This window comes from Pieris napi, chromosome 9, assembly GCF_905475465.1.
Source record: "Pieris napi chromosome 9, ilPieNapi1.2, whole genome shotgun sequence".
Lineage (NCBI taxonomy): Eukaryota > Metazoa > Arthropoda > Insecta > Lepidoptera > Pieridae > Pieris > Pieris napi.
The window spans coordinates 855,249-1,100,221 of record NC_062242.1 but is presented as its reverse complement, the minus strand read 5'-3'; the positions used below and the strand labels follow the sequence as shown (position 1 = coordinate 1,100,221).

General features: G+C 33.4%; 17 protein-coding genes and 1 long non-coding RNA gene across 26 annotated transcripts; 7 read left to right on the top strand and 11 right to left on the bottom strand.

The window, feature by feature from the left end:
- Positions 1-12,762: 12,762 nt before the first annotated feature.
- Positions 12,763-16,751, top strand: LOC125052410 (putative surface protein bspA-like). The gene is made up of 4 exons (XM_047653232.1): positions 12,763-12,896; positions 13,951-14,203; positions 14,960-15,099; positions 16,644-16,751. Exons 1-4 carry the CDS (start codon positions 12,866-12,868, stop codon positions 16,697-16,699), a joined length of 480 nt encoding a protein of 159 aa, XP_047509188.1. The 5' UTR covers positions 12,763-12,865; the 3' UTR covers positions 16,700-16,751.
- A 282-nt stretch (positions 16,752-17,033) lies between these two features.
- LOC125052407 lies at positions 17,034-19,107 on the top strand. Its single transcript, XM_047653230.1, has one exon. The coding sequence runs from the start codon at positions 17,867-17,869 to the stop codon at positions 19,025-19,027; it is 1,161 nt and encodes a 386-aa protein (XP_047509186.1). The 5' UTR covers positions 17,034-17,866; the 3' UTR covers positions 19,028-19,107.
- A 185-nt stretch (positions 19,108-19,292) lies between these two features.
- On the top strand, positions 19,293-20,986 carry LOC125052406. The gene has a single exon (XM_047653229.1). The coding sequence runs from the start codon at positions 19,568-19,570 to the stop codon at positions 20,714-20,716; it is 1,149 nt and encodes a 382-aa protein (XP_047509185.1). The 5' UTR covers positions 19,293-19,567; the 3' UTR covers positions 20,717-20,986.
- Positions 20,987-23,438: 2,452 nt separating this feature from the next.
- On the top strand, positions 23,439-29,419 carry LOC125052409 (ovomucoid-like). The gene is made up of 4 exons (XM_047653231.1): positions 23,439-23,557; positions 24,830-24,977; positions 27,721-27,878; positions 29,220-29,419. The coding sequence occupies exons 1-4, from the start codon at positions 23,542-23,544 to the stop codon at positions 29,399-29,401; spliced, it is 504 nt and encodes a 167-aa protein (XP_047509187.1). The 5' UTR covers positions 23,439-23,541; the 3' UTR covers positions 29,402-29,419.
- A 4,861-nt stretch (positions 29,420-34,280) lies between these two features.
- Positions 34,281-34,922, bottom strand: LOC125052789. Its single transcript, XM_047653817.1, has one exon. The coding sequence runs from the start codon at positions 34,920-34,922 to the stop codon at positions 34,281-34,283; it is 642 nt and encodes a 213-aa protein (XP_047509773.1).
- Positions 34,923-35,802: 880 nt separating this feature from the next.
- LOC125052159 lies at positions 35,803-36,784 on the bottom strand. Its single transcript, XM_047652782.1, has one exon. It carries the CDS (start codon positions 36,782-36,784, stop codon positions 35,813-35,815), a length of 972 nt encoding a protein of 323 aa, XP_047508738.1. The 3' UTR covers positions 35,803-35,812.
- Positions 36,785-38,329: 1,545 nt separating this feature from the next.
- Positions 38,330-39,289, bottom strand: LOC125052607 (gustatory receptor 68a-like). Its single transcript, XM_047653550.1, has one exon. It carries the CDS (start codon positions 39,287-39,289, stop codon positions 38,330-38,332), a length of 960 nt encoding a protein of 319 aa, XP_047509506.1.
- A 1,321-nt stretch (positions 39,290-40,610) lies between these two features.
- Positions 40,611-41,185, bottom strand: LOC125052573 (the record flags this gene model as incomplete). Its single annotated transcript, XM_047653498.1, has 2 exons — positions 40,611-40,622; positions 40,691-41,185. Coding segments are annotated over 2 exons (507 nt in total), but the record flags the coding sequence as incomplete, so codon positions are not given.
- Positions 41,186-43,383: 2,198 nt separating this feature from the next.
- On the bottom strand, positions 43,384-44,825 carry LOC125052786. Its single transcript, XM_047653814.1, has one exon. The coding sequence runs from the start codon at positions 44,530-44,532 to the stop codon at positions 43,384-43,386; it is 1,149 nt and encodes a 382-aa protein (XP_047509770.1). The 5' UTR covers positions 44,533-44,825.
- Positions 44,826-44,833: 8 nt separating this feature from the next.
- Positions 44,834-46,429, bottom strand: LOC125052785. Its single transcript, XM_047653811.1, has one exon. It carries the CDS (start codon positions 46,246-46,248, stop codon positions 45,061-45,063), a length of 1,188 nt encoding a protein of 395 aa, XP_047509767.1. The 5' UTR covers positions 46,249-46,429; the 3' UTR covers positions 44,834-45,060.
- A 1,769-nt stretch (positions 46,430-48,198) lies between these two features.
- LOC125052238 (monocarboxylate transporter 3) lies at positions 48,199-98,361 on the top strand. 4 transcript variants are annotated; one of them, XM_047652929.1, is made up of 14 exons: positions 48,199-48,340; positions 63,453-63,729; positions 73,374-73,517; positions 88,914-89,161; positions 89,692-89,820; positions 90,674-90,829; positions 91,090-91,232; positions 92,650-92,719; positions 93,533-93,746; positions 94,323-94,501; positions 95,026-95,169; positions 95,457-95,535; positions 95,868-96,099; positions 96,617-98,361. In XM_047652929.1, exons 1-14 carry the CDS (start codon positions 48,257-48,259, stop codon positions 96,819-96,821), a joined length of 2,304 nt encoding a protein of 767 aa, XP_047508885.1. In that variant the 5' UTR covers positions 48,199-48,256; the 3' UTR covers positions 96,822-98,361. The 4 variants fall into 4 exon arrangements, with proteins under 4 accessions (XP_047508885.1, XP_047508883.1, XP_047508884.1 ...); XM_047652927.1 differs by having other exon boundaries at positions 91,090-91,247; XM_047652928.1 differs by lacking the exon at positions 48,199-48,340 and adding an exon at positions 49,051-49,494 and having other exon boundaries at positions 91,090-91,247.
- Positions 98,362-119,485: 21,124 nt separating this feature from the next.
- On the top strand, positions 119,486-146,238 carry LOC125052257. Its single transcript, XM_047652977.1, has 9 exons — positions 119,486-119,711; positions 132,140-132,258; positions 135,482-135,607; positions 141,177-141,265; positions 141,536-141,651; positions 142,152-142,337; positions 142,735-143,751; positions 144,014-144,139; positions 144,247-146,238. Exons 2-9 carry the CDS (start codon positions 132,148-132,150, stop codon positions 144,393-144,395), a joined length of 1,920 nt encoding a protein of 639 aa, XP_047508933.1. The 5' UTR covers positions 119,486-119,711; positions 132,140-132,147; the 3' UTR covers positions 144,396-146,238.
- Positions 146,239-148,065: 1,827 nt separating this feature from the next.
- Positions 148,066-149,990, bottom strand: LOC125052750 (FAU ubiquitin-like and ribosomal protein S30). The gene is made up of 5 exons (XM_047653766.1): positions 149,885-149,990; positions 149,604-149,688; positions 149,317-149,482; positions 149,042-149,135; positions 148,066-148,175 (listed from the first exon to the last, which is right to left on the bottom strand). Exons 2-5 carry the CDS (start codon positions 149,676-149,678, stop codon positions 148,118-148,120), a joined length of 393 nt encoding a protein of 130 aa, XP_047509722.1. The 5' UTR covers positions 149,679-149,688; positions 149,885-149,990; the 3' UTR covers positions 148,066-148,117.
- Positions 149,991-150,327: 337 nt separating this feature from the next.
- On the top strand, positions 150,328-151,665 carry LOC125052748 (dehydrodolichyl diphosphate synthase complex subunit NUS1). The gene is made up of 2 exons (XM_047653765.1): positions 150,328-150,806; positions 151,038-151,665. The coding sequence occupies exons 1-2, from the start codon at positions 150,506-150,508 to the stop codon at positions 151,499-151,501; spliced, it is 765 nt and encodes a 254-aa protein (XP_047509721.1). The 5' UTR covers positions 150,328-150,505; the 3' UTR covers positions 151,502-151,665.
- Positions 151,666-151,742: 77 nt separating this feature from the next.
- On the bottom strand, positions 151,743-162,150 carry LOC125052747 (arginine/serine-rich protein PNISR-like). 4 transcript variants are annotated; one of them, XM_047653762.1, is made up of 11 exons: positions 161,647-162,150; positions 161,114-161,231; positions 160,796-160,951; positions 160,258-160,367; positions 159,139-159,299; positions 158,327-158,455; positions 155,889-156,282; positions 155,372-155,451; positions 154,449-154,581; positions 152,281-153,277; positions 151,743-151,835 (listed from the first exon to the last, which is right to left on the bottom strand). In XM_047653762.1, the coding sequence occupies exons 1-10, from the start codon at positions 161,936-161,938 to the stop codon at positions 152,304-152,306; spliced, it is 2,547 nt and encodes an 848-aa protein (XP_047509718.1). In that variant the 5' UTR covers positions 161,939-162,150; the 3' UTR covers positions 151,743-151,835; positions 152,281-152,303. The 4 variants fall into 4 exon arrangements, with proteins under 4 accessions (XP_047509718.1, XP_047509719.1, XP_047509717.1 ...); XM_047653763.1 differs by having other exon boundaries at positions 151,743-153,277; positions 155,889-155,954; positions 156,177-156,282; XM_047653761.1 differs by having other exon boundaries at positions 151,743-153,277.
- Positions 162,151-163,333: 1,183 nt separating this feature from the next.
- Positions 163,334-163,866, bottom strand: LOC125052751. Of its 2 annotated transcripts, XR_007117487.1 has the most exons (3): positions 163,646-163,866; positions 163,482-163,565; positions 163,334-163,406 (listed from the first exon to the last, which is right to left on the bottom strand). It is a non-coding gene; the product is annotated as an uncharacterized LOC125052751 (long non-coding RNA). The 2 variants fall into 2 exon arrangements; XR_007117486.1 differs by having other exon boundaries at positions 163,482-163,866.
- A 1,050-nt stretch (positions 163,867-164,916) lies between these two features.
- Positions 164,917-220,092, bottom strand: LOC125052378. The gene is made up of 2 exons (XM_047653188.1): positions 219,929-220,092; positions 164,917-165,932 (listed from the first exon to the last, which is right to left on the bottom strand). The coding sequence occupies exons 1-2, from the start codon at positions 220,008-220,010 to the stop codon at positions 165,100-165,102; spliced, it is 915 nt and encodes a 304-aa protein (XP_047509144.1). The 5' UTR covers positions 220,011-220,092; the 3' UTR covers positions 164,917-165,099.
- A 3,497-nt stretch (positions 220,093-223,589) lies between these two features.
- On the bottom strand, positions 223,590-235,760 carry LOC125052708. Of its 2 annotated transcripts, none has more exons than XM_047653697.1 (3): positions 235,551-235,760; positions 230,178-230,554; positions 223,590-224,790 (listed from the first exon to the last, which is right to left on the bottom strand). In XM_047653697.1, exons 1-3 carry the CDS (start codon positions 235,624-235,626, stop codon positions 224,353-224,355), a joined length of 891 nt encoding a protein of 296 aa, XP_047509653.1. In that variant the 5' UTR covers positions 235,627-235,760; the 3' UTR covers positions 223,590-224,352. The 2 variants fall into 2 exon arrangements, with proteins under 2 accessions (XP_047509653.1, XP_047509654.1); XM_047653698.1 differs by lacking the exon at positions 235,551-235,760 and adding an exon at positions 232,266-232,448.
- Positions 235,761-244,973: the final 9,213 nt, after the last annotated feature.

The window sequence follows — 244,973 nt, the reverse complement described above, 5'->3', positions numbered from 1 at the left end:
TCGACCACTTCGTTGTGGATTAAATTATAAGCCTGAAATCAATTATCAAGCAGGGATTGTGTAAACTTTTCATTTAATTTGAACCAGTAGTTAAAAAATCATGCTAGTCAAATAACTTAATTTTGTCATCACAAGTCTAAGGCACTTATAGCAGACATAGAACCTTCAAATTTAGAATACAATTAGTGTTTATTTATTTACACTTCGTTACAGTTATAGAAAAACAAATAACATAAAAATTATAAGGGATGCAACGGGTGGCCTTATAGCTAACAAGCGATCTCTTCCAGGCAACCCTAGCAAGGGAAAAACTAAAAAAAGAAATATGATGAAAATATATATATAGAAAATAAAATATTTGGCTATTTTGGTCCGGTTTTCTAGGTTGGTGTATCTAGACTCCCTAAACATGGAATGGCATGGAAACACAACGTATCTCACAAGTAATACATGTTATAATAAATTGTTTGGTGTGAATGCCAAGTCAATGAATATATTATATAACACAAGTGATTGGTAATATTGATATGGCCAGTATAATATTATAGTTTAGCTAATTAGCGTGATAACCTAAGACAGAAGGTACTTACCTTTAATAGGAACTGAATAAATAAACCGACCGATTACAAGGTTCTCACTACTTTTTACGGTTTGCGGTTTTTTACAAGTTATGTTTTGATCAGTCAGGATATGGCTGCTATATCTATTTGAACGGATAACTTTATTATACTTTAATTAGATTCAACTCAAATTATCTCATATTAGCGCCATCTATCGCCGCGAAGTTGAAATATTGCAAATATGAGTAATGTTAATTATTGTTAGATGTGTTGTAATGAAAATTGTTTTAAACAGTTTTCCGTTAACGAGCTTTATTTAGTGTCATTAACATCGTTTTAATGATTTACCGTTAAATAAAAAACTTGAATTAAAATGGTTACATGAAAATTTTATTGTAATATAGGTCGGACACAAATTAGTACATAATTGTTAGAATAAATAGAATTATTAATCTAAATGGAATGTTTCATATTCCAAATACCAGGATAAATAACATGTTTTATTGACGACCAATACATACTTAGGATACATTAATAATTTCAATTTAGGGGCTCACCACAAATTCAGTGTATCTAGACCTCTTCCTCTTTTTGTTGAGTTTTGATAAAAAATCACATGATCGGTAAATTATTGTTTTTATTTGTATGCACATCTAGTAGGTAGTTCTTGAGATTAAACAGTCCAATATCAGTGAAAGCGAATCGGGGCTGAGTTAGGCAAGCTGGGAAGGCGGACTCTTTTTATTCTTATATTATGTGATGTGAGCTTTCGCGGTAAGTCTCATATTTATAAAAATTATGCTATGTACGCGTTTAGTAGACCTGTTGCATACTCATTATGATTTTTACAAGTTAAGGCCAACTTTGGCTGGCAAAATACATTCTGTTGTATAGGGACTGGTGATGAGTATACATCACACTTTTATTATGTGTTCAAAACCCCTATATATAGCTACTAGTATAGGAACTTTCAATTTCCAAATAGAACATTTTTTGTCTAAACTACTTTATTTTTCAATATTTACCAGCAGGCAGGCTCCCATATCAAATCGACTCTATCAAAATTAAAACGAGATTTATGTAATCGGTAACGTTTTACAAAGTAGCACTGCCTAACAACTAAATTGCAATATGTGAAACATGTCGAGTATCAATTATCTGTTATTAAGTTATTGGATTCATTAATAAAATCTAAATACTTAATTTAATAAAACAATACTTTAAATTTTGATACATCTTCTTTTATCAACACTCCCCCAATCCTGTGATAGCGTAATCTGCAATAAAATAATTTAATATTACATTCGCGTTAAAAATTAAAATTCTTTTGAAGGTGGACACGGCTGCGAAAACTGTCTCCAGTACAGCATCCCAATACGTTTTTGACATATCAGAGTTATACTCACTATTATAGTGAGTCTATATATATATAGATCAATTCTTTAACGAAAATATAGAAATGTTCACAGTGGTTTAATATTTTGACTTAGGTAAGTTTTCCTTGGTTTGTATAATGTAATTTAAAAGTTCCTACAACTCTATTCGCCTTAGAGTTACTGATACAGATATCTGTATGTGTTTGATCAATTGTTTCTTGACACATGCGTAAAGCAGTATGCCTATATGTATGGTTTCAGTACTCCCTTCAACAATCGTTAAATATATATGAAGACTAAACTGCTTGTGTCGCCTATTAAAATGTAAAATACATCACGTTATCGAAGCAAAGTCGACGCAAGCTATAACAATATTTTGCTTGATTAATATTCTCATAGAAGTCGTTATATATAAATAAAATCTAAATATGGGTTACGATATCGTATTCTATTTTAAACCCTTTGATTTATTGAACTCTCGTTTGCAGTCTATTTTGAGGCGTTATCAAACTTTATCAGGAGAAAATTACTGTATGTGCTCCTTTGAATGAAAAGATCCTCTACTCTAAGTGAGGTTCAAATTAACATTTAATAAACTATGCTTGCACATTAAATAACACGGTTAAAAATAATTCAATTTTGCATAAAAACTTAATCTTACACTGTTTTAAGTATCTTCCTTTTTTTAAGAGAACCAAAGAAAAAAAAGACAATCTACTGAAATCATTGTACAAATACTTATTCATACAAAATTATAACTCTAAATGCAACGTTACATCTAAAATACTTACCTTCGTCTTTTTAAAATAGCATTTAAAACATAATTTTACATAAAGAGTCAAATTATGTTTATGTCTACTATGAAAGAGTGCAGTTGATTCCCGCTATCCATACATAAAGTGTAGATTTTTTTATATTAATGAATATATTTATAGGGAGGGGGGAAACGAGCCTACGCCCAGCAGGGCAGTCACCGCAGCTCATGGACACACATTAATGGGTGCGTTGCCGGCCTTTGAGGGAGGAGTATACTCTAACTTTGAATAGTTGGACGTCGTATCTCTCAGGGAAGACCCCCCACCGCGAGTCGATTCCACATTTCGCTAGTTCGCAAAACAAAGTGCCTTAAATATGCTATATTATGCGATTCGATCTCGAAAATTTATAAAGAACCCGGTGGGTAAGAACGCTATAAAACGTAACGTAACATAATGTTCACACTATAATCCAGTGTTGTCGCGATTGTTTATATGGGCATTCTAACTCGCTGTCCAACGTGAGGCCCATGCCCCACAGGGGGGCAATTTTATTGTTAAGGGACTATTCGAAAAATTTATTAAAATTATTTGGAATTAGAATTTAAGATTTTCATTATATGATACATACCATTTGTTTCTTTAATTTTACGATATATTTTTTTTAATTAAAAGTATTTATTATGTATGTTAAATAAGTTGGCATAAGAATTTTAGTAAAGAAACAACACTGTTCTAACCCTTTTGGAGGGCTTAAATTTTATTGAACTGGAGATACCGTTGACCAATCACATTGAAACGAATGGCGTATTGTCTTTTACAAACACACATAGAAACACACCCACACCCTATACGCATTCTCTCCGTCTCCCTCATATTATAGTTAAGTCTTTAATTGGCATTTCGTACATACAAACATCTCTCTATACATACATGTACTTTCTCGACACGAAACAGCTTCCAATTCGCAAAGAGTGGCGAATGTTCGAGCTGTTCCTGTAGCATCGAAGGCGCAGACGGGGCCGGCTGGTGGTGAGGCACATCTGCCTGCGCAGAGCGGAGGAGGGACCCCTTCCTGCACCCGGGCCCTCACCACCCCAGGTGGCAATGGGGCCTTAGGGTCCACTGCCATCTCATTATCTTGAGTGAAGTAGACGGGCCCCACTATTCGAAGATTTGCTGACTGTACTTCTTTTACGGCTGGAAAGCAAATTAAACATTTAAGCAAAATTTAAATTGGTACTTCTTGTTACCAGTTTCAGTCTTAAACATTTTTATAAGAGGACTAGCTGACCGGGCAAACGTCGTTTTGCCATGTATATCATTTATAATAAAAAAATAGGGGTTGATCGTAGAGGGGTGAAAGTTAGGGGTTGTATGTATTTTTTAGTGCTGTATCATAAAAAATAAAAACAGAAAAAAAAAGTATATTTAGGGGTGGACTACCCTTAACATTCAGGGGGATGAAAAATAGATGTGGTCCGATTCTCAGACATACCCAATATGCACACAAAATTTCATGAGAATCGGTCGAGCCGTTTCGGAGGAGTTTAACCACAAACACCGCGACAAGAGAATTTTATATATTAGATTACTCACTTTTTTCTTGGTTTAGAAGCGTACCGAGAGTTGATCATTTATCCAAGAGTATAATAATAATTAAGTCTCATTTATTCCTTAAAACATTCATCCACTTTTACATCAGATACACACCCTTGAAATGTTATACAGAAATATTATTTTTTCAAGGACCTCTTAAAGAGTATAGGCCTGCTCCAACTGGCTCTATCTCTCTCTATCTTAAGCATTCTTCTCCCATACTTCTCCACCAACTCCAAGAGTTTACAAAATCATTAAAAGAACGTAAAATTATCTAGCATTATTTCTAACAACAATCTTTTGTTGTATGCGGATGGAAACAAAAATGGACGTAAAATTTTTTTTCGTGGCAGAAGAGAAGAAACTCAAACTCAAAATAACTTTATTCATATAAGTAAACAAGTACACTTATTACCGTCAACAGAAAATATGTAAAATTGTTTCTAAATTTAAATTTACTACCAGTTCGCAAGTCGTAGGGCGTTGAGCAGGCAAGAAGAACTGGCAAGAAACTCTCTGCCACTCTTTTTAATCGCCAAGTTTTGAGTCATACTAATTTTTTGAACTGGAGCAAATCAATCATAAGGATTAGGATCATTTAAATATTCGTCAAATTTATAAAAAAGTTTATTGATTAATTTACGTTTAACGAGAGCTTTGAATTTATTCAGCGATAATTCTCTCTTGTTTGGGAGTTTGTTGTTAAAACGAATAATCTACCTCTCTCACACCATTGACAATAAAGCGATATGATATGAACAGGAAAGTTACCTACTCCGTGGAAATCTGCCGCTTTATGCGATAAATAAATTGGAGCATCGATTGTTTATTTTCCATTATTGTTTTGTGTGACCCGTATCTAATCAAAATTATTTGTACGTTAGTTTTCCTATGATCTCATCTATACTGCGTATTAATTCGATTACGTGTGAATCACTCAATACAATTATGGTTTAAATACATCATTCTTAAGTATAATTTTAGGTAGCTTTTCATCAGTTCAAGAGTACTGGTTTCTTGAAGAAACAATAATTGTTTGGTATTAAGATATAATCAGTTGCGCTACAACCTTTTAAGGTCTGGCCTCAGATTTCTGTATCTGCTTCATGATCATTTGTTAATCTAATAGGAAAGTAGGTGGTAAGCCTCCTGTGCCTGACGCACACCGTCGAATTTTTGGGTCTAAGGCAAGCCGGTTTCCTCAAGATGTTTTCCTTCACCTTCGACTGAATGTTAAAATGCGTACATGGAAAGAAAGTCCATTGGTGCACAGCCGCGGATCGAATCTACGACCTCAGGGATGAGAGTCGCACGCTGAAGCCACTAGGCCAACACTGCTCTATTGTTTGGTATCAGTAAGAACAAAAACCTTGAGTGTGAAGAGACGCTACCTCAAAGCTATAACAAAATTACGTAGTAAATTAGGATAACTAATTGGTGGAGTATATTAATATAAACCGTGAGAATTGTAATAAACTGATATCATATATCCTGCTGATTCACGAGGAAGCATCTTTTAATGAGGTCGCTTTTAACATATACAGATAAATATAGAAAAGTACATATATTTGTATGTACATTTGTATATTTAAATGACGCCTTCAGAAATTTGTGTTTCAAACTGTAGGTAGTATGATAACCGATCTCTGGTCTGTTTTAAAAATTTTGTATTAAGTTTTGACATACATTTATGTAAGTGATATGAAGTTCACAGGATCATCTAGCACCTAATAAAGTATTAAAAATGTAATTAAAATACTTATTATATTAAAAAAATTCAGGTATAAAATTGTGCAATCATTGACCTGATTATAGTTTTAAATTCAATAAGGAAGAATCTTTTACGAAATCAAGATGTATCAAAAACACGTCATAATTTATCTATGACTTTCTGTATAATATAAATACATATGTAGATAGCAATTAAAGTGCTTCAGCCACAGTTTATCTCTGCCGAAGTGAGCCTAGTCAGCGTGAACTTTACGTGATAACCCTTAGAACAAGTCGCCATACGGTCTAAGTCTAAACTATTTATTGAGAATAAACTACCAAAAGAAGCATTTTGTATTTTTTAAATTGTCTAAATATCGTTTTTCAAGCAGTCGCAGTCTGTTGAAAAATGATAAATGCAAACTACATATAAACTGCGTCTAAACTAAATAAATATATTTAGTTTTTATATTTGTTTAAATGGCAACTTAAGAAAGTTCTAAGAAAGTACTTTCAGAAAATTGCAATCACTAGAGATGTTTACCTACTAAATATTTTATCGAGGTTTACAAACTATGCGTTTCTGTCTGCTAAAGCTGAAAATTTATGGCGGAAATAGAAGTACTGAGAATAAGACTAATCACTAGGAGCTAGGTCCATTGAATATGGAGGATGTTCCATTCATTGCCAGCTTCTTGATTGACAACCATCGCAAATCTGGACTTGTGTGAGGTATCTTGATGAAATACCCAAATGGATATGTTTTCGTTAATAGAAGTTCTTCCTCGCTTGAACTCCGCACAACCGTAGAACATGGAAAAGCATGAACCCCTAATATTGCTCTCAACTCTTGATTTACCAGCTCCATAGTAAATTTTTTCAATCCGAGATATTTTATTACAGCGCGAATATCATTTTAAACCATTTATGAGAACACGTTCCGACTTCCGACAGAACGCAAACAAGAGACTATTAAAAAAACAAAAGACAATTGATTTTTAATATTTAAATGTAATGTAATGCCAGATTTTTCTTTACAAGGACAAATCATTATCACTACTTATTCTACATCCCTCGTTTAAACAAGCTGAATAGGTTTCATCAAAAATGCCGAGAAAACATACGATCTTTCACAATACAACGTTTAGGACCAAGGAGGATAGGATATCTAAGGAAATATCTACAGAAAATATAGTATATCTATATAATAAAGATAGTGTTTTTTTACGTATTTTTACTTTTTTATACAATATGATCATGAAAAGCGTTTCGGAATATTATATTAAGGATTAAATTGAACTGAATGTTTTCTATTTGAAAATACACGGGGCTTGCTTGATGGCTATTTTTATGACTAATTATGGGTGTAATTTGTATAAATATTTAAAAATCTAGAACTGATAGAATGTGGATGGACGCCCTTTTTCCTTAGTGGTATATCAAAACTTAGGAAACTCTTTATCAAGACAATCAATATAGGTCATAGGGCAAAAACCATAGTGCAATCGTTTGATAACCATAAAAGTTTTAGCGTGCAGCGTTCGATGTGCAAAATTAAACAAAGAAATTAATTTTCTAACATTAATTTCGATTCCCTTGGAATTATTTATAACATAAATCGATCTTATTACACTGTCTCATTCGTTTCTGCAATTCCTTTTAAGCTGAAACAGCTTATAACAAGAAGAAAAAGTGTTTACCTGCATTAATAAAACAGTTAAAAATTTCGGAGTTAATTCGGCACTTACAAACACTAAAATAATTTAATAATATATGATAATGTCAAGTACAGTTAAGAGATACGACTGCTGTGAAGCACTCAATAAGTCATTAAATGTGGTAATTTCACGTTTATCTAAAGAGATTTTGATGCACAAGCAAACAAAAAACTTTTCGATATAAGTCTGGCTTTTATCTTTCTTTCTGACACATATGGGGGTAGAAATTGACGCAGATTTTGCGAGTTTTCAGATTTCATCATTAATTTCATAAATTACTTCAATCAAATCATTAATTTATGAGAATTTGTTCAAGCAGTTAAACATATGTATGGATACGGTTGAAGAGGTGTGTGGTGATTACAAAAATACTTGACAACGTCATAACAAAACATTGATGATATGATTGCATACTTTTATGAATAAAATTGAATCATTTTTATTGAATCATCACTATTCTGCATGGATACAAAGAAGGAGTGAATCCTCGGACGCATATGCCAATAGAGTGGAAGAGAGATATATGCAGCGTACAATAAGCGTAAAGGGACAATGAGTCATGCTTTTTCGTACGTGCAGCCGGCTTTCATCGATTTATTAGACGTTGTCACGTCAAAAACACTCGATCATAATTTACATAACAAATCTATGCTCAAATACTAAACATTATTTCACAAAGAAACTTACCAACAAAAATGATAAAGTATAGAATCCCCCAGCTTTTCATTTCCACTAACGCTGCGCTGTAAGTTACTCCTTACACTAAAGTTTGTTTACGTGCACTTTTGCACTTTTTTAATGGAGTGATAATAAACCAATGTTGTTTGGTAGAGATTTGTTGGCTTACTGCATCAGTAGAGTCCCAAGCTTGCTTCGGGATGGACGATAGAGGGGAAGTGGGCGCGGTCACTGATAACCTTTGCCACCGCCGGAGGACACTGATAACAGCGCCTTTCAAATGAGAACTATATCTACTTAGGTGTGATAAATGGCCCAAAGCAAAAGTATAGACGCAAAGGGTAGTAAAAAGTGAAATTGACATATAATCAATACGGAGTTAAAATAACCAATACATCATATTAAATATTAAATCATTATACTTTATCATGGATCAATATATCGTTTATGTAGAAACATAAATCGCTATTGAACCCAAGTTTACAGACCATTAAAAACGCACCATGCTCTGTGAAATAACTAATTTTTTAAAATTAATTTACCGTTGTATTGGGGCATACGTAGATATGCCTGGGTCATGTCACTGATTGCAACTGTTTTATTTGTCATTGAATTATTTTATTTTTGCTTTCAAACATCACACATGGTAAAATGAGGACAATCAGATACTTATGAAAATATGTTATAGAAAGAATGCAGGGTAGACTGGGTACGGATGAAACAATTTTGCTAATGTTGTCTGTTGCATCGGAACTATTTGTACAAGCGATGACAGAAATGTATTAAATTAAAGATCATATATCTGTCTACCAATGGGCAATGTTATTTGAGATCATTATATTGTATTTGATGTGTAAAACCAGATTTTAAAAAAAAAATGTTTTAACCGTCCCCACGTCTTGTCGGCCGCTTAATTCTCCCCTTGTACCCCAACGCATCACGCACGGTTGTTGAGATATTCGCTCTGTTTCAACCCTACCCCGTTTCTACCGTACCCAGTCTACCCTACATGTGTAAAGACATGTGAACTTAAGAAGGCGCAGTGCTAACCAGATCCATGCAACTCCCTCGTATTGAAGAAGTCGCAGTCAAACATCCGCGAATATACAATGTAAATACATTATGTTGGAATAAATAAAATAATGATAGCAAATTTACACAGCATTAACTAAAAAGATAAATCGTTGTCTTCAGAAATCCAATTATTTTTTTATCAAGAATCCAACCCAGAACTAATACGCCTCGTGCGTCACGAAAGCCGTCGGAAATGTAGACTTACTTTTAAGTTCGTTATAACGAATGACAAACAAAATATGACCATTTTAGACATTCACACGAATAAACTGGTTCTTGCAAAAAGGAATTCCCACAAACCTTCACGTTAGAATTACTTGTAAAATACGCAGTAAAACACTGAGTCACAATGATCTAGGATCACTGAAAACCTTGAGTTTGTTTTCATTAATAATGTATTTGTTTATAGCGTTCCTCACAACAGGAGGTTCACGAGTTTGACAAATTAAACTAAACTTTAAAAAATATAACCAATTTTTTTTTTATAGAACAGGGGGAAAAAGGGCAGGAGGCTCACTTGATGTTAAGTGATACCGCCGCCCATGGACACTCTCAATGGCAGAGGGCTCGCGAGTGCGTTACCGGCCTTTTTTGAATTGGTACGCTCTTTTCTTGAAGGACCCTAAGTCGAATTGGTTCATAAATAAAGTCAAGTATGCCGTAAACAGTATAATAATGTTGCTTATTATGACCAGCGCTATGGAACAGTCTGCTCATCAGCATAAAGCTGAGCCAGGGCCAAATACAACCACATCACACACGCATTACGCACTTGAAACGAACCGAAAGAGAAAAGGGAACAAGTTTTTTTTTATATCTCTCATGATTTTTTTTTTCTTTGATTATTGTTATTATATGTGTGTGTTTTTGTTAGTAATTAATGTTATGTATATGTTTATTTTTATTTTGAAATGGTTTTAATTAATAAGAAATTTTGAAATATTGGTTTAAATGACTGTATTGTGAAGCGCCTGATGTCAAATGACATTATTTAGAGATTTTGCCATAATATTGTAAAAGGATTCAATCTCGTGCTCAGAGTCACATTTAGACTGGTCAAATTCAGTGGTAGATCCCTATCATTCTGACCGTCATCATTTAATATTCATAATATTGTAGAAAATAAACGCCTGATCGTCTTGTGTTATATAAAATTATGTACTCCTTTTTTTTTGTTATACGATGCACATTGCAATAGCGCGACTGGTGCAACATTTGTTTTTTGTTCCCTACTAGCCTTCCTACCTACACGGCTACATTCTGGCTAGGGTGGTAGTCTTTCTTTCATCATCGTAGTAAAAACATCTGTCGATGGCTGGCTAATTTTCTTGTAGGCATTAACTAGTTGAAGAAGCGTGCTCCAATCCTAGACCCATCAATGCAGGCGTTCCGCAAGGTTGTGTTCTCTCGCCCACACTGTTCATTCTGCATAAAAATGACCTGTTGAACATCGACAACATCCATTGCTATGCAGACGACAGCAAGATCGACATATTATATTTCGGCCACCCGAACACGTCCCGCTCTGAAGTCGATAAGAACCGTAACAAACTTGTTTCCAATATTGAAACGATACTGAAGATAGTTTTTGTTAGTTTTGGGTAGGGCTAAGAAGTAATGCACTAAGGTACAACCCTACAAGTACGTGCTTATATGGATACTGCTCACTTCTCTGGGCCGGTGCTCCTAAATACCAGCTTTTTCCTTTTGACCAATCTCCAACGTATTACTGACCAGCTTGATTCTCTCTCTACGCAGAGACATTGCGTCCACTATGCGTATTCTACAAGTGTACTATGCAGAGTGTTCTGAAAAGTTATATGGGAAATGGGTTGATCCCTTCTATCTCGTTTCAACACCCTACAAGCTGTATTGATTTCATCAGCATCACCTTGATGGTGAAGTCTTCACCTCATCAGACACGTTTTTTGCGAACTAGCGAACTGTGGAATTGACTCCCAGTGAGGATCTTCCCTGGGAGATACGACCTCCAATCGTTTAAAAAAAGATTAAAACCTTCCTCAAAGGCCAGCAAAGCACAAAATATGGGTGTCCACTGATGACTGCCCTTTTTGGCTGTCCAGTAGGCTAATTCCTCCCCTATATTAAATCCTTTATTTTTATTTAAATTTAAAGTAAAACTTTCAATTCAATTCATCATTCATTTACAATGTTAACTGTTTGAAATAAATTTTCTATTATTCCTTTATTTGTCTCTTTTCTTCTTCTCTTTTTCCATTAATTCTCTCTCAGCAGTCTTTTGACTGCTATTCTAAATACTTTTGCAGTTTTGCATCAATATAATTCTGTATTCAGATAATATACAACATCTGAGTTTTTATTTGCCTTTAAAAGTAGAATAAAAAATGTTCTTGACCGCCCACGTCATGCACCTTCGTCAGATACTGTATCTCTGGTTTGTAACTGATTTTTAATTAAATATTCTGTGTTTTTTTATAAATTGAAACCCGCTTTAATTTTGTGCATGTCAGGTTTAGCTGCTAATCACCTGTTATTGTATTTACACCGACTTAAAAAAACTAGAAGCATTTATTTTTTGTACTCCTCTAGTAAATAAGAATTCTTAATAAAATCTATTTTCTGCTTCGCTTATAGCCCTGTTCTTGAGAACAGGATAATTTTTATCAGTTTTCTCGGGGCTTTACGTTATATATCGAATGACGCTGCTCCATATTTATTTACAGTAGTGTTGTTCTTGTTCCTTCATGTTTTATCGATGAATCTTTAATTACAAGGCAAGCCGGTCAGTTGAAATATATTTAAAAAAATATATTGTTCTGAACTACTGTAATGATTTATTGTAGAATTGAAACAAATACATTACTCTAACATTATTAAATTATATTTGAACAATATATTGAAGAATAATACATAAAGTAAAAAAGAAAATGAATGCGTTTGTTTGTTTTTGTAATAGGAGGCAAACGGATAGGAGGCTCACCTAATGTTAAGTGATGGACACATGGATTGATTATTTGTTAATAAATATATGTTAATAAATTTATTTTCCCAGCTTCATATACATTTTCTGGCATTGCTTGTCAAATTATAAATCAGAACTAAGGCCTATTAGAAAAAAAAATAGTAATGTAGACTGATAAATTAACCACTATCACAGATATTTAGAAGCTATGATCAGATTTATATGAACCAAAAACAAGATTGTTTTGAAAATAACTTGTGAACATTCTCCTACACAACTGAATTCATATAGTTAAACAGTTTTTATCGACAACTGGCCACATCCCTAATAAACAAGATACACAAGTGCAAAAAGTCGCGAGACAAGATTCATTTATAAACACAACATTTATAAAATGACACCAGTCTCTTAACAAACAGCGGACAGGTCAAGTTCATTTAAATATTTTAAAATGAACAAGTTTTGTGCTTTGTTAATTGTCGGTGAGTATTAATAATTTAATTATTCGTTTTGCTTTTTAAATTGTTTTCAATTATAAGTTGAGGGTTTTAATATACTATAACGAGACAAATTCTGGCTTGGTTTCATAAAAACATTTCGTATATTTAAGTTAGACGCTCTTTGTCATATCCATAAATTTGGATGAAAATGATTTTGTCACATTTTGTTTATTAAAACCGAAACATAACAATCAAATATAGATACAGTATTTATAATTTTCTTAACCTACATAGTAATAATAAAAATTATTAAAAAATGTACCTTTAACGCTGGCAGTATTTCCTCGCTGTACTGCGATACTTATTCGTTGAGCGAGGAAAGCACCAGCTCTGGGATATATCAGGCGCCAAGTTAAATCTTTATGTTTTCGTTCTTTTTGACGCATTTATTTATGTTTGTTATTTCCTATAGGACAAAATACTTACTGGCTAGTTTAATTTTAAGATTATAGAGCGTTTATAATATAGATCTTGAACTACTTGATCTGTTTAATATGTTTCCTAACAATAGGCAATTAAAATAATAAAAAATAATGTTATACTGTTTAGGTAAATATAAATAGAATCTCATTGTTAAGTCATGATGTCGTCCAAATGGGAAAACCATATACGTATTTAATGCAATATTTGCTAACACCAGTCCTGTATCCTTGGCATAAAATAAATCAGTGGCGCTACAACATTTTTTGGACTGGGTCTCATATTTCTGTTTCATGATCATTTGTCAATGCGCACATAGAAAGTCCATTGGTACACAGCCGGGGATCGATCCTACGATCTCAGGGATGAGAGTCGCACGCTGAAAGAACTAATACTGCACTTAATTTTATTCAGCAGAGTATTTAAAAGCCACGATATATTTTACATAACATTACTTACGGAAATAATTAGATACCTACTATTTAAATCTAGAACTTGCTAATTATTATGCAAACGTAAAACAAGGAAATCTATTATTAATTCATTGTTTGTTTGATGGTTATTAGATTTTTTAAATATAACTATTGGTTTCATTTTGAATCAAAATTTGTTTTAGCTTTTCTAAGCAGCGTGGCGTGTAGAAGATTAGCGCGGCAGACAATGGAAGAATTATTAGATGACAGATACGGCTTTAACCAGCCATGGCAAAGACCTCAGAATCCATGGATGAGGCCCAATCAGCCGTGGATGCGGCCCAGTGATCCTTGGGGCAGACCCATGAACCCAGTGGATCCTGTCCCCAATCCTTTCCCCAATCCTAATCCAATCCCCACAGCACCAACGCCGGCTCCCACACAGGCACCTGGCGGGTAAGTTAGGGGCTATTAATATTGAACTAACTAGTACTCTTCTTTGTTGACGTGTCTACTGAATCTCATAATGTTTTTTTATTATATGATTCATGGTTTTGGATCACTCAATTTTGTAGGACTTTGATAGATAAGGGCCTTATAGCCAAGCGGTCTTTGTATGTGGCGAGCTTGGTGACGGGTACCGGGTTCGATTCCCGGTTCGAAGGCAAGTTTTTCAATTTAATTTAAATTTGTCCTCGGCCTATGGTAGGGTCGTACGGTACCGGGCGAGTGCTTAAACCGTAAATGGCGGACACGGTCGAATTTCTATAGTATGCAGAGGGCATCGAACTATAGAAAGGAGACCGTGTAGGTTTAGAACGTAGCAATACGTTTTAAACCGGAGTGGTAATTATAAGTGGTGAAGTAATTCAACATTCTTTTGCCGTTGAGGTCCCGGTAGAATGCGACAGCGACCCCCAGCGAGCCTCTGTAACGCGGCTTTGTAGGAACTACTCGACGTGGTTTTAGTGGGTATTGCTCACCGAATCTCTGAATAGCAGAGATTTTGGCGTGGGTCGATTCCCACATACCCCTGCAACTTTTGAGGGCAGGGGATGCGCAAATGCATTTGCACCTCGGATATCAAAAAAAACAAGGACTTTGATAGAAAGAGAATTTTTTACATAATACTTATATTATGAACCTTTGCAAGCTTATCTTTAAAACTCTTTATAATTGCTACAATTCCCTTACAATATAATTTTTATTCAGGTCTACGACAGAATCCCCTGATGTTCTAGCCTGTCAGCGGAACTGTCCAGGAACAGCTGAGTACAATCCAGTATGTGGCTCCAATGGTAAAGATTACGACAACCCTGGCCGACTTTACTGTGCCCAGATGTGTGGAATTTGTAAGTATTTTGCATAAATGGATTTTCTACCTATACCCTCGGATACAGTCACCCTCTGCAAAGTTTAACTATATTCAATCGGTAGCGTATTACAATATTGATATAGAGTTTACGTTTTATATTAGATACAAAAGGCATATGCAGCTCTAGGAACGATATTTTAGCAAAATACCTAGTGTTTTCTGTACATTAAGTTACCAAAATGTATACAAAATTTTCATCAGTATTTAAAATTTATATATTAGACTTATTTCTTTACATTTAATTATTAACATATTATCAGAGTACATACATAATTGAAAACCACACTGCTTTGTAGTAAGATGTATTTAAAATATTTAAATATCTAATATGATTCTATTCACGAACGTTTTATAAAACTCAATCAGATAATGTATTTTAACCGACGAAAAAATTTAAGTTAACATTTTGACATGTATGTATGTCATTACTCATTAGATAATATTTGAGGATGACCTATGCAGTTACAAAGCACGTAGTCTTAATTTCGTTAGTTTTTGTTTGAACTTAAATTAATGACGAGAAGAACAGTTTCCTTTGTTTAAATCATTTATTAAATTATTATAATTAATTAATTATTATTTTAATTATTTCCAACCATGGGAACAGTCCAAGTTTCATCTAAACCAGTAGTTTTTGAGATATGATTATCCCTTCATTAATAGACGGGACATGCCGTCTAACCTGCAATTTGAAGTCGGTTTATTTTTAAATTATTTTTTGTCACATTATTTGCAAACTATTCGAGGTTTAGGTTGAGTAGTGTTGAACAACGGAGTAATTAATTAAAAAATTATTTTATATGAATACTAATTTATTCATCGAGTAAACAAGTTATCAATAAGGAAAATGCTAAGTTAAAAGATTCGCTTTGTGGATGTTATTACGATTGTTATCTTATTAAATAATTTAGTACATAGTTTGTCACAAGGAAAATTGATCTTTGTAGTATATTAATTATTTGTCATCAATATCAGTAAAGGTTAGACGACCTTCTGATACAAAAAACATAAAACCTGAACAAACATTGATACTATTTTACCTTAAAAATACAATCCAATATACTATATATAATATTCCAACATCTTTCAGTTCAGTTCACGTTAAATTGTTCTATATTATTATAAAACGTATCGTGTTAGTTGCCATGGTAATGATGTTTTTTCAATGAGATCTCGCTATAGGCTTGAAGGGATTTGACAGCTTAATGATGTTTCATGACTTAATGATGTGACATGACTATAAGCAGATCCGAAGGATCCAATAAAGACAAATGTTTTCTGCTCGTTATTAATATTAATAATAATAATACTTTATTTGCCAAGATAGTGGCACAAAATAAAAAAATCGAACAACAAGAAATTATCTTCGAAAAAGAGTCGCATTTGATTAGAACAAGCTATTTTAAAAGTTGTTTAAAACAAAATATAAATCAGGTTTTATAAATGTCTGAGCACGTTTTTCAAATAATAATTCATGTCTAATAAACAAGTTCTATAATTAAAATTTGTATTTTGTTCCAGCTGTGACGATGCTACGACAATCAAAGTGCCCCACAACGCCAGCTCCTATCATATAGTTTATTAAGTTATTGTACCATAGATAAGTAGGTAATAAAAATAAAAAAATAACTTTTTTTTTTAATATAACCTTACAGTGTCCCAGTGGTTATAAAAACTTTTTAGTTACTTACCCCTACATCGTTGTATTGTTCGATTCCTGATTTATTTCAGCGATACTAAATGACCCCAAAATAACAGCACAAGAAGTAATAAGTACATAGAAAGCGTTTTTTAAGTGAAACTTCTTTAGGCGCATGAGGGTAAAGTTTTTACGGATGAAACGCAATAATAATAATATTAGCGTCACGAAGATGTGCAGCGTTTTTGTCGAATAAAAGGGAGAGAGCGATTGAGAGAGAGTGAGAAAGGGCGAACGTAGCATGAAGCAAATAGCCATGGAGCGAGAGTAGGGAGCAAGCAAGTGAGAAAGATCGAGAGAGAGTGAGATAGAGCGAAAGTCGCATCACGCACAGTGCCATGGAACGAGAGGTGGGAGAGAGCTATAGCGAGAATGATTTAAAGAGAGAGTAAGGGAGATCGAGAAAAAATACACGCAATCAAATATCTTGGTCACCCTACCAAAGTTGAAATGCGCCTTGTTGTCTATAGGAACGTTTAGGAAACTCGATAAACGTTTCGTTCAGTCACTTGTCTTATGGAACTTTAGCAACTTGATTGAATATCGATATTTAATTAAATATCTAGAGATTCAATTAACTCTCTGATTTAATACTTAACTGCGACCTATAGACAATAAAAATAAAGGCTTTATAAATTCTTATTTTTTAGTTAGCTTTTTTTAACTTAATGTATAGTATTAGCTAGTTTAAAAGCTCTCTTTCAAATATAACTATTCCTTTTTATAATGTGTTAATCTGTTAATAACATAAAAATAGTCCTTACAATGACGCAACATTGTAATACTATCTAATATTCCCAGGTTTAAAAAAAAATGTAATAAAAAAAAATTATAGTAATTTTAATTAATTAATTTTATCACGGCCCGACGTTTCATAACGATCTCCTTCGATAACGATTAATAAAATTGAAGTAACTCATTACTTAATAGTCAAAAATTTAAGTGATTGGCTCTAATGGAAAAGGCGCAATAGATATTCTACTCCTCGCACGTCCAAAGTGTTCACGTAATTAAATAAATGTAAATAACTATTTTTGAAAATCAAATGGAAACTAAAGCTATACAAGAAAGGCTTCCCCAGATTGTGGACTGCCTTCAGCCCTTATTGTTTGTGGAAAAGTGTTTTGGGACCTTTCGTTTTCGTCAAGTAAGAGGATCTTTGCATCCACCCACATTTAAGAGTAAAGCGTATGCTATGGCTCTGTTAATTGTCATCAGCATTCCATATTTAGCAGCATTATGCATTTCACAGTCACCGTATGGTATTGATGGGATAAAATTCGAACTAGCAAATGCGGCACCGGTCCTACTCGTAGTGATTCAATTTGTAATATCAATGTTAGTGCCTTTTATGTTCTCTAAGGAGAATGTTATCATTGTGCAATCATTATCCGAAATAGATCACCTGTTAAATGTAGACGAAAAACACTATAGGAAAGGCAAGCGAAGAATTCTGGTAAAATTAATCACCTTCAGTATTATTTTAATTATAAGTATGGTATACGAATTTTCTTATCAAGATCTGTTCACCGTTACTGTACCGTTCATATCACTAATTAAATACGGGGACAAACTACGAATATTTTCATTTTATGTATACATTAGCTTGATAACTGAGAGGATTAATATTCTCAATAAGTATTTATTGACTATAAGCAATATTGGATGTAATAAAGTAAAGAAATGTTCCGTATTTCTTATCAGACCCAAGATGGCCGAAATCGTTGAAATTAAAAGTTTATCTAAGTCTTTCCATTTGATTGGGAATACCCTTATATTAGTAAATTCAGTGTTCGAAGTGTATTTGTTTTTTGCAATAGTTACCGCATTTTTTAACATAATAATGTCGTTATATATGTATATTTATTATTATCGGATATTTAAGTTATCACATAAATATATGGTAGGGATAGCATATTGGTGCACAACTGAAATATTTTTTCTCATAATTGTATGCTGTTTGTGTGAAAATATACTTAAAATACGTAACAGGACAGAAGTTTTGGCAAACGATATTATTATGAATTACAAAATATCAGATATAGTGAGAAATCAGGCGAAAACTTTAAAGGAAGTGGTGGATGCATGGCCAATGAATAACGTAGTTTATGGTATGTTTCAGCTGAACATAAATTTTATGATGAAATTTATAAATATTTCTACCACATATTTCATACTTCTTATTCAAGTCTCTCATTTCATATAAGAAAAAATGTTTTAATAACTATAGGTACGGTATTTGTAAAGGCATGGCTTTTGTTTCGAAATTGAAATAAAAAAGACGATTTAAAACATCGATTCCTGCTTCACCTTGATGGCTGGAAATCTCCTCTCTTTACAAAGATTATCTTTTGACTAACGACAGAACGGTGGAAATGGCAGTTTCAAGCTGATAACATCTATATACTTTTAAGAAGAGAGTTGACTGTTGGTTTGGTTCTTTAGTTTACGCGAATTTAAATACCTATGAATCATTTGAACCGAAATCCATAGTTCAACGATAACCACCTTTATCGACTCATAAGCTTGTTTTGTCGATACATATTTATGTACCAGGAATGTACACAAACACTTTACTAAATTATTGTACTACGTTATTAATTTATTTAGTGATTGATGGTTCGTACTAATATTTAATTAATAAGTAACAATATGTTCAAACACGTACAAGGCTTTGTAAAGAGTGGGTGTATAATTTAAATGTTCTACATTGTCTTCTCACCATCACTTTGTTGTTAACGAAACGATGGAGAATAAGGTGCATAATGTGGTGGACTCTTTAAGACCATTACTTATAACTGAGAATCTATTCGGAATATTTCGATTTAGCTCCGCAAATGGAACATTGACAGCACCACCAAGAGTGACTAAACTCTACACTATATGTGTGTTTTTTATTACAATAACATCTTATACATATCAGATGGTAAAGCTTACTCAAACACCATTTACATGGAATGGAGTGAAGTTTGAATTTTTAAACGCCACCCCCTCTATATTTATGACAAGTCAGTTTATTACTTCTTTAATTGTTCCGTTTCTATTTTCAAAACAAAATATTATATTCATAAAAACCATATCTGAAATTGATTCTTTACTGGGTATTTATGAAGAGTTTTATTCTAAATGTAAACGTAAAACTATCATTAAAATCTCTACGCTTGTCATTTCTTTTAGCTTAAGTACAACGTACGAGCTTTATGTCAACCAAGAGATGTCAATTATGATCTTGTGCATGACAGTCATTGCGTTTGGGCAGAAGTTACAAGTGGTATTCTTCTCCATCTACATTAATATGATAACAGAGAGAATAAATGTATTGAATAATCATTTACGAAATTTCACCCCTAACGAAAACGGCATAGTTATAAAGAAGACTTCAGAATTGTATTACATTGGTTGTAAAGTTGAAAACTTGTCAATAAAATCATTATCCATCGCTTACAGTTTGATGTCGAATATGATAGTAACGATTAACAAAATTTTCGAAATCAACATTTTCCAAACGCTGATTTCAACATTTTTTTACGTAATCATTGCTTTATGGACATATATTTATTACTATCGAATGTTAAAGGATTCGACATTTTTCGTAAGTAACCTAATTTGGTGTATTGGCGAACTATTTTTTCTTGCCCTCATATGCTACGTCTGCGAGAAAGTTCTCACCAAACGAAATGAGACAAAGGTTCTTGTAAATGAAATTGTTATGAATTACAACTTCTCTGGCAACGCTAGGGGCCAAGCTAAAACCTTACTTGAAGTAGCGAGTGCTTGTAATTGGAATATAATCACTTATGGAATGTTTGAAATGAACATTAGGCTCTTACTTAAGTTTGTTGGTGTTGCCACTACTTATTTAATATTTCTTTGCCAAGTGTCGCATTTTGTTTAGTATTTTAGATATAAAATATGTTCTTTCTGGTTAGTAAGTAATGTCGTATAATTAAGTCATAGTAAGACTTAAATTCCTAATTTCTGCTGCTTCTTGCTTTTACTGAGTAGCTTAATCATTGATCTTTACATGTACTTACTTATTATATATGGACAACTTGTATTACTAACATATTATTCGTATATACATTTGTTAAGTTACATGCGTGTGTATTATGTAATTGTAGCACATTTTGGCTTGAAATTGGTAATTAAATGTATTGAACCATAATTTGCAAGTTTTATTTAATTATCCTAATATCAGTAATTTAACAGTCTGTAGATAAAATATATATATATATATATATTTGAATGTATGCCTCACTACATGGCACTTTTCAATATTCATATCGTAGACATTTAATGTCAACCAGTCTTCTGGGTATATTTGAAACGAAAAACCACTGTCACAACAAACCAACCGTTTGCCAAAAAAAGACTCTAAAAGTAATCAGCTGTTGTCGTGACCGCCATCTTGTTTTACATTATTAATTACTACGCTGGCTTTCGGTCAGACAGATAGTTAAACGTTTTCGACGCTGCTTTATTTAAATCAATACGCTAGCTAGTTGATTGAATATCGATCTTTAATTACCTGTCTAGAGATTCAATTAACTCTCTGATTTAACTAGTTTACTGCGACATATATACAGGCTTACTTTGCTTGGTTAGGAAATAAATAACAACACAACCACAATTCGACATATTTTATTTATTTATTGAAGTTTACTACATCATATGCTATATATATATAGTAGGTGTTACAAGCTATAGATGCTAGTTTCATCATCGGACGTTAAGACAGTATACGAAATTCCTCGACGTCCGCCGTTCCACAACTGAGCGTTTTTCAAGGCAGTTTTTGCCGCGCACTACCACTATGTGGAACCAGCTGCCACTGAAGTATTTTCGAACCAATTCGACTTAGGGTCCTTCAAGAAAAGAGCGTACCAATTCTTAAAAGGCCGGCAACGCACTCACGAGCCCTCTGGCATTGAGAGTGTCCATGGGCACTTTGACTTGACATACTGTTCTGTATTTGACCATTTAACAATTTGTATAAAAACATATTTTTATTAGTGAAACTCCAATTTTTGTTTGTTTCTCAATTTATTTTCCAACTGAATTGAGATGCCCATCAAATGCTCTGGGATTCATACAGTACGATGCACGTCATTAATTACAATCTCTTCGGCTTTTCCGCTAAACGATTATAAGATTAAATTTAAAAAAAAACCCCGACATTTTTCCAGATGGTAATCCTAAAAAACAGCACACGTACCATTTTTCAATTTTATATTTACACTTTTTTAACAGCCTTGCGATTCTGTAACTCACTTTTCGAACTCGCACAGCGGTTTTCGCAGCGGCGGTCACGCTCAAATCAGTCGTGAAGCAGTCATTTTAAGATTTGGCATTCTGATAAACAATAAACTACAGGCCCTCCCTCCTTATCAAAAACGTAGGGGCAAGAAAACTGAAACAATTCGATAATGTCTTTACGTATTGTTTATAATGAATTTTGGAAACAGGATAGCTTGGAAAACACATAAGTTACGAACGTACATATGTAAGAAATTACTAATTGCCTTATACATAATTTATAACTTATTAGTAAGAGCAAATTGGTCCTTGTTCTACACCTATATATGTCTTACAATAACCGGGAAATAATTTATTGCTTTCTAATATTATACATGTATAATAGGACGTTAGAATAGGTCTGTACATTGTCATTTGTGATATAAACAGCAAATTAAGGGAGAGGCTTATATCCAGCAGTGGCAGTCGACAGAGTGAAACGAACAATTTAATTTTGTCTCGCAACAATCTCAATAGTGGGTTGAAAAAAGTTTAGGTTCTTTTTTTAAAATTGAATAAAAATTAAACGCCTACCTAGCATAATAGCAATGACGTTTAGAAGTTTCAAATATATCTAGTAATTCTATAATTTGTAACATATGTTTCCGAAATGTAATAATCCCCCAGTATTTAAAAATTAATTCTAATCCACTTTTATATACACAAGCATTTTTAGGCTTTTTATTTGCATCCTAGACCAAAGCAATTTAGTAGTTTTTTTTTCAGACAGCTGATACTTATTAAATTAGTTAATAAACTTTATCATAGTATAACGGGCCCTTTTTTTTGAGCCAACAAAACGTTTACTTGTCAGTGCCTATCGTTCTATAAGACCAAGGCACCTTCAGACACTAAGGTTAACCCCTTAGTGGTTTTTGGTGTTTTCTGAACTTTTAGTTTATTAAGCAATAGAAAATAAAAATAATTTGATTATTTCTAGTTTTATTATGACCTTTTACATTTTTTAGAAACACTGTTGTTATTTATATTTCATTTTCTGTTTTTTTTATTTCGTCGTTTCTGTCTTTAGATATAAATAAACAATTGCTTAAGCGTCTCCTCAATATTACTTTTTTTGTTAGCAAAGAAACTTCTTTACATAGTAGTATTTATAAAATACATTGCCTCAGTTCAATGCAAATTGTTGTATCCGCATATGAAGCTGTAGAAACTGAGACCTTAGTGACGTTCAAAATACTACTTGAATTCAATTTAGCTCGAGGTCTCCGAGTAAACCCAGGATAATTGCAATTTCTAAACATTTGGATACAATCCTATCATGACTCAGATAACTCATGACTTATTAAATATCCGGTCAGGTAAAATTTATATTGCACACCACGTTAAACCGCAGGTCATTTAGTTAACTGACGCTGTTGTGATATGTTATATTAAGTTAAGTGTATTCGAGAGTTATTTATTAAAATGGTGTTTTTCGTGAGTAAGTGTTTTTGTGTTTATTACTTTCGTAATTTCGTAGAACCTGCGTAGGCTATTGCTACGAGAAATTGGTAAAGTGTATAATGTGATTTAAGGAAAAATATTTTATGCGGACAAACTTATCATCCATCAAAATCCTACAAAGCAGTCTTGAGTGAGAACTCGGTTTGACTTATCAGAGTTAGTACTAAGATAAGCTTAGCGTATCCTAAGAGATACAGTACTCTTGTATATTGCATTAAAACTATTTGTTGTTTATTATTAAAATACAAAGCATACAACTAATGACGTTATATCGATTTCATAATGAGTTGTTAATAGGCATTTCCCACAATTACTGATTTAATAGTTACTGTATTGTTTTATTTTTAAAATTGAACGTCTAGAAAGAAATGTATAAAATGGTTTGACAATATCTTAATTACTTTATTTATTTTTATTTAAACGATACTAAAAAAAGGAATATTTCAAAGTTATATTTAAAAATTATTTTAAACTTGGTTATGCAATGCAATGCATAAGAAAATAATATGTAGTACATAGTTAAACAAAACACAAGATTCTTTAAATTTGACATTTCACAGAGAATTTCGAAAGTCTTAAGAAATTAAACGCAGTACAAGTATTTTAAATTCCGATTTAACAATGACATTTGCATACTATTTCACCATGGCTGAATTTTACAACTAATTTTGTTCTTCAATTGGTTCTATGATTGGACTTCTTAATATCTCTCTAATAATCACAATTGAAATCAATAAATAAAATTCAAAATTCAACAGAACCTCACAGACGGTAAAGAATACGGAATTTCCAAATTGATTCGACCTAGACCTTCAAAAAAGCGTAAACTAGAAAGGCCCTGCACGTTCATACTTGATCTGATTTAAATCAGAAATAATAATAAAACAATACACATCATTAAACTGTTTAACTTACACACTAAATATGAAGTAATATTTAGCCCCTATCATAGGCATAACAAATATTTATTTATTTACAGCTTGTCCTTCGCCAAAGGCCTCTTTTAATTTTTTCCAATCTTGGCGTTCTCTAGCATCTCTAGTTCCAAAGTACATATTATATGATTTAAAAAATTCTTGTATGACATGATAAAGTGTAAAATGCCTGGGAGCAATCGGATATCGTCGAAGTGATACCAAAAGTTGGTCAAAAAGTCACCACATTTGTTTCTTCTTTAACCTATATTTAAGAATAAGAAATAAGTTGATCCTATTTTGCCTTAAATTAATTATAGTGTGAAATTTTTCAGTATTTCTGATAGTACTAGTATGCCACGAGTCGCTCTGTTTCCAAAATTGGAATCCCAGAGGCAACTCAGGTAGCAACCACGACTTCGACTCAGATTATAATAATAGAGTGGTCTTCCCGGACACTGACGATGATTATTATCCAACTTGGTAAGTTATTATTATAATTCAATCTCAAAATAACTTAATTAATATATAGGTAACCAAGTACACTTGAACGTCGACAGAAAAGATACTAAATTCTAATTTTACATTTACTACCAGTTCGCAAGTCAAGGGCGTAGAGCGGCCGAGAAGAACTGGCAAGAAACTCTCCGTCTCCTTTTAATCGCTAAGTTTTGAGTCATACATTTATTTACAGTCTTATCAGTTCATATAAGAAAAGAATCGATGTATTTTATCTAACAACTAAAAACATTGTCCTAATAAAAATTATTATTTTTTAATATTGGTATTTTTGAGTAGTTTAGTTTTATGTTCGGTATTGCATTTTTTTTAATGTTTATATTATTTATATATACATATTTGCTGGAAGAAATTGCCGTTAGCAGTAAGACTAAAAAAAAATGGGCACAACGGCTTTATTTATATTTTTTTTTGACTGAATGAATGAATGAAATCGATTATTTGCTAAGTACAATTATTATTAGGTACAATTTTTACTCCTCTTTTGTGTTATTGTGGGGATATTGATCCCCGGCTGTGCACCAATGGACTTTCTTTCTATGTGCGCAGTTAACACTCTCTCGAACGGTGAAGGAAAACATCGTTAGGGAACCGACTTTTCTTACACCCAAAAAGTCGACCACGTGGTCGACAAATCATCATGAATCAGATTCAGAAATCTGAGTTCCAGATCTAAAAAGTTTGTAGCGCCACTGATTTTTATTTGTGTTCCTGTGACGTAAATAAAGTGTCATTATTATTATCTTTTGAAGTGCAAAACATTAATGTGTTACATTCTTATCATTCACCTGCAGTCGTGTTAGTACAAAGAGCTTAATTTATTGAAGTTATACTTCTTTAGGTGCGTTATGAAAAATTGATGAGAGTGAAATTTTACGATGCGCGCTCACCGTGACACAAAATTATCAGTATGAAGTTGCCCACTAACGAATTATTTTTAAACCAGCCGGGCGCCGAGCGTGCGCGAGCGAGATGGGAATAAGACAATCTACAAGTAAAAATAAATAGAATATGCGTGAAGTTAGCAGCTAAAATGACCTTTGTAGTACCTTTTAAACAAATAAAGGAGTTTTAATTATTATTATTACTTTGGTATTTTTTCTATTTTGCACAATAACATAATAACAAACGGATAGGTAGAAGGGTTAGAAACAAAGTAAGGTCTAGTTCGCAAACTCTATCTCCAAATTCCATTTTATACCAAAATAACACATTCATAAACCTGCGGGAGCCTACATAGAAACGTGTATTAAAATTGGACCCGCATTTCATATGATTTTCTATATGTCCATTAATAGAATTTATAATACCACTGTACTGAATTATGTTCAAATTACAATAACGCATAAATTTGCATATGTAATCATTATGATTGCATGATGTGTTGCATAATGTTCAATGCCATATAAAATCAATAGTAAAATTCCCTGAACGTCATAGCTTCACCTATTATCGAAATACCTTATCAATGAAGTTCAATGATGCTGACGTGATCTTGCGTAATTTTTGGGTGACGCATCAGAATTGCTTAATCTGTATCAAATTGTTTTGGATAATACAGGTCTATTATATATTACAAAATTGTGTTTACTTAGTTCATTTTATCACTATTTATTTTTAAAGTTTACCATTTAATACATAATGATATATACAGAACTCATCAGTACCAATCTAGTGGATATTATGAAAAAGATACAGGTGTAGATTTTTTCGAATTTTAATAAGAATTAGTAAAAAATGTCAATTCTTATAAAACGCAAAATAAATTATAGCTCTGCAGGGGTTGAGCTTAGATGACCTCATCTATCCCCTATTTGCGTTTGATCTACGACTTTTTGACCACCCTGTATATATATCAGAGATATATATATAAGTAAAAAAATAAACAAATTAGATTTCTTCCAGGTTAAACCCTAGTAAGGAAAAAACGAAATACTAAGGGTAAGGTGCAAGAAATGCGTGTCCAAATTAACAAATAAAAATACAAAAAACATTAGAATTTCCAAATTGAACCTAAAATAAACTAAACTTAAAGCTAATCTTACGCTAATATATTGTATGAACTTATATTACTATAGTACAATCACGATATGGAGAATTTCCTCTGTTAAAATCTTAAATTTATCATAAATCTAGCGTGGATATTATTGTTATTATTAATAGCCTTTATTGCAGTCACCCTATGTATATATTAATATTTGTTTTAGTTACAAAACCTAACTTAATCTAATACATCAGGTGTGCAGGTTTTGGTGATCAGCGTGTCGCTGCTTCCATTATTTTCCAATTTTAGCTCTTCTTTTTGAAGTTGTGCCTCTTATTCTCTTTATTTCGTCTTCCCATCTCTTGCTCTGTATTCCTGTTTTCCTTCTCGTGGTTGCCATTCTGTAATAATTTTTGTCCATTTCAACCTGCTATCTCTCGTGATGTGCCCGGTCCACCTACATTTAATTTTTTTACAATCAATTATAATAAGTTACAATACAATTAGTTTTTCTTAAAAAAATAGAAATTTAATAAGTAATTCACAGCGTTTTTATGGTTTGAGAAACTTCTTTCTTAACAAAGTGTAATCTTTATCATAAATGTAGACTTTGTAAAGAGATAGAGAGAAGACAGAAGTTTTTTCAAACGGTAACGTTGAGATACGTTACGATAACATACCATAAATTCAAGATTAATAACTGATTTATTATGTAATCTACAGGTGGCAGCAGAGTACAACCCATAGACCAAATCCCACAAATAACTTTCAGTCTTGCGTGTCCTCGTGTCCTGTGACGCCTTACAACCCTGTTTGTGGCACCGATGATGTCACGTATCAGAATATTGATCGTCTTAAATGTGTTGCTCGGTGCGGACATAGTAAGTATCGTGTTGGACAGCCTTGCGATTCTGTAACTCACTTTTCGAACTCTCACAGCGGTATCCACAGCGGCGGTTGCGCTCAAATCAGTCGTGAAGCAGTCATTTACGACTTGGCATTCTGATAAGGAGGGAGCTTGTACTTTATTGTTGTGAGTGAGTTACAGAATCGCAAGGCTGGTATTAATTATTTATTTAGTAATCCTACAGCTAACATAAATTATATAAGTCGGATCAATGGCGCTGGTATCAACTGGTTTCATTGTTTAATAACAAAGTCAAATTAGGTCAAATCAGTTATATTGCTTATTTGATTTGCTAATATTAAATCTACAAATTAAAAGACTTTTTGATAGTCTGTAGTAATATGTTGCTAGGTCTATAAATTAACGACTATTCAATAGTCGATAATAATGACAGCCATTAAACAATATGACTGATTTGAACTAATTTGACTTTGATGATATTAAATAATGAAAATGGTAGCTGATACCAGCGCCATTGATGTCGGATCATAATATATATATAACAATAAAGAATAACACTAAAAATATAGCCAAAGATGGAATACATAATATTTACCTACAAAAAGATTTAAACATTTACGAAATGGAATAGAACAATAATAATTATTTAATACATTTAACTATATAGTTAGGTATATACCTAATTTACCTGTATCTTGCATCATGAAAATTGAGGTTGGCGAAGGAAACTGAGGCCTGCCTATCTTTGAATGTAAATTGTAAAGTCACCAAATATAAAGTGAAATGTAAACACCTAAAAGCTGTTGTCCCAGTGGCTTCAGCGTGCGACTCTCATCCCTGAGGTCGTAGGTTCGATCCCGGCTGTGCACGGTGAAGGAACCGACCCAAAAAGTCAACGGCGTGTGACAGGCCTATTTGCCTGTTAGATTCACAAATGATCATGAAACAGAAACAGATTTCTGAGGCTCAGACATAAAAATAATTATGTTATTTTATTTTAATAATTTCTACCTTAAATCTATTTCATTTAAAACTACAAACTCATACTCCTCCCTCAAAGGCCAGCAACGCACCCACTAAAATAGGCGATAGCTAAAATTTAGAATTGACCCTTGATATTCCATAACATAGATTTCCACTCCGGGGATAAGCTTCGCTAGGGTTCCAATAAAAAAACATGCCCATTTGCCTTAGAAGAAGTTAAGAAGAGTCTCAAATACCACAAAAAGTACGACGACTTTAAAAGATCAAGGCGGAAATGGCTTTAACTCAACTCACACACAACATTCATACAACTTTAGTTTGTCGAATGGATTACAGTTAGACGAATCTTAGTCTTTTTTTTACATTCCAGACATTCAAGTCAAGAAGTGGTCAGCGTGTGAAACAAAAGAAGATTCTAGAAGCAACCTCCAAAGTTGTATCAAAAAATGTCCCGCGACCCCAGAGTATTTGCCCGTGTGTGGGACCGACAATGTGACCTACAATAATATAGGGAGACTGTACTGTGCACAAAACTGTGGCGCCCGTAAGTAGATATGAAAAATCTTTAAGACAATACGACAGGTTTACTATTGATGGTATGTATTATAATTACAGCTAAGTGTGTATACAGAATGATTGCCTGGTTATGTCACGATTCCTTTTTAACGAAAACCGAAGTTGTTTAGTTTTTGATGATATTAAATATATTTGAGTGTAAATTCATACCATCTAGTTGTGAACTAAGATATCACAAATTCAAAAAAAAATCCAAACATTAAAATAAATCAATGGCAATAGAACATTTTTAGGTCTTTGGGCTTCTCAATCAATATCTTCTAAATCTGTATCTGTTTCATGATCATTTGTCAATCTAATAGGCAAATAGGCCTCCTGTGCCAGACACACGCCGTCGACTTTTTGGGTCTAAGGCAAGCCGGTTCCTTCACGATGTTTTCCTTCACCGTGCACAGCCGGGATCGAACCTACGACCTCAGAGATGAGAGTCCCACGCTGAAGCCACTAGGCCAAAACTGTTCAAAACATTAATCGTGATAATATAAAATAATCATTATGAAATTAACTAGGAAAAAACATCCGAAATGTCCACATATGATGGAGAAAGTTTTCCCTAACAACGGAAGGAAATATGAATAGTTTTGCACGTTTTTAACTGATTTTCCTATTTGATCAATTAGACTTCTAATTAAAAGATATGCGTTTATATTTAAATAAATGTTGATTATATTTGGTATCGAGAGTCCCAGTATTTAATATTTCAGTTTCATCTTTGGACGTTGAGGAAGAATTTCTACCCGTATCACCTCGACGTCCGTCATTCCAGAAAGCGTTTTTGAAGGCAGTTTTTGACGTACACCACCACTATTTGGAACCCGAACAAATGTATTTCCGAACCAGTTCGACTTAGGTCCACCCATGCTTAAAAGGCTGGCAACTTACTAGCGATTGTGGCATTGTGAGTGTGTATGGCGGTATCACTTAACATCTGTGAGGGTTCTGTCCGTTTGCCCATGTTACATAAAAAAATGGTTATAAGATTCAATTATCCCATTCGGGGGGAGATGATATAAAACTAAAAGACGAAAGACAATGGCGTCTAATGCAATCCCGATTCAACGTTTCTCTATCCTTATTAAACGATAATTAAGTATTGTAAATACCACCAATAATAATTTATACTAAAAAGATAAACCACATCAGTCTTACCGCATCTTAGCAGTTTGCAGTAAAAGAATCTTCTACCAATAGAAATGGTAAAAAAAACTACGGCATTATTCGATTGCTATTCCTAAACTGTCAGGCTCTTGGGTTTAACTTGTCTAATAAATAAATTATTATGATTATTATTATAGATATAATATTATTAAATTTTAATTATCGTTTGTTTAATGTTAAATTTCAGTTTTTTTCTTTATGTCTACTTATATTATCTGTTTCATGTATTGTCTATCAATGTAATCTGTTTTGGCTTTGTAAATAGTCTAAGTTATATGTTGTATATGTATTGTCATATGTTAGCTGTAAGAATACTAATAAATAAATAAAAAGTCCAGGACACCAGCCAACAATAATCTCAGCTACATACCCAATTTAGTATATATATGTGCATAATTTCAGGTGTTCAATTGAAAAGGAGTGCGCCATGTCCTCGAGTTGATACAACTACTACGGAACGAAGTGTAGACTTTATTAGGAAATGTATATCAGATTGTCCAAGCACAACCGAGTACAACCCAGTGTGTGGGTCTGATGGAGTCACCTACTCAAATATGGGGAAACTTCAATGTGTGCAAGGATGTGGTGTTGGTAAGGCTTTAGTAATCCTCCTAACCAGTTATTTGTAGGATAAGGTTTTATTGAAAATCGAACTCAGGACACACTAAAGCGAATGCTGACGGCCTTATAACCTTGCGGTCTTATTAAGTGGCAGCTAGGTGAGGGGTACCGGGTTCAATTCCCGGTTCGAGGGCCAGTTTTAATATAATTTAAATTTGTTCTCGGCCTTTGGGAGGGTTGTGCGGTACCGGGCGAGTGCTTAAACCGTACATGGAGGACACGGTCGAATTTCTAAAGACAAGCACGAAATATAAAAAATCCTATACTTGACGCTGGCTAATGCACAAATTGTGCCAGAGCCATAAAAAAAAGCGAATGCTGACGGCAGATAATATGTCTCTTGCTCCGGGGGACAAATTCGTAAAGCAATATTACGGCTCTCATTTTTTACTTTCTTGGGTCTTGTAATTTTTTCGGAATTCTTGCAAAGCATTTTATGATAAAAATTAAAAATACACGATGTTGTGTTTATTCTACGGAAATTATTTTGTGCACAATGTTAGTAATACTCGTTTATCTAATTTTACTTTCCTGAAATAGATAGCAACAACCATAAAGATACATTTAGTTTAGAGGTATACTTACTAATAACTGGTTAGTTATTAGTAAGTATACCTCAGTTTCAAAATGAACGGTCATGCGAAAAGAGTATTCAATTAACACGTTCTATGCATTCGTCAAAATTACCGTCGTATTGGATAATACATTTATTTGTATTTGTACTTAGTATTCTACAAATAATAGCATTACCTTCGTTTATTTTTCCTAAAAAAAAATGATTTTGCTTTTACGACTTTGTTCCGCGAGGTAAGCGATGTTTGACTTTCTTTTTAACCGTAGGTATAACGCTTTAACTATAATTTAAGGATAGGTTATAGACCTATATACGAAGACCTAGAAGGCGTATATTTGCCTTACGATGAAGTCCTTGAAGAAACCATCAGAAACCATCATAAATACATACAACCCCTATTTTTGATTATTGTAGATAGTTATTTTTATTGAACTAAATAAATGTTTCCTAGAAAGAATCTACATAGCAAAACAAACGTTTGCCGGGTCAGCTAGTATTTCTATAGATATTTAGTATAAAGCTGCATTTTTTCCAGATGTAACAGTAAGGAGCCATACATCCTGTTTCCTTCTAAACACGACACCAGCGCCACAGACCACAACGATCAACGTGCCTTTTCCAAGTATGACCACTCCACCCTCAGGCTTCATAATCCCACAGGATGTGCTCGACCAGGTCTTCAATAATCCTCTAGCTCATGATAACGATGAAGTACCTAAAATAGATCCAAGATTTGATATACATTGAGGCTGTTATATTATTGTAATTTGTAGTCAATTAAAATTGTTGATAAATATATTTTTATGCTTTTTAACGACATTTCTCCCTTACAATACTTTTCATATATTCTTCTTATGACCCAATAGTAACCCAATACCTATGCTTTTAAGTTTTTGGCATAAAGCTTTTTGTCAGGTACAACATACCAGGGCCTACTTTACGGTCAGAATTATAAATTTTTTTTTATCAAGTTATCGCAGCGAGTGAAAAATAAATTATGTTCAGTATGACACAAATCTTTATCGCAATTCGTAAAGCAATCCTACTTAGTTTAATGAATATAAAACAAGCAATGTTGTTTAGCGTACCAATTCTTAAAAGGCCGGCAACGCACTCGCGAGCTCTCTGGAATTGAGAGTGTCCATGGGCGGCGGTATCACACTCACATCAGGTGAGCCACAGGAACACATACATTACAGATTATGCTAATACGATAATATCGAGAAAAAATAAAACAATTACAATATCGCTACTGTTAACTCTGCGAACATATAAATATGTCAATAGTGGCGCAACATCTTGGTACGGATATGTGCAACCGACTGGTTCCGGCACTTAATATCACAAACAACAATGCCCTCCGCCGCGCCGTCGCACATATCCCATAGGTACAAAGAAACCGAGTTCTTGGAGAACACTTGGTTTGCACACCACCCCCCGCTAGACTTTCAGTATATAGTAGGGCAACTGTAAGTCCCGTCTGGTATCAAGTAAATTTAGTATGCGCTCCAACATAAAACATAAAAGCATTATAACACACCTATGTGCAAGAAAAATCAACTGATATTTCCCGAACACTTTATTCACAATTAAAATCTACGCACTCACGAATATAAACTTAATTATCTAACCTATTGTACATACATCGGAAAATGTTTGAAATACGCCCTCGGCTCTCAAAGACCGCAGTGTTTGAGAGTATCTATCTGCGAGAGAAAACGCTTTGCTTTAAGTTTTGTTCTGTATGTCTAAGAACATTTATGTAATATGTGGTTTACCATGACCTTATTATGTACGACAAATATTTGATTACAACATCATATTTACAACATGTATTTTACCTGACAGCGAGGAAATGCTGCAAGATTTAAGGTACACTGCCAGGGATAAAGTTCGGCCTGTATTGTGACAGTACAGGCCAAACATAAACTTACCTTAATGCTAAATAAGTTTATTAAAACAATAAATTTGCGTAATCAGTTATTATTTTTTTTATTAAACACAAAAATACTTTAAGTAAGTTTATTTTGTAAAAACAGTGATCCAACCTTACTCTGAGTGCTCATCCAATTCAACACGCACTCACACACAATCATTAAATATTGACAGATATTGAACACAAAAAATCTAGATTTTATGTCAATATGCTCAATATTTAATTCTGATGCGTTTACACATCAATAAACATTGACGAGATCTCAAGGATATTCATGAAAATCTATTAAAACTCGAAAAAGCCACAATTCACATCTTAATAATAATTGCAGTGGCGTAACTATACCATCTGGGGGCCGTTGCAAATCGAGATTTTCAGCGTACTCCCACTAATGGCCATAGGACTCCTCTCTAGGCGAGAAGGAATGGTCTGTAGTCCCGTAGTGTAGTCTGTAGTACTGGACTCTGGAGACTCTTGCGCAGGGGCCCTCTTGGGTCGGGAGCCTGTGGCATTTGGCCAGCCCTGCCACCCTCTTGTTACGCCACTGAATTTAAGTTATCTATATTCTAGACAAAGTGAGATAATTGAACAAGAAAAATTAAACAAGTTGTAACTACACTTATAAACTTAAGTATTAGTGTGATATTTACATCAAACATTCCATAAATCACGATTTTCAACGGACAAGCATTCACAACTTCTATCAAAGTCTTAGCTTGTACTCGTGCTTCTTTTGGTAAATCATAATTCATAACAATCTTATTTACCAGAATTTTCGTCTCATTACGTTTCGTAAGAAGATTGTCACACACATAGCAAATGAGAATAACAGATACAAATTCATTTGCAGACCACACAATCATTCTTAACAGAAATTGGGAATCTTTTAAAATGCGGTAATAATAAATGTAAGTCCAAATAGCGAATACAATATAGCAAAAATTTGATATCAATGTTTGTAACACAATAATAGCTAGCATTGTTTCAATCAAGTTCAACATCTCTTCAATTAAATTAAAAGAAATTGATACGCACTTAATACTAAAACTGGTACGTCCAATAAAATAAATGTTTTTTCGTTTCAAATTTGCTTTTTCGTTCCATGTGTTTAATTTATTATTCACAAGTGTTATTCTTTCTGTTACCATATTAATATAGACGGTGAATATAAATTGTTCTAGTTTTAGCCCAAACGCAAATAATGACATGCAAACCGTTTGAGGTGTATTATTTTTATTATAATAAATATCATGAAAGCCACCCAGAAGACAACTAAAACTTAAAACGGCAAGCTGAATTCGAAGTTTTTGTTTAAATTTCTTGTAAAATTCACTTTGAACGCCAAGTATCCAATCGATTTTGGAAATGGTTTGAATGAACACGATATTCCTTTTCGAGAAAACTAAAGGTACAATCAAGGATATTACGAATTCCGTTAAAATTATGCTTGGGAACACATTGAAAAGATCGAACATGACCCCTTCAAATTCATAAGGCGTCCGCAAACAGTTAAAAATTTCGTTTAAGTACAACATCATTGTGATTGAAAACACGCAAAAAGTATAACCTTTTCTTATAAAGGAAGGTACTTTAAATTCTCCATTTGTATAGGTAAATCGAAATATTCCCACACATTTCTCTAGCGTGATTAATGGATTTAACATCTCCACAATATAGCGGACATTATTCTCCATACTGCCCTTGTTCACATATATATGAGAGTACCTTTCTAGCAACGACTGCCTTACGTTTGTATATCGTCATTAGGATGATTGCACTTCATAAGAAATTACATACCTACACTAACGTAATAATGCACTTAGGAGTATTGTGTTTGGATATTTCCTCATAACAATAAATTCAAATAGATAATTTAATTAAACTTGATTGACATGACAAATTTCAAGCCACGATGTGCTTCAATTACATAATACATCCGCATGGAACTTAACAATATACGAATAATATATAACTAATACAAGTGGTCCTTTATTTTCGCCTATTACTCAGGAGAAGCAAAATGCAGCAGAAATTAGAAATTTAAGTCTTACTATGACTTAATTCACAAACAGCAAAGATCATTATCAGATATAAAATGCTAAACAAAATGCGACACTTGGCAAAGAAATATTAAATAAGTAGTGGCAACACCAACAAACTTCAGTAAGAGTGTAATGTTCATTTCAAACATTCCATATGCGGTTATATTCCATTTCCAAGCACTCGCTACTTCAAGTAATGTTTTAGCTTGGCCCCGAGTTTTGGTAGAGAAGTTGTAATTCATAATAATTTCATTTACAAGAATCTTTGTCTCATTTTGTATGGTAACAACTTTCTCGCAGACGTAGCATATCAGGGCAAGAAAAAATAGTTCGCCAATACACCAAAATAGGTTACTTACGAAAGATGTCGAATCCTTTAACATTCGATAGTAATAAATATATGCCCATATATTTATGATTATGTAAAAAAAATTTGATATCAGCGTTTGGAAAATGTTGATTTCGAAAATTCTGTTAATCGTTACTATCATATTCGACATCAAACTGTAAGCGATCGATAATGATTTTATTGAGAAGTTTTCAGCTTTACAACCAATGTAATACAATTGTGAAGTGTTCTTTATAACTATGCCCTTTTTGTTAGGGGTGAAATTTCGTAAATGATTATTCAGTACATTTATTCTCTCTGTTATCATATTAATGTAAGTGGAGAAGAATACCACTTGTAATTTCTGCGCAAACGCAATGACTGCCATGCACCATAATATACCTGATAGCTGTTGGTTGACATACATTTCGTATGTTATACTTAAGCTAACAGAAACCACAAGCGTACAGATTTTAATGATAGTTTTACGTTTACATTTAGAATAAAATTCTTCATTAATACCCAATATAGAATCAATTTCAGATATGGTTTTTATGAATATTATATTTTGTTTTGAAAATAGAAACGGAACAATCAAAGATGTAATGAACCGACCTGTCACAAAAATATAGGGTAACGCGCTTAAAAACTCTAACTTCACTCCATTAAATACATATGGTGTTTGGATAAGCTCTACCATCTCAAATGTATATGGTATTATTGTAATAAAAAACACACAGATAGTGTAGAGTTTAGTCACACTTGGTGGTGCTGTCAATGTTCCACTTGCATAACTAAATCGAAATATTCCGAATAGATTCTCAGTTATAAGTAATGGTTTTAACGAGTCCACCACATATTGCACGTTATTCTTCATCGTTTCGTTAACAACAAAGTTTCGGTGAGATGACAATGTACCACATTTAAATTATACACCCACTCTTTACAAGGTCTTCTACGTGTTATAACATATTGTTACAATAACTAATTAATTACTACAAAGTGTAGTACGAAACATCGATCGCTAAGTAAATTAATAACGCAATACAATAACTTAGTAAAGTGTTTGTGTACATTCCTGGCACATCTATATAAATATATATCGATAAACGTACGAGTATATTGCCATGTCTTTCTTACGGTAGTCAATCTATACTTTTATACTAATATTATAACTGGTAGTACTGGACTGATTTTATTAATTATTTCACCGTTTGAATGCTACATTATCACTGATTAATACAAGCTATTTTAATTGCAAGAAAAAAATAAGGATCCCTACTAAAATTACAATAATGTTCCCCAAGGTGTAAAAAAAAGCCTATCTATATATATATCACCACAAGTGCGGCGAAAACTATTAATGATAGAACAAAAAAATTCCACAACTTTAAAAACATATGAAAACCAAACTACAGACAATTTTGACATCTGTAATGAACTGGCATTTACAATAAAAACAAAAAGAGTTTACACTGAGCAGGACAAAAGTAATAAAATATCTAATTCGCAGCTTGTACCCAGGAAAAGTAGTAGGTACCTAAAAATACTAAAAAAGCCATTTATATTCTCACGTCATACAAATAGCGTGATATTATGAAGGCAGCCGAAAAAGAAAAAATAAAATAAAAATTCGAAAGGAAAATCGAAAAATAACAGAAAACAGTATCCACACCATTTTTTTCCTCCAAGAAAGATAAACCATGCTGAAAGTGACTGGAAAAGATTGAGTTATTCGAATGATGATAGTGTAATTATAGAAAGAAGTAAAACGCTAAAGAAAGGTGTAAAACAAAGAGAAAGGAAAATACTTGAGAGTGATGACACCTCTGATGATGCACCTTTCACTCAGCTAGTGACCTCGGTAAATAATAATAAAATGTGTATTAACTTAAAACGAGGAATCAATGTTATTATTAAATATGAAAGGGAATACTTTCCTGGAAATAAATGAAAATAAGGAGAATTCAATTAAATACGAAAACTATAGTCCATTACATTTAATTACCAATTTCAAGCCATAATGTGCTCAAATTATAATACACACGCATGTAACTTAACAATTGTATTTACGAATGATATGTTACTAATACAAGTTGTCCATTATATTTTCCCTAATAATATATATAATTAGTAAGTACATGTAAAGACCAGTGATTAAGCTAGTCAATAGAAGCAACAAACAACTTAATTATACAAACTACATACTAACGACAAACGAGATCTTTTGCAAAGATATTAAATGCTAAACAAGATGCGATACTTGGCATAGAAATATTAAATAAGTAGTGGCAACACTAACAAACTTCAGTAAGAGTGTAATGTTCATTTCAAACATTCCATAAGCGATTATTTTCCAATTCCAAGCACTCGCTACTTCAAGTAATGTTTTAGCTTGGCCCCTAGCGTCGCCAGAGAAGTTGTAATTCATAACAATTTCATTTACAAGAACCTTTGTCTCATTTCGTTTGGTAACAACTTTCTCGCAAACGCAGCATATGAGGGCAAGATAAAATAGTTCGGCAATACACCAAAATAGGTTTCTTACGAAAGATGTCGAATCCTTTAACATTCGATAGTAATAAATATATGTCCATAAAGCAATGATTACGTAAAAAAATGTTGAAATCAGCGTTTGGAAAATGTTGATTTCGAAAATTCTGTTAATCGTTACTATCATATTCGACATCAAACTGTAAGCGATGGATAATGACTTTATTGACATGTTTTCAACTTTACAACCAATGTAATACAATTGTGAAGTCTTCTTTATAACTATGCCGTTTTTGTTAGGGGTGAAATTTCGTAAATGATTATTTAATACATTTATTCTCTCTGTTATCATATTAATATAGATGGAAAAGAATACCGTTTGTAATTTCTGCCCAAACGATATGACTGCCATGATCATAACTGTCATCTTTTGGTTGACATAAAGTTCGTATGTTGTACTTAAGCTAAAAGAAATGACAAGCGCACAGATTTTAATGATAGTATTACGTTTACATTTAGAATAAAACTCTTCATTAATACCCAATAAAGAATCAATTTCAGATATGGTTTTTATAAATATCATATTTTGTTTTGAAAATAGAAAGGGAACAATCAAAGAAGTAATGAACTGACTTGTCATAAATATAGAAGGTGATAAGCTTAAAATTTCAAACGTTACTCCATTCAATGGTGTTTGAGTAGGCTTTACCATCTGATATGTATAAGATGTTATTGTAATAAAAAACACAAAAATAGTATAAATCTTTGTCACTCGTGGTGGTGCTGTCACCGTTCCATTTGCGGAACTAAATCGAAATATTCCGAATAGATTCTCAGTTATAACTAATGGTCTTAAAGAGTCCACCACATTATGCACGTTATTCTCCATCGTTTCGCTAACAACAAAGTGAGAAGACAATGTAGAACATTTAAATTATACACCCACTCTTTACACGGTATTGTACGTGTTTGAACTTATTGTTATAATAAGTAATTGAATTTTGGTACGAACCATCAATCAAATTAATAACATAGTACTATCATTTAGTAAAGTGTTTTTACCTGAAAACAAGGTACATACATTTATGTCGACAAAACAAGCATATGAGTCGATAAAGCCGATAGTAGCCCATTAAACCGTGGCTTCTGTTTTGATGACCCATAGGTATTTGAACTCACGTAATGTATAGAAAAACACCAATGGGTGTATTACCAGCCTTTTTTTGAAAGCGTCAACTCTCTTCTTAAAGGTATATAGATGGTATGAGCTTGAAACCGTCATTTCCACCGTTCTTTAGTTAGTCAAAAGATAAGCATTGTACAGAGGGGAGATTTCCAGCCGGGAATTTAGATTTATTTTAAAACTGCCTTTTATTATTTCATTTTCGAAACATAAGACGTGTCATTACAAATACAGTACCTATAGTTATTAAAACATTTTTTCTTATATGAAATGAGAGACTTGAATAAGAAGTATGAAATATGTGGTAGAAATATTTATAAATTGCAAAATAAAATTTATGTTCAGCTGAAACATACCATATACTACGTTATTCATTGGCAATGCATCCACCACTTCCTTTAAAGTTTTCGCCTGATTTCTCACTTTGTCTGATATATTGTAATTCATTATAATATTGTTTGCCAAAACTTCTGTCCTGTTACGTATTTTAAGTATATTTTCACACAAACAGCATAAAATAATGAGATAAAATATTTCAAATGTGCACCAATATGCAATCCCTACCATATATTTATGTGATAACTTAAATATCCAATAGTAATAAATATACATATATAACGACATTAGTATGTTAAAAAATGAGGTAACTATTGCAAAAAACAAATACACTTCGAAAACTGAATGTACTAATAGAAGGGTATTCCCAATCAAATGGAAAGACTTTGATAAACTTTTAATTTCAACGGTTTCGGCCGTCTTTGGTCTAATAAGAAATACTGAACATTTCTTTACTTTATTACATCCAATATCGCTAATAGACATTAAATACTTATTGAGAATATTAATCCTCTCAGTTATCAAGCTAATGTAAATATAAAATGAAAATATTCGTAGTTTTTCCCCGTATTTAATTAGTGATATGAACAGTACCGAAACTGTTAAAACATCTTGGTTATAAAGTTCGAATACCAAACTTAGAATTAAAATAATACTGAAGATGATTAATTTTACCAGAATTCTTCGTTTGCCTTTCCTATAGTGTTTTTCGTCTACATTTAACAGGTGATCTATTCGGGATAATGATTGCACAATAATAACATTCTCCTTAGAAAACATAAAAGGCACTAACATTGATATTACAAATTGAATCACTACGAGTAGGACCGGTGCCGCATTCGCGAGTTCGAATTTTATCCCATCAATACCATACGGTGACTGTGACATACATATTGCTGCTAAATATGGAATGCCGATGACAATTAACAGAGCCATAGCATACGCTTTACTCATAAATGTGGGTGGAAGCAAAGATCCACTTATTTGACGAAAACGAAATGTGCCAAAACACTTTTCCACAAACAATAAGGGCTGAAGGCAGTCCACAATCTGGGGAAGCCTTTCTTGTATAGCTTTAGTTTCCATTCGATTTTATTTATGTTATATTATTGATTTTGAAAAAAATATTTATTTACGTTAACACTTTGAACGTGCGTGATGGAGTAGAATATCTATTATGCCTTTTCCATTAGAGCCAATCACTTAAGTTTTTGACTATTAAGTAATGAGTGAGTAACTTCAATTTAATTAATCGTTAGCGAAGGAGATCGTTATGATACGTCGGTACGTATTAAAATTAATTAATTAAATTGACTATACATTTAGTGCCTTTTTTTCGAATTCTTTACGAATACTAAATAGTTTTACACTACTACGTCAAAGTATGGACTTTAATAAACAAAATAACACATTATGCTTACGATATATATATTTAAAAAAAACCGTACGAAAGCAGTCTTTGGAAAAGACATTTTTGAAGTTATACTTCTTTAGGCGCGTTATGAAAAATTGATGAGAGTGAAATTTTACGATTGCGCGCGCACCGTGACACAAAGTTGTCAGTATGATTATAGCGTGCGCGAGCGAGATGGGAATAAGACAATCTACAAGTAAAAAGAAATAGAATATGCGTGAAGTTCGAAGATCGCAAATTTTGAATGACCATAATGATTAATGACATTTGTCATTTACCTTTTAAACAAATAAAGGAGTTTTAATTATTTTTTCAAAGAAATTAAGCAATGTTTTTTCACAAAGACCTATTGTTACTTAGTTAAAAGGTTATGAAACATACCAAGTTATTAAATTGAATTAATAATATAATAAAATAATAAATAATAATAATAATTGTTATTAATATTAATTAATAATTGAATAATATACTAAATATTAAATATTATTAAATTGTTTACGTTAAATATTAATTATTAATTAATTATATTTAAAAAAAATAAAGAAAGCCAAAGAAGTATAACTTCTTACGCGCGTACATAAGTACACGCAACCTTTTTTTTTTTTTAATACATTTTCTCTTCACTTAGACATTGTGTGGGCCTGGGTATCCGGAAGCTGGATATAGCTTCGATGCTCGATGCTCCCTTCCCTCGGTAAAATAATATGCGCTGGTTCGGCTGTCGCGTGTTAGTATAATAAAAAAAGAAATCCAATAATCGATCAGACTAATACTAGCACTTACCATCAACGGTGGTGTGTCCCACTCCAAGTACTGGACCGTTAAAATGATGAATAAAAGTAAATGCGGTTTGCGTTCTATATTAAGTGCGTTCGCGACGGCGGTTAAAATTTAACTATAATCCTGGCGCCATTATGCTGGAACGCCACCTACCATCTCCGGTTCGTCCTTCTTTGACTAACACCGATTTAGCGCAAACATAGCTCCTCGTCTTGAAAGATAATCTTTCAAAAGAGAGGATTACAGAAGGAAAATAAATAGAAAAATAAAAATACAATAAAACCAAACTACGATAATAAACTAAAGATAAAACTGAAGTTGAAAGTGAAAACGAATTAAAGACATAACATAATAGGACGTTTAAATGTTCTTGATTTGGTATGAACTAATGCATTCAAAAATATAGATAAAGAAGAATGCCTTCCGAGCAACCAGTACAATTAACTATAACAAAATTAAACTCTTCGCGCTTCTTTTAAATTTTACTGAAAACTTCTTTCACTTTTAGATGTTCTGCAAACGTTTTTCTATTTCTATTAAACGTTATTTTGTACGTTACCGAAGAGCTTTTAAAATAGTTATTTATAATATTACATAGATAAATAAAACAATAGTTAAGATATTGTATGAAATAAGTTTTATTTATGCAGCCTTATTTTCGTCGTTTACACATCGAAGACTGATTGATAAAAAAGTATGACAAAAAATTTTTATATTTTATTTATTTATTTAAATGTTATACATAAAAATGACGATATTAATACTGAAAAGTGCCATCTAGTGAAGCTTAGTAAAACTTATTCAATAATTTAAACTTTAACATTCTAATATATTTCAAATACTAAATTACATAATACACGCGCATGTAACTAACAAATGTATATATACGAATAACATGATACTAATAAAAGTTGTCCATAATATTATGCCTAATCATATATAATAAGTTAGTACATGTAAATATCAAGGATTAAGCTACTCAGCAGAAGCAACAAGCAGCAGAAAGTAGAAATTTAAGAAATTTTACTACGACTTAATTATACAACATTATCTACATACTAACCAGAAAGAAGATCTTTTTCAATCTAAGATGCTAAACAAAATGCGACACTTGGCAAAGAAATATTAAATAAGTAGTGGCAACACCAACAAACTTCAGTAACAGTGTAATGTTCATTTCAAACATTCCATATGCGGATATATTCCAATTCCAAGCACTAGCTACTTCAACTAATGTTTTAGCTTGGCCCCTAGCGTCGCCAGAGAAGTTGTAATTCATAACAATTTCATTTACAAGAATCTTTGTCTCATTTCGTTTGGTGAGAACTTTCTCGCAAACGTAGCATATCAGGGCAAGAAAAAATAGTTCGCCAATACACCAAAATAGGTTACTTACGAAAAATGTCAAATCCTTTAATATTCTATAGTAATAAATATATGTCCATATAGCAATTATTATGTAAAAAAATGTTGAAATCAGCGTTTGGAAAATGTTGATTTCGAAAATTCTGTTAATCGTTACTATCATATTCGACATCAAACTGTAAGCGATTGATAATGATTTTATTGACATGTTTTCAACTTTACAACCAATGTAATACAATTCTGAAGTGTTCTTTATAACTATGCCGTTTTCGTTTGGGGCGAAGTTTCGTAAATGATTATTCAATACATTTAATCTCTCTGTTATCATATTAATGTAGATGGAAAAGAATACCACTTGTAACTTCTGCCCAAACGCAATGACTGTCATGCACAAGATCATAACGGACATCTCTTGGTTGAGATAAAGTTCGTAAGTTATACTTAAGCTAAAAGAAACCACAAGCGTAGAGATTTTAATGATAGTTTTACGTTTACATTTAGAATAAAACTCTGCATTAATACCCAATAAAGAATCAATTTCAGATATGGTTTTTATGAATGTAATATTTTGTTTTGAAAATAAAAACGGAATAATCAAAGAAGTAATGAACTGACTTGTTATAAATATAGAGGGTGTTGCGTTAAAAAATTCAAACTTCACTCCATTCCATGTAAATGGTGTTTGAGTAAGCTTTACCATCTGATATGTATAAGATGTTATTGTAATAAAAAACACGCAGATAGTATAAATCTTTGTCACTCGTGGTGGTACTGTCAACGTTCCATTTGCGGAACTAAATCGAAATATTCCGAATAGATTCTCAGTTATAAGTAATGGTCTTAAAGAGTCCACCACTTTATGCACGTTATTCTTCATCGTTTCGTCAACAACAAAGTGATGGTGAGAAGACAATGTAGAACATTTAAATTATACACCTACTCTTTACAAGACCTTGTACGTGTTTGAACTTATTGTTACTTATTAATTTAATATTAGTACGAACCATCAATCACTAAGTAAATTAATAACGTAGTACAATAATTTAGTAAAGTGTTTGTGTACATTCCTGGTACATAAATATATATCGACAAAACAAGCTTATGAGTCGATAAAGGTGGTTATCGTTGAACCATGAATTTCGGTTCAAATGATTCATAGGTATTTAAATTCGCATAAACTAAAGAAAATCACCAACAGTCAACTCTCTTCTTAAAAGTATATAGATGGTATCAGCTTGAAACTGCCGTTTCCACCGTTCTGTCGTTAGTCAAAAGATAAGCTTTGTAAGGAGAGTAGATTTCCAGCCGGGAATTTAGATTTATTTTAAATCGTCTTTATTTATTTCATTTTCGAAACAAAAAACGGCATGTCACAAATACAGTATAGTTATTATAAAATTTTTGCTTATATGAAATGAGAGACTTGAATAAGAAGTATGAAATATGTGGTAGAAATATTTATAAATTTCAACATAAATTTTACGTTCAGCTGAAACACACCATATACCACGTTATTCATTGGCCATGCATCCACCACTTCCTTTAAAGTTTTCGCCTGATTTCTCACTTTGTCTGATTTATTGTAACTCATTATAATATCGTTTGCTAAAACTTCTGTCCTGTTACGTATTTTAAGTATATTTTCACACAAACAGCATACAATTATGAGATAAAATATTTCAGTTGTGCACCAATATGCTATCCCTACCATATATTTTTGTGATAACTTAAATATCCGATAGTAATAAATATACATATATAACGACATTATTATGTTAAAAAATGCGGTAACTATAGCAAAAAACAAATGCACTTCGAAAACTGAATTTACTAATAGAAGGGTATTCCCAATCAAATGGAAAGACTTTGATAAACTTTTAATTTCAACGGTTTCGGCCATCTTGGGTCTGATAACAAATACGGAACATTTTTTTACTTTATTACATCCAATATTGCTCAGAGTCATCAAATACTTATTGAGAATATTAATCCTCTCAGTTATCCAGCTAATGTATACATAAAATGAAAATACTCGTAGTTTGTCCCCGTATTTCATTAGTGATATGAACAGTACAGTAACTGTAAACACATCTTGGTTATAAAATTCGTAAACCATACTTAGAATTAAAATAATACTGAAGGTGATTAATTTTACCAGAATTCTTCGCTTGCCTTTCCTATATTGTTTTTCGTCTACATTTAACAGGTCATCTATTTGGGATAATGATTGCACAATGATAACATTCTCCTTAGAGAACATAAAAGGCACTAACATTGATATTACAAATTGAATCACTAAGAGTAGGACCGGTGCCGCATTTACTAGTTCGAATTTTATCCCATCAACACCATACGGTGACTGTGACATACATAATGCCGCTAAATATGGAATGCTGATGACAATTAACAGAGCTATAGCATACGCTTTACTCTTAAATGTGGGTGGATGCAAACATCCTCTTACTTGACGAAAACGAAAGGTCCCAAAACACTTTTCCACAAACAATAAGGGCTGAAGGCAATCCACAATCAAGGGAAGCCTTTCTTGTATAGCTTTAGTTTCCATTCGATTTTCAAAAATAGTTATTTCCATTTATTTGATTACGTGAACACTTTAGACGTGCGAGGAGTAGAATATCTATTACGCCTTTTCCATTAGAGCCAATCACTTAAATTTGTGACTATTAAGTAATGAGTAACTTCAATTTAATTAATCGTTATCGAAGGAGATCGTTATGAAACGTCGGACCGTGATAAAATTAATTAATTAAAGTTACTATAATTTTTTTTGAAGTTATACTTCTTTTCTTTTTCTTTTAGGCGCGTTATGAAAAATTGATGAGACTGAAATTTTACGATGCGCGCGCACCGTGACACAAAATTAACAGAATGAAGTTGCCCACGGAAGATGCTACGGCATTGGACATAATTTAAAAACAACATTCGAATAATAATAGAATTTATGTTACACTTACTTAATGTAAGAGAATAATAATAAATATTTATTTATTTAATTTTTCAAATGCAAACTGAACTTTATTGACTATAATGACTCCTTTTCCAGTCCTTGATTAATTAATTGTAATTAATTATTTGCATGCAATCAAAAACTATTTTTAATAATGCCAAAGAAAAGAAGTACCTATAACTTCTCACGCGCGTACGCAACCTTTTTATTTTATTATTCACCACCTGGGAATATTAAATAGCATTACAATGAAACGTCATTGTAAGGATTATTTTTATGATATAAACAGATTAACACATTATCCTTGTGATATATTACTATATTTTTAAATAAACTCTACAAAAGCAATAGTTATATTTGTAAGAGAGCTTGTAAACTACCTAATATAATATACGTACATTAAGCTAAAATATAGCTAAAAAGCTAACTGAAAAATAATAATTTATAAAGCCTTTATTTTCATTGTCTATACACCGAAGACTGGTTGACAATAATTATGGTTGGATTAATGTCTATGATTTGAATGTTGAAAAGTGCCATCTAGTGAGGTATAGTAAAACTAATTGAACGATATAAACTTTTACATGTTAGTATTAAAAATATTTATTTTATCTACAGACTGTTAAATATCTCTTATAAGGATTGAATGCATATTTTTTTTATACACAATGCATAGAATAAAACTTACTTGACCAAATGTTCAAATAAATTTCACTTATATATTTAAGCAAGTAAAAAACCGTTGAAAAAGTCGAATACTCACTAAGGCGGATGTTGAGGATATATCATTAACGAATTGATGACGTAATTACTTATATCCGCATTACAAACTAGGAATCTATACGAAATGACTCCAAGGACCGCAGACCTCATTTTCGATGAAAACTCATTCATCAGTGCCTGACATAGTTTACTATATTATGAAGATCTTGGAAAATTTTAAATAAGGAATAATTTTTTTAATCCTTTTACGACAGTCTGTGGTTATATTTCGTTACATATAAAAAATATATTCGGTATCTTCGGTAAAAATCTATTTAGTTATTCAGCTGTCCAAAACACCGACCAAACTGCGGGCTTGCGCTTGCTGTATCGACCGTCGCAATTTTAGGCACGTATATTGGAATGTCGATAAAAATCTAAAACTAACATTTTTCCTATTCACTATTATTTTCATTACACGAATCTATAAACAAACAATAATTGGAGCTTACTAATGCATTTAATTCTAATCTTAGCATATTTAATTATTATTCACATAAAAATAATGAGATGACCACAATGAAACTAGCTAAAATATAGAGTATATCCAATCGACCGAAACATTTAGACCTCAACGCATGTTAAAAAAAAATTAAATCACTTATTAGCCAAAACAATGATAAAATGTGCTACGTTTGTACTAAGCCTATTTAACTTCCGCTTTTACATTATTGCTACTCTACTTTTAAAAGGCGCTATATTATAAAGTCTTAGAATGATTTAGTAAACGATTTTTAAGGATTTCTATCGACGGAAGCGTCTCCCTAAAACGTAGGTACAAGAAGGGAAATAACTGGCACAACGCCGCGGCATTAGTCGCGCGACGGACGCGCGGGAGGCTGCTGATGCAGCCAACCGTCGCCACCTCACCATGGGTCAAGCCGCTGCTGCCGAATGTAACGATAATGATGACGATGAACCACGTATCCACGTTAACCCAACTGAAACCTCTTTGGTAAGTTACGAAAACCTTTTACATATCTGCAATGCCGTAATCATAGAAAAATCTAAGAAAAGTCACGTGTCGCATGTTTTGTATTTGTGGTATGGAAGTATGTTTTTATATTTTATTTCATTATGATTCTAGAACTCTCTGTACACATTAATTATCGAGTTATTTAAAATATAAGTAAGGGAGTTAGCTAACTTGTTTATAGTAGTTAACTAATAGTCATAAACGTGAACAATGCAACTTTAATCGATCCGCTATTTTGCTGCAAATATGACATCATGCAACTTGTAAAAACACGCAACACTAAAGTCATCAGATTTTAATTTCAAAAACATGTCATAATTTTGTAAAAGAAAACGAATTACAAAAGTTAGGGTTAGTTATATTAATCAAATACCTGTTATAATGCACGCAGCACAGATCTATAATTAATTATTATTTAAAATGATATGACGGAAACAAGAATACGTCATTAATATTAATATTAATTATAAGAATAATAATTAGTAATTGGAACATTTTAATATATTTAAAATCTAAGAATTTATAAGTAGGAACCGATTTAATTTACACTAACCAATTGCAATATATAATTGTTAAACTTCGCGCCTAACGTGGCGCGTAATTTTAAAATAAATGACAACGTCTGTCAACTGTCCGCGTGACAATAATTTTATCGCACGGTTAAACTTCATAGATGTAAAACGGAACGCATTCCAGTTCATTATTTTGGTGAGCTCGCGTTCAGCTGTCAAAGTACTTAACAAGTGTGTGACTACTAGTCTAGAGTATTTTAAAAATATTATGTGCAGTGAATTATTGTGAAACGATCGTATAGTACATTTTCATGAGAAATTAAACAACAATATCGATTTTATTATTGTTGCTTAGACTAAACTAACTAACAATGGGGGTTTTACCGTGCAATAAATATTTGTGATACGTCAAAACAAAAATCAAAATAAATACTAAATTGCCTAACTGTGACTGTTACAAGACATTTTTATAAATAAATCACTGATTTAATCGATCTAAATAGTTTAATAGACTCGACGTGGACGTTAGAGCTTAGTAGAATATACTTCAAAATGTCTAAAGTGTCTTTAAGCAATATTCCATCAAATCCAAGAATAAATCGCCTGCGTACATTTTCTAGGGTAAGTACAGTGTTTATTCGTGACTGACTTTTAAAAAATTTAAAAATGGAAATTCTATACTTTCATCTTTAAGGTTACCTGGCACTGAACTTCATAGTTCATACCTAAATATTTTAAATCATATACTGTATACATACATCTTTTTAATTTTTGTTTATTAATAGAATTACTCTAGAAAAAACTATTCTAACTATTTAAGAATGATACTTCCTATCATAAATTTTGAGTAATGGTAGGTATAGCCACAACTGTTATATCCTTTGTTTTGGGTAATTATTTACTGAATATTATCACTAACACACATCACAAACAATCAATCACATAAAGCAATTTAATTGATTGTCATATGTGTCATCAACATAGTAATGTATTCTTATTAGAGTAGACCTGGCAAGGTATACTCAAAGTTAACATCTATATAGTTAATTCTTATAATTAGGAAATAATAAAGAATTAACTTGTCTGCCTTGTGACATAGGTATCAGGCAACATATGCAAAATTTATTATTTTAAAAGCATCAACTGACAGTTAATCATAAAAATGTACTATAGTGATGTTAAATATTTTTAAATTTAAGAACAAAATTAAACCACTGAATTAAATAATACTACATGTATATTATTAATGAGTCCTAGTAACATGGGTTATCATAAATAGGTTTTGTACATATTATGATACATGCATGTGCTATACAATTTCAAAACAATGACTGCTTATCACTTAACACATTTGTATGTACTGAATAACCACATAATAACAAAATTTTAACTATAAATATTAAGAAGCAGAGGTTTTAGTAATCAGAAAATACATTTGACTAAGGAATTACAATATTTCTACTTTGATACTTAAGAATTTTTTATTACTTAAAATAGACTGTAATATTTTTAGATACTTAAGGTATATTTTAAAGAGATTGGAATTAACTATAAATGAGAATGATATCAATTCTAAAACTAAATTATTGTAGTTTACATATGTTTGAAACCAAAATATGTCAACAAATGACATCAATAAACAATGAAATATTTCAAGAGATAGTTTATGATTTACAGTTTCATATCAAGGAAATACCATAACACTGCCGTCCAGTAAACAATGAGTAGTAAACTCAGTAATTAATACAGCATCCGTCAGTATTAAACGTTTCCAACTCATTAATTTCAATGTCAATGTTGCTACATATCTTATTAATGACAGCTCTTATAATCGACTTGCCATTCCTGAACACAAACATTTTGTTTCTCATAAAAAAAATATCTCGGAAACTCATTTCAAGTAGTTCTATTATAACTTTTTTTATAAGGCTATTTCTGCTAACTAAAATATACATACAATAAAATACATCTTATATAGAATTAATGTCTCATTTCTAGTATTATTTTATATCTTTCGTTAATATATTAATACTGCATTTGTGACAAAAACTCATGAGCTATTCTTAAAAAATGCTAGTATTTGATGAATGCAACTTGTTTATTCAGTGTAGGATATGTTTCCTAAATAAATAATATTTTGATTTCACTGATGATATTTTAGCAACAGTAAATATAATAATAAGAAATTATCTCAGTAAATATTAACTTTGATCTCGTAAGCTATCTAAGATTACTTTAGGCCCATAAATTTTATATCCACGAATTCTTGCAAAAATTTAGCTTGAAGTTGTATTTCCGCTCATTCGGTCCTTTGTGCGTAAAAGCTAGCTTAAGTTAGGTCTTATTAAAAAAAATACGAAAAATAAAGGATTTTGAATGTCTTAGCAAGAAATTCTCAATCACAAGTAAACTGGTTAAGTTTGTATACTAGAACTTTGAAGTAATTGTAAAATTTGAATAAACAAATTGCCACTAATGTAGGATGGCTAGATTCTCATAACTAAGTACTCTTAGCATTTGAATAAATTGTGTAACACTGGGCGAATGGCCAAGTAAAGCATGCAGAAATGCAGCGATACGCGATGCAGATACTAGGTCTTATCATGAACAAATATATCTGAGTTATCTAGATTTTATTTATCGAGGGTTTTTAATCGAGTGAGATTTTCCTTTCTCACCGTGAGAAAGGCTCGAAGCCTCGAAGCTCGAATATAGGGGTGGTACACTAGTTGAATTATTAAAGTTGTAATATAAGATCGTATTATGTTGGTGTAAGCAGACCAGAGGGTAAGATTGTTAGACGAAACAATGACGCGTTTCGCTTCATTGTGATTGGCGAACGGCAAGACGGAACGTGTCGCGTATCTGTGATTGGACGATAGATACAATAGCCGTGGATGACGTTTAGATTGCCGTGATTTAACGGCTGATCGCGTGACGCGGACAAGGCTACGCTGTTACCGTGTCCTGTCTCGGGCGATTGCTTGTGGCGCCCTGGTTTTAGGGTTTGCATAGTAACGAATCCCACATAACCTTCCACTACAAGGCAGTCGTGCCGCGGAATACGTAACGCATTTCCCCACGTAAAAAAATCGTTTAGGGTTGAAAGACTTATAATAAAAATAAAAGTGTATATTTCAATGTCCTTAATACAAAATAAATAACAAAATCATCTAGTACGGTAAATACAATTAGTTTTGCACCCTAAATATGTTTTAGTAATGGAACAATTAACACTTGTTGACACTATTGGGTACATAATGAGAGGTAATTAAGAATCCACGTCCGAAGCAGCTCATTTCATTTTTCGAACATAGCCGGAGTTACCGTGCGCATTTAATAAAATAATTAAAGTTATCAAGACATCGTTGATTAGGTTTATCAAATAATACATAGGACTTGATACAGGCTTATCATTACTAGTTGGCTTTGCAGCTAATGTGGGTGAAGTGTATTTTTCTGTGCGATTGAGAAATTATTGAAGAACAATGGTAAGTTTTTTATCACTGGTATTTATTTAAATTCAATGAAAATACACGGGTTTCTTCACGGAACCAGATTGTAAAGCCCTTAAATCTGGGACAAACGTTAATTTATATAAATCTTTCAAAAACTCGAAATTAAAGCAGTTTTCGTCGATCATCCTTATGAGTAATAGAACAGACATTTTAGGGTACAAAACCGTCTTCACCGGGTAAAGCAGGGTCCTTTACTTTGCACTTCGATCCCTTCATTGAGCTTCCGTCCTTTAGGCGATTCACCACCATGCGGCGGTTCAAACTGAGGTCCGAGTCTCGTAAAAAGACGCCCTTAGTCGCGGGAAATGTGAAGAAAAAAACAAACATTGGTGCAAGTCTTCTATGCCTGCCGAATTTATCCGCCGGGAACTGAAACATAGCTAAACGCTGCATTCACTATCCAATTAACAGCAGTTAAATAGTACAGTTGATGAAACAGCTGGCTAATTACCTGGCATTAATTGTTCCGGTCCAGAATGGGTATTTAGGTCATTGAAGTAGGGATCGTTTAAACTAATCTTTAAACTGGGTTTTCCGTTCTCATTATCTTCTGTCTCTTATTGTATGCAGTGTTGGTTTTAACTAAGGCACGCGCTTCTCGCCCCTAAGGACATTCGTCTCTATGGACTTAATACTTTACGATACGCTGAACGAAAACTCTTTGAGTTTCTCATAACTTCTGTATAAGCCAAGCCAATTTTATAATGATAGACGAAAGACTAAAGTCAAAATTTGCCACGCATTCATTTTATATAATTGAAGTGAATTCTGATTATGATTTATATTGCAATAATCTGTGATTATCGTAACGCGTGATGAAATACGTGTTTCTATCAAGTGTGTACTAAACACTTAAGACGGTACAACCTGGATTCAAATCCTACTTAACAAGAGGAGATTTAAACAAATATTTGAAGAATGTCAGACTTGATCCGGAGAATGAAGAAAACCTGTAGAGATACAAAAATGATATTCTCATCTTAGGCAGTATGTTTAAAAGTTCGTGAAACAAATTTATCATAGTACAAATAACTTATGACATAAATTTTATTGTTAGATTCGATCAACTTTCAGGATAATCAACAAATACGTTCATGGGTGGTTATAAGAAAAATAGCCATTTACTCTTAAACACATTATATTCCTATCTCATTCTTTTTGGGTATCTGTGTCCCCCTTTTTGCCAAAAGCCTTCTCCAAATCCCGCCATTCCTTTCTGCACAGTGGCGTAGCTACCAAGGGGCTAGGCGGGGCAGTGCCCCGGGGCCCTCAAGCTCAGGGGGCCCTCGAATCCTCACCAGAAATCTCGTTCATTCTGAACTGTTGGAAATTTCTCCCATTTTCAAAATAAATATGACAGGTTGCAACCCCACTTTAATCAAGACATTAATTTGAGAGAAATTCAAAAGTTATGCCTAGGGAATTCCTCTAAATTCTTTCTGTAGGTTGGCCGTGTTGTCAATTTGACGGATAGTGAAATGTGCATTTTATTATTCATCGATGTGCGTTTTATTGTGAATTCGATTTAAGATTTTTTTTTTTGAGAACGGTTAAAAAATTCATGCCGTATCAGGATTAAGTAAGCTAATGTCTGTAAACTTTTTTGTACTGGTCAATATAGTGGTTCAATTTTATTTGATTTTACCACTCATATTGATGTCCGTTAAAGTCAATAAATCGTGTCAAATCTAAAGATTTCGGCTACAGCTCATTGTTTAACGCGAATTAAATAGCAATTGAAAACAAAACCGCATCAAGCCTGGATTTAAACGAAGTCATTGATACTTTTGCGAAAACTTAAGCTAGGAAAAAATTATAAATATAATTGTTATTTAGTCAGTTGTTAGGCCCGACCTTTATATATAAACCCTTGAATCTTCTGTATTTCATTTTATTCTCCAAACCTACAAGTATTACTAGGGCGGCACTGAAAATTTCGGGAATCAAGGAAGTGACACAACATTACTATTTAAAAATGTATTTATTGCTTTTCGAAGTATTCTCCGCGAAATTTGACACATTTTTCATACGATGGGACCAATCATTGAAGCAACCATTCCATTCGGAAGTTGGGGTCTCCAAAATGGCCGTTTTGTAGTCGTCCACAGCTTCTTCAGGTGATGAAAATCTCTGACCACGCAATTTATTCTTTATTTTAGGGAAAGTATAGAAATAATTAGGGCTTAGATCGGGGCTGTACGGCGGATGGTCTAATAATTCTATGTTTTCTTGCTCTAAAAACTCTTTTGTTCTGTGCGCGGTGTGAGAACTCGCATTGTCGTGATGGAGGATGATGCGGCGGTTGGTTTACGGAATTCAGAAACGACCTGTGGCAAAAAAATGATAGCATACCATTCTGCATTAACCGTTCTTTGTCCCTCGATAGGAATAGTCGGTCCGGTTTTGGAGACAAACGTGGCCACCATTTTTTTTTGTAACACTCCGTGAACGAACAATTTTCGTTGGCTAATAATTCGTCACCTTATACGATGTTGTATACCGCATTTGAAGATCCTGCGTGGAATCTTTCTAGAGTTCTGACGCACCAAGTAACGTGAGCCGCTTTTTGCTCTTCACAGAGCGAATGCGGTATATGCCATCGGGAAAACAACTTTTTAACACCTAATTGTTCATGCAAGATTATTCGTATTTGACTCAAGCCAATGTCTAATCTTCTTCATCACCAAATGCAGAAATCATCCGGTCAACACACTGTTTTTGTGATAAACCACTTCGAAAGCCATAATAAATCATCGCTCTTGAATTTTCCCGAGTCAATTCCATTTTCTCAACGACTAAACAAGTTTGACAAAACTTTGTCAATCTCCAATGTCTTACTGATCGGCTTGATTCTCTATCGCTACGCAGAGACATTGCGTCTCTTTGCGTTTTTTACAAAGTCTATCACGGAGAGTGTTCGGAAGAATTGTTTGGGTTGATCCCTCCTGCCTCTTTTCATCACCGTACGAGCCGAACGACCTCTAAATTTCACCAGCATCATCTTGATGGTTGGAGGTCTTCCACGGTCCGCTTCACAAGGCATTTTCTTTTGCGAACTAGCGAACTGTGGAATCGGCTCCCGGGAGGGGTCTTCCCTCAGAGATACGACCTCCAAATTTTTAAAAAACGAGCCTACTCCTCCCTCAAAGGCCGGCAACGCACCCACTAATAATGGGTGTCTATGGGCTGCGTGGACTGCCCTTTTTGGTCGTCCCGCAAGCTCGTTTGCCCCCTTATTCTATAAAAAAAAAAAAAAAAAAAGACCGAGAATATGTAAAAAAAAATTAATTGTATTCGATTTAAAAAAAAAGGAGTTTTCAATTAAAAAGATTTAAATATGACAGAAACAGTGGTATTATTCCATTCCCGATACTTTTAGTGCAGCCTGTGTATTGTGTAATTGTAATTTATGTTGTTACTGTTTAATATTTTTAGTACCTACCCTGCACACAAAAAAGAGCTTAAGTAGCTTAGCATTTTTAAAGTATTTGTATATTTCATATGTTTATTTGATTAAACCTAATAAGTTTATAGCATATATAGCATAGGGCTATATAGTATATATGCTATAAACATATATATATATATAGCAGTGGGCCCCCATTTTTTAATTTGCCCCAGGGCCCTTGGTCACCTAGCTACGCCACTGTAATTCTGCACTGTGCCACTCTCTGCCATTTACCTGCTGTTTCCTTAATTTCCTATCCACCTAAGTGATCTTCTTTTTCGTTTATTGTACTTTCGGCACCAGTTTAGTTCTTTCTTGCTCCGCTCTGTGTGTCTTGTTAATCACTTAAGTTTATTTATTTTTATTGTAACATCTGCTGGATTTTATCTATCCATTAATGGGTGGTTATATTAAGATGACTTCCTCGTCTTTCCAATCGACATTCATATAAGGAATGTCAAAGTAAATGATTTTATAGATTCGAAATATACCAATTTCTTGAGAGTCGAGAGTAAATTGACAGGCATGCGGCGCTAATCAATTAATGGCAATCAGTGCCACGCGTCGGCCTCCCATCTCTGAGTGCTACATGTACCTATTAAACGTGAATTATGATGTAGTCAAAGTATTAATATTTTACTGGAAGTTTAAAAAAAGTGTGTGCGTTCATATACGAGTTTAGAAGTGATACTTCTTTGGCAAACTAATTTTTGTCTTGTTCATATTTATACAAATCTATAACTTTAGCTTCCGAGACTTAGAGGGAGGTAAAAGAAAGATATGCTAGGAATTTAATTGTCATTAAAATAAAAAGTGCGAAAACTTAATACATTTTTTTTTTTTTAATTTTTTTCTTCGGATATAAAAACACGTGGCATTTTAATTTACAATTTGTCATTTGAAATTTAAATACATTATTTTGCATTAAATATAGACTACTAATATTTCTTCTTGCTCCTCACTCTCTCTCAATCTCCGATTTCTTCGACAAAAACGCTGCACATCTTCGTGACGCTAATTATTATTATTGCGTTTCATCCGTAAAAAATTTACCCCCATGCGCCTAAAGAAGTTTCAAAAATAACAGGATTTAAAAATCGAATTTGATGTTATAAACTATCGTATTTCTAATTCTACTGTAATTATGATTGGGCTTTGCAAACGTATTGTTTTATGTAAGTCCAGAAACAAACATGTATACATACATTTCGGTATAATATCTGTACAGATAATAAAAACAAGAATACAGCGAGGAAATGCTGCGTTATTGGTACACTGCCATAATAACCAATCTTTTTAAATTTGTTTTAATTTTCTATTTTTCACTTTTTAATTAATATTACTATGTAGGTTATTAAAAAAATACAGTACTTTTGTTTCCAATTGAAAATCAGAAATGAAAACGAAATAATTTACATTTTGTATCTGATTTTCATTCTTTGTGCTATATTCGTGTCAAAGGTTCATTAAACTTTTTTCTTTGTACTCAGCATTTTACATAGTCATCGGTGTTTATGCCACTTATATGTATACCTGGCAATTGTTTATATATCTGGCATTTTACAATCACACATATCGTTTTTAAATAAAGGACATACCTTCATACAAATTTTGAACTCTCCTTAAAGGGGTTGTATAGTGGACACAAAACAACGAAAAAGTGCAGTCCGGCTTAGTAAGTTATAATAATCTGATATTTGATATTCAATAGTTGAAATAATATCTGCACAGAACATTTTTACACACTAACTCGCTCTTGATCAAAAGTCAAAAATCATTTATTCATGTAGGTAACACAATGTACGCTTATGAACGTCAAAAAAGGAAATAACACATTAAATGCTTCTAATTTTACATTTACTGGCAATAAACTCTCCGCCACTCTTTTTAATCGCCAATTTTTTTGTATGTTGCCATGTTCCACATGACATCTTAAGTAATAAATAATAATAAAATAAATTAAATTAATTGATATGACAGCTGTCAAAAATTTACATCTTGGTTTTAAGTATACATATTTTGATTGAGTTTCTTTGGAGTGGTAAAAATATCGAATCACTGAAATAAGATTCCTAGCGGCAAAAACCTCGGAACATGATAACATTGGGGTACAGGATTGCGTATTAACCTTTCCAATTACAAAACAAAGAATAAACCTTTAAACTATCGAGATTCACTTCTTTGCTTGCTTTAGGTTTCCTTATAATAATTACTTATATCTGATATATATATATATATATATATATATATATATAGAACACTGTTAGCCTAGCGGCTTCAGCGTGCGACTCTTCCCCAAGTCGTAGGTTCGATCCCTGGCGGTTCACCACATTCTTTCTATGAGCGCATTTAACATTCGTTCGAAAAGTGAGATAAATCACCGTGAAGAAACTGGCTTGTCTTAGACCCAAAAAGTCGACGGCTTGTGTTAGGTACAAGAACCTGATCACCACTCCATATGAGATTGACAAATGATCATGTCTCAGGCCCCGACCTAAAAAAGGTGGCAGCGCCACTGATTTATTTTTTATTTCATATTATTTATTAGTTGCATTATATGTTCACAATAAACTTAGCAATTTTTGCACTTTCCCATCAGTTTCTTTACTAGGGTTGCCATTAGCCGCTAGTGCGCGCCTGTTGCCCGATTTCCCATTATGTTTCTGGATCGTTTAAGCACTTCAAAGTTTAGAGAAACATAAGTTATTAGAAGAAAATCCTTTTTATATAAGTCCCGATTACATACCTAACATTCCAACAATTACGATATATGATAGTATTCTATGAAAAATTCAAATCTCTCGAAGGCTGTGGAACCATTTCCGTGAACATGACTACCTGTTTATAATTAAAAACATATTTTTCTGTTGCATTCCTTGTATTAGTTTCAAAGGGTTTTATTTAAAATTTAGATTTCTCCGACTGGAAGACAGCTTCGAGGTTTCTTTGATTATTGTTCCTACAGTTTGACCTAATTGTTTACTGGAGTCGTCTGAAAGAGATGATTAGTGAACTGCTTTTATGCTCTGATAATAAGCACTTTATTTACAAACAGTAAAAATAAAATTAGACAAAGGATGAAGATGGGCGGGCGGTCTTAGAGTTTCTTCTAGACATAAATAAGCTGAACATTAAAAAAAAACTTAATACTTAAATAATAGGATGAGGAAACTATTTCTTAATTTATATCCGTGAAAAGCCCACGAGTAATACTATAATGTCGTAACGTAAGGTTATAAAAACTACTGAAATTTATTTTTAAATTTCATTTAAAATTAGGTTTTGAAATTTATTTTCTTCACTAATTTCTCTATATTTGATTATATCTTAAAAGTGCACTCTTTATTTATTTTCGGCAAATTTTGGGGTCTTAATCGACCTTATATGTACAATTGTAGATACATATTTCACTTGTGTTCAAGTAATGATATATCAATACAAAAACATTTATATAATGATAAAAACATCATTTGTGACTTTAATAATTGATGTTTACTGAATAACAAATTTGACATTACTTAATTGTGCGTGAGTTGTAAACATAAACCTTTATTCAAGGCTTAAACTCGGATGACAGGCCTATAAATTTTCCGACAATTTCCTTTATAATAGATACGTTTAATTGAACGGGTTTTTAACATACAACGTATATTTCACAAGTAATGAGTGTGTAACTTGACCGCAGTCAGTACATGTTTTAAACAAAATAAATGTGTATAAAATTAAATTATAAATTAAAAAAGGGTGCGCGTAATAAGTTATACTTCTTTGGCATTATTAAAAATAGTTTTTGATTGCATGCAAATAATTAATTACAATTAAATAATCAAAGACTGGAAAAAGAGTCATTATAGTCAATAAAGTTCAGTTTACATTTGAAAAATTAAATAATTAAATATTTATTAATATTCTCTTACATTAAGTGTAACATAAATTCTATTATTATTCGAATGTTGTTTTTAAATTATGTCCAATGCCGTAGCATCTTCCGTGGTCAACTTCATTCTGTTAATTTGTGTGTCATGGTGCGCGCGCATCGTAAAATTTCACTCTCATCAACTTTTCATAACGCGCCTAAAGAGGTATAACTTCAAAAACTGCTTTCGATTTAATTTAAGGACGAGGTATGATAACACACGAACTGGTACATATTCTCTTTATGGGAATTTTTTTTTCTTACAGTGATTCTAATCTTATCATGTAGCAAAACTCTGTAGTATTTTTATAGTATAAAACTTTCATGATTGAAAATGTATTCATTGCATTGATGAGTGATAGTGGGCTCTGATTAGCAAGGTGTTTTTATATAATCTGTAAAAAGATAACGTTATCTATATCAGTTATAAAATGTACATGTGAGATAAAATATTTTAGACAGGTTTATTTTATTTAATTATATTAAGGATTAATTTTTCGGATATAGCTGACATTTGTCCAGTGCCGCTACAACACTGACATCAGCTAGTGGTGATAGATATCAAAATCGGCCATCTATGCCTGATCATCGTCGGGTTTAACAACAGACTTCATACATTTAAAAAATAAGTTTGTCTCTCGTATAAATACATCTTAAGTTATGTAGATTTCCACGATGTTTTCCTTCGGGGCTTGAGAAAATGTTAATTTCCCACTGTAATAAAATCCGTTTAATGCACAACGTTGGGTGTTATTGAAGTGAAACTTCTTTAGGCGCATGAAGGTAAAACTTTTACGGATGAAACTCAATAATAATAATATTAGCGTCACGAAGATATGCAGCGTTTTTGTCGAAGAAAAGGGAGAGAGCGATTGAGGCCGATTGCGAGAGAGCGATCGTAGCATGAAGCAAATAGCCATGGAGCGAGAGGTGGGAGAGAGTATAGCTCTAGTGAGAAAGATTGACAGATATATTATATATATTTTTTATTTGTATATATAGTATATTTGTGGATGTAGATATACAAATACATGGAATGATCATATACTGGTACATGGTCATCTATTGGGGCCCTTACCTTTAAGTAATAATTAATTTACAAACAAGTTTCACTTCTGACACGTGTACTTTGTACGCACGCACTTTTTTTTATACTGTTAAATAACTAACAAAATATGTTATCGTCCTGTAAAGAAGTAATTAAGCAAGGACGCAAATGTACTTCCTATAGAATTTTCCGCTCATGTGACGCGAATGAAGATGGCAGACATATGACTGATAGATATTTCTGGCTTTATGAATATTGTTAACTGGGTCAGGAAAAATATTTAGGGGTATTCGGTTCTTAAATTAATGAATACCACTTTGGGGTAACAGTTGTATGTATGAGGTCTATAATATTGTATTTGTTACGAAGTACTAAACATTTAGTAGTACTTAACATAAACTTGTAACCCATGGGACATGAGGCGTCAGTAGTACAGTCTATAGGAATTAAATAAACTTATGTTTCGCCGCACCTTTGCGGACTTACGTTTTACATACAACTTAGTCCTACAAATAATCAATATTTATAATATTTATAAAAAATAGTGGCTCTACAAACCTTGGCCTCAGATAACTGCATCAGTTGCGTGATAAAAAAAAATCTAATTGGCAAGTTGGTGATCAGCATTTGATTATTAGGGGGTTTATTCCAAAATTTATTAAAATTATTTTTATTTGAATTTGAATTTTAGCATATATGCTAAAATTCAAATTCAAATATATTTATTATATTTTTTGAATATTTAATAACGTTTGTGTTTCGTGAAGAATTTCCTAGTGATGTCTAACTAAAACCTATTATTAAAGTTTCTTAAGGGAAAAATTCAATTTTTTAATAATTTAAACTATGTTACATAACTTTAGACTTTTAGAAAGACTAAATTGGGGCTTGGCGCAAAAACCGTTAGAAACACTGCTCTAGGGAGCGTTCAAGTATTACGTAACGCAATTTTTGGAGATTATTGACCCCCTCCCCCATGTAACTCGCCGTAACGTTTTTCAGTACCCAAGTACAGTACTGTACCCAAGTATAGTAAAACGTTTCGTGACCACCTAGTGACTCTTCAGTTACTATTACGTGGTGTAAGTCGAAAATAATATTAACAATAACGTGTAATTAAATCCCCGCCCCGCATCGTAACGTTTTACACAATGACCCCCCCCCTTCCAAAATTCGTTACGTAATACTTGAACACTCCCCTAAGCCAAGACTGCTCTCATGAGATTAAAAAACTAAAAGCATCGAATTACCTCCTTAGAGTTTTTTAGTCAGTAGAAGAGTCCATCATCTTTTTAAATTTTGAAGTTTTCGTTATTTCGTTTTTATACGTTGAATAGTTCCGTGAATGAAGCACTTTGTTTATAGATTGTAGTAATTTGTCACGCGGAGAATAACCTTAACAATATGTTGACAGTGACCCTGTGTTCTTTGACAAATTAATTATAATAGAGCATATATTGTTTGTAATTTCTTTTTAATTGTGTTTTTATTATGATTTACGATTATACACAACATGTGTATAATCTGAATGGCGAAAAGCTTTTAAATTTACGACGAAATGTTACAATCAGTGGTGATTAAATAAATGTTGACTTTATTAGAATTCGTCCAATAAAATCTGTTATTACGAATAGTGTAGCTTTCTAATGGTGAAACAATTATTGATTTAGTTCTTTAATTATTAGACGTTTTTAAAATTCCTTCAAATGCCTATTATATTAATGTCCAGAAATGTGTGAGTCTTAAATCCTATTGATTTTTATGAATTTTAGACAGCTCCTTAAGTTTGAAATACCTGAATATGACTTTAGTCAGAATTTTGTGAATATATACTTAGTACACCTAATAAAATATGTGAAATTCCTACAAATATTATATACAATTCAAGCAACACAACCCTTTTCTAATCGTATCGCCGGCGTTTACCAAAAGGATTTATTTAGCGATTTCTTATTAGTTTTTCGTGTACTTTGGTGATTGATAGTGTACATGTTTACTTTCATGACATAACATGTTTGTCTTATGTCGCACAAGATAAATTTCCCAAAAATCTATAAGGAAGTTACTGTCAAGGATGTTTTAATATTCAAATACACTTAATAACCAGTGGTGCTACATAGATCTACGACTCAGATTTCTGTAGCTGTTTCGTATGTTTTTTCTAGTAGGTGATCGACTTTCTGTTACGGGTCGGATCTGTCGATTCTTTGGGTTCAAGGCATAGTGGTTTTCTTCACGATGCTTTATCATAAAAGCGAAAATTAAATGCGCACATAGACAGAATGCACATTGGTGGGGATCTCGGGTCTCTCAGGGGCTTCCGTTTGCGACTCACATCCCTGAGCTCGTAGGTTCGATCCCCGGCTGTGCACCAATGGACTTTCTTTCTATGTGCACATTTAACATTTGCTCGAACGATGAAGGAAAACATCGTGAAGAAACCGACATGTCTTAGACCCAAAAAGTCGACGGCGTGTGTCAGGCACTGGAGGCTGATCACCTACTTGCCTATTAGATTTAAAAATGATCATGAAACAAATTCAGAAATCTGAGGCCAAGACCGAAAGAGGTTGTAGCGCCACTGATTTATCTTTCTTTTTATCAAGTTCGAGAGACATTATTTCTACTAACGATATTATTTCTTTTCAGACCGAAAGTGAAACATCATGCGAGGAAGCAGCAAGATTGACAGCAGATGGAGCTGATGATGATGACGAGGCTTATGACTACCGAGAACTCCCACCACCGCCGGACGGTGGATATGGATGGGTCGTGGTGTTCGCCTCGTTCATGTGCAATCTGGTGGTGGACGGCATCGCCTACACATTTGGGATATTCCTCTCAGAACTTGTCACATTCTACGGCGAGGGTAAAGGGACGGTGGCTTGGGTTGGAAGTCTTTTGTCTGGAGTATATTTAGCAGCTGGTAAGTCGTATATATGAATCATTTATCTTATTGTTTCGTATGCTGATGAACAGTTTAAGTTTTCACTAACGAGACTGAGATATTTTGCTTGTATTAATTATTAAACTACTGTGCCTCGTGCATGGTGGTTTTGTAAAGAACGGCCTAAGGTTCGATGCTCGGTCGGAGCGCAAATGATACATCTGTAAATTTGCTCTTCTTCTGCTCGGCTATAAGGACCCGACCGAATGGAATCCTCTCACGTGGTAGAAAGAAAGATCGAGCACTGTTTTACTGGACATACACGTGGAAAACCGAAGATTACAAGTCGCAAGTGCTGTACACATGGTCACTAAGATAGAATGCCTGGTCTAACACAAAAAATACGTACCTACCACTAATTATCATATTACAATACTAGTGTATATACTGTTTGTTTTTTTATTGCTTAAACGTTATGAATAAACTAAGGGTAGGTACAAAAACACCAAAAAATGTTTAAGCTGTGCCTGAAGGGTGTCGTGGTTGTGGTGTGGTACAAATAACTAAACAACTAAAATCTTAGTACAAATAATTTTTACTTTCAATGGAAAAACTACCAATTTTTTTACCATAATCTAGATTTTCAAGAATTATTTTCTTATATTAATACAATGCGGAAAATCGATATTATTTAGTTACAACCAGTTCTAGCCAATATATCTACTATAAATAGCTATATTTGTTCACTCAATTATATTTCTCATGTATTATTAATGGTGTTTATTGTTTCATAGTATCTTTTGATAGAATTGATGCATTGAACATCACGCGATTATGAACTTTAATGACTAGAAATATTGTTATAATAAAACTACGTAATTTGGAAGTTTATATTAAATTAAATTTGTGTTCTATACTAGACTTGTTAAGGTAGATTCATACACGTGTCATGAAATATAAGAATTACCGTAAATAATTTGAAAAATTGAATATAATTTACATTTGACATCGTATTCATGAAAATTTATTTTCACAAAAAAGTTTTATTCATAATCTAATAATAATATTCGTAGTTATATTATAGTTCCGCGATAGTTATAACGGTTTCTTTCTGCATACATAGGCGAACATTCCCACGCAAATCTAGCCCAGTAATGTCCCAATAATAAGTAATTTTTTTTAGCAAACATTCTCAACGTAAGGTAGAATTTTGGTTCAAACTCAAAATAACTTTATTCATATAGGTAACCATGTACACTTGAACGTCAACAGAAAAGATGTTAAATTGATTCTAAATTTACATTTACTACCAGTTCGCAAGTCAAGGGCGTAGAGCGAGCAAGAAGAACTGTTAAAAAACTCTCCGCCACTCTTTTTAATCGTCATATTCAATACGTCAGTACTCCATTTAATTCCTGCTTATACATTGAATTCCTTTCTCATATAAAGTAATAGTGCTTACGTATGCCAATGAATCCAGGGCACGTTTCGTTACACGTGGCTGACCTACCTACGATTAACATAGAGTACCTAGTAAGTAAATGAGTTTAATATTAATTATACAAGTCATAGTATATATGTACATAGCTTGTGACATACAAATATTATTGTTGATTGGAACGTTTTAGAAAGGCAGCTAAGTAGCTTGCGAATTAGCGAACTGTGGAATCGCATTCCGGTGGGGTATTCCCTGAGACCCCTAACTATTCAAAGTTAGAGTGTACTCCTCCCTCAAAGGCCGGCAACGCACTCACTAAAAATGGACCCGATGGGCTACGATTACTGCCCTTTATGTGCGTCACGTAGGCTCGTTTGTCCCCCTATTATAATAAAAAAAGGACTGCAACGCATGAGCCAAATTCATTTCACAATCCCATTGTGGATGGGTCTGTACCATAAGTTTGACGTTTATTAATTTATCAATTGAATGAATAAATCCCAAGTTCTGGTATTTGCAGGTGAAATTTGTACCTAGATTAACTAATCGTTTTAACGTCAATGCCAATGTTTCGATTGAAATCGAAATAAATTATTGCATATCTGTTGATAATAAAGTTATCATATTTTATATATTTCTAATTTTCCCAATTGTTACTACGCAAAGAAAGCTTATCGTGTGTAAATTACACAGTGTAATGTGATATAAAGTATGCTGTAATCGAGGCGATATGGACTCACCACAGTTTTATAAGACAAATTTAATTTGTGAATTATTTATTGAGGATCTATCAGATTCCAGTGTATAGGTCAAACTCATAAAATTTAAAGCAGTCTTAACTAAAGTGCTCTTGGGACTCTTCTGTCAAAATTGTGTTTACGCTAATGAAGAGACACAGAAAACGAATGGTTTGTGTCGTTGTTTATGGAGTTGTTTACAATGTATTATCTTTCCGGCTCGAAGGATCAAAATGTACGGTTCCTGAGCCATTGGGGTGCTTTAAATAATAGAGGATTTTATTTGTACTATATTAACAACAATAGAATGTAAGCGAAATAATGAAATGTTAATTGCTATTGAATGAATGCAATGTAACAGTTGCAGAGTGTGCCTACGTCTAGCTATACTCTCGGGGCGGAACCCCGACGATTAAGGAAATCGTAACGCTTATAAAACTAAGAAAGCCTGAGTGAGCAAAATGTACAGACTTGGCTCGTACAGTCTTTACACTTAGACCACTATAGATATTTTAGGATGAGATAAGTATGACTAACGTACACAAAAACGTCATTTACAAACGGGTGCTTAGCTACTTTGGCCATATTGCCAGGTGAGAACGGAATATTCGACAAGCTGGTAGGGAGTAGTGATGGCAGGAGAAGTCGGGGTCGATCACCTATCCCTAATATAGACAATATTGGGTCTCAACATCTCTCAGAAAGCTATTTATAGAGTGGCGTGGAGGTGGAGGGAAATCAAATGGAGGTCAAAACGGTAACCGAATGGACTGGCCCAAAAGGGAAAAGAAACAAGGGCAGACGAATAGAGCGATTGGCCGATGAGATCGAAAGGGTAGCTGCAATAATCGGATGACGACGGCAAAAAATAAAATAGGATGGGAAAAGTCTAAGGAGTACATCTTATGTATAATGTGTAATGTATGTCAATTACATGTGGATAAATTATGGTTATTATTATGTTTGGTAAAGGATAGGAATGTAGTAATTAATCCATTCTGAGTTTGGAACCTTATTAAAATACTGGCTACTGCCATAGGTCCAATTTCATACCAGAAATATCAATGGTATTATAAACACTTGCAGAATGCACACTACATAAAATGTTTGACGTGGCACTATACTTGCGGCGCGCTTGCGGTGGCTATAATTTCCTTGCATCCTTTATTTATTCTGTATTCGTATGTAATATGAAAAACATTTAAGAAATAGATAATGTCATAAACTACTTTTGTACAGTTCCTCTTTACAAAAGTTCAGAGTTTTATTTCGAAAATAATTTAATTAGCAAAGTTCAAAGTGGGGATATGCAAGTGTTCAATGATGTATGAAATAAATAGTATACACACATTATGAGTTAAGTGTTTATGAAACTTAAATCGACATTTTTATCACGTGCCGTGCTAACTAACCATCCGTTTATCATAACGAATTGGCATTGACCCAAATTATCATTGATTAGAATCAAAATCTATGGTTTTGATGTTGTGATATCGTAAAGGGAAATAGTATCAGGAAGTAATAATAATAATCCAGTGTTACAACCCTATATGGGCCTTGGCCGGAGATAGCAACTGTTTCTTTGATGATTTCTATTTTATAGACAAGTAGCTTTTATCTGTCACATTGGCCCCACATGGAGTACTGTTCTCACCTCTGGGCGGGAGTTCCCCAGTACCAGCTCCTTCCACTTGATCGTATTCAACGAAGAGCGATTCGAATCGTCAACGACCAGCCACTTTCCGTGCGGCTTGATCCCTTGGCGTTGCGTAGAGATGTGGGGGTCTCTCTGCATCTTCTACCGCATTTACCACGGAGAGTGTGACAAGTGCTGGCAACGCACTTGCGGCCTTCTGGCAATGTGAATATATCGGCGACGGTATCACTTAACATCAGGTGAGCCTCCTGCCCGTTTGCCTCCTATTACATAAAAACAATTTTTATTTAAATACTTGGACAGTTTGCTTACATGTCACAATCTTTGCCTACTCCATCGTAGCAAGTATAAACACAAAAACATAATCTATTGGTGCACAGCCGTGATTCGAACCCACGACCTCAGGGTTGAGAGTCATACGCTTAAGCCATTAGGCCAACACGGCTCATTACAAGAAAACGACAAAAAGTATTTTCTATCAGAAAGAAAAATCAAGCCATATTAGTTGCATAATTGTTGTTATTCAGTAATAAGTGTTGCATAAGTGTTGTTATAATCAATAGAATTAATTTATAATGACAATTATAACATATAACCTTAAAAGCATCAACATATTAAAACTATAAAAAATATATCAGTGGCGCTACAACCTCTTTAGGTCTGGGCCTCAGATTTCTGAATCTGTTTCATGATAATTTTTTCTATAAAGCGCCTGTACACTTTTGTGGCATGACCCGTAATACAAATGAAAGTAGAGTCTAATTTGAAATAGAGATTCTTTTTTATTTTGTTTATATTAAGACGAGAAGCTGTTTCGGAGGTTTTAAGAAAGAGAAACGCTGGATCACAAAAGTCATACTTAACACTAAGTTTCGACTCAGAGGGTAAGATTCAGAAACGTAGTGTGAACTCCTAAATTTTACAACAAAAAGCGCGTCCTTAATTTCATACTAAAAATAATAAAATTGTCAAATTATAATAATAAAGCGATAACCAGTTCATAATTGATATAATATAAGAATGTTGTTTATCTTTTAGCGACCCAATTAAAGGTTAATAAACCCTTCTTCACTATTATCTCATTGCAAACGGCACAAATGATCGAACCCTTTGTGTATTTCTGTGTATTTAATGGACGTGGGGTCACATCACGTCTTAGATAAATATTAAAAAGGGTTACGAGAATTATTCACTAATGCCTTATGACATGAAATATTCCTAATCATTACTACTATTAGAAAAATATTATAAACCATTATTTTAGGCAATAGATTCATATTACTGGGGCGTAAACTGATAAGAGACATGTAATGAAGTGTCTGATCTGGTTTCTTTTATTTTAGAAGAGGAATTCGACATTTAAAGGTATTCGGTATTTTAGGTATATTACGGGTCTGGCTGGAATAAGTAAGTAGTCCAGCCATATCCACACATGTAGGGTGTAAGGAAAATAATCTTTATTCAGAGATATTCCGTTTATTTTTGTTGGTGTTTTCAACATACCTATCTGAGATACGTAGTTTTAATGTTATATACACTGGATCGTAATGTCCAAATTTAAATAAATAAAGTTGGGACTTAAATCTTCTTCTAAATTATACTTATTTCTAGATAGTCAATTTATTGATAAAAAATTAGACTAAATTCCTTTAAAGTCGCAAGACATATAAATGATAATTTTTTTACAGTATAAGTCACAATGTATAAATATACAAATATAGACTAAGAGACTACTTCTAGTCTTTGAGAGGGATTAAAGATATAAGTTGGCGCCTGGTAGATAGTACTGGTGATTCCACAGCTGGTGCTTTCCTCGCACAATAAGTATCACAATACAGCGGGGAAACGCTGCCAGCGTTAAAGGTACACTGCCACCGGGACCAAACTTTTTAAATTTGTTTTAATTTTCTATCTATCAATTTTTAACTATTATTACACCTACATAGGGTTATAAAATAAACATATAAATTAGAGAAAAAAACTACAAATCATAGTTTTTACTAATGCGCATTTGATACCTGATAGGTGCTTATGGTAGGGGAGCCCAAGAGGGGATTTCGGGATTTACTAAAGCGCGGCAGATTAATATATAGGAGGATACCTTGTACCCGGTTAAGTACCTCCACAAAATATGAGGCCCATATATAAAGCCGCACGTGAAGGAGACAGGATCAGTTTAGTAAAAAAAAAATGACCATCAGAAATTCCCGAGCGCGTCAGATTAAGGTAGGGTGAGTTAATTACATCCTAAAAAGTGTATATTCCACTAATCTGACAATTTGAGAGTGACGGAAAAAAAGGGGAGGGCAACAAAGTTGTAAAAAAAAAACGTCATCTCGACATTCTCGAGCGTAGCTAATTTTTTTTTTATTTTGAAGGAAATAATTCAAGAATAATGAAAAATATATAATCTGACGATTTCCGCAAGCCGAAATAACAAAAATTCGTCGATAAAGTTAAATGCGTGCAGCTGCGTGATGCCTACATTTCCTTAAACCGATCGGAATCTACTAAACGGCGTTCTAATTATTTCCCTCAAAATTACATTTCCTGTAAATTTGAACCGATTCGGACCGATAGATTTTGAGAAATTTTGAAAAATCTTAAAAAAATAAGAAATATTTTTTTTTAAAGTGGTTTCTTTATCGATCAACTTCAAAAACTAATCCGCCTTTGAGCTTGAAAAACCACGTCGATCGCCACCAAGCTGGTCAAAAGCGGTTGATTCGTTCGAGAGATATCGTACACGAAAGAAACCCGAAAAAGTGTTTTTTCGGGATTACTCCGAAATTTGTGGTTCGATCAATTAAAATTGCAAAATTATTTATGAGGATGATAAAACTGCGTCGAATGCCGCCAACCGCGTGAAAATTGCTTGATCCATTCAAAAGTTATTGCGGTTTGAAAATTCCAAAAATAGTGTTCTATGAAACTTCTATCAGACTTTCGAGCTGGGAGAGCTCAAATGCATAGAAATGTTATTTCTTTGAACTCAGCGAGCTCAAAATATCAATTTTAAGAGCCCAGGAATGGAATTAGCGGGAAGTTGCAGGGATGGCCCTTTAGGTGAACCGTTTTTCTATTTTTTTTTTGGCAGATCAGGCGAATCCCTCTAGATAATCGTCAGATTATGAGACAGTACATTTAGAATTTAAAGATGAACCACATATATCTTAATCTGACGCGCTTGAGTATTTCAAAATTGAGATTTTTTTTTGCAAATTAAGAAAATGCCTGTGGGTTTGCGTCCCATCGAAATCGTCAGATTAGTGAATGAGACCTTTTTTTTGGTGCACTTAACACTCCCTTAGAAAATCTGACGCGCTCGATAATTTTTTTTTTTTTTAATTTTCAACCCTTAAATACAACCAAACGCATCATGCAAACGATCAGATTAACATACATACATTATTAAAAATACGTAGGGCATAGATGCTATCAATATCTGACGCGCTCGAGGATGTCCATGCAACAGTTTTTTTTTACATATTTAACTATCTATAGCCGCTTCCCCCACCGATGAAAAGGAATTTATCATATAACATTTTTTTCTTCTTTTTATCTAAGCTTTGCATCCCAATAGGTCTCTACGACGCTCGAGTAAATCCCCATTTAGCATCGTGGGCTCCCCTACCATAGTAACTAAGAATATATTAAGCTCTGATGAAATAATTATATAAATAAAGTAGGCATATCGTATAGAGCACTGAGTAATACAAATTTTGTAATAACATTTGACATTTTCTCGAAGTAATTTCTGTATATTTAAATTAATTTAATAGATTCCTTGAGCTTAATACAAGTATTCAAATTAAAGGAAAACCAATGTAGGTTTTGGAACAAGGCGGGGAACTATTTATTTTGACCTATTGAGGCTTTAGGGGCTATCATTTTCCTCAAGCCAGATTTCAGTTTTATGGTTCGGCGATGTCTTTGTGAGGACTTGTTTTCATTCAAATTTATGTTACGTTCTAGAATACGACTCATAGACTCCATTATCGTGAGGTAATCCTGTCATATATTTATTAAATTATTTGAATGATTGGCTATGAAAAACAGAAAAACAATAACTAACCTTAAAGTGTAATAACTAGAATATATTATTAAAAGGAGTCCCTTTAGGCAATGTTCCGAACATACTGACAGCGTTCCCATGCGGATGCACCGACAGAGATGCGCGTTCGAATCACGATTACCAATGGACTTGAAGCGCAATTAACACTTGCTCGTACGGAAAAGTAAAAAAAACAACGTGAGAAAACATAGTGCCTTATTCAAAAATCTACGTCGTGTGTCAGGCACAGTTGCCAAGTTGCCAAGGCCAACGCGAAGAAGTTTTATTTCCACTGGATTTTCATCCACACAGTAGGCTACGGTGATAAGCATTATATCATCGAGTCTATTATTTATGAAATAAAGTTTATATATCTCTAATAACACATGTATTGAATATAACCTTTAACCGGCAGTAAAAACGTATGAATTAATTAAGAATGTAAACAAATGATATGTAGTATAATTTAATACAATAACATAGATATATTATAAGTATACATATAATAAAGTGACGTCGACTCTGCGTTGACCCATTTCCATTGCGAGTGCTTTTGTAAGTGGATCTGTTGTGGAAGTTCCTTTGTATTTATAAAAAGAAATAAAGCAGTGGGGCTACAGCCTTTTAGGTCTGGGATCAGACTCAGATTTTGAATCTGTTTTATGATCATTTGTCTATCTAATAGGCAAGTAGGTGATCAGCCTCCTGTGCCCACCACTTGCGTTGACTTTTTGGGTCTAAGGCAAGCCGGTTTTGTCACGATGTTTTCCTTCACCGTTCGAGTGAATGTTAGATGCGCACAAAGAAAGAGTCCATTGCTGCACGGGGTAGAACCTACGACCTCAGGAATGAGAGTCGCACGCTGAAGCCTCTCGGCCAACTACGCTGCTTTCTATTTATACAAAGTCAAAACAAAGAAGTGACCTATAAATCGAAATACGAAGAATATGTAATTTAATATTATTTACCTACCTACACTATCTTCATCACACTATTTGTCAGAAAGATTGCGTTAAGTGTTCACTGATTTTTTTTATTTATATATTAATAATAAAAACTTTATTCGTGACAAATACGTTGTGACATAATTCATATATCGCTAGTCTAGAGAGTCCATGTGCAACTATATAATAAGTAGTCAGTGTTACATGGTACGTTTTTTTGAGAAAAAGATATGTCCGTGGCTAGTAGATATTACCTTAGTAAGAAACATGGCGTTAGATTCAGAATTCGTTTTATAATGCCCGTTAATAAGATCAGGCTCGGTAGGTACTAACTTTTCGCAGTGGTCCCGTTTTTGTAAGTAATTCCGATTTAGCACTCTCTGTAGAGCTGTTGTCTTGCCTTGAGCGACCTTGGGCTTGTTTTAAACTCTTTACTGGGACTCCAATTCTCTTATTTAAAACAATAGAGAATGCGGAATATGGAATATCCGAGGCGTCCGTCCGTCGTCTTTGTCTCGATTGAAACTGATTGAACTGAAAAAACTTAACAATTAGTTTATAATTTAAACGTAAAGTATAAAACTACTCCTCCCTCAAAGGCCGGCAACGCACCCACTAAACATGGGTGTCTATGGGCTGCGCAGACTGCCCTTTTTGGTCGTCCCGCAAGCTCGTTTGCCCCCCTATTTTATAAAAAAAAAACAATTTGTTAAGTTTTATAAAGAATTACCTCGAAGCTTAAGCCTAAGTACTTTGAAATTGGTTTTGTTAGAGAGTACCAATTCCAGTCTATTATTATAGTTTTGACAGAGTAAAAAATTAAGGCAATTTATTATATTCGATTGTTTTTCAGGTCCTGTTGTATCAGCACTATGTAATAAATATGGATGCAGAGCTGTCTGCGTGGCTGGTTCCTTCGTAGCAACGATAGCATTTGTCCTCTCCACCTTCAGTCAGAGTGTCACCATGATGATGCTCACCTATGGTGTTTTGGGAGGTGAGTGGCTTTTCACTAAGGGCTTATCATATCTTGAAGACTTGGGCGGCATCTATACTGTGGTTTAAAAAATATATATATTACAGGTAGTTAATTTATTTATTCAAGCAGACAATCAAAATTCTATATGATTATTATTGTGTTACAATATTGTCCTAAATATTATATTAGTAGGTTAGATTTAAAGTATATTCAACAATCAAATTAAAAGAGCACATGTAGTCCATTGCACTGACTCATGTCAGGGCAATCCAGCCTTCCCACTATTAGCGACAGCATGCTGTTAGGTCTCCACCAGAGGCTTACCAGAGATACTTCCTTGCCCATCATGGCCTAGATATGTATTAAAAGCTAATCTTACTGTTAACATTGCTATGATTATCTAAGTAATAAGCTAATCTTTGCCTTAAGAAGTCAGCGGTCGCGGAGATGTATCGATACAATGAAAAAAATGTGTGCGTGTACTAGGTGTACACACGTAAGAAGTGAAACTTCTTTATGACCTTATTTTTCGAAAAATGATCTACTATATGCAACTTTACAGAAATTGGTTAAATAAAGTTAAATTAGATAAAGTTTAACAAAAGGCTTTTATTATCATAGACATGAATACAAATACAATTACATATTTCATTTTAATTTATTACTGTACTACTATGTAGTACTAAGATTATTACAGAATTTCATTAATTGTAATAGAATTATTAGTATTACTATCATTGTTATCGTTATTATATATTTTTGTTACTAATGGCTTCGAATCTCTTCGGATCAACCGTGGTAGGGATAAGAAAAAGATGGCGCGTAACCGAAAAATGTGACAAATGTGTGTAATTGTTTTTCCAACGCCGATTCTTTATCGGACAAACTTCTTAGTTTGACTTCAAAAAGCAACATGGCGCGTAACCTGCTTCAAAATTTCTCTCATACGTCGATAAAGAAGTTTCACTTCAAAAGATGGCGCGTAACGGAAAAATGTGACGCGTAACGAAAAAATGTTACACAAAAATTTTTTCCAACCCCGATAAAGAAGTTTCACTTCAAAAAAACAAATTTGACCCAATTGGAATGCTTTAGACCTGTAAAGAATCCCGTCGATGTTAGAAAATCTATAAATAAACGCATTTCTAATTATATTACGATAGCAACAGCTTTTGTATTACGTTAGTATATAAATAGTTGATGGCGTGCGCCAAGTATGTTTATATTGACATGTCATAAATGGGTACTCTTTATTTGACATTGGAAATGTATTCTTTCTACCCAAAAACCACCAATCTCACAATCGATCCAAAATTTTGTAAATTTCCGAATTTTGAAAATAACCAAAATTACGTCATCATTGGTTTGTTTCATAAGTAGGTGATCTTCTTTAACAAAGTTGCAATAGAGATCGAACTTCCATTTCTGAGAGCTTTCGAGTCCCATGCCCACCATCCACTCGATAAAAAAGATCTTTTGGGTGTACCTGTTAAATAAATTGCGTCTACTTCATTGCATGTCGGGTGATCTTCTTTAATAACAAAGTTTCAATAGAGATGGTAGTAAGCTGACGCGAACCCAAGTTTCTAAATTTCCGAAAGTTCGTTGGATTCCTTTGTACTCTTTCGATAAAAAAAGCTTAGCCAAAGTTAAAGTAAAGCTAACACTAAAAGCTCATTACGGCTTTGTTGCCTTAGTTCTCCGATACGGTATCCTTTTATGGGGAAATTCGGTAGATGTGAATAAAGTTTTTATTATTTTAGAATGTATTATGGGCGTTGGACTACTTATAAGCTGTAGAATTTTTTTTAAGAACTTTTTTTTGACAGTACCAAGTTTATATATCCTAAAAGCAGTTAAACTAAAAAACCATCCAAACTTAAACTATTCAACGCTAAAATCTTTTAAAATGCATAATAGAACACTACAATATTTTTTCCATTCCACTGTAAACATACTCGTTGAATAAATCTCTCGTATTAATTCGCGAGGATTACGTGCAGGGCTTGCGTAGGAACGTGAATGTAAATCGTATTGCCCTTGACACATTGGCACCAGTAAGGCGCGTCTTGCCAGGTACCAATTTTTCCTCATGAGAACATTATCGAAGATATGTTCTCTTCATATATAAACATTATAAAAGCTATATTCAAATTTGGGAACCTGTTCAATTGAGTCGCGGGTAATGAACCATTGGAACTTGTATATAAGTATTTAATATTAATAGCTACTTAAGGGCCTGATCGACGGACGAGTAAGACCGCGGTTTTATGGCTCGTCGGTAAAGCTCGCCGGTGTATCATAGCAAAACCACGGTTTTAAATACCGCCGAGCCTGGCTCGCGGCTCGTCGTCGTGCTATATTTTTTACTCGGCTCGCCATGCAAAACCGCGTGTCGGAAAGAGAACAAGACATGTTTGCTACTGTTTTGCTTGCTAATCGATCAGCACCAACGAGCCGCGAGCCAGGTTCGTCGGTATTTAAAACCACGGTCTTACTCGCCCGTCGATCAGGCCCTTTAAATTTATAATTCTTTCATTAATAATAAACACTTTGAAATACAGTACAATTAAAATAATTAAATAAGAAGGAAGGCAACTGGCGGTCTCATTGCTTTCGAGCGATCACTTCCAGACAACTACTCTGATTTTTTTTTAGATAATATGAGCGCAGGAAGAGAATTATTTAGAATTGTTACCGTAAATGTTTAATTTAAATTTAAACTCTCCAATCGAAAGGATTCATATATATTCTAAGATAATTCTCATGAATTATAATTGCTTTGTATTGTTAACAGTGCATAAAAATAAAAGTATTGCTGTATCGCTGTTGACGGCCATAGTAACCGTTCTTGAACTGCGAACGACAAATTATAATTATATGTCTAAGACGTAATATATCTCGTAAACTGTGGGTAAAGTTGTGTTTCCAAATATTGTGATCAACACTTTAAGTTGTTTAAATTGATAAAATATACGAGTAAAACGTACGAGGTCGTAGGTTCGATCCCCAGCTGCGCATGACTTGATGACTTAATTGAATTTGAATGACTTTCTTTATATGTGCGCATTTAACATTCGCTCGAACGGTGAAGGAAAATTAAATTAAATTGCCTTAGACCCAAAGAGTCGGCATGTGTTAGGCACAGAAGGCTGATCACCTACTTGCCTATTAGATTGACATGAAACAAATACAGAAATCTTTTTGAATAAATATCAGTTAATTGACGTTACTTTCTGTGTCCCAAGTGAAATTGAGTTCGTGCCAGCGTTTGTCACTTAAGTGGAATTTCCTTTTCACCCTCTGTATTAATGTTTTAGTGAGGTTTTTCCGATGCATTCCCGGTAATTTTTCGCAGTACCATGTCATTAGGGTTACGGCAAATGCATTCTGGCGACGAAGGGTGGATTTTGTTTAAATAGCTAATGTCTACGACTAGTATGATTTTTCATGATAGTTTTTTTTTGTATGTATTGTATTTGTATGGCAAATGGGCAGGAGGCTCACCTGATGTTAAGTGATGCCGCCCATGGGGCATGGACCGTCACATTGTCAGTGGGCTCGCAAATGGGTTGCCGGACTTTATGAATTGGTACGCTCTTTTCTTGAAGGACCCTAAGTCGAATTGGTTGGAAAAAGAAAATTTGAAATAATCGTGATTTTTTATTTTTATTCCATTCGTTTTGCCTAAGTAATTTTATGTCTTATGTAGTTTTGCACTCTTTTGTACCTTAAAAGGCCGGCAACACACTTGCGAGCACATTAGCAATACTAGTGTCTATGGGCGGCGGTATCACTTAACATCAGTACACATTTGCCTATAAAAAAAGAAAAATCTTACCTTGTTTTTTTTTCCACAGTGGTTGCCTGAAAGAGATCGCTCGAAAGCGATAAGGCCGCCAGTTGTCTTCCTTTATATTTAAGTATTATAATTATACTATATAAAGTGTAAATAAATAAATAATACATAGGAACACTGAAGTTATTTTAGAATACTTTAATTGTTGATACTGTCTCCATGTTTCGTCTATATAAGAGTTAGTACCCATTCCCCATTTCCCAAATGGCACGTGTGACCTTTATAAAACACGTTAAGCTCTCAAAGCGTTTCAATCAAAGCCTTAAGGCTTGAGTGAAGTTCATATTACAAGAGAACTTCAAGTGGGGACGTGCTTTATCACTTTGCTTTTCACCTCTATATTTATTATCGGTTATTGCAATACCTTTTTTTGAAATATAGCCAAGTGTTTACATATAATCATTTGAATGTTTACAAATTGTAAATTTGTGTTATTGAAGTGAAACTTCTTTAGGAGCATGAGGGTAAAATTTTTACGGATGAAACGCAATAATAATAATATTAGCGTCACGAAGATGTGCAGCGTTTTTGCCGAAGAAAAGGGAGAGAGCGATTGAGACCGATTGAGAGAGAGTGAGAAGGAATTACCTTATAGAAATTCTATTTTATAAATTAAAATTTCGTAAAGAGAATTTATGAAATATTAGTATTTTATATTTTATGTAAAATAAGTTATTGAAATCTCAAATGACGAATTGTAAATTAAAAAGCCACGTGTATTTATAATTTGTATTAATTTTACGACACTTTTAATATTTTAATGACAATTAAATTCATTAAATTCCTAACATATTTTCCCTCCCTCGAAGTCTCGGAAATGTAAAGTTTTATATTTGTATAAATATGAACAAGGCTTAAAAATTAGTTTGCCAAAGTAGTTTCACTTCTGACATGTGTACTGTACGCACGCGCTTTCTTTAATAAATTACTTCTTTTTATTGTTATTTCTTTGTGTTCTTTTTTGTGTTGTGTAACTGTTAAATATCTGTATTTATATCTATTAAGTCTTCTGTTTCTTACCTGCAGTTGTATTTTTTTTACTATTGTAATACAATTAATTAATAAGTGTAAATAAGAATATCTCATGTAAGTGAATGTTGTAATGTTCTTAAAAGCGGGCACTAACCAAAATCACTTTAATCGTAGATTTGATTTTATCTAGGTATGTATTGAATTAAAAAAATAAATATGTAATAATTCCCCAGTATAATATCTTTGGTTGACTCTAATTAACTACGCAATACAATAATCCTTGATAAAAAAGTCACCTCAAACTTTTGCCTAATTTCGTTTTTTCATGGCGAGGATTATTGAGCCAATTAAATAAATTGTTACAAAATAATTTATAACGTCAAAGATAAATATAATACAGTAATAGCCCCTGTAGAGCAGTGTTGGCTTAGTAGCTTCAGCGTGCGACTCTCATACCTAAGGTTGTAGGTTCGATCCCCGGCTGTGCATCAATGGACTTTTTTTCTATGGGCGCATTTAACATTTGCTCGAACGGTGAAGGAAAGCATCGTGAGGAAACCGACATGTCTTAGACCCAAAAAGTCGACGGCGTGTGTCAGGCACTGGGGGCTGATTACCTACTTCCCTATTAGATTTATAAATGGTCATGAAACAGATTCTGAAATCTGAGGCCAAGACCGAAAGAGGTTGTAATGCCACTGATTTATTTTTATTGAATTACGCTATATCCATCCCCCATAGAAAGCGCTATTTCTCTCCCATATTGCGAAGATTTCTCAAGTTATATTTCTGTAGTGTGTAATTTATAACTATTTGTCTATAATAAGTTTTGCGTTCTTTTCCACGTTTTAATTGTGTAGTTATAAAATTAAACTAAATAACTTTATTAAATCTGTGTTCCTAGTTTTGAATTGTTCCAAATTTGTTTACTAAAATACTCGAATAACGCGATTTCATATAACACGGTCCAGGTCTACCGCGTTATGTATATATAATTCTAAACTAGTCCATTGTACTAAATGTCTCAACAATTGTGAAGGTCACGAGGACTTGGCGTGTAGCCAGGAGTTGTAGACACTACGGCACCATCATTATCTATTAACCTGGTTACTCCAATACCATAGTACTGCCCCTGACTTCTGAATGAGAACACTGCTTATCCTTTTCGTTCCCGTAGTCATGCGTTTCTGTATCTGTTAATAACTCATTTATTTTTTTCATGTGACGGTATTAACAGTACATATATTAAAAATTTCAGGTTAATCAGACTTTTTTAAGTATTTATTTCCATCATACAAATACACAGTATTTACAATATTCTTAACCTATATAGTAATAATAATTTAAAATTGATACATAGAAAATTAAAATAAATTTTAAAAGTTTGGTCCTTGTGGCAGTCTGCCTGTAACGCTGTCATTTCCTCGCTGTATTGCGGTACTTATTCTTTGAGCGAGAAAAACACAAGCTTTGGGGTCACCGGTACTATCTACCAGGCGCCAACCTAAAAATTGCACTAGAGATGTGGTGGAAACACAATCAAGCCTGCCATCGCTTCATTATTCGTATTTAATTTTTGAATAATTATTTATAGAAAACGTACCAATAACAAATTTATGCATTTAAAATTTTATATTCAGACTTCTGAAGTTTAAAGTTAAATTAAGCTCGTCCAAGCGAAAGCTTAAAGAAAGTTGCGCTGACCTCACTCGAAATCAATGCACGAAGCTTTTAATTTGAGAACTGCAATGTGTTTGCGACTGGGAGGAACGTATTGGGTATTCAAAGACCCGAGTTAGATTCCATCGAACCCGCCGGCAGTTTTAGTATGTTAGAAAAACTACTAACTTCTAACGCCTGTACATAAGTATATACACGCAATAACTGCGCACGGCGGTGGCGTGATATACTCGTATTTTATTTTTTAATATTATTTTTTCTCTCATGTAATTGACATTTATGTTTTTGTTTTTAATGAGAATATACTTCTTTAAACGAAAAAGGTGCGTGCGTACAAAGTACACATGTCAGAAGTGAAACTTCTTTGGCAAACTAATTTTTAACTCTTTTTCATATTTATACAAATTTAAAACTTTAGATTTGCTGGGACAATTTTATAATTCGTTTGTATACAGTAAATTTAGCATTGATTAGAATTCCCGAAACTTCTGTTGAAACGTTGTATTAGCATTTGTAAACACATCGTGCGGAGCTAATAGTGAGATCATTATTACACAATGCAATGATTCTGCATGTAGATAAAGTTATATAAAATGAGGTAATTTCCTTTAGAACAAATTGTAGTTTGGTGCAACCCTAATGGGTCTTAAAGCATTGATTTTCCGTTCTAACCCGCCAAAAGAAGGGTTTGATCTGTATATTTATTATATTTTGGGAATTAGATATTTGAGTATTTAGGCTTTTTAGCAGGTTTCGTTTCGTATGTATGTTTGTATTATTATTTGTTTTTTTCTGCATTTCCGTTTTGGTAAATGTCCAAGTATTATACACAGTGTAGTGTAGTGTTTGAGATATCCTCTTCCCCTCGGACCGCGAAAGCGTTAAGACGTGTAAGCTTACGTAAAATATTTTATAAAAATTAAATATTAATATCTTGTCCGCAAATTTGGTGAAGTACCAGGCGCCCATAACGCGCAAGAAGTCAATTAACTACGGGTGAGAAGGACAACAACAGTGAACGAAACAGTTTCGTGAGCTACGCTTTACTTTGCGTACGCACCGATGCGACGCTAGAATAAAGCTGTGCGTGAGTCATATTAATTAATCGCTTAGTGCAATTTAAAGGCGAAAGCGGTAGCGGAGCAAAAAATAAGGGTCTGGCCCAAGTATAAATTCATATTCAATTTTGTGTTTTCCCAATTAGTGAATTTATAAGATGCCAAAAGTTCAACGCTCTCCTATGGCCAATAAATCACAAAGTGTTTCTGAGCCAAACGTCGACAAAATGGAAACTTTTCACACAGACCTTTACGGTGACAATGAACCACCGAGCTATGTTCAACAACGTCAAAAAAGGGCTAGAGAGCATGGATTTGAGGATGAATTATTAAGTTTTAAAAAAGAGATGAAAGATATGATTAAGTCATTGTTTGCGGAACAACAAAAAGAGCTTAAAAAAATAACGTCTGCCCAAGTAGAGATCAGAGAGAGTAATACCAACATAGAAAGTAGCCTTGCATTCCTCTCATCGCAACATGAAGACCTTAGGAAGAAAATAGAACAGCTTGAAGTACGTTTAAAGCAAGACAGAGAACAAATTATAATTTTAGAGGACAAGCTTGAGGAATTGCAGCGGGAACAACGTAAGGCTAATATTGAAATAAAAAAATATGCCAAAACTACCCACAGAATCAAAGGAAGACTTAATAAACATGGTTGTAAGCTTATCAAAATCCCTGAATAGCGGTATTAAAAAAGATGATATCAAAGACATATACAGGCTAAAAGGGAAAAGAGATTCTAATAAAACGAATACTCCAATAATTGTTGAGTTATCATCCTCGATTCTTAAATCAGATTTACTAAAATCTTGTAAAACCTACAACATCAAAAATAAAGAAAAGCTACGAGCGAAGCATCTGGGAGCTACTAAAAATGAAGAAACTGCAGTGTTTATCTCCGAGCAGCTCACTGCGAAAGGCGCTAGACTACACTTTCTCGCTCGCGATCTAGCTAAATCAAAAGACTACAAGTTCTGTTGGACTTCTTACGGACGTGTTTACCTAAGAAAGAATGAAAACACCCCGGTAATTAAGGTCAAAAACGAATCACAGGTACACAGCCTCATGCAGGCATGACTCTTTAACTATTGTCCTTTTTTTGTAAAATTTTTTTCTTGTTATACCATTATTAAACAGTTTTTTCTAAAAAACAATAGTCACAAACCTTTACACTACATATACTATTTACACTCACGCACTGATACACTCACATATATTAAACACTATTCTAGTGCGATCTCACTTTATCTCATGGCTCATGGCTACAACCACGTCACAAGTGATTATAAACATTTATTCAATCTCGGCTTTACTGCGAATTTCTTATCCCAAGTAAATTATAATTTCTCGAAGTGTACGGAAAGTATCTGGTTACTCATTTATGGATAGTCAGACTACAATCATGTACGAATTAGATAACATACAAATAGCCCAATCTAATGTCCATACTATAAATGACTTTTCAAGACAGACAACCATACAAAAATCTGATTTCACGATAATATCACAAAATATAAGAAGCATTTACAATAATTTTGATGATCTTTTAATAACTTTATCTGAGTTCAAATTTCAAGCTGATGTAATAACACTGACCGAGGGATGGATCGATCCACACAAGCCTATACCCCAAATGGATAACTACACTCACTTCGTTACAAGCCGCCATCTAAATCGTAGTGATGGCGTAGTTGTCTACATAAAATGCAACCATAAAACTATCGTTCAAGAAATAAATTTAAAACATGCATCTTGCTTACAAGTCAAAGTAGGTAACTATACTATGTTGTGTATTTATCGCTCCCCGTCTAACCTTAACGCTGAAAATTTTATAGATTCATTAAATAGTCACTTAGTAACTTTACAAACTCAGAATAACATTATAATAACAGGAGACATCAACATAAATCTAATACAAAAATCCAGTGAAACATCTCAGGAGCGCTCGAACCGATTACATTACCTCAATATGCTAGCCATGCATGGCCTGCTCCCGGGTCATACACTGCCTACTCGAGATAGCAATTGCATAGATCATTTCATACTAAAACTTGATAGGTGCATAGGTACGTGTGCGTCTATTACCGTTATTGATTCTACAGTTACTGATCACAAAATGTTATTCTTAAAACTATCCTACCTCGCTAAGTCGAATTACAATACCTCGAAAATTAAATCTTCAATCAACATGGAAGGCGCTTTAAGTTATTTAAAAAACAGCAACATAAATGATCTAATTTACTATAATAACCCTATAATCTTAACTAATAAATTAATATCTATTTTAAAGCAGTGTATTCAATCCAATACTATCACTAGAGCTATCCCGAATAAGGAACGCCTTATTAAACCATGGATTACCTTAGGAATTGTTAGATGTATTCGTAATAGAAATGCTATGCAAGCAAAACTCCGAGCTGATCCTCATAATGAAATTCTTAAAATTACATACAGGAGATATAGGAATTTCTGCAATAGTTTAATAAAGAAAGTCAAACGTAAATATGAAAAAGAAGACCTTGCTAGGAGTATAAAAAACCCGAAAACTTTGTGGAAGAAAATAAATACCCTCACTTATCGTAACCAACCTAAAACGCAAAATCTAGAATTACTAAATTTAAATGTTTCTCCTCAAAATTCGGTTAATTTGGTAAACGATTATTTTTCAAACATTGGTAAAAACTTAGCTAAAGAGATAATTCCAGTTACGACGTTACATAATAGAACAGATGTGATTAGACCCAACTGTTCCCAGGTCTCGTCTTTTGTGCTTCTAGAAACTGACCCTCATGAAGTATACCTGACTATTGTGAGTCTCAAAACTGACAGTGCTCCTGGCTGGGATGGTATAAGCACCAAGTTTCTTAAATATACTAGGGAGCTAGTTGTGCCCATAATTACTCATTTGGTTAATCTCTGCTTCCGACAGGGCGTGTTTCCACCTGCGCTAAAACAAGCAATTATTACACCTGTGTACAAGAATGGTAACAGAGAAGATGTTTCAAATTATCGCCCAATCTCCGTTCTCACTGCCATATCAAAAGTACTTGAAAAATTAATTAATAAAAGACTAATTACCTACCTCCAGAAGTATAGTCTACTTTCAGACTCACAATTCGGTTTTAGACAGGGTCTGTCAACCGAAGATGCAGTTACCTCACTATCTTGTCATATTGTTAATGAAGTTGATAAAGGTAATAAATGTATCACAGTTTTTATCGACTTAAAAAAGGCATTTGATACGGTTTCTGTCCCTATTCTGGTGCAGAGACTAGAGAACATTGGTATTAGGGGTATTCCACTCACATTGTTCGCTGATTACCTCAGTGAACGAAAGCAAGCAGTTAAAATAGGTCAATACATCAGCGAACAATCTGACGTCACATATGGGGTCCCACAAGGTAGTGTTCTGGGGCCGACCTTATTCTTAATCTACATAAACAGCTTATGCGATTTAAGAATTGATAGTGGGAAAGTCTACTCCTACGCGGATGACACTGCTGTTGTCTTCACTGGGAAAACTATTGACTCGGTGCGTCGACATACAGAAATAGGGCTTTCCAAAATAGATAACTGGTTAAGAGAAAACTTATTATCATTAAACGTAAGTAAAACTAACTACATTTTCTTCACTAAATACAATAGCGCCCAACCTCAAACAGATCTAGAAATAAAAATACATAACTGTAGCACCAGAGTAAACTGTACATGTAAAACTATAAATAAAGTTCATCACACTAAATATCTAGGAGTGGTAGTTGATCAAAGAATGTCATGGCATGAGCACCTAGAACAAGTTATAAGTAGGATTCGAAAGCTTATTTGGACATTTAAAACTCTAAGGCACATCGCTGACAAACATCTACTAATACAGATATACACATCGCTGGCTCAGTCAATTTTAGTGTACTGTATCCCAGTTTGGGGGGGTGCTACAAAGATGAAGTTCCTGGAACTGGAGAGGGCACAAAGAATTTTACTAAAAGTAATGATGTTTAAGCCTTATAGATTTTCCACCTCTGATCTTTATGCCTCTTGTGGTGTCTTATCGGTCAGGCAACTGTACATTTTTTGCACTACCTTAAGATTGCACAAGTCTCTTAAATATGATGGTCGCAAACTGAGCAAAAGACGCAAATATACTGTTGCTCCTGTTGAGAGATCTAAATCAGTTTTTGCTATGAGACAATTTCAATGCCAAGCTGCTAAACTTTATAATAAATTAAATAAAATATTAAATATATACACATTGAATAAACATGAATGTAAAACGTCGCTACTTAACATCCTAGAAACATTTAGCTATGAAGACACTGAAGCCTTTGTAGGTAATCATGAATCATAATACACTAGTAAATAGTCAACTTCTACAATCAGTCATGAAAATTCATTCTCATAAACACACAAACACACACACACACATACACATACACACATATATCATTATTCACATTTTAACCTTAGATTATGTTTAGTAAATTGTAAAATTGTAATACTTAGCTTAGCTATACGTGTTAAATTAAATTATAATTAGTTAGTACACCTATGTAATGGAAGAGCGGGTTCTCCTAACACAAGTGCTTATGCGCTTAAAAGGAGGTCCCAATCACTTATCAGCTATTGTAAAATCTTTGAGATAACGAATAAAGATTTTATTATTATTATTTATTATAGATATCGGTACCTTTAGTATTATAGGTACCAGGATAAATAATGTTGACAAGTAATTGTTGACGGTTTAGTATATATATCGGCAACCATATCTATTCCTGACAAACGTTGCTTTCTATAAGACTATCCAGTTTTATCAATGACTGAATTTCGAGTATAGAAAAATTGGTGCACACGATATTCAAACGTACCAGGACTCTTCATCACTATGAATTTCACAAAAGCGAAGTTGAGGTTTAAAACCATAAACAATACGAAAATAGTTCCAGCTACCTTGCCTCTGTACTGTTGCCAATGTTTACAGATGTGTGAATATCCTCAATTGGTTGATTTGAATTCCGGAAGTCAGTGGGTAGAATCTTCCGTTAGTTTCTCTCTCTCTTCAGTCGATAGCTCTTATCTGAGCGTCGTGGTCATCAAGGAAACATATGGAGCGGACAATATGTTTCCACAGTTTTGACGACGATGAATATTTCACCGTTCACCAACCAGATGAACCGATCAAGTGATATTTTACCTTCTGTGGTAACAGGATCAGTTTCTCCAAGTTCTCATCGCCTCGGCGCAATGTTTGGTGTTGGCGTTGGTTTCTTCGTGTCAAAGAATGCACTGCAAAATAATAATTATATGAGTTTTAATATATTTAATTAAATATTTTTTCTAATAAGTATTATTATTACATTATTTTTCTTTTTTTTGCGACTGAGGCGCAAACTAGCTGTTGTGGTCTCTGGCAGAATGATCAGTGCTGTGGAACAGTCTGCTCCTCAGCATAATGCAGTTACTACCACAACATACACGCATTACACACTTAAGGTTGAAACCTACCTAATTAAAAAAAAAAAATTTTTCATTAATTCATTAGATTCTTTTTCTTTTGTTATTTTGTGTGTTTCTGTGTGTGTGTATCGTTAGTAATAAATGTTCTGTCTATGTCTAATTTAATGAATTAAAATGAAAATAAACCTTTAATTGTCTCGTCGATATTAAATATTTAATTTGCTAAGGGACATTATACCTTAAACGCATAAAGAAAATCTTCCCGGAAAATGACGCACGGATGGCGTCGACCTCACCAATTCCTTTGTTCATTACAATTGTTATGGACAAACAGTGACTCACTCGTTATCATACCCCAGATGTTAGAATAAGGTCAAATATGTTTAAATGTATGACCCTGATAATGTCACTGAGTTGAAATGGAAATTAAGACCGGCAATATTAGCTGACTCAATAAAATCTAATGGAGGCAAAACAATATATGATCCGAATTTGGTGTACGCTGTGATTAAAGAAATGTCAATGGTTATAAACATTAATTTTAATTTAGTTTTTTAATAAAACTGTGACGAAAAATTCAGCAACTTCATAGAGATCTTCCGTTAATTTCTAGCAACCTTGCTGTTTTAATTATTTTCTACTATTATTATTCCTACATAATTATGTATTTACATTGTACTTTCGCGGATGCTTGGTGGACCCATGCGACTTCTTCAATATAAAGAGTCCCTCGTCTTGCGATGTCTTGCGATATTGCGGCTACTCAATTGTGAAGAAGTTTCATGTATCTGTATCGCCTTCTAAGTTCTCATGTGATTTTCACACATGTATAACCTTCCTATAACATATTATCGTATGCTTAAACGTGTGTGAGAGCAAAAATAAAATAAAAGTACCCGATATTTTGTATATAATTTTTTTTAAATAATTATGTTAATAAACAACTGACATAGTTAATAAGCTCTTTTAAAAATAATAAGTTAACTAGATCTTTGTCTTTTAGTACTCGTATTTAATGTACCCGTCATAGTGAACGTAATCATTGTACTAAATAAGTAAAAAAATGCATGATATGATTAGCGCATTCGGTTATACGATAGCCTAAAAATAAGCCAAATTATCGGCCAATTGTTTGACTCAGTACGTTGCTATGGAATTACACCAATCAATGTACAAAGCTAATAATTCATGACAAGGTTACATAGTTATGAAAGTTTAATTGTTCATCTCAATATTATGACCAATTAGTTAAGCGTAGTAGTAGGTTAGCGTACCCAGTTCCTAAAATCACAAGGAGCGACACGAACAGTAAACTTTTTTTTTTAATTTATACTTTTTAGTCGACTTCAAAAAACTGAAGTTGGGGAATTTTTTTAAAATGTTTGTATGTTTTAAATGCATAAAGATAGTTGCTGGGCTAATAATATACACGGAGTGTTTGAGGAATTAATGATTAGATGCTGACTTATTATGTTTTAACCCTGGTAGAGCTACAGTAATAGACAAAATAACAAATTAAGAGACCTCATATTGTCATACAATATGTATAGGTTTCTATAGGAGTGCTTCGGACCTGACTGGACCAAGGAGTGTGGCTTTATCTATAAAAAAATAATAATCTATTACTTATACTATTCTACTATACACAATTTGTATAGTAGTTCGTTCTAAGCACGCATGAAATAATAATAATAATAATAGCCTTTATTTCCAAAACTTAACTATAATAGATTAGAACTTTCATTGATTTTGAATTGAAAAATTAACTTTTAACATTACGTAAAATACCTACGCATGAAAACCGCAACAAAACCTTGTCAATTTTTTTTTTTTTTTACTATATTTTATTAAAAATCTCAGTAAAAAACACTTGCTAATTGAGTTTAGCTATCATTAGTCATTCATATTTAAAGCTTTCAACATTCACGTTTTACACATGTTCATACATAACGCCAAGAAAACGCATTAATGTAAATCTGTGTCACCCCCTACACTTTTACTCGTATACCTAACTTGTACTTCATTGAAGATTCTAAACGGTTGATCATTACTTGCCTATTATAAATGATCACGGAACAGCTACAGAAATTTGAGGCCCAAAAGGTTGTACGAACCCAAGGACGAGAGTAACACTCTGAAGCCACTAGGCCAACACTGTTTTCTTTTCCTGGTATACTTGTCTATATAAGTCAAAGTCATTTTCTATTCATATAGGTACACTTATGAACGTCAAAAAAGAAATATGTACCTTAAATGCTTCTAATTTTACATTTACTCTCCAGTTCTCAAATCAAGGGCGTAGAACGGAAGAGAAGAACTGGCAATAAACTCTCCGCCACTCTTAATAAGACTGACCATTCCACAGTTTTAATATTAATAATCACGTTTCAGGTATCGGATTTGGTATGATCTACCTACCCTCGGTGGTGGCAGTGGGCTACTACTTCGAGTCACGACGTTCCCTGGCCACTGGCATCGCAGTGTGTGGTTCAGGAGTCGGCACATTCAGTTTTGCACCTTTAGCCACCATACTTCTTCAAGAGTTCGGATCATGGCAGAGCGCGAACCTTCTGCTGGCGGGGTTAATCCTGAATTGCGCGATATTCGGAGCCCTGATGAGGCCACTTGTGTATCCAAAGGTATTTTGATTGTTCTTTGTTGGGTAATTTTCTATTTGATACGATGATGAAAATTAAAATGTTATTGGGTATTTAAACAAAAAAATCCGTGCTGCTACAACCTTTTTAGTTTTTAGGTCAGATCAGATCAGATTTATGTATCTGTTTCATGATTTGTCAATCTAATAAGCAAGTAGGTGATCAGCCTCCTGTGCATGACACACGCCGTTCACGTTTTGTGTCTATGGCAAGCCACAACTCCATATGTCCACAACTCCAAAAAGTCTGGAAATACCAGCAAGCAGACCACAAGTGGATTGTGAACGTGTAGAGCTTTCCGTCTACTTATCTCATATCGTCTGTGGACAGTTAACCTGTTAAAAAAGTTCGCATTTTGTTCTCTCGTTATGTACGTACATGAGTCCGTATTTGCCCATTATCGACAATATTCTTGAATTTGAACTAAGATGGCCAATTTCTATATTCTAGATTAGTATGCTATATTAGCCATACCTTAATTTGTCTCATCCTCTGCTATTTCCACATTTCAGACTTCGGGTGAGAAGCCACTCCTCCAGCGGATGGCCGAAGAGAAGAGGATGCAGATGGAGCGAGGGTCCATCGGGGGATCCTACTTCGTGGTGCAATTGCCTGATGGGACTATGGAGAAGCGGATGAAGGTAGCTCATCTCTTTAATCTCATTTTAAATATATATTGTGTTTAATAATATTTACAATTTCTAAGAAATCAATATTGTAATGGCGTGTTGAGATTTAAACTTAATTGTCCTTAAGAAAGTAATTTATTGTTCTTCTTGATACAATATTGAATACATTACAGTAAGGTAGGTACATACAATAAGAGTAACCTAACATTGACACATAGGGAGGACGCGGGGCATCGCAACCCTTATGTTCTCCTAGCTAAGGCTTAACTTAACGACTTGGGGCATCGGTCAAGAAAAACTACTGAAGATCCACGAGCAGACGACCCGGTGGGCTATCGTACTCTCAGACGTCTAGCTAGCGAATGCCACGAGCTTGGTCGGACATCGCATTATATAGAAGCCGCGCGCTTCTATGTGTGCGTTGCGTGTACGCGTCTCGGTCGTAGTGTGACATTGTTTACGCCAACGCGAGTCTGTCGCGTTACATTATTTGAAATTAATTAATTATAGAGCTCTGTTTTGTAATAAATCTTGTAATAAATTTCACCGCAGTCTCGGAAAAGTTTAGTAAAGGGATAAACACACTCGAGTAAAATTCTGCATAGAGATATTTGTAATATTTTGTGATACGGAATACAGAAGTTCTGTATAATACATTACGATTTGTGGTTAAAAATAGGATATCAAAAAGTATGTTAAACTATTATAAAATCTTTTGTGCTCATTAGACCCGAATAGCGATATATCTCCTGCTACTATAATTGTAAACGTATGATCAGAGAACCATACATATCCCTTTTTGTCAAAGCGTAAATAAAATTTATCGGAAAGAGACAACTACTTTATTTGACTGAAATTATTGCAGGCCCCGCTAAACATAGACCCGGGCGTCCACTCGTCGCTGAACCTGGAAGCGCTTGCCCGAGTGCCCACTCTGCCCAACATGCCCAACGTGCCGACTGTGCCTACTTTGCCCACCATCACCGAAGCTCGAGTGCCTGACGAGGTCAAGGAGAAGAAGGTATTTTCTAACATTTAAATTTTCTAATTATTAAAAAAATGAATACATTACAAATTTATTTTTATTGAAACTTTATCGACACTCGCACACAACCATAAAATCTGGTCTTGTTCGTTTCGTGCGTATGTGTGCGTGCACGCAGGTAACCAGGAAGTCCGTGCGCCAATTTGCTTTGTCACTTATTACATATATATTTATATTTAAAACATTAAATAATTGACAATTTTTCTTTATAACCATAGACATTTTCCCACTTCCAGGGTGAGAACGGGGCAACCCCGAACTCACAAGCCATATCTCGGAACGTGTCGTCCCCGGCCTTCAGTGCGCAGGCGCCAGGTCTGCCCAAGAACGGGTCCGTGCCGTTCTTCGACCGGCAACGGAAACATAGCACCGGTGATAGGTCAGACAATGATAGGTATAGATCTCTTTTATAGGCTCGGGCTTGTGACGTCACTGGTATGTATTCGCATGGGGCAAGGGCTTGCAGTTTCAACAATTGTGATGTTCCTTTAAGGTTGTCCGAGCTTGATGTGTGAGGAGCATGGCAACAGGGATTGTGGTGTCTAACGAATCGTTTGGGATAAAATACTGTCAAATATAAAACAAATATTTATTATTTAGATATTAAGTATTACAAAACATTATTGTAAATTATATGTATATACATATTACAAGATTAAATTATGTTTTAATTTAAGTATATATACGAAATGCCAATTGAGCAAATTATTGTTTAAACATTCTATTTCTAATCATTCGTCTCTTTCTATCAATTTGTGATTATGCTATGATGAAAAGAGATAGAGTACTACTAATTATAGTTAAAAGAGTGCATGATTTGTATGTGTTTGGTTATAGATCAATTTTCAGAAATTTATATATATAAAAATGTTTTTTGTTGTGTACGCTTCAAAAACTCAAAAAGTTCTGCACCGATCGAGCTGAAATGCATGATTCATAATCCTGTATTGCAAAATTAAACTGATATGAAATGTTTTCTTAGTTTTGTATCTCATTTCTCAACCATTCAATCACAATGTGCCACAGCGAAGCGTGGCAGGGAACAGCTAGTGAATTGTAATAATAAAAAAGCATTTTTTTTAAATTTCCATTTCAAAGGTTGTTAGTATTTACTTATAGCTAAATGTTAGTACTAAAATGTTCGTCGCCTGTGGATGGACTCCTCTTGGATGAAGGCCCCCTCTAACTCTTTCCACATGACTCTATCTTTGCCAATAGTCTGCCAGTCTTCTTGTACTATTTCCATCAACACATCTCCCCACTCTTATTCCCTTTTGGTCCCTTCTATTGTGTTGTCTAGCTATCGTGTTCATGACCAGCCCATTTTTTTATCTATGTAATATACTATTAGTAAATTAATTATTATTTATATCATTATTTTTGGGATGTTTCTTTTATATTGGGACTTGGTATCAGGTATTAAGCATGATACAAACACGGAAGCTATACATTTGTGTGTTTTTAAAGTCAAAATTAATAGTCTTTATAAAATATTTTTAATATAATCGAAACATTTTAAGAAGTTTATTTTTATCTAGACTATATGCATGACTAATTATGGTCAGAAAAGAGAAAATTTACGAGTATTTACAATTGGTATTAGTTTAAGTTTTTTTTTTGTAAATTGCTTTTTGTGCTTATTCATTTATCGAGGCATAAGTTTCCTAGATTCGAACTCGTTTGACATTTGTATGTCAAAAATGTATTAGATTTTGACACACGGGAGGGCGTACAAAGTCGTTTCTGAATACCTTAAGGTTATCTTTGGGTTAATTAGAAAGTGATTTTCATTTCAGATTTAAACCGTCATTAGCTGCAATCAAAGCAACGTCCAAAACGTCCATTGCGAGTCATCTAAAGGCTGATGTGAGTTAATATCACATATAATGTGTAATTGTTTTTAAATAAATTCAATAATTTCTTATGTTTATGTCAGAAATAGGTCACGTGACATTAATTATATCTTAATATATATAAATCTCGTGTCACAATGTTTGTCCTCAATGGACTCCTAAACTACCGAACCGATATCAATCAAATTTGCACACCGTGTGTAGTTTGATCCAACTTAAAAGATAGGGTAGTTTAAATCTCGAATTATAGTCGCAATATTATTTTATTGAAAATATTTGTTTATTATTTGATACAATTCTAACAGATGGCGCTGTGTTAAAATTATCAACGTTTCACATAAGTTCTCCTACCGTTTCCCTTGAATAGTTTACTACTATGTAATATAACACAAATCTTAGCCACAGCAACGCTTGGCCGAGTCTGCTAGTACTATATAAATATATATTTGATTAATCAATTTAATTTATTAAATATAAATTGTTTCGTTATTACATTTATTAATTATTGTTATTTATTTATACTATTGCTAATTACATATATTAAAAGAAAATACTTGGAAGTCACTCCCGAAGTACAGTTCTCATTTCATCAGGAGCTTGCGATAACAGTGGGCAAGGGCAGGTGGATTCCCCATGGACACTCAATGCTCGAGCTCGCAAATGCGTTGCCGGCATTTTAAGAAAAAAATTTATGTAGGTCACGTGACTTTAATTCTGAACATCCGTTTATTTGATCAAACAAAAACAGTACTAAATATATTATTTGTACAAATAGAAGATCTAGAATATTCTATGAAATCAATTTACAACTAATTCGATCTACTAGGACTCGGAAGGCGTATACAACTCGAAGTTGTCGGTGGCCGCTCCCAAAGAGCCCTCGAGAATGGTCCGGCCCATGTCCAGGAAGGACATCTTCTATTCCGGATCAGTTCTCAACCTGCCTCAGTACCAGAGCCAGAAGTCTCTCCAAGGGTACAGGAACTCTGTGCTCAGTCTGCCCCAGAGCAGGCAGACCGGGGACTTGGAGAGACAGGAACGTGAGTTTTACCGCTTTAAAAATATTGTCGCACGTAACCATGGTAACGCGTTAAATGTTTTTAATAATACCATAAACTCCTACTTGGTATTCATTTGGATCTCTTTTCTGATTTCATCTTTGTCAAAAAAGAAGTTTTTTTGAAATCAGAAATAACGATTTCTTGAAAGAAAGAAAGAAAGCATCAGTAAATTATTTATTGTTGTTATATTCTACACTATAACAATGCAAACAGACTAAATGCATGTTATTTTATTCGGTTATTCAAACTGGATTAATCTAGTAAAATATATACTTTGAAATATTAAAAACTACGGAAAATTTGAAAAATTAAAAATCGCAAAACTTGCATGATTTCTTATTTGGCTTCTACCACATTTGTGTGTGACATAGATATATTTGATTGAAAATGAATTAATTAAAAGACTATTCCCATTATTCAAAAATGAATCGTCTAAATGCACTTTCTTGAAAGTATTCTTTTGTCTCTTTTTGTCAAATTGCGTTAGCCCTGTGATGAAAAGAGACGGATATTTTCAATTACTGTTTTTCTAATCAATTGAGACGTACGTTCCAGAATACGACCTGTGTCCCTGCCTGGGCCTGCCCGCGTCCTTCAAGTCGGCCCTGTCCTCGATGCTGGACGTGAGCCTGCTGCGGGACCCTGCCTTCATGATGATCGGCGTCTCCAACGTGTTCGGCATGGCCGGCCTCTACGTGCCCTTCGTGTACATCGTGGACGCTGCCGTTATGAATGTGAGGTTTTGAAGCTGTTTGAACCTGGATGTTCCGTACTGTTAACATTTATTCCCATCTCACTATATGTATATGTTTATATATGTACGTCAAATTTCTTATTTAACTGGATATTTTTGAAATTTAGTCTTTATTACTGTGATTCACCTAACACTCTTCGTAAACGTGGAAGTCATCTCAAAAGATGGTCACGTGACAGAAGAAGGGCAGTTCCACTTTGGCTGAAGGTAATCAGGGGCAGAGTGGAGTGGGAGAAGTTGGAGGATGTATCTGACACGATGACTTAGAACTAATATAGATACTATTGATGTGTTATAATTATTTAAATATGCTATGTAATACATGATAAATTTTTGTACAGTGTGCGTTACAATTTCGTTTTAAGATATATGGCAACTATGCTGAACATATTTTCAAAAAAATTGTCGCTTTGTCGCTTACTACAAAAAAATTTTCTCCAAAAGAATCCTCACACAGAATAAATTTTTCAAAAGAACCTCAAAAAGCAATTATTTGCGTTCCAGAAAGTGGACGAGTCGAAGGCGTCCTTCCTCCTTTCCATAATCGGGATAACGAACACGTTCGGGCGGATCATGTGCGGCTGGGTGGCCGACTTCCCCTGGATGGACTCGCTCCTCCTCAACAACATCTGCCTGGTCATCGCCACGGTGGGTCCACATGATGATAGACTTTTTATAACAGGTGGAACCGGGGTTCGCTAAAAGTGCCCATGGTCACCTTCTATGCCATCTCCTTCTGAAGGTAGGCATCATGGCTACTTGAATTGTGGATGCCGCGCTTTTGAACAATAACTTGTCTCCTTCCATCTGCCGCTTTGCCTCGTATTATTAGTTGAAGGAGCTCGTATTCTTCGGTTTATGGTTTCACGTACAAGGCTTGCAAATGCGTTGTCGTCCTATTAAAACCTAATGTCAATTTTGCTGCGTAATTCCAGATATCCGTAGCGGTAATCCCCTTCTGTACGACGTACGCGGCCTATGTGGCGGTGGCCATCGCCTTCGGACTCGCTATTTGTAAGTGCGGCTTTTCACTTTCTTTTTCTTTAATATTAAACCATTTCATTGACAGAAACATGGATAAATAAATTATTATTGTTTTTAGTGGTTAAATATCATTTATTCGTAAAAAAAATGTTTAATTGTACCGTTTTGACAAAAGTATATCTGTCCCTTTTCATCGCAGCGGAAAGGCAATTTGACAGAAAGAGATGTAATGCTTTGATTGAAATAGTATAGATTAATGGTTTTTATGATTTATTTTTACTTTTTTTTTATTTTTTATTTATATATTAATACAATATGATCGATCTATTCCTCGTGTAGTGATTGAAATGTCTCTTATTCAGCCGGCTACATCTCCCTCACCTCGATAATCCTGGTGGACCTGCTGGGCCTGGACAAGCTGACGAATGCCTTCGGCCTGCTGATCCTGTTCCGAGGAGCGGCGGCCATCGTCGGCTCTCCTCTGGCCGGAGCCGTGTACGACGCGACCAAGAACTACGACGCCTCCTTCTACATGGCGGCCGTTTTCTTTTTGGCCTCCACGATCACTTCCTTCGCCGCCCCCATGTTTAGGAGGTGAGCTCTTGGTTCAAACGGGTATTTGAGAGTTCGAGCAGAGTTGGTCTAGTGGCTTCAGCGTGCGGCTCTCATCGATAAGGTCGTAGGTTTGTACGTGCGCATTTAACATTCGCTAGAACGGTGAAAGAAAATATCGTGAGGAAACGACATGTCTTACAACCCAAAAGTCGACGGCATGTGTCAGGCACTAGAGGCTGATCACCTACTTGCCTATTAGGTTAACAAATAATTTATTTTTGTCTTTAGAGTTTCATAAAATATAGTTTAGTAGTTTTTGAGATGTTCACTCATTTCTCTCACAAACTTAACAGTTGGTGAAATTATTTAGATCTCTTTCAAATAACTTAAATTAACTTAAGAAAGAGGGGTGCTTATTCTTAAATTTCTAATCGTCGTAATTACTCGCAAATTAAAAAAATAGCTGAATAATTTATTAAAAATGGATAATAAATAATAGGAATTACTACAAAATAACATAGAGCGGTGATCATTATTTTTTATGTATCCGACGCAGGAAACAAGAGGAGGCGGCCCAGCCCCTGGACGTTCTGACTCCCATCGACGAGGACATGGAGGAGGACGAGGACCCCGACGACACGCCCATCACCATGGGGGCCCTTCACCGACCCACCATCACGCGCACCGCGGCCTCTCCCTCCGAACCGCCGACTCCCGAAAAGAATCCCCCTCGGGGGGAGCAGAGGGAGAGCGTGCTCTAACCGAACGCCCGTCCGTATACGGAACGACGCGTGTACGTTAAGCGTATACTATTAAAAGGGTAATTGCGACTTTGCTCACGTCCATATTTTCCATTTTTACGGATACGACCCAAAAATCAATTCGAAAAATACTCAGATAATCAAATTATGAAAACAAATATAAAAAAATGTTTAACTAGAGTCACAGATTATAGCAATAAGTTAGGAATTGATTTTATAACGTGTTTTAGATAGCAACACTATGATGAAGTTTGCCAGTTTGAAAAATTTAACAGCGATCTCAGTACTGTTTCATTTATTTATTTCTACCGTTATGGTATTTTTTATTCATTAAATAAAATAATTTACGTTTTGTATTTTAAAACTATCAAAATTGATATATAAAAAACTTCGAAAGAAATTTATATATAAAATGTTTGAATTTATATTTTGACAAATTTTAAATAATTTTACTTTGAATACGTCGATTCTGAGGTACTAAATAAGGTCTAGTGAAGTTATTTTTCAAAGCTAGGTATACATATATACATATATCTTAATAATTTCTCTACATTGGTTGATGAATTTAATAATATTGTCTTTAAAATAATTCTTATCTCTGTCAACATACCCGAGCTCTGGATCGTGTATTCGATTTTTCGAAAAAATTGCTTCGTTCCAAAACACGTAACAGTAGACCATACTGACGTATCCGTTTTACGTTATCGACACATTAACGTATACGTTTTCTTACGAAACTTTGTTAATAACTTAAATCTCTTAATTTCTGTATGAATTTTACGAGAAAGAGCTCGACAGTGCCATAGCTATTTGAAATTGCATTAGATTATAAATTCACCATAAAACGGTACTTACAATAAGTACTTAGACAAATGTAAATACAATGTACATACACGTTTGAACATAGAAGTAGCTAGGTCTGTATTCCAGAACTTAATTCATTATTCAGTTACATCTGTCAGATGTTCTTTGGCCACGAAGTGCGAACTGTCAATGGATGTCATCTGTCAATCCTTATCAAGCAGTTAAAATAATAGTAATAATAAAGCTATTATTATTATTTTAACTCCTTACCATTAAAAATGATTTCCATTACTTCGTGTTCTGCAGTATGGATTTGGGTAAAGGCCTTTCCATTTGGATCTGTTGCTTCCTCCATTTTTCCCCAGAAACCTCAACTGCGCCGTAAGCCCATAGCTTTTGTGGTCTTTCCAAGTCTCTTTTTCCTGGAGGGCCTCCAGTTGATGGCTTCGGCGGGTCATCATCAATCTCCTGTTTTAGGTATTTCGTTATTTGACTTATTGAAGCGATTAAAAAATGGGGGTGGCTGGCGGTCACCTTCGTGTGTTGTACGTGAATACTCGTACGTTTATGCACGAGTATATCTATGATTAAAACTTGAACGTCAGCTTCTTCAAATCAAAGTATATATTGCAAACCCCGTTACCATAGAAAATAACCTCAAAATGGCGGCGATGCGTCACACTTCTCGCTTGCAATGAATTCTTTGATCCTTCAGCTATCCAGTTGTATAATTTTTGATGATAGAGAAGCCACGCCAAACAGTCCCCGATTTTGTTATCATTAGGGTTTTGGATTGCCCCCGTAAGGTTGGAGATCTAACACCCAAATACCATAAAACATCCTTTGTCTATGGTTCGAACTTACGTTTGACAATTTTTGTCTATAAAGTTGGACATTTATGACAGCTGTGAGTTATCTTTCGGAATATAACCTAAATTTATCAATAGTCATTTGTGATCCAGATTTAAAATTCGCTTCAATGTCATTAAGCAAACATCTTCTACGACTTATTTGACTTTTCAAACGTTCAACCAAAAATCTTCGCCAAATCTGCTTGTCCACAGTATTGTCCGACTGAACCTATTAGGATGAAATTTGATGCTTTGTATACGTTCGAAATGCTCAAACGGATGCATCTTACAGGTGTTAGGATGTAGAATTTGTATAGATATATAGACGGGCATATTTCGGAACTAATACGTGTGGTATTTCATGCGTACGAATTGTATGCAAAGCTATTCATACTAATGTTCGTGCTTGTACCACAGACTACTAGAAGGTTTAGATGAGCTAAACTTTCATAACGATCTATATAACCCTCTTCATAAAATCACTAAATCTAATTGCACTCTTTTGTCTCTGTCTATCATATTGTGTTAACGCTGTGATCAAAAGGGAACAGACGAGTACTTCATTACAGTTTAATTGGATGGAATTTTTCTCTGTCTGTCGAATTGTGTTAACGCTGTGAAGAAAAAGGACAGACGAGTACATAAGTACAGTGCAATTAGATTGGATGTTTGTCTCTGTCTGTCGAATTGTGTTAACGCTGTGATGAAAAGGGACAGAGTACTTCACTACAGTGCAGTGTTTTGGGTGAATAGAGGGGTTATTGTCGAAGTCGAGGGCTTGCTATCCTTGATTTTTCGACGCTTTTACCATTGCGAACAATCATGTATCAATGTCAATTTCGTTGAAAACCAGATTAATGTGTACACGTAATTTTACGCAGAGGAAATATATTTTTTTGGTCACGTATTATGTCGGAAGTACATAATTTAGATTTAAGTGTAGATAGGCTATTGTGATAAAGACGCCATGTTAATAATTTCTTTATTTTCATGTATTAGTATATCCCGAGATGTCGAGTTTACTCTTGTTATAGCTTTATGAAACCAAAAGTGTTATTATGTTTTAAGAATTTAAAATGTTTAGGAGTTGAAATGTTGAAACGGCTCGAGACAAATTCATTTAGTAGTCACGTTTGAAGGCTTAAATAGATTTAAAGCGAATTGGCGGCTGTACACGTTTGTCGAGACTAACGCCCGAACCCAATAATTAATCCATAATCTCAGACCGTGACAGTCGATCGATCTCCTATCTGCATCTCAATAACCAAACCTTACGAAGACAATCCATTTTTGCCGACGGATAAAATGCTCTTTGTCGTTCCATTTTACCGAGTTTTCACTCATATTTGATAATCAATGTAAACCAAATAAAGTAAATAAAACTATACAAATAACATTAAAATATACATGTTTATGTTTAAAACATAATTAACTGTTGAAATCGAACTTTCGTCAACTATCATTTTCATACAAAGGTCCATCCACAGACACCGATCCGGCCTCCCATGGATAGCTTGTATCGACAGATTGCTTTTACAATCCATCGATTGGTTATTGGCACTCTTATTACAACATTTGGATTAAGATTACTATCTCAGATGGTGGAATCTGGAGGTTATTGGGTTCGGGCGTAAGAGTATACATGGTGTTCTTGTAGACATAGGTTTTTGGATTGTTAAATGTCTATAAGTGAACCAACCTCGCTCGACAAGTGTGTAACCGCCCTTATATTCAGTATTGGCTCAAAGTATTGTTTTATATTAAGCTATTGACACTATTCATAAAATATTTTGTCCCACATTTTATATAAATATTATTTTATTATATATATGTAAATAATTATTTTTCTAATTTATTAATATATATATTTGTATGATTTTAATTAAAATATTTTTGGACAAGTGTGAATTCAGCTTAATGCTTATCGGTTATGAAACTGCGCAGTGCTATTGTTGTCCACCGAATGTTTTGTAAATAACCGACTCATTAAATGATAATGATGACTGAGATTCTTCTTTTATTTCTTACTTTCCCATACCTATAGCCCTGTAAAAAAAATCATACTGCCTATTGCCGAGAAAAAAATGTGTGTTAAAAAGAGATAGCTGAGTACTCCTACACCTTTATAAGAATCAGTTAAAAATTACCTCCGTAAGTAATTATCACGTGTTATCTCTTATCTTTTTCTCTTTTCTTCTTCTTTAGCTTAATGACTTATGGCTTATTATTATGGGGTCATGCTGCTGATGTCGAAACTATTTTCATCCTGCAGAAGAGGGCTATTCGTGCAATCTATAATTTAAAATGTAGGGAATCTCTTAGAGATAAATTCAAGGAAATTAATATACTTACCTTTCCCTCGCAATATATTTATGAAAATATTATGTATGTATACAAAAATAGTGATAAGTTTACTAGAATAGAACATACGCACAATGTTAATACACGGAACAAACGCAGGCTGCAATTTCCCCGTACTAGACTATCTAAAGTTAGTAATTCTTTTTTGGGGAAAGGGATACTCTTCTTTAATAAAATCCCAGAGGCTCTTTTAATAAATTTAAGAAATGTATTAAAGGAAAGCTGTGTAAAAAGGCTTACTATAAAGTCAACGATTATCTAGTTGATAAAAGGGCCTGGGACTAGTGCTAGACAGGCTACTTCTAATTAATTTGAGATATTTGTTTTAAATAAGTGTTGTTTGATGATTTGCTGTTTTAAAAGAGTACCGAGAGTTTTTTACGCCGGCTTTTTCTCTCGGCCTACACCCTCTGTCTTCTTTGCCGATGAGTAGGGATGCCTTCAAATTTAATGACGTGGAATAAGTGATACATGTATCTTATGTTCCATAATAAACATATTTTATTTTTATTTTATTTATCATCACAGGTGAAACACGATTTGACAGAAAAAAGAGTATTGAAGGTAAATTCTTTGAATGTAAACCATTCATTATATCATTATATATATCCATTCTTTATATCAAAGAATTTTAAATTACTATTGGACAATCTTTTTCGGCAAACGAAAAATAATTCGGAATCGAACCCAGATTCCAACCTCTACCTCCAAGAGCTCTACCACTTAAGCTATCTGAGACTCGTGCCTGAAAAACCAGCTGTATGGATGCAGTATAGATACCGACTGCAGCGCCATCTGCCGAGCTGATTTGTGATTCTAAACCATCCAGGGCGAAACCCATACAAAAAAATTAATTCAAATCGGTCCAGCCGTTTAAGAGGAGTTCAGTGACATACACACGTACAGTAGAATTTTATAGTATACTAGTGGACCCCACAGACGTTGTCCTGCATGATATTTCAAGCTATTAGGATATTAAAGTATGAAAGTACCGACTGCAGCGCCACCTGCCGGGCTGATTTGTGAATCTAAACCATTCCCAGATCCCCTTGAACACACACAAAAAATTTCATCAAAATCGGTCCAGTCGTTTGAGAGAAGTTCAGTGACATACAGACTCACAGAAGAATTATATATATATAGATAAAGATACAAATCTTGTCCGGTAGAATCGAAACTTCTAAACCAAAGATAATAATCATACATCAGAACAAATGATTCCTGTATTTCGTATTAATTATGTCCTACGACTAATTATAATAATAACACTTTGTTTTTGATTCTATAATCGTGTCAAGATGTGCCTGAACTCTAACAGCACGATAATTAGAGCGTGTTCATCACATGCTCATTCATGAATAAAATAATTGGCATATGTTATATCAATCAAAAGTCCCGTAATTGCAGAATTAATTACTTATATCTTACGTTAATTTTCAAACTCAAAATAACTTTATTAATATAGGTAACTAAGTACACTTATAACGTCAATAGAAAATATGTTAAATTCATGCTAAATTTACATTGAGTAAAAGTTCGCAAGTCAAGGGCGTAGAGCAAGGAACTCTCCGCCACTTTTTTAATCGCCAAGATTTGAATCAAACAAATTGTTTGAATTGACGACTCATTGGTCTAGTGGTTAGTACCCCTGACTGCGAATCCATGGGTCCCGGGTTCGATCCCCGGCTGAGGCGAACATCGATGTGATGTTGTTCTTAGGTCTTGGGTGTTTAAATATGTATTTATATCTATCTATAATATGTATGTATATCTGTTGCCTAGTACCCATAACACAAGCTTCACCAGCTTAGCATGGGACTAGGTCAATTGGTGTGAATTGTCTTTAAAAAAAAAAAAAAAATTGGAGAAAATCAGTCCCAAGGATTAGGATCATTTATATAAGCGTCAAATTTATAAAAAGCTTTATTAATTAATTTACGATTAACGAGAGTTTTGCATTTCATACTTTATTAATAACTTTGAACGCGAACTTCGTTTCGCCTTAATATGATTTGCTTTGTTCAACTGTTTAATAGCTAACCAACATATGGAACATTTTGCTATGTTAAATGTATAGACAAATCTAAATAAGAACTTTAGTAATAAGAAAACCATTTTTTAAATATTTTCAGAAATAAATAAAAATATTCTCGAATTGGTCCGGTCCGTTTTCACGTCTAGCAACATATTTTGCGAATAATTTTTATTTATGAATTTTAAAAGGGCAATGCATCCTATGTTAAGATTTTCTAAAACGCAAATAACTATGGCGTATAATTTAATAAATAATTGGTGCTTTTCTCTATCATTAATATAATTCTATTTTTATTAATGAAACCAACAGCTAATAAGGAAATGCAGTGAACAGACTACCCTAGTAAAATTTAATTAGAGCTAGGAGGACGAAATATTTAAGAACAGTTGGAGTCTTTAATATCAAATTTAATGTATTAAATTTGCGTTTACTGTTAGAGTAGTTTTATCAACCTAAAGGGAGGATCCTCGAACCCCACTGGCTAGAATCAAAGTTGTGAATATCCATAGCGATCGACATAAAATTGTGTTAGCACGTTTCACGTACTGTTTGAGCCGCAGATAATAGGTGTCGCTACAAATGCTATTTTGAATTCCCTAGAAATCAATTCTCAACAAGAGCGATAGGGGAATATGTATAATTGTTCCAATTAACTACGAAAAAATAATTTCCTGTCTTCCAAGCACTTTGTAATTACTTGACTAAGGACTTTCCTAATACATTGAATATTCATGAGCTTTAAAATGCGGGTGCAATCGCCGTTCTAACTTGTCTGCATGTGTGTACTAGCGAACGGAAAATTCCGAAGCCAATTTAATTTAGGTGCAAGTGGACTTGAAGGAAAAGGATAAGAAAATATAGTAGTACCTTAGGTACGGTAGGTATTTGAGAGTTATTGTTGTAATGAATCCAACTATAAACATTTTGAAACTTTGTCGATTTAAAAGAGCGACGGAGCGTTTATTGGCATTTCTTCTGAACTACTCCCTTGATTTGAGAACTGGCAGTAAATTAAGAAGCATTTAATTTTTTTACTGACGTTCGTAAGTACATTTGTATTATGTTATTGATGTTTTGAATGGAAATTGGCTATAAAGAATGGGTAACGGGTAGGTTTTCCCCATCCCAGGATGACGTGCTTCAATATAAAATACTAGGCTGCCCATGTATGTAAATACAAACGGGCTCAAACTCTACTAACGAGCCGAGTTTATTTCTGCCCGCTTTGTTTTGTATTAGTTTCAAACACGCGGTAATATAAATGGTTAATACTAGAAAAATTCTGAGTTTTAATGAGAATTTTGCATGTTATTCACAGTGACGTCAGTCTACAAATCACTATAATCACATACCCTCGTACTCTCTGTGGTGCGGGAATAACCAATAAAACGGGATTACCAAAATCGTTGGCACGACTTACTACCCGAGAGAAGTCGCAGCAATCTCTTTAGCTTTTTTTGATTAGCGTAGCACTAATAGCATATTATCAAGTTACATTAAATATTACGTGAGTGGTTTATAAAGAGTGAAAATTATTCTACTAATTAAATTTGGAATTCATTGTTATTTAAAAATTATGTATTTGCCAAAGTGGCATCATCGGTAAGGAAATATGAAAATGAATGCATCAAAGTGTGTTTTATTACTTATGCCTTGTTCCCATTCTAATTTAAAGGCCGACGATAAGGTTATATTTTTATTAGATTCTCATTATCGCACTCTTTACTTTTTTATTTATCATATTATTAGGTACTTCATATGAAATTTGTCGTACTGGTCACTTGGTTCTCAAATATCTCCTCTTTGGTTAGGAATTCCAATTTCAATTTTTTTTACAGCTATTTACTCGTTCATTTGTTTTCATACCATGATTCATTTCATGTTCTTGTTTTAAATTTTTTCTATGCGTGACTCTATTTATAAAATGAAAAACATGAAATATCGCGTAATTTACGAGTACGAGTTCCAACATGGCACCAGGGCTGCAGATACTGCCCGAAGGATTAATGATGTGTATGGTGGCGGTGATCCATCGGAAACTACGTCTGAGTCAGCTTCAGGCTGCGGTTTTAGTAATAAAACTGTATTAATCCACTTGAAGTAAATTGGGAAGGTGAAAAAGCTTGAAAGGTTCAATAATTTCTCGTTTCAGTCTCGGGGCTTAGTGGTTAACTCGTAAAAGCAGTGCGATTGTTTCCAGTGTTTTTATTACGTTATGTTTTTGACAGATATTATTTTCATCTGCTCTAGGGCAATTCGGCTGGAGCTTTCCTCGCTCAAAGAAATACAGCGAGGAAATGCCAGAGGGACCAAACTTTCTAAATTTGTTTTAATTTTCTTTCTATTAATTTTTAATTATTTTTAGTATTATATATATATATATATATTTTTAGTATAATAGGTTAAGAAAATTGTAAATACTGTATATTTGATTGTTATGATTACCAATAAAATGATATTTAATTGTGATTTAAATTCCCTAATAGTTCAGATGTTATGTTATTGCGGCCATTAGAAAAATCTTGCTTAAGATTAGATAATCCGAAAAAGCGAAAGGCTTCAGAGAGATAGATAGAGATCAAAATTTTCTAACTTAAAAATTAATGAGTGTCTGTTAAAATTACACAGAAACTTATTAAACGTGAATGGGGTTTATAAAAATGTTTATGTAAATTACGGGTTAAGTTGTTAACTTAAGAAAATAGACTAGCCCTTTTATAACAAAAACATAAAATTACATTGTGGCAAGTACACAGTTACCTTAACCTTCTTATCGTAATGACCTTTGTTAAACGATAACTGGAGTTTAAACTAATATTATTAAAACCGTAATTTGTATAAAGATAACTCAGAAGCGACTAAAAATATATGTTCTTCTGGAAGTTACAAGTATTTTTATCAAATAAAATATTTTTGTTGTCAGTTAATAATTGTATATCTTTCGCAGCCAACTAGCTTAATTAGCCATTCAATTAACAGCCTAGCCGTTTAACTAGCGGCCTGAAAGATGTTCAGCCGTAGCGTTTGTTACAACATTTGACATTAACATAAATGTTTTACATAACTAATTGTTATTACGGGCCGGCGCGCCTCAGTGCTCCCCGCAGTCCACCCCGAGAGACTGACACAGCAATTCGTGCTGGGATAGGGTCTTAAAGTGTTTTAGTTTGGCATCCTTCTAAAGCAACTGGGTGGGACGGTGGGGAAATCGTCGACGAAATTCACATTGTGTTTTTGTCACTGATGAATTATTCCGTAAGAACATTGACACGATTATTCCACGTTCTTGGGGAGTAAAACGGTCCATGTTTATTTTCAGTGTATTTTACATTTGTTCACTACACAATTTTCAACAACAGAATATCAGAAGATGTCATATATAAAAAATAAAAATGTGTGCGTGTACTAGGTGTACACACGTAAGAAGTGAAACTTCTTTATGACCTTATTTTTCGAAAAATGATCTACTATATGCAACTTAACGAAATTGGTTAAATAAAGTGTAACAAAAGGCTTTTATTATCATAGACATGAATACAAATACAATTATTTCATTTTACCTTATTACTACTTAGATTATTACAGAATTTCATTAATTGTAATAGAATTATTACTATCATTGTTATCGTTATTATATATTTTTGTTATTAATGGCTTCGAATCTCTTCGGATCAAACGTGGTAGGGACAAGAAAAAGATGGCGCGTAACCGAAAAACGTGACGATTTGCTACAAAATTTCTCACATACGTCGATAAAGACTCATTCTAACGCCGATAAAGAAGTTTGACTTCAAAAAGCAACATGGCGCGTAACCGAAAAACGTGACGATTTGCTACAAAATTTCTCCCATACGTCGATAAAGAACATTCATTCCAACCCCGATAAAGAAGTTTCACTTCAATAAACAAATTTCCTTTAGTGCCAGTAGGTAGACCGAGGCGAATCGGATCAAAATAAGAAATGTGTTGATAATTCAAATATCACATTCACATAGAACGCACTCAACCGGCGTTTTGTGTCTCTCCATTTAATGAGCACCTCCCAGCATAAGCAGTATTTCGATCGCGCGTGTGGATCAGTGGCAATGTCGCTCGTCAGCCACTCGGTTTTTTGTGTGTGTCGCAATTTGGCGCTCATCTAAGGTTACGTACTTACGTTTTCTTTGTGTCATATGACGGATTTGTCTTAAAATTAACTACTTTGGTTTATATTGTTGAGCAAGGTGTTAATATTGAAGAACCAATTCGCTTTTAAGTATAATCTTAGAGGTTAACGTCTAAAATATTTATTTCAAAAGTCTTAATTATGGGGCTAATCGGATCATATCCTTAGGGGCGAATTGGATGATACTTTTAAACTGATTTATTACATGTTTGAGGTTATTGATTCATATTTATTTCATGACCACCGGAGAATGGTGTCAGGAAAAAATAAAAGAGGCTGTAAATTAAGTCCAGAACAAAGAGTTGACCTTGCGTAAAGCTGCTAAGAGTTTTTCAGCACCGTTCACGAGCTAACAGAAAAAAAGGACCATATGTATATGTGAATTATGTGCCAATAATTAAAATTGATCTTATTATTATATATTTTTACTGATTCCAAAGTTATTTAACACTATACCTTAAAATTTTGTTATATTTTGTGCACGATCCGATTCACCCCGACAGTTGGGGCGAATCGGATATTTTCCTTTTTTTAGTTTTTAATAGCTAATTAAGAGAATATATGTATGATTTAAGTTTTTAAATATTTATTTCATAGGTAATTGTTACTTCTTACGATTTTATCAATAAAAATAACATTATATAGCACTTTAGTATGATTTACTCAACCTCAAAGAAAAAGTGATCCGATTCGCCTCGGTCTACTATACTTTTGCGCAACCCAGTATAAAAATATTAAAATTAGAACAGAGTTGATCACCCATTTAAAAAATTTATAATGACAGAAATGCTTTATTACTAAGAGACTTCTAAAGTATTCATTACAATACTGTAATAATGTAGCCTATTTCATCAGTAGTTCAAGACTTTCAATTTGTAGACTGACAGTTAATTTGTCCATGAGTTTTATTATGAGTTTTTTCATAGCAACCTTGCCAAGGTCGTTTTGTATAAATACGATAGAACCTTATAACAATAAGATTTTTTGTTAGATATACATAGTGTTTTAGCGATGTCTGGTATATATAACCGCTTTTAATAGTCGAAGTTATAAGTATATATGCGATATTGTTGGTATATTTCGTATGTATGTTTGTCTATTATAAATAACCAGATCCTTTTCGACCATAATACTCATTGATCTATTAAATGTTCATAAAATAAGTTCAGTAGTTTTTGTGATATGGGTGGCCACAAGTAGGATAAAGCATCACTTGGAAAAATATACCTAATGTAGGTTCCTAAATAAATAATGTGGTTTTTCCGAAATCAAACAGGAATAATATTTAATAAGCTCCATGCCAAAACTTTTAACATTTTGTGAGAAAGTCTAGTGATTTTTTCTATCACTCGTATATATATATATATTATATATATTCTATTTTATAAGTAGAGTAAGAGTTATTTAGAGAAGTCCTGTATACAACAGTATGGGACACCCATGTGGTTATCCCATACTGTCCCTGAGGTGTATCAGCACTGTAAGTTTAGTAGAGCGATCCTCTATTAGTGACTCCAATCAAGGCTTTGGCGCTGCAATAAAGCTGTATTTATTTATTTATAAAAGCTTGCCAACAATCGGCACACGAAGATATTAAAAAAATTAAATTATAAAAACTAGAGGAAAATTGATTCCAAAGTGTAAAGGGAGCAACTATGGATATCCAGACCTAGTTCGTTTTTCAGAATGCTCATTCTGTATATCGATAAGTTTTGACGAAACGCGTTCTTCTGAATAGAGGGATATATATATATATCTAGAGGGCACACAAAACTTAAATTTAATTAAAATGGGCCAATTCCCTTTTTGGTTTTCTCATGAATTGTAATATTCACTAATAAAACTCAATCGTGAAGAGAATACCGAATTTGACGTCTTACACATGAATCTCGTTCAGCGATTGACATAATATACACTTTTCGTGTCCATTCGCATTTCACCTTAACTGACATTTCAAGATTCATATAATGCAATTTTGTCCAGTTTTTGAAAAGATTTATTTCTCTATAATCGAGAAATCGTCAATAAAAATTGATTACTTTGAGTCATACATCTCACTAACTTGCACCGTACAGGTTGTTAATCAGTTTTAAAACAGCGTTTATACTCGTCACAGTCACATTTCCCGCATAGCGTACTTCTGGGTCACTAGTGATGTTCAACACGTTTCTACGTATCGATAAATGCAAGGTCATTGACCGGTGCTGTAATCCTTGCGAACATTACATCAGCTAACCTTGTCAGACACGGAACAATGGCTGGCCGTAACGCTGGCTTAGAACACTAATAATTAAGATCTAGAAATAATATAAAAACCAAAATCGTTAACCGTGTCCAATATTGCAGTATTGTTATTTGTCACCTTTCAGAGGTGGATCTATGGAAATAGAAGAGAAAAGAAGATAAAAGGGAGTAACGAATCATGTCATGTATCTGTGATTGGGCGAAACGCGTTCCAATTTTATTCTCACGCGCCAATCTCTCTATCTAAGAGTGATAACCTCTAACATTACCTGTTGCTTCTAAAACCCTTAGGATGGCTGATCTATTTTCAGTGGTAAAAAGAGTCGGTATGAATACCTAGACTTTAAAGTCTCGCAATGAAATCATACATAAATTCTATTTAGTTAAAAGTATATATTATTATATATTTAGAACATCTCTACCAAACACTAAGATGTATGTTGTAGCTTTGGCAGTATTGCACAATATAAAATTAATAAATTTCTTTGAAAAAATAATCAAAACTCCTTTATTTGTTTAAAAGGTAAATGACAAATGTCATTATGGTCATTCAAAATTCTTGGCATACGAACTTCACGCATATTCTATTTCTTTTTACTTGTAGATTGTCTTATTCCTATCTCGCTCGCGCACGCTATAATCACACTCCCAATTTTGTGTCACAGGTGCGCGCGCATCGTAAAATTTCACTCTCATAAATTTTTCATAACGCGCCTAAAGAAGTATAACTTCAAAAAATATGTGGCCTCCAAAATAATAACAAATATTTAATCTACAGTTATTTTTAAAACGTATACTAACACAACTAATACTTATATTAAGAAATGTAAACTACACAAATGTTGTATGCATTAAATAGCTTTAATAATAATAATAACGTAGGTTCTTTATTTCGAAGTAATTGAAGTACAACGCTACTATCACAACACACAAATACAGTACAGAACAATTTAGTATTTGTATGGTGATTTTATCATTATTTCTATCAATTGTTATAATAAGTGTGATTTCCAAGTTAATAGTTCTAACAATCTGGAGTTTCCAAGGTGTTGTACCATTTTTTGCCTCAACGAAAAACTGTTATTACGTCTCGGCCTTCACAAATTCACAATTACTCAGAATTTAATAAGACGCAATTTTACTACTAAATAACGTTCTTTGACGTAAGCAGTTAATTAATTTCGGCAAATGTAATTAATATATTCCTGAATTTATCGTTAAAGTGGTAGATTGTTTTTGACGTACCTAATTTCTTTCGATTTTAATGAATTTCGACTTGTATTCCGCGAGTTTGTGGCGGTTAATCAAAATAAAAATGTTTGCCAAATTGTTTACTACTTTACGTTAACTACCTAATAATAACTACAATTTAATCTTATAAACATCTACTCAGACAACGCACACCAACTGGTCTTTATAAAAATATATAAAAAGCCTTTTATATATTGTAAAATCAAATAAACTTAATCCTATTATAAATAAAAATAAATTACATTGATTTTCATCTACTTTTTAATTAGTTTGCAAGAACCCTCCGCAGGTGAAGGCCTCCTCCAACTATCTCTGTCATGGGCAAGCTGCATCCAGCTGGAGCCAATCGTAATACCAGCAGTTTAGGGAATTGGTAGCTATAGTAATGCTGTGTGCTGTGTGTCTTATTTTTTAAATTTTTGTGTCAAATAAATCTATGGCTTAACAACAGAGATGCATTCCGAAACCATAGATGATAACACTAATTTTAAATAAACGGAGGAACGCAATGTGATGCCAATTCAACGACCGTAAACGTTGTACTATATTTGTATAAACCACTTATAATATACGAATACGTCAAGAGACACACCTTCCATTGAAGCTTATGAAAGGTCAGGCACACATCGCTTCAAATTGACTCCGCAATGAAGCATTATTAAGAAATTATTCTAACCGTAACGACATGTGATAAATGATGTAACAATCGCCAGACTTGCACGAGACATTTAAAATGTGTTCAAATAAATCTACCTATCGAGGCTTCAAACAGTTCGTCTTTCAAGAAATACTTTACTCAACAGTTATAATTGTATAAATTATCATTAATTACACTTCAATTTATGCGAATAAACTAATTTAAAATGTTAACATTTTGTCGTATGTTTGAAGAAAAACGTATCAAAAATTGTATTTATGTAATGGTGCAATTACCTCAGTAATCGAACATAACATGTAACTTACCTTAAGTATTTTATTTAACTTTTAATTACTAGTAACTAGACAACGTTTTAAAAATATACATTACGTAAACATTATACAGTTAGCTATGAATATATGTATATTATATTCATCTGTTTTAATTCTGTCAACTTCCTCGATTATAAGTCCCATTATTCCTTCGTTCATTTAAATAAATAATAATGTTATTCTAAGATTGGCACTAAACAAACAAACTATTTAGCCTATAATATAAACAAAGTCTTAAATTACTTAATTATCTATTGACATATGGATACAGTATAAATTAAACAACACTAATCAATTATTTAACCCTTTACTGCATGATTTTTTGTTTTCAAGCCAAAAAAATATATGTTACGTAAAAAAATAAATAAAAAGATACGTATTTTATCAAATTACAATTTAGTAAAAAATACGTAAGAAAAACAGGTTTTTCCACTTTGGTTTAAATGTGGCACAATGAGCAGAAATTGCAAAAAAAAAGTATTAAGTAGTATGAAACAGCAGGAAACAATTCCTCTTCTCATTCAAGCATAAGTTGACTTGACATTTCCCGCATAGCACGTGGGATCTACCATTGCACTCAGGCACTTTGCAGCGCTGCCTGACAGGCAAGTGGTCCAGCTGGTCAAGACGAACATCCTGGTATGGCACTATTGCAATAGCTCCTCTGGACTTCTCTTGGATTGTATTTTCGATAAGATTGGAGGATGGCCGTCCGCGTTGGGCGACTGTGCTGGGCTTATTGGTCATAGTGAGGGCTTCCGCCACAGCTACTTTGAAATTAAGGGGCAACCATGCATCAGTCTCAGAATTTCTGCGTCTATTTAAAAGCCAAGCAATGACTGTCGTCATATCTCAAAATATAAGAATATGCGGTGATAAAATTTGTGTGATCTGATCTAGATCCTGTAATAACCAAGAAGTGCAGCTTAAAAGAAAGTGAAAAGTGGCAGTGATGTATTGTCAAATGATTCTTGCAAGCCGGACGACATCATTGCTTGAAGTGCTGATGTTCGGCAAATTGCCATCTACCGTTTCAGAAACATGAGCACCTGTGAATAGTCCAAAGTCGTAACTGAAATCAGAACTGCCGCTCAAGACAAAGTTCTTGTATCCCCACTTATGTGGCTTTTTTGGGTGGTACTGCTTCATTGTAGACCTGCTTTTAGTTCGTATTTTCTTTTCGTCGACGGCCATATATTCCTCTTTCGGAACAGTCAATAGTCGTTCTCTAACTTGGACAAGAAATGGCCTGAGTTTATGGAGAGGATCATAGCCAACCTGACCTTTGGGAATTTGGGTTGAGTTATCATTGAAATGTAAGAAACGTTTAATTTCTTCAAAGCGATTACAGGACATAAACGAATTCACTTTAGGGTGTCCTAATACCGAACTCCAGTAGTCTCTGGTTGAAGGCAGCTGAATAGTGGACATCATAAGGCATCATCATACCAACAAACTGTTCCATATCCACACTGGTAACTATCATTGGGGCGTATTTCAACTGGGTCTCTTAGTATTCCATCCGAATGGGTTGTTGTTAACATAAATTGCATTCAGCCTAAATCATTTATTGATGTTAAAAATAAATTTTCTATCTCTTTAATTATGTATTATATATATTAAAAATGTTTTTCATGCGAGAATCGAACCCACTCCCTTACATTGAAATAAAAACCACAGTCCGCAAGTATTACGTTAATGCATGATGTACCAAATATAAACCAATAGTAAAAGGAATATTTCTGCATGTTGGCTCAGATTTAGTCCAGACTTAAAAATAACATTTTCTCAGAGTAAAACCATAAAAAAACAGAAAACCTTACCTTGTCCAGATAACTAGCAATATTTCAGCAACGTTACGTATTTTTACTAATAGAAATTGCGATGATAACTATTTTTAAACTAATTTTGAAAAACACATTCACGCGGGGCACCGTCGAAATATGTCCTTCTAACTTGCAACTAATTTTTAGCGCAGCTATTCACCCAGAGATGGTGTTGTTAGTATTTAGTATGGAAGCATAGGTACCGTTTATGATCCTACTTGCAGAAAACAAAGATTCATTTACACAAATAGGAAATACTGATCAAAGAACGGTGTGGATCATATTTGTACCAAAATGCAGGAAAGGGTTAAGTACTCTTTAAATCGACATTTTCTGAGTAACGATTAGAGATGTCTCAACGTATAGCCTTCGTGATAATTGTTGTCTAGGCACAATAGAGTTTAATTTATGTTAATTTTAATTAAAATAAGGTCTAATTCAACGCAATTTCACAAGAATAAGGAAAGAAAGTATTGCGTATCTCAAGATTATTATGATAAATCATCACTGTTCATAATTTAGCCAGTTCCTATGTTTTATAAGAACTGAAACTAAAATACTTAGAAGTAATTGTCATAGAATTTTAATTATTAAACTGTGTTTCTGTCATAATTTTTTTAATTATCTAATCTATATTACTTTTGTTTTTCTATATAATAACTTAACTAATATTTCAATTATTGAATGATAATATATTTCTTATCCTATAATAGTGACTGTTTATGATGGCATGTTTGACTAGGAATTAATAATACGATCCATGGGCACTTGGGAATCAACTGCTCATGGGCAACAGGTTGTTGTGACATGCGAATCTTTATTTAAGTTTGATTTTATGTAGAACTTTTATTATTATTTTTTATATAATATACACCTTAGATTATAATTCCATGAAGAGTGTTGGCCTAGTGGCTTCAGCGTGCGATTCTCATCCCTGATGTCGAGGTTTGTGCCCCGTTTGTGCACCACATGGATTTTTCTTTCTATGTGTTCATTTAGTACTTGGACTGCCGTTAAAGTCAACATCGCGAGGAAACCAACATGCCAGAAATCGACGGCTTGTGTCACAAAAGCTGATGACCTTCTTGGCTATTAGAAAAAAAACATGAAAATACACCAATCTGAGACCTACAACGGTTGTAGCGCAGCGCTACTCGATTTTTAAAATTAATTATTATCTTTTAAATAAATAAATTATCATTGTTACAATTTCATTATAAAACTTTATTTTATGGATTTTTATTGAAATACTTGTTGTTGGTGCGTTATTAATACTATAATAAAATAAATTGTGTCAAAATGTTAAACGCGTATAGGTGCGCGCGCGCGATTCTTAACAGCATTTAAAAAGTTATTTTATACATCAAAAACCACGTTTTATTACCACATTTCCGCTACCGATAAAGTTTAACAGATAGTCAACTGAAATTTTAACTTCACATCCGGTCCGATAAAACTTTTATAAAGACCCCTAATTCACCAGGATGTTACTTTTTTTAGTTTTAATTACGTTAATAGTATTATCGGCCTATATTATGCCAGTTAAAACCTTCTTGCACTTTTTATTACATATTTATGAATTAATTAAATCCTACTTTATTTCTGTGACCATACAATAAATTTATACATGTCTCTCTCTCTTCAGTCGATAGCTGAAAAGAAAAACAATGTAATAATAATAATGCTAAGTAGAAAAGAAATAATATTAGTAAAAGTTAGCAGTAAGTAAATAAATAAAATTAAATAAAAAATATGAATAATTGGAAATTATAAATTCCATACACTATTTTACACACCAAAGCTTTCTTTTACTTGTCTAAATCCTGTGAAATTCTTGTGTTTTGAAAGGTTTAAGATGTTATAACTTGTGTCCCAATCTACAGCCATCGGTACATGCAAGAGGAAGAAAACATACATACTTTCCTTTATAAAACATTGTCAAATGCTTAAATATTTTACAATAAGGTCAGGTAAAGGTAAAATCTACCTGCCAATACCCGTGAGTGAATACAAATTAATTTCATACCTTGACATTGTTTTGCCAAAATTTTATTTCCATCAATAATGATTGTGTTAAGAATTTGGATTTATATCCTTTATAGGAATTAATACGCTAATAAAACAAGCAATTTATTTAAAAATATATTCTTAGTATATTTCAATGTTGTGACTGAAGAGTTTGTTTGTTTGGCTGAAGGCGCTGAATTAGAAATAGCTAGTAACTTATGATTGTGCCCCAATTCATGTGTTTCTGTCAGAAAACCTCAATAATTTAATATGAAACGGGGCACATGGCAAGAGGTACAGATAAGTGAAGCAAGAAAGTACTAAACTGGTGCCAGGTAGAATAAACGCAAAAGGCGAAGCCAATTAAGAAGATGGCTATACCAGATTAAAGAAGCAGCAGGAGTTACATGGCAAAGAGTGGCACAGTAACTTAACCAACAAAGGGCACACAGATATCTATAAAGAATAAGATAGAAATATAAATGTGTTGAAGTGTAAAAGTAAGAAATAAAGGCTATTCATATTATTATATGAAAAAGCGTAATATCGTATGTCACAGCCTTTTTTACGCGGAACCAGTTTATTAACATAGTATTTACATTTGTCTTAATAAATGATATGAGATTTAGTAAGTGGAAATGTTTTGCTTCCTAGTTTGATTGACCTTACGTGACGTAGGAAGCGACAAGAATAATGAATATTACGACTTTCATTATCTACAGACTATAATTATAATATGATTAATACAACATAAAGTTCAGTAACAGTCACTGATAAGCGCCTTTATACAAAAGCCTCAAAATTAAAGCAGCTTTAGGAGATACGAGACACGATTATAGATCAATAGCTTAATTACGAAGGTGAGCTCCTTCGTAAAATTACGCTACGTCAATGTGATTTTTTCTCTATTTTATTTTATTTAGTTATTAAGCTTACAACATCACACACAGTACGAAATCTACTAATTATTTTACAAAATCTTACATCTAAAATGTGTGACAATTAAAGTAAACATAAGTTTCACAAAAATAGAAATTAAAAAAAACACTTAAAACATATACAAGATAATACAAGCACACAATAAAATAAAATAAAATTATAAAAATTTTTTGGCACTTAGAGCAGAAAAAAAAGAAAAATCATCAGCAAAACAGCGAATAGCTTTCTAAAAAACCGATCAGCCCACTACCGAATATATCCAGCTCCGGAAAAGATGTGTTCAATCCGTTAAAATCGCAAAGAATTCGCACGAGAGGATTGATCCTGATGATTCAAGTGTCATATTATGATAGGCTCGAAGGATTTTGTCATAGTTTTCGGAATATTAAATGAAATTTGTCATGAAAGTCCCGACATTTCCGCTACTGCGCTGCGTCATTCTTTGCTGTGTGCAATTTGCTTGTAAATACATACAGTTAAATATTCACGAATATTAGTTAGACATAACAACTTATTTTTTCTATCGCACATAGAAAGAAAAGAAAGAAATACTTAATTAAACACAATAATTTAGTTAAATAAAGTGCACCAGCCACCACACTAGGATTCCATGTATTACATGTTAACTGTACTTTACACAAATTTATAATTTAACTATTTTTGCACAATAAGAATATTTTCTGCATCAGCATAGGATAGATCTTACATACTTTATTACATCTAGACTTTAGAGTTTTTACCAAAAAAACACACTATTCTGGATACAACCCCATTTTATAGATTATTAACGTGTGATATGAAAAGGGACATTGATTGAGTGATCAGCGAGAGACGTCCAACTTTGCAAATAATGCACAATAAATGTAATAAAACTTTAAACTTCGTATGATTAAAGCTGTAATTAAAGGATAAATACGTCGCAGAAATTCCCATGGCTAAGGCGCCGTACAAAAATGCTCCCAGCATACTTATCAGGACAGTCACGAGGTGCAGGACCTTAACGCATGCGTGATGAGGACACACGCTTGGAAACAATTATGAACAATAGAGGATCCTATCCAAACCAAAGAAACCTTTAACCACTAAGTTACGGTGGCGTAGGAAGCCGTACTAATTGGTAATCTTCCCAGTTAAATGCAATCATTTTTGTACGGTTTCTGTGCCAAGTGCAAAAAAATTAAACCCGATCTTTCCGGTGCTAATAAATTTGTATAATACAAAACGTTGAATAAATAATTTAATAATGGTTTGTTTATTTAAATAAAGTTAGTCAATTTGTAATTCTTTAAAAAATTCATTACACTATAATTTTTATTAAGTTTTTGTTTACCTGTATATTGGCACTTAGAACGTTTTCCTCGTATATTACGTTAAATATAATTTGAGGAAAAGCCCGTATATTTAAAAAAGACCCCGGGATTTACCTCGTATAACTAATTATACAAATTCCTTTCGAGCCTATGTAATATAAACAAGGTATATTTTACAATATATAAAAGTTATCGGTCCTACTTAAGACAGGAACAAAATTTTATATTCATTATTATTATTAATGTGTTAATGCGTCTTATGAGCTTTCAGTTAAATGAGTCAATAATTTAGTTACTATTTATATTTTTAATTGAGATTTATCTGTACTTATTAACCTAAAGAGGAGAAAGAACAACGAACAATTTCCAAAAATATAATTAACTCTTAATACATTTATTTAGAAATATACTAAATTTTAACGAGTTTCGAAGTCAGTTTTTAACTACAATTTTCCTAAGTGATGAGCGTGAAGTATTGATGGTTACACAATTATTTAAAACAATACTAGTTTCTGCGACAATAGGTACCATCGACAATAAAATGTGTTTGCGTTTTAAACCTCGATTCTCGGAACTCGGAAGTCATCCCAAATCCAAAGATGGCTAGACAATACAGATAAAATGTGTGGAAATGAATGGAATACAACAAAATACTGCAGATGGTTAAATTTGTATTTGTACAGTGTTTCCATATAAAATAACATCCTTATATTATGTGGTTGGTTAATCCCCGAAGCTTGACCTATACTTTTCTAGTTAGGATTCAATTTAAATTTAAGCGTTTAAAACGTAACAAAATACTCGTACACACTCGGTTGTATCTTCTGTAGTTAGGTAGTCTTAGTTTGTTGTCGTCTATACAACCATTTTTGTCTATGTTTACAGATCATTATACTTTTTGTTGGAAGTCGTTGTCTCTATCAGATTGAGGAAGGAAAGAATTTCACTCTAGAAATCTAGTCTATCACTAGACACAGCCTTTTTTGCTAAAAAAATTTAACGCCGTTAATTTTCTTTCATTAATTGGACTTAGTAGAGACATACTTCTGTATTTTATACTGTTAATAACTATTTTTTGTAACGAAAATCATACTCAAAATGTATAACACAATGCGTTAACGGTTATGCTAATTGTTGACGTAATAGCAACGGATGTTATGACTTGATGATGGAAGATAATTGAAGGAAAACGTTATTTGGCTGTTTTCAAATAATTTGCGAAGTTAAGTTTCGGAAAAACTTTTAACGACAGTTAATTTGGAAAGCACATTTCACGGCTCTATTTGTTTATATTTAATCGCAGATGATTAAGACCCTTACACTATTTGCAATATTAGTTAGAATTTGATATTATTTATTTATTAGTAATCTTACAGCTAACATTCATATTATAAATACAAAACACAAACAAATTACATAGATAAACAATATATACATATATGAAACAGAAAATATTAAAATTAATAGACAAAAAGAGAAAAAAAAGAAAACTGGATACTAACATTAAACAATGAACAGTATTATTATAAAATTATTATTCAGCGCGCGTATTTTTAGTTTGTTTTTTTTTGACTGCATTCTATGACACTGAGTGTGAAAAAAAAAACGTAATTTAAGTTTTATAATTAGTAACTTATTTATAACTTAATACACATCGACTTTGATAACAATTTTACCGGAGCTTTTGTAAACATAAACCACGTGTGGGCCGCCATATTTGATAAACGCAAAATTGGTGTTAAATTTTCGATAACCCAAGCGACTGTTCCCATGGCCCATGCCAGAGCCATTAATCATATTGCCACGGGTACTGACCCTCTCGATTGCTCAGTACAGGATAAAATGGAAACAAAATATTTTTTATCGACTAAACTACAATATGGTTAAAACATGGCGGGCGCTCGCCGGCGCCACTCAGTACATTCTCAACCGGCGACGGAGACACGCGCTGACACAATTTAAATAAATTACGATAACAAAAAAATATATTAAATGTGGTTTGTGTGTTGAGGACAACCTTGTGTTTAGATTCACAATTTGTAACCGGCGCGTACGCTAAAAGTCGGCGTTAGTTGGTGAAGGTGCTAACTGTGGATTAAGTACTGTTTTCCCGCAAAGTGCATTTCGGGTGAGTGACATTTAGCTAGTTACAGCTTTATTTTTAACTAAGCACGAGGGCGGGATGCGCAGACGCAACTATTTTTGGCTTACGATTCACACCTAGGCCTCGTAGATCATCTCATGTTTCAAAGATTTTTAATTTGGGGCTGAGAGCTAAGAAAATTGCGATTGTACGGTTTCTATAAGAATAGCTAACATATTTGTACGAAGAATGGATTAATTAATATTTATTAGATGTATAATTAATATTCAATAACAGCGGCAATTCTTATTGCTATTTTTGTACATATATCTTGTAGTTTTAATACGTTAAAAAATATACTAAAAAAATTCAATGTCAAACATTTATTATGAAAAAAAAAAACAGTTTTCATTTTTGTACCATATTCTTGCTAATAAATTATTATTATTATTATTATTAATAAGGATCAATTATTTAATTATAATGTTACCAAAAAAATATTATCTAATATATAATCTGTTTTGTGATGTTCTACGTGATACTTAATAATAATAGCAAAACATATATTATCTAAAAGCTCAATCTCTAGATCATGATATATCGATAAAACTTTTTACTTTAAAAAAACGTATATGAAAATTCAAATTATTTCTTGACCTTAAACACGATAACACTGGTTCAAACTCGTTAATATTATCACATTCATATATTGACACAAATCATTGCTCCACGATTTTGACTTTGAATTGATTTAGATAAAAATTCAACTTGTGGTTCGAAGCTCTCTAAACTAAAATAAAATTCTTATAGTCGCCTAAAACAGAGCATTGTGGCCAACTAAAGTACATCTTAATTAACAATTACTTCAAAGTATAGGATCTTTGTTCTAAACTAAATGTTATTAATAAATAGTTATTATTTTATTTTACTGTATACGTAATCAGAAAGAAATTTCTGTCAACCAAGGCGTCGAACAGATTAAAAATTAAATTAACGTTAAAATTGATAATACAAAAAGTTGAAACAAAAATGAATGAATGATAACATTGATGTCAAAGACCTCTTGAAATCCAATAAATGAAGAGAAAGTATTCGTTTAGGAATACAGTTTGTTTTATTAGCAATAACTATTCAGATGACAACGATCTTAGAATAAAGAAGCCAGTCTGAATACCTTTAAAAAAACATATTTTTTGTATAATTCTTTTATTTTTCTCTAATTTTTGTATAAAAATTGTCTAGAAACGGATAGCCTATTTTTAGTTATACGCGGGCACGAGTATATACCATCTGGAACAGGCTAAAGCCTTGAGACAAAAAACTAGTTTCCAGTGAACGTACTAACGCGTATACGACCTTTCTGAAATTTACTTTTTTAACAGACTGATAAAAAACTGGCTGGAATGTGAAAAACGGCGTACAGACACAACAAAAACTTGAAAGATACTTCAATACTAGAATCGTTGAAGTCGAGAAATTACTTTAGTAATTTAATAATTACACACAAACACAACACACACAGCTCTTTTGTTCTTTTATTTTTTAAGTTCAGCCAAACTCTGTGTAACATTTATAAAAAGCTAATATTAGTAGTATTTAGAACATTTCATTGCCTGGTATAAAGCCATTCCAAAAAAGTTTGTTTGTGCGTAATGGTCGCGTCAATTTAAGCTGTGTCTATAATTATTATATGTATAGCAAAAAACAGAACAGTTAACCTAAGAGAGTGGAAAGCCTAGATTGACATGATCTAAAGAGATAAAAAATATAGTAAATGTATCGGCTAAAACTTGAAACTATTGTCTTGCAAAGGTTGGCTTTATAATATATACTAAATATTTGCTAAAAAGTTTTTTCGTAACACAAAATCGGACATTTAGATTTTTTAAGCAGCCGGGATTAGTGGGGGATAATGAACGTCATATTTACGGATTAACTAAGTGTTTTGATAATTAATCATAATGATTAGTCATTATATGAGATCACAAGATATTTGGAATTCTTTAAGAGTTTACACGACACAAACAAATACAATTCAATTTAATACAATCAAAAAGTAATTAAACACCTTAAACGTAATTAAACTTGTATAAAATTAATACTAGAAAGAATTAATTTAAAAAGTAATTTAAAACAAAAAAAGTGGAAAATTTGAGAGCTAACCCGTAAAAGATCCGATCTGAATAATGTTGAATATTATTCAAACTCATAAAGTAACAATTTAATTTGTAATTTCATGGATAAAAGCACAAAGATAGGATACAAAAAATGAAAGCTCTGAATTTTAATATATTTTCGTCCATTAGACATTCATAAGCCCAGATTATCACATCAAGAATATATTATAATTTTATTGATTACAGTAAAGTATACAGTATTTACAACTTTCTTAAAAATTATTTATATTTTTAAGAAAGTTTATTTTATTATTAAAAAGAAAATCACACACGCACACATATTTGCGCGCATACTTAAATAAAATATTTAGTGTGCGCGCATATAAATTTATATCTAATACACTTTGGTTTGGACTAGATGCTCTCAAAAACCCCATGGTCACAGTCATGAGAGATGACGTCGAATAATGATACGATCTCCAACGGTCACCGAAGTGCAAGCATTTATCCTAATTAATAGTAAACATTACTTAAGTTAATTATTATACATGGTTTTAGTTTGTATTTTAAGACTAGGAACATACATAATACTTTTAAAGTAAGTTAACCTTATAACTTCTAGTTAAAACCATAATATATCACGATAAACATACAGGATAAAAAAACTTCTAGAAAGGCTATTCCAGATTCCTATCTGTTTAAAATGTATCCATATCTGTACAGAAAAATAATCTACATAATCTGTGGTTAAATCAATTCTTTCACAACATTAACCAAATTCCTCAAACAGCCCAAAAGACACGTCCATTCACAAAGGATCTGAAGAAAAAAACTACCACTAAAGCCCCGAAACGTTCATAATCACAAAGGTGCCGCTATTCACATATTTCTGAGAAAAAATTCCGACGACCCGTGGGATTCAATGGCGCTAGTTTAAAAAAATATTTGGCGCCATTAATGGCGTTTGCCTATGATGATTTATGAATGTAACTTGAAAATGGAACGTATTGTATCTATGAATGTTTTATCTGTCAATTGGGTTGAATGTCTATGCTATATGTCAAAATGTTTTTATGATTACTCGTTATTTCTGGGTATAATCATAGAATTATCGTGTCGTAATATATGTAATAAATATTTATAAATATACTACTGTATAAACCTTTCGTTGCCTACCTAAAACGTTTACTTTTTATACTTCAAGAGATATTCCTACGTTTTACTTTTTATATTACATAAACATTATGTATCTTTTATAGAACTAGGTTTTAGAAGTAACATTAGTAATAATAAATAAAAATTGATGATTAGAAAATTAAAACAAAAAATTTTGGTACCTGTGGCAGTGTACCTTTGACGCTGGCAGCATTTCCTCGCTGTATTGCGATACTTATTCGTTAAGCGAGGAAAGCACCAGCTCGGGGTCACCGGTACCATCTACAAGTAGCATCCCATACCAAAGCCCGTCTCATCCTCCAAGGGATCAATGACATCCCATATGGCCTCTTGCCATAGTAGCATTTATATTTAAATATTGCTGATATTTCCAAAAAACTAAGCCCCTGTATACTAATTAGAATATTATTGAACTGTCAAAAAAAAGCAACACTCGTATATCGGCCAAAACCAATATGCAATATCAATCCAATTTTTGCTGTCATAGACTGACAATTCAATCCATTTCTAAAGAAAAGCATGCCAATATTCAATACATGGACTGAGATACCAATCTAATTATTCAACCAATCGTTCAGAGGGCGGATAAGAGATTGAAGATTACCCTCTGTATGACAATGAATGTTTACTCATGCCAACAACCTATCTGTCCATTTTGACAGTTGCTTCGATTGGCCAAATCGCGGCAATCTCGGATTGCTATCGGTGAAACTCGTATGATTTGGGTTTGGGATTGCGACCTAACTTAATATTCATTAGGAAAATTTATTCATCTTCGTCATCTTCCAGTTCTAGTGATAGTGATTTGGAAGTTTAAATGCAATTATCCGATTGGGATAGTAATTCTGAAGCTGGAAGAAGACAACGTACTTCTGTGCGAAGACATAAGAAGACAAGAATTTATTATATCCAGAGCCTGAATGACGCCGAATTCACATTTAGATTTAGGCTAACAAAAAAAGCTTTGGAGACACTTTTACACAAAGTGATGTCTATCATATATGACTTCTTGCAGGTTTCATCTTTTCATCAACTTTTGTAAAAAAAATTTAAATATTAGCTACAACCAAAAATATTTGTTACTATAGATACTACCTACAGTTAAAAGGTAGTATCTATAGTATATATCCACTTCAAAACCTCAAGACTCCAGCAGAACATCTTTATAACGAATCTCAAATACGAAGCAGAAATGTGGTGGAAAGGACATAATATGGTGTTTGGAAAAAATCGGTTCCCCAAAATCGGTTTGTCAAAAAAGGTTTTGCTTCAAGTATCTCGTGTACAAGCCGTGATAGTGGCATGGGCAGTGTTGCACAATATTGCTATTGATATGCGAGATGAACATTTTGAACTACTGCAACAAGTAGATGAACAAGCTGATGATATTGATCAAAGCGCAATTCACAACGTGGGAAATGCAAGTGTGCGAAGTAATCTTATAAGTGATTATTTTGCTTTATTACTATAATATTTTATAAATTACAACATTTTTGAGATAAATTAAATAAAAATTCAATGCTTTTATTTAAATAAAAATACAAATTTTTAATACAATACATCCTCGCTCCAGGCACAAAATCTATTATTTTTCTAATATATTTAACAATATATTTTTTCTATGGCCCATAATTCTCTTTTATGCTCTCTTACTTCCTCTTCAAATGCCCATTGCTTTCTCTTATTTAGAAGCTCTTCCTTTCAATTGACTTTCATTTCCTTCGACAGACAACAATATCATGTCTTTGACTTTTTCCTCGGAGTAGCAGCACTAGGGCCACCTCCTGTACGATATGTTTCAGCATGTATCAAGGCAGACTTTTTTCTTGTAGCCCTCTTTAAGCTTTAGCACTGCGAAAGTTTACCCCACTTGTGCTATTAAACAGCGCCTCCAGCGTCTTCCAGCACTGCTCTTTCTCCTACCAGGTGACTGAGTCACTCTTTTTATTTTCTAATATATTTTTATGGTCAGCAACAAGCGAAGTTAGAAGGTCAACTTCTTCCCGGCTGAAATTGACGCTTCTTTCACGTTTTTGCGTAGACATTTTTTTAAGTTAAAGAACCAACCTCGAATCACAAAAACAACATACACAAACTACTCAGAGAAAATTTATATTTGTAATAATATGTACTAAAATACTCAATAACCTAACAAACAAAAATACCATATGAAAATGACAGCCCGTTTCGTTACAAGTAATATTAAATGACCAACAAAAAGGTTAAGGTTCTATGTTTTTCTATAGAATTTTGTAACTTTATTTGTTCGTAACAAAAAAACAAACAAAACGTTGCATAGCTATTTGCTACTTTATCCATACGTTGTGAAACAGACCCTAAGTCTTACTTATTTTATTTCGTTTCAAAAACAGCAAACTTTTGGTATGCTTGAACACAACATATTGCATTGAACGAAACGCGGTCGAGAGGCAGGGATCACGCAAAAGATTGCTGTCAATCTTTTGTCAAATAAACAATCGGATAGCATTAATGTTTATTGGCATGCAGATTGGAGATCGGTCTTTAGATATGAATCAGTCCAAGATTGGTTATAATCATAGATTGAGGATACATTATTAATTTTGGCCGTATGTCTGTCCTAAACGTTCTCTTCTTTATCAAAACATTAAAACATTGATGGGCTAAATTAAGAATATCCAAATATTTTAATGACATTGACAACAGCATATCAACTATTAGATACTGTCTACCGTCTACGAAACCAAAAATTATAGATGATGACGTAAAATACAGATAAACCGGGATAAATTCATTATTATGGAGTACTTTATAAATTTAGTTGTCAATTTCAGTTCATATGACTAAATAACATCCGTTAGCCGAATAGTTAATATTTACACACGTCAAATACACCATAGATTAAATATTTTTTTATTTGACTGTTATATTGCGTAAGAAATATTTTAAAAGATCGCCGTTTGATAACATTGAAATTGGTAATACGTGAGCATAAAGAAGGTTTTGGATTTGATTCCCGTCAAAATAGTAATTCAAGTGCTATAGCTTGTGGGAAATTATTATTAGCAACATGTCCTATATTAAGACAGATAAAATACTTTTGTAATGTTAATATGTATATAAAAAAATCTTACCTTGTAAGTCATAATATCATTATATAATACTAATAATTACTGTGTGACATTGATTAATTTTAAACTAAGCATCACAATAACTTCATAAAAGCACCTGTACAAATGTCAGCGAGCGCCGACCGTGGAAAATTTTACGGAAACCAGTCTATCAAAACTCGTCTTGTATTTTATGATAACACACATAGTCGTTTTCCCTCTTTTATATGTTTTTTGCCATAATCATCACAACCCCTAGACCAATATTGTCGAACCAATTATACTATAAAGTCACAACTCACAATGGTCTCCATTACTTGAGTATGGGCCTCACAACTGGCTCAATCTCTCTCTATCTTGAGCGTGAGTTGTGTGCTGCGATATTGCAGGCTACTGGATTGAGAGGAAGTTGCATGGATCTGGTAAGTGCTGCGCCTTCTTAGGTTCTCTCTGTTACTTTCAGACATGGATATCCTTTCTTGAGCAGTGTTGGGCTAGTGGCTTCAGCGTGCGACTCTCATACCTGAGGTCGTAGGTTCGATCCCCGGCTGTGCACTAATGGAGTTTCTTTCTATGTGCGCATTTAATATTTGCTCGCTCGCTAGAATTAAGTTTATACATATGCCAAAATTTACTTTTAAAAACTAAAGGTTTATTATAAATTATAATATTATATTGTTCATTAAAACAAATACACACACAAAATATACATTATTTACAATTATCTTAACCTAGATAGTAATAATAAAAATAATTAAAAGTTAATAAAAAGAAAATTAAAAACAAATTTGAAAAGTTTGGCCCCTGTGGCAGTGTGCCTATAACACTGACAGCATTTCCTTGCTGTATTGCGATACTTATTTGTTGAGCGAGAAAAGCACCAGCTCTGGGGTCACCGGTCTACCAGTCGCCAACTTAAATCTTTAATTATGCCTGTGCACTTGAAATCTCACGAGTCACGGTCCAAGAGTATCTACTCCAAAGGGAACAAAATCGAAATTGGACGAGAGATTTATATTTGAGTCGTTTATTATTTCACGCCTTCCTTCCGGCAGTCTTTGCTTGTGCGAGGGAGGTTTAATAAATTAAATACACGTATTACATATCAATAATGTGCATGTTAACTTTTCGAAAACGAGTTGGAAAGTGGAGGCTGCATTCCGCTCTGTACATCTGATTTATATGTTCTTATGATAGTTCTGAGATAAAACTGGATATTACCAGTTAGCATGGTTAGTATGTAACTAAATTACCCTTTAATGCATATTTAATTTAATCATTTACTCAATTGGGGTTCTCTCTTTCAAATGAATATAATTTTATACTGAAAGTATACTTTATGAAAGTACGTTAAGTTTTGTTTATCTTAAATATATTTAAAGTTTAAACTATAAAACAACGTAATTCACAATTTATTTTTAGTTTTTCAACGAACAACTAAATACCTAGTAACATTGATAAGATACTCGTTGACAATGCCCATCATACGGTGCTGGGGGATTACATGCTGAATCTTCTTCAAAGACATGGCTTACTCACCATAATTAAGTATACTTTACTATATGATAAACATAAATCAATTTCTGCACCTATGCCCGGCATATGCCATCCACTTTTTGGGTCTATGGCGGTTTCCTGACGATGTTTCACCGTTCGAGCGAATGTTAAATGCGCACATAGAAAGAAAGTCGATTCCTGCACAGCCGGGGTTCGAAACTATGACTTCAGGGATGAGAATCGCACGCTTAAGCCACTATCAACACTGTACACTGCTGCACTTAACAGTATGGACAAGTATTAATATTGACACAAACCCGCGCTAAATTGTATGTTTAATAATTTATCCTAATACGCAGTAGGAACATTCCGTACAAAACCTGATTCCGACCGATGTGTTAAATGACATAGAACTTGAAAATTTACATAAGATTATGCAATATAAACATATTTCTCAAATTGCTAGCACAGTGAGATATTTACGTTGGCAACGGTCACCACCAAGCTAAAACTTGTATATGTAATATGAAAAGTAAGTACGCATAAAGATGTGGACGGCGCCATTTTATCATCTCATTAATCACGTCTTTATAATTATTAATTGTTGCGATAAAAACATTACGTAAACATATGGAGTTGTCATAATAAATTTTAGTAATTAAACTGATAATCAGCTTTAGTTATTATTCTAAGAAAAATAACAGAAACAAAAGTTTAATTTCGCCATTTCGGGTTTCAATTGTTTGTAGACGCAAAGCAACCACAATGAGTTTAAATATACGGGTAATTTAAATAGCAGATTCAGTCGTCAGAAAAAAAGTTTTTTTGTATAATTATAAAGTTCGCAAAAAAGAGTGCGACTTTACATGATTTACTTTCTAGCCTATACAATAATTATGGCTAATAAGTAATATTATGTTAACTTAATTTTCTACAATACTAATAAATAGCTTAAACTAAGGTAATGTTCATTAATAGTCTTAGTGTTCGATAATGATTAGACACTATGTTCGTGTGTCCGAGATACCGCACTTGCACTTATATTCTCTACACTAGGTTTTTTAACTAAAAAGGTTTAGTTCTGTTTAGGCGTTTTATTGCTGTTGTATCAAAAAGTTTATTGCAGCATTCACATGGCTAGTAGCCTTAGCCAGAACAAATTTAAATGTGTTATAATAGTTTAATTCACGGTGTACATCGCGATTTTTAGTACTAAGTACGATTAATTACGATAATTAACTTTAATAAAAGAGAATTAACTCAAACTATGATTCCCGTATGTCAAAATTCGATACGTTTTTGAAGTATGGGAGTCACACTTAGCGTTAAGAGCATTAACCAAAATCAGTCTGATGATTATATCTAAGTATGTGATGTTTGATTTAAAAAAAATGTATTGATCCTTCACTATAATTTCAATGGTTGACGCTAATTAAAAACTATATATCGATACGAAAAAATCGCAAATCCACCACTACCTTTTGCCTAATTACGTTTTTATACAATCATGGCAAGTATTATGAACCCAAAAATTAATTGAATTACATCACATAAGTTTAGTCTAAAGCTGCTATAGATTTTATTAAATATTATATATTTTACGAGTTTAATTTTGCTTAAGGCGCGCTCGTTTCGTTTCTGAATCTGATCTCGTATCTGAAGCTCTTATCCCAGGCGCTTATTCGTATCTGTTTTAGTATGTTTTTAAAACCATAAATTTTCTAAAAAACATTAAAAATCAACGCTCGCGTCACTCGGACGGATCAACAGAATACTTGTTTCTTAGCTAGCTAAGAATGATTGTTACACTAGAGTTTAAACTAACTTGGAGGAGTGGTTCGGATTAATACCTGCAGCTGAGTTTCATTATCGGACGTCAAGGCAAAATACAAAATATCATCCGTATCACCTCGACGTCCGTCGTTCCACAACTGAGCATTTCTTAAGGCAGTTTTTGCCGAACCACCAGTATGTGGAACCAACTGCCCACTGAAGTATTCCTGACTTAAGGTCCTTCTAGAAAAGAGCGTACCTACCAGTTCTTAAAAAACCGGCAACGCTACTAGCCTTCTGACAATGAGAGTTTTGGGCGGTATCACTTAACATCAGGTGAAACTTCTGCCCGTTTTTGATACATAAAAAAAACTTAATACGTGTTTTAATTAAGTAACAAATAACAAGAGAAGTTTGTAAGAGTTCAAATTGAGTACTCAATAATATTTTTAAGTTTGTTAAGATAAAATTATCATAATGTTTTGCTATAACTTGACCTGCTTTGCAATAACAACCCCTGCGAATAAACATTTCATCATATTATTGCTATAACCATTAATTTATATGCGATAATAAATAGAAGCGAATAATTTATTATTACTACTGCTAAATAAACACCACAGGTTATACTGCGTTTACAGACAACAATATTGATTTGTTTTTTTGTTTCAAAAACAAGGTGACCCAGCTGTGTTCTTTTTCGTTTTACAGAATATATTTTCATATTTGCATAATCTGTGGTAGTTTATTTAAGAGACATTTCTATGAGATTTAATTTCCTAAAAAAATAATGACACGTTCTTAAAACAGAAACCAGAAATTTAGTAAAGTTTTTAATAACACATACAATAGTAGTTCATTAGAGCTATATTACTCATTTCCACTCTTACTTAAATCACTCATTAACTAATCGGGCATTAAATTTCCAAGTTGATTAATTTTACATCATTTTTAATTTAAAGCATGACTTTGAGTGGTCATTCGTTCTGTGATATAAACAGCCTAACCCGTCTTCGGCCGTAACTTTACAAAATATTCTGTTTTTTTTTATAGTATAGCCAATCCTACGGGACGCCCAAAAAGAGCAGTTATCGCATCCCATGACGATGATGATGATGACACCCATTTTATTGGGTACATTGCCCGCCTTTCAACCTGTCGATCAGGAATAATGTAGCATTTTAATAATGAAAGATCTTTTGAAATCGGTCCAGTATTTTTTTTTGAAATATTCGTTAGTACAAACATTCAAATAAATTAATCAATCAAATCGTCTTTTCAGTTTAGATGCGTCTTAGGGCATGCTTATGAATGTCAAAAACGTTTACAAAAATCGCGAAAGAGCGTAGTGAAATGTCGTAGTCTTGACTACGCCATCCGTTCGCAAAACTACCAGGAGGCCTTGTTCTGCGAAGAACGAGGATGAAACCCAGCAAGTTTTACCCTCCCTCTACATAACAATTATTCAAAGGAAAATGTCATAAACGTCATTAATGTTATACAAGTAAAAAAAATTCAAATCTGTTCTGTGATTTACCTTACAAACATGTCCTCATCATTAAGACATACCTATAGATAAAGATGTAACAACTTATCTTTTCATATTATATTGTATAAGGCTAAGTGTTAGTAAATCAGGCTATTTTTTTTAATTCTATTAAAAATGCTTTTAATTTATTAATATAATTACAAATAAAAATTCGCACAATCAACCATATAAAGAAGTCATGCAAATGTCATATTAATTTTCATAATGTCATATAAGTAAAATTATTTATAATTGTTGTCAAACTTATAGTAAATACTCGCCTCAAAGGCTGATCGATATGGCGTAACAATTTTTTGAAAACATCGTGGTTGGTTATTAATCGAAATACTTCAATATGCAACTGATGGTCCGTATCATTACCAAGTTAATAACTTATCGTATTTATGTACCCGATTAAGTCGGCTAAGGTTCATTCGGTCATCGGTCCACATTCATAACATTATCGCAGCTTATTTTTTCCATGACGGCGTTCAACTAGTGACCGGCTGATTTACTTGAAATATATGTCGCAGCCAACTAGCTTAATTAGCCGTTCAATCAACAGCCTAGCCTCAACTAAACAGCGCCGTTTAACTAGTGGCCTGAAAGATATTCAGCAGTGGCGTTTGTTAGAACTTTTAATAAACTGTCAGGCTCTCATCCCTGAGGTCGTAGGGTCGATCCCCGGCTGAGTACCAATGGAATTTCTTTCTAAGTGCGTATTTAACATTCGCGCGAACGGTGAAGGAAAACATCGTGAGGAAACCGGCTTGCCTATACCCAAAAAGTCGACGGCGTGTGTCAGGCACAGGCTGATCACCTGTCTATTTGATTGACAGTAGATAAAGAAATAGATACAGAAATGCCCAGACCTAAAAATGTGCATTTGTAAGAAGGTAAAATATATTTGTAAGATCTCATTATCTGGCTATTGTCTTATAATGTAAGGAAAATCTAATATTACGTCAATACCTATTTATGTATTGTTAGTACAGCAGGTTGCTTAATTTTCCTATTGAAAATTGATTCTAAAGATAAAACACAATTTGTAAGATCTTTTATCAAAAATTGTTTGGTTAACTAGATGCGGGACTTAACTAATTACTACTTTATCTATTACAAAGACATAACAAAACTTACTTTACTACATTGAGACAATTCTGCGGGCGGAAAATATACTTTTTATATTCTAGCTAATTGTATACTTGATGAATAATGAGTTACGATGTGCGCGTTATATAAATATATACACATATATTATGCTAGAACTAATAGAATTATAATATTTTCCAGTGGACACCATGGTACAAAGAGTTGCTACGGACGAGCGGCCTTTCGAGACCCCGTCTTCCGATGAGAGCGGCTTGGGGAGAGACTCCCCTACTGATGACTCTGAGCCTGAAGCTGCTTTGGTAAGAATATAATCCTACTATAGCCATCTCGAAGCCCTAAAGGTTACAATAGTATATGTATTTCTCCCTCTCTGTATTAAGTGAAATTTATTAATTCTTGCTTTTATTAAAGTAGTGATGGCCATTGTAAATTACATAAAACTGAATTATATCTGGTATTTTCAGAGTAGAAATTAATATCGAAAATAAAAAAAATCCTGACAACACATTGATGTAGTATTATTGTTGGTATTACTAGTATTGAGAGTTTCAAAAAATTTGAACGATTTCAATCGTTCATGTGTGTGTGTCATGTTTTCACTCACAACAAGTTGACGATTATAAATACATAAGTGAGAAGCAGTGCCGAAAATAAGACTAGGCTGAATAGACTAGTTGCCATGTCAAAAAATACTTTAAAAAAACATTTAAAGCTTATTCTAACCAGTGACATAACAAATCGATCTGTCTATTTTTCTGTGCATTTTGTAGTCCGTGTTTCTAATTACCTCTTAGAATACCTTATATTAGTGTCGCAAAAATAATGGTAAGTCATAAAATTACCATAGCTAAGATATTTGTCAAAACGCAATGTTTTTTTCAAGTTATAAATTATCTGTGATTACCGCTGGCTGACAATAAGTTTGTAATAAAGATACAAGTCAAGAATTTGACAAATACCGTTTCATGGCCGAATTGATATTCTTTTAAATCATTAAAAAAATCTAAAATGGATACAATCACTCGACAACTGGACAATTCCTGCTATGCGCGGTTTTATTAATTTAATTGTAGTCGCCGCGGTCACCTACCATATCTTAGGAGTTGTTTTAACATTTGAAAAAGATCAAGGTAAAAACATAAAACCCAAACAGCTGCGTATAAAGGAATCTTTAATTCAAACTGATAAAATATACACAAAATCTCAATGCATAGACTGCCACTGTGAATGAAAAGAAAAATAAACAAGATATGAAAATGATTGTGCATATTGATTAAAATGACAGTAGCGGAAAAGAAATGGAAAAGGCGTATGCAATTACGAAACATTGCTGAGAAAATCGTCAACGGCTGTCTATTCACAACTATTTCTTTGGCCTTCGCCGAAATTACACTCACTTTGCTGCTTATAGTACTTTGAACAATGGCTGTATTACGATTGTGGCAAAGAAGAAAAGAAATCGCCAAGAAAGTCGGGTCGTTCGTTCTAGACTCACTTTTGTGGGCAACTATAATATTTGGGACCTACATTTTAGTCGCATTTTAATTACCATCTATAGAAATAAAATTGCTTAGTCGAGCTAATCAAATATATTTTTATTTAATAATTCGAAAACACTTGTGCTACTAATGATACAAATTATAGGTTTTATTCTTTATTAAATTTGTCACGCCCAATTTAAAACGCGCCTTAATGTACATACCTACGTAAGACTCGAATGTCGATAATAGATTACTTTGCCCCATAAAAATTTGCTAGAATGAGTACCGAGAATTGACACATTATAAGGGAAGGTCAGTGTTTCCAAGTTAATAAAAACTGTTACCATGCCTTTTAACCTTAACTATGTTAATAGCAAAAAGAATATAAAACTATGGGTCTTACGTAATTTTTTACTGGCGAATTTTTAGTATAGATAAAATAATGTTTATTGGTTTTAAATGTTGGATTGAAATCTATATCTAATATGTAAAATTCTGGTGTCACAATGTTCGTTGCGAAACTCTTCCGAATCGGCTACTATCTATCTTTCAAATCCCTAAGTGATAAGGGGTGGCCACAACAAAAATAATATTTTTATTTTTTAGACAACAGTTTTTAATGATACAGCATACAAAATACATACAACCCTTAGTTTTCATCTACCCTCTACGATCAACCCTTATTTTTTATTTGTTAGTTAACAACTTATAACTTGAACTCTAAGGTTTATATTGAGAAAAATCACAGAAAAACCTAAAAAAACCGAACAGTCTCTGGGGTAGTATAGCAAAATGTTCCATGTTCGTTTGTACTAAAAAGGTAGGCTAGGCATTAAGGAGAAACGAAGTTCGCGGGGGCAGCTAGTGATAGAGTATAATCATTACATCTCACTCGTGTTAGTTATTTTGACTATGTATTTGCGTGTTGTTCCCACGAGAATGTAAGTACGTGCTCCTATTTCACCATGCCTCCTGCTGACAGAGGACAAATCTTTGTTTTTAATTTATTTTATTATTATTTATTACTTGAGAAGTCATGTGGAACATGGTGTAATGGTTGCAGCTCCTTACAAATATTGTGTAAAAGAAAAAACTTGGAGATCAAAAAGAGTGGCGGAGAGTTTTTTGCCAGTTCTCTTCCGCTCTACGCCCTTGATTTGAGAACTGGCAGTAAATGTAAAATTAGAAGCATTTATTATGTATTACTTTTTTGACGTTCATAAGTGTACATTGTGTTACCTATATGAATAAATGATTTTGACTTTGACATCACATTATTGATCTGGAATCAAAGAGAGGCGTAAATTGACACTAAAAGTCACGTCATAACACCAATATACTTAAATTTTTGTTAAAATATGTTACCCCAAGAAACCAACACCGAAAAGACATTTGCTGAAGGAGATGGAAGCATATATGAAATTACAGAGAATTGTGTTAATACAGTATGAGAATGTTTTATTATTCATTGTTAAAGCTAGTAAATAATTTCCCACACAATACAGTATTCACAATATTCTTAACCTACATAGTAATAATAATAATTAAAGGATGAATTGTAAATTAAATAAATTTAAAAAGTTTGGTCCCTGGCAGTGTACCTTTAACGCTGGCATTTCCTCGCTGTATTGCGATACTTATTCTTTGAGCGAGGAAAGCACCAGCTCTGGGGTCACCGGTACTATCTACCAGGCGCAAATTTAAATCTTTAAATAGTAATTATATTTATACAATTTTATTATTAAAATAATTAGTAATATTTCCTTAGAGAAACCATCTTCTCATGTATTAAATTGAATAAATAAACTTCTATAATACAAATACTCCAAAGGGCCAAAGTTTGTAGCTATTTCTTCAATAACATATTGTGACATAATTGTAATAATTTAAATAAATACCTACTTAGCGTTACAAAACATCTAATTACTTACACAATATTAGCGATTATTATTGAAATTAATTTGAAAAGGGTTTTCTTCCGAGCGAATTACATTTTATAGTTAGAATTATGTCCTTGATTAATTTATTGTAAATCTTCCAGGTCGTCCCTCCAGATGGAGGCTGGGGCTGGGTGGTTGTTGCTGCTTCTTTCCTTTGCAACTTCATCGTCGATGGTATACTTTTCTGTGGTGGATCTTTCCAGAAACCCATTCAGAATGAATTTAATGTAAGTTATAATTTGTTGCTTACTTATCTGTTGCCTTTATATTTCGTAATATAGGTTCATGTTTATAAACAGGCAGTTATCATTTTAAAAGTACATATGTAAAATTGCGTCAGTCATATAATGTTTTTTTGGACATCAAATTCAACATTTTTAGACGCCACTAAACACTAAACTTTCAAAATATGCCCTAAATTGCCTCTGCTTAGCTTTTGATATATCGGACCATGCATACCTGCTTTTTTACAAATATGAGAATCACAGTAAATATAAAAAGTCTTTGGGTATTTTTAATGTTGATATTTTCTTAGAACGATAAAAGTACTCACCGGCACGTCATGTCAATAAATTTGTTATTTTACATACAAATTTATACCACCAACGGGTTTTCCCAAAAATCAAGTTTATTAATTCCGATCGGCAAAGTATCGCACATTAAATAAAAGCGTATTGAATATATTTATTAATATTGTCTTTTCTGTAATAACCTCCAACCGCGTTTATTCAATGTTTGATTCCCGTCTCCAACATAATTCTTCTTTCTGTATAACACTTGTAACGTAGTGAGAAGCTCGGCAAGTCCCTGAGAGTTCAGTTAGTCACTGGTATCACTTAAGATCAGGTGAGCCTCCTGCCCGTTTGCCCTTATTACAAAAAAAGTTCTTAAGATCCAGAGTCTAGATTTAGCGCTAGTATGTCAAATCTATTAAGGCCGATTTACATTATCTTAGTGTTTAGGAGAGTGCTTTAGGATAGTACTTTCGTTGAAACATGTAAACGCTACTTGCTCTAGTAAACGCTACGCACTCTCCTAAACACTATGATAATGTAAATCGGCCTTTAGTCCTGCTCGCGTCGCGTCGAGATATTTTCTATTTTTAATTATAATAGGGTTAGGTATATTTTGACTGCGAAACTGCCTATCAATGCAAACTGATTTTTTTGACTTTTTAATTTTTAATACAATGGAACGGTCTTAATATTGTTTGAAAATCGTAATAAAATTACGTATTTGTTCATTCAAAGAGCACTGGTGCGTAGCCTGCAGGGCTGCCAATACAGACAATGAAATTGCATATTTACATTAATGTAGGCCGTTGCAAGATTGAATACTAATTATCATGTAAGTGCAAATAGGTAGGTCGTTTTAAAAATAAAATCGCTCTTCGGCCTACATTTCTGGCAGCTCATTTGTTATGTAGAACAACTGGCGCTAAAATAAGTTTCTATCTATAATTATTCTTGAATGAGTAGAATAATGGATATCGTACCAACAAATCTCTACCGCAATGTTATATGTTTATAGTTAGTATGATTTTTTATGAAAGATTAGCCTATAAAGTCGCGTTGTAGTTTGTATAAAATCGTATTCCACAAGACAGCTTCCAATAAAACAAATTATTTTTTTATGAATAAAATTTAGTAGTGTATTTAGTGGTACATGTGAATTTTAATACAAACATTCATGTTTTAATACCGGGGTACTAAAAATAAGAAAAAAAAAATCGAAAGTGATTAAGATATAGATATTTTTCTTGCTACTTAATTCCGTTTAAAGGTAACGTAAGTATAAAACCCACAAAATTGGTGTACTCTGTTTATTGTTTATCGACCAATTACATTTTATTATGCCTAAATGCTTGTAAAGAACTTGTTTTACTACGTAGTTTAAATACAAATTATTTCCACTGAGATCATATCGTGATTAAAGTAATATTATAGTCTATGTTCATGTTTATGCGTAAAGCTTGCATTCGTTATAATATAAATTAACAATTAAATTAAACAGCTTACCTGCTCAATTAACACATAAGCATAAGTCTAATATTTAAAAAAAATACATTTTAAATAAAATTTTACTAATATAAACGCGAATTTATTAGGTATACAATATCTCGCATTTATAACCGTTAACGTTTTATTCAAATGTCTAGCTAGAAACCAGAGACAACTATTTCTACAAATGTTGTCTAGAACGTCAATCCGCGGTCATATTAATAAATTGACATTTTGACAATCAATAATAATCAATATCAAACATCTAACTTTCAAATTGGCCAATTACCGATGCAATTATGGTTGACGTCAAGAAAACATGTTTACATTGGCGACAGGATGGAGACGATCGCAAATTGATTATCACTCAATGCTAAGAATTACTATTTCAACTTTCTCATTGATCACATCCAAATATATAGAAAAGAAATAGAACGGACATCACACACAAAACATCATTTGACATAATATAGACCCAGCTCAAATCGTAACTTATAATATACATAAAAAATTCTCATGAATTGCCTACCATATACACACTCGCCAACCTAATGATAAGTATTATAATAAATAGCACTAATATACGTGATATGTGAGTTCACGCTATGTAATATATCATGAAATATGTCAATTGTCAATGTCAAAGTCAAACTTTGTTTATTCTTTTGCCGCCATTTCTTGTATTAAAATAATTGTCATTTATTGACCTCGTAGATATCTAGCAACAATTTTTTTTCTAGGGGCAATACTTTGTTGGATTTAGTATCCGATTTTTTAATCGCTGCGGGAATGTAATTACTGCGGCCGCACTGACGTATATTTGCGGCATGATGGCGATGCCTACGTTACCATTCTATGATTATTTATGTATTGTATGTAAATATATACTTACTACAACTAATTGGAAATCTTTGAGATTAGTAATGGCATATTATTCTTTAGCTGAAACGTGTGTACATAATGTTTCATTTATTAACTATACGATAAATGGATACTTAAGTTTATTTTATCTCTTAAAATTTATGGATTTTGTAACAATTCTATTCAGTTTTAATTACTAATGTACACAAATCTACTAATGTGAAAATGACTTAACATTTGCGTTTTAAAGCTTTTTAAATATAATGTTCAATGTTGTTCCGTTTCTATTAGTATTTACAATTTCATTGTTTTAATTACTAATTTAGAGAATATTAAATAGGTATAAGTAATTGCCTAATTAAATTCTAAGTTCAAGGTTGTTTCAATGAAGATAGTATCCTACTATTTAATTATTAGGATTTAGAATAATTATGATTATCTAATACCCGAATCTATAACCCTGACTATCACGAGCAGTAAAGGGTAACGAACTAAGATGGCCTCGAGACTTGATGATTTCAAATATTTAAGTTCCTTCTTGCTAATTAAAACTATTTACGAATTATTTAACTTGGATAACAATTTGACGGTCAATGTGCGGTTAATTACATATTAAAACGATTGTTAATTACTTCATTATTTTGTAATCCAAACAATTTTATTGATAGCAATGTTACGACTCTGCATGATACCTAAATAAATTTATTTTATATTTGTGACATTTTAAACGTTGATTTTGTATAAGTATACGATGTTCTGTCTCATTACGTTTGTATGTTAGAAAAAATATGACTTAGTGATAGCATAAAAATATAGATACTTATAATACAAGGAGTGCAGTGATGGCCTAGTGGTTTCAGCGTGCGACTCTCATCCCTGAGTTTGTAGTTTCGATTCCCGGCTGTGCACCAATGGACTTTCTTTCTATGTGCGCTTTTAACATTCGCTCGAACGGTGAAGGAAAACATCGTGAGGAAACCGGCTTGCCTTAGTCCAAAAAGTCGACGGCGTGTATCAAGCACAGGAGGCTGATCACCTACTTGTCTATTAGATTGACAAATGATCAACAGATACACAAATCTGTGGCCCAGCCCTAAAACGGTTCCAGTGCCACTGATTTATTTACTTATAATATGAATTTAAACCGGTTCCATTTACGTTGTAACATTATAGGCATTTTTAATCTTCAAAAAATCCATAGGAGATTGACATTTTTGTTAGATTGCTATCTGTGGTGTATTTATGGTAAAGCCTCCACAAAATACCGTCGTCGTTTGCAAACCATGAGGATAAATGTGAAGTTATTAACAATTGAAGCGATTTCATTTAGCACTTATGTAGGGCCTTGGATTTACTAAACATACATAAATATACGAGTACAATAGTAAGAAACGTAATATTTTTTTAAATCGGTTACCTGCAAACTTGGCGGGTTGCCAGTCTACCAATAAAAATGTGTTGCGATGTATCTTAAATTATGTAATTTTTTCAATGTATTTTAAGAATTCTATTCTAAATATCAAGTATGTAACAAGCCAGTTAAATATATACTCTTTAGCTAGAGTCGTATATATTCTATTTCGGACCAAATCGGTTATCGGAGCAATAGTCGTAATTTATTGGCGCACAAACCCTTTTGGGCCTCATATTTGCATGCGTTTTATGGAGCATTGTTTTAAAGATGGTGATCAGGCATATGTGCTCATCCCGTTTAAGTTATTCCGTAAACAGAAAAAACAAAACATCGGTGCACGGGGTTGGTAAATAAGTAAATATTGTACTTAAAAATTTTTTTTTTCGATATTAATTATTAAGTGTATGTTGCGTAAAATACTTGTTGTATATATTCATAAATGCCTGGTTACAGTAATGCTATTTGCATTGTTACCTTAGACGTTTAGTCCCGTTAGTGTCTGAGCCTAGCTAGATATTACTAGGTAATATGAATGAACTTTGCAATATAAGTGAAGGTTAATTAATAGGTAACCAAGTGGCTATGGGACAGTCCGTTTTATCAATCACTAATACATTTTGGATCGTTGAACCAAGGAACTGTGTTAAACGCCCTTTGTGTTAACCACGCAGCTGCGGAGGCATATAAGTACATATGTATATGTTTATTAAAATTAGAAAATCCAAATGACTTGTATTCATTATTTGATTTGTAGTATGAAAATCGTTATAATATAATATTTGGCATCTATACAAATGTTTAACAATTCAGCTTAAAAACATATCATTTGTAAGATAAAAATATCTTTTTTCGTTTATGGTACTAAAAGCTACATATAAATTTCCCATTTCCGCTTAATTTTATTACAATAAATCAACTACGTTACAGATATACCACGTAATATACCTACAAGGTCTCAAGTGTAACTCGGCGTTTTCGAATCTCGTTACACGCCGCGACTTTATATACACTATTAACATTTTTTTTGTAAAATACTACTAGAAACAAAAATAATTCCTATAATAGTTCTGAGAATAGACGACGACTTTTGAAATTATTTCCCTTTTTAACCTCACGGCACACGCCAGTCGCCAAGTTATACTTGACAGACTGTAATTTCTACTTTATAATCAAAAGTACGACAGACTGATGCTTGATCGCTAATAAATTAATCGCGTATGTCACTGTCAATATGTCAAAGAACAAGGCTAATCGGTCAACGAGAATAGGTAATGCGAAATCGGAAATAAAGGTCTAGTAAGTAGATTCTATCACATTACATTATGTGGAAATAATGCTTCCGTATTGCTTATTTCTAGTACCGGTTTTCATTGATATAGCGTAAACTACAGTTTATGTTTCCGATATAGGTTGGAGGCAGACATTTTTCTGATAGACGAATATAAATATTTCGCAATGAACACACTCTTAAAAGAATTGTATTTAAGAATTCGACTAAATTCTATGTAATATTGTCCACAGGTGACGGGGGGAGTGGTGGCACCAGTTTTCTCATTACTACAGGGATTTTATCTTATCGCTGGTCCGTTTGCTTCTGCCTTAGCAAATAAGTAAGTAAATTTAGAGTATACAATAAACAAATTTGGAGGCATATACAAAAAGTTGTCGTCAGTCATATTTGCATTTGAATCGAAAATACAAATGTTTTCAACTAACTTTCAATTTGTCTACGTTATTTTTAATTAGTGATAATTAATCCCTAGTTAACGCTCTAAAGCCTTTAATAATTGTTTTCAGCCAAAGTAGTCTAATTACCTACATTATCGTAATATCTTATCTCTGGCCTACATTTAAATTAATTGTTTTACCCTCCATTTTAGGTATGGTTTTCGTGTTGTGACGATTTTGGGAAGTATGATAACGGCAAGTGCGTTTACGTTGTCATATTTTGCGACCAGCGTTGAGTATTTGTACCTTATCTATGGAGTAATGGGAGGTAAGTCTATACATTTCTTTGTCTATGTTTGTATTTATATATAAAGCAGTTACCGTGGTTCTAGGTTCAATGTAATTATAATACATATTACAAAAAGTTCCAAAAAACGCCAAACGTAATAGTTTAACTTGATAAGAAGATGCCGCAAGTCAAAATCTAACTAGTTCAGGCATCGTTGAGTCTAGGCAAAAGTTATGACTACCAAAATAATTATTTAAATAATTAAAAAAAATCGACCTTTATTGGTCTCAGATTTCTGAAACTGTTTCATGATCTTTTGTGAATCTAATAGGCAAGTGAGTGATAAGCCTCCTGTGCCTGACACACGCCGTCGACTTTTTGGGTCTAAGACAAGCCGGTTCCCTCACGATGTTTTCCTTCACCGTTCGAGCGAATGTTAAATGCGCACATAGAAAGAAACTCCATTGGCGCACAGCCGGGGATCGGCCACACTTCTCGTATCGACTAGATTTATGTATTAAAAATATGTATGCTTTTAGGTATTGGTTTCTGTATGATATACATGCCGGCCGTGTTGACTGTCGGTTTCTACTTCGAGAGATGGCGCGCTTTAGCCACAGGCTTGGCACTTTGTGGCTCCGGAGTCGGTACCTTTGTGTTCGCACCGCTGACCGACTCTCTTATCGAGAACTATGGTTGGAGAGTTGCCGTTGCAATTAATGGAGGTAAGGGTTTTAAAATAGCAACTGTCAATTATTTGTTTTTATTAAATTTAAATCAGTGTTTCAATTCATATCGGTGTACAAATTAAAAGCTTGTTTCTTACTGGTTACTGAAGCAGCAGGTGCCAACTACATAATGACTAAGAAGCGACAATATATTTATATATTGATTTATATATTTTAAGGATCGTCATTTATTGTAGGCATCAATGACATCATTTCTATATATTCGATATAGATTTGCCCAAAACCAATGTTGTGTTATCTTATTACAAGCGTATACTTTACTTAATATATTGCGCACAATATTAAAAGCACACGCTTGATAAATTCGAGGTCACGCGATAATACCGGAAGCTCGGTTACGAAACATGAACATTCACAATACAAATTGTTTCAGCATTCCTTCTCATCTGTCTGGTTTGCGGTCTCGCATTCAGGCCCATACAACCTGTCAGGGTGACCTTGGCAGACCAAAGAGAAGAAGATGATACCTCGCGGCGACACGAGGAAGCTGTCGAGAAACTTAACTCCATGCTCAAACTCCACAACAAACTGGACTCAGGAATCTCAATGCCCCCAGAAATGAGATTCACCAACCGAGTCAGCCCTCACACGTGGATGGGAGTCGCCAATAACACTAGGTACCCGACTGCCGAAGAAGTCTTCCGGGGAAGCAACTCACATCTCAGCAGAAGGTCGTCCGCAACGGCCGGCACGATCAAACATAATTGTAAGCCTCTCTTCATCGCCAGTTCGGTGGCCGAGAAAGACGAACAGGAGGACTCTAACAGCAACGTCGACAATGCCGAGCCACTGATTGCTAGTTCTGTTAAAGTTGTCACGCGTGAGGCTCGCCCTCGCCGATCCCATCTCGATTTGGTCGCACGCCCTCTGTATCGAGACGACATCTTTTTCGGGGGCAGTCTCGCAAGGCTGCCTCAATACACGTCTAGAACGTCGCTCGGGTACCACTTGGCCGTGACGCACGTCCCGACAAAGGAGGATACACAAGAGGAACAGTCTGGAAAATGTCAACTCTGTCCGGAAGCGGTGAGACGAGCGCTCGCTACCATGCTGGACGTGAGCTTGTTCCGGTCGCCGACGTTTAACATACTGGCGATAAGCGGATTCTTCACTATGTTAGGATTCTTCGTGCCTTACACATACGTAGCTCAGAGGGCAGAAGACAACGGCTGGACCAAATCGAAGAGCGTTTGGTTGATATCGACGATCGGCATCACAAACATCCTCGGACGTATTGGTTGTGGGCTGGTTTCCTCTATGCCGAAGGTGTCTCCTCTGTGGTTGAACAACATCGCTCTTACTGCTGGTGGCGTGGCTACGATGATGAGTGGACTGTATTTCAATGAGATCTATCAATTCGGATACTGCGCAATCTTTGGGCTAGCTGTCGGTGAGTTAACGACTTTTGCTGAAATTACATAATTTATTTCTTTATATCAGACATCTTTGTATTACTTCGATAGTAACAAGTGAGTCAATTGCGTGTGATGTTTTGATACCTGTTCCGCTTACTATATTTCTGAAGTCATAAGAACTCAAGCTTACTTCCGTGAGCGCATCTCACCAAGACGTAACTAAATATTACAATTAATAAAAATATATAAATGACTTGATAAATCTTTATTATTTTTGACTGAGGTTCCTTGTTTCAGCGTGTTTCGCATCCCTTCGTTCAATCTTGGTGGTGGAGTACATAGGTCTAGAGCAGTTGACCAACTGCTTCGGTTTGTTCCTGCTCTTCCAGGGCCTCGGAGCTGTGTTAGGTGTTCCAATAGCAGGTATTTATTCACTCCGTTCTAATATACTTTTTTGCTTATCTAATTTACTGAAAAATAATTTATTACCTTGATATACAATACTCAATTAAAAATTAATATCTTTTCAGGTGCTCTAATGGACCTAACTCATAGCTACACCATATCATTCTGTGTGTCTGGCGGTTTCTTAATATTGTCTGCCGTAATGTGTTACCCAGTGGACTACATCAGTCGGTGGGAGAAATCTAGGAGCAAACTGTCCACCCCAAAAGTCTGATATATGAGAAATCGAGTTGTGATTCCAACACACCAGGTTTCTGGTAGAATTTTTAGTCCGTTTTAGGACGTAAATGAAAGAAGATGCGAAATGGTTCTCCATAACTTATCCACAAATTAAAAAACTTAACACACGTTTCCATAATAATAGATTATTTATATTGTACTCTAAAGACAAAGCATATTTATACTAATATAGGCTTTAACACATAACTTTTTATTCACAATTAAACGACCTATTGTAAATAAAACATACTTAGAAATAATATAATTCCAGAACAAAAAGTTATTGAAGAATTGAAACCATTTCGTATTCCTTCTTTCATATTAGGTGAACACTGCCTCTCCGCGGTTTATTTTTAAGTGGCCTTTGACGAATCAAATCCTTCCATGAACCTATTTTATATGTATTTTAATTTTTGTACTTATGTTGTATTTTGTACGTCAGTCTTGTACAGATAATAGAATGTTCCTGTTCTGAAACTCGCAGCTGTCAATACCACCTGACAGTTACACCTTCATGGCGGTTTCCATAACAGCCAAATCTTAGCCAAATCGAGAAAAAGAAGCTCGTCTTTTGGAACTAGTTGATAGTCAACAGCCAAATTATTTTTAAGAAATTGAAACTCTAGTTTTGTACTTAAACGAACATCACGTAGAGATTAATTTTTATTGGAATGTACGAATAATAGAGTGACACATTGGAGCCCAAAAATTGTGATGGTAGAGTTTGTGCATTTAAATTAGTTAAGTATATAGTTTAGTTTTAAAAGTACAAAGCGAGAAATATATTTATGACGTGCAATATATCTACTTGAATCACGTCATTGAATGTTTAATAACTATATGGAAATTTCAATATTGACATATGATTTACGAATTTTGGAGAATAATCTTGTCAGGGTACCATAAACCCGAATTTGAAGTGCCTTACTAATTTAAATATTAAATGTGTACACAATAATAAATAAATAAAGTAGAAAAGTAAAGTACCTACCTAGTTTCCTAAAGTTCTTGAATATCAATCAAGTATGAATTGAAAGAGTTTTTGAATTATATACGTTTATGACCCTTAAATCAATTTATCATTAGATTAAGGCGTAATGTTTAAAAACGTGTGATTATAAATTATATTTTAAATGTATGTGCCTTATTGTAAGTTGTTATGACGTAGACTGTTATCTTTTATTGAAGATAAATTATATTTTGTCTACATGCAGGATTACTCTTACTTTTAATATGCCTATTGTACTTGATTCCTTTATAATTTATTAATTATGTATTTTACAGGACAAGCTGTTAATAGCATTACAACACATATAATTATTTCAATTAATAAAACGCAATGTAATTTGTAAATTTTTATCCATTCTGGTAATTTCTCCACAAATCTTGTATGTATCCTTAGTAGGTAATTGATTATCACTATGTTGCTTGTAGAATACAATGATAACTGATATTTAGATAACTGTGGCTGTGGTTTGTAGAAATATATGTAAAATCATAGTCATATTTAGCTTCTTATTATTGTTTACGAATTCACAAACTCTGGCTTACGGGAAATGCTATATTGGGTTAATTATTTCTTTAAAAACACGAACCCGGTTCAAAGAAGTACAACCAATTTCATAAGATGAAAGAAATTCAAGAAATCTTTTAGGAATTTAGTAATTGCCTATGTATTACATATTTGAATATAATATTTAAAAACTTTGAACTATTGTGACTATGATTTTAATTTAAACAGTAAACTCCACAGTGCCATAAGTTTAAACTCGGTAACATTTCCCCACATTATTTTAGATTTAGTTGTAACAGTATATCCAATAAACTTGTTGTTATTATGATTTTGTTTTATTAATAATTAAAGTAAGATGTCTATATTAACATAGCGATTCCAAATTCGAATATTAGCGTTACGGATATTTAAGGAAATTCGAACTTGGTTTGTGCCGTTAGATGCCGTCGAAATAATTGCAATCCTGTTTAGAGTACCTATCAGCGTTGCCACACGTCCCGATTTTTAAATCATAATGAAATGTCCCGCGCGGGACTGGCCCGCTCTTCGGGAATAATTCGATGGGACTGACAAGTGTGCACTACCACCACCGCAATAATGGCACCAACACTTTCAACAGTATCAAAAAAAATATACGTGTGGCGCTCGGGGACTGCCGCGGTAAAGCTATTGCATAGCATTTTTTATAAACTTTTGCAATATAATTATTTATTTAATTTTGCAGTTTTTTTGTTCTCTTGATATTAATTCAATTTACCACTCTACCAGACTCAGACTAACACGCCTATCCGATCACGCTTAACCGATGTGAGACGCAGTATGCGTTCTGTCCCGCTCTAACGCGTATTGGCCGCACCTATATTACGTCATCGTGTATTAGGTTTATTTCGTTACGGAATTTCTTGATTCGGTCGCCGCGCTCAAAGCCCGCGATAAAATCTCTGCAATAGCTTAAAATTACCAGGATTATCTTCAAACTAATATCTTTCATATTAATTGGGATTCCCAACATGCTTTCCAGATAAATTTAAAATGATCAGATGCCAGAAATAAATGCTTCGTAAATTTAATGAAATCAGAGTTACTCATCAAGTTTAATCTACAGCTATCCTGTGAAGAGTTCTTTTTTTTTTAAAGAAAAAAATGAAACTTTTAAATCTTCATAGAAATATTATGAATAAGTAATTCTTATAAATAATTACTCTCTTATTGTAAGTTGCAATTTATAACACACTCTTCAGAGTATTGTTATAAACGCTATATTTTTCTAAATAAAACTTTTTTTTTGTTTTTTAATCAGAAGATGAATGAAATGGTCATGAGATGAAAAGAAGTATTAAACTGCAGGTTTAATCTGATTTAAATGTTTTCTGTGTCTATTTTCGTTATCTCTTGTCACGCAAACGTGATTTGAACTCAATTAATTAAAAACATAAATATTTAAAAACTTCTGATTATTTAATTTTTTTACTATATTTACCGCTTTCGACAAATGAATCCCGCTTTTTTCACTTAAAAGTGCGAAAATCCCGAATTGACATAAAATAAATCTGGCAACGCTGGTACCTATCTAATTCTGCAGCTCTACTATGCATTTGTTTTACGATAGGAGTAAAATGAGCTTGCGTCTATTTTTTTTAAAAACTCTAATAATAATTTAAACAAATATTTGACAGAGTTCTATGTTAGCATTTTTATTTTGTCAAATTTAAGATAACTATTTCTTTATCATGAATATAATAACAAAAGTAGGCAACCGTCAAAGATTTGATCAATTAACGACCTGCCTGGTGGCTGGTGTACTTATGAATATCAGTATACCGCAAACATTTTGCGTTCAAGGTACATGTAGGAAATCAAAAGGAGTTTGGAGTAATTGTTGACAGGGCTGCTCTAATCTCTTTGTAGATTGTCCTGAGGCATTCCCTTGAGCTTATTTAAGTGAGCAAATATATCTGCCAGATATCCCCAGACTTAGATAAGTTTAATAAATAACCTAATTTTTCTGAGGGACACCAACTAATAACCATGGTGCACCAGTACACACTTTGGGGAAAGCTGATGTAGATGCAGATATATTGTAAAATGGCAAACCGTTTGAATCCAGGGTACACCTAATAAAATGGTTGTGTAAAACTAAATAAAACATATATTTGAGTCAATTTAGATGTTATTTATTGACATTTTTATGTACATTTAATGGCTTATGAGTTAGAGTTGGGTCCCCGTCTGCGGCCGAATGTCTGTACTACGTTGACAAACCTAAAAAAATAAATTATATTATAAAATTATCACTATATTACGTTTATAATTATTAATTGATCTAAGCGAAACATCCTTCATAAGGATCAATATAAAATATAGTGTAAACTCTTTATAACATCATGCGTTATAACGAAAAACTCTATAATGTAAAAATAGTTACATTTGTTAACACAAATCGAAACATTAATTCACTCTTTATAACGCAACAGCCATTCTCTTTAACGAAAAAATATTTTCATATTTAGACATCAAATACATACATAAGTGTAATTGTTTTTATAATCAGCTTACAAAACTAAACTATTGAGGTGCCGAAATTTCTAAAAAGACACCTGAGGTCATAAACAGCAGTCTCGCCTTTGTTTTTGTTAATTGCATTAACATGTGTGCCATTATTCTTAGATTACATTGCCTGTAGGAAATTTTGGTCTCAACTCTCAGTTACTAAATGCACCACCGTTACCTATCATGTATTATCAGTTGTAAACAAACTCTGAAACTGTCAAGATGGCCAGTAAAAAAACGTTGTGCATAGAATAATTTACCTATTGATTGTAATAATATTATATAATTACTATCAATAGGTAAATAAAATTAGAAATTATTGTAATTGGTTTTTTTTTTCTATTCACTTACTATAGCTAAAGGAAATGCTCGGTTGCTTGAAATTTGCATTTGTTATAAAGCAGAGACCTAAATGTAAAATAAATTTTGTGAAGAGGCAAGAGTTAATTGCTTCAGTAGATCACTTATCATCATTATCAAGGTTATTTAGAGATCAGCAATATACTCAAATTGTAGCTAAAATAAATCAACAAGCCAATAAACCAATTTAGTAATTCCAACTCATTTTGATTACATACCTCCTGTTGTATTGGATCCTACGCTTAGCACGGCCGGTCTTCTTCTTTTTCTTTTGCTGCTTCTCTACTTTTGGAGTTTGTCCCTTTACCTTACCTGAAAAATTAAACATTATTTGCATTTTATTTACTTGTAATGTTCTTACAGGCAAACTTACATAAAAGGTTTAAGTTGAAAGCTGCAAAGGTAATAAATAATGCATTGCAATAAATTGTCTGAATGGACAGTTTAGGTAAAGCTTTAAAACATTTACCCCTCAGTTGTCTCAAATACTCACCAGCACGAGCTAAGGATCCGTGTACTTTACCACCAAGAAGTGGGATGTTAAGGTCCAAATCAGTCGCAGAAAGCTCCGAGACCAACACATCATCTTCAAGTGGAGATCCGCATGCGGAAAGTGTCAACTCCTCCGCCCCTACATCGGCAAGATTGCGGATGCGATCCTATAACATTTTAAAACTGTGTTACGACAGCCAAATTCCCTCCTAATGATAACTACATGAAGCATATTTTGACAGTGGTAAGGTTAGAACACGCATTCATAATATGCTCCGATATATTTACCTTGATCTGACCAATGGACTCCTCTCCATTTACGTCTAGGACGTGCGTTGATTGTCCTCGAATGTGCAATTGCATCTTGGAAAATCTGAAAAATAAATCAACAGCACCTTGTTACGGCGTGGTCACTTTTAAACCAATCACGATAAGTTTGGCATGCGAAGACTTCACTTTATATTATCGAATTTAGAATAACACTTATAAAATAATTCGATATTTTAAATTTACAACAGTAATTTATCATTAAATTATATGCAATTTGTTATTTTATTGGCAAAACTAACCTATCAGCCAAGTCTGACAATGAAAGAAGGAAACAATAATGGCGACGCGGAAACGGATAGAAAAAAATCGGATAGCTATACAGAATGCAGATTATACTTTTTGAACCATTCTTAAAATCAAACACTTTTACCAATTTATATTTTACATATATTTTATAAATGTATTATAATATGAATCTAAAAATGGCAATAAAAATGTTAACTATTAATTTCTATTCTCTTTAAATAGGTAATAAAAAAATGTTTTACGTACGAAATCTATATGAACGTAGACTTTAATATTACTAATTATTTAATCTAAAATTAATTACTAGATTAATTTTTAACATTTTTACAAGATCAAAAAGAAGCAAGTGATGAGAAATGGTTTTTTGATTGATGATAAAAAGGTACTTTATCAAACATGTTGGCAGTAATGAATGCTGTCAATTGCCACATGTTTGACACATATGAGCTCGTGATTGGCTGTTAGTAGGTACATTAATGTGCCCTTTTTAGTTTTAAAACGGTCTAAGTATGTGCAGAATATTGACGATGCGGTTTCGTTTATGAAAATAGTTTTGTAATTTTATAGAGGATGATCAAATATAAGAGTGTTTAGCGTACCGAAACTCCTTTATAATGCTATCGCGATTAATCAGACAAATTTTGTTTGTCCTTCTGCATTTAGTTGTGAGTGTACTTGTTGCTATTCAAAATGTTTATCACCGGTTCTGTGTTAAAATGTCCAATTTACCCAAAAATCAGACTGTGAACAATGAAGTGATGACTGTATTGGGGCATGTGCCTTTAATAACGAAGGAGCTAAAGCATTTAGTAGTATTGGTCGATACTGATCATCATACCCTCTCGGACCTGGCTCGTGTTGTTATCTGGAGTCTCGTCTTTGGGATATCTTGTATCAGTTTTCATGATATAACAGGTAAAAATATTTCTAATACTTTTAATATTTTTGTTGATGTTTTAGGATTAGACATGATGCAATATTAGCCTGCATTGGTAACATGCAACCTTCATCCCAAACTATTATAATGGTAAAAAATCTTAAATCAGGAATAGTATATAAGTTCCTCTTGTTAATTTACTTATCTGACAGAGCAGGGCTAATTAATAAAAATATTTTTTTACAATCAAATAAATCAACTTGTTACAGGCAAATTGCGGAAAGATGAAGAAAATTTATTTGTTGAAGTTGAAAAGCAGAAGAAAGGTATACCAGGTTGCATAAAATGGTTTGATAAGCCTAATTTAAATGGGTATACAAATGGTATTCAAGCAAATACAATTTCTGTGAATATATTATCTTACAATGATGGGAGACCAAAAATTACAAAGTGCTTGCAACAAATATCTCAAGATAATACTTTGTGTATTAGAAGCTCTGATGAGTTTACTTCACAAGAGTTAGACCGGACATTAAAAACCATATATCCTTCAATTCCTGATCCAAACTTGGTCCTCTATTCGGGCCCTTTATGTTGTACATATGGTCTTTTACCATGGCATATAAGATTAACGGAATTTATACAAATTTCAATTGACCATAGCATAAATGTGAATAACTACTTAGGTGCTTTGTATAAGTATAATAAATGTGATCTTAGATTTGGTAAATAATGTAAATGGTAGCAGGCCTACAATTTAGTTTTAACTATTTATTGTGCTTGAGATGTTATACAGTGCAATGTGAGTCGATAACTAGTGTCAAGTAAACAATGTATATTGAAACTTCAATGTCTTTAGAAAGTGTACTTCCATAGTGAATATATTTCGAAACTATATTTAATTGTTTCATTTATATGGGATACAGATTGTTCAGGTACCACTAAAAATTATACACAAATGAAACACTGGATTACTTTTAAAAATTTAATAATATAATGTAAAGCAGCAAATTAATATTCACAAACTTTATTTACAGTTGAAGAAGCTAACTTCTCTGCATACCAACCTGTAAAAGAAAATGTACTATTATTATATATCAGTAATTTCCTATTTCTAATGAAATTAGATAATTATATTATTTAAAAACTATTTTTTTTTTCTTTTCATCCTTAGGGCTTATTACTGATTTACTAACATATTAAAGAAAACAGTGTTGCAGGTTTTAAATCAAATAGATTTTCCTTCAAAACAAAGTATGGATAATTGTATAAGAATGTTATGATCGCATTCCTTTAAATTCCAAATATAATTTATACAAACATAACATATATGTAAATTATTTTTATGCTACGCTAATATAACTCCTTATAATTAATAATAATAATATATAGAAAATAATATACAATATTGATAATTAAACTGAATTTTTTAAGCATTCTTTGACAGCTGATACAAAGAACACTCAAAAACAACTGAAAACTGAAATGAAGATTAGAAAAAGTGAAGACCACCTTCTATTGTTGTAACCTGATGTTCATCTCCGATGTCTGTAACGGCTGGTACTCCTCGAGCGTCTCCTCTCGTAATCCCTACGGTCGTACTTATCATAAGACCTATCCCGCCTATCCCTATCGCTTTTAACGTAATCCCGGCCGGATCTATCGTACGACTTATCCCTATGCCTCGACTCCTCGTACTTGTAGTCCCTGCCGTGCCTGTCGCGAGACCTATCTCTATCCCTTTTCGAATCGCTTCTCTCGTAACCCCGACTAGATTTATCGTAAGACCTGTCCCGTTTGGAATCCCTATCGCTCCGCTCGTAGTCCCTGGACCTATCGTGAGATCTCTCCCGTTTCGAGTCCCTATCGTAATCTCTCCCGGATTTATCGTAAGACCTATCCCGTTTAGATTCTCTATCGTGTTTGTCGTGAGACCTGTCCCGTTTAGAATCTCTGTCGTAAGATTTCTTGTCTCGTCTGAACGATCTCTCCTCGGACTTGTCTCTGGAACGTCGTTTTCCCGAACTGATGGATGTCGATCTTTTTGAACGCCTTTTTGGTTTTTCCTCTTCGGAGTCCTTTCGTCTCTCGTCTTTTTTATGTTTGTCTTTCTTATTTTCATTCGGCTTTGGACTTTTGTCATTTTTGTGTTTTTCTTTCTTATGACGTTTTGACTTTTTCTGAGACTCGCTCGAACTTGAGCCTTTACGCTTGCGTTTCTTGGGTCGAGTTTCTACAACTTCGGGTTCGCTGTCTGATGAGTTGCTCGTGGAGGAGGAACTGTCGGAATTGCTAGAAGATGAAGTTTTGGCGTTCTTCAGTGGACTCGGAGTTTTATCGGATTTACTATGCTTTCCCTCCCTTTGTTTTTCCTCTATCGTTTCCAATTTCCTAACACCGTCAACTTTGTCGGATGATTTGTGGTTAGATCTTTTGTCCCTAGAGAGACGGCGTTCGGGTTTCTTTTCCGGCGTACTTCCGTCTATCGGCGGTGGCGTAACTGATGAGCCTGAAAGGAAATCAAACTACTTAATTATGTTGAGACGATACGTACGATAAACTAATCCAATTTGGTTGTTAAAATTCCAAATAATACGAACTGGGGATAATTACATAATTAATGGGTCAGTATTGGTAATCGTAGTTTCGCTAATGTCTGTCCGACATTATGATAACAAATGAAAGGTCATATTACTATGTACATAAATTTTAATATGTTATTGCATTTTACATACTTCATTTTGCTAATGGTTCACTAAGATCCTATATAAACGAAGCCAATCGAGTTTTATTAGATTTTTAATAAAACAATCACTATTGCGTCTGTTTAAATGTTTTCTCATGTTTGACTTCATTGGGTGATGAACTATAACAGTAAATTTTTTCAGAATTTTTGTAAAGCATTTCGCTATAAAAATACACTAGAATGTCTTTATACGGACATTATTTTGTGCATAATCTTAGTAATCGTGTACCAAATTTTACCTCCCCTGAAATAGATCGCAACAACTATAAATATAGTTTTAGTGTAGATTGTAATTCTACCAAAAAATCATAAAAAGTGAATGCGACAGTTTAAAAACTAATGTAGTAGTGGTAATACATTATTAAGTTCTAAAATTTCGTCAAAACGTGTCAAACAATCGTAAACGCTCTTCAGTCTAATTAGATGAAGTAATGTAATATACATTTAGTTATTTATTTTAACTATATTTAATTAAATACATAACAACAATGTTTAAATTGGCTTTCATTTGATATTTTATTTAGTGTACTTAGGATCCTAGTAATAAAAGCAATTATTTTTCCTGAAAAAAAAAAGGTTTTGTGTTTACGACTGTTCCCCGGGGCAAGCAATATATCAATATATGAGAATTCTATATATTTTTAATCAAGTTATAGTTTTTCTACAAGCACTTTTACTACTTTTTAGATAGGTTTACAGTGTGATTCGAAATGGGGATTAAATTTTTTCTATTTTATGGTGTTAAAATAAAAAAATACAAGAAGGTAGTCTGTTTTAGTATGTTTTTTTATGAGACAAGGGGCGGGCAAGCGAGTCACCTTATTAATTACTAAATACCTGTAAAGCCTTGATACCATTTTCATTGTATTGTTTTGTCATGCTTTTATATATTATTGTGCATTCAATCAAATACTTAGAAACGTATGACACTTACGAGTTCGCCTGTGCTTGTCGGGCGTGTCAGTGGGCGTGGCCTCTCCCGTTTCCCGTAACTCTGCGCGCCTCACTTCCGCCTCGATCTCGCGCGACGTCCGCTCGAACTCCGACCGCCTGCGTCTTATTATCTCCTGGTATTTCGAAATAGATTATTTATAAAATAAATCAGTTTAAATTATATACGACTTTTTCGTCTCTTTCTGTCGAATTGTTTTATGCTGAGATGAAAAGAGACAGATAAGTAAAGAGTATATTATGTGTTTTTTCACTATAATGTCACTTACATTATGAGAAAAATAGTATTTTTTTTTTCATAGTATTTTATTCCATTTCACATGGAGCATGGTATGATAGTTGCAGCTCTCTAAAAGCGTATTTTAATACAAAATGGTGATTAAAAATACCGACAGAGTTTTTAGCCAATTCTTCCGTTCTACCCCCTCGATTAGAGTATTGGTAGAGAACATAAGAATGTGTACATAATTCTATGAGATTTAGATTTTTTAATTTTGAATAATGAAAATAAAATTACAATTTAATTGTTAGGAAACTTTCCAGTGTTTATAGCACATTCTGGGGTAATATATTCAACGGTATGGTACATACTGAATTTTCTGAATGGAGGAAAATTGCAGTATATAATTTACGCCACCGTTATATCAGATAAAGATAAAATAGCTTCTTAATTCTAAAATAAATGTAATATAAACACATTATCTGCTCTTTTATTGCTATATTTAAAGTGAGTTTTACATTTCTGAGTCTGCTGTCATGTTTCATCTTTAACAACTTTCTTAAAAACAACATTTTGAAATCGATTGAAATCTTTATACATTCTAAGCAACATCAGAAACTGTCGTACGCTGAAACAAAAAATATTCCTCTTGTGCTTTCTTTTTTTTTCTTATGTGAGCTACTAACCTGCAATTGATGATCAGTAACGTCCTTGACATCCCCTTCATCCCCGCTGCTGTCGCTGCTGCTCTCGTACGCGCCAAGCCCTGAACATAACGCATCAGATAACTGACAATTGACTTAAGCTGTCAACTAAATCATGACGTCACTGAATAGCTAATTGTCCAGTTAAAATTAATCTCAAATGAAATTTCAATTTAAAAAGCTATTACGTAACATCACAATGTAAAAATAAATTTAGTTAAAAATTACGAATCCAAGACCGAAGTTAAATGCGAAACCGAATAATGTGTTCGCGTAAAAGCACGTTACAATTCTAACACCAATAATAAATATTTTCTTACCAATAATTCCAGAGTCGTAACTCGTTAATAAAATGCCAATATAAACCTAAACAGCGTTGCTGAAATAGAACCACATACATGGTGTTACCCTCCCGCCTCCGTGGAACTTTCGTAACACCATGTATAGTGCAAAGGAGAGCGTTTGCCAGATAATCGCAGTCTTTAGGAGAAGCACTCACCGAGCCCAGACGAAATAGCGGTGAATGCCTTAGATTGAGACGCTTTCATAGTGTTGAGGCGCGACGCTTTTACCATATAAATAAAACCAATATTAATCACACAATACATGTATTCATTGAACGGGGAACATCTGAAATAAGACTTTATTAGCGTTGAAATATTATCACAATTCACGATTGTCGCTGAACACTTTAGTTTAAGAAAGGCACTAATGTAATTGGAGTCAGTCACACGCGTGGGGTAGAGCAATCTCTCCCTCGGGTATAAGCCAATAAGAGTGGAAATACCTTGAACGGAGGTATACCGGGCCAACTCTTCCTGGCTCACCGTTTGGATCTCCTGGTCGGTCACCTCCAGCAGGATTTCAGTTAGCGAACGGCGCACTGCCAACATCTGGGCACAGAACGTTTATTCGTGAATTCACTTGCTTTGAAACAATTTAACCAGTTAAAAACAATATTTTCACAATCGATTCAAAACATTATCTAAACATGTCCGATGCTGAAACGGAAAGTATTCTACTCGTTAAACAGTAGATTAAATATAGAATTGTAAGGGTCTGTTTCACAATGTATGGATAAAGTACCGAATAGTTATGCAACACATAAATTATTTGGAAAATAAATTGTGCTATTTGACATTCATTGGACTCATAGCTTATGATGGACTTTATATGACGAATAGCGCTATCTGACAGTCGTGAAACGCAATAATAGTGTTTATCCTACCAATAAGTAATAAATAGCTAATTTGGAACTTATCCCTACATTGTGAAACAGACCCTTAGTGTTATGTAGAATTTCATAATTCATGTACCTAAAATAATTCATATTTCAAATAGAAGAGATCGAGAGAAAGAGAGAGTGGCGGGTACTGCACTTCCTGTTTTAACTATACCTACATACTTTTTTTTTGTTTCCACAAACTCCCCTGCTCCCACCCTGTTGGAGAGTTATTTAAGTGATCCCAAATATATTGAGATTTAAAAAGTTATCATTTTCAGTCAGTTAATGTAGAAATGTTTACAGAGGTTTGAAGTTGGTTTGAATATTTTTTGTTAATATAACTGTAATTTGTGGTCTTTTGTAGAAATAACAACCCTGTTGTTTTAAATAAACTGTTTATAAATATTTGGGCATGCCCTTTAAGTGCTTCCCGGCTAATGTCTTTTGTTTATTTAAATAATTAATCACATAAAATAATAGAATTTTTTATTAAAAAAAGTCACTCTTCAATTATTGTAGCTATAAACGAATCAAATAATAAGAATTACATTAATAATTAAATGATAGGTTTTATTTTCATAATTATTGAAGAAGTTTGGGCTTCCAATCAAATCCGTTGATAAGAAGTGAGATAAACGCTTATCAGCTATTCAGATCTATCACGGTCATAAGATTCGATATTTTGGGAGATTTTAACTTACAAGAGATAACGAATTTAGTATGTTTTTAAATGTGTGGGTCTAAATTAAAAAAAAAAAAAAAACTACACATGTGTATAGTTCAGGAACTTTAAATTAAATAATAGAGGATTTTATATTTAAATCTCGCGTACAACAATAGAATATAAGCGAAATAAGTTAAAGAGAGTGCTTAGGTTTGCCTATACTCTCGAGGCGTAACTCCGACGATTTAGGAAATCGCCACGCTTATAAAACTAAAAAGCCTGAGTGAGCAAAATGACAAGAATAGTTTTTTTTTTACGTTTTTAGCCACGACGCAGAGTTGTGTGACAAGTTTGACGTGTCTGAATATCTGTGGCATCGTCGCTCCGATACGAGTGGGCGGATTATGATTTTTATTAGTAAACTGACTGAGATGATTCTAAGCTATATACTATAACTTATAAAGCTGAGGGGTTTTTGTTATCATTAGAAACAAAGTTTATAATTTGTGATTATGCGGGTACCTACAAATCAATACGGTAACGGCCCTGCCGGGCCAACGATGTTATTCTGGCCACTACTGGTGTGTTCGGGCCAACCGCCAATGGTTAGACTGGCAGAATGGAAAGGTTCAGAGGAACCTTTAGGTTGAAGAAGAGATTTTACGAGTGTTTTGTACCTTTAACCGACTTAAACAAAACTGATGTGGTCAATTCTACATGTAACTTTTGGACTGAATATATTATCATCAGTTTTTCATTACTTTCCTACCTTGCTCCATTTTGTTTTTTTTTTAATTTAATTTTTATATAAAAGGAGAGAAACGGGTAGGAGACTCATAGACGCCATTGACACTTAAAATGCCAAAAGGCTCGCAAGTGCGTTGCCGGCCTTAAATTTATGCGATTGAGGTTTATAACTCCGACTGACCTGTTGTTCTAATTAGATGAGAGATCGCCACTGTGCCATTGGCTGTGGTAACGCGTATTTGTGTTTATAAATGTGTGTACAAGTTTTAATAAAAACTTAACAAATTATTATAAAACTCACGACTTCCTGCATAATCTCCTCTTTACTCCTCTTCATCTCCGGTTCAATCTCTTCCTTAATTTCTATTATTTCTTCTTTTGGCTTAATTACTTCTTCTTTTTCGGATTCCTCGGCTTCCGAATCTGAATCCTAAAGTATAAATAAAAGTTATTTTGCGTGATTTAGCTTATTTCGTATCATACCTAATATGTAATTATGATTTAAAAAAATTCTTACATATAAAGTGAGAAATTGTCCATTAAAATAATCCACGCATCAAAAACTAATAATCCAATGGCGCTATAACCCCTCCCTATGGGTCATCATTTCTATTTTATAGACATATAACTGTCTTGTTTTAGGCATGTTGGTTTCCTCGCGATGTTTGTTACGTACGACCGAGTAATAAACGCCCACTGGACAGAAAGTCCAGTAATGATCGGGGATCGAACCTAGGACCTCAGTGATGAGAGTCGCACGCTGAAGCCACTAGGCCAACACTGCTTTAACTGTACCAAAGAAGTCGGGACTGTTTCCTAAATTGGAATTCAGGACATTTCTCCTAGAAAAGTATTCTCTTGCAAGTACAGTCAAAATCTGTTATAACGACATCGAAGGGAACACTCATATTTGGTCGAAAAAACCGATAGTCCTAATAGCCGATGACATTGTTATTAAGAACCGAATACAATAGAATTCAGCCGGGACCTTTGATTTTGGTCAGTATAACCGGTATGTTGTTCTAAACAATAGGAACCTTTGTTTAGTCATCAAGAGATTTGAGCCATTTTTTACTGTCAGGGTAAAATTGTGTTGCAGCAGGGAATACTTACAAACTTGCTCTTAGCAGGAATCAAGGGTGCTCCTTCCGCCTTCATTCTCTGAAGAGCCTCCAGCTCCAATTTCTTCTGCTCGGCCTCCGCTTCCTCTCGGGCCTTTTCTTCTTGTTCGCGTTCTATCGCCCTCTGTTTCTCACGTTCCATCTTTTCTAAACCTAAAATAAATTAAAAGAGAAAATGACAGTGAATTGCCTAATAGAGAATTTAGATATTTTCTTTGATTTTTTAACCCAACAAATTTCATATTAAGTGGTACCATGGGCGGGAGACTCTTACAAGAAGAATATGCTATATGGAAAACCAAACATAAGTAGTTTTAAGATCGCGCATAAATTGACCAAATTTATTCATAACTCTAAAAGATTGAAATTAAAAAAACACTTCATAATGATCCATGAAGCAACATTTATAACCCAAAGTAATAATAAAACAATATTGATCAGAATGTTAGCACAATTTATTTCTAATTCCTTAAAAATAAAGTATCAAGTAACTCACCGATAAACCCAGTATTTGATTATTCGCCCGCTAATACTTAGTAATATTTATTTATTTAATAGCCAAAAACGGCATTAATATATTATATAAAAAAAACAAGATTTTTTTTTACTATGAAACACATAAGTCCAAATTAGAAGATGCATTGCTCATCATAAAAGAATTCAGTATAAATGAGGGTTAACGAAAGATACCAGATTAGGCATCTCCTACATTCGGTAAATAATCTATATTACACAAAAGAAATGAAATTGTTGGGTTTGCCTTGTTTTGTATATTTGAGAAATAGTAAACAAGAGAATAAGTCGGGGAATTTAAATCTCTTTTCTCTTCTATAAAAGTATAGACAAAAAACACAGAGAAACTAAAAACAAATAGAATTTGCTTTGAATAAACATATTGATATTTAATAACCTTTATACATTAATATACTTCATGTATACAGATAATTTATAATGCAAGTACATAAAAATGTCAATTAAAAATTGTGCAAGTAATATCCCTACTGCAAGTGTGACCAACATAAAAACAAATTGATTGATCCCTTCCTCTAAATATAATTGCAAAATTAAGTAATTTTTTAACTATTAATAGATCAAATGTTGAAATAAGTACCTTCTCTAATCCAACCCGGCAGCTGTCTCCTCTTAGCGGCATCCAATGTGGTGGGAGGTGGTACTGGTGGCGCGACGGGCTCTATTATTGGTGGAAGGGTTGGCTTATCCCTGGAATAAGGGGTAATAAAAACGGTCAGCTTTTAACGCATACAAACTAATAAATTAAAAAGTTACTAAGTGTGATTAGTTGACAAGCAATAACAATTAGAAAGAAGACATGGAAGCCATGTGGATGTCTAAATAATTTTTTTGGGAATATTTTTTTTTTTTTTAAAGACAATTCACACCAATTGACCTAGTCCCATGCTAAGCTGGTGAAGCTTGTGTTATGGGTACTAGGAAATGGATATACATACATATTATAGATAGATATACATATAAATACATATTTAAACACCCAAGACCTAAGAACAACACCAAATGCTCATCACATCGATGTTCGTCTCAGCCGGAGATCGAACCCGGGACCCATGGATTCGCAGTCAGGGGTACTAACCACTAGACCAATAAGTCGTCAAAATATAAAGAAATAATACCTATGAGACCTGCTTCTGGGTGGCCTAGCTTCATGACCCTTGCTCTTTGATCGACGTTCGCTGCTTCTACCTCTTATTCTATCACCTTGTTCTGATGAAGGTGCTGTCCAGTAGCCATGTTGAAATGTTGGTGTTGGCACTGTACCGGTTGTGTATCTGGAAATTATAAGTAACAAATTGCAAATTGATTAAGTATACAAGTCTACACAACCTGAGCAGTTTACTAATATAAAAGTATTAGAGATATTACTTTCAAATTAATAATGTAAGTTTTTATTATCAACATTTAACATTTTAATAATTATAGAAATTATTTACCCAGGCATTGGAGCAGCGCTTTCAGGAACAGTATATCCTTCCATGATTGGGCCCATAGCCATTGCAGGATCTACTGCTACCTTTGGATCTATTGGACCAGATCCAGGCCAATTCCAACCTACACAAATAATGTAATATAGAAGTAGTTACCAAATCCTGACCAATCTAGGGATAGAATACATAAGATATTGAATAGTTAACAATTATAATAAAATACATAATATTTTTGTAATAGCATCAGATCCAAGTATAGTTATCTTTCCACTTTGCAAAGCTGCACTATTTTATAAAAACAACACATTAACATAACATTAATAAGAATATGTAATCAAACACCTGGTATTATAAAAAAATAAGCCATTGAATAGTTTCAGTTTATAATAAGCAATTGTTATATTGAAACCTTGCCTCGCTTAATGCAGTAAAACTCTTTTGGGATAATTACAAGTTTTAAGGTAATATTTATTTGCACCAGTAGTAGTGCTGGCTCAAGTAATACTAATTGCAAAGTATTGAAGTAGCTCAGTTCTTACCCCACTGGTTCCAAGAGTTTCCCGTCCAAGAATTTGTGCTGGCATTCCATTCGGCGCTGGGTGGACCTGTAGCTTCACTTGGGTTTTCAACTTCCATTGGTGCTTCGCCACCTTCGGGTTCTATTTTCGCTGGAGGAGCTCCAACGATTACTACAGCGTCTTTCATTGCAATCCATTGCTGCGCCAGTGCCGCCCAATCTACTTGGCTCGCATCTATGTTTTGATATGCAGTAGGATTAAGGGCCCACTGCGTGGGATATGCCGAGTTAGCGGCATCTTTGCCAGGGAACATGGTTACATTAAATGTTTATTCACAATTTTCTATTCACTACTCCTATTTAATGTAATGTGATACTTAAAGCTTATTATTTATACATTATCACCTTTCGATAGTCACTGAAAAAGTTAGCATTGTAGCCTACACGCAAAACTGAAAAATTTGCAAGCGACGACTTGCGGCAGCTACCAAAAGATCACACTCCACAGCTCACGAATTGTCAATGAGTGATGACTGATGACAGATCACAGATGTGAGCACAGCATGTTCAAAAGGCAGTGACTGTTTGACGAGTCGTATGGTAAGATTTTGAAACGAGACGCAGCGCGAACTGTCTTCCGAATGTCAAACTCCAATACAATTTGGACGTACTCCCGTCTGACTAAACGCTGAGTCTTGTTTTTGAAGATTAGATACTGAGGGTAAGATTATAAATGTACGGCCTTACTAATAAAGATTTATGCACATCGTATAAGCCTGTTATAAGAAAAATGTTACTAATAATGTCTGAATTGACAAGGTTGATGTATACTGCTGTTATAACAAGTGTCTGGTTTGTATGAAGACTTGTACAATGCTTATACAACGCAGAGGCCTAGTTTAACGGGTGTATAAGACAAAAATTGCGTAATTTCATCTGATTTCGCGTTTGACAGCATTTTTTGACTGTTTAGTTCAAGGAAAGATTTAAGTTAGTAGATATTTGTGTTTGTTGAAAATAGATTTTATAGATCAAATAGAAGATTTAGATAATATTGATATGCAGCTAATACATACGATTGAAGATTTGCCGCCTCCAAGGAAAGTCAAAGAACATACCAAACTCGGTGCAATCCGTTATTACTTTCGCATGGCGATTTCAAAACAAAATACCGCTTTTTAAAGAAGTATGTTATGAAGATCTGTGACAGAGTGCGAGCTGATGTCGAAAAGAGTACTAGAGGTGGAGGGTTTTCGATTTAGGTGTCTTCTTTATGGCTTCTCAGTGTCATTAGAAAATGCCAAATTATATATAGTAGCACTGGCAATCCTCCACAATATTGCTATTGATATCAAAGAAGACCTGGATGTTACGTTTGATGACACTGAGAATGCTCCAGAAGAACCAAGGCCAACCTAGACGCACCCAAGCAATCTGGCTAGACAAGCTGCTAGAGCTGCTTTTATTGAAACATATTTTTAAGGCTGTTTTATTTACATAGGTGTGGATAGTTAAGGACTTGAAATAAATAAAAAGTTATATTTCATTTAAAACGGGGGTTTTATTTTTTTTATAAATATATAATTATTTATTTAATTGCTGCTGTAACAATTTGAGCCTTAGAAGATGCTTCTGTCTAGCCCTTTCGTGAGCTTCGGCGAGTCGCTTCTGTTTGAGCTCATGTGTTTCAGCCATCTGCCTTTGTTTTGTTTCGTGCTCTTCCTGGAAACACTGGAACACTACCGTGTTGCGGAGTTTGGCACTTTCCACTATTTGAGATGCCTAAAAAATTATTTAAGTATGATCGTTGAGGGATTTTGAATGAAATAGTCCTTTCTCTATCACATTGATACTAACCTCTTCTAACTTTTGTACTGCAGAACGCGGCTTTTTATGTAAAATTCTAGTCCTCTTTGTCTGAGGTTTTGGAGTTTCTATTAGCTGCAAATAATAAAATGTTATTAGTATATTGAGTAAATGTGTATATAATTGCTTTGGTTGATAAAATAAATACAACTTACATTAGAATTATGAGTTGTATCAGAATTATTAAATCAAACGTCAATCAAACACGGCGGGTTGCCAGGGTAACAATAAATAAGGGTCGTTTTGTTATTCAACCAATACACATCGATTATTGGTCAAAGAGGAGTTTATGCCCTGTACAAGCTCTATTCACTGAATTACTATCACCTTGTCATAACGCATGTATAGTGATTTTTTATTAGTAAGACCGATAAAGTATAAAGTCCCTGTACTGACGTTATACTGTTAAAATAAAAATAATGCCATCTAGCGAAATATATTTATAATCTGTTTAAATATATAGCTTGCTCACATCACAATCTTTGACATGGAATACAATTGTGTCAAATTCATACTAGATGGCATTAGTTATCTAATTAACGTTAAAACAATGACCAAAGAAAGTAATTAATAAAGTTGACAGTAGTGTGTAGCTTTGAATATTTTGTAAATTTTTAGTCCCATTGTAATGGGGTGTTTCATGTTAGTCTATCCCAATTTATGTGCCTATCGGTATTTAGTGCCTACCAAGTACCAACCCGAAACAGAATACTGCTTTTGAATAAAGATTTTTATGTATGGTGTGGTCGATATTCGTTTTTAATTTTTTATAACAGAATCTAGTTATGATTAGGTAAATACAATGACAAGAGCTTTGAATGAAGCATTCGGAACATGGATTCAATTTTGTATGGCAATCAAGGTTTATGATAATTTACCAAAAACATTAAAAGAACTTTCTAAAAAGAATAAGTTTTTAAAAATCTACTTAATGTATTACTTTTGGAAAATATGTATTGTTCTATTAAAGATTATTTGCGTGAAAAATTATAATTAATATTAATTTGATAACGTAATAATATATTTTAATAATGTGATATTTTATCACTACAAAAATATAAGAATTAACTACAATGATATTATGACTCATAATGTACATACATAACTTCCATGTAAAATCCCTTTTAAGATAAATTTGCATTATGTGTGCTAGAATATGCGACCTTAGATTTTAGCACCATACAATTTTTTAACCATATTCTTGTAAATAAATTATATTTAATGCATACTTTTAATAAGACTCATTAATTTATCATAACGAATATGCTGTATTTGCTTACTTAATTATAAATGGAGTATCTAATAGATAAATATGTTTTATATTCCAAACACAGTTCTTGAGATTAGTGCGTTCATCCAATTAAAGATCGCTTACTATTGTATAGATTAAAGGGTAGGATACGGATATTTTTTTAAATAAAGTCTGTTTAATAGTTCTTAAATTTTAATTTATATTCACAATCACTCTCTTAAATTTAACGACATTCAACTGTACACACTATAATCTACACATTAACTTAGATAGTGAGCATTCATCACGTCTTTGATAAAATGTTGCCAACCTTAACTTATTATAACACTTACGCAACAAGTCTTTTTGTAACTACATTTAACTTAACGCTAATAATGGTTCCTCTGGGTCGTGTTTTATCGAAAGTTTCGCCTTTTTCCATTGCTCTTTTTTTGATTGCATCTTTTGTTTCGTCGCTGCCAATTTCGCTTTCGATTTAGATAATTTTGGTGGAGCCGTCGTGTCGAGTTGTTCCAATGTTTCAATTATATTCTTAGGTTTCGAGACAACTTGTCTTGTTTCTTCACTTACCTCGTCTAGTGTAGCGTTTTTATTCGCGTACACTACAACGAAGTGAGAATAGTCTGAATTCGATGGTGTGTTTATATCAGCGAAGTCTTTGAAGTTAGCGAACTGGTCGTGGTTGTAATTGGGCCTTGGATTTGCTATGTAGCCAAGATTCAGTGACGGTCTACCGTGGCCATTGTTGTAGTAGGACAGGCTATCGCTGAAGTCGTCTTCGTCATTTTGGGCGAAGAACGTTCCTCCTCTGATGATGCCAAAGTTTCCAGAGCCGAGGACGCTGGAGCTGGCTTCGACTAGGGGTTCAGCTGCTGGAGTACTTTGCTTGGCGAAGTTTTCTAACGCTCTGTAGCCCCCAAACAGGGGATAGTTCAGTAAGGATCTGTAGGAGTTTGGACGCTGGCTGAAAGCTGCTTCTTGGCTGCCGAAACCCAATTTATAGTTATTTTGCTGTCTCGGCTCGAATAGGTTGGCAAATGATGGGAAGAAGTTCTGGGAATCACCAAAAACTTCAATGGAGTGGTCAGGTTCTCTTGCTAAATTGCTGGATCGTCTCCTTAGATTTGATGGTGGGAGAAGTGTCTCTGATATAGTATCAGATGAATCAGCTTTGAGGTCTCCGGAATTATCTGAAACAAGAAAAATACTAATATATAATTGATATAAATGTAATTCAATATCCTTATTATCTTTTAAACATTTTACTAACAATCTATTTATTACGTGGGATCGTATTGTGGTGTGAAATGGAAAGTAAGGCTCAAGTAAGAACTAATTCAAGGTTATTTTTTACACAAATGGGCGAAATACAAATCTTGAAACTTGTTTTAAGTTAGATTTACGAGTCGAAATAAGTATGTGTATTAGAAATTTGACGAAGCATTGCATTTCCGATGCATTATGTATAAGACCTCATTATTGCGATACTATTGCACTTGGTATTAAACACACGTGATAACAAACAATGTACAGATAATAAAATGTTTGTTAAATAGTGTTATTTAATTTGATTTGATTATTTAAAACAACCTTTTAATTATTTAACAAAATAAGCTACCATTACAGATTACTCTAATCCGGTAATTAGTTACATTTATAGCACATCCAAAACATATATACACACACAAATAACACAACATTAAACAGTAATAGATTAAAATATTTACAAAAAGACTAACTATTTCTTACAGTATAGGAACTTATATGAACCAGACCTTTTGCCAGTTCACTAAAATTAAAAATGTCTGATAATCTATGCAGTTCATTAATTATTTCTATACATTGTGTCACTTCGAGAGGTTAGTTTCGCTTTTACGAATAGTTGCGGCGGTTGATGTCGCCTCTTAAAGTAACCATCAGGCACCCTGCGGTCGCTGGCACTTCTTATATATTGGATAATAAGGCGTATGACAAATTGTGAAAAAATTCACAAAACATCTACGTTAAATCAGAATGGAATTGCTTGTTTCTTGTTTTGTGAATATTAAGAGAGTTATTGTTGTGCAGCCACGATAGTTCTCACCCTTTTTTTTAAAGTAAATAAATAAATTTACATATAGCATCCATAGAATACCCTGGACAAGGAATTTGACAACTCCAATCAGTATTTGCTATCTGCGCGTTGAATCAAACTTAAGTATTGTAATTAAAAAGAGTATAGACAACAGATGTATTTGTTTCTGTTTATTAATTACATAACGTAACAAAATAACTATATGTTATGGTCTCGACGTCATGTGTAACGAGACATATTTCTAAGTAGGTAGCAACAATTCTTCCTGGTCGAATAACTAATGTATGTGAGGTAACCGGGAAAAGCGAGGCTTAGAAATTATTTCCGTGTTCAACATCTTGTTTGTGCACAAGTTTATTTTTTGTTGGTACACTTGTACAAGGAAATAAAACTACGTTTATTTTATGTGGTAATAACATGTTTGATGTGTGATTTATGTTAATTGAGCCGCATATAAAAATATAACATTTTCTCTTCATTTTGACAATTGACATTTTTTTTATTAACGAAGTAAGAATAAGTATATATTTTATATACCTGTTCTGATCTATATTTATATCAAGTACACTTAAGTCAATAATAAAAAAAATGTACACGTAAGAAGTGAAACTTCTTTATGACCTTATTTTTCTAAAAATGATCTAATATATGCACTTTTACAGAAATTGGTTAAATAAAGTTTAACAAAAGGCTTTTATTATCATAGACATGAATACAAATACAATTATTTCATTTTACCTTATTACTACTATGATTATTACAGAATTTCATTAATTGTTACATAATTATTACTATCATTCTTATCGTTATTATATAGTTTAGTTATTAATGGCTTCGAATCTCTTCGGATCAACTGTGGTAGGGACAAGAAAAAGATGCCGCGTAACCGAAAAATGTGACGGTAATTTTTTTTCCAATGCCGATAAAGAAGTTTGACTTCAAAAAGCAACATGGCGCGTAACCGAAAAACGTAACGATTTGCTATAAAATTTATCCCATACGTCGATAAATAAGTTTCACTTCAAGAAGAAAATTAGTTGTTTTTGTTAATAATGGAACGTTTATCAGTCAATAATTAAACGCTTATATTACTACGAACAAATTTTTCGGAGACTCATTAATTATCATACAAATACTGAAATGGGTTTGTCCTGTACCTGAACGGACTTTTTGTGACTGTTTAGTCTAACCTTAAGTCTATTTTGAATCCGTATATTTAGAGATAAATTATGGAATTAAATGGAAGCACATTTCCTTCTGTTTTCGTAAGAAACCTTGGCTATGGCGATTAAAATGCATACGATCGGCTTATCTGCATAACATAAACCGTTCGAATTCCCGGATAAATAAAACCTTAACCTATCTGACGACCAATGGCACCCATTTATTTATTTATTCTATCTAAAATATTAAAGATTTTGCGAATGATTTTTTAAAAGTTTTGAAACATTTCTGTTAATCGTAATTGTATATTTTAGAAAAGATAGCTTGTAACGTATACTGTAGATAAAGCATTATATATTATGATGTGGTGAATTTAAATAAATAACTAAATGCTTCCAAGCTTTTTCCGTTATACAAGAACTAATTGAAAACAACAAATCTTATATTTAACAATCTTTTATTTATTAAACGAAAGATGTAAAAAACACAAGAAATCGTTGTCTATGCTAATAATTACATAGTATGTGGTTTCCGTTTGTAATGACGGTAATTGTGTTTAATAGTTATGTTTATAATGACACCTCAGTGTAATAATAATTTCCTTATCGCATAAAAAATGAGTGACAGAAATTTAACACATATTCTAATGGAAAATTATGTAGTTACAATTCCTGGGAAACTAAAATTAAATAAGTATAGGTACATGTATATTTACTGCATAACATTGTAATATATATATTATATGTATATATATAATGACATTATTATATTAAAACATATATTATTAAAAAAATTACTGACTCCAAAATGACAAACAAGCACGATATAATAGTTTTTATTTGAATAACTCTTATATAGAAATCCTTAGACATCAACAATTAGACAGTATGTGAGTCGACTAAAATGTCACCATATTCTAGAGCTAGAAGACCGGCAGTAGCTCTAGACAGAAGATGAGTAGATGCTTCCAATGGGAAGTCACTCCACACGACAGCACCACAGAAAAAAATCGCTCATAGCCTTAGGGCTGATTGCAAATAACCGCAGAAAAAAAATATAGAAATCCAAATAAGTCTAATATTAATATTGTATAATCTGACTGTGTGTGTGTGTAAGCGAATAAAGAACTTTTTATTTTATTTCATAAAATACCATGATTGTTTGGCTCCAAAATCGCACACGGGTCTAAATGCCGAGTCGTTCCATTTCGTCCCACTTATAAAAAAGTTTATCGACTTCAGAAGCACGTTCAATAATTTTTTTTTTCAATTATAAATTTTAATTAATTCCCGAGACATTTAAATGCAATCGTTTCTCATGTAATTCATAACATAATGGTACATGTGATTAACATAGATAAATGCAAATAACCGAATTTGTTATTCGAAAGCGATTAACACACGCTAAAGTAGTTCCTTGTTACAAAACACATTATTATAAGACTATTAGTTACGTGTATTTGTACCAGTGGATGATAAATAGTCGGATTATGTATTTTTCTAACCTTTGACATGTTTACACATTTTTAATATAAAAACAAGGTTTTGAAACTGTGCCAAAGGTGAGTAGAAAGCTTTGGGTTACCGTAAATAATGAGCATTGTATTGGCTTATCTGGGTTTTATTTTGGTCACGTCTGCTGTTTAGGTCTAATTGGCATACAGTATGCAGTTTACAATTCATAATATTATACTCGTAGTAGTTGGTGTTTTTTCCTAATATTTTATTTCACCGAAAGGTTTTTTTATAGACTATCCAATAGAATGTTTATTTTTAGACCTAGCAACATTGACAAATCAAAAAAAAAATCACTTAATGATTTTTAACTAATTTGACGTTATTAAATTATAATGACATTAGCAACTGACAACAGCGCCATTGCTCTGACATATTATAATATATATATTCGCCCGTACATCTATAATTTGCTATCTCCAATATAATGTTCACAGTTATTATTTTCTTTAACTGAAAAGTCTTTTACCTACTTCACTAGTTATTTGAATTGTAGAGGAGTAAAAAAGTTGTGATGGCAAAGTGGCTGTCGCGTGCATACAACTCTGAGCTCATGCATGAAGGCTGATCATCTGCTAGCCAATTAAGAAAAAATGATCAAGAAACAGATACAGAATTCTGAGGTTATAGCGCTGTTTTCCTTTAGTGTAGCGGATTATCGCTACAAAATATACATTGAACTATTTTTTTTATTTTGACGTGATAACGTCTTTAAAATCGTTTTAGTCGGGTGACATGTTCAGAAACTTGTGTCACACCAAAACCTCACGAGCGCGATCGCAGGTATAACGAGAGAGAGACGGACCGATCTCCCGTCTCATCTCGAGCGCTGCCAGTCATTCTATGAATGTATGAAGAAAAATGTATATCATAGTCGAATAAGTAAACTTGTCATTTTACACCCGAAATTTATCATCAAAAGTGTGAATAAAACGATAGATGTAATTTAAAATTTGAAAAAATTGTTATCTTCATTAATTCCTTACCTACTTCCCAAAAACCTATATCACCAATAAGACGTTATCACGTAAACATCTCGATCGTAAACCTACTTTACAAACAACCAATTTTTTTTTTTTTATTATTATTTTTTTTTTTAATATATCACTTTTCTACTCCCCTGCCAATGTGTCCAGGGACCTTTGCACATCACACGTCTCGCGAAAGACGCCCCGGCTACATCTGTAATATTTTTGTTTACAATATTCATGGGCGAGCCGGGACGCAATTCCTCGCGAGACCCGTTCTTGGGGTTTTGTTTGCCGCCTTTATATATTCCACAATTTTATCGCAGAACCGTTCCAGGCATGATCTGTGCTTTATTAACATGTCCTGTAGGCCGTTACGGTCTACAGTCATCTGCATTTGTTGCTCCAGGTCGTGCCTGGACGATGCGAATATAGGGCAATGAACTATTAGATAAGTTACACTATGTCACACCAATGATTATTGAAATCATGACGTTTTAGATTTTTTTGAGGTTACTTCGTATCTTTGTGGAGGTCGTAAATGACATTATACTAACATAGAGTGAAAGCTAGTCCGTAAAATGGCATACGCCCAATCATAAAACACAGATAGCTATCTGTTATACAATGGTTTTAGTTGTTACTTTTTACACATGAGTTATAAAACTATGTACAAATGAGAAGTTATGTTTTTATTATGTGGCTTCCCAACGAACACAAATCCTCGGAACAGTGGAGTCGCTCCGTGAACCCTGCGATGTGCTCAGGAAACTTTTGAGCTTGAAGGGGGCTGTCTTATGGCCGATTTACATTATCTTAGTGTTTAGGAGAGTGCTTTAGTACAACTTGAAAGGCAAGTTCTTTAGCGTAGCGTTTACTAAAGCAAGTAGCGTTTACATGTTTCAACTAAAGTACTATCCTAAAGCACTCTCCTAAACACTAAGATAATGTAAATCGGCCTTTAATTAGACAACAGACCAAGAGGGCGTCTAAGTGCGGAAACCGACAGACGTTGTCCTGCATGATATTTCAAGCGATTAGTAAAGCAAAGTATGAAAGTACCGACTGCAGCGCCATCTGGTGGGCTGATTTGTGAATCTAAACCATTCCCAGATCCCCTTGAACATACACAAAAAAGTTCATCAAAGTCGGTCCAGTCGTTTGAGAGAAGTTCAGTGACATACACACTCACAGAAGAATTATATATATAAAGATTATATTTTTGTTATAAAAACCTTTCAAACTCAAAATAATTTTATTCATATAGGTAACCATGTACACTTATGAAAGTCAATATTAGAAAGAAGAATATTACCGGAAGTGCCCGGTCTTAAGGACTGGCTTCTGTTGGGATAGGTCCAGCATGAAGGCGGCAAAAATTTAATTTTTTATCACATTATTATTATATTTTAATATTATATAATACCTTGGTATCGCTTAAAGTACAGGCACTGTTGCCTAAGTGGCGAAACCAAGTGGTTTGATTTTTCTTCTATAGTACATACGTATTATCGCTTTTAGTCATAAGTATCTTCGCGAATGATTGGCGGACCTATGCGACTTCTTCATTCTCGACAAGAGATCTCGTGACTTGTGTGCGATATTGCAGGCTACTAGATTGTGAGGAAGTTTCATGGATCTGGTTAGCGCCTTCTTAAGTTATTATGTCATTTTCACACATGTATATCCTTTCTATAACATATTTTCATAATTACCTGATTGTCCTCATTTAATGCGTGATGTGACTAGATTTTTTGATTAGGTGTTTTATTTTGGTAACCTATATTGAATTAAAGAATTAATTACTAATTATGTTTTTATTTAAAAATCCTTTACAATGCTACCCTTACGTTAGAAGCTACTTCACCGCAGGGCTTAGAAGCTTTGTCAGATGATAAAATTCATCTGACAGCCACTAATGAAGGATTGTACATACCTTTAATAAGATATTTTGATTATATTGGAACCTGGATGGATTCATTATTCTTAAAACGTGTTTAATTGCACTACTTAAACGCCGACATGTTGTTCTAATGATATATAATTTAAGAAGCGCGCATAAGAGTAGCTTTACTTCAAGCTGTGTCTCAGAATCGTTTTTATAAGTGGTTTTTATCTATCGCAAGCAATATAGATATATATTATATAACATTTATTATGTTTATCACCAACAAAGCCAAGCTCAAGCGTAACTATTGCTTAATAAAATAATTATCAAATTGGGAACGCAACTAATATTGTGGTTTACCGATTCAAAAAACAACATGTAATATGACCTATAATTTGTGATGTTACGTACATTTCCACGAGATTGGCTAATTTGATGGATTTGATTAAATCATTATAGCAATAGAGCGCAATGATTTGTAATTATAGAACAAGGAGCGAACGGGCACCCTTGGACACTTCCAATACCTCGCTCACGAGTGCGTTGCCGGCCTTTTAATAATTGGTATATTATTCGGATCGGAAGATCAGTGTTATTGCTGAGGTCTTTGGTTCGATCCCCGGCTGTGCACCAATGGACTTTCTATGTGTGCATTTAACATTCGCTCGAAAGGTGAAGGAAACGATCGTGAGGAAACCGGCTTGCCTTAGACCCAATTAGACGACCCTGTATGTCAGGCACAGGAAGCTGATCACCTACTTGGCTATTGGATTGACAAATGATCATGAAACTGTTGTACCTACTTGTTGTGAAAGTTTGTAGTGCCACTTTTATTTTTTTATTTGTTATCCAGATAATTCAATTAGCCTGGTAAAGTGTGATTAATAAAACATGGTTAAAGGTATGATTAAATTTATGTAAATTTTCAGTACGGCCTAAATAAATGCACAATAGAATTGATTTTGTTAATATTTATAAAATTACTTTTCTGCGGATTGGATAACAGATAATGCAAATTATCTTATTGAAATTTCTATAAGAATTTGACACGCCGTGTGAGAGAATTGACCATTCGTTCAGGTCTCTAAACCTTCATCAGAGGTGGTTAACGACACATTTAATATGCGAAGCTACAGATGTTGCTGTTACAAATAAATTAATAATCTTAACATTGATAAAAAAAATTACAAAGCAGAAAACTCAATTCAATTAAGAAAAGTCAATTAATTACATTAATAGATAAGTAATTCACCCTTCTCACTATCATTCATTCAGTCTCAATCGCTCTCTCTCTTTTCGTCCACAAAAACGCTGCACGTTTACGTGACGTTTTCGTAAAAATAAACCCTAAAGAAGTTTCACTTCAAAATTAAAACTGAAATTAAATTAACATTTTAAAGAAAAAACTAAATTTTTACAACTAATAAATAAAGTCAAAGAATTCCCACTTCTCAATATATTAAATTCCTTTGGTAAGGTGGAAAATATAAACGTCTTTAAAAATTGTATTGTAGTTAGTTAAAATCCGAAACATTGGCGAATCACGTAAATAATCCGTGTTCGTACGAGGCACATGGAACAATTGTAAATATCTTCTCAATAACAAAGACCAACTGCCGAGTAAACATTTCCCGCTTTCAAAGCCTATTTACCAGTTAAGTAATAATTAAAGTGTCTACAGACTATATATTATAAGGTAAATCACGTATTTTATATTACATCTTCACATCGTTCTTTGCGAATTGAAGTCATGTACAGTTTTGCATTATGCATAAGTTTTGTAATTCTCATAATACGTTTATAATTCCTGTGTTCGCTTCAATGCAATACCCATGTTACGTATAATATAATTAGTATTGTAAAAACGTTCTCGCCGTAGGCTTAGATGTTCTAATCAATTCTAAAACGCACTCTTTATATATTTACGCCTCATATTTGACAAAGGACCGCTATATAGTAGCCCATCGGGCACGCGATCGGGTAGATCTGTGGCCGAGAAACTAGGCAGCAAGGGAGTGTCTCTTCTAAAAAGAGATTTTATTTACTTAAACTTAAGAGAAGTGGGCGTCTCCCGTCGGGCCCGAGTGATAAGGAGAGAGAGAGGCAGAGCCTTACTTACTTAAACTTACTGACATAATTGACAATTCTATACCAATGGGATACCCTCATGTCATTGTCGAGCTTCACATCACCCGGCTCTTTCGAAAGTCGGACAGTCAACAAGTAAATGTCCGTCCAAAAAAAACACCAATTCGCAGTCGCACGCGGTGCTTGTATTTAGTTTGCTGCTATGTAAATAGTGTCCACCCCGTGCCCAGTTAGGATCTGAGTCTAGATCTAGGTTTGAAATTTTTTTAACATTTGTGACTGGGGCTGTTTCGCCCCCTACATAGCGCTCGTTCCGGCTCTGCTTACTTTATTTCAAGACACTAATATTGATATACACGAGGTGTTGGAAAATTAATTATTATGTTTTTATTCGAACTGTGTTGGCCCTTGGCTGTGAGTGGCGTGTCACGCGACCTTCAAACCTGAGGTAATGCGGTCGAATCACCAACGCATCTTTATCATATCCGTCATATTGCGATGTAACGAAGGATGACCCCGACGAACGCTAAAATCGACGACGCGTCACGTGCAGAAGGCTGAACATATGTCTTTTTTAAATACTATCAAGTATCTGTTATACATAAATCAAAGAGATGAAGCACCGCAAGTTTATTTTAATTCAATAAAGTTACCAATAGGGCTAAAGCTTTCACTACCCTATTTTATGAATCACTCATTGGATAATTGGGTATTAAAATTCTGTAGCTGTAGCATCTACTATACGAAATAATTTAATCAAGCAGTTTAAATATAGATCCAAGTCCAAACAAAGCTGCAATTAAAAATGATCAAAGCCATTTCTTGGTCGATATATTAATAATTAATAAGTACGTACGGTTATGGACTAGTCATTTAAATAAAACTGTAAATATATAATATATCCGTATACACACTAAGTACTAATAGAGGTTAATCAAAACATACAAATAGAAAGGATTTCCACAAAGGCATTACAATACTCGTTTTACCCGCGGCAGTCAGGAAAACGTCATAACCGATGGAGGAAGCTATAATAAAGTAAATTACAAACGTATGACAACATTAAACCTATTTTATACACGTCTTAAGAGTATTTGTTATAAAATGTCTTGTTTATTCCTTTTGTTCGATACAGTACGCGTTGAATGTATATTATGGAGATGGCATTGATAACATCTTAAGTTGCCATGTTTAAACTATTATAAATACGCCCAAACCAGTATAGTTGCTATTTTAGCTGTTTGTCTTATTTATTTATGGCAAAAGCTCGTCTACTCGTCACACTAATACATTGTTACTTAAGAAAAAACAAAATACACTTTTTAATGTGACAAGCACTTAGGCAAACATAACAAACACGAAGAGAGAAAGAAATGGCAAGCAACTATAGATATCCAGATCTATCTCGTTTATCAAATCTGGATGACAGTGAGTTTTGGACAAAACGATAATTAAGTCCGTAATCTTAATAATAAGGATTAGAAATTATTAATATAAAGCGAAACTTTGACAATTGTTTTTGTATTCTTTTTGATCAGAAATGTTTAAATTCTGTATTTTTTCGTCCATCAATGTTTCGATTCGATCGTTCGTCGAATCGACGATTTCGATTTTTAAAACGGGAGTATAATCTTGAATTAAAAAGAAGGGTAAATAATTAATAAGTTGCAAGTGCGTTTGGTTTTACATATAAACACCGTTAACTATGATGAAACAAAAGGTACAACATAAGTGTGAAGTAGTTTCATTTCTATAACACTTTACAAAGTCCGATTTCCAAACTCATCCCAGTGAATAGATGTCGTAATGTGGAGCATGACATCGATTTCATACATTATGTCAACTGGCTCTTAACATAAGTATTTGACAGCTCTATAATATTTGTTTTTCACGGTTTTAACATGTTATGTGATTACGTTAGCGGACCAAACACTTTCGATCTAGTAGTTCACTTGTTTTTCCTTCCTTGGGGCTTCCTCAATGTTACTCAAAGTCTCAATGTTGTTGTTATCATTTTGTTATGACAAGGCCAGGAGACCAAAGCGAAGAAAGAAATTGTAGTATTTTGCCAACACATAAGACTTGTGTTTCGAGAAATGTTTTCTGTTATCTACACTAATACTATAAAGAGGAAAGATTTGTTTGTGTGGTTGTTTGCATTGAAGAGGCTCCAAAACTACTGGACGGATGGCAATAACTCTCACACTATATAAACTCTGCTTTATTCCTGATGAACATAGACTATAGAATATTTTCAAAAAGGTAAGAATCTCTATGAAAATTTAGACTAAGCCAAAATGTAAAAAAATCTCTATATCACGTACACTGCGGAAACTATTGATAATAGAGTAAAGTGATTACTGAAGTTCTATAGTAAACATCAATATGTACGTTAAGCTACGGCTGAGGGCTAGTAAATAAAAAATAACGTAATTTCTATATAATATTTCCGTTATATATTTGCTTGATATATAATTATTACGAGCGCGTTCTCCATTTTGCAATACTATAAATTAGTACGTCTGCATAGATATTGTTAGTTCAGAATTGTTGCAATACAATGACAATTGTCAGCTGCCAAACGTGGGCATAGACAATTATTCTAGTGTCAAATCTTTGTCCCGGAAGTGAAGGATTAAGATGTATGTAATTTGTTAGCATATAATAGTATCGTGACCTATGTTTTAAAATTAAGTAATTCGGTTTTAAGGAAGTGAGCTTAGCAAAAAATTGTACACGTTAATCTGTCTTACTTGTCAAATTGGTTTAATGTTAGTTACGATCTAAATTATTTTTAAAAGGCACTCTAACGAAACACAGATAGACACAGAGAACACATGACATACAAAAACACAATACAAGTGGGCACATCATTTAAGGGGAATAATAATATAATAAAAATTTAAAATATTTATTTTCTCTTTTCTATAATTGTAATGTTATTTTGTGTAATATGTACAGTAAAAATATACGACAATACACTAGATTTAGAAATACAAATCGACGGTCCTTACGTCTAGAATTATTTAGAAATAATGAAGTGCGATTTATAAAATACCTATAATAATTAAGAGTGTTTAATTTTTTTGTTAGTATATGCAAGAAAGTTAGTATATTTAAGAGCAGTGTTGGCCTAGTAGCTTCAGCGTGAGACTCTCGTCCCTCAGGAACACACACTAAGGTCGTAGGTTCGATCCCCGGCTGTGCAGCAATGGACTTTCTTGTGCGCATTTAACATTCGCTCGAGCGGTAATGGAAAACATCGTGAGGAAACCGAAATGTCTTAGACCCAAAAAAAAGTCGACAGCGTGTGTCTGGTACAGGAGGGTAATCACCTACTTGCCTATTAGATTGAATAAAATGATCATGAAACAGATTCAGAAATCTGAGGCCGAAACCTAAAAAGGTTGTAGCGTCACTGATTTATTTATTTTATTTTTATATTCAAGAAAGTATATGTATACTTTAGAGTGAAATTAAGTAACAATCATAGTTAATTAACCATTTAATAATTAATTATTGCAAGTAAATAAAATGTTATGTTTGTACAGTTGATTAATAAAAACATCTCGATAAACTTTCCCCAAATAATGCGTGTGTCATTTAAATGTCAACAAATGTGACCTTTAACACAGGTTATAAAAAGTTCCCATAGCATACGTTATTTGGGCGTGTCTAAACAAATATTTTACATAACACTTTATGTAATCATAAGATTTATTGTCTTATGCCCTTCCGGCATGGAAATTAATTGAACCTATGACAAGTATCCAACATTACGATTAAAACCTGTTTTAATGTATGCACTGTATATAATTATACCATGGTCTTGAGAAAAATAATCTACGATTTTCTTTGATAATGTTCCTATGTTTATTTTATAAAGAATAAACTTTTTGTTAGATTAATATTTTATTTTTCTTTATGTAAATACAACAATAAAACTGAATAATGTTTTAATGAGTGAGTGACAGCAGTGTCGGCTTAGTGACTTCAGCGTGCGAATCTCATCTCGGAGGTCGTAGGTTCGATGCCCGGCTGTGTACCAATGGACTTTCTTTCCATGTGCGCATTTAACATTCTCTCGAACGGTGAAGGATAACATCGTGAGAAACCGGCTTGCCTTAGACCCAAATAGTAGACGGCGTGTGTCAGACACAAGCTGATCACCTACTCGCCTATTAGATTGAAAACAGATACTGAAATCTGAGGCCCAGACCTAAAAAGGTTGTACTACTTGATACACGAGTCTACTTGTATATTTAGATATCATATTAAATGCACAAATAATAATTACATACATTAGTCCAATAACATAATGACTTACAAAAAGCTGTAACCAAAAACATCTCTGTCCAGATTATACGACGTTTTAACAGATATAGTAAATAGATTGTTAATTACATTGGTGTATGCAAATTTGCTTTCTAATATACTCTCACGGAAGCAAACAGGAAAGAACTTTTCTCACACTTTTCCTGTAAATCAATGTAAACTTTGTTTTATTATAAGTACATTACTTTATCGTTTCAATTAATTATCTCTTGACTAAAATTTAGCTTAGTAAAAGAACTAACTTGCTTACAGAATATTAACCAAAGTTTCCTTAAGAACTTCGAAGAAGTTCAATTTATAACTTAAAAAAAAAAACAACTTCGGTTTTGTTCCCTTTGGAGTAGAGACTCTCGGGCTGTATGGTTCAAGTGGACAGGCGCTAATTAAAGATTTAAGATTGTACATAGTACCGGTGACCCCAGAGCTGGTACTTTCCTCGCTCAACGAATTAGTATCGTAATACAGCGAGGAAATGCTGCCAGCGTTAAAGGTACACTGCCACAGGGACCAAACTTTTTTAAATTGGTTTTAATTTTCTTTTTATTAATATTTAATTATTATTATTACTATGTAGGTTAAGAAAATTGTTATATTTGTGAGTTGTAAATAAATACAACTTATAACTAATTATTTTACATAGAAAGCGGTTTACTTTGATTTAAAACACTCCTTGTACTACGTATTATAGAACATCATTCCGTGATGTTTCATCCATACTGTTAAAAGCGAGTGAGTTGTGGTCTTTTGAGAATTAATAAAGGTGTACTTGAATGATAAATTAAACTCACAAACTGCCGAGAAATATGTTAGTATTATATTACAGTTAATGTGGTTTCAAGTCGTTATAACCACAACCGTATCTCTGTTACAACAAAATATATTTCCGCACAGGAACCAATAATAATTTTAAAAATAATAATCTGTAATAATAAGTGAATGATTTTTCAATTCTTTAATAGTAAGGTAGATTAGTTTGATCCATGTTTCGCGATTTTGATTTTGTTTGTGACCTCTGATATTTAAATTTTGTTACATAAAACTATAAAAGATTAGGCCTAGTTTTAAAATAACTTTCCCCATGAATCACACTACCTCAAACCTAACCAAATCCACTATAGTTTATCGCGTTCATACAGATAGAAGTGGACGTGAAATTAATGTATACACACATAAATGTGTTATTACGATTTACCTACTTAAAGCCTAAGAAATAATAATTTATAGTTACAATATTGTCCTAAATATTATATTGGTAGATTAGTTTTAAGGTACATTAATTCAATAAAAATAAACATTAATTATATAATTACACACACATCATCGCAACAATACTACGTACACAGTATACTGTGTTATTAAGTCCATTGCAATTACCCACGTATTACAGCCTTCCCGCTTACCACCAGCATGTTAGGGCATCGTGGCATACAAACTGTCATACGAGTAAAGGCCTGTTTTCACATATTTTATTAGTGCGAGTGATTAGTAATTGAGGATGATTAGTGCAGGTGTGTAGTGCAATTAGTGTCCAATTATTGTTTAGTGGCTCTGTTAAGTAAATTCAGTTATCAACAGTTTGGCAGGCACGCTGCGAGTGAGGGGGAAGGGAGGGCGCACGCGAAGTGGCTACTCGCAGTTCACTCGCAAAAAAATAGAACACGCTTCTAATCACTTTACTACGCAGCCAACTAATCACCTGCACTAATCAGTAGCTGTCCACACTTGTTTTCTAGTAATAACTAATCACCTGCACTTATCACTAATCAAAGTGAATATAGGCTTCAATAAATAATACTCACTTATTATCGGTAATATCCGTAGGTAGTTTGTCTAAATTTCATTGTTATGCTCACATAATCTAACTTTCATGTCAAATGTCATTATGAATATCAAATTACTGTATTGAAAACGTTTGTAATGATTATTAAAATTAATGATAGTGTCAGGTACGCACTTTCTAGTATATTTGATATGTATTAAGTGTATATAAAGGTTCTTTGTTACCCACGAGAGTTCGTACAAAGGTTGGGAATGAACATTATTCATCGTTACCATTCAGACTTATATTGCATTATTCTGGTGCTTAAATCCATGATCAGAAAAGCTCTCACGCTGTATCATAAGGGCTGTTACAGGAAATAAGATGTATAACTTGATCCAGTCTTGGCTCTGTGATGCTCAGATTAAAGAGTGAGTTTTTTTGTTAGGGGGCAAATGGACAGAAGGCTCATCTGATGTTAAGTGATTGTAGCGATGGACAATCACACTGTCAGAAGGCTGGCATGCGTTGCTGGCCTTACGAATTGGTAAAGGGTTCTTTGTCTAAGGTTCTTTTTCTCAGGGACTAAGTCAAGTTGATTCAGATATCAATAGGCAGCCGGTTCGATATAGTGATTGTGTGCAGCAAAATTGCCTTAAAACGCTTAGTTGCGGAACGACAGACGTTAAAGTGATAGTGGTATTCGTATTTGACGTCCGATGTTGATGAGCTGAAGCCGTCAAGAGTACTTCCATCTCGACTACACCTAGATGGTGGCTGACGCTTTTCTACTAGGACAATAATACTCCTTAGAATTTAACTCATCAAATGTGTTCTGTGCTCAACATTTTATTGTTGTAAATTGTTATATAAAAAGTTCTATAAACTGACAATTGACAATACACATTAAACATTTATACAGCAGCCGTCAAATACAGCATGCAGTACTGCCTACTGGCGTAATAAAAATGTCTATGGTTACTTTCAAAAAGAAAACAAACAACAAAGTACAATTTCTTGGTGGCTACTTTACACGCGATACAACTTTAGCAGTACTGTTGATAAAACTTATAAAAAGTAGCAAAAAACATCCAGGTCTATAAGCCTTTATGCTAAAAATACACCATGACTAAAGCTTGCAAACGAGTTAGTATACCGTGGTTATTCCTGAGCTAAAACATTTTTGCAAATATTTGGCATGTCAGTTAATAAAAAGAAAGCATTGCTTATTCACGAGATCGTGAGTAAATATTACATGTTTGACGTTTGTATAACGAATGTGATTTGTTTGATCTTTACTCTACGGGTTTGTGTTGTTTGGGAATATTGGTAGCGCCGAAAACGCGGAAGGAATTTTGATAAAAGAGTCATAAAATTAAACGTTTTATCAGAAACTCTTTTGTGTTACAATTAAGTTTATCCAATTTAACCATATGAATTATTATAATTAGCAATATTTCCACTCTCTGTAATAACGTGATCGCAGATATGAACCATATATATTCTTTAAATGTCAAAACCAAATGTTAATTAACGGCATTTGTTTTTTTCATTGTGTTTGTAAAGCATTAGCACCTAGGTCGTTTAAAACTGTTATTCAATTATTCACGGTCCTAGATTGTTTCTGTTTCATTAATTTTAATTTTATAGACCAGAAGGTATATATATATATTAATTGTGCGAATAGAAAGAACAATTTATTGGCGAACAGCTGGAATAAAACCCACTTAGAGTTGAGGGCTCTCGTTCGTTGAATTAAAAGACCACTAGTAATTTTCACCTTCGGCTTAGGATGTATTAATCCTAAACGCCATAGTGTATTTTCTTAAGTAGCATATTTACTGCTTGCCTTAGAAATTCGACCGTGCCCTCCATGTATGGTTAAAGCACTCGCCCGGTACCGCATAAGCCTTCCAAAGGCAGAATACAAATTTAAATTTATAGAAAAAAACTTGCCATCCGACCGGGAATCGAACCTGATACCCTTCACCTTAATAAGAGGACAACTTGAGAAGACCGCGTAAAAAAGGGCTCTCGTTTGAAAAGTACGTTCTTTACGTAAGAAAATTTGTAAGTTCTCTAAAAGGTATTTTTTTAATAAAGTAAAGTTAACTGCTAGATTAATTATATAGCAACACTCAAGGTTGTAGTGAACTATGAAACGACGTTAAATTTGCAACATTGAAAACACGTTATGCTTTGATGATTTGATAACAAAGAATTGCAACACCGTGAAGACCGCATTGTTAACATTCATATTTAGTTAAATTATACGCATTTAATCATTTTGTTGAACATTAAAATACAGATGCACTAATTGAGCGTTTGTTTATAATAATAATTTATTTATTGCAAGAATATGGTACAAAAATGTGTAAGGTGGTACGGTACAATCGTAAGTTCGCATATTCTGCCACACACAATGACGCGCGAATTTGTCTTTAAAGGAATTTTACATTATTAGTCATATGATTTGGTCAATTCTTATATTATTTGTATCATACATATCATATCATTATTTAATTTATATCAACTACAGTGTCTCACGCAAATAATCATTTATTGAATTGTAAATTTTTTCCAAAAGTAAAGTTGCTCCAAGTCGCTTTTTAAAGACTCTAGCTGGAAGATGTTTTAATTGTTTTGGTTAATTATTGTAAACCTTAATTGCCATACAAAAGGTGTTTTTCCTAAATAGTTCCAGATTGATTTTTGGCACACTTACCTTGAATATATGAAAAATAAGTCAAAATTAGTTCCACAGACAAAATCTTTTGTAGATGTGGAATTAGAAGGATTGCTGAACGCGTCTTCACCAGATATTAAATAAGAAATTCGATTGTGAACATTTTTATGTGATATGAAGTAATAAAACCTTTTTAGTGAAGAAATCTCCTTTTAATGTTCCTTAGTCTAATATTCCCATTTTATAACAACTGTTTCAATAACTCCACTAGTCGCTGAAAAGCTTTCCAAAATGTGTTTTAGCTCACCTCTATTTTCTGAAACACCCGTACTAAATTTTACTTATTTTGGGCTAAGAAGTCTTGTGTAAAGTTACGAAATATAGACACATATTAAATAATAATTGCCCTGTGAGCGATTTGTGCGATTAATGCATTTTAAAAGAACAATCCGTTCTCAGAACCTTTCCCAAGACTCCCTTCTAGATTATCGCACAAGATACTGGGACATTACATGATTTGGTTTTGTTAAAATATAATTAGCCCTACTTTAACTAGTACCGCGATACTGACATATCCCTACCATTCCCCGCTTACTCTTGCAGCTTAAGGCCGTTTCTCCACTGCTCCGGTCCGGCTCCGATCCGATAATTTGCTAGATCGGAACGCGGTGTTTTATTGGTCCAAGTATATCCAAGTATCCAAGAGGTTATAAATTATTATTCACAGGATTATTTATAGTTTCTTTAATTTGAAAGAATCTGGATAACCTGGACCAAACCAAATTATGTTGCTATTTATTTATATTTTTAAACCATAGTATTCATGAACTATTTATTAAGTAGATTATAGTATTTTAAGATAGACCATTTAAAAAAAGTAACAAACTTGCCAGGGCAATTAAAATTCAGAATTTAGAACGTTGTATTAATAAAATAAAGTATATGGGTTTTAGTTAATATAAGTGTTGCATGATAAATATACAAGTATCGATTATTGTCGGATCGGATACAGTGGAGAAGCGCAATCCGACCTTCCGATATTTTTCTCATGACTCATTCCGGTATCCGACGCCGGACCGGAGCAGTGGATAAAGGGCCTAAGAATATACTTCGCTTTTAATAATCTATTTGAGTAAATTGAAGTTTTTTTCCCCGGGACGAAACTAAAGATAAATTATTTAACCAAGAGACTTGAGCTACCTTGTTTTAGCCAAACATGTACTAAAGCTTGTTGTACCAAAATATTGGAAATAAATGTTTTATTATTAATAGAAGATGTAATAGCGTACAACGAATCGCGTCCATTAACTACTAGGTGTTTTAATAAAACGTTCATCTATTGAAATCGTATACCAATATTTAACCTTCCACAGAATTAAACCATGGTTTAACCTATTTTGATGATTCGTTATTCCAATTAGATTCGACCTTTTTAACCTTACATGGGTTGAATTGAAGTACCTTTGAACGGTTAGGCGTGATCTCCGCGGCATTCAGATCTGCATGACCTATAAGAAGCCAGTATTTTGTAACTATAAACTAACAATCGACTGGATCGCTGTATCATGAATAATAGCTGTCATATTAAACGCTTTAGTTGTGAAATTGTCTGTGATTGTCACACACCCATATCACTGAATAGACGAATTCAGCGTATGTATCAAACACACGCGTTGCCATGGGTTACAACGTTTACGATTGGCAGTCGAAGTTATAAATTGGTCAATCCACTCACGTGGCTAGCTAGTACCCCTACTGGACCTAAAATGCCAGTTATACAACGGCAACCCTTTATAGAAGTTTGAATGAGACTAAACTAAACATAAATTCATGTCAAAATGTGTGCACGGAAACATGACTTTATAATATTTTAGGTTTACTTATATTGTTTCTTGAATTCAAAATATTACACGATTGAACACATATTGTTTAGATGGCAGTTACTTTTATTTCGGAGACTGGGTCGTCAAGTCACTCTTGACAAAATATGTTCTTCTTTTGGTTACCATCCATTACTGGAGGTTGGCCGCCAGTCTCGTGTAGCGTCGCAAGTCGCAAGTCGCAAAACCCGTCCATTTTTACAAATGTTATAAAGTTACAAAATCCTACACAGATCACAACACAACAGGTGTCTTCTAATACACACACTCCACATAATAAAGTATATATACAAAAAGTATTAAAATAATTGTCTCACATTTTGCTCAAAGACATTGAACGTTGTAGTTTCTAAACTAAATTGCATCGCGTTTAAGAATTTAATTGAGATATCGTGGTAAGGTTAATACGAAGTTCCGATGTAGAGCTAACTATAGCTTGCTTAATTACTTAGATATTCGATATGCTTTTTGCAAGTATCCTTGGATTTATTATAGGCATTTCTTGATGATTTCTCTTTCGATAAACGTTAGGAAACTGCTGTAAAAATTCTTGTAGAAGGTGAAATAAAATAAATGATATCGTGTGTAGTGGACTCACTACATGGTCAATTTTATTTACAAAAACGTGCCTGTAAAATGGTGCTCCATCAATGTCAATTGATGATGGAGCGAAAGCTAAGCGCATCGTCCTCTCCAAGGGACAGCTAAACTTAATTCTACATACTTTATTTACACTTTGTTGCAGTAATGCAGAAATTAGCACAATTTAAATGAATGATTAAAAGGAGGGCAACTGGCGGCCTTTTTCGCTCTCGAGCGATCCTTCCAGACAACCAGGGTTAAAAAACATTTCATTAGATATATATGCCAAAATGTATGGAACAAAAAAATAACACACGAAAAAAATGTTTTGTTGTTTTATTTAAATTAATTAATCGTTTAGATTATTGCGATCTCTTCCACAGATATCATAAGGAGTCGGTCAATTATAAATTCATAAACATTCCTAAGGAATCACCCTATATATTGACAAACAGACGGGGCCTACGCTTTATAATATGTAAGGATTGTTGAAAAACATCATTGATAGAACATGGCAGGTAAGGTTTAATTGCGCGTCCTTGACCGCAGTTAAAACAATAGACGAACGGTTAACGAATTGTGTCATACAAAACTTGAATTGTTATTATAAATGTCTATAACTGATTTGTTAAATAAATTAATATTTTTTTTGGCATAAACTGTAATTCAATTTAAAAAGTTATCTTAATTAAGTTTTGTACTTGCACTTGTTTTTATTGTACAACAAGCAACAATTGTATGCAAAACTATTTTTTTTATTGAATTTTTCTTTCTAATTTTTTGTAACGTATATGTTTACGATAATTGTCATTTAGAAAAGCTAGTTTGTATCTGTAGATATAGCATTATATATGATGTGGTGAACTTTATAAATTTTATAAATAAATAAATATGTGTTTTAATATAACATTGCAATTTTGATAAGCACAAATATGGGATCGAATCGTGTATACAATACTTTTATACCTTTCTAAGCAAATCGACGTAACTTAGTGTTATACATTTATCAATTTATGAGTACTAAAAAAAAATAGAAAGTCGAAGTTATTTCCGGAATAAAGTGAATTCGGAAGCCGTTACGTTATTTAATTAAACCAAGTTAATAACCGCTATTCATTAATTTTAAAACGATAGACACACAGACAAAAACGCAGACTTGCTAATCTTAAAATTGATTTTGTCTGCCTTGAAACTGTATCTAATTGTATAATTATTAATAAACTTTGATTCATATTTAACGTTTATTATTTGACCGAAATTGTAGTATTTTCAAGCGTATTTATGGACCGATCGGAATAGTTGTGTTGTCATATATTATACCTATGCCTACTAAAAGATCCATATAGTCCTCCTATAAGAATCTCAGACTATGGCCGACTAGTTTAATATAGCCGTAACAACGTTGCTATAACGGTTATGCTTCAGTGGGGGAACAGGGGCTCATGCGTCCAAAAGACGCATCCCTGCAAGCGTTGTGACCAACCTCCCCCAGCTTTACAAATCAGGTTGAATTGACCAATGTGAATGGCCCTTGCTGTGCCATTCCACATCGTTCCTGGCCGTAGATGACGGTGAGTTTAACGGCTGATCGCGTGGCTGGGTTCGAACAAGGCTACGCTGTTACCGTTTCCTGCCGCGGGCGATTGCTGGTGGGGCCGTGGGGTTTTAGTGGGTATGCCCTTGAGTCCCACATAACCCTTGTAGTGAACAAGGGAACTGTGCGGTGCAACGAAAAAATAAAAAAAAGTGACTCACAACCTATTCATCCCGTAAAACAACAATTGCAAGCAACAATTTATTTAAGTGTACTTAATTAATAAATCCATCAAAAGAGTTTTATAATGAATACAACATAATATATTATATACTATTTATTTTAATATAATTATATTGACCGTATGACCCAATAGCTTTGATGTTTCTAATAGACATAAGATTATAAATCAACTTATAAACGTAACTGTATGGCGACGTCATGGTTGTATTCACAAATATCAAGGATTCATCATAACACAATAACTGTACTGATATTTGAATAAAGTGTTGACAACCGTATCGAGAGTACCGGTACTGATTTATAGGTTAAATGAAATAGCGGTAATGTGTATATTATATAAAATATCACCTTAATGTTTTTCATTAAGTGTACTATTGGGCTTTGCCATTTGCTAGGAGATGAACAAGTGCACAAGGACACAAATTCAGTCTTTAAACCGGGCTTAAATCGAAATTTTGAGCAGTGTTGGCCTAGTGGCTTCAGTGTGCGACTTTCATACCTAAGGTCGTAGGTTCGATCCCCGGCTGTGCACCAATGGACTTTCTTTCTATGTGCGCATTTAACATTTGCTCGAACGGTGAAGGAAAACATCTTGAAGAAACCGACATGTCTGAGATCCAAAAAGTCGACGGCGTGTGTCAGGCACTGGAGGCTGATCACCTACTTGCTTATTAGATTTAAAAATGATCATGAAACAGATTCAGAAATCTGAGGCCAAGACCTAAAGAGGTTGTAGCGCCACTGATTTATTTTTTATTTATTTTAAATCGAAATTTTAACATGCGACGAAAAATTTGCACTGCTATCAAATTAATTAGAGTAGTGGCCTAGTGGATTCAGATTAATTTGTATAAGGCTTTCGAGGAGTCATCGGGACTTGAGAGAGTATGGACAGATGGCTATGCCAAGACACGATGTTAGCATTTTCTGTGTATCAGAAGTCACCTTGGGATTTTATTATATTACACGCGGAGGTATTGATAATGTACCTGGTAGAATACAAAGGGAAGGTGATTGCGCTGCGGTTGAAATCCGAAGTGGATTGACGTTGCTCTGACTGTCGGACACAAATTGGGTGGATTCCACAATCCCCTGCAACCTAAATTCGGTGGAAGGTGCTTCACCTCCAGTATCATAAAAAAGGGATTCATTACCTTATAAGATTATGATTGTTAATCAAGTATATATATTCGGCCATAAAATGATATAAAAACATGTTCGAAAAGATGCTTGAGATTGATTTTAGCGGCCCTTTATTTATGTCTTAGCAAACAATGAGTCAGGTTTCTGTTTGATTTGACCCGAACATTGACACTCGTAAGTTTATTGCACTCTACGGTACAAGTATTAGTTTAACGTTTAGTCCTTATTTTTATAAGAATTTAAATAACACTAAAAGATGTTATTTTTGTTAAGTTTGCGTAAAATAAACGGTGTATTTAAGTTACACAAATTTTTAAGAAAAGGGAAAATTGTATAAAGTACATTTGTTTTCTATTTTAGCGAGAGAATTTAGATCTATAAGATTTTGTAACATTATTAAAATATAATGTTTTATGCTTATCCATTCTGAATAATTATTTCTTTAATTCAATTATTTTTTAAACTTCGTATAATTATAAAGAAACACTTGTATAGCTTGTAGCATTATTTTTAATTCTATTATTATTATTTATAATTTCCAGTATTAAACCGATGCCCAATGTACAATAAACATAAAAGTGGAAGACAATTTAGAAGGTGGATAGGCCTGGAAGGAAACAACAGGTGCTACACGGCAGGGATTAGAACAGTGGTCTTGCCAAAAAAGGGCACACAAAAATAATGATATGATAGAAATGTAAATGTGTTTAAGTGTAAAATATTTCAAGAAGTCTAATAAGTATAAAAGTGTGCAATTACCGTAATAAATTACCGTCTAAAATTCTTTATATCATAAAATTAGAACGGCTAGATAAATATCATTTTTGTAATGAGAAATAAAGTTCTTTAAATATTAAAGTATTATTATTACATTATTTATTATTAGTCCAATAGTAGGCTTAGGAGACACGAGTACGCGGAATCAAGCAAAGTTTCCGTCAATTGTTGAAAACGTGTCAAAATATACGTTGTTTCACACGTTAGTTTCCGAGCAACACGGAAATACGTAACAAGCTATCTTGAGCTATCTTAAGTATCAATTTACATACAGTTAACGCCTAAGTATGACCATTTTTATTTTTTTATTTAACAGGATAATATAATAAAATCATAATATGTTACATTAGAAAACCGTTGTGGTTTTTATAAATGTGAACATAGTAGTCTTGTTTAGAAACGCGACAAATGCGTATAAAATTAGTTTTTCAACTTACTTTTTATGTTGGTTAACATTAGGCTATCTAATAACTGACTGGGCAGTCGTGGTAGCAAATACCTCAACATTCTCCCGCCATAGACGTTTGCTTTATGTACAGAGCCGAACATGCGTTACAGCTTGGGTCTGTACGTCATGCTCAACTCGTTCTTTTATGTCATCTCGAAAAAATTGCTTGACTAGAAGACATTTATGTTATGGGCAGAATTTCTCTTTTTTCTATTTAAGAGACTAGCTCAATTACAGTACTACGTTTATTAAAATATTAACGTATGCGTAGAATTACGATTCTTTATATTTTTCTCTTAGATCCCAAGTTCCTAGTCCTTAGCTTGTGCGATGATTATAACCCTATAATCGTGAAGTTGAATCTCTACTCATGCGTTAACCGATTCTCGAAAAGTAAGACACCTTAAAGAAATAAACATTGGCTCCAAATTTTCATTAAAATCCGTTCAAATATCACAATACATAATATGTCATGCCTACGGCAAAATTGTCATCTGAATAATGGTGTGTTTTAAATAACTATCAAAAAACTAAACACAGTTCAAATGGTTCTTTAAATATATGATTCCTAAACGTTATAAAATAAAAGAGTCTTTAAAGCTTTTAACGTAAATATATTATGTCTAAAGTTATTATTTTGGCATTATTTATTTATAGATTATCGTTCGACAAAGGCCTCCTCTAAGTTTTTCCAATCTTGGCGTTCTCTAGCGGTTCGAATCCACACTGGAACCGCTACCTTATCGTCCTCCCATCTTCTTATTTGCCTGCCTCTTTCGTTTCCCACTTCTTGGGTCCAGCACACTTCCTTAAGATTCTGTTCCATTTCTGCTTCTTTTCTCTTACAAGCATTACGATAATACATAATTACATAAAGCTTGTTCAAAAAATCACTAGCAATTACAAGGTAGCGTAACTAATGATGATAAGTACAGCCTTATTTGTTGGAGTTATACCCTGCGTGTATTATCTCAAACATTATTTTGATCTGAGGCCGTCGACAAGGTTTTAGTAATTAAGCATTGTAATTTTAAACTGCATTGTTAATTACTTTAATGAGAATAATTTGAAAATGTTTAAAAACTATGAAAAAGTCACAATTTTTTATTTGCGAAATTTTTATAGTTTAGATAAATTTCATTAATTTATATCGTACAAGTCATGTAAACAAAGGTCATGAAGATGTAAAAAAATATAATAATAATAAAAACTATATTCATGACAGAAATAGGTTGTGACAAAATTCATCTATCGCTAGTCCCTACACAAGGGAGTCCCTGTGTTGTGGGAAACTGGATAACAATTATCCCGTGATACATGATACATTTTTAAAACAGTTTTTTAAGAAGAAATATTTTTGTGTTACAACTAATCAAACACAAGTCGTAAAAGACATTGAGTATGCGTGAATGCGTTAGTATGAGAATGTGTGTCTATGTATATGAGAGTTATTATAAGCATGCTGAGTCTTTGTTAGTTTTTGAAACCTCAGTCATGTCTATATTTGCTGAACTGATTGGGCAGTGGACTGCAACATCACACACAAACTAATCACTTGTTCTGTCATAAAAGGTACTGAAACACATCTTTGAATATTATAGGAATGCTTAGGTATTATTATAATTGCGACAGCAAAATGCACTATAAAATGTACAAAAAAAGGAACTTCCAATTACCTATATTTGTTGTTACTAAAGCCCGGGCCGGTGTAAAGTAAACATCACTTTCGAAGTGGCTAAAAAATTATACTGTTGGAGAATTGCAAAAGAAATTGTGGAAATAGTCCCATTGAAACTGTTTAAAGTATTACGAAAAAATGTAAATGTTTATAATTAGTCGCGGCTCGTTTTGCAATTCCATTGTCACGATGCCTCGCGTTCACCGCATTATAACGTGAACTACTATTGGTTAACTTCACACCAGACTGGAATACATAAAGCACGTTTTATTATTATTCAAAAATCTATATTGTATGATGCAAAGACTCTTCATATCTAGAAATGCTATAAAGATAATAAATAAATAAAATAAATCAGTGGCGCTACAACCTCTTTAGGTCTTAGCCTCAGATTTCTGAATCTGTTTCATGATCAATTTTAAATCTAATAGGCATGCAGGTGATCAACCTCCAGTGCGAGGTAAGAATTATCTTTAACAGTAATTCTTAAGCATAAAAATCTTTAATAATTATATTTCCTATAATTTATCACAACTTTGTTCAGCAAACTAAACATTAGGTAATAATAATTATCAATTAACTGAGCAGTTAATTTTTTTTATAACGTGTAAGATTTGAAAACCCTTTTACTTAACCTTTTATCCTTTTTTTAGTAAAAAAATACCTGTGTCAGGGTCAGCTCTTCCATAAAAAAAAAAATCATATTTTTGACAACTTAATCGAATTTATATCTGTTGTGTTTCATCAGATATCAATATTCCCTTATCATCTCAAAGTTCCCAATTAAGCTCGTTTACTGCCACTCGTGGAAGAGGATTCTGTTCTTTTCTCATTCCAAATAAATAAACGTGAACAATTGTGTATCAACTTGAGGCAATATTGCTATGAGTAACATAAAATGTTCATTATTAACCAATTAGAAAGTGTTATTGCAATTGTTAATGGCTCATAGTTTTTATGGTTGCACATAAAAATGAATGTATTTGTTAATCTTAAGAAATACATCCGATCCGATTTAGATATCCGATATTACTATTTCTCGATCGAACTTCATTTTTATTATTATATTACTCAACTTGCGACGCATTCTATGTACAAATTCTAAGGGAATAAGAAAAGTATTATTTCCGAAATCTGCCGAAATTTTTGACTTATAAATATTTTAAATTATTATTTTTAGACGCATATTCTATTGACATAATGTGTGAAGTAATGATCATTTCAAACGAGGCACAAAGACTTTTTACATTATTAAATAGTAAATACCTTTTGTTTACTCTTGGGTTCAAACGCCAGGCCATTAACTCGTATTTAGTATTAAAATTTAATAGATATAACTTCTAGATGACTGCATATATAAATACAGTATATTGATTTACGTTTATAGGGCAGAAGCGTGAAAGCGTGACCATCTAGTTTAGTAAATTTAGATTCGTTATTGGAGCTCGCGGTTTGAAACCCCTTAGACTTGAGAATTCACTGCTCCATAGAAATTGTTAGAATGCGGACTTCATAACCAAAGTTCAAACACAAGTGTTTTGCCTTCGTATTAACATATGTTTAGAAATCTATTATTCAATGGTAATGCATACACAGAGAGTCATGAACAGTAAGCTTCTTAAAGATATTAAAAAACAGCTTAGGATAAAAAGATTTGCCACAGATACTAATCAATACAAAGTAGACTTTATTTGAATGAACTGTTTACACAACTGTCGCAACGAATTGTGATTTTAATCATTCCATGGGGTAACAGGCACAGGAGGCTGATCATCTACTTGGCTATTAGATTAGGTCATGAAACAGATACAGAAATCTGAGGCCTAGACCTAAAAAGGTAGCACCACTTATAATTATTATTATTAATATCAGGCTTTAATCTGTTTTTGAAGTTATACTAGTTAGTTCTTTTGGCGCGGTAGGGAAAAATGATGAAAAATTTTTACGATGCGCGCGCACACCGTCACAAAAAACCGACACGCTGAAGTTATCTATAGTCAACATTTTAGTTTTTTCTGCAAACGAAGAATTTTTTTTTGAAAAGATTTTTATCTTGTTACGCCAAAGAAGTATAACTTCTAAGTACACACCCGTTTTTTTATTTGAAACACAAGAAAATCATAAAAAATATAGATTAATAGGTATGAAAGCTGTTAAAAACATTATGTAAATATGTATATGAACAATGCTGTTGGCTAATACTACAATCTGCATACAATATTGAGAAAATAGACATATGAGAAGCAAGTAACCATATCTCGCTCAATTACAAGGTATTTAACTCGGTTTATTTGAATATTATAAATGAGGTAATTTTTACACCAATTTTACGGAAGGAAGAGATAAAGCAATTACAATTATGTAAGCTATGAAAGGATAGTTGAGTGCCTTGAGATACAATCTGGATTCTTTACAAAAGGTGAACTCGTTTCATCTATTTGACTGGTTACTTTCGGTTTTTATCGAGTAATATGTAGGTTACAGGTTCAAGGCTTAGTGTACTGTTATATGGAGTTACACACATATGAATAACACGAACGTACGGCTATTTTACGCTACACTTAATGCTCCTGTGAATAGTAATATAAATGACACTATCTGGTCAATATATTCTTGAAGTTGTTAAGTACAAAAAATATAAACGATTTTAAAACAAATGGCGACTTTCACGAGTATAATACTCGAAACAGAACTAATCAAAGCATACGACCAACTAGGCTCCATAAGGTAAACCACTCCTTATATGGAAATTATATTCGTTTTTACAACAAACTCCCAAGTGAATAATAATAAAAATTGTTTATAAATTTGACGATTATTTAAATGATCCTAATCCTTGAGATTAATTTGCTCCAGTTCAAATAATTTGTATGACTCAAAACTTGGCAACTAAAAAGAGTTTCTTGCCAGTTCTTCTTGCCCGCTCTACGTCCTAGACTTGTGAACTGGCAGTAAATGTAAATTTAGAAATTATATTGTTTTGTATTTAATAAACTGTAAACTGAAAACTTAGTAAACTGTAATGGTAGCTTATTTTGTTAAATAAATAAAAAGTGTTCGACAATTTTGACCCACATAACTAACGTAACCAGCCCAAGAATTGACCCCAATTTACGAATTTTGAGGACTTTTCGTAAGCATGCTTAAAAATGTGCATGTCCCACAATGGGATTTAAATTAATTAATAATTAATGACTTTATCAAGTAATCACGAATGGCGAATGCAATTTCCTTAACGAGTCCCGGAATATCGATTATCGCGTGCATCGAATATCTCGAGATCCGATTACGTGATCGCGCATCGTGTCGTGTCCAATGCCCATAATGTATGGAAGTTTCACTTTCGCGTTTTCACTCAGTATTGTTCATATTTGGTATTTAATTCGCGTACTTTTATAAAAGGCTTGGTGACATAATTTGTTTTTACCTATAAGAATTCCTTACTTTACAATTGGCCATTTTGACAGGCAAAGGAAGACGTCCTGTATCGAAGGAAAGAAAGCATTAAGAAATTTTCAGGAATCGTAGTCTAAATAAGAAGTTTATTAGATTTTTTTTAAATTGCAGTTTGTTTTATTCCGTCATACAAACTAAACAAACATATATTTTAAGTACTACAAATGTCGTCAGTGACTAGTTAAGATTCACGGTAACTTTTGTGTAATTATATAAGACATTATGTCAGCTGAGCTAAGAATGTGTATAAAATTCTTATTAATAGCCTATTTTAATTAAATTTTGATTAATACCGAACTGGCTATTAGTATTAAATTTGCTAAAAGTAAATATTGATTGAGTTTGGGTAATTTCACAATATTTTTAAATAATAATTCTAATGTATTTTGTAAATAATATTGTTAATAGAGTTTTTTTGTTGGAGCGTAGTAATCTCAGGATTTACTTAATATAAGGTAAGTCTATAGGCTATGCTACAAATAATATAACGATGGTGAGACCTCGCTACACACTGGTTATTAATACTTAATAGAAACGATTGTAGATCATATCTACATAATGTTACCGTGAAAATTATAACAAATATTTGTGACTCCATTTTATCGTTTCTCTAATGTAACAGGTCACTCACGCATTCGAATCAGTAGGTCGATATTGATCCTAATTCAGAACCGGTAATAGATTGCTATTATTACACTAATCTGGGTTATTGGAATTCCAATTTTAAACCGACTCAAAGAGTAGGTTAGTAGGTGTATTCGACTATTTTAGTGACTTCTTATACCGGCTCTAATTCTCCGTCATATATCTTAACCATGGTTTTCATACACTATTTGTCATACCTGGGGCCTTAGTCAAGATGGCTTAACAAAAACTAAATTTGTATGAAAACTTTTTGACACGAACTGTCATTTCCATACAAATTTAGTTTTTGACTTTCTATATATTCTATATACACTATCTACTGTTAGGGCATCTTGCCTAAGGCCCCTGAACCAATACCACTGATCAAGTATAAAACAAACGCAAGGTTACATTTGGTACCACGGAACTTTCAACAATTATAATTCCCCGTAAATATTTTGTTTAATGTGAAAACGGAGGTCATAAAAAGAAAGCTAATAGAAAAGAACGGCTTAGCATACTTAATATCAACAGATTATTGACGAAAACCCAATAAGTCAAAGTCAAAAAGTCAAAAATTTATTCATATAGGTAACACAATGTATACTTATGAACGACAAAAAGAAATATACATTAATCAGCATTAGCAGCTACAGGCTATAAACTTTTTATTCAAAACGGACTTACTACGATTAAAGACAACTGTCTTGGCTACGAAGTACCATCAGATGATGGCCGCATTAAAGCAGGAAATAAATTTGGGATACATTTTTATCCACAACGCAGATATCGAGTTTAGTCTCGGAATCTTTGAGCTTTGGCAGAATGTTAACGTCCCAGTATTTGTCGAATTACGTCCAAGAACTTAAAAGATTGATGGAATCCGTTCGAAGCCGTCATGGTTCATAAATATATGTGTTTTATATATAACTAAGTTATTGGATTAATCGCGTGAATGGTTTTTATTTCCGACAATATGACATTCATAAATATTTAACATATTACGTCGGAATGCAGTTTCACCATTTGGTTTGTTTCACACATTGGTTTTATTAGAATTATGTAATGTTTGCTTATTTGTTAGTATTTATAGCATAATCACTAATGCCCACGACTCTAGGTGATCCATTTATTTTATAAAAGGCTTCGACACGCGCTAAAAAGTATCTAATAACAACGTTTAATTGCCTTACTATATAATTAAATGTATGAAGTGTTGATTAGTTGTAGGCAAGGACCATAAAGGTCCGAATGGGCTATATATGGGCGCTATTATTAAGCGGCTATTATATACGCTTATTCGTGTGATTCCTGAATCAAAATCGATCTACGAAAGTTATGCGTGGACATTAATAAATAAAGAGAACAAAACAAAACATGCGCTTCGAATTTATGTCCGCCAAGGGACTTCATTTTTGTTAAAACTTCGAGTAGTATTTTGGATATGAGGAAGTAGAGTAGCTCTCTATTTATAAAATCACTTAGTTTGTGCTAAATATCTTTTTAATATAAATGGTGATAATATACACAACTTAATATTATTTACATAAGCGTATAATAATGGAGTTGCTAGTGGAAACTACGGGAAGAAGGAGAAGTGGGCGCCCTAGAAAAGGTGGATAGAAGATATAGAAGAGTTATCAGGAAGCGATTGGAGAAAGAAATCCATGGATAGAGAAATTTGGAAAAAGAGGAGGCCTTTACTCGTTAATGGATTCCGATCAACGTATAACAAATCTAAACTGTATATTGTCAACATTTGTAATGATTGGAAATAAACAGGCTTAATTATTATTAAAATAATGCTAGTTGATGTTTTTTATTTATAGAACAGGGGGATAACGGATAGGACGCTCGCCTGATGTTAAGTGATAGGCCATGGACACTCTCAATGCCAGCTTGCTCGCGAGTGCGTTGCTGGCCTTTAAAGAATTGGTGCGCTTGTCTGGTGTAATATAAAATCAACGCCTTTAGACTTGTATTCTTTAAACTCAAGTTAGATAAGGTCAATACGTACAATTTAATCTTGACCTTGTTAAAGAAATGCCGATCCAACACAATCGATTAAATTGTATGAAAGCATAAATAAAATGCGCTTTCGAAATCACGCCAAAATCTTTCCTATTTTATCGAGACTAAATGCTATAATCGCATGTATCAAATCACATTATTAGGTGATTGACTCCGATAAATGCCATTGGATCAAGGTCTTAAATGCACGTGTATTTATTTACAATTTATATCATCTTCCTATAAAATTAATTATCTTGTCTAGTCATTTGATATGTGTATTCGATTTTGGATTTACATAATTATTATATAATCCATATGAACTATGTTTTTTTTCATTATTAATTATTATTGAAATCAGAATTTGAAATATGTGTACGTAAAAGCACTTTGTGTTGTTTTTGTTAGCGGAACAAAAATTACGTAAAAACGGGAAATGTGAGTCAAATAAATTAAATAATAAACTTTTTTTTGAATACATTAATGGCCGAAGAGCTAATGGGTGTTAGGCCTTTGAAACAATGATGCTTTATATTATAGAAGGTCCCTACGGTCCTTAGTTAAGGCTCGGAAATACCTCTGGAATCAACGTGCAGAAATCCTCGGAACGTACAGAAAGCCTGTGAAGTGCCCAGGAGACTTCTGTGCTTCTGGAAGGAGCTAGGCTGGCTAAACTAGCCAGGACTTTACGTACAACGGACCAATTATGAGTCTAAGTGCGAAGAATGAGTCCACCAACCTATAACTCTGGCAGCTGGCACTACAATAATGTGGTGCCAGACAGATTCGCCTTAAAAGCGCTTTGTGGTGGTTCGTCTACTTGACACGGATGGAATTTCACATTCTGCTTTGACATACAATGATGGAATTCAGTCATAAATATCAATCTAAGTTATTCCCCATAATATATGTAGTAGAAAATTCTAATGGAATCAGGATCTCTACGAAAAGCTAAAGGATCAAGCCGATCAGAACGAGTTGGGTCGTTGACTATTCGACTAGCCATGCTTTAGATGCGATCAAATGGACGAGGTGTAGCGCTCAAAAACCTCGTAAAACTATCATTATTTATACATGATTTTATATGTAAGATACTTAATATATTAATTTAAAACCTAATACTTTTAGAGAGCTTTATAACCTACAAAGTTGAGTTCGCATCTCAGAAGTATAAATTTAAAAAGTGTGTTAAACAAACACGTTAAAATATTTATTATTCAATTATGTATAAATAGTTTTTAAATTAGCTATATAATGTGCTAATAGCCATATGTATTAAAACCAACATAATGATAAATATTTGCATAATAATATTAAAAGAGTTGCGACATTTGACAATAAATAAACATTGCGAAAGAAAAGGGTTAAATTAGATTAATAAAACCCAAGTTGCAAAACTTTACGGGGTCGTGTCATCATTAAAAATTATAATTACCGCAATCATTTATGTTAATAAAACGGAAGATTAAGAGTGATTTATCAAATGTTAAGTAATCTTTTCAACAGGTCAACTAAGAATTTTAACAAAGAAAATTGGGTCAAAATTAACAATTCGTGAGGTATGTTAATTGTCGCATTTTATAAGAGGTTTCTGAAAAAATATAATTTATCTTATATAATGATTGGAATTCACTAGACCGTGTGACATGACACTTGCATTTTTATATAAATAAAAAAAATAACGCGAAATTAAGGATCAACTATATTAAGTCTTCCACTACACACATAAGTAAAATTAAATTCAATTTGCTTGTATTATATCTTCTTCTTTCTTCTTTTAGTGCCTCTCTATTACTGGAGGTTGGCCGTCAGTCTCTTGAAGCGTGTCAAGTCCTGTGCTAGATGCAGCAACTCTTCCTCAGTCGCAATACCCGTCTATTCCCTAACGTTGCGAAGCCATGATTTCTTCCTTTTACTAACACGCCGTTTACCCTGGATTTTGCCCATTATCGTTAATTGAAGATGGTGGTAGCGTGTGGAAGCGGTCATGGTACAACACGTGGCCCAGGTACGCAACTTTCCGTTGTTTAATGTTCTGCATAAGTTTTTCGATATTCCAACTCGTTTAAGAAACTTCTCGTTAGAGACATTCTGGATCCAGCTTATACGAAGCATCCGATAGCACCACATATTATATAACCAAAAATAATGAAAAATTATTTATTGCACCTTTAATGTATAATTTGTTATTTATAAATACACTTTACCTTAAAATCTCACTTCAATATTCCCATCAATAAGATAATGTTATTATATTATTTTAAATTAATTAAAACTGCAGTCCGACATAATGAAATCAGAGTGAGGTCAACTTTAATGGGTTCAGAGATCGTGTCACAAAAACACTTTTAAATATAGCAATATTAATATTCCTCTCTCTCTCTTATCGGCAGGTCATATCTGAGTGTCGTGGACAGCAACGAAGTATCTGGAGCGGACTATTTCCACCGGTTTCTGTCCAGCGCACATGTTTACTAGTACCGACTGGCCCGAGAAAATTTATATCTAGCAACTTTGGCAGCGCTACCGAGAAGCCCCATTTTTTTTATAGAATAGGTGGCAAATGGGCAGGAGGCTCACCTGATGTTAAGTGATACCGCCGCCAATTTACACTCTCAATGCCAGAGGGCTTGCGAGTGCGTTGCCGGTCTTTTACCGCCCTACACTCAGCAGAGATTCCAATTATATTCCCAAGGGCCCTTGATTGGAACCCGCAAGGAAAAGGGAAGCATGGCCGTCCCAAGAAAACTTGGCGTCGCGTCGTCGTCCTCGAAAGACTTGGAGCCTCGCTCAAGAACGAACGCAATGGTAACTCGCTGTGGCTCTGCGCCATCAGTAGGACATTAAGTCAAGTAATAAAACCTAAAAACCCGTTAACAAGGAACATTACAAAGAAATGTTTGTATTTGACTTACGTTGCTGGAATTTTGTAAATTATAATTAAAATGTGTATATGTAGTTAAATTCGTGAATAATTTGTCCTCCCCCACACGTGGTTTATATAACCTCCAAAATAAAGCTTCTTTTCAACAACCAGCGAAACCTTTTTTTTTTAAATTACTGTTGTTCTTCCGTGTTTCAGAAATGCTGTACTTAAGTATGTATTAAATATCACTTATTTTTGCGGTACTATTACGTCAATAATCTCCTACAAGGCGGGCAATGCGCTCGCGAGCCCTCTAGCATTGAGAGTGTCCATGGGCATATCACTTAACATCAGGTGAGCCTCATACCCGCTGTAAATAAAATATCACTAGTTCATAACTAACTGAGGCAATAAATTTAGGAAATATATTTAATATTACCCTAACTGGCCGAATCGGTCATAAACATGAAAAATATGTTTATTATAGAATTTCATAGCAACGACTCGTACTCTTCATAAAGGTTTATTTATCTTTTGACCTCTCATGACCTCGCTATGCATTTAACTTAAATACACAGTAAATTAAACTACGTTAAAAATAATCCTCTTAATTGTTTTCTTTAATATATAATATTTAACTTCAATCAATCAATGCTGTTATTATTTTCGTAAAATGTATAACTTATTTTAAATCCCATTAAGCTGCGTTAATCTGGCACTTTATATTTTTAATTTAAATATTTTTTTACTTTAACCAAAAATTGAGTCCCGATATTGATACAATAATGATTATATTTTATTTAAATTTTATAATAAAAGACTGTCCCTACATTCGCCTTAATATCAATTTGTTAATTAAAATAGCATTTTACTATTTATTTATTCAGTAATTTTCCATTATTTTGTAACCTCAATGCAACTGGATTGCGAAGCCATCCGCTATGCAAGGATAGTATCCCAAAAGTGTACACTAAATACGCTTTACTCGAGAAAACGCCACAAAGCAGACAAAAATATCAGATAGGAATCCTGGAATATCGTTTACGAAATCGGACATAATAAACAGACACAGATTAACTGGACAGTAATGACATATGAAAGAAGGTATACGGTATTATTATACCGTAGTATTCTACAAAAGAATTTTTTACCCACTCATGTCTCCGACCTTATTTATTCTTGGTTCTGTGGGCTACAACTAGCTCAGAGTACGCCGAGAATTTGCGCTTGACATGTACTTCATAAAATTGTTACATAGCAAGGACAGTTAGGGCAGAAATGTTTTTATTAATAAATAAATACTAAAAAGCATGCTTAAAGCATGAATGTTTCTATAACTTTTACTTCTACTACGTGTCGATTATACATGATTATTATTATCATATTTACGCCCTGAACCATTGTTTCGTCAGATTTCTAAACGTTTCAATCAAAGTAATGGCGCAAACTAAATCGAATATCAGTTCAAGGTCTAACTAAATTTGCAGCTGGACCACTTTTCTTGTTGAGTCATTTATAGTCTATGCAAATCGTTATTGCAATGATCCGGTACGTTTAGGAAGTTACGATTAATCGTGTCTCTAATGCGATCGGCAAATTGTCTTTGTTAGTGCCTAAGCAAACGTTGTCAAACATAATCTCTATTTCAAACCCCTAAGACCTACAACGCACTAGCGGCTGGCCGCAATGCGGTGTGCCGCTGCGGCGGGCCGCACATCGATTATTATATGAAACCGCACGATAACAACGCACTGACTTGCGGTCAACCGTCAACCGCTCCGGTTGATCTGGAGCTGCGGCGAGCCGCACCGGTTGAATGATGCGGCGCGCCGCGTCCCCTCCACGCACTCAGCGCGGTTAGCCGTCCTACCTACGTCATTACATATAATTATTTAACAAATGTAAACAAAATATTGTAAACCAATTTTAAAAGAGTAAAAAATCAAAAAATAAAATATGTTTATTATGGAACATAAGATAGATGTATCACTTATTCCACGTCATTAAATTTGAATTTGTAATATTTCAAGAAGCACTGACGAGTGACGATTGCGGCAGACCGCAATAGGACCGCAATAGGGACGGTTAGCCGGAATACGGCAGGCCGCTACGGCGGACCGTATATACCGCGGCCCGCCGCAGCGGCACACCGCATCACGGCCAGCCGCTAGTGCGTTGTAGGCCTAAGTGATAAGGGGTGTCCACCTCAAACAATTTTTTTTATTTTTAGAATTTTTTTGTCTCTATTTTTTTTTGATACAGCGTACACAAATACATACAACTCCTAATTTTCACTTCTCTATGATAAGCCCCTATTTTTTATTATTGTAGATAGTTATTTTTATTAAACTGAAAAAATGTTTCCTAGAAATAATATACAAGGAAAACAACGTTTTCCGGGTCAGCTACAACAATACTAAAATAAAATACAACTATTAACAATACAAAAATGATTTTTATAAGTTATTTGTAAAAATAATGCATCGTATTTGAAGTTGTTGTTTAAAAATAATAATGGATCACAAACCAATCGAAATTGTATCTTATTTCATTTTCATATTGAACATTAACATATTGGTAATATCTAAATGAAATTTTAAATACTTAATTATATAATAACGATTCCAATAGGAACTAAACTTTAAACAATCAAAACAAAGCCAATCGCGCGTTCAGTTGTTTTTGTTAAAAATTACAATTGACACAAAGAACGAGAATACTTGGGAAGTTGCACAGATGTTCGATTATTCGATGACAATAGCAAAATACAATTTATACCAAGGTTATTTTGCTTGCTGTCGGGACAATACGAAATTATAATTTTCTATAACATTACAAACACTTAATAGATTGTCAAATTGTCTTCGCAACATCACGACTTTATTGATTGTATTTCAACACAATGAATAATAAAAATAATGATAAGATTAGAAGGTAATGATTCCCTATCGTATAAACTTATTATTTTAAGTATAGGTTTTGGCACGTATTATCTATCAAATACAATACATACTTAACAATTACAAAATAAATGTCAGCTCCTGTATGTCAAATCCAAATACGTTTTATAGACGTGTTTTCGGTAGTTAATTAAATAGGCTGCTTAATATCTACCCGCTCACCGTTTACAATCTAAAAATACGATTAAAGGACTAGCTTATGAACACTCCTTATGCAGTGTTGGAGATGCTTCTGAGACCTAAAAAGTAGTTACACATTTCACTTACTCACTCACTCACTCACTTTGCACCCTCACTCATCCATTGAAGCGTGTTGAATTTATAATTAAGTTTGGAAGAGCTGGCAAATGAATAAACACATTTCTATTTATATAAACGGGAGCCCTACTTAGCGTCTGTGAATCTTACCCTACTAAAACATTTCTTTCATCTTCAACTTTGTTAGTCGAAGAACTTATTGAGACGTAAAGCATACATCTCTTTCCGCCAAAATTTTACTTCAAGACTAAAAGAGACAGTTGCAACAGCTTTTGTTTAAATGCCGTTACAACATCCTGCAATATTGAACGTTAATGAAATGCAAGGATAAACTTTTAAAATCCATTCGTGCGAAATGAGATTAACCCTCGCATGGTAACTTTTATCAGTTTCAACACGGCATTGTTTCGCAACATAGTTCCGACATTCCTCTTATGACATTTGGATGATTGTATGACAATCAGATTTCATTTGTCACTTTGATCGAAGCATCGAATACGTATAAAATTGGTAATCGTACATTTAATGCGGTAATAAAATGGCTATATCGTAAATTTTTATGACGTTTTGTAAAGCTTATTCAAATAATATGGACAATTACTTTTGCTGAATTTAAATTAGCGTTTTGAGTATACAATCTCGGAAGAAGAGAAATAAAACGTAATAAAATTCTTTGCTTCATATCATTTGCATCTGTGATCTGTTTTGCCTATCTATAAATAAATAAAGATTGTCTTATTCAGACACAAATTATAGGTAAAATTAAATAAACTCGATGGCTTTTACATGTCGATCTATTATACTACCACGCTCGGGCTTGTTTGCTTTTTTGGGAAAAAGCCTCCCCAACTTCCGGCTTTCCGGCTTCGTCATATTTATTTTGCAATCCTACAGCTAACATAAAATATAAACTATATTATAAGGTACACTGCCCTGTGGCAGAAAACCAATTTTAAATTTCATTTTCTTTTAATGAATTTTTAATTATAAAAATATAATTATGAAGGTTAAGATAATTGTAAATAATGTATATTTGATTGTTATGTTTAGTTACATAAATTAATTATTATAAAAAACAATTGTGCTAAATGTATGTCAGATATTGGTCGTTGTATGTCCGGGCGTGAATCAAAACTGTTTATATTTATAATATCTTAATCATGATAAAATCTAAATCTGCTGTCTAATTTTAGAAAGTAATAGTTCAAACCGAAAATCTATTATTGTGATAAATAGTTAATTCATCATTCATTGGCTCATCTCGCAACGGCCGAATAAACAATCCTCAAAGCGTGGGTTTATTATTTTACATCGTAATTAAACGGGCCACATATTTTAAATAACCTAGATTCTAGATAGAATAGACTTTGAATTTGCATGAATGAAATAGTGGGTGTCAAGGTTATTCTGGTTCTAGTACAGACTTTGTGTGGGATAAATATAAATAGGTAAGCAGTAATTATAGTTGTACATATAGTTTGTTCTTTTCTATGGCTTTGTGAAGAAGGGGTACCTCTTTGTAGTTTTTTTTAAATATACAGGGACCCCTACATCCTAGCCTATCAGACACGCAATCAGGCAGATGTGACCGAGTGGCTAAGCAGCAGGGGAGTGTTGAGATCTCCTCTTTCTTAAAAAGGAACATTATTATCTTAAAGGGTTGGCGTCTCCCCTCCTTGTAGTATGTGTATTATAGAATAGGTATCACTTATTTCACATCATTAAATTTGTCTCGGTAGACATCCCTACTCATCGGCAAAGAAGGAACCAGAAGGAGGGAGTAATAAAACGTCATCTATCCATGTTATTAGCCTAGCTGTTTGATCAATTGGCTGAATATCTTTCAGGCCGTTTGTTAAACGGCGCTGTTTAGTTAAGAGGCTAGGCTGTTAATTGAACGGCTTCTCAAGTTGCCTGCGACACACACACACATAAACACTTAGTGCCATTCAAGACGTGGTTCTATTGATTCTAGTTGCAGGTTGTAAAGCTCTATATGAAGGAAATATTTCTAAGAAAGTTATGAAATATACCGAGATTGCTTTATGTAAAGGTAGATGGAATTAGTACAAATTAACAAATGTGAGATGTAGGCCAATTAACACCTTCGCAATCGTAAAGATGTTTCAAATTCAATTAATAGTTTATTAATGAGGTGCAAACCCTGTAGATAATAAATATTATAAGATCCTATGTGTTCATTATTAAATCCTATTCATCTCCAATGTGTGTGTGTGAAACATATTCGTTTCCTATATAGGTTTATAAAAAAAACATTTGTCTTTTGTTGTGTCGTTCGAACAATATTAGATCGATGAAATGTGTCGGAGGCCTTGGCAAATATTACTTAAATAATAGATTAAAAGAAAATGTTTTGAATAAAGAAGTATTCGGGGCTTAGAGCAAATCGAGACTAGATTTTTAGAAAATCTGTACACAAAGTCGCGGAAAAACTTTGCCAATCAATCAACACTATGACAACTTTCATTATAAGCTAAAAAACACAGAATTCGATTTTCAAATACACTTTCGATTCCACTTTCACTCGCGAGGGCATTGACCTCAAACCCTTGGAGGACACCATGAGAGCCTTTAACTCAAAGTTTTACGACTTCATACATTTCTTGTTCGTAATAAAATGCTATATGTACGTCGTAAAATGTATTGAAATACGTGAAGTTACATTTTGCAATAATTACGGATCGATTTAATTTTAGGGCCCATGAAAAGTAATGGGTACAAGAGGAGATCAAAGATACATCGATTATCATATTAATAATACATTATCTTCCCCTTCTTGGCTTACCGCTTACGATGTTTTCGGCGGTTCTTCTTTTGATTTCCGGTAAAACTATTATTTCACGATTTCAAAGAATTGTTTCAGGTGTACACACTATGAAATGTTTCCATTTACTTCATTATGAAAAAAACTGAAATAACAGATACAGACATATGTCTGCCCCATATCAAACGGTTATGTGTGTTATAGTAATAATAATATAATATTTATTATTAAAACATACAATTCATATGCATCTTACTTGTTAAACATAAAGAGTCATCTTATGTAGGTAAATAATCTTATAAATTCTCGTTTATACCCATTAAAAAACTTTTTTAATAGAACAGGTGGGGCAGACGGGTAGAAGGCGTATCTGATATTAAATGAAACCAACGCCCATGGACACTACCAGAAGGCTCGCAAGTGCTCTATTCTTGACGAACTTAAATCGAGTTAACTAATATTTATTAATATTTTTTATATTTCAAAACGAATCAAACGTTTTTTCAATTTGAGAACGACGTACTGGTAAGGCTCTCAAAACTATGCAGCGTCTTCAAATACTAAAGTACAAAGGATTTATCCCTTAACTCAAATTTATCAGTTGAATACTTCTTCTTATCGCTAACATGTCACTTTAAAAAAAAAACATTCCATAACTAATTGAGGTTTTAAGCACTGTATACGACCGTTAGTTAATATATTGACCTAATCAAAGTTGACAGTTTTTGTGTGTATAAATGTATGTCATTATGATTACCGTAGGAATACCTTACCTTACAATAATTGCAGTATGTACCTTAATTTATGCATACAACGTTGTCTTATAATATCGTTAGCTTAACTTAACGTTTTTTTAAATTTTATTTATTAAGAAGATTTACAGTTTATAACTAAACTATGTACTAAATTTTAACTGCTTTTTACTCCAATAAAATTTTTAAGAACATAATAATTATATGGATTTACTAATAAAATCATTTTAAACCAGGCTAACTGGTAATTAATTCAAAGTCAAAATCATTTATTCATGTAGGTAACACAATGTACAATTATGAACGTCAATAAAGAAATACATGCTAAATGATTCTAATTTTACATTTACTGCCAGTCCTCAAATCAAGGGCGTAGAACGGACGAGAAGAACTGGCAAACTCTCCACCCCTACTTTTTTATACACATCAATAAAGAAAACAATACACTAATTTAGTTAAGGAACAATTAGGATAAACTTATGATACAATATTTATTTAAGATGTCAGAGCTTTCCTTGTCTTGATATGTCATTTTCATAATTTAGGAGTATCAAACGTCGATCGGAGTTGACAAAATCATGTATAGAAATTCAATTATATGAATTAATAAAGAAAAAAATAAAACAAAATTGGTCCCTTCGTACCTTTACCCCTGGCAGCATTTCTTCGCTGCATGATACTTATTCGTTGAGCGAGGAAAGCACCTTTAATATTATGTACTATTACTATGTAGGTTGCGAAAATTGTAAATACTGAATTGTGTCTTGCAAATTAAAGTTTGTGGTATAATAAATTAGAATGTATATTTTGTATTTGCGATATACGATTCATATAGTATACATATCTAGTTAAGATAAGAATCAAGACATTTAAATTTGGAAGTACTAATAAAATGTTTAAAAGTAATTGCGTAATTTCAATAAAATAAATAGCAATTCTGATAAGCTATAAACATATTTTATATAATCATTGCATAACCGCGATAATTGCAATGCTTTCTCTGAATTATTGCGGCGAATAACATGTTGACAAAGAAAGTTGATAGGGGAAACGTGGTTTATCTTTGTTCACCTGTTAGGCGGTCACGGTTATGACATACAATGTAATAATTTATCATAGTTTTAAGTCATATATGTGCAAGTCGAAAAGCTAGGTCTCGGGCTCCATACTTGGGGAAAAAAAATTATGTTCGTGATTGTAAAATCAGAAGATATAAATGTGATTTTTTTAAAACTTATTTAATACTATATGTTTTAATCACAATATATTTTACATCAGTTAATTTGTAAAATAAGTCAATAATTTAAAAATTAGATGATATAGCTATTGTATAGTGCATCAATTTTAACAACATATTAATATTTATTTAAATGCCTAGTCACCAATTACGTCACTGCATTTGTAACCCATTTCAAAAATGCCGAAGTAGGAGTTTATCAATTGGATGTGTAATTGTTTAACATGTATGATAAGATTGCTCCAGTTTAAACGCTTGTTTAATATATTTTTTGGACAAAATGTCCGGATGAAGGAGAATTGCGATCCCGACTTCCCGTGTTATTATTATTAAAAATTGTGTTTATCCAGTAAATAATCAAGGCACCTTTGAAGGGGAAGCAAAATTTCAGTAGATATCTATAATTTTAATACCTGTTATTAATGTAATTCCTGTAATTAAGTCTTTTAACTCTAACTAAAACAACAAGTTTATATAATCTGTAATATTTTGTTTTATAGAACAGGGGCAAACAGGCAAGAGGCTCACTTGATGTTAATTGATACCGCCACCCATGGACACTCTCAATGCCAGAGGGTTCGAGAGTGCGGTGCCGGAAGGACCAAGAAAAGAGCGTACCTTTTAAGAATTGGTACGCTCTTTTCTAGGTCCCTAAGTCGAATTGGTTCGGTAATACTTCAGTGGGCAGCTGGTTCCACATAGTGGTGGTTCGCGGCAGAAATTTCCTTAAAAAACGCTCAGTTGTGGAACGACGGACGTCGAGGGGATACGGGTGGAATTTCGTATTCTACGAGTAGGTACCTCGACGCCGATGAAACTCAGCTGCAGGTATTAGAAATGAATAAATTTGTTTTATGATAATAAACCATATAAATAGATTAAGACCATTCATCTTTTGGATATCGGAAGAGTCATTACTGTTTATGTAATGTCTGGCAATACATAAAGCTTTCATTTACGTAATTTTAATAACAATGAATTTAGGGTCAACGTACAGCAGTAACGCAATCTGAGTTTTACAGCTTATCCGAAGGGAAAATTGACGGCCATTAATTTTATTTGACAGGTGATGGTCCGGTGTAAAATTAAGTATGGGTATAAAAGGGTTCATCGCTTATTTAACGCGATCCCAATATTTTATAGCGGTCAAGAACCGCCCACAGTTGTGAAATTCTTTACAGTTTTAAAACATAATTGTGATGTTATACCAGTGGCGCTACCACCCTTTATGGGTCTCAGATTGCAATTGCTTCTGATTATATTTATTTTATAGTATCTACTTGTGCTTCTCAAACGTCACCGATGTTTGTGAATAGCATTTGGCATTCGGGAGTCATAAATAAATAAATTCTCTCTGACTGTTGATTACAAACAAATAAGAAATAATTGGTAAGAAAAAAATCAGTTTTATGGTCTTATTACTGGCCTCTTATTTTATCCCATTCTGCTCTGGCCTGAGCTAGCCTGCTCAGTCTCTTCGGTAGACCATCTGCCCATCTTTTTACTTGGCATACTTGGCGCTAATTTTTGTCTCTTAATCTTACACATACACGTTGTATATCTTCACTTAATCAGTGTTAGTTGTGCAGTTAGAAGGAAAAATTTATGCATATCTTGGGTTTGAACACACGACCACAATATAGAGAGTCACACGCTTAATTACTAGACTCATCTGCTCTAATTGAAATGATAAATACTAGCTATAACCTCTCTATGATCTCTAAGATAGTTGGGAGACGTTTTTTATAAGAACCGCCATTTAATTCGTAATCAAATATTAAAATCATACTGAACAAAGCATTAACGTGCCATAGTATATAGGGTAGATTAGTTATAAAAACATATAGGGAAGATCGTTACCCTTCGTACGCGGGGCACATTCATTCAGTCAAAATAAAACTTGAACGAAACAAAGTACAGTCTTGCTTTTGTATGTGTACATGAGTCGAGGTACCAACTATACATCAACGAAGTTTCGTGAAATTCGCACCGATGAGAGTGAAGTTACAGGCATGGACGTGTTTTCGCACTCGGTAAGTAATTTTTTGATCTATGTTTTTATCTCTTGTTACCGTAGATAAAATAAGTTTTCGTGTAGAGTATTCTATCAGTAACTAGCAAAATATACTTAAGATACGTCTCCAATACTTAATTTATGACGTTTTCCTATTAATATTAAAATAAGTTATATTTTGTTGTTATTCAGTTAGTGGGGTACATTCGGACAGCACTAGATGGGGCACATTTGAACGAATTTAGTTGTACAAATTTGTATAAAAATTTGTCGACGCGAACTGTCATTTTCATACAAATTAAGTTTTCGACTTTCTACACGACATATTACACTACTGTTAAGGCATCTTGACTAAGGTTGATTTTGATGCTTTTGAACCAGATGCTGTGAATAATTTACCAATCCATCAAATAGTATTCCTAGTCCTTCGAAGTCAGTTTTGACACCAGAGGCATTTCGACACTATTCGCATTCTGTAAGAAGTAATAAAACAAACAAAATGACGATGACGGCCAGGAAAACCACGAATTTATACTGCCACACCCGAAAATAAGAAGTTCTACTAAACCACTGTTAAGGAGTTATAGTTGAGAATTGATCACTAATTGATTGAGGGTCTTGAAATTAAATAAACTGCAATAATAACACGTGCGAATCGTATGACACTTTTATTTTAACTAAGTAAGAGTAGTGGACTGTATATACATATTTGGACATGCCGCCCACCAAAGGACGCAGTCCTTTAAAAGAAATAACATAAAAGAAAAAATAAACACTTAACAAAATTACAAACTATAGTTCAATACAATTGTTTCACGAAAGACACAATAGTATGCATCAGACATTGTCTTTCATCATATTTAAATGGCTTATTGACTATTGTACATAAAAATAAGACAAACCGCCCACCGTAATATGTCTGCATACATAGTTGGATATAGCATTACACAACAATTCACATGTTATAGTCTATTAATATATGTATATTATAGCGTAGTATAGTAAGTACACAGGCATCTAACACAGTATATAATAATTTTTAAAAACATACATAACAGGTAAGTATTACATAGTTTGTATATTTTGTTTATTACATATTTCCAAATAAGGTTTTTGTTAACAATAGTAAGTTGATATATAAATTGATTTTCACTTTTAAATGACTAATGAACATTTATAATAATAAAGCAACAATTAAAAATAGACTAATTATTTAGTTAAAATGCATATTTTTGATACAGGTCTTTTGAGCGTTCCGCTTCTACATTTACTCGATACTACCCGGGTCACATTGTCGGGACCGATATGCTTTTTAACTATTCTACCCATAATCCAGTTACCAGGAGGAACATTATCCTCCAGTATAACAACTACATCATCAATTTCCGGTTCTAAGTTATTTTTAACATTCCATTTGTACCTATTGTTTAGAATTACAAGATATTCTTTAGACCATCGGTTCCAGAAGTCAGTGACCATTTTTTGTGTTAACCGCCAACGATCGCGATAACTGATGTCTACATAAGCATGACTTTGGTCAGCTACATTAAGCACAGGTTCGCCGATCAAAAAATGTCCAGGCGTCAGTGGGAGAGGATCATTAGGGTTGTCACTTAAGACAGTCAGAGGTCGTGAGTTAAGGCAGGCTTCTATTTGAGTCAGCATAGTTGTGAGCTCCTCATAAGTTAGAGTGGTATCGCCAATAACCTTTTTAAGGTGTGTTTTTGTGCTACGTACGCCAGCCTCCCACAAACCTCCAAAATTAGGAGCGTGTGGGGGTATGAAATGCCATGTAGTACGCTCTAATGTTAACATTTCTGCTATTTCACTAGGCACTGAAGATTTGGCACTGTTAAACATTGTCGTTAATTGTTTTTCTGCTCCTACAAAGTTTGTGCCATTGTCACTATAGATATCTTGACAGTGGCCTCGTCTTGCTGTAAACCTTCTAAAAGCGGCGATGAATGCCTTCGAAGTCATGTCTGTGACAGCCTCCAAGTGTATAGCGCGTGTGGCCATGCAAATAAACAAGCAAATATATCCTTTAAAGGACTTTGCTCCTCTACCTGGGGAGAATCTGATGTTAATAGGTCCAGCATAGTCCACACCGACCGACTTAAATGGTCTATTGGGAGTTACACGCACCTCTGGTAATTGACCCATTAACTGTGATGATTTACGTTTCGAATATCTAATGCAAGTCACACACTCACGGTAACATTTCTTTGTTTGATCTTTAGCTCGTAGTATCCAGTATTTTGTTCTCAAATAATTTATCATCAGTTGTGGTCCTCCATGCATTGTTTTCTGATGAGCATCCATAATTATGAGTCTGCTAAGATAGTTTTTAGCAGGTAAAATTATAGGATGCTGTGTGTCGTACTCCACGTGTGACTGTTGTATTCTTCCGCTGACTCTTAGAATCCCATTTTCATCGATAATGGGCGTAAGACTTCGCAGTTTACTCTTTTTAGAAACATATCCCAGAGTCTTTAATTGTTTCATTTCATCCTTAAATTCAAACCCTTGAACTTGTTTAATGCAAATATCTAAGGATTCATTAATTTCTTTTGTTGAAATATAACTTGTATAACACCGACGCTTATCTTTAGTTGATTTTAAATTTAGCCATCTTCTACAGTATGAAATAACTCTCAATAACTTATTTAAATTAGAAAACTTAGACCATATAAATTCTTCTTCGGATGTACATAAAGCAGTTAAAGATTTAATCTTCTCTTCTTCTTGTGTATCTTCGATGTCGACCATACTCAAATTTACATCTAATAAAGATAGCCAGGCGGGTCCATTCCACCATAGCAAGTGATTTGATAGATCTAAAGCTTGTAGACCTCTTGACGCACAGTCGGCCGGGTTCATCTCAGAAGTAACGTGTCCCCATTGTTCGTAATTTAAAATATTTAGTATATCAGATACACGGTTACTTACGAACGTGTTCCAGCGACTAGGTCCTCCCCTTAGCCATGCCAGGATTATGGTTGAATCAGTCCATGCATGTAAGTATTCGTTAGATATGTTTAACACTTGTGATATTTCAGAAATTAGCTTGGCCGCCAACACAGCACCACATAATTCCAGTCGAGGTATTGAAATCTGTTTCGTAATTGGTGCAACCTTAGTTTTGGCTGATATTAAATTCACATAAACCTCATTGCCTTCAATGACTCGCATGTATACTGCTGCACCATATGCTGTCTGTGAAGCATCTGCAAAGACATGTAACTCTGCCTTAGATGTGGAAGAATAACGTAGCCACCTCGGTATATTAATGCATTTAATATGTATCAAATTTTCTCTAAATTGTAAGCATTCCTTCAGTAAATCTCCTGTTATAGTGCTGTCCCAATCTAATCCAGTTAGCCATAACTTCTGGATTATTAACTTTGCTATAACAACAACAGGGGCTATCCATCCCAAAGGGTCATACAGTTTTGCTACTTCTGAGAGAATCTGCCGTTTAGTTATAGGTTCTTTTACTATAGGCACATTTAGAGTATATTCGAATTTGTCTATGTCTCTATTCCAACTCACTCCTAATACCTTAACTAGGTTATTTACCTTCAGAGGCAGTTCATGATCATCTCGTTTATTTTCACCAATATATTTTAGCACATTTTTACTATTACTGCTCCACTTTTGGAGCTCAAAACCTCCTAAATTCATTAATTTACTCATGTCATTATATATATTAATAGCATCAGCAACTGTCTCACATGACGTCATTAAATCATCGACGTAATAATCACGTTTAGTTATATGAGCAGCAACAGGGAACTTCGATTGTTCATCATCAGCTAATCTCTGGAGTGACTTCACAGCGAGATAAGGCGCACATGCTGTCCCAAATGTTAATCTTAAAAGCTTGTAATGTTTTATTGGCTCACTCGGATTAAATCTCCATAGAACTCTTTGGTAATTTGTATCATCTTCTGACACCCTCACCATTCTATACATTTTAATTATATCTGCAGTAAGGCAAATCTTATAAAGCCTCCATCTCACCAATATGTGGCGCAAATCTTGCTGCAACTTAGGACCAATATGTAAATCATCATTTAAAGAAACATTATTAACTCCTTTGCACGAAGCGTCAAAGACTATACGAAGTTTTGTCGTCTCCTTATCTTCGCGAAGTACCGCGTGGTGCGGGAGATAGACTGCAGTGGGACTATCAATTTCTGCATGTATAATTTCAACCATATGATTTAAATTTATATATTCGTTTATGACCTTGTGGTATTCTTCTTTAAGTTTCTGGTTTTTTAATAATTTTCTTTCTAATATTTCAAACCTCTTGGCAGCAATTTCTTTAAGATTTCCTTGCTTACATTGTGGATTTCCAGTCTTGAATGGTAGTTTAACCACAAATCTTCCTTCTTCATCTCTTATAGTTGTACTGTCATAAAAATGTTCACAAAATTCCTCTTCTTTTGATAGTCTCTTCTCTATAGTATTTGGTTCATTCTCGATTTCCCAAAATTTCTTGAGCATCTCGTCATCTTTAAGTTGAACATGCAAACTTGCAACATTTGTGTCCGAAGAACCCGTTTCTTGAGGCAGCTTTCCTGATAGCACCCAACCTAGGCATGTTCTCTGTGCTAGTAAGTTGCCCCTAGGATGTTTGATTATACCATCTAAAATAATGTTACTGTATACGTCTGCTCCCAAAAGAATGTCAATTTTTCCAGGTGTTTTGAAGGCTGAGTCAGCCAACTCTAAAGTTTCTAGGTCTGACCATTCAGGAGCACTAAGTTTAGTAGTAGGCAGAAGTGTTGTTACTGAACGCAATACATATGCATTCACTCGTATTATTGTCTTAGGATCGTGGCGAGATTTCACCTTAAGTGAAACCATGTATTTGATTCTCATTTGCCCCTCTCCCACACCTGACACCCAACCACTTACTGATCGGCGCGAAAGATTAAGTAATTGTACTGTAGCTTCAGTTATAAACGATGCTTGCGACCCTTGGTCTAACAATGCTCTAATAATATGTTTGCAACCATTCCTACTCTCTACTAATACCTCAGCAGTAGCTAATAGGACACTATTTTGACAATTTTCCTTGGAAAAGTTAGTTACAAAGTGTACATCGTTTGTTATAGAATTAAGCTTACCTTTAGTTTGTTCAGTCATGGTACCTGTCAACGTGGATTCCCCTTCACTCGTAGTCACCGTGTTTCGATCTCTCTCGTAGTGTAGCAATGAATGATGACGACGCCCACATTTTCTGCAACACGTTGGCTGGCGACATCTGATTACTGAATGTGATGGGGCAAGACAATTAAAACATAATTTATTCTGCTGGACGAACTCTTGCTTTTCTTTTGTAGACATGTCTGCGAACTCTTTACAATAATAGATGTAGTGTTCACCACTGCATAACACACATTTGACTTCCTGCTTTTTCACATCATTGTGTATACCTGAATGAAAGGACTTAGGTTTAGCAATAGGTGTAGCAACAGGCTTAGGGTATGGTGATTTCACTCTGTGACTGTCTATCATTTCTAACGATCGAAATCTAGCTTCTAGAAAATCCCGCAGTTCTGCCCAAGTAGGTAATTCGGTATTACTCAAACTAAGTTGTTGTTCCCATCTCTTTATCGATTCATTGTCCATCTTTGATATTACTAAATAATTAATAATCATATCCCAAGTGTCGGTTTTAACACCGAGATTTTGCAACGTTTTTAAACATACCGACGTAGTGTCTACCAATTGTTTGATTGAACTCGATGTCTCCGTACATATACCCTTCTGTGAAAATAATGTTCTTAAAATTGCATAGCAATTCAACCGCTTATTATTATATCGTTTCACTAACTGGTTCCATGCCTCATCGTAGTTTGCGTCCGTAGTCGAAAAGTTGCGTATTAATAGTTCTGGGTCACCCGATAAATTACTTTTTAGATAATGTAGTTTTTGCACCGGCGTTAAAGACTTGTTGTTATGAATCAAGGAGCAAAATAAGTCATAAAAAGTTGTCCATTCTTCATATTTACCTCCAAACTTCGGTATTTGTATTGACGGTAATTTAATATCATTTAATGACCTCTGTTCGTCGCCACCCGCTATTGAGGTATGTGATAAAGGAGACTGTTTGGTTAAGTTTTGAAAGTCCTCCTTCATAGTGGACTTGTACTGAATATATAGCTCATCAAAAATATCACTAAAGTTTCCTTTAAAATAGCTACTTTCCTTTTCTTCATCTTTAGATATTTTTAAAATTAAACTTTTGTGTCCTTCCTTAAAGTCCCGCCATAATTGTTCTAACACTTCTAATCGAGTTTCTATATATGATATTTTTATTCTGTCTTTCGGTGATTTCCTATAATTCTTTTCTGCACTTCTTAATGTCTCCAACAACTTAAATTGATACTCAAAAAGACCCTCCATCGTACACTATGACTTTGAGCGTAGTTCGTAATTATCCGATTACTCAGACCCACTGAAAAAACTGAACACAGCCCAACGTAATAGTACTTCACAGTATGGTGTGTATATAACGTAATTTATTTCGTTTTTATAGGTTAATTTCACTTTTATAATGTTATTATAACACTGTAATGAAACACTGATCACACAAAAATCCTTCCAACTATCCCTTATCGCTTAGGAATGTGAGCATCTATTGTTCTCACTGTTCGCCAACTATTGAACAATAGCGATGTTATCCGGCTCGAAGGACCATATGTTAAGGAGTTATAGTTGAGAATTGATCACTAATTGATTGAGGGTCTTGAAATTAAATAAACTGCAATAATAACACGTGCGAATCGTATGACACTTTTATTTTAACTAAGTAAGAGTAGTGGACTGTATATACATATTTGGACACCACACCAAAGAGTAAAAAATGTAATTCTAAATTTAAGATACCTAACTAATTAAATTTTGTTTTACATAAGAAAAGTATTTTATTTTTGTTTAATAGAAGTTATATCTTTATTTTTGTGTTTAATTTCATTGCTAATAAATGAATTTTGAACTACCCCACAGCGTAAGAAGGTACTCCCAACACTGTACGAAGGTGCCCCGTTGATGGGGCAGATTCGTACGTATTCCAGATTTAGTTTAAATCATAATTATGGTTGAAACATCGGATGAAATCCTTTGTCATTTTTTTATTTGAATCTCAGATAGTTAGACTATAAATTTAAGCTATCAGGTGATTGATTCATGGAAAAAGAAAAAATTTAAAAAATAAAATGTGAAAACCGTACGAAGGGTCCCCACCTTCCCCTACTATGAAATTAAAAGGTAATATAATAAGAAAAATCTAAGTTTTAATGAACGGGTAATAGAACGAATAAGTCATTTTCTTTTTTGAATATAATTGATGCTCTGTGGTGGTACATAGCGAAGGTACAGCTCGGAGGACCCGAGTTCGATCTCGGCGAAACAATATTGTTTTACATTGATAGATTGATGAAAAAGAGGTATCTGCCCCAACCATTGGTAATGTAATTATAATTTCTAAAACCCTACTTGAACCATATGAAGAAACTCTTCCGAAGTGAGTGGTTCCGTTCTATAACGACAATTCAAACAATGCTGTTGAAAAATCGAGCAGTGAGCATTTACCTTGGCTTCCATTGTTGCTCACCGGTTAGACAATTAAGCAACATTAGGAATAAGGAGCCTTGGATAGTGAAAACTTCAATATGCGTAATTTGTTAACTACATTGTTTTATTGTTAGGCCGTTATAGTTGTTAAATTTTTTACGGGTTTGTGAAATTATAACGTTTATTGTTACTAATAATGAGGAAAGTTTGAGACGATTCTTTCACCATTCGAATTTAGAATATAGGCTAGATTTATTTCTTAATATTTAAAAAAAATATCAGCTATACGAAGCCAGGTATGTTAGTTTAATACCAAAGAGTAGGGATAGGAGTAAATTCTACTAAATAAGGTTCTTTCGTACATTAAACGACTAATATATCAGCACTAAGATTTATACTGATACAATGAGGAAAAGTTTGTGAGGTAATCGATAATAAGGTAAGAGGTAATCGCTGGTCCTGATTTTGAAAAGTCTTTTACTTAAATCCACGTTATTTGTGTGTGACATATTGATTATCCTGAAAAATTTAAAGTTTTTGTTGGTGGTATTTTCAAAGTTGGAAATAAAACGGTTAAACGACGTTTCATACGAATTCTGATAGGGAAATGATGAAGAGCTTGATTATGCCTAACTTTTATATTACAAAAAAGTTCTTCACCTATCTGTATGTCTGTTCGCGATACACACAAAAACTGCACGGAATTTATTGCGGTTTTTATCTAGAATTATTCAAGGAAGGTATAGGTATATAATTGTTCAAGTTTTATCAAGTTACTGTTGCCCGTGCGAAGCCGGGATGGGTTGCTAGTATTTAAAAAAGCTTTTTAGTCTGCAGTGCTCTCATTCAATGACTAACATAGTTACATATGTATGTCTATAAAATAGGTTTATTGAAAATATTGTATATTCTGTATATTTCATTTAGCTTTAGCCGTCCCAGTATATACAAAGTTGTATATTTTTAAATTTTATTCTATATAAAACATCTATCATCATCATCTATAAATTGTATAAATGTAATAAAATGCTTACAAATACGACATACAAGTAATGATTGTAAGCTATATTGTGATAAATTTTAATAATAACATTTTGGTAGTAAAAATTAGCTTAAACGCTTAAAGTAATCGAACTAAAGCCGCACAGTAGGTCATTGTCATTGGTGAGTGCCGACGACAGATTTCGTTCGCGTGAAAATTAACAACGAGCGTAATTGTTGCCAATTCAACCCTTGCGACATTTTTCTTTAATTATTTTGTACTGTAGGGCGGTTGGGCAAGGCATTGCTTTAAAATATTTATTTAATTTTTGAATAATTAATTAATATTCATAGTAAACTAAACATTTATTAATTGGTTCAATTTCTCGGGGTACATAGCCAAATTTTTTTTTTCTAGAATATTAATTATTTGTTAATGAATTATTAAAAAAATCGTTTTGTTACATAAATTTTTATATAAGTTAAGTTAGATAAATCTGCATATCGTCACTGTTTAATGATAATCTCGTATGCCAAAAAACCATTTATTTTTTATTCTTAGACTCTTATGTCATTTAACTGGTATAATAGAGAAGTAAGGACTTATTTATGTTATTAATAAATAAGTCCTTTTTGCCATCTAAAACTATGGACATTAACACATAATAATATTTTAAACAACATTGACATTGTCTAAATCTTTCGTTAAATCTATTAAAACTTATTTAGGAGTTTATATTAAATATCGAGATAGAAGGATATATTATCCAAACATTTAAATTTTTAAAAATTTTAAACAAAATTTCCTGATCAATTCAGTTCCTAGAAAAGTAAATTTCCCGTGATTCTTACCAGTTTTCCAACGATAAAAATTCTAAAAAGAAATACGCACCATTTTCACCCTTCTGTACCGGAACAGCCGTGATTAACGTAACAAGAAGACACGCGGAGACAATCCTGGCACTGACACTCATTTTGCAACTATACTATTTACATTTGCATCAAGCAACGTGCAGCAACGGAGGCCTGTCAACAACTGGGGGTTGAGTAAGCAAGCGCCGACTTTCTATCAGTACAGACGCAATATTGCACCGCGGTGGCGGCAAAGATAACGTTTCATTGCGATCGAATTGTTTGATTTGCCATCATAGCATATGATTATTATTTTTGAAGTAAAACTTCTTTAGGCGCATGAGGGTAAATTTTTTACGGGACGTCCCGAAGATGTGCAGCGTTTTTGTCGAAGAAAAGGAAGAGAGAGCGATTGAGACCGATTGAGAGAGAGTGAGAATTATATGATTGAATTACAATTTAAAATTAAAATTTCGTTAAGAGAATTTATGAAATATTAGTATTTTAAATTATAGGCAAAATAATTTATTGAAATCTCAAATGACAAATTGTAAATTAAAATGCCACGTGTTTTTACAATCGAGGAAATAAATTAAAAAAAATATATATTTCTTCTTCTTTTAAGTTTTGGAAATCTAAAACTTTAAAATCTTAGAACACCTTTCATTCTTTCACATAGTATCGTATCGTAGTATCTTTCATGTAAACGTAGTGTTTTAATTTATTTAAAAATCTTTTTGATCATTTATCTTCTGCCTCATAATTAGCTACTTAAATATATTAATTGTGACTCATTTACCCTAGGGTTAGCTTTTACATTTTTGTTTATATTTTTATTATAATTTTTTTTAGATTTCACTTTATTGATAATTTGATGGTAATTATTTATGCAATTCTTGTACTTTACCCACTCACTTCTTGTACTTACAATCAGTTGATTCTTTTTTATTGCTCCATACTAGGGTTGCCTGAAAGAAATCGCTTGTTAGCGATAAGGCCGCCCGCAAATAAATAAATAAAAATATCTTTCATATTTTGCCTCTGCACTCTCAATGTCGAGTTGTGAGTTGTGAGTGCGTTGCCGGCCTTTTAAATTCGAATGAAGAAAACGTAATACAAAGATCCTTAAAATGAAAGATTACAACTCAATATAAAAAAAGGATATTAAATACATTAATACGAAAAAACCCTTTTTAGTCTAAATTTATATTTGATATTATTGCCGTTAATAGAGCGTATGAAAATGTTTAGAAAATAATAACCTAATTTTCATGGTTTATTGATTCATTAATATTCGACCCGACCGCAGTAGATTCATTAGCCACGCACTAATGCAAAGTATCAGGCGTAAGTCACTGCGAATAAAAAAACTCTAGGAGGATCAAACTCGAAGTAGTTTCGACTTCCGGGAAAACCATTGTTTCAGGTCAGAAAGCAGGGAATGTTTGCTTCATAAAAGCAATTAAGAAAAACATGTGTTCTAGGCGGGCTAGAAATATAAGATTCTTATACATATTTTTACTAAAAGTACAATTCGTTTTAGTGTTTGTCAGGTTCACTAGCTGGATCTCCTTAAAGGAAATAAATGAATAGAACTTTTAAATATACACGCAAGCTTCACATATAATAAAAAGTCCATTATTGTAAATATGTCTATATTTGTTGAGAAACTTACAATAGTTTGGGATCAATTTTATAGCTTACTTAATAATATTATCACGCATTATGTTACGGATAACAGATAAGACGGAAACACAAAATATTTCTTAATTTATTTAAACATAATATCGTTCAAAATCAAACGTACAATAATATGTAGTAGCCACGGAGATCAGTTCAAAGCAGATATTTAAAGCAATTTGTTTAGAACAACATATTTAAATATTATTAGCGACATCTATTGGCTATAGTTATTTTTAGAAAGTTTCCTTTGTTACCTCATATGGCTACGTAACAAAAGATGGCGTGATAATTACTTCAACGTTAAGAAATTAACATAGAAACATGGAAAAGATTTCTTTATAAATTCAGAATAATTTATTAATTAACTCACAACACTTCTCAAGTGCCATCTATAATCTCTAATTAATAGTGTATTACTTGATTGCGTAAAGCGCCATCTTTCGTAGGCCTTAGAAACTTTTTATCAAAATGTTTACCTTATGCGTCGTGCTTTGATGGTTACGGTGAGCCATACATTCGAACTTTTCTAGCTAAAGAATAGATGGCGTTAGTGATGCTAAGTTGTGAAAATTACCATTATAAAGAATACCATATTTATTAGGAATTTACTTTTTCAGTAAACATCCTTTTACTTTTTAACAAACTTCGGAAAAGAAGTGATGTATGTGTAACTAGTTACCGCATTGTAGTAATTTGTTATGGTAGCTTATTTTGTAAAATAAATAAATAGTTTGGCCTTTATATGATATTATTTGAACATGATGATCTGTTTGGCTAAAAGCACGACTGCTACATTTTGTATGCTTGTTCACGAATGTCTCAAAAACTAAAATTTATATTGATAACAATGATTACTTTTTTATTAATTAAGACAATATAAGTCGATGTTTATCTAAATAAAAGTTATTTTAACTCGATTTTTTTTACACTTAGTACCCACTAATGAAATATTGTTATTTTATCGGACTAATATTATAAAATCTCTTTGTCCAAATGCACCAATGAAACTTGAAAATATAATTTGAAACGATTTCAAAAAACCCTAAAGTGGCGGTTATTTTCTTGTGTATGTTTAAGTGTAGCTCGTGAACCGATCTATATGATCGTTGTCAAATGAATTAGATTTGCATTGGTCTCGTTGAATGAAATGTATTAAACGATAATGTACCCAACATTATTTGTCTTAGGATTGGGCCTACTATATACTAAAAGTCTCTCAGGGCGTGGTGTGCAACCCAAGTTTACTCTATGAATTTGAATGTACCTATGGGATATGTGCGACGCCGAAGGCCAAGGTAGTTTGTTGTTTTGGAAACCAAGGGCCAGAACCAGTCTGTTGCACAGATCCTCGTTAACAAAGCCGTTGTGCCTACTGAAATCTGTCTTCGACACGATAGACATATTTATATGTTCGCAGAGTGAATTCACAGTAGCGATATTGTTTATATTATGTATTTAATATTATATACTTTATTATATTGTATTTTTTCGATATTATCTGTCTGTAGGGATAATGTATGTATTTCTGTAAATAAATAAATAATGTATTAATATATATATACTGGATATGAAGGTCTCATTACTGTAATGTTTAGATGACAGTGCCAAAAGTCAACGTGTATGACTATAATCATCAATATCTTTGTATATCTGGGTTGGTCATTTTGAAAGCACAAAGGAAATCAATGAACACTTGACGATTTTGGGTTTGTATTACTTCCGAGACCAATCAATACTAATAATTCTTGTTTAATATTTTTTTATGCATTTTGGTTGGTTCCATGCACTTGAAAAGAGAATTTATTTCGTAATTTATGTATGAAATGTATTTGTATTTCTGAAAATTTTGGTTGTGTAAAATTAAGAAGAAAATTATTCAACTTACTTACTTTTAACTTACTACCTTTAAGTTAAAGCCATTCAAATAGTCCAGATATATCGTGTTATTTTGCAAGAATCACATTTGTATTTACTTCTCAATATTGTTTTTTGATATTGGATAAATAAAAACTACAAAATATCAGCATCGATTAGTTTATTTTGTCAATAAATAATACAAAAATATAATTCTATTGTAATTATTTACAATCTTGTAGTTCACATGGTACTTACACATACTATCAACATATACTCGGATATCAAAAAATATTACATAAAGAAATATAAATGTATTATAACATCACATGTATAAAACATATTAAATTGTAAAAATTACAAATCATTTACACAGATTTGGGATGAAAATATTAACAATAATATTATGTGTGTAGCTGATAAAGTCACCGGCACTTAGCAAAAGTTATTAGGAGGGGTTGCTTTTTGGTTATAGGCAAGAAAAACTTGCGCGAACTTTTCCTCTAAATACTAAAATTTACTAAAGTGCCGATACTAAAAAGTCACTGATTTCACTGACAGTACATTTAAATTAACATAAATAAGCACCTTATTACTATATCTTACTCATAAGCGCCGTAAATAGTTGAATGTTTTGACATTTTCAGACGTACACAATTACAAGCCATTCGCGCCTCATGAATAGGTCTAAAAGTCTTTTCTAAAGCTTATCAGCCTAGTAATACTAGTTGAGATATTTGTGAAATTCACAAAGAAAAATAAATAAGGACAGACAATACAGATAGAAAAGGAACTAACATACTTATCTTAGTCAATAAATTAAAATCACTAACTACAGAATACTAAATATCACAGAGCGAGTACCCAATACTTAATCAACGAAATTCGAGCAACTCAGTAAACGTCAGAGAGCAAATAACCTAATCTTCAACTTCTATTCCTAAATCGCTTGTTGCCCTTCTTCTCTCGCAGTTTCGCGTGATATGCGGCGCACTTCTTGTCCTTCTTACTGAGTGGACATCTGAACTCCGAATACCAGTTATTCAGTAAGTTTCCGTAACCTCTAAACGCAATATAGTCGTTCTTGAGACATTGCGTTGCGTCAACTTTCATCTCCAATGTTTCGAGTTTGATCTTGGTTTTGTCGAACGACGGTTCTGGCATGTTCACAGCCACCATGTTCTCAGTTATCTCCGCCATTGTGCTACGGAGTCTGTTTATCGTGTTGTCAAGGATCTTCTCCCGTAAAGCAACGTAGTTGTTGAACGGGTCGTCGGATAGGTTTACTTGGACGTTGCGCAGTCTTCTAAAGAGTAATTCGTATTCGCGCAGGGTCTTGTACAGTTTCGGCATCAGATAGGTGAACTGTAACAAAGGAGAAATAAATTTAATAATGAAGAACTGAGACTTTTACAGCAGTATTGGCCTAATGGTTTTAGCGTGCGACTCTCATCGCTGAGGTCGTAGGTTCGATCCCCGGCTGTGCACCAATGGACTTTCTTTCTATGTGCGCATTTATTCGCTCGAACGGTGAAGGAAAACATCGTGAGGAAACCGAAATGTCTTAGACCCAAAAAGTCGACGGGGTGTGTCAGGCACAGGAGGCTGAGGCCTAGACCTAAAGAGGTTGTAGCGCCACTGATTTAGTGATTTAGTAGATTAAAGTGCAGTACATAAGGAGTGCGGTACAGTTGTAAAAAATTTAGTTTAGTTGTAATTATTAGAGTTCAAGCCAGCCTAAGGCTTGCCTCGGAATGATTCTCTAGTAAATTATTAAGTTATGATACATTGACAATGTGTGCGTATAAAGCCCTTTATCGTGAATATTTAACGATGCAGCTAATTGGTGTCGAGGCCTCGTGATCCAGTGTCTTGATCCGTGTAACTATTGGAATGCATTCAGTCTCAAACGTTGTATAAATGGCTTTTGTTAGTAAAAATCATCGACAGCGATACATGATTTTATTATTTGTTATAAGTAAGAACTTTCATTGAAATTTGACGCCTCTTAAAACCAATTACTATTTACTATTGTAAATCAAAATAGTAATAATAATATAAAGCTACATTATTTTAATACTCGATTCTGAAGATTTAAAATGGTATTACTAGGTTGTTATTTAAGTTGTTATTAATAACTGGCAACCTGAATGGTATATCGAGATATGACATAAGGTTAATCGTCTATGGATTAGGAAGGACATTCAACAATTAATAATTATTGTTTTATCTATATTTACATCATCACGATTTCAAATGGATTTATTCATGTCTCAATCGATATTTTATGTACTATACTGTAATAGGACGAAAGTTGAATATTATTTTATCTGACGATATCAAAATGAATATTGAATTTTTTTAGTAAAAGTTTTTTTAACATCTTTGTCCTGAAAAGAATTCGAGAATCAAATCTTGTTTTCTCATGTTGTCAATCCAGCCATGCTTTTAACAAATTTTTGTATTGCCTTAGCTTAAAGTTCAATTGTTTTGTTTTTAAATTAATTTAAAGCTTTAAAATAGAACTTTTGGCAGTTCACTCAACGGACAATGAAAAAGGTCGTCAACCTAAGTAATTCGTTAACTATATTTTAATGACAATCTTATTTATATATTTTCCACGCAATCTATTAAATGTATATATAAATCAGACCTAGGACAATAACATAGTAGACCCTAACAGCTATGATAGATGTCCACAGAAGTCGGTAGACAGGAACAACCGGTTACAATTGTATTATGTTTTTGTCATTTTGCAAGATTAGCGTTTTTATATTCTATATTTCCCTGCCACTATAACAATGTACTATTTTTACAAGTATGCCATTTTGACACGTGTATATTAATATAACTTTTTTCATATTAGATTATATTTATTTTATCATGATGTTTGATAAATCAAATAACAAATGTTCAAAATCTGATAGTTTTGATGATTTAACGAGTTTAGAAGGAACTGCTGGTGCAGATTGAAAAATTAATAATTTGTCAATAAATTTATTAATTTGCCTATTTAGCTTATAGAGGAAGGCTACAGATAACGAATGAAGACAAGTAACGCATCACTCATTATTTTTCCACGCATGACTAAATATAATATTATTGTGCGGAAAATCACAAATTTTATTTTATTTATTAGTTATTTTATACGAAAATATAGTATCTAGTATTATAAGTGTTCATAAAATCCAAATTTAGCGTGAAATAGCAAATGACTACGATTAGTAATTAAAATGGAATTCCGAGCGGAAATATTAAGTAATTAATTATGTCACTGTCTGAAACACTGGTCATAACAGTGAGTAACTGTTTCAGGAAAATAGTCGGTGAATGAATGAAATCATCTCATTCATCGTTCCCGGAACGGGGACTCAGACTAGACGAAGCGCCACTTGTGGTTCGGGACGTGAGTTCTGAATCATAACGCCAAGTGTGATCAGGGTCAGTTAGAGTGAATGTTTGAATATACATTTAAAGCTAGTTTTATGAATTGTCTTTGCACATAGACACAATTCAACATTACAATCTAGCTTAAGACTTATAAGTAATATAAAACTAATTTACTAAAAAGGATTTTCAACAAAAGTGTCCAGTAACACAAATTACAGTCTCTATTAAGGGGAACTCTGTTCTTGTGTACTATTTTTCCACTTACCACTGTTTAGCACATAATATAAGCTAACAATAAAAAAAGGTTTGAATACGTGTTTGGGAGCTTGTAGCCTTTTGATAAGTGCTGTTAAAATGATTCAAATTCTAATCCAATTCACGCATTAACCTTAGTTTTAACAAAGAAAGTTACACAATTCTTAAACCCATAATAGGGATGATTATTTTACGCTTCATAAAACCATTGAGATGAGAGCATTGTGAAGGGAGAAATTGTCGAGTGCTAATAAAAGCGTCGAGAGTCCAGCAAATACTTAGGATAAAACTGGCCCGACAATGCGCCGTATTTTCGCTTAAGCTGAACTTAAACCGAGAACGTGTCGAAGACAAACGCGTCGCGCCGGAATCGTAAGTCCACATTAGTCTCACTTGGACAAATAATGTGTTTTTAACATTTCATGTTGTTTTGTTAAATCGTAAATACTGTACAAACATTCTGCGTCGACGCGAAAGCCGTGTTAGAGGAATGTCTGCCCTTTACATAGCTGAAATACATAATCCTTATTTACGACGCGATTATTTAACCCTCAGAACAGAGACAATACGCATAGTAGCTTAGTTTCGCAGTGAGACTTAATGCAACATTTATGCTAAAATAAAATAAGTCACCAAAGTTCGTCTAACTGTATGAACGTAATTACCTTAAAAAAGTAGCGAATTTTCGTACTGTTTTCCCTATTAGATAGTGTGATTTCTGATTGATTGATATGATATAAAGTAAATTGACTAAATTATAACGATTATGGTTGCTAGCGTTAGTAAATATCTTAATATGTAATGGCCTTAGTTAATTCATATCAAATTCAAAGTAAGTAAAATATTCCTCCTAATTATTGTCAAGTTTGTGTGCATTCTTCAATATTCATTAGAGAGCCCTCCGCCTAAGTGTTTAATTTTCAAATCGTTAATAAGTTAACGAACGCACTTGAATAACGCTTTCCTTTGCCCAAAGTTAAATATTTAATTTTCTTAAGTGGTCACGCATTGACGGACTGTCGAAATATACACAAGAATTAATTCAGTCACATATAAGACTCATCACTTGTGTGTTAGAAGATTATTTATGACCGCACTGGGCAAGGCTTTTTGTTTACAAGGACATTCGACACTGCAGTATTGTCTAACTTAACTTTTGTGTACCAATTAGTGGGTGTCCATTATGCATACCTAATAGAAAGTCGCAGTCCAGATGTGTGTTCGGTAAATAATAAAGCTTTGAAAGATCCGTTACAATGGATATTTAAAGTGGAGGTGGAATTATGAATATTAAAAAACATAGAACCTTGGTACTTGGTATATATAGTATCGATTATGATGTTTTTTAGATGTATGATGCGTTTTATTATTAGTTGCAGTAAAATTTTGAAAGAGGGCTTACTAGTGCGTAGCGGCCTTTTAAGAGTTGGTACGCATTTTTGAAGGACTCTAAGTCAAATTGGTTCGGAAATACTTCAGAGGAAAGCTGGTTCCACATGGTGGTACGCGGCAAAAACTGCCTTAAAAAACGCTCAGTTGTGGAACGACGGACGTCGAGGTGATACGGGTCGAATATAAACAAAGCAAAGCTTAGGTTGAGCTTTTAATTATCAAATCCGCTTGCAAATAAAGCTGTTGATTTAATCGTTTAGAGTTTTTATTGCCGGTAATGTGTTGTTATTTACAGAGGCAATATTCCCTTACGATGACTTATCATGTAAATTGCAAAGCTTATAGACACAATACTAAGGAGAAAAATAAGTTACATTGTAATGAGCGAAACTTTAGTTTAAATAAGTTGTTGGCATTTACAGATCGCGTGCAGGATCCATCTATGCAAATTTCTTCGAAACACTTAACTGGCTACTTAGACCCCTAGCTGGAAGCTTCAGATTCACGCGCCACCAGCCTAACATGAACTTTTTCCCTCGCTTATTATTGTATTTCAACAATCCGACATTTATTTGCGGTCATTAAGCATTATTGATTTGCCTTTTCAATCTCAGTAGATTGAAATGGAAGAAACTATTCGAATTAGTATGCGTGTACGCTATTCTTAAGTTATATAGTGGTAAGTGTATCATTTTTAATTCAGGTTTGTTTTAAATTACTTTAAATTGTGACTTTATGCAGAGACTATTTATTAAAAAATAATTATTAACATATGTTTTTTATTTAATGTAATTTCGCTTATATACGCGTAACACGGTCAAAATAAATAATAAATTAATTAGACAAATGCCAGCCGTTCTAAAATTACAATGTTTGATCCGAACAAATTTTTAAATCAAGCGCGGCGTTAAAGATTAAGGCTTTGCTTATCGTTATTGCCCTTAAGTACAATGTGAAGTAAATAAACGGGGCACAAAGGCCGCCATATGTAATTTGGTCCGGCGAAACCTCATTTAAGTTGCAACGGTACAGCCTCAAAGGATTCATTGTCTCAAATAAGGCAAAAATAAATTAAAAATCTTGTAAAAACAGTGAGAAAACAAAAAGAGGGTGTGCTGGTCCATCCCATCAGACGCGGAATCGTCGGCGTTGGTAATTACACTGTCAGTGCTTTAGCTCATCAAATATGCTCTCAAACTAATCATAAGCTGTGATTTAAAATTGATACCCATTAATTTAGCATATCTCGGTCACTCGTAGATTAAATATATTTGTTGCAATTTAAAACATATTTTTTGCTGGACTGCGAATTATTACCACAATGTATTAAGCTATATAAAATCTGTTAAGTAAGCTAAGTAAACACTTAACTATCGTGGTTTAAATGTCTCTTTCTTGCGTTATATCATTTTTAATTCAGGCTTGTTAATTACTTATTAGTCTTAAATTAGGCTAGTCTTTGTGCAGCGACTATTTATTAAAAAGTTATTATTGACTTATGCCTTTAATGTACCATTTCTCTTATATAACACGGTTTGACCGTAAATAAATAAATTACATTTTTTTATACAATTATTATCACAGAAAAGAATAAGAAAAACACTTAACTATTATGGTTTAAATGTCTCAAATGTCACGCGCCATAAGGATTATCACACGTAATTTCATCATATATTTCGTCTTAATCCTAGAGAAAACTGAATGAAAAATATTACCTTTCTCTCCGTGATCGAGCTCCCCGGTTTCCTCGTCATCCTGTAGTCATGGAAGTGGATGTCCACAAAATTGACTGTTGGCAGCCAACTCGGCATTCCATCCCTGTAGTCCCGCGTCTCGTTCAGCAACTTCCTGTCTTGGTCGAAAAACCTCTTCGTATTTCTTAGTTTGTGTTTAATTTTCCTCGTTGCGTTCTTATAGCTCTCTACTGTGGGATTTTTTGGTCTTTTCAGCGTCTCTTTGGTAAGTTGTGCCATGTCTGGCTGCCGTTTCTGATGCCGCCGCCTGTGTTCCACGGAACGCGCTTCGGCCGTTGTTATACACATGGCTATTATTACTATTATGGATACAGCCACCAATAGCCTTTTAGGAAAACCTGAAAATAAAAAAAAAACGTTATATCAAGGCTTCCGATTCTAATTTTAAATTTTAAAACAAAATCCGCAATAATTGTGGCTTATCTTAAATACATAGTTAAACTATTTGTTGTAATCTGTTGGTTTATTATATCGTCTGTTGTATATCCACAAATTAGATTGAAGTATGAACATTATTGAGAACCAGATTTTAAGAGTACGAATTGTATTTGAATTGAATGCGATTAACATGTCATACCATGTTCATCTTACAAATAGATCAAACTGTGTAAAACTTGTGCCGGCATGTTCCCATAGCGTACGGGAGTCACATAAAAAATAATAAGCTCCGTGATTTTAGTAAGCGCATCTCCGTCTCTTATTACCATGTGCACAAAGCGTAGGTATAATCTTCATCTCCGAGCGACTTTCTCACCGGCTATTACCTCGCGCACGCACGTGATTTTTCATGTCTGATGAACGAGTTTTTTTAATTTTCAAATAGGACAGGCCCATACTGCACAAATATGGCGAGCACTATTCTTTCGATTTATCGTCCGACTGTTATTGGAGGTTTTGATGTTTTGCGCCGACTCATAAAACATATTTTATGTTCGTACTCTGACTCGTAATTCTAAAAGCGACGTTTTCGAACTTTTTAAGAGATAGGCTTTGTCCGATGTGCTAAAACGTAGAAAGTTAGCCTTTGATGTGTTGAACGCAAGCGCTGTGCACATTTACATTATTAACTGACTATTTATTCTGAATTGTAAACATAAGTGTTTCTTCAAACAATATTTGCGGTAAATTCCGAATAAAATTCTCCGTAAAATAATTACTTATATGTAACATTACGTCTGTCTAGTAACTAGAATCGCGATTAAATTGTAAAAGGTTATAATTAAGTGAAACATTATGGAGGAACTGGCGCTGTACCTATTACAATAGTTACGTCAAACGAGGATAAGCGGCGGTTTATGGTCAGTGAATCATTAGGTCAATTCGAGTCGTTGACAATCTGATGTATGTTAAGTAAACAGCCTTACGTAGATAAAAAACGGGAGGTGTGATTCGATGTCGGACTGCGATACGACGTGATTTTTACTAACAACTTTTTTACTCTGTGGCCGATCGTTATCTCTATTAATTGTGATCAAACAATGTTTTACCACGAAAACTAAGGTACTGCGACTATGACGCGATAGCTGGGGATTTCCCATTTGTTTATCGTCAACCGGACTATGATTTTGTTACATATTGTGAGTGCAATTAGAGCCTACGTAAACAACGGATTTTTAATTGCAATAAACATAATATTTACATATAACTAATCGATTGTCATCGACGCTTTCAAAGGAATTACTTTGAAACGCCGACGTTTGTTGAACATTCCCACACGAATCGCTGGCTCAGCTTAGCCGCACTCTTTCTTAATTTGTATCGTCAACTTCCAAAAACGAATTAATTAATTCAATACATCTGTCTTTACAATAACAATCGCTTAACACGTACTTATGGTTATTGAGATTTCACAACGCGTTCAAGTGGCGATCTAATTAGAATTTCCTTATTTATGTTACAAATATTTTTATTACAGTAATTTAAACTTTAAAAAAACCTTAAGCTAAATTAAACAGCGATTAAGAAAAACGTTTTTTACGCCACTTAACGAAACACATACTACCCTTTCTACCCACAAATGACACCAAAAAATTAAAACACAAAACACACCAGTTAAAAAGACATCCATGAACAACGCATTGATGGAGATCCTTTAGCCAAGTCCATATTCATGCAAACGCGAAATCACAGTTCACTTAGTCACAAGGGTCTATCAGGACCATTTCAATACGAGGTAACCGCGGAACGTGCGAGGCCGGCGCACGAGCAATCGTCGCTCGTTGAATGAGCACCGAAATGCGGGACCGTACATGAAATAGCCGGACTATGCGAAAACCCTTACGAACTCCGACCCTAAGGCTTCCTTTGGGTCGGTTAGCCGCCCACGGAAATTCAAATTTTTCAACGATTTCATAACTCTAATTTGTTGAATCACATGTTACGTCATGTCTATTACTCACATACGTTAAAGTAGTAATTCAAACTAGAGAAAGTGTTTTGTTTACACTACATTTAATAAAATACTGTTTTGATCGATTAGCAATGATAATTAATACAAGTGAAATGTCTAGATAGTTTTGTGAATCGTTTGATTTAAAGTGTCGTTAAGTCTTCTGGTGAAAAGTTAACTATAACTACTTGAAATAGTATCTATAGTTTTATTATTCGATGTCTATTTTTTTGATATTGAGAGTATTATTTATTTAATTGAATAATAAAACATACACATGAAAATCTATGATTTCTTAAATTGTGCAATTATTAGACCACATTGCTGATTCATCGATGAGTCTAAACTTTTTATCGGTTACACAGAGCAAGCGACACTTTTTACTATTCAAATAAAACACCTGTTACTCCGCCTGTCAAGTTACATCATAGAATTTGATAATTAATTTAAATATGGAACAAAAAATATCTGTTATAATTATAACATTCCAGTATTAATTATGATATTAATATATATTATATATAAATATATAGTACTCATTCTACTGTGTTATAATAGTTAATGATTTAAATATCATTTACTTGGTGCTAATAGCTAATTTGATTATTTAAACAAGTATGTTATTATAGATACAATGTCAGCGAAAAATTATTATTTTCCATAAGATTTTTGGTTTTGCTATATTATAAAGATTTTTTTTCATACTCGATATAATATATAATATGAAAAGTTACATTCAGCCGCATCCTTAAATTATTTAGTACGGAATGTTAACTTCAAATTATAAAACAAATATTTGGTCAAAGGTATACAATAACTTCGTCTTTTTATCCGAGTCTGACTCGAGCAAACACGTTGAAAAAAGGCAAAGACCAAACGTGAACAAACTAAAAAGTAAAAGATAGGTCTACCGCGACAGCGATCAGTGCTCATAAAAGTTACAAATGCAAAATTATTATTTGCCGTACTGGTTACATTTATTCTTCGTGTGTTCCTGGTTTATTTACATTGACACGTTTTTTGTCCGGTTAACAAGGAGACATGTATGTATTGAATTACTGTATTAGGTGGAATGCAGGTTATTTATTAAAGTTTACCACATTATATATAATGCTATATCTACAGTATATGTTACTATCTATTCTAAATCTATAATACTCGACCATTATGGTAAACGTAAATGTTACAAAAAATGATACAAATTTTAGATTTTACTAGTAATTTTTTGCTTGACAATGTTTTATTCAAATCAGCCCACTACCGAATATCTATCTAGCTCTGGATAAGTCGTGTTTATTGCGAAGAATTCGAATGAGAGTCCTGATTCCTGAACTCCTAGGTTATGGGAATGAATAGGTAAGGGAAAATGTTAATATTTTGTATTTGTCAATTTAAAAATCCTGCAAATGAAGGATTATCTTTAGATAATTCACCAATGACATTTGGGGTTTTGAAATATGAAATTTTGACAGTTGTATGAAAGCCTCATTTTCATAGATAATCTGTGATACGTATGAGGGTTATACATAGTAATATAGGTTGCTTCAGTGATGTTACGCACGTACTAAGAACGTTTATGACGATAAGTTTTAAAAACGCAAATGCAAAGTGTTTTATCTATCCCAATATTAATTAGTATATCATGGTAACAAGGGTTTTTATGGTGCTGGAGATTCCCACCATTCCGTCTTGTGACATGATGACACAGCTTTCGTCAATTAGGAGTTTTTATGTGAAAATAAGTTTGTAATTAGCTTAAGTAGAGGCTTTCCGGTCGGCGATTGTGTTCAGCGTTTACTCAAACGAATCGCCAGGTTTTTACGGTGTCTTGTGACGTGAATATAAAATGTTATCTGTTGAAAGTAATAATGGTTAATTGTCGAATGGAGGAATCTTTTGATTGGCGATGGATGAAGATTGAATACTGACGACTGGAGACACTGATTTTTTATAGTTACATAGGAATTATGAGATAATTATGGGAACGAACGGGATATGTATTGTGTATCTCGCGGTTAAGAGGTTTTAAGAAAGAAAGAGAAAGAATTTGTTCTTCATCTGTGGTGGGTTGTGAAAATGCGTGGTACCAAAATGGGTAGCCTTAAGTATGCTTGGAGAACCCTCTGAGAGCCTTAAGAGATCTTAAGGTAAAGTTTTATAGTAGTGTTTATAGCGCGTACTATCTGTATTGTAATTGTTACAATCGAACAATCGACAAATTGCATCGAAGTGTAACGAAAATGTTAGCAATGTCTCAGCAATGAGTCACGGATTTCCCAAATTTTCCCGAACACCACGTCATTGTGGAAATTGTCTGAAAGCCTACAAGAGCGGTGTCGTGTCTCTAATATTACTCATCAATACTTTTCAATATTTTTTCAAAATCGCGGTAAAACAAAGATTAATAAGGTTAACTTTACTGTGTATTGTTCAAAACAAAACATAGTTTCAGTAATTTAAGTTTACCGTAAAGCAAATGCAGCTTCCGCGCCGGCGCAACTAAATGGTGTTTCGGCCGCAATATAAATCAAACTTGACTTTTGAGCTCTTCGCTGTGTTCTAAAGCTCCATCAGTTAGCTGTTAATGCCACAGAGTAGGGGAGTGTCAAAAAAATTACAATAGTATAAGTTCAACGTTAACTTTATGATTGTATTCTGTGGAAGTTTATGGCTTTGTGCTCAGAGTATAGTAACGTGTTTAGTTATTGTAATATAATATTTATGTTATAACAAGAAAAAACCGTAAAACATTTTTGTTAAAAATTAGACCCATTTTAGCGATATTATCGGAAACAAATTATTTCATTTGTTAATCGATTTTGTAATATTCAGGATAAGACTATTTATGTATAGAGGAAAATCGATAATGTCTAAAGAAGAGTATAATTATTCAATACGATTGCTTTAATGTTCAATAAAAAATAATTTCGATTGAATTTACTTACAATAATTAATTTTCATCCTTGGCGCCTTCGAACATCCACTGCACAATGCACAATTATCTATCATCTTTGATGTCATAAATTATATCACAGCTAATAAATATTCTTTGGTACACAGATTAATATCAGTCTAATATCACTGGCACATAACACTAAAATAAACGAAATCTATGGATTTTAAAAATCGAACGTTTCGGGTCAGGCTTGGCGCGGTTACGCTCAGTTCGCCGCGTTACGTGTAATGTATGTCCTGAACGGATTTCCACGGCTTTTATGTAGTTCGCCGGCGCTCCTGTGATAAAGGGTGCAAAAAACGGATTGTTTGCAGAGGGCCCGCAATTACGTCACAGATAAGACGTCGCGCGCGATCTAAACGTAAACGGGCACATGCTATTACGCAAGACGCTGTTCAAATAAATATAAGCATGTGGTCCGGAGCCGGATCCTGGAGAGGTGTGCGAAAATTGTAACTAGGAGATTGCTATATTTGGATATAAATGGGATTATGTCGACTAATATTAGAAAAGAGATATATATTTTTTGTTGTTTATTTTTAAATTAAAATTCCAATTATAAAATGATCCTTGAAATATTTTAGTATAGTGCTTTATAGATTACTTTCAGCATGGCCTAGCACCTGAAAATTTAGTTTTTTTACAATATAATCTTTATTACAAACGAATAGGGTTGTAAATCGTAAATCTGTATGGAATGCGGATATAACCCACATTTAAAAAATGTAAACAATACTAAAATATAGACATATTCCAGATTCGTTAATGTATGTATTCCGCAATAACCTATTACAGATTATCTAACAACTGCGTAGTCTATCTCTTTTTAGTATGGTTGTCTCTTTCGCACATAATTACTGTCTGAAAATATCAATTCGAATTGTTTGATTCAAACAAATTATTAGACAAGAGTGATATAATCTCTGGAACTGACATTATAATATTACTGGTTGGTGAGAATTTAAAAAAGTACAATGAAAAATTTTGGCGGGCGGTTAAATCCATTTGTAATTTCAGCGGGGGAGTTGCTTACACTATCATCCCGCCTCCATGAGCGTTCCGCCTCTCGATTTAAATCCCAAAATAGTCCTGCTTGATTGGTCGCTGATCTCTTCGCCTATTACGTACACTACGTAGAATTTGATTTTACGATTATTTTTCTAATATAGAAACGTTTTTATATTACGCTCGTAAGAATTTTGGTCCATAAAAAATAATGCTAATAATAATTTATTTTACGATATAAATTTGTTCTCCAATTTCGAAATATAAAATAAATAAAAGATGAATAAAAAACCTCGGGGTTGTTGTAATTTTATTTAATAGTTCAGAAAACCCTTAACAGTGACATCACAAAATCTACTTAGTGACATAGTTACAGTATTTCCAATCGATTACCGACGTTATAATTATTACGTAGTCAATACCTTATTAATTGAAACAAAAGAGCCAATTATGCCATTACAGGCTTCCTATTACACCGTAACGTAATTTAAGTTACCTTTAATCGAACATTTAAATATAATAGAAAAAACTAATCTAAAACTACATCGGTCCGATTGATTATTTAAACTAAGTTATACATCTTAATAGGAAGACACATTTGACAAATGTGGGTACTTTAGTTTGAATTTAATTTAAGGTTTTATAATAAAGAGGGAGTAGTAGACTACTTGTTCCGAATACTACATTTTAATAAGAACAAAATTCTTTAAATAAAAAAAAAACCAGTGGCACTACAACCTTTTTAGGGTCTCATGTTTCTGTATCTGTTTCATGATCACATGACACACGCCGTCAACTTTTGGGTCTAAGGTATGCCTGTTTCCTTCACCGTTCGAGCGAATGTTAAATGCGCACATAGAAAGTCCATTGGTGCACAGCCGGGGATTGAATCTACGACCTGCAACATAAAAGTTACTAAAGCATCATTTAAATTTCTACTGTTTTCGTTTTATGTATACCTGTCTACTGTCTACTCATAACGTTGTCAACGTTACACAACAGTGTAATACCATGATTTAACAAAAAGTGGGATTCAGTTAAATGAGTAATACAGGTATTTTACAGTTATTCAAATATCCTTGATAGGCTTCAGAGAAACTGATTTACTCCCCACAAAAAAACCCCGACTGAAATGTTCACACAGTCATTGTATATGCAAATCCTCTATTCTATTGCAGTCATATCCGACATTACGCATTTATTTGTACAGTTATCATTTTCCTACTATGATTTTACTTTAATAAACTACTCAAGTAACATAGTGAATTACTGATACAGTAAAATTACGGTACTCAATTAAAATAATATCACTAAAAAATCCTCAGAATTATTAATTAATTTTTAATTAGATTACAATTGGCACATTACCCGAAGAACGGATGGCTGATGGGGCAAATAAGTCCTGGACTCCCACTAGGTGGACAAATGACCTGGCGATGATGGAGGGAAGGCGATGCAAAGCGCGTACCAGTCAACAGGATGAAACGAAAAAAAAAAAGATTAAAATTACTTAGATAATGTATTTGCACGCCACATACGTGCTAATACTACTAGAGAACGGCAAGATTGGAAAAATTTAGTGGAGGACTTTGTCGAAAGACAAGCTGCAAATAAATAAATAACCGCCTAAGATAGGGAGTAAATATTAAATTACTAAGCATATTTATTTTATATTCAATAACATAAAAACTGCATATATTTTGGCAAATAAATTATTTCATTTGATATTTAATGTCTAATAAAATTCAATTGCATGTTAGTTCAGCAATGTTGAACTACTGTCACTGCCTGCGACTCTCGACTCGAAGGCAACATTGTTCTTCATTCTTCTTCAGTTACACTCTTAATTTCTGAAGGTCGTGTTAGTGGTGCCGCACAACTCCACTCTCTCCTGTCTTAGGCAAGCCTCTGTAAAGACCTATATGGACCTTTACTTGATCGGTCCAGCGAGTAGAGCCTCGATTTTCAGTACCCTCCACTCTAGCAGTCACGATGAGTTTTTCTAAGCTTTCTGGATGTCCCTACATGTCCAACTCAGGATGTCCAAAACTAATTGTCACAGACGGAATCTATATAAATAAATATACCTAAATGAAAAGCATGCAAAAGACTCACAGACATTTACGTAACTTCTATTTATTTAATTTCTATATCGAAGCTATCTTAACACAGAACCAATCGCCATATTTGTCTTATAAACATTTTTAGAGTTAATTAATTCATACAATCGGAAGTGATACAAATCTGTACACGGTCGTATATTAGCTGTATTTGGTTGCTTTTAATTTATTTGATTAATATTAACTGTTAATGTGGAGCAACGTTTATGGATCTAAAATCCATTAAGGATTTTACGCTAAGAAAGTTTTTCATTTCGTTGCGAGAATTGAAAGGAAAGTTTTATTAATTAAAATTGGTAACGAATGCTTGGAAATGTAATCTACGTCTTTATTTATTTTAATAATATTTTAGGATCACCTGTGTCTAGTACTTTCAGTTGATTTCTCATGCCAGTTTTCACACAATTTCCATCGATATAAGAGCTAGTGGCTTAGGAAATATAAAATGCGTTGTCCTGTATGATATTTCAAGCGATTAGTATATTAAACAAAGTTTGAAAGTATCGACTGCAGCGCCATCTACCGGCTCTATGAATCTAAAACATCCATAAAATAACAGCCCAAACGCATACAAAAAATTCATTCAAATCGGTCCAGCCATTTAAGAGGAGTTCAGTGACATAGACACGTACAGTAGAATTTTATATATAAAGATAACCTAATTAGCCAAACAAAATTAAGTACATATTTATAATAAACTTACAAGGTAATGAACCAGCTACACACTAAAGTATTTCCGAACCAATTGGACTTAGGATACTTCAAGAAAAATACCAATTCTTAAAAGGCCGGCAACAAACTCGCGACTCCTCTTACATTGAGAGTGTCCATGGGCAGCGGTTTTACTTAACATCAGGTGAGCCTCCTGCCCGTTAGCCCCCTGTTATATAATAAATAAAATACTTGAACACATCATGATATGACTAAATCCAACATTAAGCTACAACCTTTGTTATCTCATAAGCTGAATTAGGAAATAGACTTCGAAGTTTAAGAGAAAGGATTCCGGTACCCCGAGGTCATAATGCCGAATTCATATGATGACTAACAAGACCTTAGACGTTCCAAGAAAAATATGAAACGCAGGTATGAGGTCTAAGGAAGTGCCAACACATTCTTTTGACTACGAGAAGAGAATGTCTTATTTTAGTTGTGTCTTTGATACGAGAATTTATTGGACTTTATTTACAGTCGCTTCGACTCTTTTTACAGTCTAAATACTAATATATTATAATACTAGTATATAAAATATATAAAACATACACAGACACACACCCACACACATACACATCACATACACACATACCCCATGTAGTTTCCTCTATATATTGTAATGTATTGTATTGTATAAGATCTTCTGTCGATCCGAAGTGGTGGAGGCCTGATGAACTGTAACACAGGTACTCTTACCTTTAGCAGGCATCAGTCTCACACAGACTAGCTTTTTCCATTAACAGAAGTAAGAATATAACTGTCACTTGCTTATGTCTTAAGTTTAAGTTTTTGTGAGAAATAAATAAATAAATATTAAAATCCTATGTCTGCGAATAGATATATAGATATATATTTTAATAATTGAGGTACCTTTGAGACTTGTACCGCCGCGACACTTTACTGTCAAACTGTATCAAGCTATAAAAATTGATGAATTTGTTATACGTTGCACCATTTTCTTGTAAAAACAAAATGATTTTCGATTTGAATAAAATTTGTTTATACAAAAGTACAATAATATATACTCCAAACATGAGTCGATTTGGAATTCCCTCCACTTTTCCATAAGTGGATCTATTAGACGAGTTATAAAAAACATGGTAAAATAGCGGAATACGCAAACAAAGAGTGATTTGAATATGTTGAACAATTATTCAAATCTTGTTCCTGAGGAATTGTTTAATCGTGACCGTGACATTCATTATTACCGGAAAAACTGGAAAGTGTGCATTATTTTTTTATAAATGCTATTCAAATGCGGTGCAACGATCCCACGCGCTTATTTTCCTCGACTCGAGAAGGTTAAGTGTATTGAGTAGCTTACGTAATTACGTACGATTTAATTGTTAATTTACTTTTCATACTCGTAATGATGTCAACATTTCTAGGGTCTAAATTCACGACCTATGTTAATGACACGAGGCTGGTACTTTGAGTATAAATAATAAAACAATTAGGATGCCCGGTCCTAGCGCGAAGGGCAGGGTGTAGCGGAACTGGATTATGTATTCTTTCAGAGAAAATAAAGATAGACATAGAGAGAGATGGAGCCGGAGGCCTATAACTTTATAGAGGGCTTTGAAAAAAAAATATAATTAATTCTGTATACAATTTTAAGTGTGTGTATCTTTTGTAAAGTAGGATGAATGCTTCAAGGAATATATGAGGCTTTTAATATAAAAAATTAAAATAATTAATTAACAACGTCGAAGCTACGGAACAACGGTTTTCAGGTGTCAAAAAGCAAATTATATATATTGTTTATAATATACTTTTTACACAACCGTATCGAATGTATAAATATATAAAATTATATGATATAATACGTAAAGAAAGAGTACATTAGCGAGCTCAAGAAAAAATTGCTAATTTCCTTTGATAAGGCTCGTGATTGCTTACTGGCTCGGCCTGTATTTCCGGTTTCCCTGAGAGAAAAATTAAATAAAATTGTATGATAATGAAAATTCTTGTCGATGTTATTGTTTGTGATAGGAGGTATGGCAACAGAATTAATTTTCATTATTGCGTATATACTTAATTTATAGGCTCACAGCTTAGCAAAAAACACACTTATAAATATATCATAATTAAAATAGGAATATTAAATTAATGATTCCCTTATTTAAAAAACTTAAACATTATTTAACTATAACTTAATTTTACAACCACTTATCTACGAGCTAATTGTGACAGCTTTAGGAATACTTCTCACAAATATCTCACTTTTCGGTGGCAATATATGTTTTAGTGTTCCCGTACTGCTTTCAAAGCCTTTTAAAATCGTTTTTGTAATTGTTGTCTTTTGTGTATGTATACTCCAAATTGCTGTTTACATTTTCGTGAATATTGTTTTCTTTTAGTTGTGTTGCTGATACGTTTATTAAAAAAATCTTATCTGTGAAACAATTTAAGGACACTTAATTATAACTTGTTTTTTACATATCCTTGTATTTGTGATGTGTCATGTTTCCTTATTAATAAAATCTATTTTTTTAATAAGATATGCACTTCTTGCACTTTACCCATCATATTTCTTTTTTTAGTTCTTTTCCTTACTAGGGTTGCCTGAAAGAGATCCCTTATAATTTTAATTTATTTATTTAACTAATTTAATTTAGTAGTTCACTAGTAGTACACACACGTGATATATAATATTCTTTTGATTTTGCTTAGTTCCTAGTGATCTTCGGAAATGTGAAAATATTTATACAAGTTAATAACATAAGCTTTGGTATAAGTGATGAATAAAACAAAGAACGGATGTCAGCAGTTGTTACGGGAATTTACTAGTTCTTGTAATGCATGATGTGTGATAAATATTTATTCGGTGCCAGGTGTGCAATTATACCCTTTATCTATCCAATCAGTACTCAAAAAAAGTTTTAATATCAAAGCCCTATACCTTAAGGTATACACAGCTCTAGAAGAAAGAGCAGTGTTGGCCGAGAGGCTCCAGACTCTCATCCCTGAGGTCGAAGGTTCGATCCTGGCACCAATGGAATTTCTTGCTATATGCGCATTTAAATGAACGGTGGACGAAAACATCGTGAGGAAACCGGCTTGTCTTGCCAAAAGTCCACTTCGTGTGTCAGACATAGCTGATCATCGACTTGCTATTAGATTGACTGAGGCCCAGACCTAAAAATATTTTTATAAGAAGAAATGAATCAAATAATTTTATTCTATATAAAAAAGAAAATATGCAATAAAATGAATTGATGCACTGGTCCCTACTCTAGGCCACTACTACTTCCCATTGCGTAGGCACCTAGTGTCTTCCAAGCTTAGCTTACGTAACGGATACCAACCCTACCACGTAGAACCACGATTAGTCAATGTCACAAAAGTCAAAATCATTTATTCATATAGGTAACGCAATGTACACTTATGAACGTCAAAATAAATATATACATATATGAAATGCTTTTAATTTTTCATTTACTGCCAGTTCTCAAATCAAGGACGTAGAACGGAAGAGAAGAAATGGTAATTGGTAACAAACTCTCCGCTACTCTTATTTTGTTGGTTTTTTGTTTTATCAGCCCCAGTCACTCAATAGGTGAGCTATATTTACGGCATAGGAATACTCGAGGTCCGTTCATTAGAGAAAAAGTTTTTCATAAAATAACTCATCATCATCATCATCATAATCAGCCTCTTAATTAGGTCCATTTCTCTCCTCTATTTTCCTCCAGTACGCCCTGCATTGGCCTCTGTGTATTCTTAAATAACTAAATCTCTTAAATTATATTACAACTGTTACCTCTTTCAGGTTCCTTGGACCAGGTAGAACTGCATGGTGTATTTGTCTTTTTTTATGAAACAGGAGGTTCAAGTGATGTTAAGTAATAGCCCATGGACAAGCAAGCTCACAAGTGCGTTGCCGGGCTTTAAAAGTCGTTATTTTAACATACAATCTATCTATATATCCCGCCTACCCGTCTATCAACAAATTACATATTACGAAACTATGCAATAAAAGTGTTTGTCATATTTGTCGTATTGATTACTTGTTTGTATGACAATGCCTGACGTGGTGTAAAACAAAATATGCGTTAATTTTAGAGACCAATAAATGTTTACAACCGTTTAGCGTCTTTTGGAATTAAGAAATGGCATTGACGTTAACTTAAAGCTTTAGAATGGACGACACGAAGATTATTACATCATGTTTGTGTTTATCATTAGGTTATACAAAGGGCTAATATGAGAGAAATCGTGGTCTTGTATGAGCTTGGACACAAAGTAAACGTTTAGCCAGATAAAATAATACTCCGAGCCAGTCTCACATCTTGGCTCTTCAGTTGAAACCACGTCATGGAGCGTGATATCAAAGAAGCTCATAATTGGTAGCGAAAGATACATGAAGATTGTTTTCCTTGCATGCCATTGTGCCAGCGGAATAAGTGAGTAATTAATTCCAACCCGAGCGGTTAAAAACATATACTAATATACTACTGTTAATAAAATATACTCAGAGATTAACGTGTATTCAAATATATCCATAAACATTACTTATTTTGTAAATCATTAAACAGTGAATGTTTTACAAAACCAAAAGTATAAAAACGTTCTGTACTTCATTCATTTGTTTTACAGTCATTTGTCTTATTCAACTTTTGCAAAGCAATAACGTCATCTAAACATTTGATTCAACAAAATAAGTTTAGACCTACTGTATTAAATACTTATGTAAACAATTCAGTGATGCATGTATGTTGCAACTGAAGTTCATCTGGCTTCACAATAGAACATATATTTGGTAATAAAGGAATTCTATACATATTGTATACACGAAGAATATTTGAGTTTCTTGACTTAGATTGCAAATGTCTCTGCTTTATCAAAAACTGGTGTTTAATATCTTGATCAAATGAAGCCGCAATCTAGTTAGTAACAAATCATTATTTGATGTACAGCATTACTATCCTAAATCCTTCGTTTAAAGCTTTCTCCGACATCGGAAAGCACTTATCTCAATCACAATATACAATTTATCATAAGCCATTGATTTTAGGCGTTACACTTACCTAGTAAAGGAGAGAGCGACCTTGATACTAATTCTTCAGACTGTGTCACTTTTTTCTAACATACAAATCGGTACCGCAAATTTGGGTACGTTGACCTTGCGCCCACAGACTATATGAGTCAAATATCTAGCGCAGAAGCCTCTCTGACCCACTGTTTTCCATAATTCACGTAGGCGTGATCAAGGTAATGTATTTTATCAACGCAGGTGACAAGATCGGTGACGCGTTGACAAGTAATTAATCATTTGACACCGATGTCTGATTTACGCGAATCAATTTTGACAAGCGTAAAATTAAGCAGATTCTACAAAGTATTTTGTTGGGGAGGCTACATACCTGGAGCAAAGCCAGGGTGCTAAAGAACGGACAAGCCATTACGATAGCTATAAGTGAATGACATGAAAGTGGATGAAACGTGAGAGGTATATCAGAACTGTAGAAAGAGATCCGTGGTCTCTGCCTCTCCCTTCGGAAAAAGGCGTGATGATATAAATACATATTAAATCTTTCTTTTATTATATACGACTGTGAAGTACCACTGAA

Bases quoted from the DNA above. Each gene is read 5' to 3' on its own strand.
- LOC125052410 (XM_047653232.1), top strand. From the start codon at position 12,866: ATGAACAAGTTTTGTGCTTTGTTAATTGTCG. The intron at 14,204-14,959 runs GTAAGTTAGGGG...ATTTTTATTCAG, and splicing joins CCCACACAGGCACCTGGCGG to GTCTACGACAGAATCCCCTG. The intron at 15,100-16,643 runs GTAAGTATTTTG...ATTTTGTTCCAG, and splicing joins TGCCCAGATGTGTGGAATTT to CTGTGACGATGCTACGACAA.
- LOC125052407 (XM_047653230.1), top strand. From the start codon at position 17,867: ATGGAAACTAAAGCTATACAAGAAAGGCTTCCCCAGATTGTGGACTGC.
- LOC125052406 (XM_047653229.1), top strand. From the start codon at position 19,568: ATGGAGAATAAGGTGCATAATGTGGTGGACTCTTTAAGACCATTACTT.
- LOC125052409 (XM_047653231.1), top strand. The intron at 24,978-27,720 runs GTAAGTTATTAT...TGTAATCTACAG, and splicing joins GATGATTATTATCCAACTTG to GTGGCAGCAGAGTACAACCC. The intron at 27,879-29,219 runs GTAAGTATCGTG...TTTACATTCCAG, and splicing joins TGTTGCTCGGTGCGGACATA to ACATTCAAGTCAAGAAGTGG.
- LOC125052789 (XM_047653817.1), bottom strand. From the start codon at position 34,922: ATGTCATTATTTGCGTTTGGGCTAAAACTAGAACAATTTATATTCACC.
- LOC125052159 (XM_047652782.1), bottom strand. From the start codon at position 36,784: ATGGTAGAGCTTATCCAAACACCATATGTATTTAATGGAGTGAAGTTA.
- LOC125052607 (XM_047653550.1), bottom strand. From the start codon at position 39,289: ATGGTAAAGCCTACTCAAACACCATTGAATGGAGTAACGTTTGAAATT.
- LOC125052786 (XM_047653814.1), bottom strand. From the start codon at position 44,532: ATGAAGAATAACGTGCATAAAGTGGTGGACTCTTTAAGACCATTACTT.
- LOC125052785 (XM_047653811.1), bottom strand. From the start codon at position 46,248: ATGGAAATAACTATTTTTGAAAATCGAATGGAAACTAAAGCTATACAA.
- LOC125052238 (XM_047652927.1), top strand. From the start codon at position 48,257: ATGGGTCAAGCCGCTGCTGCCGAATGTAACGATAATGATGACGATGAA. The intron at 93,747-94,322 runs GTGAGTTTTACC...CGTACGTTCCAG, and splicing joins GGACTTGGAGAGACAGGAAC to AATACGACCTGTGTCCCTGC. The intron at 96,100-96,616 runs GTGAGCTCTTGG...TATCCGACGCAG, and splicing joins GCCGCCCCCATGTTTAGGAG to GAAACAAGAGGAGGCGGCCC.
- LOC125052257 (XM_047652977.1), top strand. From the start codon at position 132,148: ATGGTACAAAGAGTTGCTACGGACGAGCGGCCTTTCGAGACCCCGTCT. The intron at 132,259-135,481 runs GTAAGAATATAA...TAAATCTTCCAG, and splicing joins CTGAGCCTGAAGCTGCTTTG to GTCGTCCCTCCAGATGGAGG. The intron at 143,752-144,013 runs GTGAGTTAACGA...TCCTTGTTTCAG, and splicing joins AATCTTTGGGCTAGCTGTCG to CGTGTTTCGCATCCCTTCGT.
- LOC125052750 (XM_047653766.1), bottom strand. From the start codon at position 149,678: ATGCAATTGCACATTCGAGGACAATCAACGCACGTCCTAGACGTAAAT. The intron at 149,483-149,603 runs GTAAATATATCG...AAAATGTTATAG, and splicing joins AGTCCATTGGTCAGATCAAG to GATCGCATCCGCAATCTTGC. The intron at 149,136-149,316 runs GTGAGTATTTGA...TTAATTTTTCAG, and splicing joins CGGATCCTTAGCTCGTGCTG to GTAAGGTAAAGGGACAAACT.
- LOC125052748 (XM_047653765.1), top strand. From the start codon at position 150,506: ATGCTATCGCGATTAATCAGACAAATTTTGTTTGTCCTTCTGCATTTA. The intron at 150,807-151,037 runs GTAAAAATATTT...AACTTGTTACAG, and splicing joins CAGTTTTCATGATATAACAG to GCAAATTGCGGAAAGATGAA.
- LOC125052747 (XM_047653761.1), bottom strand. From the start codon at position 161,938: ATGTTCCCTGGCAAAGATGCCGCTAACTCGGCATATCCCACGCAGTGG. The intron at 160,952-161,113 runs GTAAATAATTTC...TATAATTTCCAG, and splicing joins AGCGCTGCTCCAATGCCTGG to ATACACAACCGGTACAGTGC. The intron at 159,300-160,257 runs GTACTTATTTCA...AATTTATTTTAG, and splicing joins GCCGGGTTGGATTAGAGAAG to GTTTAGAAAAGATGGAACGT.
- LOC125052378 (XM_047653188.1), bottom strand. From the start codon at position 220,010: ATGAGTGTCAGTGCCAGGATTGTCTCCGCGTGTCTTCTTGTTACGTTA. The intron at 165,933-219,928 runs GTGCGTATTTCT...TTCTTGTTTCAG, and splicing joins GGTACAGAAGGGTGAAAATG to ATAATTCCGGAGACCTCAAA.
- LOC125052708 (XM_047653697.1), bottom strand. From the start codon at position 235,626: ATGACATCAAAGATGATAGATAATTGTGCATTGTGCAGTGGATGTTCG. The intron at 230,555-235,550 runs GTAAGTAAATTC...TTTTATTTTCAG, and splicing joins AAGGATGAAAATTAATTATT to GTTTTCCTAAAAGGCTATTG. The intron at 224,791-230,177 runs GTAATATTTTTC...CCTTTGTTACAG, and splicing joins GCTCGATCACGGAGAGAAAG to TTCACCTATCTGATGCCGAA.